The sequence below is a fragment of the Hemiscyllium ocellatum genome, chromosome 19 (assembly GCF_020745735.1).
Source record: "Hemiscyllium ocellatum isolate sHemOce1 chromosome 19, sHemOce1.pat.X.cur, whole genome shotgun sequence".
Lineage (NCBI taxonomy): Eukaryota > Metazoa > Chordata > Chondrichthyes > Orectolobiformes > Hemiscylliidae > Hemiscyllium > Hemiscyllium ocellatum.
Window position 1 is genome coordinate 30,919,537 of NC_083419.1, and position 250,549 is coordinate 31,170,085.

Below are 250,549 nucleotides of genomic sequence, written 5' to 3' on the forward strand. Positions count from 1 at the left end.
ACTAGCATCTATCTTGCTTGAGAATCACGTTCGTTTACATTCAATTAAGAAAATCAATTTCAGGTTAGTTGACCCAGAATGTACTGACACGATTGTGTGTCATACAGCCTACACATAATGATTCAATCTTCTAAAGTTTGACACTGTGAAAAAGTTTTATGTTCAGAAAAAATAATCAGTTGCAGGAGAAACTTAACAGATTTAATTTAACCTAATCTAAGAGTAAACTATGATACTTAGATCTTATCTCTGTTTCAATGTAATTATACCTACTTCATTATCCTCTACTGACAATCAAAGTATTTTCATATTCACCAAGGGGTCTTCTTGATACAAATAGCTGCTCATAATTAGCCCAGTCCTTCAACATCAAATTTATTGAGTATATTTCAGTCACTGCTCCAGTTATTAATCAGATTGCAAGAAAAAGACTTAAATTGAAAAAAAAAAGAGGTTTGCATAAATATTTTCACATAAAACTCTACCGCTAAATAATTTGTACATTCCTCATGGAATACTATATTGCTCTACGTTATTCATCACTTTAGAATTTACATGCTATGTTCATGCAATACACAATGCATTGCTTTAGAGGGAAAAAAATAGCAAATTCGATGTCAAATGCAATGTATCCACAATGATAATTTTCAGATATTTGGGACAGTATTTAATGGAAGCAGTAAGGGCCACGTGCATCAGCTGGAACATTGTCCTTAGTTCATCAATGAGAATGCCACATACTTCTTTTTGAGAAGTCCCACCATCAGGTATTTAACTGGACAATGCCAGACCTTCCCCCAAATCTAAATCGCTGGAGGGAGCTGGGGGGTAGCAGGCAATGTCCCACCTGACAAGGACTGATTCATTTGGTAATGCCACTAGTGGCCACTGCTAGTACTACACCCTCCAACATTCAAGATCACCACTGGACCACAGGCACATGAAACCGAAGATGGGTGAGGTTAGGGCAAGGGAATTGATAGCAAAGAGACAGGGGTGGTTCTCAGTAGGGTCTCTGAATGCCCATGAGTGAGGGCCCCATCCAAAATCAACATTGAAAAGGTTTACTCTTCTGGCTTGCCAGTTGCAGTTACATGGGGACTTCAAGTGGGCATTAACTGCTGACTTAAGGACGTCATTTGGCAGCAAGGTAGAAGGGTTATTCATGTGGCTGCTCTTCAAAAACTCATTGGGGGAAAGAATTAGAAAGTGGTGCATTTTCTCCCAGCATCCTTCCAACCATCTAAATGTGCCCTTCACCATCAAACTTACCACAGGGAAGAATATTAATATTAATGCAGGTTAAGTGTTCATTAAATAATGCAGTACTCTGGATCAGAATCTATTCTCTTTCATTTTGTTCCTGATAATCTATTAATATTAATATTTTAATATCACAGAGAAGAGATTTTATAGTAGCAGAGAACCGCATAAATAAAACTATTAGAAATGGTAATGAAGCACAAATCAATCTAATGCACACATTCAGCTTGTGCCAGCACTTTACTACTGATGTTCTACAGGCAGAAACAAAATCTTTGAAGAGATTTGAAGGTTATGGCCAAAGGAATGTAGTTGCAGTTACATTTAGTACAACCCAAACTCAATATTGCATTATTTTGTGTCCCCTGTAAAATTTTCCCAGCCAATTGAAACTAACCCAGGTCGACACCATCCATCTTGGCTTTGTGACTGAACAATTTCTGAACTGTTCAGTTGGTTGAAATTTACTGCGAGGTTATTCTGTGGCTGTCTCCATAACATTAATGGTGATGAAATACGTATTGCTTTTCAATTTGCAGCTGTACATCATTACACTGTCAGTGTAAAATTGTCCATTTTCTGAGATTTTCCTAGTTTTCTACACAATAAAACATAACATAACAGCATAATTATACATACTGAATTCAAGAAATAGGAACAAAAGGCTGGAGGATGTTCTATTTCTGTGTTGACACAGCACTGTCACTATTACAGAGTGATTTTGTTTCACTGATGTTTCTGAAGCTAAGCTATACTGTACTTCATCATCTAAAAACGAGAGCAGAAAGGATTTCTCAACCCTGACATAAGTTTGAAATTTACGATCAGATGCCAGAGATCACCCCATTCTAAATCTACAACTGACACATACTTTCACATCTCTGACACACTCATTTGCCTTCCAGTTTTGGTCTTTATAACAAAGGAAGAAGTGAGAATGACCTTTGCTTAACATAAGTTGCACTAAAGCACCTGGAATGGGTGTGAGAATAAGGACATGCAACAATTAATTAGAGTTCATGCAAGTTTCTTTTAAAGGATAAATGCATGGATGTGAATAAATACTTATAAGTGAAGGGTGAAAGTGTCAATTGTCCATCTGCAAGGCACAAGTCAAGAGTGAGATGAAATATTCTCCAATTATCTGATTGAGTGCAGCTCTAACAACACTCAAGAAACTCAATATCATTAAAGACAAAGCAGCCTGCTTGATTAACACCAATTCACCACATTCATCATTCACTCCTTCCACCACTGACATAGTGACAGCAATGTACACCATCTATAAAATGTACTGCAGCAATTCATCAAGACTTTTTGAACAACACCTATGAAACTCACGACCTTTAGCAACTAAAAGCACAAGAGCAACACAAGCATGGAAACACCTGCATGTTGCCCTTCCAGGCACAGTGGTTCAAGAAGGTGACTCATCTGTACCGCCAGAAGGGAATACAGGAATGGGCCAATAAATGTTGGCCTAGTCAGCAATGCCGAATTCCCACGAAAGAAAGAAAAATCATTATTTTTGGGACACTGAAATGTTTTATGGTCTTTTTCCTCATCCTCATTTTCTGAAAATGTAGCTATATTGCAAGTCAAAGTTTTTTTTTGCCATCTTCCACATCTGCCAATCATCTTCTTTGAGTGTGCAGCAGCAGAAACTGATGTTATAATGAATGTCCTATTTAGTTGCTACGACATTTAACTCCTGCAGCAGATTATCTTTTTTTTCCCAATGTCAATCTCCCAATTAGAGGTTTCTCTTAATCCTTAAACTCATCCAAAATATTATCCCATACCCGAAGACCTTAGGATGAATAAAATATTTTTATAATATCTTTGAAACAGACATTCCAATTTAGGCTCAAGCATTAATGTTGATTTATTCTTTATTTTAGAAGCAAATGTAACCTGCACAATTGTGCTTGACATTCTTTGCGTTTTAAAATTATTCCAAAAGTTGTTGGGTGAACAATATTGTCAATGTTCAATTTATTCTTTTCCAAATCAAATGTTATTTTATTTGATACCCAAGAACCACCTTTGGTGATTTACAGAAATACAAAAGTAAAATTTGGTCAAAATACTTGGTTTTTTATGTGTATGTTTTCAAATTCTTCAAATTTAATTAAATTTTTAAGTTTTACTTTCAAAAGTGAAGCTAATTACCAGCTCCAGTGATAGTTTAAACTGTCTTTTACAGTACATCTGTTTTCTTGATCAGATATCTGGCAGTGTTTCCATGTAATGTGCCAAACCCATTATAACTCTGGATTTGCTTAGTAAGTATTCTATGCGCATTTAATTAAGACTAATAACTAACACTTCTCAAGCCTCAAACAAATGATACCCTGACCTCTGCGATCCTACTTCTTGTACCAATTTGTACATTTTAAGCTTGGGAATTTAAAAATATAAAGTCCAAAGTTCATAAATGAGTTCAAGGTATTTTGTTGGGTCTACCAGCTATATCGATCTCTGTAGTTTATGACAATGTCCTCTTGCTCAATAATTAATTTCAGAAGGCTCTTCTTTCCCAGTGTTCTTCCATTGTCCCTGGTCTCTGCCATCTGAAGAGGGCAGCTGCCTGATGAAGATTGCCTCCTGCCTCTCAACATACATCAATATACACAATTTCTGGGTGTCTGCAGTTCACCCAATGTCAATCACTCAGATCCTTCTATTCAATGAATGTATGGATGGTACTCAAGTTTTCAGTGGGGGGTGGTCACCTTGTCCATCACTTTGGCTGGAGCCAATCTTTTAGTTTACATCATGCTGAGAGCCATAGTCTGGCCTTTACTTGACATTTGTACAAGTAAGAGGATACAAGACAGCGACTTATCAACTTTACCCTAGCCAGGTGACCTCAACATTTCTAGATGTGGTTTTCCAGAGAGAGAAGGAAAAAAAATCTCTTACCAGATACTACCTCTGCTAAATTTATATCTCTATTTAAAGAATTGCTTACATGAGGATCATGCATCCAACAAAATTCACGAAGTTTAGAAATAAAAAAAATCAAAAAAACATGTATGTGCATAGAAATGATTTGTTTTGCTTTTTTTTCCTGATGGACAATAATGAAAACAATATACCTGTCAGCTCAACAATTTGTCAAGGGAAGAGTTGTCCTATGTTCTTTGTACATAAATTGAAATGAGAAAAAGTAATCCAATTAGAATCAAGGCCAAACTTAAATCAGACAATGCATATTCCAAATGATTAATATAACAAATAACAATTTCAGTGTGACATTGTTCCAATCAACCTCTCCCAAAGTTTGTTTTAGGTGCAAATACAACCTAAAGCAAATGACAGACCAAGTTCCACCCAACAAAGGATTTTTCAACATTTTAAGTATTGTCAAAATAGAATATTGGAGAAAGCATTTAGAATTTTATTTGTAGACTGTAAACAATTATTAACTATTGTAAGGTCAGTGGAATTTTGTTTACAATGTAAATATAAATATAGCTAGTTTCATTAATTATGCCGAACTGATGGATTCAAAATGTAAAACTGAAAAGAAACATTTATTTTACTGGTTGATACTGCGGTGGTTAGCAAAGTTAAAAATCACACCACACCAGGTTATAGTCCAAAAGGTTTATTTGGAAGCACTAGCTTTCGGAGCGCTGCTCCTTCATCAGGTGGTACAACCTGATATCCAAATCGTGGTGGTTAACATACATCTGTGTAATTCATTCTGTATCATATTCCACAGAAACATTTCATTAGTGTAATCTTCTCAATGTTAAGTGTACGGCTGGAATTATTTTTGGATACATTGCAGTTGTAAATACTTGTTGCAATGGCAATGCTCAAAAGATCTTAGCTTCATTGAATTTGCCTTGCGGGAAACTATACTAAGTAAATTCAAATGCTAAAACAGGCATTCGAATTATGCAATTAACTCAATACTGTATCTTCAAAAACTGTTAAAACTTATGCTACTGTTACTTGTATCCAGAAATAGAAATATTTCCTAAGTAGTGCAAGGCTACATTGAGATTTGAAGTCAAAACATAGGTTACATGCCAACAAGCACTGTTGCTGACACCATTATCCACAATGTCCTCTGAGCTAACTGTTTAAACTGGTGAAACTAATGATACAGTGCATGCTTAATTTGATGTTAATTATTGTTATGAAGCTGGATGTCCATTACAATGTCTAAAATAGGTCCGTAGGATACATTTGATACTGTGTGATCATAGTTACTGTGCCACAAATTTTAACGTTTCCCGATATAACTACAATTCTATAAGCTTTGCTTTAAATGACTGCTTCAAATATAGTCTGTTCTTAAGATCTTTCACATTTGGGGATAGAGATGAAGACATGCATTGCATGCAAATGACATTAATTTCCATTCCATCAACCTCTTTCCTTGTTATGAACACAACCTAGCAAAACATGTTGTCAGAAACTGTGTGACCATATACTTCAAACAGAAATGAAACAGATTGAGTTTGCAATACACTTATTATTAAAACAACCTTAGAGATCTGTTCTAAGTGTGCCATTACAAATGGCTGTAATGTTTCTGCTCTAATTTTAATGTTCTAAATCCTGTCGGACTTCTCTTGAAGCTCCATTTTTATATTTTTTATATGCTTGCAAAATCTGTACACATCCACTTTAGCTCGTCTCTCTGCCATCTATTATCTGACTACACTTAGGTAAACCCCTTCATTCTGCTGTCCTCCACTTTGACTTCTAGAGGGATGTTATAGCTTTCAGTTCTTGTAAAGACAAAATATGTTTAAAACGTATTTTTGGAAAAACTGCTATCTTTGAATTTAAGAGATTAAAAGACTGAGAGCAATATTACTCCAAATCATTAGCTTCACTCAACTGTCCCGTGTGGCTTAATTTGTGTGGCTACAAACATGACTACAAGTGTTTACACTGCTCCTTGTAGCCCATCATTAAGGAGTATTTCCCAAGCCTCAGGAGAAAGGAGGGAGTGCAGATGCTGAAGATCAGAGTTAAAAAGTGTAGTACTGGAAAAGCACAGCCAGTCAGGCAGCATCCAAAAAGCAGTAGATTCAACGCTTCGGGCATAAGCCCTTCATCAGGAACATACTGGGGGGGGAAAGGGGGCCAAGAGATAAATAGGAGAATGGGGGTGGGGCTGGGGGGAAGGTAGCAGCAAAGGCAATAGGTAGCTGGAGGTAGGGGGAATGGTGATAGGTCAGAGGGGAGGATGGAAGGTGGGAAGAAAGATGGACAGGTAGGACAGTTCAAGAGAGTGGTGCTGAATTGGAGGGTTGGACCTGGGATGGGGGGAGAGGGGAGATGAGGAAACTGGTGAAATTGACATTGATGCCATATGATTGGAGGGTCACAAGACAGAAGATCAGGCATTCTTCCTCCAGGCATCTGATGGCGTGGATTCGGTGGTGGAAACAGCCCAGAACTTGCATGTTCTTGGCGGAGTGGGAGAGGAAGTTGAAAGGTCAGCCACAGGGCGGTGAGGTTATTTGATGCGTATGTCCCAGAAGTGTTCCCTGAAACATTCCATGAGTTGGCGTCTTGTTTCCCCAATGTAAAGGAGACCACATCAAGAGCAACAGACACAAGATGTGATGTTTGGATGTCGGCAGCACCTTCTTGAACTATTTGAACTATTCTACCTGTTCATCTTCTTTCCCACCTATTAGGTCCACCCTCCACTCACACCTATCACCATCACCCCCCATCTCCATCTACCTATCACCTTCCCAGTTACCTACCACCCAGCCTCGCCCCCACCCTATTTTTCTCAGCCTCCTTCCTGATGAAGGGTTTATCCCGAAACGTCGATTCTCCTGGTCCTCAGAAGCTGCCTGACCTGCTATACTTTTCCAGCACCACACTTTCCCAAGCCTCACTCCAGTCTTCAATATGTTCCTCCACAAATCTCTGTATGAGAGGCTGATAAAGAATTTTTAAAATAATAGCTTTTTTAATGACTTCAAGTCATTTACCTGTGTGGATCCTCTACTGCTGCAAACCCTTGATGGGGTCCAGTTTTTCGAATCAGGAGGCTAGAACATCTAAATTTATTTTGTATATGGTATCTTCCAGGAAGGGTCTACAATCAAGGAATGACCAAATTCTTTGACGGCCTTCGCATTGTATATGTTCTGCTCAACTCAAGCTCTGCTGAACTATTACAGAAAATCTTGGAAAACTGGTTTTCTGCTGGATATGTTAGAAGAGTAGCTTATTCATGGAAGCCCCATCACCACCGTGATGTTTTAATAGGGACATAGTTTTCCTTCATCATTGCAAGGTAGAAATCCTGACACTTCCTATCCACTTTAACCCACACAGATTGCAGTTCAAGATGAAGGCTCACCACCACCTTTTGTTTTCAGTGCATCCTATTGCTCTTCCACCAAATCTATTGTGTGAGACAAATGAGAATTCCCATATGTCTCCAGAGCTCTAATTTTGAAGGTGCTAAATCTCATTGAAGGAATTTAAAACATGAACTTTTGATTATTCACTTTTGGTCACTTCACATCAACAGAAATCTTGTTGCCTGTATCCTCATCAGCCACAAGTGTCAACACTCATCAGCTTGTCAGAACTGATGTACGGCGGTTTGATCCTTGAATAATTAGCAGCTATTAGAATATTTTAATTGAGATCAGATATCTTAAAGTGCTTTGCTTGAGTGTTTTAGCCAGAGAGCAAACGTGGAGAAAATTCTGAAATTCAAAATGATACTTAGATAATGAACTAGTTGCTAAGAGACCCACATACTTCAGATGGTAATACGTAGGCTGGTTGGTAGTATGCTAACATATAAATAATCAGTCACTTACAAATAAGAAAACAGAATATTAACAAGCACTTTAAAAAAGTGTTAGAAAAGAGATTCGGACATTGCAGACACATTTGAACATGAAGTTAACTCAGCAGGACTCTGTTATGCAATCCAGCCAAAATGTATAAAAGTAGTACATTTCCCTCCAAAAACTGAGCAATTCTGTGGGTAATCAGAAGTCTTCTTGCCACAACAGTCCCTCAACAAGGTCTAAATCTGATCAGATTGGACCTTTAAGAGGAGACAGATTATAGTAATTGGCTGTCTCTGAAGATAATACTGTGGACCGTATCATAGAAACAGTACTGTTCTTAAATCAGTGCATATCAAAGTTAGTTGCATTAAATCACTTAAGAGCCTAAATTACGTAGGCTTTTGTTGCATTGTCAACAGTCCTTTGTTGTGACAGCGACCTCAGAAAATCCAGTCAAAAGGTAAATGCAATTCAAACTAGTTTTTGAGATGTAAGGTATTAATGTCAAAGGTCAAATTCAGTTAATTAGGAATGTACATTATTCCAAAACTGGTTGAATTCATGTTTAATCAATCACAAAGTGAATGTTGTCTTAAAAGCATCAAAATTTGAGGCATTGCAATATCAGAGAGTTATATTAATTCAGCTTGTCGATGGCAGCTATCCATATTGCTGCTTGAATAGATTACAATTTTGTGATGAATATGCCTAAATCTTTTAACCTGATTCAGACTCTCTATTTCTAACCCATATCAAGCAAAAAATTATTCTCTTAACCTTTCAATGATATTTTTTGACATGACCTCCTGATCTGCATCATGGTATGGGTTTTGCCTCCAGCAGAATATTTGTACTATTGCAACAATGCTTATGTTAGCTCCCCAGCATTGACGTGGGTAATGCGATACTTGAAGATTCATTTATTTCAGATTTGGATGTGCACATGCATTGTTGTCACAAGCACTTGAAGTATCTGGGCTAATACTGATCTATTTGCTTACAAAGAGAAGCATGCTTCCATCACTGTGTCAAGCTTCAAGTCAGCCCAGTCAAAATAGAGGCTGAGACTTTTACAACCTCAAGTCACAAGGCATGATCACCATGATATCATGAATATGTCTTTTAAAAGTATACTATCTCCTGACTGTGAGACATAGCACATCCCCAATTCCAAAGCTAAAAATTATCCCAAATAGATATATGTGGCTGGACATAAGCAAGAGTTGACGATTTGTGGACAATGCAGGCAGATCGAAACAGGATTTATGAAATTAACAACTCAAGTTTTAACTGAATGCTTTGGAGGTTTGACAATTAATCCTGATACAGTGATTGTACACTTGTCTGGAGAGTTATGTGCTCTGCTCGGTTGCTCTTGCTTGACAATTTTGTTGTCTTGCTGCTGTTTGTTGTCTCTCAACATCACTGCACAATCATCGGCAGAGTTTTCTTCCTCGCCTACTTCAGACATGATTGACATGTTGTACATCAGTCTGAACTGGATTCTGTTCCTTAATGATGCAGTATGATGACCACTAGTGATTTTGTATAGTCTGGATTAGATGTGAATCCTCAAAATTTTTGTTGTTATCCAAGTATTTGCAATTAAGACTACTGACTCTTCTCTGCCCAGAATGCAATTGTGATATTTCTCTACCTGCTCACTGGTCATGGATTTCTTTCATTCTCCGTCTTCAAAGGAGCAGATCCTTTGTCTCGGAATGGTTAACCAATTGGCTGCTGGGCAAGGTCATTTGTATTTGTCTTTTGGCCATAAACTGTGCTGAGAATGGCAGCCCCTTCTCCATTGGTGTTGCACAAAAATGTAACAATGCAATGTGAAAATCTTGTTTTGTGTCCCAACAATTGATGATCATTGATTTGATGGCATGCAACATGCTTTCCACTAGACTATTTGAACAAAGACAGTAGTGTAATAAGATAAAATGGGTAAGACCCCATAGATGTCTTGAAATGGTTTGACAGCACACTGTAGTACATTGTTAGACACGATACGTTCCAGGAGACTGGAAAATTTTTTAAATTGTTGCACTCATGTGTTGCTAAGCAATCAAATACTGAGAAATTTGGAGAGGTAGTCCGTCACACGGATGTAAACTTGCCCACGCACTCTGAATAAATCTGTTAACATCATTTTTTCAAGGAGGAGATGGAACATCTGTAGATGCATAAATCCATCAATATTAAGACTTGTTGGCCCTTGAAAATGACTAGCCATGATGTACTAAATTTTTCTTTATAAGATAAAAATGAATTAATGTTCTCAGGAATTTCTTGAGGAATACTGCTCAGTCATCTCTGGGTAATGATCGTTTGCAAGTTTTTAGTTGCTCAGCTTCAGCAATTGTTGATTTCTATACAGGCTCTGGGCAAAGTGTAAACAAAGTTTATAAGATCTCAAACGGCTTCGACAAGGGGGACTTGGTAAGAATGCTTTCTCTTCTGGGTGAATCCAGAACTAGTGGGCACCATTCTGAAACGAGGACAGAGATGAGGAGAAATATTTCCTCTCGGAGGGTGAAGAACTTTCAAACTTTGTGCCTCAATAGACAGTGTAGATAGGGTAGTTAAATATTTTCAAAGCAGAGATAGATAGATTTTTGTAACTGATCAAACATTATTGGGGAATGTGGAATTTGAAACCCAAATAGATTAGCCATAATCTTATTGAATAAAGGAGCAGGCTTCAGGGTCCAAGTGGTCTACTTCTGACCCTATCTTGTATGTTTAAAAAAGAAATTAAGAAATAGGAGCAGGAGGCGGCGATCTGGAAAGCAGGGGTCCACCATCAGGACAGGTATATCAGATCAGTTGTTGATGGTCGATCACTGTTAGGGATTGGGTAGTCGATGCGAGGGGTGGTGGGGGTGAGGATGGGGGAGGGGGGGTTGGGGGTGGTGGTGGGGGTGGTCCATTTTTACAGGTATCCAGGAGTCAGAGTGGCTTTTAATCTCTGAGTCCCTGGGTAAGTAAATTAGAATCCTCCAAAGTTGGAGATTTTCTTGGAAGGTTCTAGATGCTGGATAATTGCTCATTGGAAGTCTAACCATCCTGGACAATTATCACAGTCGGTGAGTTGGACATACACATATCTGTCTGCGTATGTCCTAACTCTGACTATCTGAAAACCAGAAGGTCTAACAAATTTATATCCATTATCTCAGTTTATAAAATAGCTGAATCGGAAATCTCTGAATGAGGTATCACTGCTTGGAAGTTCATCCATGCTTCAATATAGTTGCATGATATGGCAATGAGGTGATGGAATGAATTCATTTATGATTCTCTATACAGCTAGGTCAAATTCAGTCATGCTGTTAATGTAGACACAGAGTAACACATGTTCTATCATGAACTCGAGAATGCACCTTGTGACATATTCCAAGGCTGAAATTTGCAGCAGGTTTAATAATCCTAATGTTGGGATGAAATGGGATCCCAAGCCCAAAGTTTCAGAACTAAAACAGGTGAAGCATTCTTGCCAGAATTTATCTCTAATAGGTAGCCTAATAGCTTCCATCAGATTAAAGACACTAGTTCAACCAGAGGTCTGAGAGCACTGAAGCTGAGGCTGTTCTACCAGGAGAGGTGAATGCTGCTCAGGCAAGCATGACTGCATTCTTGCTGGCTTGCACATCAGTGAATCATAAACTAATATCCAGGCTGGTAAAGCAAGCAGAGCAAAGGGGAGTCGCCTTCACTAGGTCGGTTATGGCCCTCATTGAGCTGTGTATAAATGTAGCTCTTACTTTGAGACATGGAGCCTCTGGCTATGGTGGCCTTCTGGCCAACTACAGAAAGCTTGCCTCTTTTGTGTTTGCTACCTCTGCATACAGCAGGCTGAGGTGAGATTGCTTATTCAACTGCAGAATGTCAATGCAGATACAAATCACCCCAAACTGGCTGCTCAACTCCATCTGTAACTAATGCAGCAAACTACATGCTGACTGGTAACAAAGACTACCCACTCTGCACATAACCCATGAATCCCCTTTGCCACTTGATCACATGAGTACTACATAAATATCGCATGGAAACATTTATCCCAAACACATCACTGTAATCAATAACATGTGAGGAAATAAAATAGAATTCAGTCAATTCAGGAGACTGGTCTCCTGCAACAGCATGTTTTCTCTGCACAAACAAATTCAATGAAAACAGTTAGATATGTCACAAAAGGAATAAGTAAAAGACAGAAGGCGGTTAAAATCCTCATTTTAAAGCAGGTCTGAAGGTTCTACATTTCTGTTCCACCTCATTGTGCTGTCTTCCTAACCGTGAGTAATAGACTATTATTAATCATTCTGGTTTTCATAGATTTTATTTTCAGTAATGTCGAAATTCCCCTGAAGCATAAAGATAAGTAAAAGGAGTAATTGAAATTCATACTAATCGTGTTTATTGAGAACACAGTAGATATTTTCATAAAGTAATCAAAGTACTTGGGATTACACTGTAACCTATGTGATTGTATCACGGGATTGCATATTTCCCTGCAAGCTGAAAGCTGAGGATAAGACAGTTGGTTTCTTATTGACATGAAATCCCACTTTCAACTTATTCACTATGGGAATTACATGTGACTTTCACAGTTCCCAAGTCAGGTTTGTTGATTTGAATTTGTCTCAGCAGAAACACAAATGCACCACCTCTCAGGGATATTGTGTTTCACAAGTAACCATAGCATTAAATACAAAACACAACTACATATGATCTGGAATCTTCAAATATCCAAAATCAAATTAACAATCACTTGAAGATAGTTGAATCTTTAAATTTTATCTGTTAGATTCAGTCATATATGTTCTGCCTGATTACAATGTAAAAGCTAGAAGTCTATTTATTCTTGAATTTTCTTGTCAGAAAAATCAGACCTATATCGCTATTCATAATCCTGGAGCCTGAAGTCCTGATAATCCTAGCCAATTCACTTCTGGTAATTTTCAAAGAGGCCTAGACAGCACACCATGGAAGGGCACCAGCTGGCAGGTCAAGAGTAGGCAACTCTGTATTCCTGATGAAGGGCTTTTGCCCGAAACGTCAATTTTACTGCTCCTCGTTTGTTGCCTGAACTGCTGTGCTTTTCCAGCACCACTTATCCAGAATCTGGTTTCCAGCATCTGCAGTCATTGTTTTTAACCCATAAAGGTAGGAGGTCAGGTGTGGAAAAACAGGGAGCGTGTCTGAATGAAGGATGATATCAGGCCCAGAGTAGGATGGGTGTTTCAAGTCCTGCAGGTAGAGTTGGGGCTATCAGGTTTGGATCTGGAGGGTATATGTGGTTTGGGGGGTAGTTGGGTGTAGTGTGTGGTATATGGTGTCAGTTGAAACGTTACTCAGGTGTTAGACTACGCATTCACTTACCTACCAACATAGTTCTTGGCAGGCAGATCTTTGTCATTGGTAACTGGTCACGAGCCCATAAACCGATCAGCTGCTTGTTGCCAACCAAAGCTTCCTTTGCACACAACCCTTTGGCTCGAGTTTATCCATAACCACTGCCATAACCCACAACTGTACCAACAACATTCACAAACACCTATCAAATTGCTGGGTTTCAAACCATGCAACAACCCTTGCAATCCCTGGTTTTCAAACAGTTACAATTAAAACACAAAAATAAAAAAGAACAGTCTTTACATGCCTCCACCCTTGAAAAGATGATACACCATTTCAAAAATATGCTTCATTACAAATATGCAAATCACAAATTACATTACAAAAAACAAAGCTCAAGACTTACATACACATTCATCCTCCTCCCTTTTTACATTTCATATAGTTCATAAAACTATCTTGAATCAAAATTTCACACTTAGGACAACGCATCAGCAATTCTTTTATCATTACTAGCAACGTGAAAAATCTTTGCATTTAAATGCTTGGGACGAAAGACTCCACCTGAATAGTCTCACGTTTCAAGTTTTAAACATTTCAATGAAGTCTAATGGATTATGATCAGTGTAAATTAAGGTTTCCTTGTTGCTTTGTTGGACATAGACTTTAAAATGTGGTACATCCAGATGCATCTCGACAGATTACCTCATACTTTCTCAGTTGTCTTGCAAGTGGGAGAAGTGGGCACAGTTTGGTAACTGGGAGATTCAGGGAGCAGAAGAATAAGAAACTAAGAAAGGTGGTGAGCAGAAGGATTAACAAGTAGGAGATAAGTAGAATTAGCACATTTCTTTTACTTCTAAATTTATTTTGTTTTAAAAGACATATCATTTGCAAATATGAATTCCAGAATGTGAAGCCTTCCTACTAGTGAGTGGGGCCCTACAAACCTAACAGTAAGTTTTACTTTAGTTGCAATGATAAAATCTAATATATTTAATGTTGTCTCATTTAAAAATGAGTTTTTCGGGATCACAACTACAATGTTAAGTGAGGAATTATTGCAGTTAATGTTTAGTATCAGAATGCAGACTGGCAGTAATGAATAACTGTCACTTTATTAAAAAGGTATTTAAGCTGAAATAAGTAATAACCTTTTCATTGCCAGCTTAGTTCACATCTAGCATGCTTCATGCTATTCTGCGCATTTCGATGATTAACCAGATGCTGTTTCATGAGCTAATGATGGAGCTGCATAAGTCAAATAGCAATTTTTGGATTTCCATGTTTAAATGCAGAGTGGCTTTCAGAGGTTGCTATGGCAACAAGTGCGATTAGATTCAACATTATTTTGTCAGCATAGTACAGGACATTGTTTTGAGCTAATCATTAGGAACTGAGGTGAAAACCTCCTGACTAATTTCATCAAGGAACATAGAGCAGTGGAGTGAAGAAAGCATTTCTCATTGGTCTCTGTTGGATTGAAATCAAGAGCCAAGGTCAGGGAAAATATAACAACTTATTGCACTGTCAAATTCTCTTAAGACAGTCAGCTTTAAGATATTTGGTTTAAGATCATAACAAATAACCTTTATCACTTCAGTAATTTCCTTCTGATAATGAAAATTTCACAGGTTATACTGCTTGTAAACAATGTAGTTCCACAACTAGGCATGAATAAAGTAATGTAGTGTCTTGATTTTGATTTTCAAAACATGTTGTATAAAGGACCACATAGGCGGTCTTTTGATTCAATGAAGATTTATGGTGTTAAAGAGGTATGGCAGTATTGGAAAGGTCATTTCTGAAAGGACAGCAAACACTAATAATTCAGCTGTGATCTTCAGAATCAATGATTTAACTCTTCGAAGGATTTGTGCTAAAATCATTATTTTTCTCAATAGATAGTGATATACTGCATACTGATATACTGAAATACTGAGAGATGTAAAGGTGCAGTACTATATCATTTTCAGATTGATGCAAAATCAAGGAAAATGGTTACCTATACCAAGAATCGTTAGGAGTTATAAATAATGGCAAATAGTAATGAGATAATATTTAAAGCAGAATACAAGAGATGTGCCAATTTGAAAGAATCAAGAGAGAAAATACATACTAAAAAGTTAAACGTTTTAAGGAAGCAACTGAGCAGACAAACTGAGGACTAAACGATCATCGATTTCCATTTTCGTTGTGGGTTTTGCAACTTGCAACATGCCTACACTGTTCCATTTGAGGCAGGTAGTACAAAACATTTTCCTGCCTCCCCATTTGCATTACTTCATCTTATGTCCCAGCATGACCTACTTTGCTGGGTGGCCGCATACACAAAAGGGGGTTTAATAACATATGAAGCTAGCATTAGTTTCAGCTTGACTCGATCTCTTAAAGGAAGTCTGTCCCTTTTCAATCACAGGTTGCTGTTGAAAAATATTACTACCTTTCAGGACAAAAGCCATGATGTGGAGGTGCTGGTGTTGCACTCGTGTGGACAAAGTCAAAAGTGACATCAGGTAGTAACCCAACAGGTTTATTTGAAATCACAAGCTTTCGGAACACTGTCTCTTCATCAGGTGAAGTTTGTCCATATGCATGATCTTCTTGGAGATCTTATTCACTTTGAGCAAGCTGTTTGTGGTGTCGATGGTAGCATTCACTTGGAGGTGTCAGTTTTGCACTGGGGTGGAGAAAGTCAGAAGTCCAAAAGGTTTATTTCAAATCACAAGTTTTTGGTGCACTGACCTTTTGTCACGTGAAGCCAGGCAGGGAAAATATAACTGCCCTCAAAGATAATAGGAGGTAATCAGATGGGAGACTCTGGGAAACTGTGTGAAGTGCTTTCAATGAGCAAAGTCCTGAGATGTAAGGGAAACAAAGTTGCTTTTAGCATTATGTCAGTCACAACAAATTTGGGGGCTTGGTTTCTTATGTTGCCATAATTGAAAGAGATACTGAAGAAAACCGGCAGCAAGTAGTGGAAAAGCCAGAAACCAAAAGAGCTTCAGTAGTGGCCAGGGGCAGAAAACATTGATAGGAATGGCTCATAGGCACCAAGGGGTAGAGAAAATGTAGGCTGTGGTGAAATCAGGAAATTAAAAGTCTATGTCGCTTGAGGGGCTGAACAGCCTACTCCTGTTCCCCTGCCGATGGACAGCACTCCAAAAGCTTGTGATTTCAAATAAACCTGTTGGACTATAACTTGGTGTCTTGTGACTTTTGACTTTTCAGAACAAAGTAATTGGAATAGAAATACTGAGAGATGTAAAGGTGCAGTGCTGAAGGCCTTAGTCATATCGGTGGACAAAGGAGGAGAAGTCACGCCTTCCCAGTTGATCAAGATGATCAATGTTAAGAGTCTGATGTTGGAAACCTTGCAGTATGATAGTCACAAATAGTGCTGAATATTGTCCAATCATTAGTAGGCATTGTATCTCTTTCATCTAATATTATATTTAACTTTCCTTCTTAACCAAGGCTTTCTCACTGTTCCAGTTTGGTGTGTTCATCTTAAAATAATGCACCTTTTTAAAAAACAAAACATTAATTCTTTATCTATTCTCAAACCATTTAATGTAGTTTTCCAATTCACTAGCCAACTTCCGACTTAATTGCCCTTGTTCATACCTAAGACCCTAATGATGTACATCTTTTTTAAATTTAATGGAACATTCTGTTTTTTTATGGTCACTGTTCCATAAAGGTTATTTCACAAGATAGAAAAGATCATAAGACCATAAGAAATAAGAACAGGAGTAGGCTGTTTGGTCCCTCAAGCTACATGTACCTCTAATTTCCTGATGTCTACTCCACCTTTAATTTCCAGCACTGCGTGGTGCTCAGAAGCCAGTCCTACCAATGTTTGCTGCCCCTGGCCTCACTGGAGCTTTTTTGGTTCCTGGCTTTTTCCACTACTTGCTGTTGGTTTTCTTTAGTTTGCCTTTCTTTCAACTGTGGGAATATACGAAACCAAGTCCTCAAATTTGTTGTGACCTACAGAACACCAAAAGCAATGAGTTTCCTTTACATCCCAGGACTTGGTTCATTAAAAGCACTTCACGCAATTTCCTAGAGTCTCACATGTGACTCCCTCCTATTAACTTTTGACAGCAGTTAATATTTTCTCTGCCTAGCTTCCCTTTTCTCTCCAGGAGAAAGTGAGGATTGCAGATGCTGGAGATCAGAGTTCGGAGTGTGTTGCTGGAAAAGCACAGCAGGTCAGGCAGCATCCGGGGAGCAGACAAATCGACGTTTCGGGCCAGAGTCCTTCATCAGGAATGAGGCTCCGGTTCGAAACTTCGATTCTCCCACTCCTTGGATGCTGCCTGACCTGCTGTGCTTTTCCAGCAACACTGATAGGATATGTGGAACAGTCCATCTTCCACAACTACACTGGCACCACCCCCCACCTTTTCCTCCGCTACATCGATGACTGTATCGGCGCTGCCTCGTGCTCCCACGAGGAGGTTGAACAGTTCATCAACTTTACTAACACCTTCCACCCCGACCTCAAATTCACCTGGACTGTCTCAGACTCCTCCCTCCCCTTCCTAGACCTTTCCATTTCTATCTCAGGCGACCGACTCAACACAGACATCTACTATAAACCGACTGACTCCCACAGCTATCTGGACTACACCTCCTCCCACCCTGCCCCCTGTAAAAACTCCGCCCCATATTCCCAATTCCTTCGTCTCCGCCGCATCTGCTCCCAGGAGGACCAGTTCCAACACCGCACAGCCCAGATGGCCTCCTTCTTCAAGGACCGCAGATTCCCCCCAAACGTGATCGACGATGCCCTCCACCGCATCTCCTCCACTTCCTGCTCCTCCGCCCTTGAGCCCCGCCCCTCCAACCGCCACCAAGACAGAACCCCACTGGTTCTCACCTACCACTCCACCAACCTCCGTATACAACGTATCATCCGCCGTCATTTCCGCCACCTCCAAACGGACACCATATACAAACCACTACAGCTGAAACTGACACCCGGAAACGGCAAGAACATCCATCAACAGACACATCGACCTGGACCCCACATACAAATCACTGCAGCTGAAACTGACACCCGGAAGCGGCAAGAACAAACCAATATAAATACCGGAAGAAACATCAAAGCAGCGCTTCACACGAGGCTCCAACAGCACTGATGATGTTCCCTAGCCAGGGAACGAAACGTTTGCAGCAAAAACTTCCAGCTCGGCGAGCAGAACCACAACAACCTACAAACGGACCCCACCACCAGGGATATATTTCCTTCCCCTCCCCTATCAGCGTTCCGCAAAGACCACTCCCTTCGTGACTCCCTCGTCAGGTCCACACCCCCCACCAACCCAACCTCCACTCCCGGCACCTTCCCCTGCAACCGCAGGAAATGTAAAACTTGCGCCCACACCTCCTCCCTCACTTCCCTCCAAGGCCCCAAGGGATCCTTCCATATCCGCCACAAGTTCACCTGTACCTCCACACACATCATCTATTGCATCCGCTGCACCCGGTGTGGCCTCCTCTACATTGGGGAGACGGGCTGCTTACTTGCGGAACGCTTCAGAGAACACCTCAGGGATGCCCGGACCAACCAACCCAACCACCCCGTGGCTCAACACTTTAACTCTCCCTCCCACTCCACCGAGGACATGCAGGTCCTTGGGCTCCTCCATCACCAGAACATAACAACACGACGGTTGGAGGAAGAGCTCCTCATCTTCCGCCTGGGAACCCTCCAACCACAAGGGATGAACTCAGATTTCTCCAGTTTCCTCATTTCCCCTCCCCCCACCTTGTCTCAGTCGGTTCCCTCAACTCAGCACCGCCCTCCTAACCTGCAATCTTCTTCCTAACCTCTCCGCCCCCACCCCACTCCGGCCTATCACCCTCACCTTGACCTCCTTCCACCTATCACATCTCCATCGCCCCTCCCCCAAGTCCCTCCTCCCTACCTTTTATCTTAGCCTGCCTGGCACCCTCTCCTCATTCCTGATGAAGGGCTTATGCCCGAAACGTCGAATTTCCTATTCCTTGGATGCTGCCTGACCTGCTGTGCTTTAACCAGCAACACATTTTCAACTGTCATCTCCAGCATCTGCAGACCTCATTTTTTTCTCCCTTTTCTCTCCAGTTTGTTTCAGGCATTTCACTTCACTCTCTCTCTCTGTCTGTCTGTCTGGCCTGTGACAACCCTCAGATTCCAGAATGTGTGTTTATAGATCTACGGGTTGTTTTGATTCTTGGCTAGGAATGCTGCTAGCTTGGGCCCTGTTCCCATCTGTTGTTCACAACTCCAAATTGGAAAAGGTATTGAATTTTGCAGATGGCTTCCATTTTAAGGGCCCACATCCACTGGGCAAAAGTCAGCTGTCTATGCCATTCAAATTCTAATGAATGATCAGGCTGTTACTTGAGGCTATGGAATTTTTGCCTATTTGCCTCTGGCACTATCAACATGCACTGAAAATAGCCCCTTTTTCTGTCTCATGGTCAATGCCACCCTGTTCAGGTAAGTGGAGTAAGCTTTGAGATGACAGCCTAGCCACCTTAACCGCTGTGTTAATCTTTCAAAGGAGATAAAAGAGGTATCCGCCACTTCTGCACTAAATTTAAGGATTAAATGTGAAAATGCGAATACTTCAGTTGTTAAATGTGTTAGATGTGACTCCCTCGCCACTATGACCTCAAATTCCCCACTTCAGCTCAAGTTTTTTTCAATTAGAACTCCCTTTCTCTTAACTTCATTCAGAGTTTGAGTATTATTGAAAATGAGACATTATATTGAACCTTTTCTTATTGCACTCACCAAGATAACTCGCAAGAAATACCAAAGTAAGGGAAAATTTATACTGAAAGAGAACTCAACCATGATCGGTTGACAAGTGGACTTTGACTGGTATTGTTTTATTCATCTGCAAAGAACAAGGACCTGTGTATAAATATACATAGCTTCCAGTACACCCAAGTCTTCCACACTCCGAACCTGACTTGCAATCCTAAATTAGTTGTTAGTGTAATTCATTGCTCCCTCAGGATTATTTAGAAAATGTTCTTCAATGCAGCATCTAGTGTTGAACACTGCTGTGAGTTTTCCAAGTGCAGGCTGGTTGAGTCGGTTCCATGTTGATAATGCAAACAGCTCAAGGGATCCGTCATTTGATACAATCCACCATCTTTGGGATATACGGTCTTCATGCCTAGCATCCCAAAGGTACTGAAATTCATGCACATTACTCATCTGGGTGACAGGCAGCAAGTCGTTTTGTCTTAATAAAAAACAATGTTGTAAATCAGAAACAAAAACAAAAATTGCTGGAAAAGCTCAGCAGGTCTGGCAGCATCTGTGGAGAGAAATGTCTTTTTGTCTGGATGGTGGCATCCTGTTAGTGACAAACACGAGTCATATTACTTCTGTGTAGTGGCAATGTGAAACAACTAGCATCACCTGTTGTTCTAACTATTCTTCCAGGGTAACTGGAGATAGTTTGTGCTGTTCCTGTCTCCTCTCAAAGTTGTTTTCTCTTTACTTTGGTACTTTTTGTGAATTATCCTGATGAGTGGAAGGTGAAAAGCTTTAACAAAATGTATCCTTTCTCAGCAATGCACATGTATGTTCTTTCTCTTTTGACTGGCAGCTATCGGACTTCAGTTCCAACTTAATTAACTGTATCAGAATAAAGGAACCAAATTAAAAGGTTTACTTGAATGAAATAAGGAGAAATTAAAATAATAAGATGCAACATCAAACACAAATGCAAAAATACAGGTAATAAGTTTAAAAAGAGAAAGTGTATTTTTGGACAGAAGGAATTGACTTCGCAGTTTTGAAAAAAAGGGTTCAGATTTTTGAAGTATTACATTTTAAACCTGAGGCTAATTTATTAATTGTTGTCTCATATTCTGCAGCAGAGGCACAACACTCAATGAATGGTTCCTGTCCCACTGGGCACTAACTTCAAGATTGAATGGGACATTGCGAGAGAGGTTTCCATTTCTTGCATTGTCAGTTCATGCTTTATTTCCCCTTTTCGCCTTGCTGCTCAGCACAGCGGTTCATATTTCGGCTATGTTTGTATTCCGGAGTCTACTCCATTGTCCTTCCAAGCTGAATACTGAATATACAATAGCCACCAATATGCAAACTAAATTTCTTGATACTAATATAGATGCCTGGTTTCACCATCTTCTGATGAAATGACAATATGGATTTTGCATATATCACAATGGTTTCACAATACTTGCCTCAATCTGCAGTCAGACCATCACAGCAGCCATTCTGGTCTGTATTTGTCCTATTTAAAATCTATTTTTGTTCATGAAAAATCTCAGGTATAAAGGTCAGATGACCAAGTTTAATATTGATAGCCTATTTTTATGAAACTTATTTACTCAGAATGGTTGGAATATAAAACTCCTTGTCTCCTGAGGTAATTGAGATGACACACAGATAGATTTGAGAAGAACTTAGATAAACACTTACAGCAAAAAGGAATAGAAGGGCAGGTTGATTAAGATTGATGAGGAAGCTTGTGAATAGAACCATGTGGAGCATGAACACTGGCACTGAGCTGCTGAGCAAAATGATCCATGTTGTAAATACAATGAAGTGCTATATCAAACTATAATGTTTCAACCTCCTATTTACTAATGACAAAGGATTTTATTTATCAGAATTTCAAACATTTACTAACAGATAGTGAATTCTACGAAGGTGTCATATTTTTATGACTTTATTTGCTTATTCTATTGGAGTCCCCACCTTCTCCTGCTGGATAACTTCTACTCAGAAAGCAGCTCCAGATAAATTAATCTCTCATTTTCTTCAATTCTTGTGGAGAAATAATTGTGATTTGATGCAGGTTTTCCTCAGCAATTCAAATGTGTTGGAGAATCCTGAGCTGGGAATTTCAATCACAGAATGACATTCTATTGTTTTGTAGTACAATAATTACTCCAGATAGCTTTGCTACATTCTTCTCAATTTCTTAAACCTATGAAGAAGTTACAAAGCAGGAAAATTTCCTTCCATTGTATGGGAAATAACATTTTGCTTTATTTATCTTGCAGAACAATATTTATTTTGGCAGAGTAAACACAAATATAAGAAAAAACAAATCACAGTTCAAGGAAGAATATTAGATTTTAGCTGATACATCTAAACTTAGGAGACTGATTGGACAGATTGTTCTGCTCTCTCCCTTTTTTTCCCACTAGGTGGCAAAGTCGGTTTAGAAACCCAACAGAAAACTGAGCATTAGAAATAACAGTGAATGATTTAAATCTGAAACGAACGAGAATATTCTTATTATGACCAAGGGTGCTGAACAAAACATTAACGTCTTGTTTCTTTTTTTCACATGTAGGTCAGTCTGCTGGTGTGGATCTGACCAGGTAGCCACGGAACAACCCACCCTCCCGTCCTGGCACCCTCCCCTGCCACCGCAGGAAGGGCAAAACCTGCGCCCATATCTCCTCCCTCACCACTATCCAAGGCCCCAAAGGAGGTTTCCACATCCATCAAAGTTTCACCTGCACGTCCACCAATGTCATTCATTCTATCCGTTGCTCTCGATGCTATCTCCTCTACATTGGGAAGACTGGATGCCTCCTCGCACAGCGCTTCAGGGAACATCTCCGGGACACCCTGGAGGAAGGACACCTTGTCTTCTGCCCTTCAACCCCAGGGCATCAATGTGGACTTCACCAGTTTCCTCATTTCCCCTCCCCTCCACCTTATATCAGTTCCAGCCTTCCAGCTCAGCACTGTCCTCATTAGCTGTCCTACCTACCAATCTTCCTTCTCATCTATCCGCTCTACCCTCCCCTCTGATCTATCACCTCCATCCCCACCCCCATTGTACTCTTTGCTACCTTCTCCCCAGCCCCACCACACCCCCCATTTATCTTTCCACCCTGGAGGCTCCCTGCCTCTATTCCTGATTAAGGGCTTTTGCCCGAAACGTCGATTTTCCTGCTCCTCGAATGCTGTGGTTCCTGACCTGCTGTGCTTTTCCAGCACCGCTCAGATCTAAACTCTGGTTTCCAGCTTCTGAAGTCCTCATTTTTGCCTCTCCACATTTTATGTAATTAATTTTGCTTAATAACACTTGGAAAAAGTTTTCTTTAAAAAGCATAGAATCTCCTTTCTCCCATTCCAGGCTAAAACTTCCATTGATTTCCAGAAAAATACAACTTATGTTTTAAAGTGTTTTTTGATGTTGCTTCCCTGATGCCATGATCAAGGATGTCTCAGAGAGCGTGCAGAATGTTCTCTCACGGGAGAGGGGCCAGCAAGGGGTCATTATTCACATTGGAACCAACGACATAGGAAGGGAAAAGGTTGAGATTCTGAAGGGAGATTACAGGGAGTTAGACAGAAATTTAAAAAGGAAGTCCTCGAGAGTAGTAATATCTGGATTACTCCCAATGCTACGAGCTAGTGAGGGCAGGAATAGGAGGATAGAGCAGATGAATGCATGGCTGAGGAGCTGGTGTATGGGAGAAGGATTCACATTTTTGGATCATTGGAATCTTTTTTGGGGTAGAAGTGACCTATACAAGAAGGACAGATTGCACCGAAATTGGAAGGGGACTAATATACTGGCAGGGAAATTTGCTAGAGATGCTCAGGAGGTTTTAAACTAGTAAAGTGGGGCTGGGACCCAGGGAGATAGTGAGGAAAGAGATCAATCTGAGACTGGTACAGTTGAGATCAGAAGCGAGTCAAACAGTCAGGACAAGCAGGGACAAGGTAGGACTAATAAACTAAACTACATTTATTTCAATGGAAGGGGACTAACAGGGAAGGCAGATGAATTCAGAGCATGGTTAGGAACATGGGACTGGGATATCATAGCAATTACAAAAACATGACTCAGGAATAGGCAGGACTGGCAGCTTAATGTTCCAAGATACAAATGCTAAGGGTAGAATGGAAGGCAAGAGAGGAGGGGGAGTGGCATTTTTGATAGGGGATAGCATTACAGCTGTGCTGAGGGAGGATATTCCCGGAAATACATCCAGGGAAGTTATTTGGGTGGAACTGACAAATAAGAAAGGGATGATCAACTTATTGGGACTGTATTATAGACCCCCTAATAGTCAGAGGGAAATTGAGAAATAAACTTGTAAGAATAATAGGGGGGTTATGGTAGGGGATTTTAACTTTCCAAACATAGACTGGAACTGCCATAGTGTTAAAGGTTTAGATGGAGAGGAATTTGGTAAGTGCGTAGAAGACAATTTTCTGATTCAGTATGTGGATGTACCTACTAGAGAAGGTGCAAAACTTGGCCTACTCTTGGGAAATAAGACAGGGCAGGTGACTGAGGTGTCAGTGGGCAAGCGCTTTGGGGCCAGCAACCATAATTCTATTAGATTTAAAATAGTGATGGAAAAGGATAGACCAGATCTAAAACTTGAAGTTCTAAATTGGAGAAAGGCCAATTTTGACAGTATTAGGCAAGAACTTTCAAAAGCTGATTGAGGGCAGATGTTCGTAGGTAAAGGGATGGCTGGCAAATGGGAAGCCTTCAGAAATGAGATAACAAGAATCCAGAGAAAGTATATTCCTGTCAGGGTGAAAGGAAAGGCTGGTAGGTATAGGGAATGCTGGATGACTAAAGAAATTGAGGGTTTGATTAAGAAAAAGAAGGAAACATATGTCAGGATAGATCGAGTGAATCCTTAGAAGAGTATAAAAGCAGTAGACAATAGACAATAGGTGCAGGAGTAGGCCATTCAGCCCTTCAAGCCTGCACCGCCATTCAATATGATCATGGCTGATCATTCCTAATTAGTATCCTTTTCCTGCCTTATCTCCATAACCCTTGATTCCACTCTCTTTCTTAAATGAATCCAGAGACTGGGCCTCCAGTGCCCTCTGGGGCAGAGCATTCCACACAGCCACCACTCTCTGGGTGAAGAAGTTTCTCCTCATCTCTGTCCTAAATGGTCTATCCCGTATTTTTAAGCTGTGTCCTCTGGTTCGGCACTCACCTATCAGCGGAAACATGTTTCCTGCTGCCAGAGTGTCCAATCCTTTCATAATCTCATATGTCTCAATCATATCCCCTCTCAGTCTTCTAAACTCAAGGGTATACAAGCCTAGTCGCTTCAGTCTTTCAGTGTAAGGTAATCCCGCCATTCCAGGAATTGACCTTGCTGCGCTCCCTCAATAGCCAGAATGTCTTTCCTCAAATTTGGAGACCAGAACTGCACACAGTACTCCAGATGTGGTCTCACCAGGGCCCTGTACAGCTGCAGAAGCACCTCTTTGCTTCTAAATTCAATTCCTCTTGTTATGAAGGCCAGCATGCTATTAGCATTCTTCACTACCTGCTGTACCTGCATGCTTGCCTTCATTGACTGGTGTACAAGAACACCCAGATCGCTCTGTACTGCCCCTTTACCTAAATTGATTCCATTGACGTAGTAATCTGCCTTCCTGTTCTTGCCACCAAAGTGGATAACCATACATTTATCCACATTAAACTGCATCTGCCATGCATCTGCCCACTCACCTAACTTGTCCAGGTCACCCTGTAATCTCCTAACATCCTCATTACATTTCACCCTGCCACCCAGCTTTGTATCATCAGCAAATTTGCTAATGTTATTGCTGATACCATCTTCTATGTCATTAACATATATTGTAAAAAGCTGCGGTCCCAGCACGGATCCCTGCGGTACCCCACTGATCACTGCCTGCCATTCCGAAATGGAGCCGTTTATCACTACCTTTTGTTTCCTATCAGCCAACCAATTTTCAATTCAATCTAGTACTTTGCCCCCAATGCCATGCGCACGAATTTTACTCACCAACCTCCTGTGTGGGACTTTATCAAAAGCTTTCTGAAAGTCCAGGTGCACTACATCTACTGAATCTCCCTCGTCCATCTTCAGAGTTACATCCTTAAAAAATTCAAGAAGATTAGTCAAGCATGATTTCCCCTTCATAAATCCATGCTGACTCTGTCCTATCCTGTTACTACTATCCAGATGTGCCGTAATTTCATCCTTTATAATAGACTCCAGCATCTTTCCCACCAGTGAGGTCAGACTAACTGGTCTATAATTTCCTGCTTTCTCTCTCCCACCTTTCTTAAAAAGTGGTATAACATTAGCCACCCTCCAATCCTCAGGAACCGACCCCAAATCTATCGAACTCTGGAAAATAATCACCAACGCATTCACGATTTCTCGAGCCACCTCCTTCAGTACCCTGGGAGACTTATCAACCTTCAGACCTAACAGTCTCTCCAACACCAAATCCTGGCAAATATAGATTCCCTCAAGTTCAGGTCCTTCAGCCACTGTTACCTCAGGGAGATTGCTTGTGTCTTCTCCAGTGAACACAGATCAGAAGTACCCATTTAATTCTTCTGCCATTTCTTTGTTCCCCAGAATATATTCCCCTGTTTCTGTCTTCAAGGGCCCAATTTTAGTCCTAACCATTTTTTTGCCTTGCACATACTTGAAAAGCTTTTACTATCCTCCTTTATATTATTGGCCAGTTTATCTTCGTCCCTCATTTTTCCTCTGCGTATTTCCTTCTTAGTAATCATCTGTTGCTCTTTAAAAGCTTCCCAGTCCTCAGTTTTCCCACTTATCTTTGCTATGTTATACTTGTTCGCTTTTAACTTTATATGTTTCTTAACTTCCCTTGTCAGCCACGGCCGCCCATGCCTCCTCCTGGGATCTTTCTTCCTTTTAGGAATGAACTGATCCTGCAACTTCTGCATTATACACAGAAATATCCACCATTGTTCCTCCACGGTCATCCCTGCTAAGGTATTGCACCATTGAACTTTGGCCAGTTCCTCTCTCATAGCTCCACAGTTCCCTTTATTCAACAGAAGTACTATCACTTCCGACTGTACCCTCTCCCTCTCAAATTGCAGATTGAAGCTTAATGTATTATGGTCACTACATCCCAATGGCTCCTTCACTTCGCGGTCTCTGACCAATTCTGGTTTGTTACACAATACCAGATCCAGAATTGCCTTCTCCCTGGTCGGCTCCAGCACCAGCTGCTCTAAGAATCCATCTCTGAGGCACTCCACAAAGTCTCTTTCTTGAGGTCCAATACCATCCTGATTCTCCCAGTCTACCTGAATGTTAAAATCCCCCATAACAACTGTAGTAACATCTTTGCGACAGGCCAATTTCAGCTCCTGATTCATCTTACATACGACATCCAGACTACTGTTTGGGGGCCTGTAAATGACTCCCAAGAGGGTCTTTTTACCCTTAGTATTTCGCAGCTCTATCCACACTGACTCTGCATCCCCTGACTCTTGGTCCTCCTGCACAAAGGACTGAATATCCTCCCTTACCAACAAGGCCACCCCACCCCCACTGTCCATCAGTATGTCCTTATGATAGCACGTGTAGCCTTGAATATTCATTTCCCAGGCCCTGTCCACTTGAAGCCACGTCTCAGTTATCCCCACAATATCGTATCTGCCAATTTCCAAAAGAGCCTCAAGCTCATCTATTTTATGTCTAATGCTTTGTGCATTCATATTTAGTATTTTTAATTTGTTACTGTTCTCACCCTTCCCATCAACCCCTATTTCACTCAACCTTACAGCATGATCCCTTTTCGAGTGTCCTGCCTCATTGATACAGTTGTCTTTCTTGACTTCTCTTTTTCTAACTTTCACTTCAATTTCTTTTTTAAATATCGAGTTTGTCCCCTCCCCTCCGCTACTTAGTTTAAATGTAGCGGTTTTGCAGTGGCAAACCTGCCTGCCAGAATGCTGGTCCCTAACCTATTAAGGTGCAAACCGTCTCTCTTGTAGAATTTATGCTTACCACAAAATATAACCCAGTGATCCAAGAACTTAAATCCTTGCTTCCTGCACCAGTTCCCCAACCACATGTTCAAGTCCATTATCTCCCTGTTTCTGGCCACACCAGCCCGAGGAACTGGAAGCAAACAGGAGATAACCACCTTGGACGTCATGCTTTTCAGCCTTCTTCCTAGTTCTCCGAAGTCCCGCTGTAGTATGTTCCTCCTCTTCTTCCCGACATCATTTGTGCCGACATGTACCACCACCTCTGGCTCTTTACTGTCGTCTTTGAGGATTTCCCGCACTCTATCCGCGATGTCTTTCAGCCTGGCACCAGGAAGGCAACACACCATCCTTAAATCCCGTCTGCTGCCACAAAATCCCCAGTCAGTTCCTCTCATGATGGAGTCCCCCATTACCACAGCTCTGTGCGATGTCCGACTCTTCCGCTCTGCCTCTGCGCCAACTTTTGATTGACAGACCTGGCCGCCTTGCGAACTGGCAGTGTCATCAGTCTCTACTGGTTCCAAAGTAGGAGTATACTTAAGAGGGAAATCAGGAGGGCAAAAAGGGGACATGAGATAGCTTTGGCAAATAGAATTAAGGAGAATCCAAAGGGCTTTTACAAATACATTAAAGGTCAAAAGGGTAACTAGGGAGAGAATTGGGCCACTCAAAGATCAGCAAGGCAGCCTTTGTGTGGTGGCGCAGAAAGTGGAGGAGATACAAAATGAGTATTTTGCATCGGTACTGTGGAAAAGGATATGGAAGATATAGACTGTAGGGAAATATATGGTGACACCATGAAAAATGTCCAGACTACAGAGGAGAAAGTGCTGGATGTCTTGAAATGGGTAAAGGTGGACAAATCCCCAGGACCTGATCAGGTGTACCAGAGAACTCTGTGGGAAGCTAGAGAAGTGATTGCTGGGCCTCTTGCTGAGATATTTGTATCATCGATAGTCACAGGTGAGGTACTGGAAGACTGGAGTTTGGCTAACGTGGTGAAACTGTTTAAGAAGGGTGGTAAGGACAAGCCAGTGAACTATAGACCAGTGAGCCTGACGACGGTGGTGGGCAAGTTGTTGGAGGGAATCCTGAGGGACAGGATGTACATGTATTTGGAAAGCCGAAGACTGATTAGGGATAGTCAACATGGCTTTGTGCGTGGGAAATCATGTCTCACAAACTTGATTGAGTTTTTTGAAGAAGTAACAAAGAGGATTGATGCGTGCAGAGCGGTAGATGTGATCTATATGGACTTCAGTAAGGTGTTCGACAATGTTCCCCATGGGAGACTGGTGAGCAAGGTTAGATCTCATGGAATAGAGGGAGAACTAGCCATTTGGATACAGAACTGGCTCAAAGGTAGAAGACAGAGGGTGGTGGTGGAGGGTTGTTTTTCAGACTGGAGGCCTGTGTCCAGTGGAGTGCCACAAGGATCAGTGCTGGGTCCTCTACTTTTTGTCATTTACATAAATGATTTGGATGTGAGCATAAGAGGTACAGTTAGTAAGTTTGCAGATGACACCAAAATTGGAGGTGTAGTGGACAGCGAAGAGGGTTACCTCAGATTACAACAGGATCTTGACCAGATGGGCCAATGGACTGAGAAGTGGCAGATGAAGTTTAATTCATATAAATGTGAGGTGTTGCATTTTGGGAAAGCAAATCTTAGCAGGGCTTATGCACTTAATGGTAAGGTCCTAGGGAGTGTTGCTGAATAAAGAGATCTTGGAGTGCAGGTTCATAGCTCCTTGAAAGTGGAGTCACAAGTAGATAGGATAGTGCAGAAGGCGTTTGGTATGCTTTCCTTTTTTGGTCAGAGTATTGTGTACAGGAGTTGGGAGGTCATGTTGCGGCTGTTGGTTAGGCCACTGTTGAAATATTGCGTGCAATTCTGGTGTCCTTCCTATCGGAAAGATGTGAAACTTGAAAAGGTTCAGAAAAAATTTACAAGGATGTCGCCAGGGTAGGAGGATTTGAGCTACAGGGAGAGGCTGAACAGGCTGGGGCTGTTTACCCTGGAGGGTCGGAGGCTGAAAGTTGACCTTATGGTAGTTTACAAGATTATGAGGGGCATGGATAGGATAAATAGACAAAGTCTTTTCCCTGGGGTTGGGGAATTCAGAACTAGAGGGCATAGGTTTAGGGTGAGAGGGGAAAGATATCAAAGAGGCATTTGTATGGGTATATGAATAGGAAAAGTTTGGAGGGATATGGGCCGGGTGCTGGCAGGTGGGACTAGATTTGGTTGGGATATCTGGTCGGCATGGATGGGTTGAACCGAATGGTCTGTTTTCATGCTGTACATCTCTATGACTCTATATCAGCAGCTACCTTTTATTTGTTTTCTGTAATATTATGAAAGATAAACCTATTTGTTACTTATTCATTTGCAAACTGATCGGTATATTGGCCCCATTCTGGATAAGCTCGGGTCTTGATGAATGCAGGTATGGGCTATTTCATTATCTGTGGAGTTACAAATGGAAGTGAATACAGCATTTTTCAGTGAACTGTCCTACTTATGGAGGGAAGCTCATTGAAAAAATGGCTGGAGGTATTTGAGCTTATAAGATGAATACCTGTAATGATACTTTGAGGTTGAAATAACTGGTCTCCGACAAACACAAGCATCTTCTTTTGTGCTACTTATGACTTCTGACATTGCAGTTTCACATTGATCCTAACAAATATAAAATCAAACATATTTATAACCTTTGAAGTCCAGCTTTTTGATTTAGAACTATTTATAGAGAACCTCCTTCCTCATTGTACCTCTGTCATTGGCACCTACGTAGTCCATGACAACTTGATCCTCCATTTTCCACTGCTATTCTTTCTCCAACCCTGAGTACTATATCCTCGCAAATGGTAACCAACACTGCTATCTGAACTCTTGCTCTTTACTGCAGAGGACAATGTAAATCCCCCTCAGTACATTATCGCCTACTATCACTTTGTTCGCTCTTCTCTCCCTGTCCCCCTTCACTGAATGGCTTCCTGTACCATAGTACTGTGGTCAGTTTACACCTGTGACCTATAACCTTTGATTTCATCTGAACAAGCAGAAGGAACCTTACACTGACAGGACAATTGCAGAGATTGACACTTCTACACTCTGGATTCCCGGATCTTGCAAACACACATTCCTGTTCTGATCATTCACCACATCAGAAGATTGTGTCCCAATGTCTGCAGTTCAGCCTCCAATTTAAAACCTCTGAGCTTAAGCTCCTCAAACTTCAAAACTTGCTGCATATTTGCTTGCCCTGGATCATAACAGTATCCTGGAGCTCCACATGCTGCATTCTGCCCAGCCATTCTTAATATGTTCAAATTAATTATTTAGTTATAATATTCCATTATTTGTGTTGTTTTTAATACATTTTATTAGTTTGTATGTCCTGTTAAACTTTAGAATAGAATAGACCTTAACTATTTACCAGATGTTCACCAGTGAACTCCTTTCCCTATTCCAGTTACCTACTTCTACAGGGTGAGGGTAGAAAAAGCAAAAACAAAGAAGAAAAAATCTCCTTCTCCCTCCTTCCACTTCAAAGAATTCTCTACTCCTCAATCTCCATATACTTGCAATTCATTCTTTAAACTGCATTCATTTAGGTTTGTATGTTACCAAAGAACTTACCTTGAGCAATTAAGTGGAATATTCTCTATACACAGCTAAAATTGCTTTAGAATGAAATATAACATATTCAAAACAGCATTTAACTCATTTCTTTTTAGGTTGAAAATTAGTGCAACTATACCTTGAAGGAGGGCATTCCAGTGAAACATTATATTAGTCTCACAAACTTTCTCTAGGACTTGAGAGTTTGTTTACAAATAATTATCAACTTAAAGACAATAGAATGACTTGGTCATTTCCTAAATAATAGTGAATATGAACAAGGTTTGCTTGTCAGACGAAGGAAATATTTTCAGTGAAATTATAGTTAAGAGTGGCAGCAAATTCAAACCTAGGTAAAGACAGAGGTTTAGAGCATGTAAGTAAGAAAACTAATCTTTATCCTTATTAAGTAGACATTAGGTGAGGATAGTGCAAAATGTAACTGCAGAAGGCATTATTTTAAAGTATTAAGCATTAAACAAAGATCTGGATAAACTAAGGGCATACACAAACATACATACCTCTGGACACCTTCCAACAGTCAACCTTTGATTTTGTGCCAAAAGGTCTGAGTTTCATCTTGGCTCAAATGGCAAAAAACTTATTACCAAATCTGATAGGTTTGCATTTCACTATAGCTTTGGGCCTATATTCTAGTCTTCTACATTACAATGGAATGCTTAGGCATGACCATTGAAACCAGATCCACAGGTGACTCTGCCAATTTATTGCTTCTGAAAACTTGCTGTTGTTGCAACCTGGTAAGGAGGGTTGATTGCACCCCCATCGCCACAGCTCCCTTTCATTCGATCATAACATATTACTTTTTTCATTTTTAGGATGCAGCTATCACACTTCAACTGAAACACAATTAACTCAATAAAAGTAAGAAAGGCAATTTCAAGGTTTTCTTGAGTGAAACAGTTTTAATTACATATCAACTTGAAGAAAATAATAATAGAAAATCAAATGTGCACATATAAACACAGGAAATAAGTTTTAAAAGGGGTATCTATTTAGACAGGAAAGTAAAAACAGTTGCTGTTGAAAGTTTGTTCAGTCCTTGAGTTGCAAGAGTGAAACCTGAGTTCCAGATCTTTAGTTATTGTCCTGATTCCTCAAGAGTGGTGAAGCTCACAGACAATCTTGATTTATTGGTGAACGGTGGTTTCTTTTTGTTTATTATAAACCGTAGATGGTTTCTGAGGTAATAGTGAGAGAAGAGTTTTCAGTATCCTGGCTGTTTATTGATGAGGCTATAGAAGACTCTGGTCACTTTGCATTTGGAATATTGTGAGCAGTTTTGAGCACCATATCTGAGGAAGTGTGTGCTGATCTTGGAGGGATCCAGATGAAGGTTACAAGAATTGATCCCCGGAATGCAGGGCTTGTCATTTGAGGAACACTTGAAGAGTCTGCATCTGTACTCAATGGAGTTTAGAAAGAGGTGAGGAGATCGCATTGAAACTTACAAAATACTGAGAAGCCTGGATAGAGTGGACACGGAGAAAATGTTTTGGCTAGTAGGAGAAGCTAGGACCAGAGGTGTCCACTTGGAGTGTCATAATATTCGGAGCTTTGGTTTCAATGCAGGAAAGTGAGATGAGCATCGGTAGCAGTGTACTTTTGGCAGTGCAATCTCAATGGACTGAATCACCTCTTCTGTATTGTATGATTCTATTATATTTTCCACCTGAATTGTTTGGGATTGGCAGGTGCTCACAGCAGCCATTTTAGGTCAACAGTGTCCTTCATAAAACTACTTTGTCCATAAAAATCTCAGGTATAAAAGTTAAATAATGAGAACTGATTATTGATAATGTATTTCCCCTATGGTCATAACATTCGGTCAACATATAATCTGTGTAGACAACACAACAACTCCAGTTGCTTATGAGATTAAGATTTCACTACAAATTGACTCGTACATGGAATCCTGTTCTTTCTTACTGCTACGTGAAATTCCTGCAGCTACCTGCTTTACAGCATCTGAGAAGTACATTGACAGCAACAAGAGGACCTCCACAAGGGCAACAAAGCATAGATAACATAGTATGAATAGTTATGCCTCCAAATCAAGAATACATTTTGTTAAAATAAAGAGAACTTGAACTGCACATAGACTGGTTAAAGGTGACAGGACCTCTTCCTTGAAAGCCATTACTGTTGTGAAGATGTAGAGAAATTGTAAAGAGTGCTGAACTTTTATCAACTAACCTATGTACAGGATTAAACAGAAAAGAGCATTCCAAAAACAATGTTGGCTCAATACAAGTTTCAAGTGTGCTTGGATGTCTCAGGTATCACTGGGAGTCTAGCTCATTTATTAGCATAACGGGACTAAACCATTATCCTACAATTACTGGTCTTTCTAGTGATCATTTCAAATGCCAATCTGCAAAGTCTAATCTACCAAACTCAATTTCACAACATGCTATATCTGGAACAAAACTGAAAATGCTGGAAGTCAAATTGGCCCTGTTGCTTCACAAATTATGCCTCTTATACTTGTAAATGCTTTCAAACCTCCTGAGTTTATTTCAGTTTTCCAGCATCTTCAGTTTTTTCACTTTTGCGATGCTAAAGCTTAGCTTGGAAACATCAAATATCCTGTTCCATAAGCAATGCACATTCTTCCAACACTCCCCCTTTCCCTGCTGGATTATTTCTGAAAAGCTAATGAAAGCAGATGGATGTTTTAAGACAATGGTTGTGAAAGCTCATTCCAAAATTGCATTAAGTGCCAACCTATCTGGTGACATCACAGTTTTTTGATGTAGCACTGGCCAGTTTACATAAGGTTCTGACGATATCAGAAATCCCTGGGACCCAATAGTCTTAGTTAAATATGCTCAATTAGTCGATGTCATTTGTATCTACTGCTATCATCAATACAATGTCTCTTGTTATATAGGACAGGCATATTCTGACAAAGACCCACCTATGATCAATCCTCTACTATTAATAAGATAGGTCTGAGACTTCAGACTTGGTGGCACCACTATACCCCCAACACAGCCGAATAGGATGTGGTGATCAGTGCTAGGCAGTGTTGCTAACGTACCTCTAACTTTATTTGCAGAGCTCCCAGTCATGCCCACAGAGACTTCTTCTCTATGGATTCTGTCTCATCCCAGTGTGGCTAGCTTTTAGAGTCATAGAGATGTACAGTATGGAAACAGACCCTTCCGTCCAATCTATCCATACCGACCAGATATGCCAACCCAATCTAGTCCCACATGCCAGCACCCGGCCCATATCCCTCCAAACCCTTCTTATTCATATACCCATCCAAGTGCCTCTTAAATGTTGCAATTTACCAGCCTCCACCACTTTCTCTAGCAGCTCATTCCATACACGTACCACCCTGAAGGTTGCCCCTTAGGTCTCTATATATCTTTCCCCTCTCACCCTAAACCTATGCCCTCTAGTTCTAGACTCCTTGACTCCAGGGAAAAGACTTTGACTATTTATCCTATCCATGCCTCTCATAATTTTATGAACCTCTATAAAGTCACCTCACAGCCTCCGACGCTCAAGAGAAAACAGCCCCAGCCTGTTCGGCTTTTCCCTTTAGCTCAAGACCTCCAACCCTGGCAACATCCTTGGAAATCTTTTCTGAACTCTTTCAAGTTTCACAATATCTTTCCGATAGGAAGGAGACCAGAACTGCACGCAATATTCCAACAATAGCCAAACCAATGTCCAGTACAGATGCAACATGACCTCCCAACTCCTGCACTCAATACACTGACCAATAAAGGAATGCACACCAAATGCCTTCTTCACTGTCCTATCTACCCGCGACTCCACTTTCAAGGAGCTATGAACCTGCACTCTAAGGTCTCTTTGAACACTCCTGAGGAACTTACCATTATATGTATAAGTCCTGCTAAGATTTGCTTTCTCAAAATGCAGCACCTCACATTTACCTGAATTAAACTCCATCTGCCACTTTTCAGCCCATTGGCCCATCTGGTCAAGATCCTGTTCTAGTCTGCGATAACCTTCTTCGTTGTCCACTACACCTCCAATATTGGTGTCATCTGCAAACTTACTAACTGTACCTCTTAGTCTTGCATCCAAACCATTTATGTAAATGACAACAAGTAGAGGACCCAGCACCGATCCTTGTGGCACTCCACTGGTCACAGGCCTCCAGTCTGAAAAATAACCCGCCACCACCATCCTCTGTTTTCTACCTTTGAGCCAGTTCTGTATCCAAATGGTTAGTTCTCCCTGTATTCCATGAGATCTAACCTTGCTAACCAGTTTCCCATGGGGAACCTGGTCGAGTGCCTTACTGAAGTCCTGATAGATCACATCTATAGCTCTGCCCTCATCAATCCTCTTTGTTGCTTCTTAAAAAAACTCAATCAAGTTTGTGATACATGATTTCCCACGCACAAAGCCAGATTAACTATTCCTAATCAGTCCTTGCCTTTCCAAATACACGTATACCCTGTCCCTCAGGAGTTCCTCCAACAACTTGCCCACCACCGAGGTCAGGCTCACTGGTCTATAGTTCCCTGGCTTGTCCTTACCACCCTTCTTAAACAGTGACACCACGTTAGTCAACCTCCAGTCTTGCAGTACCTCACCTGTGACTATCGTTGATACAAATATCTCATAAAGAGGCCCAGCAATCACTTCTCTAGCTTCCCACAAAGTTCTCGGGCACACCTGATAGGGTCCTGGAGATTTATCCACCTTTATGCATTTCAAGACATCCAGTACTTCCTCCTCTATAACATGAACATTTTTTATGGTATCACCATATATTTCCCTACAGTCTATATCTTCCATGTCCTTTATCACAGTAAATACTGACACAAAATACTCATTTAGTATCTCCCCCATTTTCTGCAGCTCCCCGCAAAGGCCACCTTGCTGATCTTTTGCCCTTAACGTATTTGAAAAAAGCCCTTTGGATTCTCCTTAATTCTAGTGGCCAAAGCTATCTCATGTCCCCTTTTTGCCCTCCTAAGTATACTCCTACTTCCTTTATACTCTTTGAAGGATTCACTCGATCTATCCTGTCTAAACCTGACATATGCTTCCTTTTACTGAACCAAACCCTCAACTTCTTTGTCATCCAGCACTCCCTATACCTTCCCATGTAGCATATTTTACTTGATCCACTAACCAAGTCAAAGCTGAAATATTTCTTCTGGAGTGCTGCTTCCAGCCTGTTGCTGGTCCCAAGAGTGCTGCTGATGCTTATCGATTTTCTATGTTCACTGCCTACAACTTATTGAAGTGCATACAGAATTGGCCCAACAATTCCACATTGACTAACACTAATACTCTTAACTTAGTTCAATTATTTGTCTTGAGAATTATTTTTTCTCCATGGTCAAATGGCTTCTCTCCTCTGAGGCAGGAGGTCTATGTAGAAGTCTCATCTCAGGACACCACATATTCAATTTTTTTTAAGCAAAGGAAGATTGGTGGCAGCACTGTACCCCAGAGGAGGCAGTGATTGGCAACCCAGAACCCAGTACAACGATAAGGTGGCAGTTCAATGCAAGTTGTTGAGACTGTGTGCCATCCCTTGGCACCTGGCATGTATTTGCAACACACTCACCTTCGGCTGAACACGTGCCGGGAACAAGCCCCGCCCACTCCTCTAGCTTCCGACGTCCTGAATGGTCGGCCGCGACAAAAGGCGTTCTGCCTTACGTCAACGTGGGCGTGCGTCTGACGTCACGCGCAGGCCGGTTTGTGCCCGGCTGCGAACGGCAGTTGGAGCAAATTTTCGGCGAAGACGTTGGTACCTGAACGGCCGGTGGAAGAGGAGGAGGAGGCGGAGGCTCCTCCATCAACATGCCGGTGAAAAGCACAGGACCTCGTCGTGAAAATTGCCGCTCACTCGAAATAGGAAGCGGTCGGTGTCAGTCAGCCGCTTGTTAGTAGCCCCCCCCCCCCCCCGCCTTTGCCTTAGGCCGCCCCCTGTCAGAGCTGCTGGGCTCCACGTTATCATCACTATTTATTATGAATTGAAGGGATCTGTACTTATAAAGACTTAAAGATCGTCTCAACTAACCCGGTCTCATTGGGGAATCGTCTGGCTCTGTGTCTCCTGAACGCCACCTCCCCACGCAGCCCCTTGTCCCACTGTGATGTACTTTGGGCAAAGATGCCCCCGCGTTGTGACCGGTTTGTTAACGGGCAGAGTTGAGTGATGTACCCACGCTTTTATTTGGCAACAATAGGGCTTGAGTAATTGTCATTAAAAATGAAGAAAATACTCCGTTTTGCAAAGAAAAAGAGAAAATTTTCGCCCAATGCCTCAGACACTGCGAGTGTGGCCTCAGCAGGGTATGAGCTGAGAGAGAAGGATTTGGGAAAGCTGCACAAAGCTGCTTCTACCGGTGACTTAACTAAGCTGCGGCAGCTCATTAAGAAAAATGATGTAAATCAACTGGATAAAGAGAACAGGTAAGGAGGTTCCTGGTAGTTATGCCATAAAATACCTTCAGAAATAAAAACAGCATTGAGACTTTGGAGAAGATTTGTAGCTCAGGTTGTTGGTCAGGTTGCAAGTTTGCTTGCTGAGTTGGTAGATTTGTTCTCGGATGTTTCATCACCATGCTAGGCAACATCATCAGTGAGCCTCTGGTAAAGCACAGCTGGTCATGCAGCATCCCATGAGCAGGAAAATCAACATTTCGGGCAAAAGACCTTCTTCAGGCTTTTGCCTGAAATGTCGATTTTCCTGCTTCTCGGATGCTGCCTGACCTGCTGTGCGTTTCCAGTGCCACACTTTTGATTCTAATCACCAGCCTCTGCAAATGGGATAGAACACCAGTGCTTTACCAGAGGCTCACTGATGATGTTACCTAGCTTGGTGACAAAACATCCGAGAACAAATCTTACCAAAATAAAATTTGTAAAACCCAGCTGATCAGAGAGAAACAGATAAGATTGTATGTTGATACCTTTCTGTTAATTGGCTTGAAATACGGCTCCACTGATGCTGCCGGTGTATTACCGGCACTATTCAAATTTTTATTTCAGATTTCCAGCATTTGCAATGCTAATGTCTTGATGTCCGCCTAATACAATAATTCAATCCTTGAAATAGGCATTTAGCTAAGATATAACTTGTGAGTCGCATGCTTTCTCAGAACCAATCAGGTTCTGTTTCCACTTCTGTTGCTTACTTTATTTTGACTTTTCTTAGTGCTGTGATTTTTAATGTTTTTGTTAAAAAAAATCCTCGCTTTGGACAAAATTAACTAGTAGAGAAAAACCGATCTTATTCCTATTTACTTTTTCAAAAGGAGAGCAAAGGTTACCCATGAACCTGCATACAGTCCAATGAGTTTGGTCTCCATTAATAAGGTTAAAGGAGTGTTTCATTTAAAATGATCCCTGAGGAATCCAGACTTGAAATAATATCTGAAAATATTGCTATTATTGGTGTATGTTGTGGTCTTGTCTGGTGTCATCTGAGATGTTTTGTGAAGATTCACTGCCACAGTCCTTTGTATTTGAGTTGGAGTTTAGAAGATTAAGGGGAGACTTAATAGAAACTTACAAGATAATACATGGCTTGGAAAGGATGGATGCTAGGAAATTTTTTCCATTAGGCGAGGAGACTAGGACCCGTGGACACAGCCTTAAAATTAGAGGGGGTCAATTCAGAACTGAAATGCAGAGACACTTCTTCAGCCACAGAGTGGTGGGCCTGTGGAATTCATTGCCGCAGAGTGCAGTGGAGGCCGGGACGCTAAATGTCTTCAAGGCAGAGATTGATAGATTCTTGATGTCTCGAGGAATTAAGGGCTACGAGGAGAATGTGGGTAAGTGGAGTTGAAATGCCCATCAGCCATGATTGAATGGCGGAGTGGACTTGATGGGCCGAATGGCCTTACTTCCACTCCTAGGTCTTATGGTTTTAGTATCGGCTCACATCCCTTGGGGAAAGGTAGCAATATAAAGTCTTTGGTGGAACAGACACTTGATCTTGATAGACAGAGAAAGCCCATTATTTAATATCAGTTGAATTACATCTCAATTTACAAGAGTTTCTTGATTAAACTTAGTCCCATCATATACAAGTTTAAATTGTTTTTCCTGATGTCAATTAAGCCTTAGCCTATACATGGACGAAAGAGCTGGACTCCACACATCAGGTGGAAATGACTGCCCTTGACATCATGGCAGTATTTGAATATGCTACTAGGAACCCAAATAAAACTAGAGTTGTTGGAATCATCTGTTACACAAAGGAAAATGGTTGTGGTTTTTCAAAGTCAAGTCATCTGAGAACCAGGACATCGCAGCAAAGTTGTCTGAAGCCCAATCATCTCCAGCAGCTCTATCCTTCATTAGCTCAAATTCTGCAAAGCTCAGCACTCTTTGTGACTCCTTATACTGGAGCAGATTTTGTGCGTATGCAGTGAGATCTGGACAGCATTCAAAGTTGGGCTGTTAAATGACAATTAAAATTCACACCACACAAATGTCAGGCAACAACCATCTTCAAAAAGAGAGAATCTAAGATTTGTTGGCATTCCCTTTGCCATCCTGAGGACTACTGTACTAGAAACTGACAAACCATTTAAATACTATGGGTATAAGAGCTGATCAGAAGCTGAGACTTCTGTGGTGAGGATTTCATCACCTTTTCCCCAGTGTTGGTATGTCTATGAGGTATAAGTCAGGCGTGTGAAAAAATACTCTCCATTTGCTTGGATGGGAGCAGTTCCAGAAGCACCTAAGTAGTTTGACACCATCCAGAAAAACACAGCCTGTTTGGCACCCCAACCACAACTTTGAACACTGTCTGCAGGATGCACTGCCGTGACACAAGACTGCTTCAATAGAATCTTCCAAGCCTGCAAACATAAACAAAACTGCATCAGATACATGGGATTGCCACCACCAGAAAGCTCTCTTTAAAGCCATCCTGGCTTGCAAATATATGTAGCCACTGTCAGTGGATCAGAATTGTAAACTCTCTTCCTAATACCATTATGACTGCTCTTCTGAGCCGATACTGTAGTGGTACAGGAAGGTAATAAATACTCACCTGATTAGCAATGCCACATCCCATAAATGTATTAAAAAAATTCTTTTCAGGTACTAACGGCTTAAACAATAATTATGTTGATTTATTTATTGTAGCGTGTATTTTGTTACAACATACAGTGAAAAGTGTTCTATAGTGTCATGACTCTCCAGCACCGTATTAAAAATAAATTTCAAAATGTAGAATATAAGAGCAAAAAAAAAGTGTGAAACTTTATAGTCCTTGTTAAATGTTCTGTTGAGAGTCTGGTGGTCAGACACTAGTCCCCTTCATCACATTGCTGCCGCTGGAACAAAAGTTGCCACTCTTCAGCACCATCTTGCCTCCACCAGTGCTCTCACCGCTGAGTCCTTGATGGACTTTGCCAATGCAGACACCACTGATGCTGCTCAGTACCACAGCAGCCCAAATCCGACACCACTGCCGCAATGAATCTGCTTTTGGCCCACCTTGCCAATGCTACTGATGCCACCAATCTCATACTGGGCCCAAACATGCCTCCGCCTCTGTAAGATCTTGGTAATGTAATTTACAAGTATTCTTTGATGATGTGAAATCTTGACAATAACAAGAAAAGCATTCTAGAGATGCAAAGACCATGTGAATGTTTCGGACTTTTCATCAAAACTAGGTAAGTTAGACTTGTAAGTGGTGGTATGGGGACGGAAGAATGCTGAAGAGTGAGAAATAGGCCAGGTCATAATGTTGCAGATTGCTATTAGCCTGGGGTGCCTCTTAAATTCTCAGTTTTGAGCTGCTAGATCTTTTTCTATCTTTCCAATTTATCACTGAACTCAGTGTGAAAAGTTGCAGTTTGTCTCCATGGATTTGATGTTTTGCAACATGCAGCTTGGTGAAAATAAGGTTAATTAGGTTTCTCCCTTGGTTTTCTCAGCAACTGCTCCGTGTCTTTATTTCCATTAAGATTCGATTGGTAATAATGTTCGCAAGTCACTCTTTGTGATGGACATGGAAGCCACCAGCCAGAATGCTACTTTTGTGTTTTTTACAGGTGCTATTTAACGTGAACTACTAGTTCATCAGATGAGACCAAGCCGAAGGTGGCCATGGGTAGGAGGTTTTATTGGCTGTGTTAATGGATGTAAGTTTGCTTGCTGAGCTGGAAGGTTTATTTCCAGACATTTCATCACCCTACTAGGTAACCTTTTCAGTGGGCCTCCGGGCAAAGTACTGCTGGTGATTCCAGCTTTCTATTTATGTAGAAAACATAGAGGGTCATCCCTCCTCTCACAGTATCCTTACATACAGATGAGAAAGGATATCACTTCGACTGGGACAATACATCCATCCTAGGACAAGCTAAACAGAGACATGCACAAGAATTCCTAGAAGCAAGGCATTCCAACTGGAACTCTATCAACAAACACATCGAGTTAGACCCCATCTACCACCCCCTGAGAAAATGAACAGAGAATGACATCACCACAGGAAATGACATCACCAACCCAAAGAAAACATATAAATAGAAAGCAGGAACCATCAGCAGTGCTTTGCTGATTAAGAAGAGGGTGGAATTTTAAGATGATTGAAGTGGAGGTGGAAAATTACTTTGAATAGTAAGTGGCACTTTCAACAATAAGCAGTTGTTGAAGCAAAATTTATCAATGCATTGTTTTTAAAGACCAGTTGTTTGGTGTTCATGGATATTAAGAGGAACCAGGGAAGTAGTACAGGTATTTAGATTAGCCGATTCATTTGGAGAAATATGCTGTAAAAGCTTGTTGGGCCAAATGTCTGTTACAACACAGAAACAAACAATCTATAATTCTCCAGCCTCACAAGATAAGTTGATTGATGTTGCTTTTATAAAGATGAATTATTTGAGAAAAAAATCATGACCATATTAGAATGATTTGTGCAAAAATGTATCAGTGTCACAGCAGTGTTCTGTTCAGGATTAATATTCGTTCATTTTCCTTCCAGGGCACCATTGCATCTTGCATGTGCAAGTGGTCATGTAGAGGCAGTTACTTTCCTTGTGGAACATAAATCAAAACTAAATATCTGTGACAATGATAACCGTTCCCCTTTGATGAAGGTAAGAAATAAATATGATACTGTGTTGACCAAATTCCGTGCATCCGTTTCCATTAAAAATGAAGAGTGTATCACATTCTGTTTGTGTACTTTTGTATTGAGATACGTCAACACTTAGTTGATCTGTCAGTTACAAATCTAGCTGGCACTGTAATTTATATTTTCAGTGTTAAATAGAAAACTTTAGCTGTTAAAATTATTGATGATTGTCAAGGTTATATATACTCCAGCCGTCAAGTGTCAATATGGAGCAGCCAAATTCTGTCTTGTTGGATAGTGAACAGGCAACCTGTCATGCAATAAATTGTTGGATTTAGAAACTAATATTTTGTGTATTCTTTTGTCCATTCATCTATCTTCCTTTCCCTTCCCTAATTGAGCAGGGAGTTTGTTGCGATCCCATTTCTAACACAACATCAGAAAGTATCTTTCTCAATTCCCTGCCCCACTTTTTCACCATTCTCTTGTTCCCTTTCTCCATTGCCAGCTATGCTTACATTTTAAATCAGGCATGCTAGCTTTCATTGTTCAAGGAGTGCCTTGAGAAGTAAACAAAGAATAACTGGTACTTAGTTTGCATTGTTGAAACAGTGTATGCACATGTTCTTGAAAGAACATTGCTTTGTTTATCAATATATTTAACTTTTATGTATGCAAGGGCTCCACATAGCAAATCCAATAGTCAATCCTAAATTGATTATCATTGTAATTTTTCACACAATCAGGATTATTCAGATTCTGTTTAATTGTAAGGGTCACATGTAATATTGAACATGTTATTGAAAATTTTCCAAGCATGAAGTGGGATGCTGAGCACAGGCCAGTATCCTTTTCTCTTGCTACGAATCTCTAAAGGACTGAGTAGCTTGATGCAATCCACCAGTCTTTGGGAAGTATGGCCACCTTAGTATCACATAATCACTGAAATTCATTTTCCATATTCCTTTACTTAACTGTGTGATAAGCTTCATTTTAAAAAAAAGTAGCAAGATAGAACTAGCAGTTTAATGCATTGATGCCAGTGCAACCTGTGTTGGACCTCTCCGTCACATCTTTGGATAAAATAGCAAACTGAAGTTTAAAGTTTTAAAGTCTTTTAAGTAAAAAACTTAAAAAGTAGGTATGACAGTTCAATAGTCATGGGGTAATATAGACCCAACATGAAATATCAGCAATTGTGAACATGCAGTGTGACACCTTTTTACACCGTGAATACCTAGCACTATCTCACCTACAAAATACTGTGATTTCTACAAATGGGTTTTCAATTAACTTACACATGGTGCATCAGTTATATAGAGCTGAAAATGTGTTGCTGGTTAAAGCACAGCAGGTTAGGCAGCATCCAAGGAACAGGAAATTCGACGTTTCGGGCCAGAGCCCTTCATCAGGATGAAGGGCTCTGGCCCGAAACGTCGAATTTTCTGTTCCTTGGATGCTGCCTAACCTGCTGTGCTTTAACCAGCAACACATTTTCAGCTCTGATCTCCAGCATCTGCAGACCTCACTTTTTACTGCATCAGTTATATATCCCATGTAATACAACTTTTATTAATAGTGACCTCTTGGCAAACTAAGTGATATTTTAGTCGAGTTTTGATCCTGTTTATTATAAATTAACCTTATGCTTCAATTAGGGGAGAAAGTGAGGTCTGCAGATGCTGGAGATCAGAGCTGAAAATGTGTTGCTGGAAAAGCGCAGCAGGTCAGGCAGCATCCAAGGAACAGGAAATTTGATGTTTCGGGCATAAGCCCTTCATCAGGAATGAGGAAAGTGTGTCCAGCAGACTAAGATAAAAGGTAGGGAGGAGGGACGTGGGGGAGGGGCGATGGAGATGTGATAGGTGGAAGGAGGTCAAGGTGAGGGTGATAGGCCGGAGTGGGGTGGGGGCGGAGAGGTCAGGAAGAAGATTGCAGGTTAGGAAGGCGGTGCTGAGTTCGAGGGATTCGACTGAGACAAGGTGGGGGGAGGGGAAATGAGGAAACTGGAGAAATCTGAGTTCATTCCTTGTGGTTGGAGGGTTTCCAGGCGGAAGATGAGGCACTCTTCCTCCAACCGTCGTGTTGTTATGGTCTGGTGATGGAGGAGTCCAAGGACCTGCATGTCCTTGGTGGAGTGGGAGTGGGAGTTGAAGTGTTGAGCCACGGGGTGGTTGGATTGGTTGGTCCGGGTGTCCCAGGGGTGTTCTCTAAAACGTTCCGCAAGTAGACGGCCTGTCTTGGATCCCTTACTTCTCTCCAAGGCCTCAAGGGATCCTTCCATATGTGCCACAAATTCACCTGCACCTCCACACACATCATCTATTGCATCCTCTGAACCCGATGTGGCCTCCTCTATATTAGGAAGACAGGCCGTCTCCTTGCGGAACATTTCAGAGAACACCCCTGGGACACCCGGACCAACCAATCCAACCACCCCGTGGCTCAACACTTCAACTCCCACTCCCACTCCACCAAGGACATGCAAGTCCTTGGACTCCTCCATCGCCAGACCATAACAACACGACGGTTGGAGGAAGAGCGCCTCATCTTCCGCCTGGAAACCCTCCAACCACAAGGAATGAACTCAGATTTCTCCAGTTTCCTCATTTCCCCTCCCCCCACCTTGTCTCAGTCGAATCCCTCGAACTCAGCACCGCCTTCCTAACCTGCAATCTTCTTCCTGACCTCTCCGCCCCCACCCCACTCCGGCCTATCACCCTCACCTTGACCTCCTTCCACGTATCACATTTCCATTGCCCCTCCCCCAAGTCCCTCCTCCCTACTTTTTATCTTAGCCTGCTGGACACACTTTCCTCATTCCTGATGAAGGGCTTATGCCCGAAATGTTGAATTTCCTGTTCCTTGGATGCTGCCTGACCTGCTGCGCTTTTCCAGCAACACATTTTCAGCTCTAATGCTTCAATTATCCAACTTTGAAAATTATTACAATGCAAACTTTTTGATATTTTATCCACAGGCAGTACAGTGCCAACAAGAGCGTTGTGCAATCATTTTATTGGACCATAATGCTGATCCTAACCTTGTGGACATTAATGGAAATACTGCCCTGCATCTTGCTGCTCTGATCCCTAACATCTCTTTGGTAATGCATTTAATAGAGCGAGAAGCACACATGAATGCTCGAAATAAGGTACTTACATTTGCGTTTATTTAATTGTTATTATTAGTTTGTACAAAATTTGTGTTGTACAAAATTTATCGAACTTTTTTGGGTATGTTATAATGTAGAATTTGCGATTTGTTGTAAATAACATGATGCTTGCTGATGTAAACACCAAGGACTTGATACAGCATGTAAGTAGTGAAAATTTCCTGTCGATCACCAAATCAAATTACACTTAATCTTTGTATATTAATATAAATTGGTCATCTTATTATGAATACTAGGAATATGCTAAGCTTAAGTCACACTTGTAGTAGAGGTCTGAGCATTAGCATTGCTCGTAGCAAATTAATAAATGGAGATAATTTCCTGCTGTCAAAACCCAGTTTTACTTTATTGTGATCTTGTGACATAATGGTAGGAGTTCAGTCTCTGAGCCAGAAGCTCCACATTCAAGTCCCACTTTATGGCCAAAAAAAAGCACATTCATGGTGCAGCAAACAGGTTGAGTATTGACATGTGAATTGTTCCAGCATATGCCATTGACAAACAGTGAGACTGGGAGAGATTTCAAATCAGCTAAGTAGTGGAAAGAAATTGGGACCTTGACCATCACTATCCTTAGCTCCAGGCTACACCATGGATGTAAATGTGTGTGTTGCTTAACAATTCTGACTCCTTGATTATCGAGTGACTAGCTCGCATAAGATGGGTGCCAACAGCAGAGTTTTGTTCTCTGTTCTTGCTAGGGTGACTTCAAAACCTGTCCCCTTGCCCTTCCTTTGTGGAGATTGTGATGCAATTGGTTGGACCAGTTTTAGGGAAGGAACTCAAAGAATAAGACACTTCATTATACAAGGCTAAACTTTTCATGAAGTCTCTTGTGGAAATATAAAAATAGAAATGGGGAATTTCTAACCAAATCAGTTAACTTATAATTTCCAGTTTTGGGAGTGGTATCTTTTGCATATTCTGAGGCAGAGTACTAAATGCTGGCTGCGATTTAAAGCTATCCATGTTATTGTTGTTTCAAGCCTGACGTTGCTGTCAAATTCATAGGTGTAATGATGGCAAATTCTAACAGTTTGTCATTAAAAATCCACAAGTTTAACATATTTTCTAGTTTTGCCTAAAGATGTAGCCGAGATGTCGCAGCAGTCTCTTTGATCCTGATCCATTATGTTGATTTCAATGCCAATCACATGACGGTTCCCAACATTTAATTAGATTTAAATTTTAAAATGGACAACAAGTTATACAAAAAGCAATACAAGTTGTTCATTTGTTTGAAATGTTGACTTTAAATTTGTCATTGTAGTGTCTTGAGGGTCATGACTACAGATCATAATCCTGTATCATCTACAAATGTATTGGAACTCTTATATTACAGTGCATTTTTCTTTAGTAAATGGGGACATACATTCAAGCAAATTATTGGGAATGTAAATTCAGAGCAAGATGATTCACTGACTTCTCTAAAGCTTGTTGGAATCATTCTCAGCTACAAACGAGATCCTGGAATGTCACACCTGACATGTCACAGAAGCTTCAAAAAGGATTTCAAAGAGAGAAAACCCTTCTCATCTCTGAACTGTAGGTAAAGAGAAAGGAAGACTCTGTTTGCAGAATGCAATTAGAAGTGCAGTCAAAAGGAAATGGAACAAGACCTTCCAACTGACCTGCAATAGCAAGCATCTCAGATCAACTACTCTGCTACCATTGTCACTGTTACTGATATCATTCAGTGTGATGACCAGAATGTCCCATCATCAACACTTCGCTGAACTGAAAGATCACTCCATTATTCTATGTTATCTTTCATCATTTCTCACCTCATCATTCATTTTTGATGTGTTTGCATGTAATGCATTATTGTGTTGCGTTTATTAACTAATATGTTATTTTTTTTTGTTAGCTCAAGAAAGCATGGTTAAGTTGACTCCTTTAAAAATTCACTTAATGTGAGAGAGAGGCATCTGCACAGACAGGAATCCTTTTATAAGTTAATCTTAGTGTGGCTAACCAGGGGGACAGGTGAATAAAGTAGTGGAGTCAATTCTTCTCTCATCACCTGTGGGCTTGCTGATTTTGGGGTAACTCACCTGGAACTGTAATACAATGGGGATCCTCACCCCCAGGACTAGTGACAAATGTGCTATGTTTATTTTGGACAAAAACAGCTATATTACGATGAATATGTTGTTACTTTCTACCCTCCACATTGATCATTGTGGAAATTTATCCTCATTAAAAGAAAGCCGTGTCTCTGTGCAGATTTTTCTATAAATCTGTAATAGAATTGTAACAATGGATCTGCAAAAGTATATTCCCTGATATAGAACATAGAAAGATACAGCGCAGTACAGGCCCTTCGGCCCTCGATGTTGCGCCGACCGAATCCTACCTAACCTACACTAGCCCAATAACTTCCAAATGCCTATCCAATGCCCGCTTAAATGACCATAAAGAAGGAGAGTTCACCACTGCTACTGGCAGGGCATTCCATGAACTCACAACCCGCTGTGTAAAGAATCTACCCCTAACATCTGTCCTATACCTACCACCCCTTAATTTAAAGCTGTGTCCCCTAGTAACACCTGACTCCATTAGCGGTAAAAGGTTCTCAGTGTCGACCCTATCTAAACCCCTAATCATCTTATACACCTCTATCAAATCTCCCCTAAACCTTCTCTTCTCCAATGAGAACAGCCCCAAGTGTCTCAGCCTTTCCTCATAAGATTTTCCTACCATTCCAGGCAACATCCTGGTAAACCTCCTCTGCACTCGTTCCAATGCCTCCACATCCTTCCTATAGTATGGCGACCAAAACTGCACACAATACTCCAGATGAGGCCGCACCAGACTCTTATACAGTTGCAACATGACCTCAGGACTCCGGAACTCAATTCCTCTACCAGTAAAGCCCAGTACACCATATGCCTTCCTCACAGCACTATTTACCTGGGTGGCAACTTTCAGAGATCTGTGTACATGGACACCAAGATCCCTCTGCTCATCCACACTACCAAGTAGCCTACCATTAGCCCAGTAATCCATCTTCTTGTTACTCCTACCAAAGTGAATGACTTCACACTTAGCTACATTGAATTCCATTTGCCACATTTCTGCCCAGCTCTGCAACTTATCTATATCCCGCTGTAACCTACCACTTCCTTCCTCACTATCCACAACTCCACCGACATTTGTGTCATCCGCAAACTTGCTTACCCAGCTTTCAAGCCCTTCCTCTAGATCATTTATAAAGATAACAAAAAGCAATGGTCCCAAAACAGATCCTTGTGGTACACCGCTAGTAACTGCACTCCAAGATGAACATAATCCATCAACTACTACCCTCTGTCTCCTTCCAGCCAGCCAATTCCTAATCCAAACCTCTAATGTATCCTCAATGCCATACCTCCGTAGTTTTAGCATTAGCCTACCATGGGGTACCTTATCGAACGCCTTACTAAAATCCATATACACAACATCTACTGCTTTACCCTCGTCCACTTCCTTAGTCACCTTCTCAAAGAACTCAATAAGGTTTGTGAGGCACGACCTGCCCTTCACAAAACCATGCTGGCTATCCTTGATCACGTTATTCCTATCTGTAATTGTTTTTAGGATCAGTTTTTCCGTGTAGATTGATTTGGTTTGTGCATGACTTTTGTTTGAAGACCTGGAGTTTTTTATGAAATTTGATAGTCTCTTTCACCTGTCTTGTTTCCTACTTGATGTTCCTTTGGTTATGCTTCCGCCTGAATGATTTCAAGTGGTATTCTGATGACTGGTGGTTTTGTCTGGAATAGTGGTGTGAAGAGTCAGCTTTTTAGACTCTATTCATTGCCATTTCACACTCACTTCTGTATTGTTAAACCTGTTGTCTAGAATTATTCAATTTCTTACCTACATTGAGACCAATGTGAATCGTTTGTTGTATGCAATAAAAATACTTCCCAAATTAATGCAGCTTTTGTAAACAAAATGCATAATATTATGGTCTGATGTGTCCCAAGTGAACATCCATGTTGGTGTTTAGATATTTGAGTTGATAATCTGGTAAATTTGAACTAACCTTGATGCTACCTGGATATCTTAGTACACTGTAATCTCAACAAAAAAATTGTGTATATTATTTTCATGATGTCAGCTTTGTAACACATTGTAATGCATTAACGATACAACATTACTTTCTCTCCAGTCCTCGACAATGAATAACTTTTGACTTAAAAGTTGAACTTTTATGGTGTTACACAATTTCTATTTCTCTCTTATTGAAGCTCCAGGATGGAGGTGGTGGAGACCTTGCCCCCTTGGCCTTGAACCTCTTAGGGTTGAACAGCCTGCTGTCCATATGGTAAATGATTTGAATTCCCTTGGGCAGGCTTTGACTAGTGAGCTGGAAGATGGTGAACAGGGGTGGATGCAATGATGTAGCCCTGCTTGACCCCTTCATCCTCAGTGAAAAGCTCAGACACCAATCCACAGTTACTAGGTATGTCGCAGACATGTCATCATGCAGCAGCCTCAGCATCCTGATGAACTTGTCAGCACAGTCATATCGTGAAAGTATATGCCAGTTCGTCTGGTGGTTAACTGTATCAACCTATTTAGGTCGATGAAGACCATGCAAAGCAGTTGTTTCTGTTCCTAACGTGACATGCTGTATAAATCATATCTGTTGACCTACTGGAGGGGCGTAAGCCATACTTCGATTCAGGGAGCATTTTCTCAGATAACAACAGAAGTCTATTGGTAAGGAGATGCTAGTATTTTGTTGGTTGACAAAAAGGGATGCCTCTGTAATTTTCAGTCAGCTTTGGCACCCTTTAGAAAATGATCACAATCAGAGCATCCCTGCACTCCGAGGGAAGTGCTTCTTTGAGCCAAATCGTCAAGAGCAAAGGATGCACATGTTTATGGAGCTGTGGACCCTCCCTTCTTTAGGATCTCTGCAGGAATCCCATCAGAACCAGCAGCCTTGTTTCTTAGGCTCCTTATGGTATCTTGTACTTCCATTGCATTGGAATGTTCTCCCACGTCATCTTGCATGGATTTGTGGGAGATTTGGTTGATGATTTCCAAGTTAACTTTGGTATTATGGTTGAGGAGTTCTTGGAAGTGCTGTCAGCAGCGGGTGTTTATTGCCTTATTCTTGAACAGTTTTTATCTGACTTTAGAGTGCAGGGTGTTCCGATCACGGTAGCTTGGACCATGTATCATCCTGGTGACGCTCAAGAAGCCTCTTGTGTAACCAGTATCTGCTACTTGCTGGTATCTGCTACTTGCTGGTATTTCAAGGCCTTATCAGTCCATGATTTTTCTGTTTACCCTCTTCTGCAGGTCAGCCTTAGCTTCGGCATAGTCCTTTCTTTCAGCCTTCCAGGTGATATCATTCTGCCAGTCATAGAACACCAATGCCACAAACTGTGGAAGATCTGTAGTGCATCTTGGATGGCTTTGTCAAAGCATATAAGCTTTAATAAAACCAAATACCACGCAATAGTCCCTGCACTTCTCCTGTAATGAAGGGTCAACAGCATCCCCTTCAAAATACAAATCTCGTCACATACCTTGGCAATCATGTCTCCTCCAAGGTCAACATTGTTGCAGAAATACAACACCGTCTGAGCTGTGTCAGTGAAATCTATGCCCAACTCAGAAGAAGAATGTTTGAAAACAATGACTTACAGTCCCAGACTAAACTTCTCGCCTACAAAGCCGTTGTCTTTCTCAGTCTGCTGCGTGGAATTGAAATTGAAATATCTACAGTAGGCAACTTAAAATACTAAAACAACATCACCAGAGAACCCTCCAAAAAATCCGGTAGGTCACCTGGGAAGACGAGTGCACTAATGCCAATGCCTCCGAGGAGGCTAACATAGACAGCATCACACCGTAATTCAACGGCAACTCAAATGGGTTGGTTATGTCATGTGAATGCCCTACTTATGCCTCCCAAAACAGATCATATATTCGCAGCTAAAAGATGGTCAGTGTGCCCCTCATGGCCAAAAGAAACACTTAAAAGATAACATCTGAACCAACCTCAAGAAATGCCAGATCAACATCAACAACTGGGAGGGCATGGCTACAAACTGGAATCAGTAAAAAAAAAAGTATAATCCAGTAGGGAGCTGTATGCCATGAAAACTATCTCTGCCGTGCCACTGCACAGAAACCACTGTTGCTCGAGGAGAGATGGAACATCAGAAAAGCCCAGCCGCCACTACTACTAACCACCATTAGCACGTACCAATGCCTGCACCGTAAGAAAATCTCTGATGTTTAGACAAACATCAAGAACCACAAGTGCTATCTTGCTATCAAAGTGACTTGCACCACATTTTTTTAAAAAATCAGTTTTTTTTTCATATTTGAATCAATGCCATCATGAAGACTGAAGCTTGACGATGTTTCACTAATCCATATCAGACACCAATGAACAGACTACTAGCAAATAGGTGGTAGCACCTTCATCAATTCCATCCGTGCCTTGTAGACTCTTGGATAAGCGATTGGATAAAATTGTTTGGTTTTTTTCCAGCCTTGTCTTTTATCCATTTCCTCGATGGTCATCACATCCTGAGGTGGACCCTGAACCTGGATTTTCTGTCCCAGAGGTAGGGATAGTACCAATGCAACATAAGATCCTCATTTTGTGTCTCTGCTTTTTGTGGTCAGGGGAAAAATCATTTGGTCAGGTGAATTCCAGTGTTGTACATGTATCTAGGACTGCAGCTTGTTTTGGAATTTAACTCATCAGTGTTGCATCTAATGTTGGGTTCCAAACCCTTTGTATTATCCACTGCATTCTTCTCTGCATGTTATCAACCAAGGACTGGCTCCTATAACGATAGGGACTGTACGTAAAGGTCAGTACGATGGTTAACAAGATCTCCACATGCCAAGAATGAATAAAAATATTTTTTTCAGAAACTTGTTCAAAATTAAAAGTGCCCGTACATTGTGAAGTTACGAGATTAAAAACTGGGACGTTTCCAAATCTCCACATTCTTAAAAAGTGATCTCCAAATGTTTAAACAGTTATCAAGTGAGAACTAATTTTAGTAATGTGTGGCTATTATTTAACCTAACCATTGACAGTGGAATTGCTAATTATTCCATCCATGTCATTTAAATGATTGAAGTACATTTTCTTTCCAAAAGGATGGTAACACACCTTTGCTGTTGGCTGCAATTGAAAATCATCAGGAAATAGTAGAACTCTTGCTTAAAGAAGGAGCAGATGTCAATGCCAAGGACAAAACTGGGAGGTATAGTTTATACATTAAATCAAATAATATAACATAAGGACTTGTTTGTGTGAAATTTGCATTCCTCTTCCCTATGTGTTTTTCTTCTTGAATCTTTTGAATTAACATTGAGTATTGATCATCTCTGTTGCCATGTTTTACTTGCTGGTTGCCAGCAACAAGATCCCATATTCATGAAAGAATGTGGCAAATTGTTGGTCAACATTCCATTGCTAAACTAAATCCGATTGTTCAACCAGTTTATTTTCTTTGAATATGTACTCAATGCCATTCATTAAGAGCAATTAGCCCTTTCAAGCATGTAATTTTAATATTGTGCATACCATCAAAGATTAAAAGGAACATTTACCTCCTGGTATCTATTTTCAATGCAGTATCTTCATTTCACCAAGATTAAAGTGTTGAACTTTACAGGTTTGTGTCCTTTTAGTTGCTGATGGATTAAAGGAAGGAGAATAATAGGAAAATAAATGCATGTAGTTCACTGGCACCAAGGAACTTTTAATTCAGCTGGAATGTTAACTTGCTTGTGATTGAGCAGTGTCAAGGCTGGTCAGATTACCATCATTTCAGGGAAAGTGTAAACTAAATTCACTGAGTTGGACCCCATTTGAAGAAATTGTCAACAAAGTTTGACTTGTCCTAACTTTTACTGTTCCACACATCAGAGTCCATGGAAGTTAAAAACGCATTAATGTGCATAAGATACTTTAAAATGAAATTCATCTTTTCATTTAAATAGTCAATACATCAAACACATCCCTTAATCATAAGCATCCAGTCTAGTCTTTCCAAATGGATTGATTTGGCCTCCTAGGGCTCTATTCACTGGCAACCAAATTCTATGTATAAGGTCTACTGTCCTAAATAGAGTATTTTTTGGGCAAGACAAAAAGGCAACAGATAATAATTTTGGTGCAACAAACTAACAGTTTGTTAAATCAACGATTAACAAACATCCAACTTACAAGCACTTGTACTTACGAATACGATTCCATACAGCAGTGTAATTTTAACGACCCGATATGGGGACATTTCATGTAATTGTGAACAGCCGCTTTGTATCATCCTCCAACTTCCATTCAGATTTACTTGCGAGCAGACTCAGCAACATCTGGTTAAACAAAACTATCAATAGATGTGTTTATCAAGCTGCTTTTGATCCTTGCTGCTTGAGGATCTTATCTTTATGCCCTACTGAGTGGCCTGCCTATGTCTATAGTTTTGCTACCTAAATGTGACCTGGCTACCTGAGACCTTGCCTCTGGATGCCCAGGCCCCTGCGTGACATTTTCATGCAATTTTCTACCCTCATCACATTGAGGTCCATCTTTGGCAAAAATGGCAGCAACAACTCTATAAAGGCACATTTTAAAATTTATTTTAATCCTTTTGCTTTCCATCTAAATCTTTGATATTAAATGTATCAGAGGTAGGGGAAGAAATCAGGAATATAGTCTTAAGTTCGATGATCAGCCATGATCACAGAACAAGTTTGAAGAGCTGAATGCTGTACTGCTGCTCCTAGTTTCTATGTAAAGATGTTGTTTTATTGATAAGCTTAATATTTAAAGCAACATAATAACTTTGTCAGGAGAATTTTCTTCATTTGTCAAGAATGCCAAATGGATAAACCCAACAATTGCGGTGAATTATTCTTTTACAAATTGAAATGATGTTGCTAGCCTTTTGTGTCCTGTTTCATGATGCCAAATAAAGGTGTGAAGGAAGAAATTGTGATTTTAAAATAAGTAGATTGAAGTAGCACCAATGTCAATCCCACGTCAAATGGGCAAGTACTTTTAGATTGTTTACATCCAAGTGGGAATAAATCAGTGTGTAGGCTTGCCACATAATGCAACTTGAGTTATCGATTATGCATCAAGGAGTTGTACAGTTAAAATGTTTAACAGTTAAATCCTGAGAATAAAATAAGTCAATTATCTGTTTGTGGCAGCATTGATAGAGAGGAGTATGTTTTAGTTAAGGTTAGTGATTCCAGTACATCATTTATAAGGTTTTTGTATCCTGTTCTTCCTAGAACTGCCTTGATGATTGCTGCGAGTAATGGACAAATTAGTTTGGTTAAGTTACTTCTACATTACAATGCCGATGTTTCTTTAAAAGAAGATAAAGGATGGACAGCTGAAGATCATGCAATGATGAATGGACACCATGCGTATGGATTTTACTGTTCTTACTATTTTTATGTTTAGAGGTAGTGGAATAGTGCAGATGGCATGGCAATTATATTACTAACATACTTTGAGTTTGCCCTATAATGTGACAGTCCACCTCAGTATAAAACTGGATCACAAAACAGTCTGTTCCATTCTTGGTCCACGCTTGATTAGCTTATCTTCCCCAACCAACATTTGTGTACTATAATTGATCTCTGTCTTCCAACTTTGATGTGGGAGAGAATCAGCCAATTTTGATTATTTTTTAGCCAGCAAACCTCCACCATAAAATGAGTAGAAAAACTTATGGAGTTTAGTTCTGTTTATCCTGTTTGGATCCAAAAAAAAATGTCATTGAAATATGCTCTCAGTGGTGAATGAATAAGAGCCATGGAGGGACAAGGGAATGTGAATTACCAAATAGTCTAATTATAAGTTAATACAAAAGTATAAAAGATAATCAAAAAAAAGTGGAAAATTTGGCAGGAGTTGGGGAATGTGGATTGGGAGCAGCTGTTTGAGGGTAAATCCACATTTCATATGTGGGAGACTTTTAAAGAGAAGTTGATTAGAGTGCAGGATAGACATGTCCCTGTGAAAAAGAAGGACCGAAATGGCACGAGTAGGGAAACCATGGATGACAGATGAAATTGTGAGACCACCTAAGAGGAAAAAGGAAGCATATATAAGGTCTAGATGACTGAAAACAGACAAAGCTTTGGATGAATATCTGGAAAGTAGGACCAATCTGAAATAAGGAATTAAGAGGGCTAAAAGGGCTTATGAAATATCTTTAGCAAACAAGATTAAGGAAAGTCCCGAAGCCTTTTGCACAGATATAAAGAGCAAGAGGGTAACTAGAGAAAGGGTTGGCCCACTCAAGAACAGATGAAAAAAATTACACATGGAGTCAGAGAAAATGGGTGAGATTCTTAATGAGTACATATACTTTGCATTGGTATTCACTGAGAAGTGGGACATGATGGCTGTTGAGGTTAGGGATAGACGTTTGATTACTCTTACTCTTAAGTAAAGTCGGCATGAGGAGGAAGGAAGTGTTGAGTATTTTAAGAAGCATTAAGGTGGACAAGTCCCCTGGTCTGGACAGAATCTAACTCCGGTTACTGAGGGAAGCGAGAGAGGAAATAGCTAGAGCCTGACCAGATATCTTTACTTCATTCTTGAACACAGGTGAGGTCCCAGACAACTGGATAATTAATGTTGTCGCCTTGTTTAAGAAGGGTAGCAGGGATAATTCAGGTAATTATAGACCGGTGAGCCTGATGTCATTGGAAGGGAAGCTGCTGGAAAAAATACTGAGGAATAGGATCTATTTGCATTTGGAAGAAAATGAGTTTATCAGAGATAGGCAACGTGGTTTTGTGTAGCGAAGGTCATATTTTAACCAACTTAATAGAATTCTTTGTGGAAGTGGCAAAGTTAATTGAGAGAAGGGCTGTAGATGTCATGTACGTGGACTTCAGTAAGGCATTTGGTAAGATTAGAGAATGTGTTGCTGAAAAAGCACAGCAGGTCAGGTCAGTCAGAATTCTCCTGATCCTCAGATGCTGCCTGACCTGTGCTTTCCCAGCTCTCCTCTGATCTCCAGCATTTGCGGTCCTCACTTTCTCCCAGTTTCATAACGTTCCCCGTGGCAGGCTGATGGAGAAAATGAAGTCTTATGGAATCCCAAGTATACTATCCGGATATATAGAGAACTGACTGGGCAGCAGGAGACAGTGTAATACTAAAAGGAAGTTTCTCAAAGTGGAGAATTGACAAATGGTGTTCCACAGGGATCAGTATTGGGACCACTGTTGCTTGTGATATACATAAATGATCTGGAGGAGGGCATAGGTGATCAGATAAGCATTGCAGGTGACACTAAGATTGGTGGAGTAGCAGATCGTGAAGGAGACTTTCAGAGAATGCAGCAGAATATGGGTAGATTGGAGAGTTGGGCAGAGAAATGACAGATGGCATTCAATCCAGACAAATGTGAGGTGATGTATTTTGGAAGATCCAATTCAACAGCAAACTGTACAGTAAATAGAAAAACCCTGGGAAAAATTGATGTACAGAGAAATCTGGCTGTTCAGGTCCATTATACCCTGAAGGTGGCAACTCCGGTCGATAGAGTGGTCAAGAAGGCGCAGGGATGTTTTCCTGCATCCAACTGGGTATTGAGTACAAGAGTTGTCAAGTCATGTTACAGTTGTACAGGATTTTGGTTTGTCCACATTTGGAATGGTGCATATAATTTTGGTTGCTACATTACCAAAACGTTGTGGATGTTTTGGGCAGAGTGCAGAGGAGGTTCACCAAGATGTTGCCTGGTATGGAGGATGCTAGCTATGAAGAGAGGTTGTGTAGATTAGGATCATTAGATTGGCGGGGGGGGGGAGGGGGGGACCTGATTGAGGTTGACAAACTCATGAGAGTTATAGACAAGATGGATAGCAAGAAGCTTTTTCCCAGAATAGGAGACTCAATTACTCAGGGTAACGTGTTCAAAGTCAAAGGGGAAAAGTTTCATGGAGATATGCATGAAAAGCTCTTCACACAGAGGTGGTGGGTGCTTGGAACACGTCAGCGGAGGTAGTACCGTGGGGCACAACAGCGTACCTAAACGGAGGGATACAGACCCTTCGAGAATAAGCTACAGGTTTAGATCGAGGATCTGGATCGGCGCAGGCTTGGATAGCTGATGGGCCTGTTCTGTGCTGTTATTTTCTTTGTTCTTTCGTTCTTTGGAACTTGCACCATTGTCTCAAATGGTACGAATGCAAAAAACAGGGAAAGTTGTGCTTCTGGTGAAGGCCCATTTGGAGTAAGTGTTAAGATTTCAATAGAGCAGGTTTGCCATAGAAATACCCTCTGGTAAAAGGGTTATGCTTAAGGTAAATCTAAAGTAACCTCCAAAAGAACTAGAGCTTAGCATGAAGGGTGTATGTTTTAACAAGTTGCTATATGGAATGGACTGTTGAAACAAATTCAGTAATAATTTTCTCAGATTCAGATATATGCTTTGAAGGGGAAGTTGAGATTAGATGATTAGATTCCCTACAGTGTGGAAACAGCCCTTCTGCCCAACCAGTCCACACCGACCCTCCAAAGAGTAACCCACCCAGACCCATTTCCCTCTGACTAATGCACCTAGCACGATGGGCAACTTAGCATGGTCAATTCACCTGACCTGCACATCTTTGGACTGTGGGAGGAAACCGAAGTATCCGGATGAAACCCATGCAGACACTGGGAGAATGTGCAAACTCCACATAGACAGTCACCCGATGCTGGAATCAAACCTGGGACCCTGGTACTGTGAGGCAGCAGTGCTAACCACTGAGCCTCCGGAAATTGTTGCAGAACTGGGGGGAAATATATTTATTTAGATTATAATATGAATAATTTGAGGGATCTTTTAAAGAGCTGTCTGATGAATTCCCTTTCTATTGCATCAGTTTGTAACGTCGAGGCTACTCCTCAGTGAATACTAATATTCAGGGGTACAGACAATTTGATGGGTGCTACATTTGTCTCTGTCCGAATGTTAGTTACTTTCAATTCTGCCAACGATAAGGGCAAGCCTGATGCAATACTTTAAGTAGATTGCTCAGGACAGTTTTGGGGGTCACTGAAGAGAAATTCAAAGACGACAAGTAAAAACTTTGGAAGTCAGTGTGTGTGTGTGAGAGAAAGAGAAGTATACTCCAGTGTTGGGAAGGGTTGTGCTGATAGAAACAATTGAAATATGTGAGTTCAACGTAGTTTGGGCTCAGCAATCGTAAACAGTTGAAACTACGAAAGGAGGACTTGAAGATGTCATGGATCTTTGAAGAGTTTGAAAGAAATGTACACCCAACTAATAGTTTGATCCTGCATAGTTCGGTCATCTATGTAAGTGGGACTTGAGAAAGGTCTAGAGCAGTTGACTAATTGTATAATGAGGGCTTTGATAAGTCCTAGAAGGTGTGAAATGTTTGAAGGATACTGGTACACAATTAAGGATTGAAAACCTACAAGCTGTATTTGCTTTCTGTAACGGGGATGTGAGGAGGTGTGATCTAGGGTCAGTACTAGTTTGGTAAATCTCACTGTTCTTAAAAATCTGAAGGCATACCTGTAATTAATTACTGGGGTGCAATTTCCAAGAATTCAACAGAGTGTATATCCAGAAAAAGAAGGATAGACCACCAGAATGTGAGCAACCATTGAGATGGCTGAATGGTTTTTGAGGGAGTTTCAAAGTTGATTCATTGAAAGTCTCTCAGACTTTTTGTTCAAATTTGCTGGTCCACAGTGTCACTGTTTTTGGAGGTGATTACTGAGAAATCTGGGATTCTTTTGGTCACATTTGCCATTTGGTATGTTCTCAGTGATGATCAGCCTTTGTCAGTTACTGATATTTACCTGATTTAAGTTTGGAATGTTAGAAGGCATTTTCTCCATCTTTCTGTATCTAAACTTTTAATCAACATTTTTTGCATGCATGAGAAAGCTTATTTCTAATAATCTACATATTGTTAATGAAAACCTGACTGATTTGTTTGTGATATTGAAACAGATACAGTTTAAAACCAACATAATTGACCATAATTGCCTCTTGGGGAAATTTTAAATTTATGATCAGTGAAGGATTGGGATTAGAAAGGAATCAATGTACCCCTCCAACCTGTGCCATTACAGCTGGCCCAAGCAGTCGGCAAAATGGCCACCTCCTTCGCTGTACTCTCTATGATTATACAACTTCAAAATGAAACAGCTAAATGTTTGCTTTGATCACTCCCTCTATTAAGGTCCTGCCCCCAAATTATTTTTAAAACTTAAGAAACAATATTGTTCTACTTCGGGTGATTCTTACGTAAATAAATCTTTATTCCGATTTCTACAGTTGTTCACATTTAATATCTGAACATGATACGAGAAAGAAACTTTTTCAGTCACCATATTATGGACCAAACAAAATTAAAGGAAACCATGCTGCTGAAGCAAGTTTTGCACTTGGAGGACCAGCCACTGACAAAGACGGTGAGTTTGTGTGAATAGATGCATAAATACACATTGAAATGTTTTGGAAGTACTTTTGTGTTTATAATCACAATATTTAAACTTAATTTTACAAAAGGATTGGGTGTAGCAGTTGCATTGTTGTTGACTAACTGTAGTAAGGTATTTATATTTAAATTGTGTTTATGGTAGCTGAAAATATTTTGCTGTGAATGTTTGATGAACCTGAAAATCATTTTTGTGGCAAATAGCTTTGGTGGCCAGCTGCGATTTCATTGATGAATTGTGTTTTCCCTTCTGAAAATACAAATGAAATATCTTTTGGAACGATGCAATGGCTTTGTTTATAGTTTTATTGATTGAAAATATATATGTACATTAATTAGGGATAATGAACCTGTTTGCAGACAGAATGGAGGTGTTCCATAAAGCAATTGTCCAGCCTGCGTTTTGTCTCCCCAGTGTTAAGGAGACCACATTGTGAGCAGTGAATGTAGTAGATTAGATTGAGTGAAGTGCAGATAAACTGCTGCTTCATCTGGAAGGTATGTCTGGGGCTTTGGATCGGGCGAAGGTAGGAAAGTGGTGTCCTCTACATTGGGGACACAAAATGCTGACTGGGCAACCACTTAGCGGAACCCCTTCGTTCTGTCTACAGAAATTAGCCCAAACTTCCAGTTGCCTTCGACTTCAACACACTGCTGTCTTCCCTGGCCAACATCTCTGTCTTAGGCTTGCAGCAGTACTCTAGCAAAGTTCAGCCCAAGCTGGAAGAACAGCATCTCATTTTCTGCCTGGGGACCCTCCAGCTTCAATACCCCAATGTTGAGTTTCATAATTTCAGGATCTGAGCGATTTTCTTCCATATTCTTCCCCCACACACCAGACCTTGTCATCTCATGGACTGCTTTCACCAGAGCCAACCCATTTCCATCCACGATTGATCCCCATTAGCAGTTTTTATTTACCCTAGGCTCACCATAATCCATTAGTTTGTTTGCCTAATTACTGTTCTCTTTTTTTTTGGGCTCGGCCTTCTCTCCACCGATGCTGAGTTTCTCCAGCTAATTCTGTTTTTGTTTTGCATTAAGCCCTTGTCTTTTCCAAATGGCACTATTGAATATAAAAGTAAGGAAGTTTTTATATGTTAGGCTGCAACTTGAACATGGATACCACACTTTAGGGAGGGTGCAAATAACATGAATAAAACTGGTATTAGAGATGTTTGACTTCAGGTATGTAGAAGATGCTGGGGTTGTTCTACTTGGAGCAGAGAAGATTCAGATTTGAAGAAGTTTTCAAAATCAAGGAGAATTTCGATAACATAAATGAGGAAGAACTATTTCCAGATACCAAAGCCTTGGTAATTAGTAATAGAAATATGGTAATAACAGAAAATGCTGGATATACTGAACTGGTTGGGCAGTATCTGTAGAAAGAAAGAGGCAGAATTGGTTGCCTTTCGTCAGAGCTTTCATATCTGCATCCTAACCCCACCTTACAATTCTTGTCTCCTCATCCCAACTATGTGTATCTTGAGATGCGTGTTGGATGCCTGAGTGGAAAGATGAGGATGAGTGATGGATTAGGTAAATTACTCTCATTGTTGCCAGATGTTTGGCTTTCAACACCTATGATCACAGCTAAAATATCATCCTGTTTAATGCAGTGAGTTCTTTGACAGCTTTGACCAATTTTATTTAATTCTTTGCTATGACTGAGATGCCAAAGAATGGAAAGGGAATCCTGAGTACCTCTGGATTGAGATTTTGATTTTGATTTAGTAGATTATACTTCCTTAACTGACACTTGGATTCAGCAAAAGCAGTTTATTGAACTTTGAGTTGCTTCTGTGAATTTTTAAAAATACCTGCTTATCTTGAGCAAAGGCTAGCCACCCCACCATCATCCCATTTTCCCAATATTTTGCTGGAATGCCCAACATCTTGATCTCACATTATCAGCTGACACTTGGTGAGGCAGAGAAAAGCTTAGATGGTCACATGTGAGTGAAGAACAAGATAATGTGGCTATGAATATTTGTAATAAATCACCGTTAAAGTGGTTTCTGGTACTTACTGTTGGATAGTCATGATGAACAGATAGTGATGTTGAAATTAGATTAAAATGGTATGTTGAGTTGTGCAAAACAACTATTTTCCTTAGCCCATAAATATTTTGCCAAGAGAGGGCAAATCTTTGGGCTAAGGTTCAGTACAGTAGTCCTGTATTCATCTGTGAGGTTGTACCTAAAAGTCTGACTGCAGCAATAATGTTAATCAAGTTCTGGCATCATCTAGGGCATTTACCTGTGAACCCTTAAAAAGTAGTGAAGCACATAATGTCAGGGCAGCATGGTGGCTCAGTGCTTAGCACTGATGCCTCATGATTTGATTTCACCCTCTGGTAACTGGCTGTGTGGAGTTTACACATTATCCCACTGTTTCATGAGTTTCCTCCCATAATCCAAAGATTTGCAGGTTAGTTGAAATGCTAAATTGTCCATAGTCTCCAGGGATGTGCAGGCTAGGTGGATTAGCTATGGGAAATGCATGGTTATGGGGATAGGGTAGGGGAATGGATCTGAGTGGGTGAAAAAATCTTCAAAAGGATCGTGTGGACTTGATGGGCCAAATGGCCTGCTTCCATAGGGATTCAGTGAATATGCCATGTTAATTTGTGCTCAATACAAGCTGTTACTAAACTAGACATCACTGGCACGTTAGAGGTTTGTCATTTATGCATCATTACTGTATTGGGGCTCTTACAAGGAGACAGCATCAACCTCAGGAGTGCTAGGTATGCCTCATCACTCAGTTTTCAATCTGTCACTAATTCCCACTGTTTGAATAATACTGTTCAAAGCATTATACCAGGTTCTAGTATAATATAAATGTATGTGTAGGGCACTGTACCTTTATTGAAATTGAACTGCATGTTTAAGGAATGGCAGTCTTTACAGATCATTTAAGGTTTGGCACAGAATGCTACTTATGTGGAGTCAACCATTCCAAACAAATTTGAAAAGTTTTTTGATGGGGTGCTTCCTTCACTGGTATGTGAAGCACTGTTAAGTTGCGTGCAGTAAATTGAATTATCAAGATGAAGAGGGAATTGCACAGTGAATTAGCTGACCTGTAGTTTCTTTAAGCTCATTACACAGTTTGAGAGCTACATTTTCTCACACTGCTGCTGTGCTGTGAATAATGGTTATGCATCAACTGCATTAACGAACAATTCTTGAAAAGCTTGAGTAGTATTTGCTGATCTATTCAATAGATAATCTGGCTCTGCTTTGGGATTCTGTGATTAATTTGGCCCCTTCTAGTTTTCTTCTATATACATGTCATAAACAAAGATGTGCAGGTCAGATGGATTGGCCATGCTGAATTGCCCATAGTATTGGGTGCATTGGTCAGAGGGAGGTGCGTCTGGGTGGGTTTCTTTTCGGAGGGTCGGTGTGGACTTGGGCCGAAGGGCCTCTTCCCACACTGTAGGGAATCTAACCTAAACCTAATCTAATCTAAACTGGGATTTGTTGTAGGTGTCTAATCATATGGTCCTCCAATCTGAGTTTAGTTATTACTTTGAAATTGGCATCTTTAGTGTAACTGTAAAATAATTCCCATGCCTACAGTGTGTTGAGAGATTTGGTTGTAAGTCTTAATAAATTTTAGTTGAATGGTGTCTCAGCTAATTATTAGAAGAATCCTTGCTTTGATGACAAATACCCTCAGCCATGGTTAGAAAGCAGAATATCTGGTACTTGAGGCAGTTGAGATCTCTTAACTCATTTTATGTATGCTCGCAATTACATTTCAATTAAGGACACACATTCGTAAACTGAATGGATTCGTACTGGTTACTTCTACAACACAAATCTACAGTACAGCTGCTTAATCAGAACTGATTAATTCTTTGAAAGCAAAATTCTTGAATATACTATGCATCTAGCGATCCCTATTTAATTGGATGGGCTGTTCTGTAGCGTAATGGTAGTCTAACTGGTAAAACTGAGAAGAATAGTTAATGTGGAAGAGTGTGAGATGTTCTAGTGTTTAGAGACAGAAGTTGGAAAGATTTATTCTGTATTTGGTCAAGCAACATCTGACTGGAAATCGAAAACCTGAAAAGATTGGAGTAAAAAGGTTCTTTGTTCTTCAGTATTACCATTTTTTAACTTAATGACAAAGTAATCTCAATCAGAATAATAGTCAATCTACAAAGTATAACACCTGATCTGATTTATGCAACAACCATTTGCCACATCTGCTTTGTTAAAATATCAAAGGCGTTTAGTTTGTTGAGTACATGAGAATTGATATACTCGTATATATGATATGGGTTTACTTGGACCAGAAATAACTAACTAGGTTATTTCAGTTGGAATGTTGAGAAAATTATTTTGCAAAGTCACCTGATGAAAATTTAATCTAGTACTATTTTATAATTTAATAGTACAGAAAACTTTTTAGGTAATTTGGTTTCAAAATAAAATCAGTTTAACAATTTAACATACCTGCTCTTAGTTCAATATTCGAAAAACTACGGTAAACCTGTCAAACAATGATTTCCTGTTTGTAGTGATTGTGGCAACAATGTTGTGCTTAGAATTCTGTTTTAGCTTCTACTTTCTCTTGTTCCTGACATTGTCTCATCTATTCCTCATGTCTTTTCCTATGGACGTAGAGTTTCAGGAGTCTCCTGAACAGAAGTGGCGAACCAGTGATTCTGAGAAAGGTAGTATTGACAATAGAATCTTTCTGGCAAAATATGTCCCACTTGACTCCTATATTTTCTGTTTTTGCACAACATTTGCTTTAATGGGTTCATTTGCAAAATTTATTTGGTCCCATTTTCCATTATATGTTTATGCACAAACATCCCTGTGTAATGTTAACTTGTAAATTGTTTATTTTTAAATTAATATACAGATAAAATCAACTTTATTGCAAATGTTGGTCAAATGATTGCTGGATGAAATGGGTGACATAATTATATTTCAGTATACTTAAAATAGCAAACCTCAAGCTGCTTTAATAATTACCAAAATTTATCTTCTGCCTTATTTCCCTCAAAAAATGAAATATTTCATGGTTTAAAGCTTTCACTGTAGTTTGTCTTTTTTCCTACTTTGTTACTTGATTGAAATTGTACTGTTCTGAAAAATGGATGTTGAAATGTTGTCACTTCTCACTGAGTAGAATGTTGTGAGCAATTTTTGCTTGTATATCCTCCCTGAGCAAAAGCGGTTATACATAAATTTCATTTTTTTTGCAAAAAGACAACCTTAATTTATACATTATGCATTTCTAATTAAATGGTAACTTAAGCTTATAAAAATTGCTACATTTAATTGTTAGTGCGTAGTACTTGTTGCATTATGGTCTGGTTTGTGAAACCAACTTTTAAGATTTTGCGGTTTTCTTCCCCCTGCACATTAGAATAAAACTTCGGTAACTGGAGAATAGAAGTAAATATTTCCTTTAAAGTCTATAACCTCTTAGCATGTTTTTCAAAAAACATCTTTTCTATCAAAGACTGTTTTGTAATGAATGAAGAGAATTTAACACATGACTTTTTTGGGAAAACCTAAATAATCTATCTTTCTGAATCAAGCAGGAAGGTTCCAGTCAAATTGCTTCAAAGCATTTATGATGCTGGCTTGAGCCATTATCTTGATTTCTCCCCTCTGAAAATTTACACAGCAATTAGCCTGTTATGAATCCTGTTGGTAAGGACAGTACTTTAAAAAAAACTCTTAATTCAAAAGGTTTTCAGATCCTAAACTCCTTCATTCTACAGGAGCTAGCTAAAAGTATTTTAATGGTGCCTTTGTTTTTTGTGACTACTTACGAGCAATTATCCTGATAATTAATCAAATAAAAACAAGTATGTTTCATTTTTGTTACACCAAGTTTAACTTAAGCATGTTGCTATCAGTGAAGATTGTGTTACTTCGCTAGTACTTTAGAGTCAGGAATAATGAGCTGGAGGAAAGAGTTCAAACTCCACAAATAAAACTGAGGAATTTAATTCAGTTAATGAAATAAAAATCTGTATGAGTAATGAGGACCATGCAACTCCAGATTGATCTAAATGTCTATCTGGTTCTGTTCTTTGAAGAAGGAAGTCTATTATTCTTTCTTGGTCTGGGCTGTGGTGTAACCCCGAGCAACTCACTGTACTTAACCCTTAACTAAACTCTGAAACAACCTGGAAAACAGCTTGTTTTTAATAAACCATTACACAAAATAGATTAAAATGGATGGGCCACCTAACCTTAAATACTGAGCACAACATAGACGTGCATAGCCCAGAATGGTAAAGTCCTATTCTCAAACACTGAGGGAGTTGTGAAATTTGGAGAACTGTTGCATTGAGTGATAAACGAAGAAGCTGACAATTCATATTCTCAGAACCATAACTTGCAGCCAATATCCAGACGCTGCCATCACCATTACTGGGTATATATTCTCTCTTCAGCTGAACAGATCCACCTGAATGTTGTGAGACTACGATATCCAGTTTAAGATTGATCAGATGAGTTCTTAGTAATGGTTCTAGACCCCATACGGTCTTGTGGCATCAGATGAACATCGTCAAGGAAACCTGCTGATTATCATGCACTGCCCTTTCTCGACTGAGGAATGTATATTCTTCCATTTTCAACAGCACTTGAAAAAGGCAGTCAGAGCATTAAGAGAATAGAACGCAGTCTGGGAGTTGCTGCCATCATCAAGATGGAGCACTATTACTGATCAAACTGGCAAGTCCTGTAGGAGATAGACACTAAGTTTCACTTAGAACACTTATGGAGAGAAGGAAAAACTTATTGATTTCACCCGTACTCTACTTCAGTCTACTTGCTGAGATGCCTCTCTGTCTGTGTCTGTGACTACTACCACAGTTCTTGTAGAGATGAAAAATTGTCTTCACATTGCGATCACCCTTATTTATGTTTATGTTTATATTTATGTTTATAGCACTTCACCACCATGCTAAATATGATAGATTCTGAATAGCTTGAGTCGCTCAAAAGTACTTTGGACCATTTACGGCAGTGACCAAATGTGGCTAAGTTTGCTGAACTCTAGGCATATATTCCATTGATGTTAAGGCAGCATTTGGCTGTGCGGGCATCACAGAGCCTGTGTAAAATTGAAGGAAAACCTTTCCATCACCTGGAGTTGTACTGAATACATAAGTAAGTTGATTGTGATTGTTGGAAGTTAATCATCATCTCAATCTCAGAACATTGCTGTAAGAATTCCTCATCCCAGCTGTTTTCAGCCGCTTATCAATGCCTTTCTCTCTGCCACTAGTTCAGTGGAGTGTGGAGTTTGCACATTTTCCCGTCTCTGCATGGGTTTCCTCCGGGTGCTCCGTTTTCCTCCCACAGCTCAAAGATGTGCAGGTCCGGTGAATTGGTCATGTTAAATTGCCCATAGTGTTACATACATTAGTCAGAGGGAAATGGGTCTGGGTGGGTTACTCTTCAGAAGGTCAGTGTGGACTTGCTGGGCCGAAGGGCCTGTTTCCACACTGTAGGGAATCTAATCTAATCTAATTATATCAATCTCAGAACATTGTTGTAATCTAATTAGGAAACCCATGCAGACACTGGAAGAATGTGCAAACTCCACACAGGCAGTTGCCGGAGGCTGGAATCGAACCTGGATCCCTGGTGCTGAGAGGCAGCAGTGCTAACCACTGAGTCACCATGCCACCCTTACATCTTGGAATCTAGTTTGTAAGACACAAGTCCAATGTATATAATACTGTTCATTTATCTGGATGTGTGCAGTTTCAACAGCACTTGAGAAACTCAACACTACTGCTTTAAAGTAGCTGGGATGGTTGTACTTCAGTCAAAGCTTGCATATTCTCAAGATGAGCTGCAACATCCAACTTTTCTTTAAAGTTACTTTCCAAAGCTGGGACTTCTACCATTTGAAAGAACGAGGGCAGCTAGTGCAGGGAAATGCCACCAATAGCATGTTCTCTTCCAAGTTGTGCTCTCACAATCCCAACTTGAAAAGATATGGAAGCTCCTTTATCATCGTTAGATCAAAATCCTGAAACTCTTATCTAACAAGATTGTAAATGTACCTTCAAGCGTATGGACTGCAGCAATTCAAGAAGATGGATTGCAATCACCTTTTCAAATAAATTAGATATGGGGAATTGTGCTGCCCATATTCTTTGACTGACTATTTCTTTTAACATCAGACTTAACATCTCTAATTTGCAGTATGTGGAGGAGAGAATAAATGTTATCTTAAGTATAAATGACTATTGTGAGGTAAAAACGATCATAGTCTAAAATTTTTAGATTGAACTTTTAATCGAACTTTTTCGTGTTTCGTTTATATTTATTAAAAGCAAATATGGCCAAGGGACATATTAAAACATTGCAACCAATGTAGAATATTGTTAAATTATAATCGTTAATTAATTAATACACTCTCTGTCTGTCTCTCTCTGTCTGTCTGCCTTTCAAAAAGGTGTTTTGGTACAGGTTAAGATTAGGAAGGCAGGTCAGTGGTCCCCGTCCAGATTTGATCCTTTTGCTGACCTGATTGCTACATCTTGATCTTCCTTGTTTACAGACGGCATAGATAACATCTGACTTTTTGATGAAAATCTATGGCTTACAGCAATTGGTGGGGGAAAATAAACTGGCTGTCATCAGGCTTGATGTTCTCTACTGCCTTTTGCAAAAATGACTCCTTACCTTTTGGAGGTGCAGTGGCATCTGATCTGAGCATTCACGTGGCCATCCACACTGTTCAGCTACCTGGTACCCAGTCTATCAGTTGTAGAATCATACAGCACTGAAACAAATCCTTTGCTGTAACTCACCCATGCTGACAAAGTTTCCCAAACTAAACTAGTCCCACTTGCCTGCCTTTACCAATATCTCCTCTAAACCTTTCCTATTCATGTACCTGTCCAAATGTCTTTTAGATGTTTTAATTATACTTGCATCTATCACTTTCTCTGGCAGTTCATTCCACATATGAACTACCCTCTGTGTGGAAAAAGTTCAAGACTCTTTTTTCAAATGTTTGTTTGCTCACCTTAAAAATATACACCCTAGTTTTGAACTCTCCCTCAGGAGTTTCCGAGGGAAAGATCTTTGCTATTTCTCTATCTATACCTCTCATGATTTTATAAACCTCTATCAGGCCATCACCTCAACCTGTCATCGAGCCTCCTTAAACCCTCCAGTTCTGGTGACATCCTTGTATGTAGAATCATAGAGGTGTACAGCACAGAAACAGATCCTTCGGTCCAACTCATCCATGCTAACCAGATATCCCAACCCAATCTAGTCCCACCTGCCAGTACCCAGCCTCTATCCCTTCAAACACTTCCTATTCATACACTTATTCAAATGCTTTTTAAATGTTGCAATTGTGCTACTCCACCACTTCCCCTGGCAGACTATTCCACACATGTAACACCCTCTGCATGAAAACGTTGCCCCTTAGGTCTCTTTTATATCTTTTTCCCCTCACCCTAGATGATGCCTTCTAGTTCTGGACTCCCCCATTTCATGCCCCCTATCCATGCCCCTCATGATTTTATAAACCTCTAAGGTCACCCCTCAGTCTCCGACGCTCCAGGGAAAACAACCACAGCATATTAAGCGTCTCCCTGTAGCTCAAATCCTCCAACCCTGGCAAGACCCTTATAAATCTTTTCTGATCCCTTTTAAGTTTCACAACATCCTTCCAACAGGAAGATGAGAATTGCATGCAATATTGCAAAAGTGGCCTAACCAATGTTCTGTACAGCCGCAACATGGCCTCCCAACCCCTGTTCTCAATACTCTGACCAGTATAGGAAAGTGTACCAAATGCCTTCACTATCCTATCTACCTGTAACTCTACTTTCAAGGAGCTATGCACCTGTACTCGAAGGTCTTGTTGTTCAGCAACACTCCCTAGGACCTTGCCAATAAGTGTATAAGTCCTGCTCAGATTTGCTTTCCCAAAATGCAGCTCCTTGCATTTATCTAAATTCAACTCCATCTGCCACTCCTCAGCCCATTGGCTCATCTGATCAAGATCCCGTTATAATCAGAGGTAACCTTCTTCACTGTCCACTACACCTCCAATTGTGATATCGTCTACAAACTTACTCACTATACCTCCTTATGCTCACATCCAAATCATTTATATAAATGACTAAATGTAGTGGATCCAGCACTGATCCTTGTGGCACTGCACTGGTCACAGGCCTCCAGTCTGAAAAACAGCTGTACTCCACCACCCTCTGTCTTCTACCTTTTGAGCCAGTTCTGTATCAAAATGGCCAGTACTCCCTGTATTCTGAGATCTAACCTTGCTAACCAGTCTCCCATGGGGAACCTTGTTGAACACCTAACTAAAGGCCATGTAGATCACGTCTGCCACTCTGCCCTCATTAATCCTCTTTGTTACTTCTTCGAAAAACCTCAATCAGGTTTGTGAGACATAATTTCCCATGCACAAAACCATGTTGACTATCCCTAATCAGTCCTTGCCTTTCCAAATACATGCACATCCTGTTCCTTATAATTCCCTCCACAACTTGCCCACCACCAATATCAGGCTCACTGGTCTAGAGTTCCTGGTTTTTGCTTACCACCTTTCTTAGGTAGTGGCACCATGTTAGCCAACCTCCAGTCTTCTGGCACCTTGCCTGTGACTATCAATGATACAAATATCTCAGCAAAGGGCCCAGCAATCACTTCTTTGGCTTCTGAATGTAAGTTTGCTCGCTGAGCTGGAGGGTTCATTTCCAAATGTTTCATCACCCTACTAGGTAACATCGTCAGTAGGCCTTTGGGTGAAGCACTGCTGATAATTCCTGCTTTCTATTTATATGTTTGGGTTTCTTTAGGTTGGTGATGTCATTTCCTGTTTTTTTTCTCTCAGGAGGTGGTAGATGGGGTTTACCTTGATGTGTTTGTTGATAGAGTTCCGGTTGGAATGCCATGCTTCTAGGAATTCTTGTGCGTATTTCTGTTTGGCTTGTTCTAGGATGGATGTGTTGTCCCAGTCGAAGTGTGTCCTTCCTTATCTGTATGTGAGGATACTAGTGAGAGGGGATCATGTCATTTTGTGGCTAGTTAATGTTCATGCATCCTGGTGGCTAGTTTTCTGCCTGTTTGTCCAATGTACTGTTTGTTAAAGTTCTTGCACAGTAATTTGTAAATGATGTTGGTTTGCTTGTCTGTATAGGGTCTTTCATTAGCTGCTGTTTTAATGAACTTGAAAGACCCTATACAGACGAGCCAAACAGAGAGAGACACACGAGAACTCCCACACACCAGTTCCTCAGCATGCCTTCTCCCATACACCAGTTTCAATGTGAATCCTTCTCCCATACAGCAGTTCCTCATCATGCATTCATCTGCTCTATCCTCCTATTCCTACCCTCACTAACTCATAGTACCAGGAGTAATCCAGATATTACTACCCTTGATTAGCTCCTCTTTAAATTCCGGTCTGACTCTATACAGTTTCCCTTCAGAATCTCAACCTTTTCCCTTCCTACGTCGTTGGTTCCATTGTGTACAATGGAAGCGTCTGTCAGTGCCTCGGACTAGAGCGTCCCCTTACACAATCGATCTCTTGAAACCCGACGTATCCCTCATTGCCACAGAGCCAGTCTCAATGCCAGAAACTTGGCTGTTTATACTACATTCCTCTGAGGATCCATCACCCCTGATATGGGGATAGCCACAGAGGACTCCTGCACTACCTGCCTCTATTCCCTTACCTTTCCTGGAGTTAACCCATCCAAATGACTCTATCTGCGACTTTTCTCCCTTCCTATAACTGACATCTATCACACCCCCTTGCTCTTGTAAGTTCCTCATTGCCTGTAACTGTCCCTCCAACCGATCCATTCAATCTGATAGGATTCGCAACCAACAACATTTATTGCAGGTATAATCCTCAGTAACACGTAAACTCTCCCTCAACTCCCACATCCGACAAGAAGAGTATATCACTCTACTAAGGGCCATTTTTGCTGCTTCCAATCTGTAGACCATGAAAATAGCACCGTCTTATTTCTCTTCAAAACACTGCTCCAGGCTAACTTAATACTTATGGCTTATATTTTTAAGTTTAATCAGAGACATATCTCAATTAAAACATACAATCAAGAAAGAACCCCTTCTACTGCAGACTTGCAGCAAAGCCCCCAAGGCCACACTTAAAACTATTCGTTTATCTGTCTTTGTGCGATGACCCCTCCCAAACAGGTTCCATCAAGATTGGTTGTGAATTTCATTGCTTTCCCAGGTGCACGCCAATGTCCAGCGATACATCAATTCAATAGCAAAGGCTTGCTCTCGCTGTCCCCTGCACAGACCATTTGCTGCCTTTGTCTGTTCCTCTCCCTTTTAGAACTGCCATTTTGCCATTGTCTTTTCTGAACTCTTCCAGTTTAATAATATCTTTCCTATAGCAGGGCAACCAGAACTGTGCACAGTATGGCAGAAGTAGCCTCAGCAACATCTTGTAAAACCTCAACATGACATTGCAACCCCTGTACTCAATGATCTGAGCAATGAAGGCAAGCATAGTAAATAAACATCTTAATCTCCCTGTTTACCTGTGATGCAATTTTCAAAGAACAATGTACTTGCAGCCCCTATGTGTCTCTGTTTGACAACACTATCTTGGTATGCAAGAGGTCTTTGTCATCAACAACCGGTCACTATTTCACAGTCCAATCAGTAACTCATTCCTGGCTGTATCTCCATTCATACATAGTCCCCTGACTTCAATTTATATATAACTAACTTTTCCCCACTGTTTGTACCAACATCTGTGCAAATAGCATTTGCAATGAGTATCAGATAACATTTAAAAAGGATAGTAATCCTTCAACAATTCTTGGCTTTCAATTTTTTTTCCCCCGGGTTTTACATCAGGAAGAAAACTCTAACATATCAAATTCTGGATTTCAATGGAAAAGAAAATTAGGTAGGGTTTATGAGTGGCTAATTTATTCCCAAAAATCATCTCTTCAATGGTGAGTGTTTGAAAATTCTGAAGTACTTCATTGTGGGTGTTGGAGGCCATCCATTACAAACATATGCAGTTTGTTCTAGTATAACGCATGATTCATCAGCACAAATTGGCTATAACACAATTAACAAATTGTGGATATAGTTTGGATAGTGCAAATTTTTCTATTAGCGATCTTCTACAGTGCAATTTTCTGAAGTGGTTTTCCATAGCACAATTTTCTTTAGCGCAAAGTTGCAGAGGAACACAACTGTCACGTTATAACAGGACGACCTGTAAGAGGATCTACTTTAGTCTCATGTTTGCTTGCATAAAAACATAACTGATACATAATGTTGAAAAAAATGAGGAATGAAGTTAAATTGCCGACAGGATCAACACCAATACCTCCAAGGTGGTTTTCCCTTTGTTGAATAAGTAACATGTATTTATATGTCGTTCATTGAAGTATATGAGCAATTTGAAGTATGTACCCTACCTTTCCGAAGTTTGGTGTGCAGCAAAATTTGTTCTGGAGACCGCTTCTGTCTAATACTTGGGGTTTATACAAAGAGTGAGTCATTTTGTGTTGGGGTATAAGAAGGGTAGCGGTGATCATCCAGGTAGGTGAGCCTGACATCAGTGTTAGAGAAGATGCTGGAGAAGATTGTAAGGGATAGGATCTACTCCCATTTGGAAGAAAATGGGCTTATCAGTGATAGACAACATGGTTTTGTGCAGGGAAGGTCATGCCATTCTAACTTAATAGAACTCTTTGAGGGAGTGACAAAGTTGATTGAGGGAAGGACTGTAGATGTCATATATATGACGTCAGTAAGGTGTTTCATGAAGTTCCCTGTGGTAGGCTGATGGAGAAAGTAAAGTTGTATGGTGTCCAGGGTATACTAGCTAGATGGCTGGGCAACAGGAGACCAAGTGTAGTAGTGGAAGGGAGTTTCTCAAAGTGGAGAACTGTGACCAGTGGTGTTCCACAGGGATCCGTGTTGAAACCACTGCTGTTTGTGATATACATAAATGATCTGAAGGAAGACATAGGTGGTCTGATAAGCAAGTTTGCAGATGAGACCAAGATTGATGAAGTAGCAGATAGTGAAGGGGACTGTCAGAGAATACAACAGAACAGGAAGAGATTGGAGAATTGATGGAGAAATGCTAGATGGATTTCAATCCAGGCAAGTGTGAGTTGATGCGTTTGGAAGATCCAATTCAAGAGCGAACTATTTGACACTTGGAAAAATCCTGGGGAAAGTTTGTGTACAGAGAGATCTGAGTGTTCAGGTCCATTGTAACCTGAAAGTCGCAATAGAGTGGTCAAGAAGGCATATGGAATGCTTTCCTTCATTAGTCAGTGTATTGAGTACAAGAGTTGGCAAGTCATGTTATAGTTGTATAAGACTGGTTCAACCACATTTGCAATACTGCATACAGTTCTGGTCGTCACAATACAAAAGGATGTGGATGCTTTGGACAGGGTGCAGTGGGGGTTCACCAGGATGTTGCCTGGTGTGGAGAGTGCTAGCTATGAAGAGAGGTTGAATAGATTAAGATTATTTTCATTAGAAAGATAGATGTTGAGGGGGAACCTGATTGAGGTCTACAAAATCATGAGAGGTATAGACAGAGTAGATAGCAAGAAGCTTTTTTCCCCAGAGTGAGGGACTCGGTTACTAGGGGTCTCAAGTTCAAAGTCAGAGGAGAAAAGTTTCTGGGAGATAGGTGTGGAAAGTTCTTTATGCAGAGGGTTTTGATGGGTGCCTGGAATGCGTTGTCAGTGGAGGTGGTAGAGGCAGGCATGATAGCATCATTTAAGATGTATCTAGACAGATACATGAATGGGCAGGGAGCAGAGGGATACAAACCCTTAGAAAATAGGTGACCGGTTTAGATAGAGGATCTGGATCGGCACAGGCTTGGTGGGCCTAATTTTCTTTGTTCTATAGAAGCATTCCAATGTGAACAAACCTGAGTAGAGTCAAGCTTTTAAATGGAATTGTTCCTGTAGGACAGTAGCCTTAAATTGTTGTATTTGAAAAAAAATCAACATGAAAACAATAAAGAAAATCAAGTCTAAATTTTTAATAAATCAAGTTCCTTATTTTATGATTACAAATTAGTTTCTTTTAAAAGGAAATTCACCTCAATTATTAACTTTAAAAAGGCAAACTAATATTTAAATGTTTGTCGTACACATGTTAAAGCAAGTACAACAAATTAATGTACTATTTTGTAAATGTAAACATTAAATCCAAAGATCGCGACAGCAGTTTGACTTGGATACTTTCATTTCCACCCAAGTGTTCCCCTATACAAATCTTGAGCATTTCTTCTTTTGTCCAGAAACCAAATCAAGATATGACTCAGCTTCCAGGAATTTACTTTAATTCTTTTGACTGTTCCTGCTGTTCTGAGTTATGCATCTTCTTGAGGTTCTTTCACTACCATTCAGCAAGCAGAACATGCCAATTCTCCTTCATATCTCAGGATTATTTACTCTCCATCTAAAGCAAGGACCTCATTTCACTCGTGGTGACTTCAGATCTAAAACCGCCACAATCCCAGAAAGCACCCTGCTACTGGTTCCAGTCACTGGTGGATTTGCTCTGGCAAGCTATTCTAGACCTAGACCTCAAGTCTCATTTTCTGAGAAATCTCTCACACCCAAAATCAAAAAAAACGATGCAGTCTACTCGTACAGCAATGTGACATGCCATTGATTATCCATATTGAGACTTAAACTAGTTATCTCCAATTCCCATCTTTCCCTTTGACTTAGGAATGATATGAGTAATTTAAATTCTTTGAACAGTCATTGACAACCATCTCCATCAAGAATCTCGAACTCCACACTATAACCTCTCGAATAAACATAGGCCACCTTTTGATTTGCCGTTACTTTACATCTGCTTACCAGATTCTGAAACCAGTTGTTTTCAATTATCTTACATTTTAAAAATGGCAAATCTAAAATTAAAAGTTTTACTAAAACTAATGAATTATGAACTTAGGTATTTATAGCCATGTGTAAGTTATTAATTTTGTTTTACAGTAACAGATGATGCATCTCAGACAGAATCAGTCAGTAGGTAAGAAGTCAATTGGTATATAAAACTTGAAAATTGCTGTAAAGAGATGTATGGTATCAAAGCCTTTCATCTTGCATTCATCTTGATACCTGGCACATAGGAAGATGACTATGGTAGGTTGATCATATTGTCTTAAGGGCACCTCGACAGGGTAGTATCCTAGACCAAAGGGCTTTTGCCCGAAACATCAATTTTCCTGCTCCTTGGATGCTGCCTGACCTGTGCTTTTCCAGTACTCTAATCTAGACTCTAGTATTTTAGGCCAACCATCTTCAGCCTCTTTATCATCAACCTTCCCTCCATCATAGGTTCAGAATTGGGGATGTTCACTGAATGATGTTCAGCACCATTCATGACTCCTCAGATAATGAAGCAGTCAATGTTCAAATGCAACATAGAACAAAAACATTGTATTTGCCTCTCGATGTTGTGCCAACCTGTGAAACCAATGTGAAGCCCATCTAACCTACACAATTCCATTATCATCCATATGTTTATCCAATGACTGTTTAAATGCCCTTAAAGTTGAAGTTCTGAATAATGCCAAGGCTTGAGCTGACATGTAGCAAATAAGATTCACATACACCATACAAATGACAGGCATTGGCCATCTCCAGTAGGAAACAATCTCATCACCCTTGATATTCAATGGTGTTGCCATCCCTAAGTTCGTCATCATCAACATCCTGTGGTTCCCATTAACTAGAAACTTAATTGGACTTAAGTGGCCACAAGACCAGGAATACTGCAGCAAGTAATTCACCTCCTGACTCCCCAAAGCCTGTTCACTGTCTACGAGACACAGGTCAGAATTATAATGGAATAATTCCCATTTGCCTTGATGAGTGCAGCTCCAACAACACTCAAGATGCTTGATACAATCCAGGATGAAACATTGACATCACATCCACAACTACCACTCTCCACCACAAATGCTAAGTAACAGCGATATGTACTATATATAAAACGCACTGCAGGAATTCAAGAGAGTTCCTTAGATTATGCCTTCCAGATTTATGAGGACTTTCACTGAGAAACACAAGGGCAGCAGATACATGGGAACACCACCACATGTAAGTTCCCCTCTAAACCATCACCATCCTGACTTGGAAATGTATTGCCATTCCTTCACTGTCACCTGGGTCAAATTCCTGGACTTCCCTCCCTAATGTCATTTTGGGCCTACCTACAGGGCATGCACTGCAGCATTTGGAAAAGGCAACTCATAATAACTAGGGATTGGGGACTAAAGGCTGGCTGACCGGTGAAGCCCACATGCAATGAGTCAATGAAAGAAAAAGTAGATAAATGCAAAAATGCCAAATTTCAAATGATCGCAATTTGTATTACTGGTGAGAAAGAGTGCTGCTAATTTGGCAAGTCACTTCAATTGATTGAGGTATTGCCATGGACAAAGGAACAGAGCTGTAGGATTTGTGTACTTTGGATAATTTTAAAAAAGGTTCAAGACTTGAAAAAATCATTTTTGTTTTGAAAAACAGAATTCCTGTATATGAATATGCATTGCTTTTGGCAACTGTAAATTATCCTAATTACAAGCTCAACTAATTGGTGGTGTAATCATTCAATAATTCAGCAAGAGTTTCCTACATCTGGAATTGCATATTATTAACATTTCCCAATGGTTGGCTGATCAAATCTCTCAACTTGTTCTTCCAACTGTCTGAATTAGGCAAAATACACATTATGTACTTAACTAACTAGTGCTTGCAAAATCTTTTTTTTAAAAAAAAGTTTACTGTTCAATATGATTGAGATTGGGCTAATCATGATTGTGACATGGCTAGTTTACACTTGTGAGAAGTGACATATGTTCATATGCAGGGAGCTCTTCAATTAAATAAATGATTGTTTGATATTTTAGTGTTTGTCCTGATGAGAACAAGATGAAAAGTTTGACAGCTTGTCTTTCAGCAACACATGAGGAATATTAATCTTCTGTTAGATTTTTAACCTTTTTAAAACTGATGTATTATTATAACCTTAATTTTCCTTTTAAGATTATTTTTACACATTTTGATTTTAGGGCCTCAAAAGGTGCAGGTGACTCATGGCTATCTTCAAATGAAGATGAGGAACTGCAATTTAACTCCAAGGTACTTTATTTTGTCAATATTTTAGTTTTAAACAGGATTGTAGTAAATATTGCATTATCTCTTCCTTGTGTATTAATGGCTCATGCTTGGCACATGACTGACAATAATTATAAGACCATGAAATGCCTTTTTTGGAATGCACATTCTTATTGCTGATCGTGCAAAGGTATACAGCTAACACTTAAAGGTGATGGGATGGATGCAAAATTATATATTGCAAAAAAATGAGAGACAAACAAAATAAACGTAGGTGATGAAATTGCAGAGATCAAAAGTTGGCAAAGTGGAGAAGCTGTACCAAATGATATGTTTCCTTCCTTTTGAATAGTGCAAATGCAGAAAGGTTTGTTCACCAAGATATAGGTGAATTTAACGGCTATTTCTTAATAGCCGTTTCAGTCAGTTGTTCATATTCTGTTATCACTTTAAGGAAGACTGTTGAATGATTCGTTCAATGTTGGACGGGCTATTAATTCAATGAGACGATCTTCCTCTGAGAATGAAAGTTCCAGCTTAATTGTTTCACTGCCAGAGTGAATGAACAAATCTGTTGTCTGCAAAAATCTGATCTGCGGATTGTCTTCAGATGGAAAACATTCATTAAATCTTTCCTTGAGCTTATCTGGTTGTTCTGAAATGAGTTTAGCAATACAATGATTGTCATATTCCATGTTCTCTTGTATGTCTACAAAGCATTAAAACAAATCAAATATTCATTCTTCAATCCTTTTTTCATTCTAAGCATCCAGTTTATTTTGGCTGCAAGACTCAAGGATGAAGTCAATGGACCTTGCATCTACAAATCCCGTTCACTTAGAAGCCCAAGTATGACTGCCATGTATCCCAATTTTGAAAACCATCTGTATTATCGAGTAACTGTTAGCTTAGATTTCTTTCAAATCAAGAATCATAGAATTTATTCTTTTATTTTAAAGATTCAAAATAATACCTTGCCAAACAACAACTACCCCACTTCAACTCTGTAGCAAAAAGTTTGTGTTCAGCATCCATCTCTGCGCACTGTGCTTGAATTTTCAGCTGTTCATTGTATTTGCTTTAATAAAATTGACCAGTTTTATGCAATCAGACAACACAACAGCCAGTTGGTGTTTGCAAGTTGTTCGCATGGACCATACAGTGTGCTCCTTGATTGGAAAAACCTTTGATTGTGTTGGTATGTATATGGGGAAAGCTTATAAGAGATACATTCATATCTTTTTTAAGACATTAAATATTCATTCTAGCTGACGAGCAAATAAGGTATATAAGGCTAGGGCATTACATAGAAATTACATTGGAAAAGTGAAAAAAAAGTATATGTTACCTGGAAAAGCTACAGTGTGTGCTAGTTTGATGACCATGATGACAAATGGCATCATTAGAACATTATGCTTCTTTGGAAACTCTAGCTTTCTCTGGAATGTCACTGTCTGAACCATTCTTCTGTGTGAAAATCCTTATTGGCAACTGAATAGCACATACGTATGTATCAATAATTAGTATCATAATTCTTATCTCCGTGCCTTTTTAAAAAAAGTACTTTTAGGTGCAGAGTTTCAACATTAGATGACTTTGATTGTCCACCACCACTTTTTGCGAAATACTGCTACAAAAGAGTTTAGGATTCCTCTCTGTTGGATGCAGTCTTTCTTCATAACTCCTCTTTGCTTCTTTAAAAGTTTGTTTTTTTTTTAAACCATCTCTCTGAACCTTCACTATTCCTTTTGGTTCCCAGTTGTAGTTTTTACACGATAGCTTTCATAAGCACATAGAAATTAAGATATATATCAATCTCCTTTCTTGTTCAGGGACATCCGTTTGTCCTGCAATTTTCATTTTTTGGGAATTTGTGTTGACTGTACTCAAATTATCTCTGAGAATATTTCTGAGAGACTATTCAGTGAAAATATATGGTTTGAAATTAGAAATACGAAAAGGATGATTGCTTTGACGTGACTGTACTATGGGGCCCCCCAATAGTCGGAGGGAAAATGAAGAGCAAATTTGTAGCAAGATTATAGATAAATGTAAGTGTAGTAGGGTTGTAATAGTAAAGGATTTTGATTTTCCTAACTATGACCATTGTGTTAAAGGTTGGGATGACGAGGAATTTGTTACGTGCTCAAGAACATTTTCTTTATAAGAATGCAAATCTTCCTACTAGAGAAGAAGCAAAACTGGGCCTTCTCTTGGGAGTTGAGGCAAGGCGTGACAAAAGTATTAGTATGGGGAACACTTTGTGACTAGTTTTGAAGAGTATCCCATCCAGCCCTACTCCCCTACCCTATTGCTCTGCATTTCCCGTGACTAATGTACCTAACCTACATATCTCTGAGCACTATGGGCAATTTAGCATGGCCAATTCACCTAACCTACACATCTTTGGACTTGAGAGGAAACCAGAGCACCCAGAGGAAACCCACAAAGGTGCGGAGAATATGCAAGCTCCACACAGTCACCCTCTTTGAATGTTTTTAAAGCTAAGATTTTTTTGAACAGTAAAAGAGTTAAGGGTTGATAAGAGAGTGGTTAAGTGAAGCTGAGGCCATGAAAAGATCAGCCATGACCTTATTGAATGGTGGACTGAGCTTCAAGGGCCAGATGGCCTACTCCTGTTCTAAACTGGAGAGGGTTCAGAAAAGCTTTACCAGGTTGTTACTGGGAATGGAAGAATTATAAGCAGAGACTGGATAGTCTGGGACTTTTTGCACTGGAGTGTAAAGGTTGAGGGATGACTTTATAGAGGTTTATAAAATCATGACAGGTGAATATCAAAGTTCTTTTCCCTAAGATGGGGAGTTCAAAACTAGAGAATGTATTTTCATGGTGAGAGGAGAAAGATTTAAAAAGGACGCAAGGGGTAACTTTTTCAGTGGTTAGAGTATGGAATGAACTGCCAGACACACACACACACACACACACACACACACACACACACACACACACATATGAAAGTGAAGATTTGGAGGGATATAGGCCAAACGCAGGCAGGTGGGATTAGTTTAGTTCTGGTATATGGTCATTTTTGACTAGTTGGACCGAAGAGTCTAGATTAGAGGGGTGCTGGAAAAGCACAGCAGGTCAGTCAGCATCCGAGGAACAGGAAAATCGACGTTTCGGGCAAAAGCCCTTCTTCAGCCTTAATCTAGATTCTGATTTCCAGCATCTGCAGTCCTCACTTTTGCCTAGTTGGACTGAAGAGTCTGTTTCTATGCCATGTGACTCTGTCGCTCTCTCTCCTGTTTGAAATTGGCCTGCTGCCAGTCACGGCTTTTGCCAACATCTTTTTGCTCCAGTGGATCCTGCCCAATTCCATTCTTGTCCCTTGAAGTCTGCTCCCACTCAGTTGATTTTTCTTACTGTAGATTAACCATGATCATTCTCCACCAAGATCTTAGACCTTGCCCTTTCTGTTGGACTGCATGCATACTCAATTGGGGAGGCGATGGCCTAGTGGTATTATCATTAAACTGGTAATCTAGAGACTCAGATAATATTTTAGGGACCTGGTTCGAATCTCACCATGGCAGATGGAGGAATTTGCATTCAATAAAACGTCTGGAATTAAGAATCTAATGACGATGATAAAATTGTCGCCAGTTGTTAGAAAAACCCACTGGTTCACTAACATCTTTTAGGGAAGGAAGTCTGCCATTCTTACCTGGTCTGGCCTACATGTGACTCCAGAACCACAGCCATGTGGTTAACTCACAACTACCCTCTGAGCAATAAGGGATGGGCAATAAAAGCTGCCTAGCCAGCGATACCCTCAATTAGTTACAGAATAAAAGAAAAAAAAATTACTGTAGGCAATTCACCTGAGCACCAGCTAGGAAAATTTGCTTCTTGCTGTCCATTATACATCTGCTATCCCATTTATATTTGAGTCATTAAAGCCCCCATTATAACTACTCTATCATGTTGGCATTTCCCTTTAATTTTCCTACAGATTGATTCCTCTACATTTATCCCACCAATTGGTGTTCTCTTGACTAGACCAAGCAATGTAATTGCATCCTTTTTGTTCCTTAGCTCTAGTCAAATTGATTCTGTCCTTGAATCTCTGAAACATCCTCTTTCTCTTGCACTGAAACACTTTCCTTAAACAATGCTTTTCTCCCTTTCCTATCTTTTCTGAGCCACCTATACCCAGAAGTATTTAATACCCAGACTTGCCTTTCCTTGAGATTGTTGGTGCCACAACACCATAGCAATCTGCAACTTTTAGTTTCCAAATCTGATTAAATACAGTACATGTATTTGCATACGTGTAAGGAATGCATTTCATTGCTTTAGCTTCATTTTGACTTCATTATTAACTTATTCTCTATGCTAGCTTACTGTCTCTCCAGTAACATCAGTATTCTTCTCTAATATTCTCTCTTAGTTCCCATACCCCTCCCAAATTAGTTTAAAATTAGCTATAAAGATTGTTTAAAACTCTCTCAACAGCATTAGTAGTTCAGACAATAGTTAAGGCATCTGCAGCTTTTAAATCAGATGAGATTGGGAATGAGGGTATCTGAAGTAACTTTGTATGAGGGTACTGATATCTCTATAGTTGTATGGTGGAATTAGCCACAGACTTAGTTGTTTCTTCAGATCATGAGGTTAGGGCATACCCACCTAATCACTGACATTGGGCAACATTTTATTCTCTGTAAGAAAAAGCATATTAATGAATGTTGGCAATCTGGATCATAATATCATAAGTAGCAATATATATAAGCTCTGAGCTGTGTTTGTGACTCTTATAACATTGCAAAGTAGTGAACATGCAAATATATGAAATAGGAGCAAAAGTTTGGATCCTTGAGCCAATTCTGCAAATTAGTATGTCAATGGCTGATCTGTTTGTATTTGGAATTCCACATCCCCATCTATCCCTAATATAGTTTGATTTCCTAACAAGAATCTAAATATCTCTACTTTAAAATATTTAATGACTCTGCCTACGCTGTCTTCTGAGGCAGAGCAATCCAAAACCTCAACCCTCTGAGGGAAAAAAAAATCTCCTCCTCTCTGCCCTAAAAGGCTTACCCCTAATTTCAAAACAGTGCCTCCTAATTCAGGACTTGTCCACAGTAGAAACATACTTTCCAAGCCCACCCTGTCAAGGCCATTCACCTCTCTCACTCTTGTTTAAATTCCAACACACCCATTCTGCCAACCTATCCTTATAGGGAAATTTTAGACATCAATATAATATACTTTCTCTGGACTGTCTTCAATACATTGACATCTTCCTCAAATAAGGAGACAAGAACTGCACACTTTACAGGCAATCCCTGATATGCAAACAAACTCCATTCTGGAGCGCATTCTGAAGTTAATTTGCATGCAAATTGTCCCGTGTAGTTCTCCAATGTAAAAGAGCCATTCGTAAATACAGGAAATGTTCATATGTCAGGTCTTGAAAATTATGCATCCATAAGCAAGATCCCATGTATGCAACCTGTGGTTTCACCCAAGAAAGAATTATCTACAGTGTCAATAGTGAGTTGAATTTTTAATTATTTTAAAGCCTGTAAAAGTATTAAAAAACGAATCTCACTGTCCCTTGGAAATGAAATGAATGGGATCTTGCTAGAAATAAGTACTAGATGTTCTTAGTACAACAGCATTTGTAAGCTACATTATAATATATAGTGCAGGGTGATGGGCTTAGATTAGTTCACAGTTCAGCGCAACATTGAGGGCCGAAGGGCCTGTTTCTGCGCTGTATTGTTCTATGTTTTATGATTCCAATACAAAGGTCTTTCTGCTCATTCTATAAAGAGTGCTTGATTTATTTCTGCTGTGTTTAAGAATATTTGAATCTGTGTTGTATGGGAATAGGGTGTTTTTTCTCCCTTGTTAATAAATTACAAATTGCACACTTATATTTTAGTCAAAGGTCACTTCAGTGATTAAAATTTTTAAAAATTATGATCTACTCAGCCAGATTCCTGTCACTGATTTGACTTATCCAGTACTAAGATTAATTGGACATTATGATCTAGTGGTCTCAATGATTATGGAATAATGCTACAAATTTGCGTGTGACCACACGAACTAGGAGCAGGTATAGTCAATTCAGCCCCTTGAAGCTACTCTGCTGTTTAATAAGATCCTATGGCTGATCTTATCTTGACCTCAACTCAATTTTCTTGTCTGTTCTCCATAAGCCATTAAAAAATAAAAATCTGTCCCAGCTGCTCCTTAAATTTACTCAATGTCCCAGCATCCACCATGCTTTGGGTTAGTGAATTCCACAGATTCACGATCCTTTGAGAGAAGTAATTTCACATTATCTCTATGAGCACTCATCTGGATTGTTCTACTGGATTGGACATCTTCTATATCCACCACCTTTAACTTCTTATAAATCTCAATGAGGTCTCATCATCTCTGAAATCAATCTGATAAACCTTCTCTGAATTGCTCCAGTGTAACTGCATCCCTCCTCAAGGGGCACAAAATTATATGCATTACTGCAGGTACCTTTTAACTGTTGCCTTGTATAGTTGCAACACTTTCCTACTTTTATACTTTATTCCATTTATCTTCCTTATTACTTATAGTGCCTACATAAAAGTTTTCTGTGGTTCAAGCACGAGGATGCCTAGATCTCTCTGCATCAGAGCACTCTGAAGTTTCTGTCTACTTAGATAATAAGTTGTCTTTCCATTCCTGTAACCAAAATGGATAACCTCACACTTATCCAAGTTAAACTTCATCTGCCAAAGGTTGGCCCATTCACCTAATGCCTCCATGTCCATTTGTAAGTTTCTCATTTCTTTAATGCAACTTATTTTCCTACCTACCTTAGTGTCATCTACAAATTTGGCAATCTTTTTTTCTATCCCTGCATCAAAGTCAGTCATATAGATTGTAAATAGTTGGGGCTAGGACTGAACCCTGAGATACCCCATTAGTTACATCTTGCCAACTAGAAAATGACCTGTTTATCCGATCTCTGCTATCTGTTGGTTAACCAATCCTTATTCAAACTGATAAATTGTCCCTCACCTTAACACCACTCCCACTCTACTAAGGACCTGCAGGTCCTGGGCCTCATCCATTGCCAAACCCTAACCATCCAACGCCTAGAGGAAGAATGCCTCATCTTCCACCTTGGGACCCTTCAACCACACGGGATTAATGTGGGTTTCACCAGCTTCTCCATTTTCCCTTCCCACCTTATCCCAGTCCCAACCTCCCAACGCAGCACCACCCTCTTGAACAGTCCTACCTGTCAATCTTCCTTCCCACCTATCTGCTTCACCCTCCTCTCCAACCTCCTCTCCAATCTATCACTTTCACCCCACCTTGATCTACTTATCGCATTCCCAGCTGCTTTTCCTTACCAAGTCAAGATGCTGTGCCCCTTGGAGGGGAACATGCAGGTAGTAATGTTTCAATGCATCTTTTTGCAAGGATTGTGAAGGTTTGTAGCTCAGGTTGAGGTTTAGGGTATAGGCTTGCTCTCTGAGCTATAGGTTTGATATCCATATGGATATCAAACCTACAGCTCAGCAAGCAAACCTACACCCTTTCAATGCATCTGTTATATGTGTCCTTCTAAAGGTCGTACATTTGGGAAGTGCTAAATGAAGGAGGCTTTGTGAGTTGAGCAGTTTGTATGGCTAGTTGTTTCTGATAGATTATAACATTGTAAGTTGCATTCATTAACCTTGTGAACTTTTACCTTCGAAAGGCACCGTATCCAGGACCTTGACTACATTTCTGGCAATGACTGTGATAATTGTTTGTTCCCACTGTTATCTGAAGCATTTTCAGGGTCTCCCAGCCCCTTGTATATAGATGACCACCTTCTTCTGTGCCAATCCTACGTCACAGCCTCTACTCCAAAGCCTTGGAGTCCATTCACTGTCCTGTTATACAATATTCCAGTGTTCTTCCTTTGCTGATATCTTTTACCAATTGCTACCAAAATGCACCTTCTCTTTAGATGCTATGTGGGTATGTTTTGCACCTTAAATGTTTAACTCTTTATTTTTCCTGATAGAAAACATTTTCTTATTTTTACAGGTACCACAGAAGCTTAGCTTGACTAAGTTGCTAAATACTTCCCAACAAAGTAAAGATAATGGTAAGTTGTTGAAAAAATAATCAAAATTAAGTTTAAACATTGACTTGCTTCATGTATAGTTAATGACATGTTGTTTCAGCATGTACAAACAAAGGATTTCTCTGTTTTCCTTCAGCAGAAAAGACTAACTTTTGCAAAGTCCGGCATACAGACAATTTGCATCCAGTCGAATCAGATATAGAAAGTGAGGAAGAGTCGGAAGAAGATAGTCGTGATGAAGAAGAAATTAATGATAACTGCTCACCTCTACAGCCTTCACCACAATCAAAGACACCTTTACTTGCTTCCCCTCAAACAGCTATGCCTTCATCCAGCTCATTAATAAAAACTCAATCAAATTCTACCCCTTTTAAAGGCTGCAAGCAGGTAGATTTTATATAGATTATATTCTATTTGTAATGGTTTGAACTGTTTAAGTGGTGCAATGAAGATTATTTTGGAGAAATTGCTGGCAATTAATGCCAAAAACTCAACTGAAATGCAAAGTAATCAATAGCTTGGATAATACAAAGAGAAAAGCATGATCCAGAATCTGTTTTAGTTGAAGAAAATAATCACGTTGAGGATGACAATTATCCAGAGGATTGTTTACAGCTTATGTGCCAAAGTCAGTTAAGTAGGACACAGATAACTTGATTCAAACTAAGAATACAATAATGTGAAACTGAAAGGTACTTTTTCTAATGTAATTGAACAGCATAGAGAAAAAAATGAGAAAATAAACATGAAAAATTGTTTATTAGAATGTGAAAACATTGCTGAAAGTGCTGGTGGTCTCCAAATTAACAGTACTACTGAGAAAGATGTGGATTCTGGGAAGGGAAATAGCAGAATTTCCCTGCAGAGATATCAGTTTTTTAAAATAAGCAAATTAGGTGACCAGGAATATTAAACCAAAAGATTTAAAGGGGAGGTGAGAAAGCAAATAAGAATTGGAGCAAAGGGGATGAGAAAAGGCTCGCAGCTAAATAAAAGGGAATCCCAAAGTCTATGTATGTAAGAAAAGAGTGCTGAAAGGAGTAGGGCCAAATAGGGGCCAATTAGGAACCAAAAAGGGAATTTACACATGGAGCATGGCTGAGTTGTTAAATGAATACCTCTTCTTCTCAAAAGAGGAGGATGCTCCCCTTTTTCCTGACATAGGAAGAAACTCTGTCACTTGAAGGGTTCAAAATTAATAAGGAAGAAGGCTTAGATGAACTGTTGGCACTTAAGGTTGACAAGGCACCAGGACTAGATGAAATGTTAAACTGAATTGTACGTTTTGTGTAGTGACGTTGTAGATAAAGGTACTGAAAATCAACATGTTTGAAGATATTAATTAGCAAATGTTTCAGTAAATCACAATAGTGCTGCCAGCTAAATCATTCAAAAACTGTGGGCGGCACTGTGGCACAGTGGTGAGCACTGCTGCCTCACAGCGCCAGAGATCCAGGTTCAATTCCCACCTCAGGCTACTGACTGTGTAGAGTTTGCACGTTCTCCCCGAGTCTGCGTGGGTTTCCTCTGGGTGCTCCAGTTTCTTCCCACAGTCCAAAAATGTGCAGGTCAGGTGAATTGACATGCTAAATTGCCCGTAGTGTTAGGTGAAAGGGTAAATGTAGTGGAGCAGGTCTAGGTGAGTTGCGCTTCGCCGGTTCATGTGGACTTGTTGGGCCAAAGGGCCTGTTTCCACACTGTAAGTAATCTAATCTAAGTAATCTATTCTAATCAAACTTCAAACTGCAGTGCATTGAATTAAATACTCTGGCTCCTAGCATTGAAATAACAAGATCTCGCCACTAATCTAAATCTTTGTAATAGAGCTGAAATATAAAGGATGCAACAACATTTAATGGGGCTTACCATTTGCAAGTACAAGTGGCTTTAACTCTTCTATATACACACACACACACACACACACACACACACACACACACACGCTCGAATTAGAAAATCGAGTTTTATTTTTCTCTCCAGCTCAAACATCAATCTTTCTTTGTTTCTTTATGGAAATTTGTTATTTAATAGTTACACACTAAATAGCCTGTTACAATGTCTACTATAAAATATTCAGAAAATCAGGGGCACTTTTCTCGAGTTACTTGCAACACTAAAGAGAATATTCTTCATTTAGAAAACCTTTACATCACTCAGATTTATTTTAGAATTAGAATAGAAATAATCTGCGTTATCGTTTGGAACAAGCCCAGAATTTTTTTTAAAAATCATTCGCTGATTTAAAGTGATGATGTGATATTGACAACTACCTCTGTAGTGAAAGAGAGAATGCAGTAGGTTCACCACTTGTTATCTTGCTGTAAAACTGACATTATAGCTTGGTCAGTCATTGAAGTTAAAGATCAAAACCTTATAGGACTCTGAGCAATTGTAGACTGTGACATGAAATTTGGGAGAATACCATGTGAACTTCAATGAGGCTGTTCTCTGTCATGGCAGATTTTCCAACTAAGTATTGGATACAGAGACAAGATTCTCACAAAACAGTGTGAGATATCTATTAAGAGGGATTATTGCTCAATATTGACCTAATTACCTGCACACCTTGCTTCATTAATTTACAGCTTTCTATTCTATCACCAGTTGTAAGGAAACAGGATACAGAGAATTCCTGACGCAAATATCAGAGGGGTTATCTGGCAACTCTACCCTACCGCTTGCACCTCTATCTTGCAAACCTGGCACAAACATCTCAAGGCATAGTCCAGGGCACCAGCACTACTGGACACTGACATCCATTGCCTGTCTGCCATTCAGAGTTTTCACGTCATCATTCTGATCTACTTGTAAGACACTTATGAACTTGAAAGCTGTGTTTCACAGCTCACCAGCAACTAACAATTAAAGTGTGTTGCAAGGATACTTTGTACAGTGGGACAGACACCCAGCTCATGATTGGGTAAGGCTACATGCCAAGGCTGCTTGCGTGCTCTTTTAGGGTTCACTCACCTTGAGCCTATCTAGATGCTCACAGCATCTCTGCCTTGTTCTGTCTGGTCTTTCTTTCCACTTTCCCTAACCCACACAAAACTACCTTCTATTTTGCCTTGCCATTAAACTTTCTGGCTTTGTGTCTGTGCTAGGCATCGTTATCAACAGGTCTTCAGTCAAATCAACAGAAGACAGCTTTCAGTTAGGGAGTCCGGTGCAGTAAGCCAGGGAAATTACCAATATCAGTTGAGGCTTGGGTACGGTCTAATGGCTAGTTGGAGTGATCAGGGTCAGGTTCCTCACCTCCATAAATGTCAGGCAGTCTATCGGCAGTCTTGTGTCTCTCTGCCCTGTTGTGAGTTTTTTCCTCCTGGAATGAAAGAAAGGAATTGATTGAGGGAGATGGCCGTGTGTAGCACAGTGAGTGAGTAGGCAGTGCAGAGGTCAGGGCTGAATGGTTAAATATATAACAATTTTTTAATGTAACCAAATTACAAAATAAGTGTACTTTTTTCCAGAATCTGAATGTATATTTCCTGAAACCTTTTTAAGACTACAGGTTTGAAATTGTAATGACTAAGTTTACTGTTTGCTGTAATCTGTAACTTTAATTTATGAAATACTAAATGTGGTTCGTAGGCAATAGGATTCAAAATACTGTTACTCGATCTTTAAACTTGTACAGGACAGATCCTCAGAAGAAGAGACATGGCCTGTTGAAATATGTTCACCAAACTCCAGAGTTGCAGCAAATGAACCTGCTAACCTTGATGAAACTTCCACATATAGTGCTCAGGCAGAAGATACTTCCCAACAAAAGAATAGAAGAGGTAACTATATGTATATTTTTTAAAACTTATTTTTAAATCGCTCTGACCATCACCGATCATCAGGAAACAAATCCCTTTGGTTGAAATTATGTCTCCTATATGGCTGTCCTTGTTCCTTTCCTATCTCTATACCTAATGGCAAGGAATACATAATTCTCTCTGATAAACGCTGGAAATACACAAGAGGTTTGGCAACATTTGTTGAGAGGGAAACAGTGTTAATGTTTCAGGTTGTGTCCTTTTATCATTGGACTATCGTTTCACTCACAAAAACTTCACCTTCTTCAATTAAATATTTATTCTTACATCAATGACTTCTATTTTGTGTTACAACCTTTCCCAGAATTCAAAGTTTCCCAAGATGTAATAATTTTTGTCTCCCACCACATTTTTAGCTATGTCTTTCCAACCGTCCTGGTAAACTGGGTTTATCTTCATGTACCAAAGCCCCTGAATCACAAAGGCAGGTATTCAAACCCAGTTCTAGGACATGAGTAATTTGTCAAGGTTGATATTTGTTTGTGTGTCTCAGGGAGACTGTAATGTCAGATCTGCCTTTCAGATGGCACATTAAACCAAGTCCATGTTCAAGTTGATATAAATATTGACCGTGCACTATTCAAAACTCAATAATCATATTCTGGCCAATAACTTTCCACAACCATCATTATCCAAATAGTCTAACTGGCCATTTATCTTACTAATGTTTATCCGATCTTACTCTGAAGTGTTTTGGGATAATTTACTTGAAACCAAATCTGAAGACTACTTATTGGGAGTACAATCGAGTTCAGATACTTAATCATTTTTTCCACAATGTTTTGGCCTGACCATCTATCCTGCCGTTCTAGATGACTGCATAATGTCGTTTTATTTCCAATTTCTCCTGATAATAAAGCAGTCCATGCCTGAATGCATCAAACCCTAGGCAACATTCAGGTTTGAATCCACAAGTAACAAGTCACATTCACACAAATGCCAAGCAAACTTATTTACCATTAAACCAGTACCAAACTTGGGCTCACCATTGGCCAAAAGCATTCAAAGAGCAGCAACTGATTCACCATCTGATTCCACTAAGCTCTTCCACATGGACATAAGTCAGGAATATGACTGAATTTTTTTCCCTTACCTGGCTGCCATTCAGGACAAAGTAGTCCATTTGATTAGCGGCTCGTTAGTCACCTTAAAATCCACTACCATCATCACTGGTGTACCATTACTGCAGAAGATGCATACAGTATGCACTTCAACTTCCAAGACTACTACAGCAGCATCTCTTAAACCTGTGAAGTCGATGACCAAGAAACAAGGACAATTAACAGATTTTTGGGAGTCTCATTGATTCCAAATTGCCTTGATAAGTCTCACAGCTGACCAACTTGTCTCATATTGTCATTCTGTCAGTCACTGGATAGGAATTCTGGAACTCCTTAGTGAAAAAAGCTCTAAGGGATACCTTTGACATAGGCATTTAGCAGTTGAGGCTAACCATCACTTTAAGAGCAGTTAGGCACAGGCAATTATTGTTTCTAATTTTCTTTTTGGCAGGTCTGAGACAAGACAGTTCATCTGAGTGTTTCCATTTGTCTTTGTCTTAGAAGGATTCATTTTCATAGAATTCTAGACACCTTAAAGTGCAGAAGGAGGCCAATCTACCCATCAGGTTGGCACCAGCCCTCCGAAGAGCAACCCACCCAGACCAAGTCCCCCATACTATCCCCATAATTCTGCATTTACCATGACTAACACACACACCCTGCACATCCTTGGTCACTATGGAATGATTTAGCATGGCCATTCCACCTAACTTGCACATCTTTGAACTGGAGCACCCGGACGAAACCTATGCAGACACTGAAAACGTGCAAACGCTACACAGACAGTCACTCAAGGCTGGAATTGAACCCAGGTCCCTGGTGCTGTGAGGCAGCAGTGCTAAGCACTGAGCCACATTACTGCCCATTTTCTAAAATCATTAATCCAAAACTTTAAAGTATTTTCCTCCTCTTCTTTCAAACAGTGGCCTGAACTTTCCTGAAAGTTTGTGTGGAAGCACAAAAATATGCTTAATTTTGACTAAGATGTCAAGTATTTTCAGCATAAGTGAATTATGCCCTTCCTTACAGTTTTAAAATTCATTCATTAGATGTTTTTATCTTGCCCATCCCAAGTGGCTCTTGAGAAAGCGACAGTGAGCTGCTTTCTTGAACCACTGCTGTCCATTTGATACAGGTACACCCCCAATGATGATGAGGGAGTTCCAATATTTTGATCCAACTGTAGAATCCCTACAGCATGGAAGCTGTAGCATTTGGCATATTGAGTCCACACCGACCCACCAAAGAGCATCCTGCCTAGAAACACGCTCCCTACCCTATCCCTGTAATCCTGCATTTCTAAGGCTAATTCACCAAGTCTGCACATCTCTGGACATTGTGGGAATTCAGATTTCTCCAGCTTCCTCATTTCCCCTCCCCCCACCTTGTCTCAGTCGGTTCCCTCAACTCAGCACCGCCCTCCTAACCTGCAATCCTCTTCCTGACCTCTCCGCCCCCACCCCACTCCGGCCTATCACCCTCACCTTGACCTCCTTCCACCTATCCCACCTCCATCGCCCCTCCCCCTAGTCCCTCCTCCCTACCTTTTATCTCAGCCGGCTTGGCTCTCTCTCTCTTATTCCTGATGAAGGGCTTATGCTCGAAACGTCGAATTCTCTATTCCTGAGATGCTGCCTGGCCTGCTGTGCTTTGACCAGCAACACATTTGCAGCTGTGATCTCCAGCATCTGCAGACCTCATTTTTTACTCATTTTTTACTCGGCAATTTAGCATAGCCATTTCACCTATCCTGCGCATCTTTGGCCTGTGGGAGGACACCAGAGCAGCCAGAGGAAACCCACGCAGCCACAGCAAGAATGCACAAACTTCACACAGTTGCCTGAGGCTGAAATCAAACCTGGGCCCCTGGTGCTGTGAGGAAGCAGTGGTAACCACCTACCCACCATGCTGCCTAACAGTTGATACCAATGACCAGGTCATAAGCTATTTTAATTTGAGATTTTAATTGATTCAATTTTAACCTTCTCATGGTGGGATTTGAAGCTATGTTTCCAGAGTGTAGGCCTAGATCTATTGGATTACTAGTTCAGCGACAATACCACTCAGACATCGCCTCCCCCTAGTGATATATTTTCAAGTCAAACCTTATTATTTCATTTTTAATGTTATTGATGCAAAGTTCTGTACTCTTCCTTCATTTGACTTCAAGCTCCATGTAAGAACATGTGTGAATTTGTTGAACTTACACTGGTTCAGCAAGATCTACCTTTGTGTCTTTAGTTTTAAATGAAGACCTGGTCATATTTCTAGTGCTTTATGTCACTTTTGTCAGTTATTTGTATTTCTTTCCCCTATTAAATTTGCCTTTATTTGTTGTAGCTTTCTTACCATATAATGATGTCATAGAGTCATAGAGATGTACAGCACAGAAACAGACCCTTTGATCCAACTCATCCATGCTGACCAGATATCCCAACCCAATCTAGTCCCACCTGCCAGCACCCGGCCTATATTCCTCCAAACCCTCCCTATTCTTACACCCATCCAGATGCCTTTTACATGCTGCAATTGTAGTAGCCTCCTCCTACACTTCCTCGAGCAGCTCATTGCATACACTCACCACCCTCTGCGTGAAAAAGTTTCCCCTTGGGTTTCTTTTAAATCTTTTCCTTCTCACCCTCAACCTATGCCCTCGAGTACTGAACTCCCCCACCCCAGGGAAAAAAAAACTATTTATTGTCTATTTATCCTATCTATGCCCCTCATGCTTTATAAACCGCTATGAAGTCACCCGTCCGCCTCTGATGCTCCAGGGAAAACAGTCCCAATGTTTTTAACCTATTACTGAAGCTCAAATTCTCCTCCCCGGCAACATTCTTATAAATCTTTTCTGAACCCTTTCAAGTTTCACAACATGTTCTGATAGGAAGAAGACCAGAATTGCATGTAATGTTCCAAAAGTGGCCTAATGTCTGTACAGCTGCAACATGACCTCCCAACTCCTGTACTCAGTTCTGTGAACAATAAAGGAACGCATTGCAAATGCCTCCTTCACTATGCTATCTATCTGCAACTTCAGTTTCAAGGAGTTATGAATCTGCACTCCGGTCTCTTTGTTCAGCAACACTCCCGAGGACCTTACCAATAAGTGGGCAAAAGTGAGAATTGCAGATGCTGGAAATCACAGTCTAGATTAGAGTGGTGCTGGAAAAGCACAGCAGGTCATACAGCATCCGAGGAGTAGGAAAATCGACGTTTCATGCAAAAGCCCTTAATCTGGAATGCTTTTGCCCGAAACATTGATTTTCCTACTCCTTGGATGCTGCCTGACCTGCTATGCTTTTCCAGCATCAATCTAACCTTACCATTAAGTGTAAAAGTCATGCTAAGCTTTGTTTTCTCAAAATGCAGCACCTTGCATTTATCTATATTAAACTCCATCTGCCACTCTTTAGCCCATTTACCTATCTGATCAAGATCCTGTTATAATCTGAGGTAACCTCCTTCGCTGTCCATCACACCTCCAATTTTGGTGCCATGTGCAAACTCACTCACTATACCGCTTATGCTCACATCCAAATCATTTGTATAAATGATGATAAAATGTAATAGACCCAACACTAATTTTTGTGGCTATCCACTGGTCACTCTCCTCCAGACTGAAAAACAACCCTCCACCACCACCCTCTACCTTCAAGCCAGTTTTGTATCCAAATGGATAGTTCCCTCTGTATTCCATGAGATCTAACCTTGCTAACCAGTCTCCCATGTTGTCAGACACCTTACTGAAGTCCATATAGTCCACGTCTATCGCTCTGTCTTCATCAATCCTCTTTGTTACTTCAAAAAACTCAATCAAGGTTGTGAGACATGATTTCCCATGCACAAAGCCATGTTGACAATCCCTAATCAGTCTTTGTTTCTCCAAATATGTGTACATTCTGTCCCTCAGGATTCCTTCCAACAACTTGCCCACCACTGCCATCAAGCTCACTGGTCTGTAGTTCCCTGGCTTGTCCTTACCACTTTTCTTAAACAGTGGCACGATGTTAGCCAACTTCCAGTCTTCTGGCACCTCACCTGTGACTATGGGCAATACAAATATCTCAATAAGAGGCCCAGCAATCAATTCCTTTTTAGATTACTGTTTACTTTTTTAATATTAAATCTGTTGGCTTTTGATGATGATAAAACCGTAATTGGTTCCATGCCAGAATTGAAGATTGTTTACGCAAAAATTGCAATATATATGGCTGACCAAGATAAAATGAAGTCTGTTGCTGACCTGTGAAGCTACAGGAAACTTCGTGCTGTGTCACGGGGTGGGGGGGGGGGGGGGGGGGGGATGAAATTTAGTGTTTGGTCAAGTACAGTTTGCCTGTTGTGTAGCACTATTATTTGGTATAATATTTGGAAAGTCCAGTAAGTAATAGGAGCTTGGTATAAAAAGAAACATACTGCAGTTGTGCATGTGTGTTTATTTTGAAATACTGTTTCTATTTTATACATTTGAATGAACCCTGTCTGATCCTTGTGGCATTTCACTTGTCACAGGCCTCCAGTCTGAAAAACAGCTGTCCTCCATCACACTCTGTCTTCTACCTTTCTTCTACCTTTTGAGCCAGTTCTGTATCAAAATGGACAGTTCTCCCTGTACTGAGAGCTAACCTTGCTAATCAGTCTCCCATGGGGAACCTTGTCGAAGGCCTAATTAAAGGCCATATAGATCACGTCTACCGCTCTGCCCTCATTAATCCTCTTTGTTACTTCTTCAAAAAAACTCAATCAAGTTTGTGAGACATAATTTCCCATGCAAAAAACCATGTTGACTATCCCTAATCAGTCCTTGCCTTTCCAGATACATGTATGCATCCTGTTCCCTCCACAACTTGCCCACCACCGATGTCAGGCTCACTGGTCTAGAGTTCCCAGTTTTTCCTTACCACCTTTCTTAGATAGTGGCACCATGTTAGCTAACCTCAGTCTTCTGGCACCTTACCTGTGACTATCGATACAAGTATCTCAGCAAAGGGCCCAGCAATCACTTCCCTAACTTCCCAAGAGTTCTAGGGTACACCTGATCGGGTCCTGGGGATTTATCCACTTTATGCATTTCAAGACATCCAGCACTTCCTCCTCTGTATTATTCAAGATGTCACCATCATTTCCCCACATTCTAGATCTTCCGTGATCTTCTCCACAGTAAACACTGACGCAAAATACACATTTAGTATCTCCCACATCTCTTGCGGCTCCACACAAAGGCAGCCTTGCTGATCGGTGAGAGGCCCTACTCTCTCCCTCGTTACCCTTTTATTCTTAATGTATTTGTAAAAACCCTTTGAATTCTCCTTAATTCTATTTGCCAAAGCTATCTCATGTTCCCTTTTTGCCTTTCTGATTTCCCTCTTAAGTTTACTCCTACTGCCTTTATACTCTTCTAAGGATTCATTTGAACTTGTCTATACTTGACATATACTTTCTTCTTTTTCTGAACTAAACCCTCAATTTCTTTAGTCATCCAGCATTCTATCTACCTACCAGCCTTTCCTTTCACCCTAACAGGAATATTCTGACTGTGGGCTCGTTATCTCATTTCTGAAGGCTTCCCATTTTCCAGCCATCCCTTTACCTGCAAACATCTGCCCCCAATCAGCTTTTGAATGTTTTTCCCTAATACTGTCAAAACTAGCCACCTTCCAATTTGGAACTTCAACTTTTAGATCTGCTCTGTTCTTTTCCATCACTATTTTATGGTCGCTGGCCCCAAAGTGCTCCCCCACTGACACCTCAGTCACCTGCCCCGCCTTATTTCCCAAGAGTAGGTCAGGTTTTGTACCTTCTCTAGTAGGTACATCCCGCTGACTATTAGGGGTATATAATGCAATTCCAGTAAGGTAATCATACCTTTCTTATTTCTCAGTTCCACCCAAATAATGTTGCTGGATTTTCTTCTCCGGGACTATCCTCTTCAGTACAGCTGTGATGATTTCTTAAAAATTTCTAAAGCTATATATAATGCTATCCCTTATTTTTAAAAATGCCATTTGCTCGCCTCTCTTTCTGTCCTTCCTGTAGCATTTATATCCTAGAACATTAAGCTGCCAGTCCTGTCCATCCATGAGCCACGTTTCCATATTTGCTAGGATATTCCAGAGTCTTGTTCCTAAACATGCCCCGAGTTCATCTACCTTCCCTATTAGACCTCTTGCATTGAAATAAATGCAGTTAATTTATCAGTCCTACCTTGTTCTCTACTTTGTCCCTGCCTGCCCTGACTGTTTGACTCGCTTCTTTTCTTAATTGTGCCAGTCTCTCATTCATCTCTTTCCCTGGGTCCTACTCCCCCAACTCAGTTTAAATCCTCCTGAGCAGTTCGAGCAAATCTCCCTGCCAGTGTATTACTCCACTTCCAATTCAGGTATAATCTGTCCTTGTGCAGGTCACTTCTACCCCAGAAGAGATTCCAATGGTCCAAAAATATGAATCCTTCTACCATAGACCAGCTCCTCAGCCATGCATTCATCTGCTCTAACCTCTTATTCTTACTCTCATTAGCTCATAGCACTGGGAGTAATCTCAAGGACCTCCTTTTTAAATTCCAGAATAGCTCACGTTGCTTTGTAATCTGTTAAATGAATGACACAGAACTCCCAACTTCCACTATTTAAAGAAAAAGTATCAATTTATTCTTTTATTCTAAAAATGACCATGAAACAATAACTATTTGCAGCTTTAAGCCTCTTTTCTTTTAAAGTTTTGTTATCTACCTCTAACTGTATAACAATATACTGTTCCAAATAAATGCCCCTATTAAAATTGCATCAATTTAATTTTCAAAACCCTACAGCGGCTATAGTCTCTGGTATCTGTTTTCCTCTGGCTTTAGATCTCCCTAGGTCATCTTCGGTCATATGAAAAAGGTACCCTTTTCAGGCAGTCTCTCAATGGCAGTTGGAGCTCTCTTTCTGGCTAACTCTCAAAATAATGGCTTATTTATACCCCAAACATCAAATCTTCTCATTGGTTCGATGTTGTCAAAATAGTAAAATTCAAATTTGATTGGGTTTTAGTATCCTGGAGCAAAATTTAAACTGGTTCAATTCGAACTGTTGTGAAAACAACCAAATGTCACATTTTCAAGTTCCAACGGCGTTGTGACTGCTAGTCAGTTACATGGCAAGTGCCTGCAGCCTCTCAGTGCAAAACACCGTTCACTCTCATTTAAAAGAGATAGTGCACGCCTTCACCTTCATAACATAAGCAAGTTTAAGATTGTAGAACAGCCTCATAACCTGAGCAGATTAAAAAGCTGGTGGCTACACAAATTAAGTGAACACCTGTCATAATATAAATTGGAGCAAGTGCAGGTGATATGCTACCTTGAGCCAGGTCCTCCAATCATTACAATAACGGCTGATCATCTGCCTCAACTTGACTGTCCCACTCCAGTCTGCCTTGAGTTACCTGAGAGGTCAAAGCTGTCATAGGTTGAGCATTAACATCAGTTAATATCCGTAATCCTCTGAAGGAGGGAATTGCAGAGATTCATAATCCTCTGAGTCTATGATACAGTCAAATCCTGCAGACAGATTAACACCCAAACAATATGTTTTCAGCCAAGGAACTTTCTATTTTCCATTCCATAAAGTTGAAAAATTTCAGGAAGCATTTTTTTTTTCTCCAGTCTTGGATAGGGCATAGATGTTGGTCCTCCTCCAGTTGCCCTTAATTTAGTCGCTTGCAAGATCATTTCATTGGTGAGTTAAGAGATATTTACAATGCTGTGTATCTGGATTTGCGCATAGTCAGAACAATCAGATGGTAGATTCACTTTCCTAAGTGATATTGATGAGCCAGTTTTTTATGACATTCAGTTTCATGGTCACCATTACAGAATTTTTAATTCCAGATCTGTATTAATATAATTGCAATTCCATCATGTGTCCATGGTTAGGTCATTGGATTACTATGCCACCATGTATAGTTTTCACCTTGTGTTAAATTTTGATGCAATAGCAGATGTCTATTTTGGGAAAAAAATTTGACTTTGAGAACTGGCTTATGGAATATAAAACGGTGTAGGCAGTTTTGATACAGTTAACATCTGCATACATTTTTGTTATTTTATTCATTGGAATTTTTTTTTAAATTCTTTTAAAATATAGACCTGATGTTTGAATTGGGCTTGGAAGAAGTGGAACCTGAAGACAATGTAGAATCTCCTTGGGATTCTGAGGTATGCTTTAATACATATTTTCCAACTTGGGTTCCTACATTAAGACAAAGATTTTCATCTAAGGCATGAGTTAATTGTGGTATAAAGTGTTGTGGTACTTTTACCATTTAAACATCAGCTTGGAATTCCCAGGAATTTCAAAAATAACAGCCAAACTAATCTAAGTTGATAAAATTTGGCTGCTAATGAAAAATTGAAGAATTTTGAACCAACCATAACAACTTAAACTTACGAAACACCTATATCATAGGAAACATCCCAAATTGTTCCACAAAAGCTTGAAAAAATGCCTAGCAGAAAGAGGAGAAATGAGTAGTATGGCCAAAAATAAAAGCAAGAAACTCCGTTTTAAAGGAGAGCACACAAACAGATAAGCAGAATGCCTATGGAGAGAAACTTGGAAAGTGGGACCTATGTGCCTTAAAGCTATGCTGCTATCTTTAGGGTAAAGGAGGAAAGGAAATGTGCAGTCTTGAGCCAAGACAATAAATTATTTGAGTCTCCATAATTGGAACAAGTTGTGGAGGTGAGGAAAGACAATGAGAGATTAGAAGAATAGGGTAATAATTTAAAATTTTAAGTATTGCTATGGCATTCAGTTTAGATCAATGATAATAAAGGGGATGAATAACCTGACCCTTGTATAGGGTAGAGTACGAGAATTTTGGACAAGTTGGAATTTGAAAGGTAGAAGCCTGAGGGTAATGGAGTAATTGGACCTAAAGTTGATGAGGCTTTAATGTGAAGATTTTGCCAGGGTTAAGGTTGTGACAGAGGCAGGTGATGTTATAGATGGTCTTTGTGATGAAGGCACTGTGGTGAGAAAGTCACTCAGGACCGCGAGAATGTTGAGGTTCCAAACTTGAACCAGTTATTAAAAAGGCAGCTAGAATTGATAGCAAGGGAGTAGGGTTCATGATAGGAAATATGAGGGTGTTAGGGGAAGCAGGGATTAAATACAATGGGTTTGATATTCTGTTTATTTTAAAATAATTACATTCTTTGAATATTGGATGCTGGACAAACAGCCTAAGTGTTGAGCAATGGAAGAGGTAAAAAATGATGGGGGAAGAAGACAGGATTTGGTGTGCATATGTGTAAATTATACCAAATAGATGCAGAAGACAGGAAAGCAGGAATACTTAGGATACTAACAAATAGTACTGGAAAGGAAGAACCGTGTCCATTCTGGCTTAAACTTCAAATGGTAAGTGAAGAAACCAAAGAAGACCACAGTAACTCTTGAGACATTTCACTGCTGTTGGAGGGCAATGTCCTGATTTTGAGCAATTCAAACAGGCATTTATGGGAGGAATGAGAATGATTCTAGAAAAGATCTACTAAAGAGTCTTTAAGAGGAAATAGGAATTAGTTTATAGTAATGAGAAGGTTAAAGGAATAATATTTTTGAAAGTGTGAGGGTCAATACCTATCGAAATGGAATTATTTAGAATAACAATAAGCAGGTTGACTAGAACTGAAAGTGAGTTGGTCATTTTTTTTAGTGAAAATGGGTTAAGCTTTGAGTCACATAAAAATCATTTGGAATGCCTCCAAAAAGAGCAGGAATGTGTACAAATGTAATCCTTGACCTACAAGTAAATTTCTACATGTGCTTACAAGAAATATGTTACAATGGAGCTTGCAAGTTAATCCAATGAAATTGAATTATTTTAAATTTTATGCAATGCAGAATAATATCAAAGTAGATGTTATCAAGATAAATGTTACTATTTTAGTCTACCACAGAAAGTCCACAGAAGAAATCCATTGGCTCACTTGCTTCATCTGTCAAGGAACAACCAAAAGTGCAACATACTCCAGCAAATCAGAATAACGGTAATCAATCACATTTGTTTTATTTAAACCTATGAGATAAACAGTTTTTCTTTAATTGAGAATATTCTAAAGATATTGTTCTATGGTACTACAATCCATAATTTAGACTTTATAATGGGGTGCATGCAGTTTTTCTATAGGTGAAGATGCCAGAATGTAAGTGGTGATATTGAACTCCAAACGTCCATTAAATTCAGAGCTGAGTATCTTAAATGTTATAAAAATGCCATGAAGAATCTTTAGAATATGTATTACTCGTAAACTGTTCAGAATGTGACTTTCAATTAGCTTAGTTGGTTGGTCTGCATAGATTGAAACATCAGCATCAATTCATTTCCTGTACCAACTGAAGTTACTGTGAAGATCCCTCCTTCTCATCCTTTCCAATTGCTTGAGGAATGGTCACCTCAGATTAAATCAACACCAGTGGTTTTTTTTTCTCTCTTTCTCTCTCGCTCTTTTGTTACAACATGGCAGTGAACCCTTCTGTTAATTAAACCAAACATCCAGAAAAGCTCACATCGTCTCATTAGCCATTAAAATATGAGTGACAGAACTCCCAAATGCCACAATTTAAGGAAATAATATCAATTTATTTTTAACTCTAAAAGTGAACATTAAACAACAACTACTCACAACTTTAACCCCTTCTTTCTCTTAACTGCTTATTACCAGTCTCCAACTCTACAAAACGTGGGGCGGCACTGTGGTTAGCACTGCTGCCTCACAGTGCCAGAGACCCGGGTTCAATTCCCGCCTCAGGCAACTGTCTGTGTGGAGTTTGCCCATTCTCCCCGTGTCTGCATGGGTTTACCCCGGGTGCTCTGGTTTCCTCCCACAGTCCAAACATGTGGCCATGCTAAATTGCCCGTAGTGTTAGGTGAAGGGGTAAATGAATGGGTCTGAGTGGGTTGCTCTTCGGAGGATCAGTGCGGACTTGTTGGGCGGAAGGGCCTGTTTCCACACTGTAAGTAATCTAATCTAAAAAATCTAATAAGACGCTTATTAAAATTACATCAACTTAATTTCAAAACCAAACAGTCGCTGTCATCTTTGGTGTCTTTCTTCTTTCGGCTGAAGATCTCCCTGGGCCCTTGTTTTTTTCTTTTTCCTGCAAATATGTTTCATGTGAAAAGGTACCTTTGGTAGAGAGTGTTTCCTAATTTCTTGGGTGTGTCTCCATGGCAGTTGCTCTCTCGCTTCAATTTTCAAAATGTCCGCATTTTTATATCCCCAACATCGGGTCATCGCATTGGTTTGATGTTGTTATAACAAAGAAATCAAATTTGATTTGGCTTTATTATCCTTTGAGTTATTGTCAAAAGAGCAGCCAAAACTCAGGTATCCATTTCACAGCCAAATGTTACATATTTTCAATTGTCCAGTATGCTCTGGGACTACCATTTAGTCATATACACAGGTGTTTATAATCTCTCAGTTTAAAACAGCACTGACTCTCTTAAAGGAATAGTATCCACCTACAATTTCATAACACTTCTCTCTCTCTTTTCTCTTTTTCTTTCTTCTCTTGCTTTTTGCGCGTTTTCTCTCTCTCTCGCATGCGCTTGCTCTCTTAATCCATGTACTGACAATGTTGGACCCAGACCCCATCTCAAACCTTTTCCAGAGGCTTTGAACCACACAAAAAACACCAACGCGTACTTGTAATCATTGGCGCACAAGTAAATTTCTACATGTGCATCTTTCACACCAATATTCTGTGTTTTATCCATTTACCCACTCAGTCTTTTTCAGGAAACATTGTGAGGTGCATTGGAGTCTACCTTAATGGTATCCATATTTTTTGTTAGCCACAAGAAATCAGTGTATTTATCCTTCATGGATAATGTGGACCAAGTGTAATAAACATTTTTGAGTCATCTCGAATCGCTTCATTGCTAATTTAGAACTTCAGGCATGGATTCCAAAAACTTATAGCCAACCTATCTGTTGAGCACTTTGGATCATTAGTAATAACTAACTGTTGATTGTAGGCTTCCTTTGAGTTTCTACATAGTTGTTTTCTTTGTCATCTTTCCTATCCCTACACTGAATCATCATTGAAACAAAACTGGCAATTAAAATTTGGTCAATTATAATAATGTTTAATTTTAGAAAATATTTTTGCAGGGTATTTCCAATCTATCATTTTTCTGTAGACTCATTGTAAATCAAAGTCATAGCTCCACATTCTAATGACACCTGAAGCTCAATATACATCCCACAAGTACTGTTTGATGTGTCATGATCCCAGCTGTTGTAAAGGTAAAATCACTGTGTGCCAGAGGACCAAAGGGCTGCTCTCTCATAAGGGGGAGGTAGTCGATTAACCTGAGGGTCGCTATGCTTTCAGGCAAGGGACAATGCTAAAATGGTGGGATCTTCATGGTAACCACAGCCAGATCTGAGAATTGAAACTGTCTACTAATTGGCATTGCAGTCAATCATGAACCAGCCGTGCAGCCAACTGGCCCCATGCCAATTGTTGGTAGAACTGGACAAGTCAGATCTCTGGGTGAAACCTTGCTTGATAGATCATAAGTTTAATTTTTACAGTTGGTTCCCATGATGATTAGTCACTGAACATATTCACAAATATCCGATACTACACAATTTTTTTTACACCAAAGCTTCATACATGAGAATTTAGAAAGATAGGACATAGAACAGGATAGCACAGAAATAAGTGCTTTGACTCACTATGTATGTGCTAACAATGGTGCCATTCTAAACTAATCCTATCTGCTTGAGCATGATCCATATCCTTCTATTCACTGCATGTTCACGTATCTGTCTAAATGCCTCAAAAGTTGCAGTTGCATCTCTTCTGCAGCCCTCCCCACCACACTTGCAGGTATCTATCACAATGCGTAAATAAACTTGTTTTGCAAATCTTCTTTAAAATTCCCCCTCTCACGCTAAACCAATACCCTTAGTATTTGACATTTCCACCCTGGGCAAAGGGCTCTCACTATCCAACCTATCCATGCCTCTCATAACAGGTCACTCACCGTTTCCAGTGCTCTAGCGAAAACAATCCATGTTTGTCCAATGTTTTCTCACAGCCAGTACACTTCAATCTAGGTCACATCCTGGTAAACCTCTTTTACATCCTGCCCAAAGGCTCCACATCCTTCCTATAGTGTGGTGACTGGAACTGTATACAATATTCCAAAATTGAGGCCTCACCGAAGTTTAATATAGTTGCACGTGATTTTAATACTCAGTGCATGGATGGATAAGACTGTATGTCTTCTTTAACACCTTATCCACTTGTTTGCCACTTTCAGGGAGCTATGAACTTGCACCATTAGATCCCTCTGTATATCAGTTCTCCTAAGAGTCCTACCATTTACAGTATACTTTCCTCTTGAATTTGACTTCCCAAAATGCATCACCTCACACTTAAACTCCATCTGCCATTTCTCCAACCAACTTCAATTTGTATCCTGCTATATTCTTTGGCAGCCTTCCTCGCTATCCACAACTCCATCAATTTTTATGTCATCCTCAAACTTACTATTCTGACCACTTACATTCTGGTTCAGATCATTTTAAATGTTACAAACAACAGAGGTCCTAACTTTGATTCTTGTGAAACACTGTTGGTCACAGACCTTCAGGCAGAAAAACAAACCTCCACAACTGTCTTTTATGACCAAGTCAATTTTCTATCTAACTTACCAACTCACCATGGATCCCATCAGGCCCTGGAAGCTAATGCCGTAGCATTCAACACATCTGCCACCACCACCTCTTTAATATTGACATGCTCCACAATAGCAATAGACACTTCCCTGATCTGAGCACCATCCATGTCCTTCTCAGTGATGCAAAGTACTTATAAAGAATGTCACCCACTTCCTCAGGCTCCATATATACTCCTTGAACAAACCCACCCATTCCATAACTATCCTGTTGCTATTAATTTTTTTGTACGACACCTTGCAATTCTCTTTAATCGTACTCACCAAGAACATTTTGTGAGCCCTTTTAGCCCTTCTAATTACTTACTTTAGTTCTTTACAGCTGCCTTTACTTTCCTCAAGGATCTTGTCTGATTTCAGATTCCTAAACCTTACACATGTTTGACTAAACTTTCTATATCTCGTCGTCTAGGGTTCCCAAATCTTGCCTTCCTCATCTTTCGTCCTCATTGGAGAATGCTATTCTTAACTCTGATCAGTAGACCATTATAAGACTCCGACATGTTAGATATGAATGTAGCCTCAAACAGTCACCCCAATTTAATTTTCTCTAATTCCTGTGTAATACTATTGTGACTTGCCTTACCCAGTTTAGCACTTTCACCTGAGGATCGGACTTATTCTTATTCAGAAGTATCTTAAAACTTACCATTATTATGATCACTGTTCTCAAAATGCCCTACCACTGATACTTCAATCACTTGGCTGGGCTGTATTCTCAATATAAGGTCTAGTATGGCCATTTTCCTAGTTGGACTAAATCATAAATCACTACAGTGCAAATAGAGGCCATTTGGCAGCGTGGCCAAGCAGTCTAAGGCACTGGATTTAAGCACTAGTCTCTAGTGAGTCGTACGTTCGAATCCCACTGCTGCCAGAATCACAGATGCAGTACTCTAAGTAGTTGCTTGTGAAAGACCGAGAAAGAGGAGATTCTGAATCGCCTCACTTCAGGGGTCTGACTCTCTCCTGGCTGGCTACAGCCAGTGTATGTGCACAAGTAAATAAAGGGTGACTTGGTGATGGGGAAAGAAGAGTAAACAGGAGATTCAGAATCTCCTCACTGTGGAAAGGGAAATCTGTTCATAAGTTTCAAGCCCAGTGAGTGATACTGTATGGTCTTCATTAACTGATACTTCAACTTTCCCTCCATTTTTTAAGCATTCAAAATGCAGTTATTAATTACTAATAAGAATCCTGTTCAAATAAACTCTCAAGTTCTGCTGTAATTTTAATTTCAATTCCTGGTAGCCCCAAAGACAACATTTTGACCAAAGTGGCATGGTAACAAAGCTACTGAGGACTCCAGTGTTTCTCCAGTCAACACATGGAGCTGAATACTCTTTCTACTGGAAAGAAAAGGAACTTGCCTGCATCTCTCCCCACCCCTAAACAAAAACACAGAGAAAGAGGCTTTGATTCATTGTGCCATGTACATCATGGTATGAACAAAAATGCTGTTCAACTTTGTCCACTCCTCCCCAGTTCTTTTTCTGTTCTCTGTTTCTCCCAAACATTTCTCCCACCTCATTTTGTCTGATCCTCATTGTGAACAGGGCCATTGTAGAAATATTGTTATTGATAAGGTATACTTTCAGGTCTGACACTGCTGTTACATCCTGCCAGATCTCTCTTCATTACTCTTTATTCACATTCCATTTTATTTGTTGCAGCACATTTCAGTAGCATCTCAATGGTTCAAGGTTTGTGCAAAGATTTGTAGCTCGGGTGCTCGTTGTTGTGGTTCTGTTCGCCGAGCTGGAAGTTTATTGTTGCAAACGTTTCGTCCCCTGGCTAGGCGACATCATCAGTGCTTTGGAGCCTCCTGCGAAGCGCTTCTTTGATGTTTCTTCCGGTATTTATAGTGGTCTGTCCTTGCCGCTTCCGGGTGTCAGTTTCAGCTGTCCGCTGTAGTGGTTGGTATATTGGGTCCAGGTCGATGTGTTTGTTGATGGAGTTTGTGGATGAATGCCATGCCTCTAGGAATTCCCTGGCTGTTCTCTGTCTGGCTTGCCCTATGATAGTAGTGTTTTCCCAGTCGAATTCATGTTGCTTGTTGTTCTGCGTGTGTGACATAGGGCAAGCCAGACAGAGAACAGCCAGGGAATTCCTAGAGGCATGGCATTCATCCACAAACTCCATCAACAAACACATCGACCTGGACCCAATATACCAACCACTACAGCGGACAGCTGAAACTGACACCCGGAAGCGGCAAGGACAGACCACTATAAATACCGGAAGAAACATCAAAGAAGCGCTTCGCAGGAGGCTCCAAAGCACTGATGATGTCCCCTAGCCAGGGGACGAAACGTTTGCAACAAAAACTTCCAGCTCGGCGAACAGAACCACAACATCTCAATGGTATAAAAATTTCATTTTTGACTTTTGAAAATATGATATCTCTTGTCTTAACAGTTGACAGGAAGGAAGAAGTCTTGGGTTACAGAAGGATAGAAAAGGATTGGTATGGGCAGATGAAATTTAATCCTGATAGGTGTGATGCAGTGCACTTCTAAAGTTTAAAAATGACACAACACCAGGTAATAGTCCAACAGGTTTATTTGGAAGTACAAGCTTTCGGAGCACATCAGGTAGGTAGGTAGGTCGGGGTAGAATCATAGGACACAATTTATAGTCGAAGATCAAAGTGTCATACAACTGATGCGAAATATTGAACAAACCTAGATTGCCGTTAAATAATCACTTTGAATGGGAATGCAGGTTTTGAGTGATTACTTGAGGTTTTATTATTAAAAAAAAGTGTCTTTTCAATTTAGACCATGTATTAAAGGTGTGAGGTTAGGATCTGTCTGTATCCCAATCTGGAGTCCTATTACTAAAGTAGGAATTTATAAAACGTCATATGTTTTGACTGACTGCAGATAGTGTGCTTTTTGATCAAAATGGAATATATCTGCAGATATAAATCTGCAAATGCAAACTTACCTCATTGACTTGTGTATGTGCATGTATGTATGTGACTGAGAGACTGTGTACATGAGAGAGTGTGCGTGTGCTTGATAGAGTATGTGCAAAAGTGATGGAGTATATGCCTGTGAGATGGTGTACACGTGAGTGAGTGTGTAGGGTGTGTGTGCCTGAGTCTGAGAGAGCGCGTGAGCATGAGACAGGGTGTGTGTGTGTGTGTGTGTGTGTGTGTGTGTGTATGTGTATGTATTGTGTAGTGGAATCAAATGTAGTGTGACATGAACGCAAGATCTCGGTTGAGGCCATCCTCTTAAGTACCAGACTCGGCTATCAGCCTCTGCTCGATGACTTTGTTGTGTATAAAGGTTTTTTTTTTACGGACAGACAAACTCTAACCTCACACATTTAATGCATTGGTTGAGCTGAGTTGTCATTTGTTTTTTAATAAAACCTTAAGTTATCTCAAGACTGAAACTTGAAATAAGTCCTGGGATTTACATATTAATCACTTGAAACCTGCATTCTCGTTTAAAGTGATTAAGATTTAACAGCAGTCTAGGCTTGTTCAGTACTTTGCAATAGTTGTTTCATCTTTTGCTGTAAATTCTGTGTCTTATAATCCTACCCCACTAGCTACTGACAAAGGAGCAGCGCTCCGAAAGTTTGTACTTCCAAATAAATCTGTTGACTATAATGTGGTGTTGTGTGATTTTTAACTTTGGCTATCCCAGTCCAGCACTGGCACCTCCACATAATCACATTTGAAGTAGCAAGACAAGGAAGTACTCAATGAATGGCAGGGCACTTGGAAACTGAGGGGCAGAGAAATCTTAGGTGCTAATCCACTGACCCCTGAAGGTTAGTAGGGTAGTTAAGAAGGCATGTGGGCACTTGCTTTAATCCATTGAGACACAGAGTATAAGAGCAGGTGAACAGTGCAGAACTTTGGTTAGGCCACAGCTGGAATTATTTGTGCAGTTCTGACCATTATACTATGGGAGTAAAGTGATTGCATTGAAGGGGGTGCAGAATATCTTCACCAGGATATTGCCTGGGATAGAGCATTTTAGTTTGATTAGATTCTCTACCGAATGGAAACTGGCCCTTCAGCCCAACAAGTCCATATTGACCCTTCGAAGAATAACCCACACAGACCCATACTCCTACTCCCTAATATGCACCTAAGACTATGGGCAGTTTAGCCTGGCCAATTCACTTGGCCTCACCTTTGGACTTTGGGAGGAAACCGACACAAACTCCACACGGACAGTCGCCTGAGATGGGAATTGAATCCGGATCCCTGACACTGTGATGCAGCAGTACTGACCACTGAGCCAAGGTGCCACCCCAAGAACAAATCTCAGTCCACCCGAGGTGAGACTTGAACCCACATTTCCTGGTTTAGGAAACCAGCGCCATATCCATTAGGCCATTGCGGCCACAAATATGAAATTTAGATATGAAGAGAAGCTGGAAAAGTAAAGGTTGTTTTCTTTGGAACAGAGAGAGTTGAGGGGGTTACCTAATAGAGGTGTATAAGACAATGAGGACTATTGCCGTACTTTGTTGTGGAGGAGATAAAGGATTTTACTGAATTTCACTGGACAGCCAACTTTGACAGGATCTTCCACAATACTTTCTTGACTGAGTGAATTAAAACTGACTGATCTCCAGCATCTGCAGTCCTCACTTTCTCCTGAATGAATTAAAAGCTTTGGTCAGGCGAATGAAGGCCATATGGAGTGGTTGGTGGTGTTCCTGACAGTTTACTTGGAATTGCCGAGCAGTGAAAATTCAGTCAGAATCTATACTGGCTTTCAGGAAGGATTTCATCCGAGATTGGAGAAAAGCACACAACAAGGATTCAAGCCTTGATCTTCCCAGTGTTAGAAATAAGGGAGATTCCTTGGTAGCTCCCGCAGTCCACTTTGTCTTTTTTCTTGAAGATAGTGGTGGTGGAAGCATCCCTAAGATGAACAGGGATTCCTTCTTTGTCCTAGATTTTCAGGACTAGTTGATGGAGATGACAAGTAAGTTGTGCTCCTCCACGTTTGAAATTTTCTGCTGGAATCCCATCTACTCCTGCAGGTTTTCCATTCCTTATTTGTCTAATGGAGACTCTGCCACAGTCCACTTTCATCTTTGGGGAATTGGGGGATTTCCTCAAGCATGTCCATATTGATGATTAATTTGCAGTTTAGAAGTTCTTTGAAGCATTCTTTTTATCAGAGGCTGATGTTTCTCTGACTCTCAAAAGGTTGTCATCCCAACTCCACACTGATTAGAGACCAAGGTTTCTTTGGTCCTGTGCTTTGGTGCTGAAGCAGCTTTTCAGCAAGGAATTGCAGCTCCTTAGCTTTCTCAGTCCTTGGTTCTTGATTTTCCTAATAGTACTATGGAACTTTATTATTGCTGTTTGACGCATTTTCCTCTTTGGTGAAGTCATTTTGCAAGGTACCAAGAGCTTTGCTCCTTTTGTCAATGAGGTCCCTGTTGATCGTTCCCATCAAACTAATCTTGGCATTTGCTGGTCTGTATTCAATAGCTGCTTCATAACATACAATAGCAGTTTTGAGCTGTTTCCAGATTTCCCCCCACTCCATTTCAATGAACTCTTTGGCGATTTTGGTGAAGACGTTGGAAGTTCGGTAATATAACAGAATCCTTTGAGGTCAAGATAAGGGGTGTGTCATCATCCCCACCCTTTTCTCTATCTTCATTGTCACCATTCTTCATCTTGTCAAGAACAAGTTTCCCGGTAATGTGAACATTGTCTATAGGATAGATGGAAAACTTTTCATCCTCAATTGGTTGAAATCCAAGAAGAATTCTTTTGAATCTTCAAGCCTCTCTTAATACCTCCACGGAAGCATACCAAAGAATTGCCTCAAACCCTTTACCAAACCATCCTAGGTCAAGTTCCCGTCCCTCCCTCCATTAAGATCAACAGAGAAATCCTCCCAAACATGGAACATATCTCCTATCTGGTAAGCTAATTCTTTGTTTTATTCATTCACAGGATGAGGGCATTACTGGCTGGGTCAGTATTTCTTGCCCATTCCTGGTTGCTGAGAGCCAACCACATTGCTGTGGGTCTAGACTCGCATGTAGGCCAGTCCAGGTACGGATGGCCATTTCCTTCCCTAAAGGACATTGCTGAACAAAATGGGGTTTTCCCAACAATGGATTTGTGGACATCCGACTCTTAATTCCAGATTTCTATTGAATTCACATTTCACCATCTGCCTTAGTACATCACCTGAGTCTCTGGATTAACAGTCCTTCAATAATACCACTAGGCCATTGCATCCCCAGCATCTAAGGCTGACATCAGCGAGGCATTTCGAATCTGCGAGCACTGTCTTCAGAAGCTTGAGGATGACAGTCTTCAACCATGACGTATGCTGATAATAATATATAAGGCAGTCATCCTTTCATTCTTCCATATGCCTCTGAAACTTGGATTACATGTAGATGCCACCTCAGGACTCTTAAGAATTACCATTGACATTCTTTGAGATGGATTCTCCACACACTTGGGAGGGCATGCTTGCTAACATCCATGTCGTTGAAGTAGCTAACAGCACCAGCATCAGGGACATGATCATTTGAAACCAATTTTGCTGCGCTAGCCACATTTTTAGGATGCCTGTGTTCCAACTACCAAAACAAATCATCTCCTATCTAAAGGGGAGCCCTCGAATGACAGGAGAGGAAACTAAGCATTTCGAAGGCTCCTTGTAGTCTTCTCTTGAGAAATGCAATATAGCTGTTAACGCATGACAACCTTTGTTTGGAAGAAACTGACCTGGAGGAAACTTTTACATGAAGGCACAATTTTTTTTGAGAAGGTCCGATGGCAAGAGGAAGAACAGTAAAGGAACACCAATGTTCTCAAGAACAAGGACCAGTTCTGGCTTCTAGAAACACCTGCGAAATGTGTAGTCAGAGATCCAGCTCTGGAATTGAGCTCAACGGTCATGCAAGGACCACACATCACATGACCAGTGATTTGTAATTTGTTAGTTCGACAATCCTGCTATTCAGCAAGTGATTACTGATGACAATGATACGGCTATGAGGGCAATGGATAGAAGTAAGGTATTCTTAATTGAAGCGTCAATAACAGCAGGATGGTGAATTAATGGATAGGAGATGGTTTAGAACAGATTTGAGGGACTTTATTTTTCCACCCAGAATTTGGTGGGGGTCTGGAATTCGCTGCCAGAGAAAGTAGTTGAAACTGCTAACCTCACAGCCTCTTACTTGGGCAAGCAGTTGAAGTATCATAACACTTAAGGAAACAAGTGTTGCAAACTGAGACTATTGTAGATTTGATGTATTTTCAGCAGTACATTTTAGATGGGCTGAAGGGCTTTTACTATATGATTCAGTGATTCATATGACTGATTTACTAGTTTTCTGCTATCTTGCTTTTGAAGTTATATCAACATTTATGCAGAGCAAGATTTTAAAGCTAACTTTGTAAGGCTTCCCTATGTTATGCTGAGTTAGGTGATATCAGTTGCACTAATCCTAAAAATGATGAGATTAAAAATCAGCCAGGATTCCCCATGGTGATTCGTATCTATTGATTATTTGTGGAAATACACATATTTGCTGATGAAAAAACAAGTCCCTCCACAGTTGAATTGGCCCTGAAGTGAGGTACCAGAGAATAAATGGAATAACTTTTCAGCACAGGCATGTGTTTTCTGGAATACATCCACTTTTACCTTGGATAGTTATTTATGTTACTTAATCATATCAGCCTTCCAAACCATCGCAGAGTTTATTTTTGTTTCCTTTCCTTCTCCGTATGCCTGCCTAAAATTTGTTACATCTCTATTTCCAGTTATAGTAAAAGGTCAGCAACTTGAAGCATTATCTCTGTTTCTCTTCCTTAACCTTTGTGCCTGAATGGTTCCAGCATTTTCTGTTTTAGACCTATTTTTCCAATCAACTTGTTTAGAGACGTTATTACACATCTCAGGAGCAAATGGGACTTGAATCCCAGTCTCCTGATTCAGGGGTAGGGACATTACCAGTGCGCCAGAGATTCAGATTCCCACCAACAACTGAATTTGGCTTTTTATGGTTGCCCTCCCACCCCACTCCAGCCTATCACCCTCACCTTGACCTCCTTCCACCTATCACATCTCCATCGCCCCTCCCCAAGTCCCTCCTCCCTACCTTTTATCTTAGCCTGCCTGGCACCCTCTCCTCATTCCTGATGAAGGGCTCTGGCCCGAAACGTCGAATTTCCTGTTCCTTGGATGCTGCCTGACCTGCTGTGCTTTAACCAGCAACACATTTTCAGCTCTGATCTCCAGCATCTGCAGACCTCACTTTTTACTCATGATTATACCCAATCAAAATCAAACCTGTGATCTTATAGTGCTCAAAAGAAATAAACTTTAAAATGATAACATTGGACTTCCTTCAATAGATACAGTAAATCTTTTGATATTTAATATATTTTGGAAGAAAAGGTTTAGGATCTGAGCCAAGTCTAATCTTGCTAGCTCATGTTTTGATGATTCCAATCTATTTTAGTTTTGCTAACCCTTTATATAGTTAAAGGTATGTTGACAAAGCTGGCATTTGTTGCTTATCTCTAACTTCCCTTGAGAAAGTGGAGATAAATCGCCACCTTGAATCACTGCACTCTGTTTGGTTTTGGTACATCCAAAGTGTAATTTGGGTGTATTCAACTGAGCAACACTGAAGGAATGACACTGGTCCAAAGTCAAGATGCTGTGATTTGGAGATGAGCTTGCAGATGGTGTTCCTGTGCACCTGCTGATCTTGACTTTATAAATGCCGCATGTTGTGGTGTCAAAGAGAGAATGTAGGTGATTCCATATTCTCTGTGAGTGGTATGTTTTCTTAGCATTGGAATATGTATACCAATTAATTTCGCATCAAGCTTTTTAAAAGTTTAAAAACTAAACATTATGTACTCTATTTCACCCAGCAAACAAACATTGGATACCAGTGAAGAGACTGGCAGTTTTATAGATTATATTAGTTCAGTTTCTAATCTCCACATGGCAGGCCTTGGATTTCTTGAAGATATAATTCTTTTAAAGTCGAAATGACATGCTGTAAAGTAAATTGTTCACAGCAAATTGAAAGAATAGAAACCTATAAACTAGGAGTACAGATGGTCTCTTTGAGTATGTGCCACCATTTAATAAGATCATGGTTGATCTGAATGTGCCTGAACTTCCTATTCTTAATTTCCCCATTACCTTTGACTTCTTTCTTAAATGTGAATCTGTTCATCTTAGCTTCCTCCACTGATCCCTGTGGAAAGAATTCTAATATCACCTGAGAAGGGGCAAAAAAAACCCTTATCTCAGTTTTAAATGGGTTGTTGTTAAGCTGTATCTTCTGGGTCTCATTTCTCCCACAGTCGGAAACATCCTTACAGCATCTACATGTCAAGTCATCTTAGATGTTTCAATAAGATTATCTGTCATTATTGTAACTTTCTTCAGGTTTCTTCTGGTCACATACTTAAGTATTTGGTTTTAAGGTGAGTTTTGACTGGAACCAATTCGTTTTTGGTTGATTACTGTCTTACAAATACTGATTCTGTTAGATCTGCTTGAAAATCAGCTGTTAGCAGATCTTTTAAACAGGAAAAAAAATTGCTGTCAGATTATGTGGTTTTTCACAAGTTCTAGGTGCTTTCTAAAAAAAACGTGTAGTGTTCATGTTAATTCCACATCGTATATGTTGGGTTAACGCTTCTGAGACCCACCCAGTCTAGTTAGGATGGGGAATGCCCTCATGCTACTAAGGAAAAATGGTAGTGATCATTGAGTTTTTTTATGGAGGATGGTTATATTCTGCTTTGTTGGAGATGGTCATTGTCTAGCACTTGCATTGTGAGTGACTTTCCCAAACGGAAGCCTGAAGTTTGACCAGGTCTTGCATGCAGGCAGAGCCTACATTATTGGAGGAGTTGTGAACATTCCCACTTTTAACCTTATCAATTTTTTAAATATATTGTATATTTCTGCCTTCATAAGACTACTTTTTCTTGTTTGAGAATGTTTGTTAACTAATCTACAAGATTCAAGTGACACAACGTGATTCTAGACATCATTCTGTAAATTTAGTCGGGACAGTAATTGTTCAAGAAAATGATACCTAGTATTTTTGTTCTTCTCTTTTAGTTAGCTGTGTGTCAATGGAAAATAAATCAGAAGAATTGTGTATATTACTAGTGCTTGTAGGTGTGCTTTTTACTGATATATCACATTTGATGAAATTTATACTGATGCACTAATTTGGTTAAATGAAATAAGTGGAGCATGTAGGCATAAATATCGGCATAGATTAGTTGAGTTGCAGAGCCTACTTTGCCATGAATTTTATATTGCATTTGCCATTTAGTAGCATCTTTGATATAGTTTGCCTGACAAATTAGTTGTTTTGTGAGAAATAATGTGCTTGGATTCATCTGCATGATTACAATAAAGTACAGTACTTGTGTAAACTGATAAACTAAACAATTGAGATTTTTTTTGTCAGCTACAACACTTGTTTGTCTATTTCATTCTTATTCCTAATAGAAATATTGGAATCGAATACTGTTGTACAGGTAATACATTATTTCTATTTTTATTTACTATTTTTGTATTAATACACCTTTGTGGTTTGAAAATTAAAACATTCTGTAATTATATGCATATTTTAACTCTGAGCTCTATTTCTTTCAAGCCACCATTAACCTTTGAAGGAAATAAGCAGAAGTCAGGTATAACTCAGGCTTACTATTGAGTGTTTTTTTTTCAGTAAAAAGAGTAAATTTTAAGACTGGTGTGTTTTGTTTTCCCTTCCAATCAAAGTTGTTCTGTTTTTCTTATGTTTCAGATCTAGTTGCAGAGCTTGGATTAATTGATGCAGGGGATATAGAAGGTAATTATCATATGTCTTAATGATGCATTCATGATTCATTAAAGTATTGACATATCAGTTATTGAAAAGATAAAATAAGCAAGTTTGAGCAGATTGAAGGAATTTAATATCTGAATATGGAAGATCTTCAGCAAAACATTTGAATATTATTGTACAGATGTGCTCAGTGGTTCTGAATTATAATGTTGGCTTTAGTAAAAAGGTAAAGTATATGCTTCTAAAATATGGTACTGTATTAATGTGAAGCCTAAAGAATGGGAAACGTCTTTTGAATGATGCATTTGCATTTGGTTTCAATGCAGTCACAAGACAATGCTAGATGGAGTTACTTCACACTTAGATGAAACTGATATAGCATGATGATTAATACCAAAATTATTCTATATAATAGTTCCAGGTTACTTTGATTTCCTCATCCATGCTGAAGAATGATTTTTTTTGTGAAACCGATGCTTGCTGTCAGTGTGATTGCAAGTTTATGACATTTCACTCCTTATTTTACTTAGTTTGAACATCTGCAATAGTAGAATACATATTGTACATAAATAAAACTTCTATTTTCTAAAATAATTGGGATGATAATATGAATGTTCTAAAAATCCACATTTTTCCTATAGAGAAAGATAGAATTTGTGAAGCGTTTTAGGATGCTTTGCATTCAATATATTCTCTTCAGCTTTTTCATTTTCTGGTCCTGAAAGCATTGGAAGCATTCTACTTTATTACATATCTTTTGGAATTTAGTGATACATTTGCCAAGTACTCAGAATTGCTAACTCACAGAATCTGAAAGGGGAAAATAAGTCACCCAGCTTCCCAAAGCACACTGCAACCCAATGAAGTACTTTGTAGTTATTGTTAAAATATAGGAAACACAACCAAAAGTATACACAGCAAACATCCATATTACATTTCTACCGTGATTATTATAGTGAACAATCTCGTTTGTGATGTTGATCAAGGAATAGATATTGGCCAGGACTTTGAGGATGATTTAGTGCAGTGCTATATCTATCCCATCGTATAGGAACAAGAATAGTTTATTGAGCCAGTTGAGCTTGTTCCACAATTCAATGAAATCATGGCTGATCCGTGACCTAACGCCACATTCTGCCTTTGGCCCATATCCTTTAATTTTGTTTGTGAAGCAAAGCTTTATCTATCTTAGATTTAAAATGAATGTGATCCTGCATCCACTGCAATTTGTGGAAGAAAATTTCAAACATCCACCATCCTTTGTGTCGAAGTTCTTTTAAACAACTCACCTGAATGGTCACCTAATTGTAAGACTGTGTCCCCTAGGTCTATGGTTGTCAATTGGCGGAACTAGATCATCTTTACCTATCCTGTCTTTTCCCCTCAATATCTTGAAAACCTTTGATTAGATCACCCCTTTACCTTCCAAATTCTGGAGTAAACAGGCCTAATTTATGTAATCGCTCCTCGTAACACTTGAAGTCCAGGTATCATTCTTGTAAATCTACATTGTAATACTTCGAGGCCAATTCTTCCCTTCTAATGTGTAGTGCCCTAATCTGCTGTCAATGCTCACAAGTAGGATTTAATCACTGTTTTAATAACTGCTGCATCCGTATATTCCAATCCTCTAGATAAAGGCCAGCATTCTGTTAGCTTTCTTAATTATTTTCTTCACCAGTTCATGATATTTAAAGGTCTGTGCATCTGAATCCCGAAGTCTCTTCAGACATGTACTGTATTTAACTTAAGGCCATCTAGAAAGTACTCTGATCTATCCTTTTTCAGTCCAACTTTGCACTTGCACTTGTCCCAGCATGGAGGTGTCGTACGGCATTGAGATCTGCTTCAGCAGCAGCTTCCAGGCATTCCAGGAGCCTAGTATGGGATTCTGATTCTGGCGTGGAGGCCTCATTCCGGGTAATCCAGCAGGCTGGCAGACATGGGGGATGACTTTGGCGGCTTCCGGGTATTCCAACATATACTGTTTCAATTGGCTTTCCCTGCACTGAAATTGGTCTGGATGAACATTGCCTTTTCTTTACTTATTTTTTTCCCTCTTACCTATGACTTATGTTATTAATACAGGCACCATGGTATAGCAACTTATAAAAGGTTTCGCTTTTTTAAATAAAAATATATGTGACAATAAATTACTGTTCTATTCTATAACAATCTCCCACAATGTCAGCAAAATTTGGAGCTGATCATCTTCAAGAAGCAAGGAAGAGGACATGCCCCTACCAATATTAGTGGAACTGAGTTGCAAACGGTCAAGACCATCAAGTTCCTAGAGGTGACAGTCATGAACAATCTGTCCTGGACTACCCACATTGATGCGGCAGTCAAGAAGGCATAACAAGATCTCCTCTTCCTCAGGAGGCTAAGAAAATTCAGCCTGTTCATAAGAACCCTCACCAACCTTTACAGATGCATCACAGGACCACAAAAAGACCATAAGAAAGTTGTGAACACAGCCCAGGCCATCACACAAGCTGACCTTCCTTCCATTGACTCCATCTACATTTGTTGCCATGAAAAGGCAACCAACATCATTAAAGACCCCTCCCAGTCCAGATATAATCTCTTCCGACCTCTTCCATCAGGCAGAAGACACAAAAACACAAACACTTTTATCAGTAGGTTCAAGAACAGCTGCTTCTGAATGGACCTCTCAAATTTTAAATCTAATGATCATCTTGCTGTTTGTACCTTCCTTTGCAGCCGTAACTTTGTATTCCTCGCTCTGTTCAGTCACGTTATGATCTGCCTGTACTGAGCATAAAACCAAACGTCATGTGACAATAAATTGAATCAAAAATATTGAGCTTCATGTGGCACAGTTTTACCCACTCACTTAGCATAAAATTACAGACAGACATTGATAGACTATCATCTATACTGTCTGTAATGCTGCCTAACACTCTTGACCATCAGCAAATTGGGATATGTGACTTTCTATGCCATTATCCAAGTCATTAATAAATAATGTGAATATTTGATGCCATAACACAAAAGGCATATATGGAGCCTTTGTTTAACATTTCATCTCATCATACCTTCAACAGTATAGCAGTCAATCAGTCCACACTGGAGTGTCTGCCTTAATTTTGTAATCAAGTCCTGGAACATATCTTAAGCCGACAACCTTCTGACTCTGACTTGCACAAGTAAACACAGATGTCAGTAAAGTAAGGCATAGTGTATAATCCAAACATTATGTTGCTAACATGAACCATAGCCACAAGCCAGCAAGGAGTTACTCTGAATCTATGAGTGCCACATTGAATAGTGCAGAACGCTCAATCACACTATGCCCGTCAAACCCCAAGAGTTGTTGCCTAATAACTCTAACCCTAAACTGTTTGAATCTGTGCTGAACTACAGTGTTCATCAATGTGTAAAAACTGTTCAAAAGGTGCGCAATGTAGAGATTAATATTCCAACTTTGCATTTCCCAGTCCTGTATTTACCTATCAATCATACATGTTGGAAATTTAACTGTACAAAACATGATTTTTTTTTGTACAGATTATGATGCAGCGTGCACCCAAGTTTTCATCATCAGTATCAACAGATGAAACTTGATTTTTTTTTTGGGGTGTGGTGTGAAGAAATTAAGGAAATGAGAATTGTTATAATTCATTAAATGATGAGAGATTCATATCAAATTGGAATCATTGTTAGTTTTCTATTTGATGAACAAAAGTATGCATTTATACACTAAGTTATACTTCTAAGATATGCAGACTATTCCTCACATAATATATATTCTGAAACCTGTTAACTTAAGAGGCAGCCATTTTAGACATGATTTAAGCATATAATAAGTATCTCATTTCCCTGAGTTTGCAAGATTAAGGAGCAATCATATTGAAGGATTTTTAAGATGTTTGGATTTGTCAGGGATATAAAGAGAATCTGTTCTCTCTGTTTGAAGAATCCAGAATAATGTTGAACCATTCAAGGATGTTAGCAGGAAGTGGTCCTCATACAAAGAGAAGTGAAATTCTGGAGCATGTCTTTTCCCCCAGAATGCTGTGAAGGCAGGGCCAGTTGAAAAATCTCAGAATGCAGATTATTTTAGATAAGGACATTAAAAAATTTGGAACCAAGTCAGCCCAAATGAGTTGAAGTACAGATCAACCATCATCAAGTTGAATGACAGAGCAAGCAGAAGGAACTCTAAGCTTATTCCTGTTCCATTTTGTTTGATGATCATAATTGAGCGAGGAATGTTGTTTTGGACACCACTTTTTTTTAAATAGTGTGCCTGAACTGACAGCTTCAGATGGCAAACCCTAAATGTGGCATACTTGCAGAATGCTGCAGTGTAAACCTACAAATCCTGGAGTGGAAACTGAGTTTATAACTTTGGCAGTAAGGTATGGATGTTTCTTTTACAGATGTCTCAGACTGGGACTCTTTCAGTGCTTCAGGCAAAAATGTATCACCCTACCTGTTTAGTTCTGTGCCACAAGTGCATCAAGTTACGAATGCTGACAAATCAACACTACCCCCATTCGAATCACCAAAGAGCCTCGTAAGCAAACTGAAGTCAAATTCTGAAGAGACCACGTGTGTTTACAGAACATCACTGTCACCTGATTTATCGAAAACTAAATTGACTGCACATCCTTTAATGCAATATCAAAGTTCTCCAGAGCCTGAACTCAAAAATACTCCGTCAGTTAAATTGGAAAATAAAAATGGTATGTATGAAGAAGTTATGTTTTATACTTGAGTTTTAGACACTATTGATAACTCCTAAATTCAGTGTTGCCACTCTTAAAATCAATTTGTTTCATTATAAGGTAATCTCAAGAAGTAAATAAGTGGTCACAGACTTTGATTACTGAATTGTGAGACAAGTGTTTGAATACAATCAAAAAATACCTACAGTATTATGCAGTTGGAATTTTAAAACATCTTGAAATTACATCATATAATGTTGAGTAAGATTAGGATCATAGTCTCAGGACAAGTGAGAAGTCATTTCAGAATTCTTTGATGTGAAGTTGTGATTTTTGGCATGGATGCTCCATTGTCAAGGGCATTCACGGATGAGATGGACAGATTTTTGGCTGCTTCGAGTCAAATAATTATAGGGAATAAACAAGAAGGTTGGGTTAAGGCACAAGATTGGCCCTGAGTGAGAGAGCAGGTTCAAGGGACTGATTTATTCTTGTTGCTTTTGATCTTGAAGCAGTGGTATGACTCAATTTAAAGTACATTCAAATATGGAATAGAATGAAGAAATGCAACTAATTCACTTTTGGTGAGATAGTGAAGCAAAACACTGAGGATGCTAGAAATGCTGGAAGTACTTTTCTTTGAGGTATTTTAGGTGTTGGAGGTGATTTCCTCAAATTCCAGGAGCAGCAATTATTGTTTTATATGCTGTTGCATTGTTTTGAAATTTTGGAGAAAAAAAAGTCAAACCAATGGCACTTTTAAAAGTGAGAAAGACAGACAAAAGGCAGCAACCACATGGTCATTGGGGCACGATAGAAAGAAACCTACACTGTCAACTGGCATAGCAGTGAATCTGCACAGTTTCTGCCTTTACTGTTTGACTTTGTGTATCTCTGGGCATCCGAGTGCGTCTGGGAAAAATTAACAAACAGCGAAATTCACAGCTGACCTTGGAGGAACCTGTGTGGGAGAGCTCACAGGAGGAACAGATAAATGTATAATTTTTAACATGTAACCTTGTTGTAAGTCTGCAGTAGTGAGTAGAATGGGTTCTTCCTTGACTATATGTTTTATTGAAATCTGTCTCTTGATTTAATTTTCAAAATATAAACCGTAAGCACTAAGTTAGCCTGGAGCATTTTTTTTTTAGCAAAAAGGCAGTGCTATTTTTTAGATCTATAGATTGTGAAGGAATGAAGATGGCCTTTAGTAGAGTGATATGCTGCTCTTGTTGGATGTGAGAGTTTAGGGAGAGTTTCCATGTTATTGATGATTGTCTGTAGGAAGTGTCTTTGGTTGTGAATCCTGTCATATCGCCTGGATCAAGAGGAGCGACAGTGAGAGGCAATGAGGAATTTTTAAGAGCTGGGGGTGTGATGGATGGCAGTTATGAGAGGAGAGAAAAGCTGCGGATACTGTCAGATGGCTTAAATCCAGGAAAGGTAGGAGAGGTAGGCAGGTAGCAAAAGAGTCTTCTGTGGCTCCCCCTATTTCAAACAAGTATTCTGTTTTGGAAAATGTAGGGGGTGATGGACTCTCAAGGGAATGTAGCACGAACAGTCAAGTTTCTGGTATTGAGACAAGTTCTAGAGTAATGAGGGGTATGTCAGGTTCCAAGTGAACGAATGTGGTAAGGGACTGTCTAGTTAGAAGCACAGACAGACATTTCTGCAGCCAGCAGCCAAAAATCTAAATGGAGTGTTGCCTCCCTAGTGCCAGAGTGGGTGCAGAAATTTTGGAAGGTTACCTCAGACTAAAACAGGATCTTGATTAAATGGGCCAATGGGCTGAGGATTGGCAGATGGAGTTTAATTGAGATAAATGCGAAATGCTGTATTTTGGAAAAGCAAATCAGAGCAGGAATTATACAGTTAATGGTAAGGTCCTAGGGAGTGTTGCTGAATAAGGAGATCCTCGAGTGCAGTTTCACAGTTTCTTGAAAGTGGAGTCACAGATAGTTAGGATCGTGAAGAAGGCTTTTGGTATGCTTTCCTTTATTGGTCAGAGCATTTTGTATAGCAGTTAGGAGATCATGTTGTTCCTGTACAGGGCATTGATTAGGCCATTTTTGGAATATTGCATACAATTCCGGTCTTCCTATCGGAAAGATGTGAAACTTGGAAGGGTTCAGAAAAGATTTAGTAAAGGACGTTGCCCATGTTGGAGGACTTGAATTGTAGGGAGAGGTTGATTAGGCTGGGGTTGTTTTCTCTGGAGCGTCAGAGGCTGAGAGGTGACCTTTATAGAGGTTTATAAAATCATTAGGGGCATGTAAAGGATAGATAGACAGTCTTTTCTCTGGGGTGGGTGAGTCCAGAACTAAAGGCATAGGTTTAGGGTGAGGGGGGAAAGATATAAAAGGGACTTAAGGGGTAGTTTTTTCATGCATAGGGTGGTGCGTGTATGGAATGAGCTGTCTGAAGAAGTGGTGGAGGCTTATACAATTACAGCATTTAAAAGGCATCTGGATGGTTATGTGAATAGAAAGGTTTTCGAGTGATATGGATCAAGTGCTGGCAAATGGGACTAGATTTGGTTAGGATAACTGGTTAGCATGGATGAGTTGGATTGAATGATCTGTTTCCGTGTTATACATCTCTATGATTTTATGACTGTACTTCGCTGGTCTGGTATCACCTGTGGAGAACGAAAAACATTAAAGATAGTTATACCAAGCATTTTATGTTTTTCTAACTACTTACTTCAACATAGTAAAATTTATGTACTGATAGGCACAACTTTTATTTTTGTTGAAACAACAGGATATTGCATAATTGTTTTTCTAATGTTATCATATTGATGGTATTTTCTGTGGGATCATTTGATGGAATTAAAGAAATTTCATAGGATTTTATAACTTTCCAATTTGTGCTAAGCACCAGATGTAGTTTTCCTCTGATTTGATCTTAGCCAACAAAATATAAAGAAACACGTGATCTTCACTCATCTTTCCTTTGTCAAAGGGAAAGCTAATCATTTTTGTCAGAATTTGATAGCTGTGAGTTGAATATTGGCCTTATGGTGCTTACTAAAACATATTTCTTACTAACACAAACAGACAATCTGCCAATTTTGTCCATGCACTTATATCAACTATGGGATGCAGAGTACTTGCTTGTCACAATTGCTGAAAAATGGTGAAACATCTGATTTCTCAATTGTGCTTGTTTCAATCACAATTTGTTACAGTATTGACTAAGGAAATTTATGCACCTCTTAAGAAATGTATCTATTAAGCTACTAATAAATTTGTAAATGTATCTTCAGAGTCCGATCTGAAAATATCTCTATTGAAAGATGAAGATAATGAAAAAGAGAACTATGACTGGAATATGGAGAAGGTGAGATATTCATGAATGACTGTGATAGTAAATTTAGTTTTGCATTTTACTGAATTTTTTAATGCAAAATGATTTTCTTAAAAAATTAAAACGCTGTATGGTTTACTTGAAATAAATCATCCAGTAATTAAATACAATTCACAAAAGTTTCTAATTATGTTAGCTCAATATAGGTGTAGCATTTTCAATCCAGAAACAGTGCATTGTTTGTAACTTGTTATAAACTCCATACCTTAAAACAAATGCACAAGCTGGCATTGATTGAACCTGCCAAATTAATAGTTGAGTGCAATTTTAAATAGTGAGGCAATTAAAGAATTGTAGAGTTGATTTTTACCATGATCACCAACTGAGACTTGAAAGTAATATTGGCAAAACTCTCAAATAGACAATAAATTTTGCTAACCAACTGCAACATCTACAAAGGGGCTTCTCTCTTATCACTATTTTCCTTACTATTCAAGTTACAAACTAGCTTTTCAGTAATTGCTACTTGTGATGCATCTAGGTTCACAGATGTACATTCACTGAATCTTTACTTGCATTGCACTTCCTAAGAATTGGCATTCCAATATTTGTTTCTATTCATTAACTACAAGGAGGATGCTTGCTAACTAACTTTTTAAAAAAAAATTGTCTTAGTTCAGAAAATGTAACATCATATTATGTTAGTGTCATAAGACCGTTATGGTTTGAATGAATTATGAGAACTTACTGTATTTACATTCCATTTGCCACCAAGTGGGTGTCCTGTTTATCTAGAAAAATAGCAATTGGCAGTGGGGATATTGGAAAATTTTAATCAGGCCACGTAACTTTTTTTAGTTTATTTCTCAATCTAAATAATTAAGTATTTTGTACATAAAGTACAAAGAAATTTGGAAGATAGGCTTTTATCTCTCCACTCTGGACGCTTCCTGCCTCTACTCCTGATGAAGGGCTTTTGCGCGAAACGTCGATTTTCCTGCTCCTCGGATGCTGCCTGACCTGCTGTGCTTTTCCAGCACCACTCTGATCTAAACAATAGGAACGTGTTAGTTACTGATATTCCTCTGTACTTTAATTCATCACTGCAGCTATCCCAATGCATTCCTAAATAGGCATGACAACTGAAGCCATGCTTCCTGATATTCTTGAACTATGATGTTCATAGTGAAAGCATATTGATTTCCTTTAACTTAATTATCCCAAAGAATCCTATTAATTCTTCATAACCTACTGTTTCTTCTTACCTCCTGGTTCCTGATCCTTGCACTGCAATTCCCCTCTCTCAAACATTTGATGTGGATGAGAGAGATTAAGTGAATGACAGTGAGAAGGGCTGCAATTAAGAGGGAGGAAGCCTGGAAGATAGAGGGTGATGCATATATGGAATGAGCTGCCAGACGAAGTGGGGAGGTGGGTAAAACTACATCATTTACATCATCTGAATGAATACCTGAATCGGAAGGTTTAAAGGGATATGGATCAAATACTGGTAACTGGGATGAGATCAGTTTAGGATATCTGGTCAGCATGGACGAATTAGACGGAAGGATTTTCAGTTCTTTATAACTCTACGACTGAGATACCGAACAGGAGGATCAGTGAGTGACCCAAGCGTCTTTTCGTCAACATTAATCCACTACGTTTACCTTTTCATGCAATACTTATTTGATTTTACTAATATTTTATTGCTGTTTTACATACACAATTGGGCAGCATGGTGGCTCAGTGCTTAGCACTGTTGCCTCACAGCGCCAGGCTCCTAGTTCAATTCCCAACTCGGGCAACTGTCTGTGTGGAATTTGCACATTCACCCTATGTTGGTGTGGGTTTCCTCCTGGTGCTCCGGTTTCCTCCCACAATCCAAAGATGTGCAGGTCAGGTGAATTGGCCATGCTAAATTGCTCGTACTGTTAGGTGCATTAATCGGGTAAATGTAGGGGAATGGGTCTATGTGGGCTTGTTGGGTTGAAGGGCTTGTTTCCACACTGTAGGAAATCTAATCATAAACTTTGTAGTGGAAGGGTACACCCCAGGTGTACATTTTCTTGATTTTATTTGTACTGCAACATTTTTTTTCAGAATTAGCAATTTTTCAGAATTAAGTAATAAGAACTGCTTAATAATATCATGTGCACTGTGCATATTGGCGGCTGACTTGAGAAGGACATATGCAAGAGTTTCTGAAATAATTTGGGTCCAATTCTTCATTATGATTAGGTTTTTTGATTATTTGAGGGCCAACCAATTCTGATGTCACACAGTACTGCAGTAAGTCAAATGAAGACACTAGGTGTTTATGTTGTTATTAAAAATTAAAACTATGAAGTGGTTGCTTTTACATTTTATTGTACATCCTTTTAAAAAAAACTTCTGCTTTGAAATACTTTTGACTTCATTTTGGTGACCAATATTCATTGAATTATTGACTTTATAATTTTTGCAACGGTGAGATATTAGAATGGCTTTATTCATTATCACCAGAGGCGACTGTTAAATGATTCTTGAAAGAATTGCTGACCTATGATATGATCACAAATCTAGTTCTATCCAGAAGTATGAATTAATACCGTGAATTCAACATATACAAGTAAATTATTAATCAAATTTAGGTTTATTCTTCTAAAATTAAATAGAAATAGGGGAAGCAATGAATCGTCAGAATATGTTTTCAATTGTATGTTTAAAAAATATTCCACTTGTCACATTTAACTAATTTTCAACATGTATAATATACAGTACAACATCTGTTATCCAAACATTGATTATCCGAATTTCAGATTATCCAAACAAGCTCTCAAGGTCTCGATGCTTGGGTAAAGTGTGTGATCTGAAGATTCAGTTATCCAAACAATAAGTTATCTGAACAAAATATTCCCTGCTGGTGTTGTTTGGATAATCGAGGTTGCCCTTGAGCTGTATAAAGAAGGCAGCCACACAATTATAAATGTAGACTACAGAATAAAGAAATGTTCCATACAGCTGAAATAAATTGGCATATCATTGTCATGACAGTATTATGCAAAGTACTGTTATTGGATTTGAAGATAATAGTACAAATGATAGAAATCAATTGAGAAGTAATCAAACTCAATTCCCAGTGTCTCATATTGAAGTACTTCATGTATCTCTAATTCATCATGAAACATTTTGTTAATGTATGTATCACGTTCCCAAGGTTGCAAAGTAATAGATGTATTGAATGTTATGGGCGGTATTTCTTTGTTCATAAATCTAATGTACTACTTTATTAATTATTATGAAGTATGTGTTTTTCTTTATAATCCAGTGCATACTGATCATTTGGTAATGATGCATGATTTCTCTTTACCTGTTTCGCATGCTTTCACAAGGATAAAAATATTTTAGAAACAACCAGTGTCGATGACAAATTGCCTACCAAGAGGTCACAATTTACAAGTCAAACCCATGAAGGAGTTTTGGTTTCTCAACAGAAGGCTGAAGAAGTCAACTTGCATGAAGAGCCTGATTTTGATAGTAGGGAGAATGCTGCTGCAGGTATGGGGATAAATGAAATGAGTAGACCGGCTTTGGAGAAAAAATATTTAAAAGTCTGGATTGAAAAAGGAAAGGAGGAAATAGCATCACATCTAGAAAATTTGACACTTGAGTTGAAGCAAAGGTTTGAAGAACTTCGACAGAGTAAGAATGATGCAACTAATATGGAATATTCAGAAGATTTTAGTGGAAAATACGTGAGCAATGAATCTGATCAAGAAGTTGTAATTGCAGATTTTAAGAATAATGAAGACACTGTTATAGAAGAAGAGGAGCGTAGATGTGATGAATATGACTGCAAAGCACTTCATCTAATTCCAGAGCAAAAGGAATTTGAAGATCTGTGCACAGAGCCAACAGATGGGAGAGATGAGCAGCAAACATTCCATAGAATGACTGAATCAAAACTAGCAGTAAATAATGATGAAAATAGCTCTGAACATGCTTGCACACCTCAGGAAGTTACTGAGTCAAAAGAGTTGAAATGGGAGACAGCTAAAGAAGACCATGTAAAAAAGGTGGAATTGTCCATGTTAAGGGAACAAGAAACTGATGTCGTTGGTTATGTTACTGATATAGACTCTGATGCGGACGATGATTCGCTTAAATTACATTCTGGCACTGATAAAGCAAATTCTTCTAACAAGAACCCTGATTTTTCAGAAAAACCTCTGAAGCATAGTACAGAATTGGTTAAGTATTCATCAACAAGAAGGAAAGATGTGGTCAACTGTACACCTCATCTTAATGTAAGAAATCTAAAGGCACAAATTGATGACTTGGAGCACAGTCCAAGAAGTATCCAGTTGTCTTCTGGAGTAGCTGCTGGACCTTACTTGGATGAAGAATTAGAGGGAGATATGCAGCGATTTAAGAATGAGGTAGGAATGCTGAAAGTAGTATTCCTGGCTTTGGAGGAAAAGAAAGCACAGCTACAAAAAGAGGTAGATGTTTCCCTAGTAGTCCCCCATTATGTTTGTAAGCACTCCAATTTTGCCTTTGATATTTCCTCATTTCAATTACTTTGACAGGAAGTAGTGTGCATTAAACTAATATTTGGTTTTCTGGTAATATGACTTTCCAACTTGTTGCATTCCCATTGTGCTGAGAAAGGAAATGATAGTTTGCTTTCTGCAGTATAAGTTTTTAATAATCAAGTTAGGTAAAAGTGTTGAATTACAGGAAAGAGAAAGTGGAACTAATTGTGATTTTACTTGCATTACGCTAAACTAGAGTCATACAGATGTATAGCACAGAAACAGACTCTTCGGTCCAACTTGTCCCATGCCGACCAGATATTCCAATCCAATCTAGTCCTACCTGTCAGCACCTGGCCCATATCCATCCAAATCCTTCCTATTCATATACCAATCCAGATACCTTTTATATGTTGCAATCGAACTAGCTTCCACCACTTCCTCTGGCAGCCCATTTCTCACACACACCACCTTCTGCGTGAACAGGTTGCCCCTTAGGACACTTTTATATCTTTCCCTCTCACCCTAAACCTATGCCCTCTAGTTCTGGTCTCCCTCATCCCAGGGCAAAAACCTTGTCCAATTTCCCCTATCCATACCCCTCATGATTTTATAAACCTCTGTAAGGTCACCCCTGAGCTTCCAACACTCCAGGGAAAACAGCCTCAGCCTATTCAACCTATCCCTGAGGCTCAAATCCTGCAACCCTGGCCCCATCCTTGCAAATCTTTTCTGAACCCTTTCAAGATTCTCAACATCATTCTGATAGAATTGAGACCAAAATTGCATGCAATATTCCAAAAGTGGCCCAACCAATGTCCTGTACAGCTGCAATGTGACTTCTCAACTCCTGTACTCAGTACTCTGACCAATGAAGGAAATCATACCAAACGCCGCCTTTACTATCCTTTCTACCTGTGACTCTACTTTCAAGGAGCTATGAACCTGCACTTCAAGGTCTCTTTATTCAGCAACACTCCCGAGGACCTTACCGTTCAGCGTATAATTCCTGCTCTGATTTGCCTTTCCAAAATGCTACACCTCACATTTATCTAAATTAAACTCCATCAGCCACTCCTCAGCCCATTTGCCAGTCTGATCAAGATCCCGTTGTAATCTGAGGTACCTTTTTTCACTGTCCACTACACCTCCAATTTTAGTGTCATCTGCAAACTTACTAACTATACCCCTTATGCTGACATCCAAATCATTTACATAAATGAGGAAAAGTAGTGGGCCCAACACCGACCCTGGTGGTATTCCACTCTTCACAGGCCTCCAGTATGAAAAACAACCCTCCACCACCACAACTGTCTTCTCCCATTGAGCCAGTTCTGTGTCCAAATGCTAGTTTTCCCTGTATTCCATGAGATCTAACCTTGCTAACCAGTCTCCCATGGGGAACCTTGTTGAATACCTTACTGAAGTCCATTTAGATCATGCCTACCACTCTGCCCTCCTCAATCCTCTTTGTTACTTCAAAAAAATCAATCAAGTTTGTGAGACATAATTTCTCACACACAAAGCCATGTTGACTATCCCTAATCAGTCCTTGCTTTTCCAAATACATGTACATCCTGTCCCTCAGGATTCCTTCCAGCAACTTTCCACCACCGACGTCAGGCTCACTGGTCTATCGTTCCCTGGCTTGTCCCTGCCACCTTTCTTAAATAGTGGCACCATGTTAGCCAACCTCCAGTCTTCTGGCACCTCACCTGTGACTATGGATGAAACAAATATCTCAGTAAGAGGCCCAGCAATCAATTCCTTTTTAGATTGTTGTTTACTTTTCCAATATTAAATCTGTTGACTTTTGATGATGATGATAAAACCATAATTATTTCCATGCCAGAATTGAAGATTGTTTGCACAAAAATTGCAATATATATGGCTGAGCAAGATAAAATGATGTCTGTTGCTGACTGGTGAAGTTACAGAAAACTTCATGCTGTGTCATGGGGGGAAGAAACTTAGTGTTTGGTCAAGTACAGTTTGCCTCCTGTGTGGCACTATTATTTGGTATAATATTTGGAAAATCCAGTAAGTAATGGTAGCTTGGTATAAAAAGAAACATACTGCAGTTGTGCATGTGTGTTTATTTTGAAATAATGTTTCTATTTTATGTATTGGAATGAACCCTGACTGTGTACTTGATACCGTATCTTGCGTTTCTATGTTTTTATCTTTGCCGTAATTGACCTTTTCCCTGTTCTTTCATCAATTATTTGTTTTTATGTCACCATCACACCCTTTTACTTCAGATTAAAGTAGACATTTCTACCTTTTATGATTTCTCTCTTAGGTTAATGTTTTTGTTTTGTAAACATGGAATTGTTTTTAGCTTACCTAGAACCAGTTATTCCAAATGGATGCCAATTCAGATCATGATGCAAATGCTAAAATAGCACTTTTGCCCTTAGTTGAGTATGCAGTGATTGGTAGAAATTTTATTTAAATAACTCTTCTCAAATTTGAATATTTCCCCTATAAACAGACAGGAAAAAAAGGACAGAATGAAACTATCAAAATAATCGACCAGGTGGCAGTATTGCAGAAGTAACTGGGCTAGTATTCCAGAGTGTTCCAAAGAAATGGATTCAAATCCCACCATGATAAATAATAGAATGAGTTCAATAAAGATCTGTAATTAAAAATTAGCCCAACGACAACTATTGATTGTCATAAGTATCTATCTTGTTCAGTAATATCCTTTTAGCGAAGGAAATCTGCCACCTTTATCTAGTCTAATCTACGTGGTACTCCAAATGCACAGCAATGTGGTTGACTGTTAACTGCTACCTGAAATGGCTTAGAAAACCATTAAGCTCAAGGACAGTTAGGTTTGGATAATCCACAGTGCCCATATCCTACCAACAAATTAAAGAAACGATAAGAACATTGCCATTATGAGAAAAGATCTGTGTGCACAGGAGCATGTCTGATGAATTTCCATCAAAGTACTAACTTAACCTGAGCATTATCAAATGAAAATAATTTGTAACACTTTAAATTCCAGTAAGTTATGGTCATACTTCACATCTGGGCATCTCCCCCAACAACAACAATTGATTTACACTAAATGTACTTATTCATAAAGAATTTACATTCAGGCTTGCCCAAATGTGTTTAGTGGGGGTAACTCCCCAAGCAGTACTGGTAGGGCATAGGTCACAATGTGAATGCGTTTTGCTGGATTTGCCTTAACAGAAAATCCATCCCTGTAACTTTTAAAGTGCCAAAAGTAGGATTTTAAATTGTTATTGAAATCTAGACATTTTTTATGGTTATACCTGAATTTGGAAGTATTTGAGATATAGTTTTAAACCGGTTAATGTTTTTGCTCATTCGTGAGGCGCCAAATTTGGGTTACAACAGTATTTCTTGATGTAATTTCAAGGCTGTTTTGTTTGCCTGCAAATTTAGAGGTATTTTCTGGAATACTGTTCTAGTACATTATAATACCTAATTGTGCAGAAGATTTCTTTGGGTCACATGATGTATCTTTTTTTTTAAAAAAGCATGAAATAAAAATCTTTTTGAGGTGATTACTTGGGCTGGAGCTAAAGCTCTGTGTGTTGGTACATGGCAAAGAAATTTATTTACTGTAAACTCCACAAAGTGGAAATTAAACTGTGAATTCAATGACTACATCTAGAGTAGATGCTGATTGCAAAGTACAGTAAATTTGTGAAACTGATATTCAGTATAATCTCACTAGCATTACTTTAGTAATACTTTAAAGACTGATTTTTGGCAACTAAGAAAGAGCTGGACCATTAAAAACCCTATTTTGTTTTCAGGTTGAAGAAGAAAAAAATAAACATTTTCAAAATCAAGAAAGAAACAACTATGATAAATTAGGTAATTCTGAATTAGAGGAAAATGAGAACAACTGGAGCATAAAGCAAAACATACCACATGAGAAATCTATCCAACACCAAAATAATGAAAGATTAGATTTGAAGTTGGCTCAGGAGCATGGCGATTCATTGAAACAGTTACAAACCAATGTAACTTCAAAGTTGGACAAAGAAAAGCAAAGGCAAAACTTGATTAATAAAGACAGAAAACCTGTTTTCAAAGGGTGAGTTAATTGTACTGTATGATTTTATGCTTTAATAATAAGTCTATAGATATTTAGTGTCAATGTTTAGAGAAAATATGACATTGTTTAACAGCTGCAGTGTAATTTTCTGTTAGAATCCCCCAGTTGTTTTACTGCTTCAGATTCATTTCGAAAAGACAAGCCTTATGTGTAACATACATCATCGTTTTGATAGTTGTGCACATTGATACAATGTGTTGCGTGTTTTTTTTTAAAGTGATATGCTAACACTTTGTAGATAGTAGCTTCTGTTTTAGTTTAAAAATTAATTGAACCCTTCTTGTACTTTTCAAACTATAAGCATGTTCCATGTAATGGAATGCCTTGCCAATGTTTAAATATTTAACATGATTAATTTAAAGATAAGGCCAGGTCATTTTACGCAGTTTGGACTTTAAGTCAAAAGATCAGCTTTTAAATCTAGACAGTAGGCACCAATAGGAAAATAAAATAAATGGTTTCAAAGTTTGTTTTACTATGAAAATAATAATCTGTAAAGAAAAGAAATAATATAAAATTTAAGTTTATGACAAAATGTATGTACTATAACTATTAGTATCAGAATGTTTATTTTTAAAATATTTTCTGTTGAGAAAAGTGGGATTTGTTTGGGTTGGGTCTTAGAACTCTTTTTTTGACAAAAATCTTAATTTCGCCTTAACTTTGCAGGTCTTTCTGTTACATGTGACCTGAGTACTTGATACTATGTTGCCATATTATGCCTTAACCCCAATGCTACTAAGCTAATGAGATTTTCCATTTCTTGCACTAGCTTATCGTTTGTGAATTTATAAAATAGTGCTGAATTGAAGAAAGTGAACCAAAATCTTACCAAATGGCTTGGCATCGAGAAACAAAGCTTTTGTGGACACGATAGGAATTGAAAGATTAAGTTTTCCAAATATTAATGCATATACCAGTAGCGGTAGTCTTTAATATATTACTAAAAGTACTTTGAAAAATAGTCGCAAAGTAGGGATAAGTGTACGTATGCATTTCTGTGTCTGAATTTGTGTGTTTCTAACAGTGATCTGTGTGTAAATTAAATCTGATATCTGTTTTGAATGTATGCCAGTTTTCTGCTTCTAAGACATTAAATGTGTATGCTCCCTTTCAGGGTTTTAAAATTTGCTTTCTATATTTTTCTTCTAACTGATTTGTCTCACTTCCACTCCAATCCCCTCAGACTGCCATCATGAATTTTCCATGAATGAATTGAAAGGAACTTAGATAACTATATGGCTTGATTAGATTAGATTTGATTACTTACAGTGTGGAAACAGGCCCTTTGGCCCACCAAGTCCTCACCGACCTTCCGAAGAGCAACCCACCCACACCCATTTCCCTAATTTACCCCTTCACACTACAGGCAATTTAGCATGGCCAGTTCACCTGAACTGCATGTTTTTGTATTGTGGGAGGAAACCAGAGCACCCGGAGGAAACCCCCGCAGACACAGGGAGAATGTGCAAACTCCACACAGACAGTTGCTTGAGGCAGGAATTGAACCCGGGTCTCTGGCGCTGCGAAGCAGCAGTGCTAACCACTGTGCCACCGTGTCGCCCAGGCTTGGAAAATCTTTTCTCAAAGATGCTGCTGCCAAGTATATTCAGACATTCAGACGGAATATTAAAAGTTTGCTCATCCTGTCTTCCAAATGTCTTGATAGCTGCCCTCTTCTTGTTCTCCCTGTGCTACGTGATCCATTCCAGCCTCATTTGTCCAGTTAGTCCTTGGAGGAGGATCTATTTACATTAACAAAGATTACCATGTCTCCACTCATTCCTACACTTCATGGAATTTCTCAGCCTCAATAAGAAAGGAGGCACTACTAGACCTGGTTCTAGAGAATGAGGTAGGCTAAGTAAATAAAGTTTCAGTATTAGAATATTTAGGGAACAGTGATTGTTGTTTCATAAGATTTTGCCTGATTATGTAAAACTACAAAGAGCAATCCAGAGGAAGATTAATTAACTGGGGGATAAAAATTAATGAGATCAGAATGGGCTTGGTCCGAGTAAATTGAAGTTAAAGTTTGGCAGCGAAAATGGTAGCTGAATGGATTGACTGTGCCCAAACTATGTACATTCACTTAAAAAGGAAAGGCAAAACAAATGTAGTGCTCCTTGGATGGCAAATAAGATATAAAGGACATGCTAATGACAAGCAACTAGTAGAAAAAAATATTGTGAATGAGGCTGACTATAGAAGGTTCAGCAAGAGGGTGAAAAATCAATCAGCGAAACAAAGAGGGAGTATGAAAAGAGACTTGCAACTAACATAAAGAGGAATCACAAATTATTCTCTCGGCATAACGAGTGAAATGTTGGTGAAAGGATGGTGTGTGTGTGTGTGTATATATATATATGTGTGTGTCATTGGAGCAATTAGGGACCAGAACATGGGTATACACATAGGTTAGCGCCGAGGTAGTAAATGAATAATTTGCATTTTTCTTTATCAAGAAAGAAGGCGCTACAAGGGTCAGGTGAAAACGGAAATAATTGATGCACTAAAGTACAGTTGATGAGGTTATCTGTACTTCAAGTTGATAAAGCAGTGGGAAGAAATGTGATGTATCCAAGGATAATTTGACTACTGCAGAAGCATTGGTAGTAAATTTACAGTTTTCTTTGCCCTCCGCAGTTGTGCCAGAGGAGTGGAAAATGGCAAAAGTTACACCTTTGTAAAGATATGACCAGAATTCATGAGCCAGTTACTTTAGCTTCACTGGAAAGAAACTTCTAGATACAAGAATTTGGGACAAAACTATTAGTTGCAAGAAGAAACAACCCCTTAATTAAGGAGAGCCAACATTTCTTGAAGGGAAAAGCCTATTTTACTCATTTGCTGTAGTTTTTGTTTGAAGGGGCAACAGACAGGTTGTTTCGGGAATTGATATTGCTGTAGTGTACATAGATTACAAAAGACACTTGATACGGTGCCACACAACAGTCTGTGAGCAAATTTATAGCTCGTGGAACAAAAGGGACAGTGGAATCATGGATATGAATTTGGCTGATTTACAGAAAACAGTGTAGGTATTTTGTTGGCTGGAAGTCAATCTGTTATGGAGTTCCCCAAAGGTCAGTGTCAGAACCCTTGTTTTTCCTGATAGTATATTGATGGCCTAGGTCTTAGTGCACAGGGAATAATATTTTCTGATTATGCATAACTTGGAGACGTTGTAAACTGGGAGAACGATAGTGTAAAACTTGAAAAGAAAATTGACAGGTTGATACAATGCATTGATAGGTGGCAGATAAAGTCCTTTGCAAAGAAATTAGATGATTCATTTTGGTAGGAAGTATGTGACAAAATAATCCAAAGATTGGAAGCTAAGGAGAATGCAGCAGTAGGGTGTACACTGTGTGTGTATTTGTGCATAAACATAGCAAGACAGGTTGAGAATGCAGTTGATACAATACAGTATCTTCGGCTTTATTAGTAGGGACATAGATTACAAGAGCAGGGAGTTTATTTGAACTTGTAAAAGACATTAATTTGGCATCAGCTAGCCTATTGAATCCATTTCTGGGCACCATACTTTAGGAAGGATGTGAACACTGGGACAAGTGCAAAAAAGATTCACAAGAATGTTTACAGGAATGAGGAACTTCAGCAATGAAAATGGATTTGTGATGATCAAATTTTTTGCATTGGAAAAGAGAGACTATGCAGAGATTTGATAAATGTATTAAAAATCTGAAAGATCTGGATAGTATGTAGGGAGAAACTGTTCCCACTTGGCACAGAGGTAAAAGCAAAATGAGAAAGAAAAATGTCATGCAATGAGCGATTATGATCTGAAACACATTGTGTAGTAGAGTCAGGCTCAATTAAGACATTCGAGCTAGAGTTGCAGTTATTTATAAAATAATGACATGAAGTCAAATACTCCTTTGGAAAGCTGATGCAGACAAGTTGGGCAGAATGGGCTTATACTGTGCTGAAATGTAATTTTTCTATAGGTTATTCAGAATTTCAGGCTGAAGTAATTTATTTTATCTGTTCATACTTAACTAATTTTTTAAAACTACATTTGAAGAACTATGTATAATCTGCTCACTCTGCTATAGGAAAGATATTATTAAACTGGAAACAGTGCAAAAAGATTTACAAGAATGTTACCAATAGTGGAAGGTTTGAATTAAAAGAAGAGGCTGGATACGCTGGGACGTTTTTACCTGGAGGATGCTGAGGGGTAATCTTTTAGAAGTTTATAAAATCATGAGGAGCATGGATTGGTGAATAGCAAAGGGTGGGACAATTGAAAACTAGGGGGCATATTTTTAAGGTGAGAGGAGAAAGATTTAAAAGGGACCTGAGGAGAAATCCTTTCACAGGGTGGTTCATATATGGAACGAGCTGCAAGAGGAAGTGGTAGAGGTGGGTACAATTAAACTATTTAAAAGACATTTGGACAGATACATGAATAGGAAAGGTTTAGAGGGATATGGAGAAAGTGAGGACTGCAGGTGCTGGAGATCAGAGCTGAAAATGTGTTGCTGGAAAAGTGCAGCATTCCTGAAGAAGGGCTCATGCCCAAAACGTCAATTCTCCTGCTCCTTGGATGCTGCCTGACCTGCTGCGCTTTTCCAGCAACACATTTTCAGTTTAGAGGGATATGAGCCAAACACAGGCAAATAGGACTAGTTCAGTTTAGGAGACCTGGTGGGCATGGACGAATTGGGCCAAAAAAGCTGTTTCCATACTGCATTACTCTATGACTCTTACTTCATATTTTTCCCTGGGTAGAAAAGGTCAAGGTCACTTTATGAGTTAGAATTTTCCACTGTTAATGTGAAGAAAAATAAGTTAAGTTTAAATTTTTCTTAGCTTTGGTTGATATTTGCAGGTGATTTATTGCATTTGCAGTCCTCACTTTTTTCAAATTCTCAGCTACAAATGTAATATTTCAGAAATGAATTTGTTATTTGAGCAAGTTACCTGCTCAAAAATATCAGGTTGCTGGTGCCTCGGCAGACTGCTTTGATTATGTAGGAGAAAGTGAGGACTGCAGATGCTGGAGATCAGAGCTGAAAAATGTTTTGCTGGAAAAGCACAGCAGGTCAGGCAGCATCCAAAGAGCAGGAGAATCGACGTTTCGGGCATAAGCCCTTCTTTAGGAATGATCCCTGAAGAAGAGCTTATGCCCGAAACATCGATTCCCCTGCTCCTTGGATGCTGCCTGGCCTGCTGCGCTTTTCCAGCAACACATTTTTCTGCTTTGATTATGTGCACACTTTAAAGTGCAAGATACAGCTAATCGACATGAATTCATATGCAAATACTGTGGGAGACCATTCAAGTATGTATATAGATATATATACACACATGCACACAAGTTAAACATTTTTATTTAAAGGACTGTCTTGGGCACAGATGAGGAGAATTATGAAAGTCATCAATGTAATCAGCCAAAGCAAGCTGATCAAGAATTGAAAAGCATTGAGAGACTGGTCAGACTACAACAGACACCTGCAATGAATGGGGATGACTTATCTGTCTTTGACAGTACTACAAGCGAGATGTCTCAAGATGAAGTGAGGTACTTAATGTTCATGTTGTAAGTACTAATATTGACAAGCAGGACATTCTAATGCTGAAATTGCTATCATTTGCTAATTTTAGCAAATATAAAGGCAAAAGTAAATTAAGAACTGGTAGAAATTGTACTTTGTCCATGTTTACCACAATAGAAGGTTCTTAGGCTGTCAGCCATTCTTATTTAGAGAGGTTTCTTGTTTTGATTGTTGATTGCCACTCGTGGAATCTCATATACAATTACACAGCTCTGAAAAAAATCAGGCCTGTTTTTAATCAGGGAAGTTCTGAAGGTATCTATAAAACTGGAATAGAAGTGCATGATTCTCAGCAATTTTCTGCAGAATGATTTGTGTGCAGTAATACCAGGAATTACTTTGGGCTCGGTATTCACCCCCAGAGCTTATTTGTTTATATGAACACATTCAATATGAATGACTGAAGTATATTACCTATACTTATGATCTGTAAATGATCCACGTGGATTTCCAAAAGCATTAAATATTGTCTTTGAACTTTACAGTGCAGTGCCTGTAGCAAAAGATGGTTCCTTTGTCATCAGAAATAAATTGTAGAATCATTCAGTGATATAACTGTTCAACAAATCTCACTTCTGCATATTCTTTGAAGTTAGTTCAATTAGTTTTCTTATGCCTAGCTCTGCAAATGTTAGCTTCTCAAGTAGCTATCTAACTCTGTTTTGAAAGTTACTACTGAATCAGTTTCCACTGTCCATTAAAATTATAACTTATTGGGAAGGCAATCTTATATGCATTCTCTGAATTCATCCTGTGTACACTTACTAAAGGTTTGATTTGTATTTCTGGAATTCTTAAGAGTGCAGATTGTTGGTGAAGGGCAGTATACACTTGGTCAACTGTTGTGTCTGATTCTACATGCAATTGGCCACTTTTTGCAAGAACATAGACATCAGCTGAGACATCAAAGCATGAGAGACTGACTCTTTCAATCTGACCCCCTTCAGCTGAAGTGCAGTGGAGGTAGTTTACAACATTGTATGTATTTTATACAGATGCTCAAAAGTTGCTCATTTCAACAGTCCTCAGTGATCAGTATCTACACCCAAATGACTAGAATTTGAACCATCCTGAATTCTTGGAAGTAGACTCTCTCCATTACTCTTTCTCTTTACCACTTATGAGTGCCCAATTGTGATGTGTGCAATTCTGTGAGAATCCAAAGACCTGCCTTGCTGCTGCTACTAAGGCATGTGCATTTGAGCTGGAGGACTGTATGTAAGTGAACTTTGAATGTGTGACTTCCTTTGAGAAGTCTTCTTCCTCTTCGTATACACCTGTTATGATATGTGAAGGATCTATATGAGTTGAAAGATGTGAATTTGAACGGTCAAGAAAAGATGATATTAAATCGTCATTGTCTATGCTGTCGAAGCGCCAGATGGCCCAGTCCTGCTCCTAGTTCCTATGTCATATTTCAGTGGCTTCTCACATCAGGTCAACATGAATGCATGTTAAATTTAATGCGTGACATTTATCAGCAGGTCAGCTTCACTGAGACCTCATTTATTTCCAATACTTTTGCAATGGTAGGAATGGAGATGGAGTAGGGGCATCTTCTGAACTCTGCTGTCTCTAGTGATGTTTGCAAAGAAGCAAGAGCAATGGAGTGTGGAATAGATTAGATTACTTAGTATGGAAACAGGCCCTTCAGCCCAAGAAATCCACACTGACCCTCCGAAGAGCAACCCACCCATACCCATTCCCCTACATTTACCTTTTCACCTAACACTATGGGCAATTTAGCATGGCCAATTCACCTAACCTGCACATTTTTTGGACTGTGGGAGGAAACCGGAGCACCCAGAGGAAACCCACGCAGACACGGAGAGAATGTGCAAACTCCACACAGATAGTTGCCTGAGGTGGGAATTAAACCCGGGTCTCTGACGCTATGAGGCAGCAGTGCTAACCACTGTGCCACCATGCCATAGAAGATAGACAGAGGAAAAATTTGAAGAGGATCACACTAGGGTTTTGTCTAACTACAAGTTTGAAGCTGAATGTCAGAAACAAATCACCAAACGAATCTGTAGACGGATGGGAAGTTGGTATGAAGAATGAAGTACAGGAGTAAGCATTTTAGGTAGGGTTGCTGTTTGGGGAAGATGCGCATTAGGTCTACTTAAAAATGTTATTCCATCTACATTTGCTCCCTAATTAGTTGGCTAAACCTTAGCTAGTGTTGCATCCAGAAATGTTGGCACCACAGTCTTGCTACTGATCTTCACAGTGAGTTCCAACCTCATTACCCTGTTCTCTGTGGCGTCTTCAAATTAGCTAGTTCTTTTAAAATCTAAAGAATATAGACTCATTCTACTTATTTTCTTCTCATAGACATCTTTTTCACCCTAGATTTAATCTGATGAATTTATGTTAGGTCTCAGTTATGGCTTTAGATAATTCTTGTTGTCAAGTTTTTTGGGCTATTCACATCTCCGGGGAACCATTGTCAGGTGTTTGTTTGCCCTTGGAAATATTCATTGAAGTTTAAAAGTTCTCTTGTGATTTCTTTTGTGAGGTAGGTACAGCCAAATAACAGCCACAATCGACAAGGGTTGTCATGACTTCTAAGAGCTGTTTAATGAGAATGTTTGTTTAAAGATAACTTGGAAAAAAGCCAAACTATGTAATGTAATTACACAGTTGTGAAAATGATATTTTCTGGGTACTTGAGCTGAATAACAAATTTGAACTTTAAGACATTAAAAGAGGTGGAACCTGAGTGTCACCAAAATGTTTTATGATTCAGTGTTAAGTGATATAAAATTTAATATATGGAGCAGTGTTTTGGATGAGCTAAAATTGAGAGGAATAGTAAGGCAGACAGCAGAATACTGGAGGAATTAAATCTTGAGATGCACCAAATATAGATGAATGTTTTGATTGCTTGAGAAACATTCCCGCTATGATTGGAAAGATAAAGTGGAAGATATTTGAGGGAACGATCTTTTTCAAGTTTTTAAAAAAAATTCATGAAATATGTATGTTGCTGGCGGAACTGGCTGTGACTGTGCTGCCCCTTTAACAAGGTTATGTTGTCCTTTTTATTTTTTTCAAGAGGGGTTGTAAAGGCAGAGGTTCTATACGTCTGCAAATATCTACTTGCAAAGGCTTTTAAGTTTTTTATTAAAACACTTGCACAATGAAAGTGCAGTGGTCAGTTCTGAGTTTTTTCTGGTTTGGTTTTTACAAGCAGTTTTTGAAGCTGCTAATCAAAGAAAGCTGCTGTGGGAGAAGGTTCCCAAATTCAGCAGAGTTTCCTGGCAAACTCTCTGCAATCTCTCTCCTGTAAGGAACCTGTGTTTGAACTTACCTTTTTGCCAAGGGGTGTGTTATGGGATGTTGCAGAAAATCTGAACAACTCTTTAAGTTGTGTTTTTGTGTCGGTTGGGTTTTCAAATAGTTATGTTATTCTAAATTCGATTTTCTTTTGTTCGTGTGTAAATACATTCAGTTTTGTTTAAAACAGAGTGGTTTGGCCAGCTGGGTCACTCCTGGGTATCCAACTTACATCTGCTTAAAACAACTAGAAAAGTTAGCTTCTGGGCTACCTTAAAATGTTTTGAGAGAGTCTGACCTGGTGTATAGCATAGCACTTATTGCCCGTTCCTAGTTGCTCTTGAGGAGGTGTGACGAGCTGCCTCCTTGAACCACTGTACTGCATGTTTTGTAAGTAGACCCACAATGCCTTTGGGAAGGGAATTATTATAGGATTTTAACCCAGTGACTCTGAAGGAACAACAATGTTTCTAAGTCAACATGGTGAATATCGTAGAAGGGAACTTGTAGGGGGTGGTGTACCTGTACTTTTGCTGCCTTTGACCTTTTAGAAGATAATGATCATGGGTTTGGAAGGTACTGTTTCAGAACCCTTGGCAAATTTCTGCAGTGCATCTTGTAGATAGTGCACACTGCTGCAACTGAACATTTGTGGTGGAGGGATTGGATATGTGTGCATGTGGTCCCAATCAAATGGATTGCTTTATCCTGGATTGTCAAGCTGCTCGAGTGTTGTTGGAGTTGCATACGTCCAGACAAGAGGAGAGTATCCCACCACCCTTCTGATGTGTGCGTTATTGATGGTAAACACGCTTTGTGAAACCGGGAGGTGAGTTCCTTGATGTTGTATTCCTAGCATCTGGTCTTGTTGCCACTGTATTTATAAGGTGAGTCCAGTTGAATTTCTCTCCAATAGTAACCCCAGATTTAGTGGGAGATTGTGATGTTAATGTCATTGTATGTGAAGGAGCAGTTGGTGATTTAAGAGGTGGAAATGGTCATTGTCTTGCATTTTTGTGGCACGAATGTTACATTTTATTTTCCCGCCCAAGTTTGGATATTGTCCAGATGGTCTTGCATTTGGATATGGACTACTTCAGTATCTGAGGAGTTGCTCATGTGGTGAACATTATGCAATCACTGGCACACATCCCCACTCCTGAACTGATGATGGAGGTACGTTGAGGATAATAAGGAGAGAATAAAATGTTTTATTGGTCAAGTCATAGGATGATATTCATAATTCTGATCAGAGCAGTTTTAGTGGTGTAGGAAGTATAGAAACTCGATTGATTTTCTCCAATAAGGGACTAGCATGAAATGGTATATTGGACAACAATTAGTGACCAATTGCACTTTGGTGTGAGAAATAGAGAGGAAGAGTACTACTAATGTATTGGGAAATATGAATGTTCAAAGCGGTTTCAATGTCCTTGTGCACCAGACCGTAAAAGTAGACAGGCAGGTGTAAAAAGCAGTTAGGTTCATTGCTAGTGCATTTGAGTTCAAAAATAAGGATGTCTTGCTTCAGTTATACATCATGCTGATGAGATCACACCTGGTGTATTTGTTTCAAGACATAATAGAGACGATGCAGCAGAAACTTACTCAACTGATACTGAGGACTGTCCTGTAGGAAAAGATTGGTTTGATTGTGCCTGTATCCACTAGAAATTGATGGATGAGAGAGGATTGAATTGAAGCATATAAAATTATAATTGGGCTGGACAAATTAGATATGGAGGGATGCTTTCTCTGACTGTGGAGTCTAGAAGCAGAGGTAACTATCTCAGGCTAAGAGGTAGGCCATTTAAAACTGAGATGAGGAATGATTTCTTCTCTTAAAGGGTTGTGAACTTTGATTTTTTTTTGTTTATCATTGTCACAGGTACCTAGATACAGTGAAAGGTTTTGTTTTGTGTACAATACAGGCAGACCATACCATGCAAAGTGCATCAGGGTAATAGAGCAAAAAATGCAATGTTATAGCGGTGGAGAAGGTGCACATAGAGCAATGATTTGTGTGATTTTTAACCACATAGAGCAAGGTCAACATTTACATTTCAGATTTGAGAGGTCCATTCAGAAGTGTCATAACAGTGGGGAAGTAGCTGTTGCTTTGTATGTTTAAGCTTTTTTATCTCCTGCCTGATGGAAGAGGTTGGAAGAGATTATAACTGGGTGGGAGGGATCTTTGATTATGTTGGCTGCCTTTTTGACACAGCAAGAGGTATAGATGGAGTCAATGGATGGAAGGTTGGCTTGTGTGACGGAGTATGTTCAGAAGTCTCTGTAGTTTCTTCTGGTCCTGGGCAGAGCAGTTGCCATACCAAGCTGTGATGCATCTGGATAGAATGCTTTCTATGGTGCATCTATAATATTTGGTAAGTGTCTTTATGGATGTGCAGAATTTCCTTAGCCTCCTGCTGAAATAGGGGGGGGTGGTGTGTTTCCTTGACTGTAATGTCAACATGGGTGAACCAGGACAGATTACTGGTAATCATCGTTCCTGGGAGCTTGATGCATTCGAGCATCTCCATCTCAGCATCTTTGCTATAGGCAGGGGTATGTCTTTCACCTTGCTTCCTGACGTCAGTGGCCAGTTCTTCAGTTTTGCTGATGTGCTATGGAATTCTCTACCAAAGAAGGATGTAGAGGCAAGGTTTCAGACCATACTTTAGAAAGAGATAAATTTTTAAACTTCAGTGGCATCAAGGGATATGGGGAGAAAGAGGATCAACCATGATTATATTGAATACGGGGCAAGCTCCAAGGGTCTACTCCAGCTCCATGTTTTTATGCGTGCATTTTTACTGGAATTAAAATTAAATGTTTATTATTTAAGTCATTCTTTAGAGTCCTATTTGAGCATATAGTAGAATTCAGAATAATCTCCTGAAGTAGAATATCTTCCATTGATTCGCTTAATTTTTAAACTTGCCATTTTCAGTGAGACATTTGGACATTACATCAATAATGAAAATAACAATAGTTTTTAAAAATCTAAATGTATTTACAAGTTTCAACTCGATAGGTTTCTTACATGTATTCTGGGAATAATAACATCTACTTACTGGGGTTTATTTGATTCACAGGATTCTAGACATTGAAGGCTGAAGAGTTAGGTTATTGAACTCAGGAAGTCTGACAGGTTTACTTTGTGTTTTAAATTAGTGACCTAAACAGACTCTAACTCAAAAAAAGGTTGCGCTTGATTAGAAGCTATTGTTGAACTTTTATCTTTAAATGGAAAAAATTACTATAAAATTTGATATTTTATTTTTGTGTTTTTCTTGAAGTGTCAAACCTTTTAATCCCACTTGCTGATTCTTTAACTCCTTAAGGCACACATATTTCAGGTGGCACGTTCCCATACTTGCTGATTTTTCTACTTAATCAGGGTTCATCACCACTGTTACATGCTTCAACACTGAAAGGGATGGTAATGGCATTGAGGTAATATCATTAGTAATCCAAAAACCGAGGCTAATGTTCTGGCCATGGTCTGACTCTTACCATGGAATGTGTGAAATGTAAATTCAGTTTAAAAAAAAATAAATGAATGGTAACCATGTCAATTGTCAGTTTAAAAAGAAAGTCTGGTTCACTAATGCCTTTTAAAGACAAAAATCTGCCAGCTTTACCTGGGCTGGCCAATGTGAGACCTCCGACACCCCAGCAAGCTGGTTAACTCCTAACTGCTCTCTGGACAATAAACGTCTAACCGAAGCCCTGTGTGATAAAATATCCCCAACATTCACTTTTTCTATCAACCTTGCAATAAACTCCAGAATTTTGTTGGCATTCCTAGTCATTCTAACTGCCTACTAATTTTTTATTTTTCATGTACTGAGCACTCAGATCCCTCTATACCTCAGAGTATTGCAGTTTTACTTTATTGCTGCTGAGTTTTTGCAAAATGTATTTGCAGAAACAGCATTTTTAATTTTGCTTGAATTTCTGTTTTGTTTGTTGTTTGTAGAGAGTGAGAGAGCATCTCTTACAGTTGGTGTAAGTCCTTTTATTTCAGTTGTGAGAATTTACTTGGAAAAGTAAAGACTTTGAGTTGTTTAGCCTAGATTTTTTGGTTAAGCCTCTGGAATGAAACTCAGGTGAGAATGCTATCACTGAACCGTAGCAAATTGAAAAAAATCTTACTAACATACAATTTATTTTGTTCATAATTTGGCATTGTATTATCTTTTGACATAACAGGTTACATTTAAACTTTGGTTCACAATTTGAATGTTCACACTCTCTTTTTAAATATCTTTTTCAGACCTTCGAAGTCTTCTGCAAGTAAAAAGGTAATCATCAATCTTGTGAGCCATACTATGACATGGATTTGTGTTTATAGAAGCTCAGCACAAAATATAAACTGGTTTGCACTGCACACAGTGAACTGAGAGTAAATTGCATTTGGATTTCTAAGCCTTAAGAGCTTATAGCCAGAAATTTGTATCAGGCTTGAAATTCTTAGGCATTCAAAGTTTTTTGCTTTCAATTTCTAACTGCCAGTGAGTAAGATTGCTTATGTAATTCCATGCTCGTACTTCGATTATGATGCCATGGTGACATGAAACACTAAACCTGCAATGCAAATGCACTCGAGACAGATGATCATTTGAGGGTTGGGAGGGGAGGTAATTTCATTGAATTGGTAATCCAGAGCACCAGCCTCATGCTCTGGATTTGAATCATACTGTGGCAACGAGAGGCACATGTTCTTGAATTGTGTTAGGTGGAATCTCCTCTAGCAGTATGTGTCCAGGCCAACAAAGAAGGATGCATTGTTGGTCCTGGTCCTTGGATATGAAGTGGATCAAATGAATCAAGTATCAGTCAGAGAATGGTTAGGAGACAGGGATCATTGTATCCACCCCCTGGAAGGGTAGTAGAGGCTGGAAACCTCTCAACCTTTAAAAGGTACATGAACACTTGAAATGTCATAATAAGGCTATGGGCTAAGTGCTGGAAAGTGAGATTAGTGTGGATAGGTCAGTGCAGGCTCAATGGGCTGAAGTAGCTCTTCTCTACAATATGACTTTAAGTTCATGCTGGAGAATGACATACAACATCCCAGAGCAAGAAAAGCCAGTTAGTGGACTTCAATTGGTCTCTAACAGAACTGAGAAGGATTGATTGTAATAAGGGGTTAGCTTGAAGATCAGTCACTGAATTGTGGGCCACCTTTAAGTAGTAGATGATTTGGATCCAAGCAAGGAAAATGTAGAATAAACAAATCCAGAGCTGTCTTGATGGCAAAGGGGGTAAAAATTAAACTTTGGAAAGGAAATGTATGCTTTATAACAGGTATAAGGCAGAAAAACACAATTGAAAATCAACAGGAATACCAAAGGTTTGTGGGGTAAAAAGCAAAAGACAAAGTATGGGAAAAGGCCAGCAGCTAACATAATGAGGAATCCCAAAGTTGACTTAGGCATATAAACAGTAATAGAGTTATTAAAAGAGAACTAGGCTGATCAAAGATCAAAAAGGGGATTTATGGATGATTGCAAGAGTATAGTTGAGATATTAAATGAATATTTTTCATCTATCTTTACAAAAAGTGGTGATTGCCCAGACAGTAGTGACAGTGGGAGAAACTCTGTCACTGGAAGGGTTCAAAATTAACAAGGAAGATGGATGGATTGTTGGCACTTAAAGTTAACAAGGCATTGGGGCCAGATGAAATGCATCCAAGGATTTTCAACGAAGTCGGGGTAGAAAATGTGGAGACATTAGCTATAATATTTCAGTGTTCCCTGGACTCTGAGGTAGTGCTGGATGACTGAAGAATTGCCAATATTAAGGTCTTGTTCAAAAAATCCCAGCAATTAAAGACCAATTTATTAACTCTGGTAGTAGGGAATCTTTTTGAAACAGTTGTTTGAGATAGAATCACATGCAAAATTGTGGGTTGATTAGGAAGAGCCAGTATTTCCACTATTATAAAGAGGAAATAGTGTTTAGCTAACTTGCAATACTTTTGAAGAGGTAATGGAAAATGTTGATGAGGATAACCTTTTGACATAGTATACATGGATTTCCAGAAGGTATTTGATATAATGCTTCAATAGATTTGTGAGGCAAGTTGTAGGCCATGGTATAAGAGGGACTTTGGCAATGTAGATGCTAAATTGCTTGAGTGATAGAAAATAGAAAGCGATGGTCAATGGATTTTTGTTTTGGGCTGGAGGAAGGTTTGTATTGAAGTTCTCCAGGAGTTGGTGTTGGGATCTTTGCCTTTGCTCATAAGTGTTAATGATTTGGATCTTCATGTGCAGGTGACAATTTCCAAGTTTGCTGATGGCACTAAACTTGGAAGAATTGTAAACCTTGAGGAAGATGGTTTGTAACTCCAAAAGGACATTGCCAAGTTGGTGGAGTGGGTCAGAAGGTGGCAGATAAGAGTAAAGTGATACTCTTTGGTCAGAGGAACATTGTAAAACAATATAAAATAGGAGGTCTGATCCTAAAGGAGATGCAGGCACAAAGGGACCTGGTTGTGTATGTGCAGAGGTATTGAAGTTGTCAGGGCAGGTGGAGAGAGCAGTAAGTAAAGAAGGCAGTTTTCTCAGCTTTATTAAGCAGGATATAGAGTGCAAGAGCAAGGAGGAGATGGCAATGACTTCTGCCCGTAACTCCTCCTCTGCAGACTTTTCAGGAAGTGACTGCAATATACAACATACATACAGATATTCCATTATTCATATATGTGGCCATATAAGTGACCACAATTTGGAAATTTCGAGCTTATCAGTAAAACCCAAGTCTAATGTTTCAGGTCGATGCACGCCATTCAGAAATGAATGATAGTAAAGATAAACTTTTTTTTAACATGATAATTAGACATTTAAGAGTAACGAGACAGGTTTCTGTACTTGTCTCATTACCTCCATTACCTAGTTTTTTCGTCCCTGGTTCCACTTTGCCATTCCATAGTAAGGCCGTCAACTTGAAAGAGTAACTTTTTTTCTTCACACCTGCTATTTCACCTATTCAGTGTTTCCACTCACACATTTTTATTGCACAATAATTTACTTTATTGATATGTTCACAATTCCATTTTTCTATTTGCCTGTTTTAGTTCACTAGACCAGTAAATATTTCTGATGATCTGGATGATCTTACACAGTCCTCTGATACTGGTACAGATGGGTCAGAATCCCCTAGTTCTGCATATAAGAATACCCCACTGTTTATTGCACAGCTGGATACAGAGGCAATAGGTAAGGAGGGTAAATCCAGAATCCTCTTTCTTCTTCTTACTGCATTGTATGCAAAGTTTTCCAATGTTATTGTTCAACTTTGTTCCTCTTCTATTATTATAAAGAAGATTTACAATAAGCAAGTAAGAACAATTTTGCCAACTTCAATTTTGACCTAGATTATGGAATTTTTACTACAGCTGAAAACTTAACACCAGGCAAGCAAGATATATACGAATAATGCAAGGAATTATCAAACAAAAAAATCTGTTCATATGATGGAATTCAATCTGTTCTTGAGTTTAAATTCTGTGACCTAAATGAGAAACCAATAAATGCAGTGTATCGTACCCAGTATCAATTAGGAAATTCTAACTTTTTAATAAATTGTACATTGTCAAGTGAATTAATGAAATAATTTATTTTTATAATGATTTTTTTTTCCCAATGACAGACTCCATAAGTTTATTGAAAATCCAAAATCTGGTTCATGAATATGAGCGAGCAGTTGAACGGGAAAAGAAACGTTATGCCTTACTTTCAGAAAAAGTAAAATATCTGGAAAATGAACGGAAAGAACTCTATCAAGCACTGGACAAAACTAAAGAAATGAAATCCAAACTGGAGTGTCAGAAAATGGAGAGAGATACTGACTTTAATAGTGTCAAGTAACGTTCTTGCATATATTATTTGTCAATATAGTTTTCTATATCTGGATCAATGCTAAATTTTGATAAATGTCAAAAATCAATGTTCCAGCAAAGGTCTTGATAGCTGACTATAAAGCTGGTAAGAGTCCCACGTTATTTCCCTTGGGAAAGCCCTGCTATATGAAGTGCAAATACACATTTCAGAGGCCAGTAGCAAGCCTTCCTGGAATTAATGATTCCAGGTACAGAAATCCCACCCTCCCTAAGAGTATCAACCAAGATTACCGAGTGACCCGAGCAAAAGGTGAGTGGACAGAAGGAGGATCAAAGCAAAGAAACAAAGATGGAAGGCACTGGGTGTGGCTTTCATTGTATAGTCTGCACATTCCTATTGCTGTTTCCTTCAATGTGGCACTGAGTGCCTAACACAAGCTCTCAAGCAAACACTGACAAGATTTTTCTTTTCAGGCTCTCTGTTGATTCCACCAACAATAGTGGGAATGGGCATAAGTGAGCATTAATTGCCAACCTAAGAGTCTCAATTGGATGCTGACCATCCACAAGCATCTTGCCCTGGACTTTATCAGACCAGAAACAAGAAGCTAGCTAGATTCCCACCTCCTGTCTTCCCACTAATTAAATGTACTCTTCCCCCTCCAATTCGTGTGCTACTGCCATGAGTCAATAAATGCGTTTGAAATCTTTCACATTTGTAAATTTGCATTCACCTCTTTCCTTAACCAGTTCATGATAGATTTGACATTATTTTAAAAACCTTGCTATTGAAAAAATAATTTGCTACTTGAGGTGGTTACTTTTTTGTCTTTTTGAAAGAAACTGATATTTATGTTAGATGAGTGTCACTGTAAATTTTTCAACGGAGATTAATCATTAGCTTGGTCAATATTGTTTCAGTCTTGGTAAACACAGCGTAATGTATATGCTGGGTATTTAAGAATCCGATCTCCCTCCCCAGAAAAGTGGTTCCTGTTTCCCATCCACTAATTTTAAACAGTAGAAAATGCCAGGATTTTCTGGTCTATTTTCCTCCTGTGAAAAATAAAGTAATGACAGTGAAGTATTCTTCAAAATACCTCCAAATTTCTGAAAACAATTGTATTTATATAGGGCCTTTTCATGACTTGAAGATGTCCCCAAAGCTTATCGGGAAGAAACAAGCCTGTTATCTTGGTTCATAAATAAGACACTAATGTTCTCCAGCGTTGGTAGGATGTTATTCTGCAGAATAACCTTTCTTCAGGCTTTTTGGTCACCCCTGCAGAGAAGTGGTAGTGAAATCAACATGGCACGTGGAACAGGATGTTTAAGAAAAAACTTAATTTTAAAAACTCTTGATAGTATTCATGGTTATAATGTGTGCAAAATAAAATCCGATTGAATTTATGAAGTGTATAGATATTATTTGCAATATAGTTCTTATATCTATGATCTTTAATGTTTTTGAATGAAGATTTAGTCTGAAACAAGAGGAAGAAAAACGGAAGATTGCAGAAATATTATATGAAAAGAGCCGTGAGCAACTCCAAAAAAAGGAATTGCAGTACTGTGAGGAGCTGAAAGCAAAACAAGAATTGGAACTAATAATAAGAAACATGGAAATGGAAAGGAAATCATTGATCAACAACATAGAACAGGTTGTTGGACTTATTTCAAAGTAATGATGTGATCTAATAAAAAGACTCTATACTTTGTTTTGGAAAATATAGATGCAAAGAATTATGGAACATGTGAGAACTAAATTATTTCCTTTACATTGGTACTTAAAGAAAAACTTTAAATGAGTTCTCCAACATTTATTAATTCATTTTTTGAAAAATGTGCTTTAACTAATGTTTTACACAAAAATAAACTAAAAGATGCCGATGCTGGAAATCTGAAGCTACATCAGCTCAGCAGACCTGGCAGCATCAGTGGAGAGAAAGTAGAGTTAATGTTTCAAGTCCAGTTCTGAAAAAGAGTCGCTTTGCTTTCTCTCCAGCTGCATTCCCTAAACCTCTTGCAGTCTGTACAAAAGGAAGGAAATCTAAAAGGCAATTTAAGGCACATTAAGAAAAGTTTTTGAAGTGTCATATATTTCTACATCAAAGATACCTTGTAAATAAAACAAATTCTTTGGTTTCAAGCATGAGCTGTTTTTTAGTGCTACTTAGGTAATGTCTAGAAGTTCAAAAATTGCACTGTAATGGGATCCTACAACATTTGACTTTGAAATTTAAGTTTTAGTTATGCAGAATTTGAAATAATTGCTCATTGTCGTGACAGGTAAAAGTATTCAACAAATTGTTATGATCCCATAGAGACTAGTACAAAGACATTTTGAAATCCCATTCATTACTGAAAGAATGAAGCCAAATACTCCATAAATTAAGTTATTTTGCGATACAAGTCTCAAACAAAGTGACTAAATATGGTTTACTCCTACCCATTTTTTAAAAAAGTATTCGACTGTATATAGCTCTTAAACATTCCTTCACTTTTACGGACCAAGCCAAAGTGCCACAGCTCTCAGGATATCACTTTGATTCTCCCCATTATTATCCACCAAGCTGAGTCATCTTCGGGTCTTTCCAGCTAAGCAGTCCTTTACTGTGCCTTAAGCACTTCACAAGTTGTTGAAGCTTCAACTCAAATGTGTGCTGCACTGCATTTTTGGATAGTGACTTCACTTCAGAAATAATCATAATTTCTAATAGACAGTTCACTTCTGTTTTACAGCTTCTGACAGTATCTCTCTGTCCCTCCCTCCGTCTGTGTGTGTGTCACTGTCTCGCTCGCTCTCAAGCTCTCTCTATAACTCTCTCTATATTAATGAACTCCCTTATTTAGAAACCTGCTTTGCTCTGGGAACTATGAATAATCCACATCCTTTATTATAGTAAATCTACACCTGTTATCCTTACAAAAGATTGATCGTCCATTGTTTGTTTGTTTTCTGCCTTCTTTTTCTGAAATGAAATGAACATTTTTTTATTATAGTGTTGCTAATTTCAGGATTGAGTCAATAATAAGCTGTTTCCATTTATTTTTCATTTGACATTTTAATCTCTCAACAGTCAGGATGTCTTTTTAAAGCAATAAGTTATATTTGTAAAATGTATATATTATAGAATCAGGTAATTGCAACAAAAGTAAAATTTGTTCAGTGTTTACTTAAAGACCATGTGCCAAAAAATACAGAATCCTATTGAACTTACTAATTCTGAAATAATTTTTGTAACTACAGATTAATTAAACTTTGTTTAATATTCTTAGCTTCATGAAGATCATAATGAATTACAACAGCAATTCAACCGGGAACAATCTATTCACAGAGAAATCGTCAACGGCCATCTGCACAGAAATCATGAAATAGAAGAGGAAGATAAGAAGGCATTAAAAAATGCAGAGGTATGTAAACAATGACCACAGATTATCTTAAAATTGTGCAAATGCAAGTGGTGGGAAAAATAAATCCTACTTCTTGAGCATCTGACTATAAATACTATACTATCGACTAAGAAATTCAAATTTCTTAGGAATTTCAATTTTAACTTATTGCAAATGCTGGAAACAAAGTGCTGGAGAAATTCAACAAGTCTGGTGACATTTGTGGAGAGAGAGACAGAGTTAATGCTTCAAGTCTGTTTCTCTCTCCTTAAGAAAAGCACTGGGGGTCCCTGATTTATGAATGTCCAACTTACTAAAACTTGTGCCAAGCAAGCACGATCTCAGGCATGGATGTAATTTTAAAGACCCAACGTATGAATGTTTTCTGTACTAATGGGTGGCTCTTTTTATATTGACCCACCTTGTTCGTCAGCAAACTTTGTAACTGATTCTATTTGCAACCTGTGGACCACCTGTATTAAAATTTTCCTGTTATTATCTGACCTCCAGATAACATAAGTTGCCAACAATTCTTCATTTCAGCCAATATCCTCAATTACAATTTTTTGATATTTCTGTGTAGACTTCTTAGTCCTCATATTTTTAGGTGGTGTAATGAAGATTGTACGTGCTATCACATGTACAGGCCCTGTTTTAAAGAAAGAACTAGCCATGTTAATATATTATTGCACTATATCATCAAAGAGGAAAGCATTATGGATTATTTCTATGCACTTTTAGAGATTGGCTACAAAGTAGTACTGATCGAGACCTTGAATCAGTCAATGGACTGACGAAAAATTAAAACAATTTAAAAAATTAAAAGGTGGATGATTTTCTACCTGGTTGAATTAAAAGTTTAATTCCTGCTGTAATAATGATATTAGCTTTTGTGTTTTGCCATTGAATCCTTTATTCAAATGTCACATTCTATGTCTTGAAGGTTGTTACTCACCTTTGTGATGTTAATGACAACGAAAAAGATGTGATGCTGCAAAATCATTCACTGCAAAATGAAATTGCTGTACTTAAACTAGAATTGGTTCGTGTCCGTGAACGGAATCAGGAAGAACAGGGAAAGTACATGGAGCAGATTGAGGCTTTGAAAGAAAAGCTAGATGACACAAAAAAAGATTTGAAGTTTAACGAAGAAGCTTTAACTCACACTGCTTTGCAGTATAATAGTCAACTGAATTCATTGAAGACTGAAATTTCAATGTTAACTTCCAAGCTGGAACATGAGAAGCAAAATAAAGAAAAACTAGAGACTGAGACGGAAGCTATCCGTTCACAGTTAAGTATAGCACTTAAGGAACTAGAACGGAGTCAGGCAGCTAAATGTGAATCTGAACAAATTCTTCAAAGGGAGCATGATGAATGGCACCATTCAGACGAAAAACGAAACTATGAAATTTCCAGTCTCCGTGAGAGTAATAACAGCTTGTCGCAAAAATTAAGTAAAGAGGAAGCAAAAGCCAATAAGTTAGATAGCGAACTTCATCGTGCAACACTTTCTCTTGCTGAAAAAAACCTTATGTTGGAGAGTGTTCAGAGAAACTTGAATCAATCTCAGGCTCGCATAAATGACCTAGAACACACCAATCAATTGCAAAAAGAACAGATAAGCAAATTTACAGTTCGTCAGGAGTCTATGCAAGAGAGATTGGCACAAGCCCAAAGTGAAATCATGCTGTTGCGGCAGCAGCTCGAAGATGCACAAAACAAAGGTATTATGAAGGAAAAAGCAGTCACTGATGTTCAGGACCGCTTCAATGACATATTTTCTAAACTTCGAAAAGATGGTGAACGGCAGATATGTTTGGTGGAAGAGAGGAATAAGGAACTAGTGAGCAAGACTATTGAACAAAGAGAACAAATCTGCAAGTTTGAAAATGAGAAGATAGAGCGAGAGGTACTGTGGTAATTAAGATTTCAATAACTAATCAGATTTTGTTTCTGCCACTTTTGAATTTTAAATTCAATTTTATGACTTTGCTAGCTTACTGCTAATGATGAAAGTAAAATTTCCCACAATACAATTTGATAAAATAAATAAGGGACAATATATTTTTGGTCTGCTGTTGGAATCTACTGTTGTGTTCCATTGTAATTATTTTACATATCCTGAGTTTAATAATGATGTGCATGGTGGTAACTTTCAAATTGAAGATACAAAGAAAGAAATTTAATTTATAGGATGCTTCGTATTTCCCTAAATACAAAATGCCTCACAGAACTTTAATGCAAATGATCATTGTATGCAGCTGTAAGACTATAAGAAATAGGATAACAAGTAGGCCATTCAGTCCCTCAAGTCTGCTTTCCCATTCATTAGAACAATAACTGGTCCAACATTCCTCATATCTACCTTCTGTCTTATCCTTGTAACTTTTAATTCCCCGACTGAACAAGATCTATGTATTTCTTATAGGACTCTACCCATACACATCTGTGGCAAGAAGTTCAAAGACAATCAACTTTAAGAGAAAAATCCCTCCTCAACTCAGTCTCAGAATAAAGGGGTGCCAATTTAAGTCTACGCCCTAAACACTCTCATGAGAGGAAATGACCTCTCAGTATTTATTCTGTCATGCCTCTTAAGAATTCTATGTTTCAAGTGATCACCTCTCATTCTTCTGAGCTGCAATGAGTGGAGTCCCATGTTTAGCCCTTGCTCATTAGACAATTCCTCTATATCAGATAACATCCAGTTGGGAAAAAATAAATTGCAGATGCTGTAAATCTGAAACAAAAGCAGACATTGCTGGAGAACTTCAGCAGATCTGGCAGCATCTGTTGAGAGAAAGCAGTGTCAACCTTTCGAGTTCAGTGATTCTTCAGAACCACATGTAGCTCAGAAAAGATCGCATTTAGGCTGAAGACCGCTTGTTGCTGTTACCTCGTGAGCAGAAACCCGAACTGACCCCATCCTCTTCCCTCAATAACTCTCCCACCCAGAAGCCATCATCAAGCTCCTTACCATCTTGCTCAAAGCATCCACTCTGCAACTTTGGACAATGTTCTACAGCAATCTCAAACAATACCTCATTACTGCTGCTGTCATTCATGATCTCATCAAAGTTCATTGTGTTGATTTCTTATTTTTGACCAAAACTTGGGCTTAGGGGTTGCAACAATTTGCTTCTTTCCAAAGCTCTTAAGCCCCTCTTTTGAACAACTAAACATTTATGAGACTTCCAATTCCCATTTCAACACTTTGACCTCTATCCTGTGAATCAACTGTATTCCAAACTTCTTTCCCTATATAAACTCTACTACTCACATTTTTGGATAACCTATCAACCTAATCTTCCATGATCCCTCAGTCCTTTGGTAACTGACAAAACTATCATTACCAACTGCCCTACAAAAATCCTAGTGTGCACTGCATTTGTTATCGCTTTTAGATACTACAATGAAATCTGGATGCTGACTAAAGCACTAGACATATTCAATCAGTATTGCTTCAGCTGCATCATCTTCAATTGGAACACTGTTAATGAAATGTTAGTGTCCTATTGAAATCAGCTCCACTGCATTCAGGTAAAACTGCTGCAAAATCAATGTCTGTACATCGAATACTGCGTCTGAATGACCAAAAAGCCATTCTCCTGCCAAGTCCTGTTTTCTCAGCTCTCAATTAGCACTCTCTAATTGAAATTTCTTAAAGACTCCTGGAAATGCAGCACCACTCCATCAAGCTCTATCTTAATAATGAGTCAGGGTAGTGTCAGAAAAGGAAATAAATGGAAACGTGACTCCAGATCTCCTGCCTTAAGATATATGCATCAAGAATCTGCCTTAAAAAATCAAGTGAAGACTATGGCAGAAACTTGTGATCTTGAGTAGATGTTCTCTTCAAATTGAGGATCAGCTGATAACAATGATTCCTCAATATTCATGTCCCCTAACTTTCTTCAGACTCATTGTTAATGTTGGTTAAATCACCTCATTCTAAACTAGGCCTCATTCCTTATTATCAAAACTGAAAATTTAAAAACAGAAGATGCTGTAAATTCTGAGCAGATACATCAACATTCATGGTGAAGGAAACAGAGGCAGTGGCCCAGGTCAGTCACTTTACATCAGAAGTACATGTTCACTATTCCAGTCTGCAGGCCCCCTTTGCTGTCTATAGCTAAATTGTTTTTAGAACTCTTGGTGTTCTATTCATTCCTTAGATAAGCTACCAACTTTATTCTATACGTCACAATGAAAGCTTACTTTCATTTTTGGGATATCAGAACTATCCCAACTGCTGTTGAAAGCCTCATCCAGGCCTTCATCATTTCCCGATTCAGTTATTCTGGTGGTCTTCTGGCCACTATCTCTCTTCCCCATGTGCTATATATTTCAACTTGTGCAAAACTCTAATACTTTTAAGTGTTGCTCACACATTATGATCTTATGGACTTGGAGTAACTTCTAATCCGAGTTGAATTACAAACCTTATCCTGTTTTATCCCTTCTACCCAACCCATACTTTGTTTGCAGTTGGCAGCTCTACCTTCAGCCACATGAACCTCACACTCAAAAGCTCCCCCCAAGCCCTCTGCTATCCATAAAACCCTACCCTTTAATAAAGATTTAGTTATTTTTCCTTATACGTCCTGCTGAAACTCAGTCGAGAACGTAGTGCCTGAAAAGCACAGCAGGTCAGGCAGCATCCGAGGAGCAGGAGTATTGACGTTTCAGGTATAAGCCCTTCATTCCTGATACAGGGCTTATGCCCGAAATATCGATTCTCCTGCTTCTCAGATGCTGCCTCACCTGCTGTGTTATTCCAGCAGTTCACTCTTGACGCTGATCTCCAGCATCTGCAGTCCTCACTTTCTCCTGCTGTATCTCAGATCCCATTCTTGCCTAATTATGCCTCTCAAAGCACCTTGCAACACATTTCTAAGGTAAATATGCTTTCTCAGTAATGTTTGTTTCTGTGTTTTGCTAATCAATGAGAACTTTTTTTAGACTACATTGAGGCAGCTTCAACAAGAACTTGCTGATGCACTAAAGAAACTTTCAATGTCAGAGGCCTCACTGGAAGTAACTACGCGCTATCGCAATGAAACTGAAGAAGAGAAAATACGTATGCAGAACCAATTGGAGAAGCTTAAAATGGAGGTAAATATGACCGTCAAGCCATAAACTAAAATTAAATGTGAAAGATTCCTACAGTAATAGTGTAATCCTACTGCTCATCAGATCATTTTAATAAGTGGGCGGCACACTGGTTCATTGGTGAGCACTGCTACCTCACAGCACCAGGGTCCCAGGTTCGATTCCAGCCTCGGGCAACTGTCTGTGTGGAGTTTGCACATTCTCCCCATGTCTGTTTGGGTTTCCTCCGGGTACTCCGGTTTCGTCCCACTGTCCAAAGATGTGCTAAATTGCCCATAGTGTTAGGTGCATTAGTCAAAGGGAAATGGGTCTGGGTGGGTTACTCTTCGGAGGGTCAGTGTGAACTGGTTGGGCCAAAGGATCTGTTTCCACACTGTAAGGAATCTAATCTAATTTCAAAATACTCAACTGATGTAAGTCCTCAAGATCTATATGAATAAACACTAAATGAATAAACTCACATAACAGTCTGTCCGACATGTTAACCATAACACAATTATAGTTTTTTTAAAAATAACTATTTGTTTTTTATAACTAGGACATTTAAACTAAATTATCACACCTGTACTTTACAGCTGCAGGGGATGCGAGATGGGTGCATGCAGTCAGAGAGGAAAATCCATCACCTACAGAATATCCTGGATGATAAAGAACGTGATTTGATTACAGTTTCCCAGAAAATGCAAGATGCTTTGTCAACTTCTTCACAGACAAAGGAAGCTGCAAAGCAACTTGAAGAACATATACAACGGTAATTGGCAATTTTAATGTTGTAAAATTGGAGAAAGAACTTCAACCTTTGACTGAATTGTTGAGTCTAATAAACATTTTGACCAGATTCTATTATTGGTCAGAATTAGTGATCTAAATGCAATTTTCGCTGTAAGTTGCACTGGTTTTCAAATGAGCTTTCTTGCCCAAGTGTCAGGTATAGAATCATTCATGAATAAGCACAATTGCAAAAAGCTTAAGAATATAATTTTCAAAGGTATGTATTTTATTTTGAAAAATGTGAATTGATATATTTAAATATAGTAAACTAGCAATACATTTAAATATGGGTATTAATACAGTTAAATATGGATATTTTTAATCAGTGTCTAGTTAATCAGCTGTGGCTAACCCTATTTAAAGAACTGAAAATTAAATTCGAAAACTATGCAAAACTATTTATTAGCTACATAAAAATATAGTCAGTTTTCTAGTAAGTTAAAAGGAATGTAAATGTTTACAAAAATTAGATATTTGTGTGCTTGTGCCCAAAATTTGTTAATTTTAAGAGCCTTTCTAAAGCATGCAAGTTGTCGTCACTCATTGATAATAAATTCCATCTGGGGTTCCAACCAGAAAGGTTGAACAGATTGGGTACTCACTGGAATTTAGTATAATAATAGGAGCTTGTATTTTTCATTAAAATTACTTAAGTTTATTTGATATAGTAGATCTGAAAAGAATGTTGCCCCTTTTTAGGGAATCTAGAAGTAAGGAGCACAGATGGGGTGAGAAGGAATATCTTTTCACAACATTGTTAATCTTTGAAGTTCCCTGCCCCAGAGAGTAGTGGAGAGTGTCATTCTGTATATTCAATAATAAATTAGATTTTTGATCTATAAGGGAGCTGAGGCTATTGGATCAGGCAAAACAACCAGTTAAGACAATAATCAGATCAGCCATGATTTTATCTGATAGTGAAGCAGGCCTGAAGTGCCATATGCCCTTTCTTTGCTCCTTTTCTCATGTTCCAAGGTGTTCCATATTTATCAAGTGATGGGATTTTTGCGCACTTTCATTGTGAACATTCTTATTTCACAAACTTGCTGAAATAACTAAAATGTGATCAACTTCCTCCCGTATTGTTTCAGGTTAGAGATTGAAAATGCAAAATTGGAATCTATGGCAAAACAGCAGGCAAACAAATCTGAAGTGATGGAGAAGGAACTTCAGGATACTGTGTCAGTAAGTGTACCTGTCTTTAGGTGGGTCTGTTTTGACAGCTGAAAAGGAGAAATTAAGAAAGAGGAGCTGAGTAAGGAAAGGGTTACATGGACCAGGTGAAGATGAAAAATGTGTGAAATGCAAGCAAAGTTGATAAATGTTAAATCCAACTTAAAAGTTCCTGGCCCTTTTCCTTACAGGTTACAACATATCAAATGCATGGTTTTCACCTCAACCAACAAACTGGGCAGTGAATTCCAGGCATCCGTCACCTTCTGTGCGAAAACATTTTCCCTTGTGGTGTTCTAATCCTTCCATCCATCACCTTAATTCTCTGGTCCCAGGCAACTGACTGCTTTAGGAAAACTAATCTTACCTGAACATTCTATTCAAGTCTGTGATTATTTTGAATACTTCATTTAAATCACCCCTCAGCCTCTTCTGTTCTAAAGAAAACAGTCCCAAGCCTATCCAATCTTTTCTTATTGCTGCAATTTCAAGCCTTGGGAAAATTCTTGTCAATCTCCTCTGTACCCTCTCTGGAGTAATGATGTACTTCCTATAATCTGATCAGAACTGTACACAAAACTTCAGCTGTGGCCTCACCACTATATAACTACTCTTGGAACTGATACTTCGCTCAACGAAGGAAAGCATCTCAAATGCCTTCTTCACCAACTTATTTATCTGTCCTAAACTAAAACAAAGAACTGTGGATGCAGAAATCTGAAACAGAAACAGAAATAGCTTTTGAGCCTCAGCAGGTTTGGCAGCATCTGAGGATAGAAAGCAGAGTTAATGTTTTGAGTCCAATGACAACTCTTCAGAACTAACAGTAGCTAGGCCTAGTTTGACCAAATCATCAACCTAATTTTAGATGAAAGTCATGAGCGATTATTTAGTGTGGAACAAGGTGTAGTACTTGGCTTGTGCATAGTAAGAGGAGAAAAAATGTGTTGCTGGAAAAGCGCAGCAGGTCAGGCAGCATCCATGGAGCAGGAGAATCGACTTTTCGGGCATAAGCCCTTCTTTAGGACTTATGCCCAAAACGTCGATTCTCCTGCTCTTTGGATGCTGCCCGACCTGCTACGCTTTTCCAGTAACACATTTTTTCAGCTCTGATCTCCAGCATCTGCAGTCCTCACTTTCACGTAGTAAGAGGAGACAATGTGTAAGTGGGGATTGCTTTGTCCTCCACCCCACTTTGTCCTCTTTCATCCCTCCACCCCACTTTGTCCTCTCCTTTCCCCTCACACCCACTTCATCCTCTTCTCTTTTCTCCTGCCTCCACATCGTCCTCTCTTCTACCCCCTACTCCATTTCATTCTGTCTTCTCTCTTCCCTCACCCCTCACTTTGTCCTCTCTCTCCTCCACCCCTCACTTTGTCCTTTCTTTTCTGTCTTCACCACCCCCACATTCATCCACTTTTCTCTCTCCCCCACCTCCACTTCATCCTGTCTTCTGCCCCTGCTCCCATAGGTCCTGACTTCTCTTCACACCCCTCCCCACCCCACTTTGTCCTCTCTTCTCTTCCCCCCTCCCCCACTGCCAACCCCCACCTCATTCTATCTTCTCTCCCAGCCCCCACTTCATCCTCTCTTCACCCTCTGCCCCCGTCTTGTCCTCTCTTCGACCCCCCAACCCCCACTTTGCCCTCTAATCTCTCTCCCCAACCCTCCACTTCATCAAGTGCCCCCCCAACTATTTCTTCTTTCTCCTTCCCCCATGCATTTTGTCCTCTTGTTCTCGTCCCCCTCCTTTTGTCCGCTTGTTCTCCCTGCCTCCCCACTTTGTCCTCTCGTTCCTCCCTACCCTCCTCACTTCATCCTCTTGTTCTTTCCTCCCTCCTCCCCTCCCCAAACGCCACTTCGTTTTTTCTTCTGACCCCCACACTTCGTCCTCTCTTCTGCATTCCCCCCGCACTGCTTTGTCCTCTTTTCTTTCTCCCATTTGCCCTCTCTTCTCTCCACCCCATCCCCACCGCATCCTCTCTCCTGTACCCCCAGCTGGTGCGCCTTCACTCCGTCCTCTCTTCTCTCTCACCGCACCCCCCACTCTGTCATCTCGTGCCTCCCCCCCAGCTTTGTCCTCTTGTTTCTCCCCCCCACCCACTTTGTCCTCTTGTTCCTCCCCACCGTCCCCACTTCATCCTCTTGATCTTCCCTCCTTTCTCCCCACCCACTCCCCACCCAAACGCCGCTTCATCCTCTCTTCTACACTGCCCCACGCTGCTTCGTTCCTTCTTCAATCCCCCTTCGTCCTTTCTTCTCCACCTCATGCTTCATCCTCCCTTCACCTGACCCCACCTTCACTGCTTCTGGCTTTGAGAGTTCCCCAATTTAGACACTGCACACAACAAACCCCCACTATAAGACCGAGCTTTAACAGAGATAATTCATCTGTTTTAACCTCAACCCAGACAGTTGCTTTCAATTATTGGATAATGATTCAGAGCAACATTCTGTGAACCAATTTATATTTTCTTGGATTGTTGAGCAGCATTTCATTTCATGAATATTCCAGATCTCAGTAAGTATCGCATGAAGTTTTGATGTGATGCTTTTGGACTTTGTGGTTTCCTCCTCATGAACAAATGGTTTATTTTCAGATGTTCATGTGATACTATGGAGCTTTGAAAACAAGCTGCAAACTTTAATTGTTGAAGTTTCTTGAATGCTGTCCTATGTTACCTTAAACTGCATGTATATGAAAACTAAAATGTAAGAAAGAGAAAATGCAGTGCAGTTACCTGGATTACTCTACCAAATTAGTGCCACGGACACAAAAAGCCAAAGGATTGTCTCGTATGCTGTAATCATAATTATTTATGCTGAACAAATCGTTTTCATGCAACCACATTTATTTGTGGCAGTTATGTTCATCTCTGAACAAATTGTTCAAGATTGCATGAAGTCATTTAGTCACCTTGGTTCAATGACTGAATTGTCTGGCACTTGCAAAGCTAAACAGTGTGTTCTTCTGTTAATTTTGTTAATGCTGATCTTCTGCAACTCCTCAGTTTGGTAGCAAGTTTCTTCAAACTATATGTACACATTCATAAGTTACAACTCATCCGTAAACTAGCTATGTCCTGGAGACATTAGCTAGCTTGGCAACATGTAAATCAATTCCAGCTTTCTGGCAAACTGATTCCTTGTTTCTTGTTTAATCTTTTTTATTGTTGGTTCCTAACTTTCAAGTTGCTTTAAACTGATTGAGTTTTTTAAGCACGTACATAATTTGCTATGTAGCACACTGGTACTATAAATTCTGTGTCGTATGATCCTGCTCCACAACCACCTGATGAAGCAGCGCCTCGAACGCTAGTGCCTCCAGATAAACCTGTTGAACTATAACCTGGTGTTATGTGATTTTTAACTTCATCACGTGAAGAGTATTTAAGGCCTCCGGGTCTGTACTTAGTGGAGTTTAGAAGAATCGGGGGTGGAGCATCTAATTAAAAATAGAGAATACTGAGTGGCCTGGATAGAATGGATATGGAGATTTTTTGACTAGCAGGAGAGACCAGGGCCAGGGCCATGGCCTCGGAGTGATGGGACAACCCTTTAAAACTGAGATAAGGTGGAATTTCTTTGGCCAGAGGGTGGTGAATTTGTGGAACTCACTGCCACAGAGGACTGTAGAGGCCAAGTCATTGAATGTATTTAGGGCAGCTAGATAGGTTCTCGATCCCTAAGGGGATCAAGGCTTACAGGGAGAAGGCTGGAGAATGGAGTTGAGAAACATATCAACTGTGATCAAATGGCAGAGCAGACCCGATGGGCTGAATGGTCTAATTTACTGTTAGATGTTATGATGTTATGGCCACAAGCCTTGGCAAAACTTGTAGAGATGCTGGACTGCTCAACCTCAACGGTTGGTCCAAAGAAATATAATTTCATTTCTACTACACTTAATACCATATTGATTGTAGGAGTTGCTGGGAAAATGGCATGGTTTGATATCAGTTTGCCTTTGGGTTCCAGTACATTTTTATTTTGTTCGGATGTACTCAGGTAGCCTCTAATCTCCTGACATATTCACAGAGCAGTGGACCTATTCACCTATAGCTGGGAGTGGTGTATTCACCTATCAGTGTGCCTGAACCTTTTTTGAAGCTTTAGTCCAAAATCACAAGAAGATTTGTCAATGGACAGGAAGAGACTTGTTCATATTGTTTCTAACCAGTGGTGTAGACTGAAAATGAGAAGCAAACTAGTATAACAAAAGGCAAACCCAGCCAACACACCTCATCTATTCATTAAACAAATCACTTTTGACCTACAGGTTGTAGATCATTGTTCTTTGTGGGCTGCGGTGTATGCGCAATGTAGCCATCAATTTAGCATTAAATTGATCATATCTCTCTGGTTCTGAGGATAGCTGATGCAAATTTTAACCTTTGATAGCATTAAACTGAAATTTGTATAGAATTCTTTTAATTTGAATTCACATTGTAGGGAAGATGCATGTTGAATTATCACAGCATGGAGGAACGTGCAGTATTGTTGCATTGAAGATTCACCAGTTGAGTTTTCAATGTATAACTTTATATCTTTTCTATTTTACTTTCAATGCCTTTCCCAGGGAAATTCCAAGGATTTTTTTTCACTTGACTATCAAGTCAAATACCTGTAAAGCCCCTGTTATTTTGCAGTATTCCTAAATTTAAGTGTGATAGTTTTCATTCCTTTGCTTGCAAATGAACGATAATCAGACAGGAAATTATTCCAATTTTATTTCAACAGGTCCGCACTCGTCTAGAAGATTTGATAACAAGTTTACAAGGAGTAAAAGTTAACTTGGAAGATCAACTCGGTCAAGAGGTCTGATATTTCCGTTATAGTGTAATCTTGACATGATTATATTTAATCTTGCAACCTCTTTAACAGAGGAATAATTATGGCCGATACTAATCTAGTTTCTCTACTATATTGTAATACCTTGTAAAAATGTATATCTCATGCTTCTCAGGGAATATGCATGAGAATGTATTGAAATATTTAGATCTTATTCTTTGAAAGATTTCACAGTGTTGCTTGCTTTTGTTGACTATTCAAATGTAGATTGTCAGTGTCACCTCTAATATTTAATGGACTGATCATCTGCTGTGTATGGAGAGAAAAAAAAATTTACATCTCTCGTTGCATTTCTTAATGCATATCTGTTTAGGTACAAAAACAAACAATGTTGTCACAAAGTGTGAAAGATTCACATCAACTGTGGGAAGAGGAATTGAAAACACGATCTAAGCTTGGACTTCGAATTTCTCAGTTGGATAGAGAAAAAGATGATTTGGCAGGGCAGGTAAAGGCACACTTTGAACCAATAGTTTTTTGACATATTGGTCGTCTTACATTATAGAATTACTTTCCTCCTATGAGTTTAAATTTAATGATTTCGGTCATATTGTAGTCCCTTCTTGCTACATTAGCTTTCCCCAGTTTCACAGAAGGGGACTCGCAGTAAGTTGGCATGTATGTTTTTTGGGTGTCATTAGCAATCTGTTTTATCAAATTTCAGCATTGTAAGATGACTTGATAAATTTTAAATTCAAAGTTTATTTTCATAATTATGTTGAAATTGCAAAATATTATTGAAAGAAATGGCAAAATATTGCTTGGATTTTGCATCAAAAAGAAGTGACATCATCGCTGCTGACCAATCCCGCTGACCAATGTGGGTACAGCTGCTCCAAGAGTATGCGCGATCACAGTTCTCAGCGCTGACTTCTGGTTCTGGAAGTCAATATCACACGTGGACCTTAGAGGTCTGTACAGAAGAAAATGTACACAGAGCATGGATGCTGTCTTTTATAAAAGAGCAAGTCAGATAGCAACCTGTGCAGCTGCAAATGTACAATTAAAAATGAAAATTAAGAAGTTACTGACAGAGTTGCCCTGCTATACCAGAAAATCTGCTATACTGATTACATGCAATTCTTAATTATTGCTGAACATGTTTTCTGAAAATTAACCTTTGTAATTGTTTAATCTCATACCTTCAGAATTTGTTTGTTATAATAAACTTTCTGTTCTTTTACTTCTGTCTCTTTTACTTCTCTCCTTTGATCACAATTTTTTTTTCCTTTAATTTGCATGGAGCAAGTAAAATAAACTACTCTACCAGATCCTTCCTAATACAAAATCTGAAGACAAGGTATTGGAAGATGCCAAACTGAGATTGGCAAATCTAAACCCATTTTAGCTTCTCTAAAATTTGAAGTGGGTGGGTTGTGATTAGCATTCAGGTTTATAAGCCTTTGATTTCTGACCTGACTCAAGCCCAGCCTATTTCTGAGATGAAGAGGGGCATTTTAATGTCTCAGTAATGATTCTGCCATCTCGCTAATATACAGCTTTGCCTGCCTTGTTTTTGCAAAGGTCCCCACTCGAGGGGACAGCACTCTTAAAATTCTGATCACAACAAATTCCAGACAAAAAGTCTCTCAAAAGTCTGGGCAAGCATAATAAAGTTTATTCATCACCGACTGCAAAATCTGTATGAATGAGGTTTAAATTTCAAAAATTACAAACGTCCAATTTTACTATTAACAAAGTAACAGTTAACTAAAAATTTGTAGCTTATTTCCTATCATGTCAACACTTTTGAATGGCACAGCGAATGAAAATTTTTCGCTAATTGATATTAAGAGCTTCCTTACATTATAGGTATGCATAGTATCGAATAATAGTGTATTTTGTTGCAAAATAATCAATTAACTGCTCGTGAGCATTGCTTAACAAAATAGTTTTTCCACAGTCTTATGGTGCTTTTGCATAATATGACCAATTACAGAATTAAAAAAGTTTCACGAAGTTCCTTTATTGTGACAGCAATGTGGACCTATCTACATCAAATGGACTGCATTGTTTGAAGAAAGAAGTTCACCCACCTCCTTAAGGGTAACTAGGAATGGTTACACAGCCAATGATGCCCACTTTCTGTGGATTAGCTCAAAACAAAAGGGCATTATAGGAAGTCTTTATTAATGTACTTGTAGTGATTGATTTCTTCTACTTGTAGCAGATTATTAAGGTAAATATATGTGTGCAGATTTATTTTTGTTAAAGATTAAATGCAAATACCTTTTTTTTAAAGGTTGAAAGTGAAAGGAAAAAAGTAAAGAAGCTTATAGAATTAAAAAGATCAGTAGAAACTAGACTGGCTCAGGAAATGAAAAGAAACAATGAGCTTCAGAAAGAACTAAACCGGTATGATATTCACTTTTGCAACTTGAATTTAGACTGTGTTTTAGAAAAATATTTTGGCTGTATCATACATTCCAGCATAAGACTGTTTTTATCATTCTTTATCGTTTTGCTACTTATACTTTTCCAGCATAACTCATTGTAATTAATCATTTTATCCATCTGCTGAAGTTCCCTCAGTTTTTTTCTCCTGTTGTATGGACCTCTGATTCATATGTCTCAAATCTTAAAAAGGAAGGAAGCTGTGTTTTATATGGACCTAGGTAATCACCTAGGGACAAATGAATTTATTGCAGTTGGAGATCCAATAGCTACAGTAATGATAACATAATTTGGTTTAGACTAATTAAGAAAAAAGATAGGAAAATTACAAAGATAAAAATGCTGAACTGGGGAATAGCTAATTTTAGTGATTTAAGAAAGGACCTATCACAGATTGGAACTGGTAATGTCAGAATAAAGAGCTCTCAGGCAGCCAAAGGGGAGGGAAAGAGGCCCCATTTGAAATTAGCTTTCTCTTGGAGATGAAAGCCTTACAAAGCTCAAATATCCAGTAGTAAAGAACAAGAATTTTAGAATAAAACAGCATAAGGATACAAATGACAAATATCAGGAGATTTGAATAATAACAAAATCAGAAGAACTCCATAAGGAGGCAGAGAGGTTACGAGGTCAGCATGATGTTGAAATGTAAAATATTTTGTAAATATGAGGCGCAAGTATTTAGCTAAGGAAAGTTTGGGTCTGTTAAGGACCTAAAAGGAAATCTTCACCATGAGGCAGAGGATATGGCCAAAGTATCAAATGGAATCATCTGCTTTCACAAAGAAAACAAACTATACTAAGGATAGATGAAAAGAGGAAAAGGAAATTATGGGACAAGACAATAGTAATAGATAGAAAAGAGATACTAAAAAGATTAACATTACTGGAGGTTGGTAAGGTTGCTGATATAGATGGAATTCAGACTATGTTATTAAAAGAAACAGAAATAGAAATAGCAGTGACATTGATCATAATATTTCAATTCTTATTTAGTTCAGGAGAAATCCCAGGGGCATGATGTTATTTTCACACTTTTTCAAAAGGAATAAAGCAGGTAACTACAGGTCAGTTAACCTAACATCAGTGGTGAGGAAGTTATTGAAAATGATAATCATAGACAAAATAAGCTTTTAGTTTGGAAAGCCAGGGCTTAGATTCGGACAGCTGCATGTATTTGTAAAATGTGCATTTTGTTTGACTTTGAATTCTTTGTGTCAGAAAATGTTGATGGAAGATAGTACAGTAGATGTTGTGTACATGAACTTTCAAAAGCCTTTTGACTCAGTGTACAAAGGTTTCCTGTGGATGAAAGCCTGCTCAGTTAAAAGAAAAGTGGAGCTGGATATATAATTGCTCAGTGTTAGGAAGTGTTATAGTGGTGGAGGTTTTCAACATGAAATGGTTCACAGTGTTGTTCATCAAAAGTCTTTTGAATTTTTATAAATTATGAGAGACTTGGCTAAGAAAGTAGCATTACAGGCCCATATTGTTGTGTGGCAATGATGGCAAAACTGTCAATGATTTTCATCGTTACTGAACTGAAATCAAAGGCAATTTTGGGAATCTGCGCATTCAGAAATTGCTGTCAACAATCCAGTGCCCCACCAAAGGGTGCACTGTTGAGGAACTCCTATGATTGAATTTAAATTCAGTTCTACTTTTTTTGCTGTATCTCCGTGTAAAAGCCCTTTAAACATTTTCATCTTGCTGAATGAAAAATTACTGTTTTTTAACAGACGAAACTTATAATTACTTTTAAACCCTCACTGACCCAGAAGTTAATTTTCTATTTGTTCAATGTAAAATGTCTCCATTAAGATATATCTGAATCTTAGAATACATTTTCAAAGGTTTGAGGGTATTTTAGCTTTATTTCAGTCTTGAAAATTTAAAAATTAGGGAAATAAGCACTTTGAATTTCCTGGTTTGCTCTCTTTGAGAACATTTCATGGTGATTGATTGCTTGTCCCTGTTTGCTGACATTGCTGTTTTTAGGCCCATGGAGATCTCCTTAATTGAGTTTGCCTTCTCAATGGGAAATCCACCCACAAAAATTGATATAATTTTCCAGACAGCTTTCTTCAAAGTCAACAGCAGGTGCCATTGTTTCACTGCTGGTTGCAAATTCAAGTCCATAATGTTTGGTGACAATGGAATTTAACAGTTGTAGATGTGATGCAGTTGTCAGTTTGAAGGTTTCATTGGATTGTGAAATAGGCAGAAACATGGAAAATAGCATTTGGCACAGTAAAAAGGAAAGTGCTGCATTTTGGCAAGACTAATATTGAAAGATAATGTACAAGCATAACTTTGAAAATTGTAGATTGGCAGCGAGGCTTTGTTTTCCACATAAATGATCCTTAATGATGGCTGAGCAAGTGATTTTTTTTTCAAAGATGTGTTATTTGTCCTTAGGCATAGAACATAAAAGCAGAGACAGCATTCTTGAACTTTATTAATTACAGGCCTCAACCAGAACATTATAGATAGTACTGTTAATTTGTTTTTCTTGAGTTAAGTCCACACTTGATGCAACTTCACCACACCAACTTCTGTGAACAAGAAAAATTTTATTTAGCACTGTACAATACAAGTTTTGGAGAAATCCTGAACACTTCTTCATAGATGTGAAGTGTGTCCAGGGAAGCACTCTCTGAACAAAGGAAACAGTCCTTCGTTTATATAAAATCTTTGCATCACAATTAGTAATACTCACAAGACAATCCCCAGTTGCTTCCTCATTGTCACATGGCACTCAAGACAATGCAGTAACCACCTCACTTCCAGAAACAATGTAATGCAAATAATCCCTTAATGGCCAGATCTGGTGTGATTTGTATTTTTTTTAACTATAGTGAGTAGTCAGAATTCCAACTGTAATGTTCTTATTGATTTCTGAATTGGGGATGAAAATGTAAGTAGCTCTGAATGGCATAAAAAATGGCCATGTAAATAGCTCTGGATAATAGGAGACAATAAGATAATTTCTTACAATTTGTCTGTAAATCAGAGTCATCCCACCCTAGCCTCAGGACATCCAATTTCCTGCAGGTCAGCAGAGCAAGTTAACTCTTTAATATCACAGTGCTGGCCACAGCTCTTCAGTTCAAGGCAGAAATTGTCCGTCCTTAATGCCAAACGGGATTTTCTAAGGGACTTTCGCAGCAAAACTGGAAACCCTGTATTATTTAAATAGTAAATATTGCCACTTGTTGTAAAATATACAGCTTCTCTTTTTTTATCCTATAGGAAGCCACTTTTTTATTCAAACTTCTCTCCACATTTTCCCATCACCCAATCCCTCCTTCTACATTTCCACTTTCCTTGTATCCAGTTGAATTTACATGTAGATATTTGAATAGAATCTTTCAATGCTATTTTCTTTAGGGTAGGGGCTGGGTCTGGGCAGGATACTCTTCAGACAATCGGTGTGGACTTGATGGGCCAAATGGTCTCTTTCTGCACTATAGGGATTCTATAATTCTGATTTTCCCTGAAACACCTGGGTCTGATTTTTAATTTGCTGTAGAGTGTTAAGTTGGGCTTAGAGTGTTAAATTGAGCTCCCTGTTACTGCCTTAAAGGTCACTTATTATGTTTTCTTATTACATATACTCCAGATTATAGCCAATATAACTTGAAGTGCAGAGTAGAATCTCCAGTAAAAGTTATATTAAGATAATCGATGACTTCAGTTAGGTGATTGTGTTTGTTATGCAGAATAAGATCATTGTTGAAGACTGCCAAAAAGAAATTAAAGGATTATGAGAATGGACAAATTGTCAGTCAACTGGGTGGTATTCAAGAACTGCATCATGGACACTCTGAATCTGAAACCACTCTTAACAGACTGAAGACAAAGGTGAGACCATTGTGTATTCTAAATTTAATGGTACAGTGCATGCACTGATTTTTATTGGTGCTATAAGATGTTATGCCATGAGTAGTGTACAGATATACAACAGATATTCCTTTATGAATAGAAAACCAAGAACTGTGGATGCTGAAGATCTGAAACAAAAAAACTCTGGAGAAACTTATGTCTGACAGCATCTGTAGAGAGAAAGAGAGTTGAATGCTGGTCACTTGATGTTAAAACATATTAGATAAGTCATGTTAAATTATTTTCTTTGTTTCCCAATAATCAACTCAACAGCTGGGTTGGCAAAGTTTATTTTGCACTCAGAAAATTGTGACAAGTTGTGACATCTCAATCTAAAGATTTTATTATTCTTGGTGAATCAAGAAATCTTGGATAATCAAATAGAAATCGCAAAATCAAAGCTGTTATTTTGCATCGTTATTAAAGATCAGACATCAGATTGAGATCATCAGCACTCAAATGTAAAAGGTCCTCAAGTTCTAGCTCGAAGAAGAGCAAAGCAAATATCTCCAGTGTTGACACCAGCATTTATCCCTAAATTAAAATGACAACATGCGCAACTCGCCTGTGTCCTCAGAATTGTGTACTGTGGTTCCTGTTTTGGAATGTGTATTAATTTGGACAACATTCCCTAATATTACCCATTATCCCGATTATTAACGTAATTTGCTAACAGAAGCAGTCCATTCCAGAAGCACAGTACTGCAACCTACTTCCAGAGATATGCACCAGTGACTACATATCGTTATATTAAACTGAGAGTCACTGATCATATCTTGAACTATTCAAAAATTAAAAATCACACAATACTAGGTTATAGTCCAACAGGACTATTTGGAAACATAAGCTTTCAGCACACTGCTGCTCCTTCAGCTGATTCATACAATTAAAGCAAACAGTTGCTTGTCCTATTCATACAAGTTCCAATTGCATGTATAGGGCAGTGCTGTGCTTGGTCATTGTAAATTGTCATGCAAGACCCTATAGAATACCTCAGCAAGTGGAAGTCTTTAAAAAGGATCAGGAACCATCCAGTCACCACTCAGCTGAAGAAGGAGCAACGGTCCGAAAGCTCGTGCTTCCAAATAAACCTGTTAGACTATAATCTGATGTTGTGTGATTTTTAACTTTGTCCACACCAGTCTAACACTGGCTCTTCCACATCATATTCTAAAATTATTCAGGGACATTAGATGTGACTTGCATGTAGAAGTATGTATGTTTGGAGCTATCAGATTTCATAAATGTCAAGCAGGAAACTCTTAAGATATTTATAACCTAATTTCTCCATATCTCTCAGGTTGAAGAGTTATCCCAGCAGTTGGAAACTGAAGCTGCTAAGGGTAGGCATTTGGAATCAACCAATCAAGAACTTTCTGCACAGGTTGCATCAATGAAAATTTTACAGAAAAACCAAGATCGGCTAGAAAAGAGAAAACATCAGCTAGAGGAAGAAGTAGTCAGTCTGAAACATCAGATTGAAACTAATTTGATAAACTACAGTCACATAGAACAATACAAGAGGGACATAGAGGAACATGCTCGCAAGGAAATCAAGCAGAAGCTAGAAGAAGTCAATTTATTCTTACAGGTAAGATTCTTTTTGTATGGGATTTCATATTGAAATCACTTCTTTTAACTTCTTCTTGGATCAGAATCTGTGCTGCTCATTAATGAGTCTCTAATCTGATCAATTAAAGCGTACAGTTCTTGTCCTGTTCATACAAGTTCCAATTGCATGTACAGGGCGGTGCTGTGCTTGGCCATTCCAAAGTCTATAAATTGGCATGCAAAACCCCATAGAGTAACTCAGTTTTTAAAAGGATCAGGAACCATACTGTCACCAATCACCAAAATTCTGAGTATTTATTTTTCTTAAGCCAACTGAACTGAATAAATTGTAAGTTTCTGCGAAACAAATCTTAGTATCCTTAATTTTTTAAAAAGAATCCTGTATCCACAGGCCTGCGATAAACTCGTTCCTTAAAACATGCCCTTGAATTAGTCCTCGTGTAAGGAGCATATTCTGAGGAAGAGATTTTTAAATGTGTGAGATTTTATCTAGTTCTGTTATTGTTACTAGTAACTTGTTTCTAATTTGTGTATAATTAGTTTTAACACTATGGTCCGACAACATTTTTCAGCCTATTGGAGAGAATAGGGATATGTAGTAGGCAACCTATGCAATTTCCAATGAAATTGATCAATTAAAAAGACAGCAGATAGTCATAATGCCCCTTATTCCCATTCGCCGCATAGCTAAGACTGTTACATTTCAGACTTTGGCAGGCAGAAGTTTCAAAAACTCTGTTGAGAACAAAAAATATTAAGGAGTAAGAACAAATTGTGTAACGGTATTATACAACTGTGGAGGCATTTTGCAACAGAAGCCAACCTCAAACCGGTAAAATAAATGCTTAATTTAAGTAATCTAGTCTCGCAATTTGACGGATAACTAATCTTTTGAATTTACAGTGCAGCATAAAAACTAGCCATTACCAAAAATGTATAATATAAAATTAATTTATTCCAATGCAGTATTAAATTGTTGCACTCCTTCTGTTAAGACTCAACAAGCCTCCCAAGAAGCTTTGGAACAATTGAGAGCCACAAATGAAAGCACAATTAGAAGTCAATTGGACCAGAGAATAAAAGACCTGGAATTAGAGCTCAATAAACTTCGAACTTCACAACAAGACAGCATTAATCTGAAAGATTCCGCACAGTTGGAACTTGAAAGATACAAAGAATTGTATTCAGAAGAATTAAAATTACGTAAATCCCTTGCAGCCAAACTTGACAGGTGAGACATTTGTAAGCGTTATCCCCCAAGCTCGGATGGTTCAGGCAGATGTTGGGTGGTGAGACAGTGTCGATGGAGAGGTCCAGAACATGCATGTCCTTAGCGCAGTGGGAGGGGAGTTGAAGTGTTCAGCCACAGGGCGGTGGAATTGATTGGTGCGGGTGTCCTGGAAATGTTCTCTGAAGCGCTCTGCAAGTAGGCATCCTACCTGCCCAATGTGGAGGAGACCCCATCGGGAGCAGCGGATACAGTAAATGGTGTGTGGAAGCACAGGTGAAACTTTGGATGTGGAAGGCTCCTTTGGTGCCTTGGACGGAGGTGAGGGGGGAGGAAGAAAGCCTCATCTTCCGCCTCAGGACCCTCCAACCCCATGACATCAATGTGGATTTCACCAGTTTCCTTCCCCTCCTATCTTATCCCAGTTCCAACCTTCCAGCTTAACACCGTCCTCATAACCTGTCCCACCTGTCAATCTTCCTTCCCACTCAGTCGCTCCACCCTCCTCTCCGACCTATCATCTTTACCCCCACCTCCATCTACCAATTGCACTCTCAGCTATCTTTTCCCCAGCCTCACTCCCCTCTCCCACTTATCTTTCCACCCCCGAGGCTCCCAGCCTCATTCCTGATGAAGGGCTTTTGCCTGAAAGATCGATTTTCCTGCTCTTCGGATGCTGCCTGACCAATTGTGCTTTTCCAGCACCACACTCTTGACTCTGATCTCCAGCATCCGCAGTATTCACTTTCACCTAGCTTAGTGGGCTAATCAACTGTCAACCCACAACCATCCAGCTATGACCTATGCAGAAAAGAATAATCCTCTGCACTTGGGATTGCAGACAGAAAGACACATTAACCTATATCATTCAAACAGATTTATCTCTTTGCTGTTTTTGAGGGAAGGGAGATTATTTAAAATTGGAGAAGCTTGAAGGACTCAACATTGAGTTCTCCAATTTCAAATAACCTCCCTTTCCTTCTCTGCCCTTCCACCTCCCTTCCAATCCTCCCAGCCGCTTACTGGATTCATTCGTCCCATTGACCAACTAAGTTGCATCCTCTACCAGTGTTCACCTATCCCCACTTCACCACCCTGCCCCCGCCACTGCCACCCTCTTTATCTGCAGCTCCCCTTACACCCACTCCCACTCCAGAAGAAGGGTTACACCCAAAACGTCGACTTCTCATCCTCCTGATACTGCCTGCATTGCTATGTTCTTCCAGCCTCCTGCTTGTCTACGTTATAAAACCATGACCAAGAACTCTTCATAAAGTCAGAGGTATACAACACAGAAAAAGGCCTTTCGGACCATCGTGTCCATGTAACCAAAAACAACGATCTAACTATTCCAATTCTGTTTTCCAGCATTTGTCTCATAGTCTTACATGCAAGTATATATCTAAATAATTTTTAAATGTCATAAGAGGTCCTGCCTCTACCACCCTTACAGGCAGTGATATCCAGGCTGCCACCACTATCTGGGTGAAGAAGATTTTTCTTGCATCTCTTTAAATTCCTGCTCCTTCACTTAAATTTATGGCCCGGTTATCGATGCCTCCATCAAAGGGAAAACTTAGTGCATCTTGTCTGTGCCCCTCTTAATTTTGTAATTTTTCAGATCCCGGACATACAACCATCAAATTCAATAATGTTTATAGATACTACATAATCTGGCATCACATGATTAAACAGCCAGAAATATTTCCAATTTGAGTTGACAACTCGAACAACTGATTTAGTGTTCAGCAGCAATTTGAATAAAGCTCTATATGGGGCAACACCTGCATGAGGACAACAATAAACTTACAAAATGGATAAATAATTGGCAAATAAAGTTCAACACATTTAATTGCAAGGCAGTATATTTGGTTAGAAGGGGATATCACTTACTACTCAGATGTGAATCTAGATGGGGTAAAGGAATCAAGGGAGCTCCCAGTAATTATAGACCAATTTAGACTAAATGATCTACCACAATTTTGGTGCCTTGGATGGAGGTGAGGGGGGAGGTGTGGGTGCAGGTTTTAAATTCCTGCAGTGGCAGGGGAAGGTGCCAGAGGAAAGGGTGGATTGTTAGGAGGTGTCGACCTGACGAGATAGTTGTGGAGGAAACAGTCTTTACGGAAAGCTGATAGGGGTGAGGAGGGAAATGTATCTCCGATGGTGGGGTTTGTTTGTAGGTGGCGGATATGGCGGAGGATGGTGCGACGTATACAGAGGTTGGTGGGGTGGAAGATGAGGATCGGGGGGGTTCTGTCCGTGTTGGAGGGGTGGGGGGAGGTGTGGCTTGTGGATGAGATGCGCTGGAGGGCATCATCAACTATGTGGGAGGGGAAATTGCTTTAGTCTACTAAGCTGTCAAAAATGGACTCCTATTCTTTAAATGGTACATTAGGATCTTTCACATTCACCTAAAAAAGCAAAGGGAGCTTCAATTTAACAGCTCTTTAAAAGGCACATTGACTAGCAGTGGAACATTCTATTACTTCTCATGTGTCCCCCTAAATTAAGTGCTTCCTGAAGGAGGTTTTGAACCTGTGCATTTATGATTCAGTTGAGAATGCTACCTGTGAGCCAAGTTTGAACCATTTAACCAATTTCTTATTAATGTTGCTCATTCCTTCCATTCACCAAACATATATCACCAGTTCAGACACGGAATTTGCTTTAGTGATGAGTGCCAATCATTAACTTCAAATCTCTCTATTATCTTTTGATTAATCAAGATTTGGAGATTTCCCAGAAGTTGAAACTAAATGAAAGTATCAGTATGAGTAATCTTAATTCAATATTTTTATGTGAATGACCTGTCTGGTCGAGAAAAGTAGAGAAGTGGAAGTTCTAGTGCAGATGCTAATCAGTTTATCATCAGTGCTAGCTGTTGTAAGTGTGGCAGGTGCAGGCAAGTCAGGAAGCCCAGCAGCTTTTATTATGCAGGCCCCTGGCAAGGGACAAGGATGATAGCTGTCTTCTATTGGGGTGTCAATACTTCACTTGTTTGAGGTCTTTAGGTCAGGTCAGGTATCCAAAATACCAGATTTACTTCGGATTATGGTCTTTTTTGACTCCCTTGACGACTATCAACAATTACACGCAGTGACCACCTCTCCATTCTGCTACAATTGGGACTACAGAGCTGGCCAGCCCATTTTTGTTTATTTTATTTTAATTCTTTAATGAGTTCTGAGCCCTTGCTAATTTCACTTCAAATGAGTGGCCTTCATAGGGCATTTCACAGAGCATTAAAAATCAGCCACATTGCTGTGGATCTGGAATCGCATGTGGGACAGATACTGGGTAAGCACAGCAGATTTCTCAATAAAGCAATGAAAGTCTCATTTTGACTCAAGTGTTGCCGTACTATAATATTGCTGTAGGGTAGCCAGTTTCCAACATTTTAGTCAGGGATAGAATATGTCTCAAAGTCAAATCCACCCCCAATGAAAACTGCATATTTTGTTTTTCAAAGTTGGTAACTGTGATGGGTATTGTTAGGGATCAGACCAAAACCACTCAAGTTATGTTAAGAAGATAGTCTAGACTCTACATTTTCTTATTGTAAAGGCAAGTGAAAGGTGTTGCATTCCAGGTGCAATTTGATTGGTCAAACTACTCGACATTAAGGAAAACACACTTTATACTACAGTTAAAGTACAGACAAAATTAAAATAAAAGAATTGGTTTAACTGTAACTGTATCAAAATGCCTAACAAAATAATAGTATATTAACTACTCCGAATTGACTGTTCAAATATAGTAACATCCCAGAAATACACCCTTGGCAAAGACAAATTTAATAAAATAGATCATAGTGAGTTTTGAGAAGATTTGTAGCTCAGGTTGAGGTTTTAGATGGAGGTTTGCTCACTGAGCTGCAAGGTTCATTTCCAGACATTTCATTACCTTACTAGGTAACATCTTTAGTGGGCCTCAGGTGAAGCAATGCTGAAAATTCCTGCTTTGTATTTATATGTTTGGGCTTCTTTGGGTCGGTGATGTCATTTCCTATGGTGATGTTATTTCCTGTGGTGAAGTTACTTTCTGTTCTGTTTCTCGGGGGTGGTAGATGGGGTCTAACTCAATGTGTTTGTTGATAGAGTTCCAGTTGGAATGCCATGCTTCTAGAAATTCTCGTGTGTGTCTTTGTTTGGCTTGTCCTAGGATGGATGTGTTGTCCCAATCGAAGCGGTTTCCTTTCTCATCCATATGTGAGGATACTAATGAGAGAGGGTCATGTCTTTTTATGGCTAGTTGGTATTCATGTTTCCTGATGGCTAGTTTTCTGCCCGTTTGTCCAACATAATGTTTGTTACAGACCTTATTTTCCGAAAAATCGATTATCCGAACGAAATAGTGGGCGGCAAGGTGGCACAGTGGTTAGCACTGCTGCCTCACAGCGCCAGAGACCCGGGTACAATTCCCGACTCAGGCGACTGTGTGGAGTTTGCACATTCTACCCGTGTCTGCGTGGGTTTCCTCCGGGTGCTCCAGTTTCCTCCCACTGTCCAAAGATGTGCGGATTAAGTGAATCGGCCATGCTAAATTGCCCATTGTGTTGGGTAAATGTAGGGGAATGGGTGGGTTGCTCTTCGGCAGGTCGGTGTGGACTTGTTGGGCCGAAAGGTCTGTTTCCACACTGTAAGTAATCTAATCTAATCTAATCTAATCTAATAGTGTCCACTCATCTCATTCAGATAGTCGAGTTTCCACTGTAGAGGGTCTTAAGACCCTATACAGAAAATGAGCAAGCAAGGACTGTAACAAACACTACATAGATCATTTCACATGCAGTTCCAGCTGCTGTAAGAAAACCCCAGCTTTTAGTTGTTACAGAGTGAAGAGTAAGAGCTTCCACATCCAGCTTCAAGATCACAGCAACGGCTGAGAGCTAAAACTAAAACTCCTGGTTCTGTGGCAGCTTGACCCCATCTATTAAGGCAGCTTCTATTGTTCCAACTTTTTTTTAAAAAATCAAAGGCCCCTGAAGTTGTTTACTCGATTGGTTTTGAGCAGATTGTTCAGTAGCTCTGTTTCGATCTTGATTTTTTTTTTAAAAGAAGTCAAAATACACTTTGTAAAGCCATGTATCATCACAACTTCTTCCCACTCCTCCATCATTTAAAAAAAACCCATCAATTTACAAAGATAGCTTCATTTGTAGAAACCTTTAGCTTTACACCATTAATACATTATGATACATATACATTACATTGAGTATAAGCATGCAAAAAATTACTACTAATCCATTTCAGTTCTTTTCTTCCCACCACTGAATGCCTTTGTCTTCATTCATCAAAGTTGTGACAACACGTCAGCAATTATGTTCTCTCATCCTGTATAGTTTTGAAATTGAATGGCTACAATAATCTGCCTCTAAACATTTTTCTCCTTAACTTTTTCCCTTAAACTTTATGGGGTTATGATCAGTATGTACAATTATCTAGGGTGCATTACTGGCATTATAAATGCTGTAAAGCCAACATTAAACTCAAGGATACTTCTCAGTCATGGAATATTTCTGTTGATGATTAGTCAGTTTTCTGGAAAAATACCCAATAGGTCTTTCTAGCTCGTCGTCATCTTGAAAGAGTGCAGTACTGACACTCACATCACTCTCATTGATAGCCATCTCGAATACTTTGCTTAAATAGGTATAGCTTACACTGGGACAGTGGTTAACAGCTTTCAGGCTGTCAGGTGTCTTCTGACATTTGTCTATCCACTGAAATTTTCTGAACTTTTTCAAAATGTCAGTCAGTGTAGCAACCACACTGCTAACATTTGGTCTGAACTTTCAATAAAAAACAGTTAATCCCAGAAATTGTAGGACTTCCCTCTTTGTTGATGGTTTGGGAAACTTACCAATAACCTTTGTTTTCACATTCCATAGGGCCATCAGTCCATGTCCAATAACATGGCCCAGGAATGTGACTTAGGCTTTTGCAAACTCACGCTTAGGTTTATCACCAAACCTGCCTCTTGAAGTCAATCAAACAATTCTGCTAGATGCTCCAAATGTTCCTTCCATGTGTGACTAAAAATCACCAGATTGTTGATGTATACAACAGAATTGGGTAATCCAGAAATTATCTTATTGGTTAGTCTTTGAAATATGTCTGGTGCATTTTTCATAGCAAATGGCATGGCTTTAGACTTTTACATTCCATTTGGCATCGTGACAACTGAAGTTTCCTTCACTTTCTGATAAACGTACCTGCCAGTGTCCTCTGAGTAAGTCCAACTTTGAAATATAAGTTGTTTGTTCCGCCTTCTCAATACAGTCTTCCAAACATGGAATGAGATATGAATCAGATTTTGTAACTGCATTGCTTTTGCGATTAGTCCACACACAATCGTTAGGTACTATCTCATTTTAGTACTGTTACTATGGATGAGCTCAATTCACTGCAACTCACTTTGATTATATTGTGTCTCAGCACACATTTAATCTCTTTTTGAAGCTGTGCCAACTTTAGAATGTGAAGTCTACAAAAATATTGTTTAATTGGAATAGAATTTCCTATATCTACACCATGCATAATCAGATTAGTACTTCCCAGCTTATTCCCACATATCTCCCAATGTGATTATTATAATTCTTTTTTTTGGATCATTTCAATTTTCCTTTTGAAGTTAACTCAGTAATTTATCCCAATTTTTAAGAACTTCCTCATTGTCCAATTCAGAATCGTCGTTAATTCACACTTTGCGCTCCTTCTCTGTCAAAATACCTTTTGAGCGTATTTACATGACATACTTGAAGAGATTTCTTTCTATCTGGTGTTCTTATCAAATAATTCATTTCATTCAATTTCCTTTCAGTTTGAGAAGGCCCACTTGCCTTTTGAAGGTTCACCTACCGCCACTGGGACTAACACTAACACTTTATCTCCACTAGCTAAATTACATGTTTCTGATCTGTCTGCTTCCTGTTTCATCACATGCTGTGTGACTTTGAAATACTGTCTAGCCAACTCACCCATTCTATTTAATCTTTTCCTAAGATTTGACTCACAGTCCAGAATCAGAGATTGACCAAATGTGTGGTCTCTGCATTCTGACTCACCAATTTCTCCTTAATTAATTTCAATGGTCCTGTCACATCATGCCCAAAAACTAATCTAAATAGACCGAATTTAGTTGATTCATTGGGTGCATCCCTAATTGCAAAAGTGCTTCACAAGACAGTAATGATATAGTAGTGCAGTATTGAATGTTGGTATCTTAGATTGTTGGAAAATTATTTTCAACGCAGCTGAAATTTCAATGGTTTTATGTAATGAGCATGTTTCCTAATAGTTTTATTTGTATCAAAGATTGTACAAAAAGCTTTGAAGATATCCAGTTTGTTTGGAATTAATATTGGCATTTTAACAACTTTCATTTATTTCCTTCTACAGAGCAAATGAGAGGTTAGCAGAAACCAATACTAAGCTACTAAATGAGCGTCAACGTAGTAAATCCTTAATTGCTAACAGCATTATGAATGGAAGCTTCAATGTAACTCCTGCTCTAGAGATGGGTCAACTGCAAAGCACAATGGGTAATGTCGGTAACCTGGGAACTTTCAACAGAAATCTAGGAAATAGCTTCTTAAATCCAATTGAAGATGGAATGTCCTCTACCAACAAAGTAGAGTCATATCTGGCTAAGGTCAGTTATCGCAGTATACTTTTTATGCTCTAAATTTGTGTTTCCTTCCTGAACACAATGTCTAAATATAGGCAGTTTTTTCTTAATCAATAATAGAACAAATATTTTAATTGTGATCTTCAAAGAGAGAAAGCCTTCTCTATGATATGGCCGATATTTTTCTACAGTCTTCACAACTCTTTATTTTTGAAGTTCAATATTAAGATTTGTGCAAGTCATAATTAAAACATATTGTGCAAGCAGTACAGAAGTTTTCAGTAAATTCTTGTGACTTCAATACATTTTAAAATTTTGACGTAAGGTGGACCCTTGTCAATGATTTTTTGTGTTAATGTTCAATGTTCACCACATTGTGATTGTTAAAAATTATATCCCTTAAGGAATTTGCATTTTTTTCAGTTAAAAATTTAATTTCTTAACAATGTATTCATAGCTTTTGTAAAATTTCTGTTTTATGAAAGGACCTTTTCAGAAGGAGGAAAATTGTTCTTACCCAGGCATTAAAGCCCCTTTTGTAAAGAAATATGGAATACTACTGAGATTTTCTTGAAAATATTCTGCAGTGATAAATAATTTTAATATATTAAACTGGACACCCAGAAAACAGAAAGCCCTGTGCCAAACAGCAGAAGGAGATTGTTTTACAAAACATGTTAAATTTCTATATTTTGATTTTCAGTTTTAAAGTTCAGTTTGATTTCTGCATAATTACTGCTGAATTGCTTGAAACCCCATTTTTAAAAATACAAAACAGTGAATTTAACCCTGAACTGAGAGGTCTGTACACTCACAGGTCTCATTTCTCGCTCCTTCAGCTCCTCACTCAACACTCTGTTTCTCACCTATCTTCTATGCATCCAGATGCATAACAAGGTCTGTAGCCATGTGTTATTTGTTGACTAAAATCCATTGTGGTTGTATTCTATATTAGGGATACCCTTTGTATATATCTGTCTAAACTACTTCATTTGGTCTGTGAAGTATATTCATGTCTGATATAAGTATCAATTCTACAAATCTCTCAATATTGTATTATTAAGTATTGAAATTAATTAGCTTAAATACTTTTGTTCTCTCGCAGTCTAATTCATTCTTGGTGTTATCATAGACCATGCTGTTGACCAGTAATGTTTCTTTCTGACATTGCATGGAGTTGCAAGAGATATCTGCGTAAAGCATGGATTATGTTTTGATGTGAATGTTTGATATCAAGCTGATTTCTATTGTTTATTACCTTCAAAATCTCACTTTACACCTGTTGACATTGATCAGTAGTATTACAAACTTTATTAATCCATGACTTAAGGTATGCTGAAGAACTGAGTAAACAGATGAGTTATAATTTCATGCTGTTAGTGTTAACTTTGGACAATTTATTTTTACAGCTAGCAAAAGGAAAATAGCTAGTATTATTGACGTCTAATCTTTATTTTCTATACTAATCCAACCAATTTAAAATTTAGAAATTAATATTTATACATAATTGAGGTCCTTCAACTCTTGTCGGTAAGTATAAATTTATATAAAAGGACCAAAATACAACAAAGTGACAATAACTTAGAATAAACTAACTGAAATTTTCAGTACATTTAAATTCCTGTCTAGGGCAACAGGCTAGGGAAGACATTGGTGAAAAGAGAAGAAAATGGTATGACCTGCCACATAATGGAACCTAAATACTGAAGGGATACATCATAGCCGAGGGACAAAATGTAGAGAAGGCGTTCAGAGAGCATCTTGCTTTAAAAAAAAATTCATCCTGTTCATGATATTTTCCTGCTGGAGCAGGGAAATACGTACAACTTGGAGCACCATGTATTACACCCCAGGACATCCCAAAGCACTTCACAGCCAATTGTCTACTTGGGGAGAAAGTAATAGAAGGATACATCATGGTCTTATAGGCTTAGAAGTTGAACACTCTAGGTGCTAGAATGAGTCTGATGAGTGAGGCAAGGTAGAAAATAACAGGAGTGCTGGCAATGGTTTTCACTTCTTCTCTGACCACAGGAGAGGTGCCAGGGGACTGGCACAGCCAATGTGGTGCTGTTATTCAGTAAGGGAGCTAGTGATAAACCAGGAAACGATAGGCCAATTGGACTAACTTCACTGGTGGGGAAACTATTCGAAGCAATTCAAAGGTACAGAATTAATCTGCATTTGGGGAGGTAGGGATTAATCAGGAACAGTCATTATGGTTTCGTTAAGGTAAAGACGTGTCTGACCAATTTGACTGAATTCTTTGAAGAGATGTCTTGGTATATATATGAGGACAACACATTCGACATGGACTTTCGCAAGGCTTTAGAAAATGTCCTACGTGGAAGGCTAATGGCAAAGTAAGAGCATGTGATCCAAAGAAAATTGGTTAATTGGATCCAGAATTAGCTGAGTGGCAGGAAGTAAGGCAAGGGGCATTTTTTGTAATTGGAAGCCTGTGTCCAGTGGGGTTCCGCAGGGATCAGTGTTGGGACTTCTGCTGCTTTTGTTACATATTAATGATTTAGACTTGATTTTAGGAGGGTTGATCAGTAAATTCACAGATGTAATAAAAATTGGTGGCATACTATACAGTGATTACGATAGTTTTAGCATACAACAGAATATACATGGTCTGACTGATAAGTATGAGGTGATTCAGTTGAGCAAGACAAACAAAGCAAGGGAACACTTGATGAATAGGAGGACCCTGGAAAGCACATAGGTTCAAACGGAACTTAAGGAATGTCCAGCAGACCCTGAGGTTAGCTGGACAGGTGGATAAAATGTTTAAGAAGGCATAAGGGATACTTGCCTTTCATAGTTGAAGCAAAGAGTTTAAGAGCAGTGAGGTTATACTGGAACTGACTGTATAAAATGTTAGTTAGGCCACCAGAGTATTGGATGCAGTTCTGGAATCCACATAATAGGAAGGATGTGAATGCATTGAGGGTGCAGAGACAATTTACCAGGATGTTGCCTGAACTAGTGAGTTTCAGTTTATGAAGAGAGATTGAATAGATAGGGTTGTTTTTCTTAGAATAGAGGAAACTGAGTGGGGGACATGGTTGAGATTTTACAATCATAAGGGCTGTACATTGGGTAGATTGGAAGGAGCTTATTCCAACGCATAAATGGCTATGCTCCGAGTGCTGGAAAATGAGGTTCCCTCAAAAGGTTAGCTGCTTTTTTTTTTATTTACACTGACGTGACCGGGCAAACTTTTTCTGTGCTGCAGACTTCTATGACTCTAAGTTGTAACGGAATAAGATGGCAAGGAATTCATGTAGAGTGCAAACACCAATATAGAATTGCCTGCTTTTAATTGAGGAATAATTGATGAGCTGGTTGAGATGTGAGAGTACTATTAATAAAATAAGGCTGACAAACAATTCCATGAAGGAATATAGGGGAAGGATGTTTCAACAACCAGAAAGTGTACAGTTCTAATTGTCAGAAAATTATGGGCAGAGTATATTTGAATTTTATATACCTATATCATGTGTTCTAGTAAGTAGTTATAGAAACAAGAAAATTAGATATTCATTTCTGTCTATAGACATAGATCATCCCAGGGTCTAACCTATTGATAGCAGCTGAAATTGTGGTGATTTTGGGTGAGGTGTTGGAAGGAGTATCACCATATTAAACTACAGAGCTAATACATAGGACGACATCAACATTTATTTGTAAGGAGAACTGAATGTTAGGCTACAGCTAGCCACTTTTGTTTCTGAATTATCATACGTTCTGCATGTTAGTTGCAAAATATATTACAGCAATTGATACATCCTGGAGTCAGCTTCTCTGTGCCCATTGTCATTGGCAGGTAGATATGCCAGTGCCTACAGAAATAGTTGGTGGCATCTCCTCGGGTACTGTAAAGTTGGGTATTACTTGCTCACCCTGGAAGTCCAAGAGAAATTATTCTATTAGTATGGTGCCATTGATTTCATGAAACATCCCAGGAACATTATTAAACAAAGAAGAATATCAAACCACAGAAGGAGATATCGAGTCAAATGCCCAAAACCTTAGTCATAGACTGTAAGGAGAGTCTTAAAGGCAGAAAACAATATGTAGAGAGGACATTCCTGAGGTCGGGATTAAGCAACTGAAAACTAAGGCCATCAGTGAAGGAATAATCATAACTCAGGATGCACAAAAGGCCAGGATTAGAGGAGCAAAGGTATTATGCTGGGTTGTGGGGCTGAAGGAGATTAGAAATAGTGAACTATTTGAAAACCAGAATGAGATGTTGCTTGACCAGAAGCCACATACGTCGGTGAGGATGGGGATGACAGTTGAACAATACTTGTTGCAAGTTGCCGGAGAGCTTAAAGTCCCCTACAGTTTGAGGGAAGAATATGGGAAACCAGCCCAGTTTGTGTTGGAGTAGTCGGACCTAGAGGTCAGTAAAGACCATTTTATTTTTAATCTGTATTTTGCATTATGGATCAAAATCAAAAAACTTTTAAATACCAATGATTATAGAAAGGATTACTGCACTTGTAGGTTTTCTGACGAATTGTAAATGTTTACAGTGCTGTTTATTCAAGCAGTAGTAGAGGCTCCTCCAAACAAGCTGGAGCCAAGGACTGTGTGCGAAGTGAGAATCAACCAACAACAAGTCATTGATTGGTTTGTGGAGTGGTGACCAGTCATCAATGACATAGGTCTTCTATTTGCCATCATCCCAGGCAGCTTGGGTGTGTGAATGCTTGATCAGAAGTCATTGGATTCTGAAAAGCAAGCTGCTCTTTTCTGAGCAATAATAAGCATATCATGCCTGAAGAAAGCCAGTTTATCTCCCTTCAGTTTTTGTATGCTGTGGGTTTTAAAAGAAACAAACCAGAGACTTTGTAAATATGAACCAATCGCCCACTTCATCCTAAAAGCAAGTGAAAGTACCTGTAGAACGAAAATCAAAGGAGCAGCAAGTCCTGACCAGCTGAAAAGATCATCTCCGTGAACCTGTGAACAAGGACCAGTGAACTACCTTCCTATTCTTTCCTGCCATCCGTAACACTGTTTTGTTGGTGTGTGTGTGTGTGTGTGTGTGTGTGTGTGTGTGTGTGTGAGTTAGTGAATAGGGGGAGTTTAGAAGAAGATTAAACAGATAAGGTGGGGAATTTTGTATACTTTTATGAATTCTTCTTAACTTTTGTGATAACTCTAGGGATAACAGGGCTTGAGTTCCAGGTTGCTACCCAAGTGAAATGTAACTAATGAATGTATGAATGATAATTTTAGGTCTAAATCAGGGAAGACTTGTGATATATACCACTCTTGGTGATGGCACAGATAAGAGGTCAGAAGCTCTTTGGAACACGTGACACGAAATGTTTGAACAGATGGCTTGATCTCAGATTGTTGCCAAGGAGAGGGATGGGGTCAATAGTTAGGGAGCACAGTCTTGAATGAGGACTGAGCGCACTGACTTCAGTTTTCACTATATTTAATTAGAAAAAAAACTGTAGTTACAAGAGCAGGTCCACGCTATGAATTCTGTATTGAGTGATGCACTTCCAAATTGCCCACAGCCTTCCATCATCTACCAGGCACAAGTCATAATTGTAATGGAATACTCTCCACTCAACTGGATGAATGTAGTTCCTAAAAGACTCCACTTCAGGACAAAGGAGCCTGCTTGACTGACACCTTAAATACCACCGCCAACATTCATGTACACAGTGTAGCAGTGTAAACCCTTTTGGAGATGCATTGCTGTAACTCACTGATGTTCCTTTAACATCACCTTCCAAACCTGTAATCTCCATCACCTAGAAGAACAAAGCCAACAAATGCATAGGAGTACCTTCACCTACAAGTTCCCTTCCAAGCCCCACCATACTGATTTGGTACTGAATCACTGTTAGTTCACATTTACTGAGTCACATTCCAGAAATGTCCCCTCCCCCAAGTCCCTCCTCCCTACTTTTTATCTTAGCCTGCTTGGCACACCTTCCTCATTCCTGCAGAAGGGCTTATGCCCGAAACGTTGATTCTCCTTGGATGCTGCCTGACCTGCTGCGCTTTTCCAGCAACACATTCCAAAAATCCCTATCAGCACTTTGGGTGTACCTAAACGCCTCCCCCCCACCCCCCCCCCCCCCCTCCCCAAACCGTGTACTGCAGCTTTCAGGAGGTTTATTGTCATTCAGCTTTCCTTCTCAAGGGCGATTAGGAATGTGAAACTATTTTTTTTGAAGAGAGCTGATCATTCAGAATTTGTGGGGAGATGAATAACCTAGATGTAAGTTTGCTAGCTGAGCTGAAAGGTTCATTTTCAGATATTTCATCATCGTACTAAGTAATATCTTCAGTGAGCCTCCAGACGAAGCGCTGTTGATGATTTCTACTTTCTATTTATGTGTTTGGGTTTCTTTAGTTGGTAATATCATTTCCTGTAATGATATAATTTCATATGGGGGATGTCCTTTCCTGTTCTTTTTATAAGGGGGTGGTAATTCAGGTCCAAGTCAATACGTTTCTTGATAGATGGAGAACCGTTTACAAAATTGGTTAATATGAGGAGAACATGAGGACTGCAGATGCTGGAGAGTCAGAGTCAAAATGTGTCATGCTAGAAAAACACAGCTCAAGCAGCAGCTGAAGAGCAGGATAGTCGAAACTTTGGATATAAAGAATGTACGAGAGCCAGGGGAGGAAGGAGGTTGGGTGAATCAACAACTTAGTGGTAATAGGATCATCAGAATAAAGTTTAGTCTGATAGAATTGATGAGACAGCACAAGAGGAGATAGAAGGAAAATTAGAGAGTTCAGGGCTAGAGCATGGAAAGTATTAATGGAAGCTTAACTAGATGGCTTAGTGGAAGGAAGGAACATGGCAGTGGTAATTGATAAGGTTGTCTCAATCCTTAGTGACAGAGGTCCATGAGCTCTTTGTACTTGTTGGGGGCTAGAGTACAGGGAATAGGAGGTTTATGAAGACAGTTTTCAGTAAAGAAGCCTGGTATTATGTTTAGATTCAGAATACTCCAGGATTAATGGGCAGTTTTAAAGTTGGCAGCAGGATCAGGTAGAGGTTTAGGCAGTCCAATCATATCTATAGTGGGTGGATAAACTAGATATCTGCCACCTCCTTTCAAGTCTGTATTCTTTGGACCAATGGGAACGGATTTGTGGAATTTACCAGGGGAACGGCCAGAGTGAAATACTTTTGAAGGGACAAGGATATCAGAGTTAACACACAAAAAGAACAAACAAAGAATGAAATCCTGTAAAACAGCAGTTAAATAAGCATATGTTGTGACTACAGGAAAAGGGCTTCAATCATTACTCTGTCTGCCACTGTTTCACATTACAGATACAAGTCTGAATGGGTGAGTACAGATTCTGGAATAGTCTGATTTACCTGACATCCCTACGCAGGCCTTTCTTTTCTTCAGCACAGAGAATTTCTATTAGCAAACCCAGTTGGAGGGAACTGGAAGAAGGTATGGAAAGAATTAGAGAGCAACAAAGCCTCTTGCTAGTTATATGGGGAGCAGAAAAGGACTTCATTAAAAGTTTATGAATCACATCTCAGATCCAGCTTGTCCTACATATTTCCAAATCAATGAATGTGAAAATAATAATTGGCTTTTTTGTATTTGTTACATTTTGAGGACTTTCTGTGACATTTTAAAGGGGAGCATAAATTAACTCAGCAAAGCTACTAAAAAAGGATCAGTGCTAATCATGAAGAAATCAATTGCGCTATAATTTAGCTTTTCTAGGGAAGAAAACTAAACTATGGTATAGGCTTTAGTTCATTGAACCCTGTAAATGCATGAATGTAATCCAACATGCAAATACTTCAGTAGTCTGTCTAATTAAAATATTTGCAATTCTAAATTTTTTTTACAAATTATTAGGTAAATGTTTGTTTGTATACTTCGAGTGCTTTACTTTGATTTCCTCAATTGTTTGTTTCATCAAATTGCATTAATCTGTTCAAATGTTATCATTTCAGATGCAGGAAGCATTGCAAAAAAATATTTCCAAAGAACTTGTTCAAGGTAAATAATGGAACATTTATAACAGTGTTTTTGTATGTTAACTCCAGGAATAATTATAAATGTATTCCACTATGACAGATGTTTTTAATTGAGTTTCACCATAATTCAAATTTATGTTAAAATATCATTGGAGACATTTCTTCCTGCAATTTGATATAAAATTGTACAATTTTGAATTAACAGGCATACACAGTGATCTTAATTCTACACTGAAATGGCAGCTGCTGTAAAGGGTAATTGCACAACAATATGCAGTAAAATGCAATGTAATCAAGTGGCATTTTATATTAAAAGCAAAAAGGCAAGTTATTATCTGAAAAGTGATAGATTGGGAGGTGCATCAAGACCTGGGTATCCTTTGATGCCTATCACTGAAATTAAGCATCCAGCGCAGGCAGTGAAGAAGGCAAACAGTATGTTGACTTTCAAAGCAAGAGGATTTGAGTACAGAAGCAGAGATGCCTTGTTGCAATTGTATAAGATCTAAGTGAGACCACACCGAGAGTACTGTATGCACTTTTGGTCTCCTTATCTGAGGAGTGCAACAAAGATTTATTGAACTGATTCTTGGGATGGCACAACTGACGTGATGAAAATTGGTTAGGACTATATACACTGGAGTTTAGAATGAAAAGGTATCACATTGAAACCTGAAAACTTCTAACAAGACTAGACATAATACATGCAGGAAGAATATTCCTGATGACCGATCTGTCTCAAACCTGGCAAAGAACATGGGGTAGCTCATTTAGGACTCAGGTGAGGAGAAATTTCTTCACACACACTGTGGCAAACTTGTGGAATTCTCTGCCACAAAAAGTAGTTGAAGCCAAAACATTGAATGTTTTCAACAAGGATTTATAGTTCTTGGGGCTAATGAGATTAAAGAGAATGGGGAGAAAGCGAGAACAAAGTGCTGATCTGCCATGACTATATTGAATAGTGGAGCAGGCTGAGGCCTCAATGGCCTACATCTGGTACTATTTTCCATATCATGCTGCTGATCTATTGACTTGCTCCTATAAAAGTAGTTCTTTTGTTCCACTATCACTACTTTGTCGTCTGACAGGGTCTCAGTTTGTTAATTCTAGCCTAATAAGAGATATAATCAAAAATAGTCTGCATTGGTCTATCATGCATAAATGTTGAGGTCAAAGTTAACAATTGTCAATTTGGTTCACTGTGTTATGAAAAAAAGTAGCTAAAGTCACTGGTACATCTAGCTATGGTACTGAAAAATCATGCACTAAAATTAGTTGTAGTCCTACCAAACTTTGCCAGTACAGCCACAGCTCTGGCATCTACCTAATAATGTGGAAAATTACCGAGATACATCCTGTCCACTAAAAGTAAGGCAAATTCATTCTGGCCCGTTGTACCCTCTCGGCTTCCTTGCAATCATCAGAAAAGTAATGGAAGGTGTAGTCAACTGTGCATCAAGAAGCATTGAGAGTCCTAGAGATGTGCAGTGTGGAAACAGACCCTTTGGTTCAACTCGTCCATGCCGACCAGTTATCCCAACCTCATCTAGTCCCCCTTGCCAGCACCCAGCCAATATCTCTCCAAACTCTTCCTATTTATATATCCACCTAGATGCATTTTGAATGCTGTAATTGTACCAGCCTCCCTTCCTCTGGCAGCTCATTCCATACACGTACCGCCCTCTGCGTGAAAAAGTTGCCCTTAGATCTCCATCTTTCCCCTCTCACCCTAAACCAATGCCCTCTAGTTCTGGACTCCCAAACCTAGGGAAAAGACTTTGTTTATTTATCCTATCCATGCCCCACATGATTTTATAGACCTCTATACGGTCACCCCCCTCAAAATCTTCCCACTCGCATCTATTTTGAGTTCTGCCAAGGTCATTTGGCTTTGGATGGACCTTATCACAGACTCAGTCCAAACATGGACAAAAAGCTGAATTCCATAGATGAGTGTGACTGCCTTTGACATCAATGGAGCATTTGAGCAAGGATTGTGCCGAAGTCCCTATTAAAATTGAAGTCACTGGGAAAATGGGGCAATCTCTATATATTTTGGGTTTATATTTAGCATCTGAAATTCTCTTTGTTAAGAGAAACAGCAGAGTGATTATAAAATAGGCTATAGACAGGAATGCAGAGAATACATAGTGGAATGTATGGCTAAGGGAGGTTGCTGAGGCTTCACTGGATATTATTACTCAATAATACAACTCAAATTAAACAGATTCATATAAAATTGCTGACAGAACAGCACCAGGGACCCAGGTTTGATTCCAGCCTTGGGCGACTGTGTGGAGTTTGCACGTTCTCCCTGTGTCATAGAGTCAAAGGGATGTACAGCATGGAAACGGACCGTCCATGCCAACCAGATATCCCAACCCAATCTAGTCACACCTGTGTGCACCCGGCCCATATCCCTCCAAACCCTTCCTATTCATATACCCATCCAAATGCCTCTTAAATGTTGCAATTGTACCAGCCTCCACCACATCCTCTGGCAGCTTATTCCATACACGTACCACCCTCTGAATGAAAACGTTGCTCCATAGGTCTCTATTATATCTTTCCCATCTCACTCTAAACCTATGCCCTCTAGTTGTGGGCTCCTCGGCCCCAGGGAAAAGACTTTGCCTAATTATCCTATCCATGCCCCTCATAATTTTGTAAACCTCTATAAGATCACCCCTCAGCCTCCGATGCTCCAGGGAAAACAGCCCCAGCCTGTTCAGCCTCATCCTGTAGCTCAGATCTTCCAATCCTGGCAACATCCTTGTAAGTCTTTTCTGAACCCTTTCAAGTTCAAGTTTCACAACATCTTTCCGATAGGAAGGAGACCGGAAGTGCACACAATATTCCAACAGTGGCCTAACCAATGTCCTGTACAGCCGCAACATGACCTCCCAACTCCTGCACTCAATACTCTGACCAATAAAGGAAAGCATACCAAACGCTGCCTTCACTATCCTATCTACCTGCAACTCCTCTTTCACGGAGCTATGAACCTGCACTCCTAGGTTACTTTGTTCAGAAACACTCCCTAGGACCTTACCATTAAGTGTATATGTCCTGCTAAGATTTGCTTTCCCAAAATGCAGCACCTCGCATTTATCTGAATTAAACTCCATCTGCCATTTCTCAGCCCATTGGCCCATCTGGTCAAGATCCTGTTGGAATCTGAAGTAACCCTCTTCGCTGTCCACTACACCTCCAATTTTGGTGTCATCTGCTAACTTACTAACTGTGCCTCTTATGCTCACATCCAAATCATTTATGTAAATAACAACAAGTAGAGGACCCAGCACTGATCCTTGTGGCACTCCACTGGTCACAGGCCTCAAGTCTGCAAAACAACTCTCCACCACCACCCTCTGTCTTCTACCTTTGAGCCAGTTCTGTACCAAATGGCTAGTTCTCCCTGTATTCCATGAGATCTAACCTTGCTAATAAGTCTCCCATAGAGAACCTTGTCGAATGCCTTACTGAAGTCTATATAGATCACATCTACTGCTCTGCCCTCATCATTCTTCTTTGTTACTTCTTCAAAAAAAACTCAATCAAGTTTGTGAGACATGATTTCCCACGCACAAAGCCATGTTGACTATCCCAAATCAGTCCTTGCCTTTCCAAATGCATGTACATCCTATCTCTCAGGATTCCCACCACCGAGTTCAGGCTCACCGGTCTATAGTTCCCTGGCTTGTCCTTACCACCCTTCTTAAACAGTGACACCACGTTTGCCAACCTCCAGTCTTCCGGCACCTCACCTGTGACTATCGATGATACAAATATCTCAGCAAGAGGCCCAGCAATCACTTCTCTAGTTTCCCAGAGTTCTTGGGTACACCTGATCAGGTCCTAGGGATTTATCCACTTTTAACCATTTCAAGATATCCAGCACTTCCTCCTCTGTAATCTGGACATTTTGCAAGATGTCACCATCTATTTCCCTACAGTCTATATCTTCCATATCCTTTTCCACAGTAAATACTGATGCAAAATATTCATTTAGTATCTCCCCCATTTTCTGTGGCTCCACACAATGGCCACGTTACTGTCTGAAGGGTTTCCTCTGGGTGCTCTGATTTCCTCCCACAGTCCAAAAATATGCGGATTAGGTGAATTGGCCAAGCTAAATCAGCCATAGTGTCCAGGGATGTGTAGGTTAGGTGCATTCATAAAGCTACATGGAGAGTAATAGGGTGGATAATGGGTTTGGGTGGGTTACTCTTCGGAGGGTCAGTGTGGACTTGTTGGGCCAAAGAGTCTGTTTCCACACTGTCTGGATGCTATGATTCTATGAATATGAATGATTAAATATTGTCCACTGAAGAATTACAGGAAGCATGAACATAAGAGCAGATTCATTTGGTAATTAATTTCTATATCTGCATTCCAGCCACTGCTGATTTGGAAAAAGAATCTACACGGGTCTCGCCTCTTGGATCAGCTGCTGGCTCACTTAAGAGTATAAACCAAGACCAAGATCCTGTCACTAGAGCCACAGAACAATACCTGGAGGTTCTCAAGAAAAATTACATGCTTTGAGTTGTGTTGTGCCCCTATTTAAAAGTATTCCATGAACTTTCCACACAGAAGTGGATCAAAATAACAGTTCTCCTGAAAAATCTGTCCAATTTCAAAATTATGCGAATACAAAATGCTGTTTAGTGATAACATTCCATGGATTTGATTAACCTATTGTAAACGCATGGAAGGTTATTTTACAGCATATAGATTTCTTTAACTATATTTGCTCAGGAGGAAATTTGTATATCAATTTAAAATTATTGTACAGAGTCTATTCATATTTTATTTGTTGGAAGTGACATTTGACCAAACCAATTCTAATAGTGTGATTTAGGGACTGCAATCTCCCTGCATTGATGTCTTACAGCGATTGAACGAGTTCCAATTAATGGAACATTCCATAATTCGAATTAATGTTTTATGAAATTGCACAAGATAAAAGCATTTTATCAAACTACATTTTTGCCACACACTGTTTAAAAAGTTGGCTGTTTGTGAATATTAGCTTGGTTAAAATGTCCACTGTGGTAATGTCTATTTTGCAGTGATACAGTATTGTATGATAGATTATTGTCAAATAGTGCCAAGACTTTTTAATGTGTGTTTTGGTACGTACAGTAAAGCCATTACCATTTATGCTGAAATTGTTGTGCAATATAATGTTTACTTCTGGATGCAGTGGCGTTTACTTTCATGAACACTTATTACTATCACGAACTTCACAACTAAAAGAACACCCTCAAATTATGATTGTGAGAAAAAGCCTCCAACCAGATGAGTGAAGTAAGCATTTCACTTGATCCAAGGATTTATGTTTGTATTTTCCACAGATCTTCATAAAGACCCCTCTTGTAACTTAGAGATTGAGAATCCCCACAGTGTGGAAACAGGCCATTTGACCCAACAAGTCCACACTGACCCTCTGAAGACTAACTCGATCAAACCCATTCCCCTACCTTATTACTCTACATTTACTCTGTCTAATGCATCTAACCTACACATCCCTGAACACGATGGGCAATTTTATATGGCTAATTCACCTAACCTGCCCATCTTTGGACTGTGGGAGGAGCGCCAGGCGTAAACCCACGCAGACAGAGGGAGAATGTGCATACTCCACACAGTCACCCGAGGCTGGAATTGAACCCGGATCCCCTGGTGCTGTGAGGCAGCAGCGCTCACCTCTGTGCTGCCCTAATAAAGAAATATGATTTGGTTTCATTATGGATATAAAAATTTGGCTACTGATAATCAGAAAGATGTGAAAGTTGAAAGGGTTCAGAAAATATTTACAAGGATGTTGCTAGGGTTGGAGAATTAGTGCTATAGGGAGAGGTTGAATAGGCTGGGGCTGTTTTCCCTGGAGTGTTGGAAACTGAGGGATGACCTAAGAAGTTTATAAAATCATGACAGGGATGGCTGGGATAAATAGACAAAGTCTTTTCCCTGGAGTGGGGGAGTCCAGAACTAGAGGACATAGGTTTAGGGTGAGAGGGGCAACTTTTTCACGCAGAGTGGTGCACGTATGAAATGAGCTGCCAGAGGAAGTGGTGGAGGCTAGTACAATTGCAACATTTAAGAGGCATCTTGATGGGTAAATGAATAGGAAGGGTTTGGGGGATATGGGCCACGTGCTGGCATGGGTCTAGATTGGGTTGGGATATCTGGTCAGCATGGATGACTTGGACTGTAGGGTCTGTTTCTGTGCTGTAAATCTCTATGACTCTGATCCATGCTAATACATTTCCTCCAAACCTGTGAGCTTTTTGTACAATAACCTTTTGTGTGGCGCCTTTCTGAATGTTGTCTTTAAATCCAAATAAACTACACCTACTGATTCCTCATGATCAATTCTGCTTATATCCTCAAAGAACTTGAGCAAATTTGTCAAACATAATTTCCCTTGTTCAAAACCAGGTTGACTCTGATTGCTTTAAGCTTTTCTCAATGTCCCATTTCTTCCTTCATATTGGAGAATTTTTAAGAGTCCATTAAGAGATGTTAGGCTAATGGGCATACAGTTTCCTGCTTTTTGTCTGACCCCCCCCCCCCCCCCCCCCCCCCCCTCTTCTTGAACAGGGGCATCACATTTGGAGTTTCCAGAATCCATTGTATGCTTTCAGTCCCAATGGTTCGTTTTTTTTTGTCCCCTGTCAGAGACTTACAACATCTTTGCTTCTATTAGGACCTTGCTTGTCTGATATTTTTGAAATGTATATAGTGTCCTCCACTGTGAAGACTAATGCAAAATATTAGTTTTAAATTATGTCATTTCTCTATTCCCCATTATCAATTGAACAAGAACATGACTGATCTGATTATGACCTCAACTCCAAAATCCCACCTTTGATAACCTCGGACTTATGTGTTAGTCATAAATCTACCTCTTGCATTAAAGTAATTCAATGAATCTGCCTCTACTGGAACACACTAGCCCTGGAGAACAAAGACTTATAACCTGCTGAGAAAATAAGTGTCACAAAAGTGATTTTTTAAACTGCGACTTCTAATTTCTCCCACAAGGGAGTATCCATCTTATCAAATTCTCTCAGGATCTGTTATAAGTCACCTCAATCTTAAACTGCAGTGGGCACAGGCCCATCCTGTTTGGCCTACCTTCATCAGATCCCCACATCAAGTATCAGTCAGACATAATCCTTTCTTAAATGAGGCCAAAACTGTACACACTACTCTACATAATTTCATGAAGCCTGACTCTAATGCAATTGAAGTTTTATTGGGAAGGCTAACCCAGAGAATCAAGTAATTAGATTTTGCTCATAAGTTCTGATTTATTGTTATTGACTAATTCCTGAATGTGTTAGTATTTAGATATTGTGGATGAAGTAATCATCATGGATTCAGGAATGTTGCATTCACGTAGCTCAATGGAATTGGAAAATTCTTAAATTGTTTGTTTTATAACTACACGTTTAGAAACTTGATTTTCTTTAATGAAAATGCAATATTATTTGGATGATGTCACTTCTTCATTGAATCATAGAATCCTTAGTAGTTGGAATACTTGTGTTATTCTTGGGTATGCAGTAGAACAGTTTTGTTACTGATTTGTGACCAGAATTCTGGACCAATGCAGAAGTGACCTCCAGTCCTACACCACCAGCCAGAAAATTCAGATTTGGTTAAACAATTAAAAGCTAGTTATCAGTGACAGTGACTATGGAATGGCTAGATTTTCATAAAGTAAATCAAAAACTGCAGATATTGGAGATCTGAATCAACTGTAGTGTTATGGGCAGCAAGAGTACAGAATAGGTGAGGGACTTCGATGTTCATCACCAAGAGTGGCCTATATCATTGCCACTGACTAGTGTGCCTGGTTCCTGGACAATTGCCAGACTGTTATAGTGTGGAATCAGTCCCTCCAGTCTGTTCTCAGCATGGACAGCTTTGGCAGGAATGATCACAAATACATGGGATCTATGACCAGGAAGTGGAGCTGAATGTGAAGCCATTAAGTTACTGCACGTACATAACTGCACACTTGAGCAGGAACAGGCTACACAAATGTGCCAATTTTCATCATTGACAGAGTCCAGTACATGAATGCAAAGGTCAACAAAAGAAAATAGATTCTTCAGCTAGACCTCACCTCAGCCTCCCCCTGTAAACTTCATCCACAAAAGCTATTTCTCAGCAAATTAAATTCAGTCCCAGATCAAAAGATAATCAAGTACATTGGCTACAGTAAAAGGATTGGACCTCAACAACTGTGTCTGAAGACATCCTTCCAGAACCAGCTAGCCTTTTGGCCAACTATTTCAGCACACCAATATTTGTATCTACAAATCCTATCCAGATAACCCTTCCCCCATTGCTTGATGTCAGTGGAGGGTGGATCAGCATCAGCAGTACTACCAAGTAGCATTTACTGAACAATATCCTGGTGGAGTCAAATGTAAACCAAAGGAAGATGGCTGTGAATAGTAGTTCGGAATCAATGAAATCACCATGTAACAGAACAGTACAGCATAGAACAAGCCCTTCAGCCCATGATGTTGTGCCAACCACTGATCCTCATGTATGCACCCTCAAATTTCTGTGACCATATGCATGTCCGGTAGTCTCTTAAATGTCCCCAATGACCTTGCTTCCACAACTACCGTTGGCAATGCATTCCATGCTCTCACAACTCTATGTAAAGAACCCACCTATGACATTCTCTCTATACTTTCCTCCAACCAGCTTAAAACTACGACCCCTCGTGTTAGTCATTTCTGCACTGGGAAATATAGTCTCTGGCTATTGCCCCTATCTATGCCTCTCATTATCTTGTATACCTCAATTAGGTCCCCTGTCCTCCTTTTCTCCAATGAAAAAAGTCCGAGCTCAGTCAATTTCTCTTCATAAGATAAGCCCTCCAGTCCAGGCAGCATCCTGGTAAACCTCAACTGAACCCTCTCCAAAGCATCCACATCTTTCCTGTAATAGAATACTGCGTCCAGTTCTGGTCGCCCTAAGTGCGTTATGGCCAATTCAGCCAATTGTGTTTGCACTGGCTCATCAATTAGCATCAGGTAATAATGTCCATTTAAAGTTGAGAGTTGCTGAAAAAGACATTGTGATTAATTCAGTTTTTTATTCTACATTCATCAAGCATAAGAAATTTACAAAACTAAAGTGAAATAACATTTCTACTGTTGGCTGGTCAGCAAGTGGACACTGATTGGTACAAGTGCCACAGTGAATGTACCTATTGAATGGCCAACAAGTAATTGTAAATCTGTAAATTTTAAACCAAACAGTCCCCTCATATTATCAAATTTGAGTATACTCTTGATTTTAAACTCAAATGAATAAAAGCATAATCTGCTCACCATGCTTGATAAGTCAACACTTTATCCCAGCAATCAGCAGGGTGAATCGCTTCTGAACTGTTTCCAAAAGGGATTGGTTCATGGCTGATCTGATAATTCTCAACTCCACTTTACTGCCTTTTTTTTAAGCTCCCTCAGAGGCAGCTCTCCTGTTTTTTTTTCTTTTTAGATTGAGAGAAGGGGAAGTAATTGTTCCTCATCTGTCTTAAACGGGTGACCCTTTAGTCTGAGGTTACGCCGCGGTCCTAGACTCACCCACAAGTGAAAACAAACTCTCCAAACTTAGCCCTGTCAAACTTCTAAGAATTTTGCATGTTCCAACTCATTCTCATTTTTCATGAGTATAGACCTAAACTATTTAACCTCTCATAAGAAAATTAGTCCGTACACAGGTTCAATATAGTGAACCCTCTCTGGTCTACTTCCAATGTCAGTATATATGACTGGTGCTGTCAATAGCTTTTGCAGGACTTCTATGTTTATATTCCATTGAGATAAAAGGTCAACGTACCATTGCTTTCCTATCAACTGCCAAAACTGGATGTTAGATTTTTGATTCAGGCACGAGGTCACACAAAGCCCTCCATGTTCCAGTTTTCTCTCAATTTAAATAATACCCACCTCCTGTATGCTTACAGCCAAAGTACATAACATTTTCCATCTGCCCTGTTTTTACCAACTTGTTTAACCTGTCTATATCCCTCAACTCTGTCATCCGTTCTAATTGCCTTCCCATTGATTTTTTTCTCTCGTCTGAAAACAATATAGGTACATTCACTTCCCTCATCCAAGTCATTTATATATTGTAAATAACTGTGGCCAGAGTACTGAATCCTGTTGCACTCCACAAATTACAGGTTGTCAACCTGAATACGATCCTTAAATCCCAATTCTCTCTCAAATTAGTTAGCCAATCCTCTATCCATGTTAAGATATTATCCGCAACTCCATAGGGCTATTTCTTAACCAACCTGCCAAGAAATATTGTGACATACCTCTGGAGCAAGTGGGGCTTGAACCTGAACCTCCTAGCCCAGAGGTAGGGACACTACCACTGCGCCACAAAAGCTCCCCACCCCCAAAATCATAGGATCTTAGCTTAAGTAGTTTCAAGTGTACCTATTCAGATGTCTTACCAAACATATTATTGATTTTCCTTTATTTGTCTTTCTCAATCTTGAAAGCTCCAATTCTGCTCGCATTTTGGGAGAAAGAAGTTCCAACTTTCTGCCCCTTATCCTAAAAAGCCCATATTTCTGATAATGAGTTCAACAATATTTCCACAGTAAATTAAAAGTAGCCTCTTTCTGTTTGCAATCCAACTTGAAACCCAGATTCTATTCATAAGTCCTGATGAATCATCACATTTTCCCAAAACATTCAAAAGCATGAATCGCCACTGTGAAATGAGTTCTTCTACTGCTGGACTCAGTTTCAGTAGAAAGTGAGGACTGCACATGCTGGAGAGTCAGAATCAAAAGGTATGGCGCTGGAAAAGCAAGCAGGCCAGGCAGCATCGAGGTGCAGGACAGTCGACGTTTTGGGCATAAGCCCTTCATCAGGAATTATGCCCAAAATGTCAACTCTCCTGCTCCTCAGATGCCTGACCTGTACTTTTCCAGCACCACACTTTTTGACTCAGTTTTCTGTACTAACTTGGCACGTTTTCGTTCCAATCATATTCGAAAAATAACACAATTCGCACTGATGGTACTGGTACAGGAAGACCTGGGTTACAAATGGATTCTGTTCCTGAGTACATTCGTGATTTAGTCAATTCGTAAGCACATCAGAACACAGTACGTTACCTTATGGATCCTTAAAATTAATACTAATGTGGGATCTCATTAATAATTAAGAATTTCGGTAAGTTCATAAATCAGGAACCTTCCATAAACTTTGACCAATTTGACAGATCAGGAATTGGGCATACAACTTTTCGGAAGAACTTTTCTAAATATTTGAAACCCAGATATCTGGGAAAGGAAAAGGGGAACAGGATTATTTTGAAAGGTGGGCATTAAAGAAAGCAAAGTAGGTATATGTCAACATTAGTCGAGAGTGTGTTGCTGGAAAAGCACAGTGGCTCAGGCAGCTTCTGAGGATCAGAAGAATCGATATTTTGAGCATAAGCCCTTCATCAGGAATTATGCCCAAAATGTCGATTCTCCTGCACCTCGGATCCTGTCTGACCTGCTGTGCTTTTCCAGCATCACACTCTCAACTCTGACCTCCAGCATCTGCAATCCACACTTTCTCCCACATGTCAACATTATCAAAACATAGAAGTCGTTAAGCTGACAGCCAGTGCAAATCATTACATTTTACTGACATGTTGTGTCTGGCTGTAAGCACCATTTTAACTAAAATTGCACAACTGGACTTTTGGGGCTGGGCAAGAGGTATAATTGTATATAATTAACCAATTCTGAATTTAGCTTAATATTTCAAGTTTATTTTTTGTCATCAAATACTCAATACATTCAAGTTTTAAGAAATATGTAAATATTCAAAACTACAAATACATAAAAATATTCAAATACGGAATATTTGTTTTTTTCAAACATCAAACTGCCTACATGAGCTGTTGTGAACGTATCAGTTTTCTAATCTTCCCAATGTCAGCCATGCATTCACACAGTTCTTAAGTCTTTCAGTGTACCACAGAATTTAAAGGTTCAGCTCTGATGTTTCCCAAATCCAATGCAGAATCTGTTTCTTCATCTATTTCACCAATCACTGCTCTGAAATACAATACAGGGAGGTGAATAATTATCTTAATTTGTATCTTTAAAGATATTAGCTAGAACATTCCAATTCAACTTACCCAGCAAATTATTATTAGGAAAAAAAGACTTGCCCCCAATTAGAACAAACAGTAATATTGTTTATTAGATGAAAAGCAGAGATAAAGTTTCAAGTTAAAACTGTTGCCCCATAAAATTAACAATGTCTTTTAACTGCAACAAAAACATAAGTAGCTGGAAAAGCTCAGCAGGTCTGGCAGCGTATGTGAAGAGAAATCAGAGTTAACGTTTCAGGTTGGGTGAACTTAGTTCTGAGGAAAGGACACCAACCCGAAACAGTAACTCTGATTTCTCTTCACAGATGCTGCCAGACTTGCTGAACTTTTCCAGCTACTTCTGTTTTTGTTTCTGAGTTACAGCATCCGCAGTTCTTTCAGCTTTTATTAAATGTCTTTTAACTGTTCATTTCATACTTACAAATCATATGGTAGCAATCACTCAAGCAGCACGGTGGCACAGTAGTTAGCACTGCTGCCTCACAGCACCTGAGACCCGGGTTCAATTCCCGACTCAGGCGACTGACTGTGTGGAGTTTGCACGTTCTCCCCGTGTCTGCGTGGGTTTCCTCCGGGTGCTCTGGTTTCCTCCCACAGTCCAAAGATGTGTGGGTCAGGTGAATTGGCCATGCTAAATTGCCCGTAGTGTTAGGTAAGGGGTAAATGTAGGAGAATGGGTGGGTTGCGCTTTAGCGTGGACTTGTTGGGGCCTGTTTCCACACTGTAACTAATCTAATCTAACTTCTACGTTTGCTCCTAAAAGGTTTCATACCATACTTAATGATTAGCATTAATTCAGAACTAGAACTGTAGTTTTGTTAAACTAACTACAGGTGGTCCCCAGGTTACAAGCAGATTCCATTCCATGGTATATTTGTATGTCAACTTTTACACACATCAGAACACAATACTGTACAGTATAAAATTTCCATTCATAAGTATGGACATTTGTAAAATCAGGAAGACGCTATCATCCCAACTAAATTTATCTTCTTGTTTAATCTTATTAAAGTTGTAGTAAGAATAAAAGCCAATAGTGAGAACATTACAATAATATACAAGGCTCATTTTGTTATGAATGGAAAATGGAAGACTGGAAAGTGATTCACGTAGATATGTCAGTAAAGAAATCAGGCTATCTTCAAGGCAAATTCTCTGCTTGCAGATACGGACATTTACCAGTAGGTGGCGATAGACCTGACGCCACATCTACTAAACAGAATCTCATCCTTTCTCACAGCACTTAAACAAAAGTCAGGAGAATAAAACAGGACAGATTTCCAAAACATGAAACCAGATGGATCCAACACACCATGCTTCTGTGGATTACCAAAAATACACAAACCTGGAGCCCCCCATCAGACCCACAGTATCCCTACCTGGGTACACCAACATACAGACACCAACATACAAAGAACTTCACCAAAAACAAACACCCAATTGAAGATTCACGGCACTCCATTCACTCCACCCAAGAATTCCTGAACACCAAAGACACCAAATAGAAGAGGACGAAATAATGGCCTCCTTTGAAATTACAGCTTTTTTCACATCAATTAACATTGACCTGGCCAAAGAAACACTGGCATCACTACTAGAAAAACTAGGACCACAAACACCAGACAACATCCTCAAACTAGTAGATCTGTGCCTCACCACACACTTTACATTCAATAACAAAACCTATAAACAAGTCAACGGAACATCTACGGCATCACCAATATCAGGGCTCATAGCGCTAATGCAGAAACTTGAACAGCTGCCCTCCCATCTATCCAACCCAAACTTTGGGTCCGCTACGTAGATGACACTTTTGTCATCACAGAACGGAACAAATTAGAGGGAATATACAACACCATCAATATCCTGACAGGCATAAAAATCACAACAGAGGAGAATGACAACAGACTCCCATTCCGAGATGTGACAGTTGAATGTCCAGTTAATGGAGAGCTTCAAACCAGCGTCTACAGAAAAACAACAAACACAGACCAAATATTTCAGAAGCAACCATTCCAACACCCACAAACTGAGCTGCATAAAGACACTATTTCAATGAGCTACATCATACTGCAACACCTAAGAATTACAAAAAACAGAACAAAAAAAAATCTACACGTTTTCAAGAAAAACAGGTACCTATAAACACAATCTGCTGATTCCTCAGAAACAAACCCAAACAAACAGAGACAACGCGACCAAAAACTATAGCCACATTACCTTACATCAAATACATATCAGAAAGGACTTCCAGACTATTCAGACCCCTTGGCATCATGGTAGCCCACAAACCTACCAACACACTTAAACAGCGACTAATGAACCTGAAGGACCCATCAGATACTACCAGTAAAACTAACATAATTTACAAGATACCATGCAAGAACTGTTAAAAAAAACTACACCGTACAAACTAGCAGAAAACTTGCCACCAAGACACATGAACACCAACCGGCCACCAAAAGACTCGACCCACTATCACTAGTTTCTATACATTCAGACAAAGAAGGACACTTTGGCTGGGACAACACACACATCCTAGGTCAGGCAAAACAAAGACACACATGAGAATTCTTAGAGGTATTGCATTCTAACCAGAACTCCATCAATAAACACATCGATTTAGATTCTACCTAACTCCCCTTGAAAAAAAACTAGAAAGGATATCACCCACCTTAAGAAACCAACATATAAGGAGAGAGGCGGGACATACCACTACAGCTTCACCGAAGATTCTCACTGATGATGTTACTTGTATGGTGATGGAACGTCTGAAAACAAACCTTCAAGCTCAGCATGCTAACTTACATAATTATCATCGACCTGGGCTACAAATCTTCTCAAAAAAGGTCAGTAAAGACTCAGTAGGCTGAAGGGCCTCTTTTATGCTGTACAAGTCTATATGACTTCCATGATTCAAGGATAAAATTTTGTATACGCTCTTTTACTTGTGCATGTTTGATTCTTTAACCAATGATACCCTGTGTTATAAAGTAATCCCCACTTACACATTGTCTCCTCTTACTATGTACAAGCCAAGCACTACTTGTTCCACGCCTTGTTGTGAACTAAATACACGCTCATGACTTTCATCCAAGATTAGGTTGATGGTTTGGTCAAATCCTTTTAGGGTTCCCTGTGAAAAGAAGGGACTCAAAGTTATTCATAATTCCATTCATTGGTGTTTATAGTTCCTACCACCTGTTATTTTGGCAAAATTCTCAATTTTATATAATTCATCAGTAATAACAGTAATAAAATGCTGAGATACACAACCCAAATGAAATACATCACTTAGGAACCAACAAAAGATCCAAATGAGAAATCAGGCGAGAAAGTTTTTTCTGATTAAAAAGTGAATATTTTCTGAGACAAGGGTTTGAAAATGACCATGCCTGTTATTTCTTTAAAGCATACAGGGTGTTGAAATTGGTCTTGAATAGACTGGCCTGAAATCTCAGCCCAATACCATTAAACCAGCGAGTTGTAGATAGCAAAGTGCTGTTCAGAAGCAGAACTTGAATCAGGGTAACAATCAGGCTGTTAAGATGAGGACTGGGTAAAATCAGATGCCAAGAGTTTGAGGGATTGAAAGTTTCAGAGGATTGTCAACCTTAGAAGTGATATCAGCAGTTGTTATGTGAGATCCCCTATTTTAACTTCTTGAGGCTATGAACTAAAATGGAAGTTGGACTACCATATCACTGACATACCAGGAGAGTTTTGCAACTTGAAAATCAAACATTGCATATCTTGAACAATTCAATGCAGTTTTGCTTTTAGAAGCAGCGAGGGGAGAGAATAGAGACTGAATGGCACCAAGAGTCTTTATAGCTAATAAAATTCTGTCCAATGCTAGCTGTGATTGATCCAGTCACCATGTTAAAAGCTTAAATGCAAGGGCCGGAGAGGGAGTGAACATCCAGAGCTTGAAATTTCAAATCATCCATCCCCCTTCCTCTCTTTCCGTGGGAAAGCCAAGAAAGCTTAAAAGAAAGAATGCTAACAAGAAAAGACATTGATTAGATTATTGACCAGGTAGACCAAAGAACATCCATTGTTTACAGACAACAGCTCGTCATCAGAGCTGAATTTCTTTTAAAAGACAGACAATTTAACCCACGCTTGAAATCTGCGATTGTGAACTTCAGACTTGTCTACTTTTTCACACATGATATCTTTGTCAACACATCTGTCTTCATCATGGACTGACCATGTGTGTATTTGCTGATTTTGAAGTGGTACAGTTTAACTTGCAAAGTTATTTATGAGAAATCTTTTTTGTTTAGATTAAATGTTACAGTAAACAGTATTATGTTAAGGCCAAAATCTACTCCAAATTGGTTTTGTGCTCAGTAACATTCACTCAGGCAAATTGGTCATCCTGATGGTGTGATGGGATTTCATACATTTGGGACTGTTCATGGAAAGGTAGGGCATGATTATTGACGCATCGTTCCCAGTTACGTTGTACCAAGTGCAAGTGGCAAAGGAGAAAAAGACAGATATTAGCTTTTTCATATTAAAACAGAATTAGAAGCAGCTAAAAAAAATTCTGCTGGCACTGCCAAGAAGGCAGAGGTAATTGAAGTATTAATAAAAGAATCTGGGACTGGTGAAAATACAGAATGGATTAGGTACACAGAACAGTGCATCAACAAGTTCTCCTTGGAAGAGAGACGATTGAGAGGGTATCTGACTGAGCTACACAGAATTCATTGGGCATACAGAGGGGCAGATAGGAAGGCAATTTTTCCATTAGTGGAGGGGTCAATACCTAGGGGGCACAGATTTAAGGTAAGAGGTAGAAAGCTAAGAGGATATTTGAGCAATTTATTTTCTCACCCGAGAGTGTACTAGGATTCTGGAACTTACTGTCTGAAGAAATGGTTGAGTCAGAAACTCTCATAAACATTTAAGCTGGATTTAGATAGTCACTTGCATTGCCATAGCCTCCAGAGCTATGGACCAAGAGCTAGAAAATGGAATTAGAGTAGGGACAAAGCATTAGATTGATCATTTGCTATCAGAGATTCCCGAAATATATCTAATGTGTTTTGTCCATTCGAATTGACTTACGGTCATCATGAGCTAAGTCATCCATTAAAACTGATTAAAGAGAAAGCAACGATGAATCCTTAATGTTGGATTATGTACTTATGTTTCTCAAGCAACTAACAGGAGCATTTCAAAACTTGACAGGCAAAAATGAAACATCCCTCAAGAATGAATATTCCTAGGCTCTACCTAGGAGGATCATTTTGCCAATTAGCAAGGATGCGCATGGCTATGTATTCAGCAATCTTTCCCATCATTACTACAGACCTTAAGAATGCAATACAGTGTAGTAGCTTGAAACAATTTCATAAGCTACTCTTATCACTTTCATGACTACATATCTATTCTATGTCCGGGATAGAAGTATCCTACATTTACATACGGCACAAACACACATAAACACCACAGGTTGCAGCCTCCTTCATTGTTTGAGTAGCCTGTTCCTCAATTTTCTTTTGCCTCACAAGGTCAAAGAAAGCAAACTGTAAAACTTTTGCTATTCTGCAAGTTTCTAAGCCTGGTTAAATCCCACCTGCTCAGGTTCAGTACATAAAACAACCAGGATCTCTCTCTCCAACTGATTGAAACCTGGCCAATTGCAAATATAAAGACGAGCAGCCATAGTCTACTAGTTCATTTGAAGTCTTCAGTACAAATTCCACAATCATGACATTAATAACCAAGCTTTGTAAGAATGAAGGTTAACTCACCACAATCATTCTTCCATCTGCTGTAACGACTGCAACTGTTCCTGAAAACTCAAGTTAAGGTAATATATTGATTTTTGCATCTCTTCCTTATGTAAAAAATGAGGTCTGCAGATGCTGGAGATCACAGCTGCAAATGTGTTGCTGGTCAAAGCACAGCAGGTTAGGCAGCATCTCAGGAATAGAGAATTCGACGTTTCGAGCATAAGCCCTTCATCAGGAATAAGAGAGAGAGAGCCAAGCCGGCTGAGATAAAAGGTAGGGAGGAGGGACTAGGGGGAGGGGCGATGGAGGTGGGATAGGTGGAAGGAGGTCAAGGTGAGGGTGATAGGCCGGAGTGGGGTGGGGGCGGAGAGGTCAGGAAGAGGATTGCAGGTTAGGCGCTGCCTCGTGCTCCCACGAGGAGGTTGAACAGTTCATCAACTTTACTAACACCTTCCATCCCGACCTGAAATTCACCTGGACTGTCTCAGACTCCTCCCTCCCCTTCCTAGACCTTTCCATTTCTATCTCGGGCGACCGACTCAACACAGACATCTATTATAAACCGACTGACTCCCACAGCTACCTGGACTACACCTCCTCCCACCCTGCCCCCTGTAAAAACGCCATCCCATATTCCCAATTCCTTCGTCTCCGCCGCATCTGCTCCCAGGAGGACCAATTCCAACACCGCACAACCCAGATGGCCTCCTTCTTCAAGGACCGCAGATTCCCCCCAGACGTGATCGACGATGCCCTCCACCGCATCTCCTCCACTTCCCGCTCCTCCGCCCTTGAGCCCCGCTCCTCCAACCGCCACCAAGACAGAACCCCACTGGTTCTCACCTACCACCCCACCAACCTGCGCATACAACGTATTATCCGCCGCCATTTCCGCCACCTCCAAACGGACCCCACCACCAAGGATATATTTCCCTCCCCTCCCCTATCAGCGTTCCGCAAGGACCACTCCCTTCGTGACTCCCTTGTCAGATCCACACCCCCCACCAACCCAACCTCCACCCCCAGCACCTTCCCCTGCAACCGCAGGAAATGTAAAACTTGCGCCCACACCTCCACACTCACTTCCCTCCAAGGCCCCAAGGGATCCTTCCATATCCGCCACAAGTTCACCTGTACCTCCACACACATCATCTATTGCATCCGCTGCACCCGATGTGGCCTCCTCTATATTGGTGAGACAGGCCGCTTACTTGCGGAACGCTTCAGAGAACACCTCTGGGCCGCCCGAACCAACCAACCCAATCACCCCGTGGCTCAACACTTTAACTCCCCCTCCCACTCCACCGAGGACATGCAGGTCCTTGGACTCCTCCACCGGCAGAACACAACTACACGACGGCTGGAGGAGGAGCACCTCATCTTCCGCCTGGGAACCCTCCAACCACAAGGTATGAATTCAGATTTCTCCAGCTTCCTCATTTCCCCTCCCCCCACCTTGTCTCAGTCGGTTCCCTTAACTCAGCACCGCCCTCCTAACCTGCAATCCTCTTCCTGACCTCTCCGCCCCCACCCCACTCCGGCCTATCACCCTCACCTTGACCTCCTTCCACCTATCCCACCTCCATCGCCCCTCCCCCTAGTCCCTCCTCCCTACCTTTTATCTCAGCCGGCTTGGCTCTCTCTCTCTTATTCCTGATGAAGGGCTTATGCTCGAAACGTCGAATTCTCTATTCCTGAGATGCTGCCTAACCTGCTGTGCTTTGACCAGCAACACATTTGCAGCATCTCTTCCTTAGTCAAGATCAGCACGCCTTCTCAATGACAATATGGATAGGTAATAAATGCAGACTTTACTAGCTAAACGTGAGGACTGCAGATGCTGGAAACCAGAGTTTAGATCACAGTGGTGGTGGAAATGCACAGCAGGTCAGGCAGCATCTGAGAAGGAAAATTGACATTTCGGGCAAAAGCCCTTCATCAGGAATAGATGCAGGAAGCCTCCAGCTCTGTACTGTCCTCATGACCTGTCCTACCTGCCAATCTCCCTTCCCACCTATCCGCTCCACCCTCTAGTTAAGTCATCCCTGGAAAAATGAAAAACATCCATTTTTTTCTAACAACTTTATCAGTGACTCCACATCCATCTCCACTGTTCTCATACTGCCCAATATCCATTAGATGGATCAGATTGTGAATAAAGACAGAATATTTTCCAATTCATGTTACAAAGATTCAAGCAAAAATTGTTTGACCATTAATGTCCCAACCACAATCCTGTTCCCTGTCAATCTATACACGCTCAGTGAATTATAAACCCAAAGTGGTAGTTTTGGATTTGACCCTGAAGTTCAAGTCCCAAATCTAATCAATTGTCATGGCAGTTTAATGCCACACCGTTGGCATCATTCATCTCCACTGTTTATTTCACTTCTATTATAACTGAAAACCTCATGCAAGTTTTCACTGTCACTGGTCTCAATTTCTCCAATGTTCTCTTACCAGCCTCCACCCTTTATCAACTCCAAAACTCTACCACTCATATGCCATTCTTCTATCATCCATGTTACTCAGTTTCAACACTGCCCTGTCTAACACATCTCAGTAAAAATCTCATGCCATGTACACACACCACCTATGCATCTTAATTCAATCAATTACGCACATGTACTCCTCACAGTTCCGTGTTCAGTAATCTCTCCATTACTCTCAAACACTATTCCTATTCTCCAACTATAAAACCCTCAACAATTATCTTTTTTACTGCCCTTTTCATCCTCTCCAATTGTTTCTTTTTTTTTTAAGTCCTCTGTCAGATGCACTTAACCATGTTCTAGAAGATATCAGAGGTGAAAATTGTTATTGTTGAGTGGCAGCTTGTATCCTGAATGATATAGCACAAAACAGAAATGGAACAAAAGTGCTCCCTTCTTAAAATTACTCAAAATAATCCAGAAACATTGAGACTGCCCGAAGTAATTTTGGCCATTCATCTCCATTTACTCATCATAGCCCTCAACTGTTGCCACACATTTCATCACATGAACGTGAACCTAATACAATATTAAACTGAAATTTTTTTTAAGGTTCCCTATAGTGTGGAAACAGGCCCTTCGGCCCAACAAGTCCACACCAACCCTCCAAAGAGTAACCCACCCAGACCCATTTCCGTCTGACTAATGCACCTAACACTCTGGACAAATTAGCATGGCCAATTCAACTGACCTGTATATCTTTGGACTGTGGGAGGAAACCAGAGCACCCGGAGGAAACCCACACAGACACAGGGAGAATGTACAAACTCCACACAGAGTGTCGCCTGAGGCTAGAATTAACATTACATTGGATACCCTTTGAGAATTACTGCAAATATGCCAAAAAGGACTTTTTCTAACATGCATAGAAAAATGGAAACTTTTTTTTTAAATTGTAAACTGTAGTAAGGTGTACATAAGAGTCACACAGTCCATTGAGCACATTTCACCCTCTAACTGATTTTGTAACAACAACTTTGAATACAAAGTTAGTCATTCAACATGCAAGACGTGATTTAAGAACAGGCCAGCTGAGATATCCTCATAATGGACTGTCTAGCAGAAAATATTCTGTTAATATACAGCAATGCCATTTCCCCAGCTAGTATTAGCTTACAAGGGAAACAGAACACCATCACAACATGACTTCAACACTACAGCTATGATACTAGCAAACTTCCACGAAGACAGTATAATGCAGAAACATCTTTACTGGAATACCTGAAGGGATATTACTTTAAAATAGAAATAATTAAACATTACAATGCCAAAAAGTATATATTTTTTGAATCAGCACATTAAAATAATTGGACCATCAACTCATGAGACGATTTATAAGGAAAATAATACTTCATAGTTTTCCCAAGGGGAATCTAGCATTAAATCCAATAAAACAAATTTGAAGTTTTAATCCCAAATTACAACCAAGCATTTATGCTCTAATGGAGGGCAAATCTGAAATTAGAAGTCATGTAATAACTGTAGTAGGCCATCTGACTCCTTGAACTTGCTCTGAAATTGAAGCTAATATTTCACTTAAACTACACTTTGTCATCCTATCTCCATGTCCTTTGATTTCCCGACCTTTTTTTTTGGCTTCAGCGTAAATATACTCAACGACCAGACATCTGCAATGCTCTGGGACAAAGAATTCCAAAGGTTCACACCACAAGTGAAGGAATGGTTGACCCTTTATTCTAAAACTATGCCCCCAGTCCTACCTCAACTGGGGAAATGACTTCACAACATCTATCCTATAAAATCCTGAATCACTTCGAGATAATGCCTCATTATCCTTCTCCCTTCAAGGGAATATAGGCCCAACTGACTGAATCTCTGCAGGCAGGACAATCCCATGTGAGTACTGAGTCTGGCCCCGCACTCCCTCCAAGTGTGGTACTCTAGAGCAAAACAATAACGCCCCAGGTGCAATACCCTGGACAGATGCAGCAAACCCTCCAGGATGGTGTATGACAATCCCTTCACAAGGCAGCCACTGACAATCTGCAAGTAAACAGACTGTCGCTGAGCATTCACCCGAAGGCAAGCAAATGCCTTTTTGCAATTTTTGACACATTCGGTGCAATCGAGGTCACTCGGCGTCCTTTCCACATGGAAGGGACCCTCCGTGATATTAAACGTTGCAGAGTTTGGCGCAACAGCCTCCAGGAATCATTCAGTTAATGAATGCAGATGGAGAGAGTATTCAATGAAAACACACCCCCTCCCCCCCCCAATCTCACAGCGGGGGAGGGAGGGGGGGGGGGGTGTCCGCTCCGGCCCGGCCCGGCCCTGCGGGGTACAGCGATTCCCTCCCAGTCCCCCAGCCCGCTCCGGGCCCGCTCCGACAGGATACGGTTGATGTAGGTCTCCAGGGCCGACGTCATATTGCTGCAGAGCGGCGGCTCCGGCCGGAAATTCCCGCTCTCGCCGCCAGGGCTGCTGGGTAAACAGACCCGGGGAGCCGAGAACCGAGACAATCCACCCTCCTTCTCCCTCCCCGGGGACCAGTCCCAGACAAGCCAGCCAGGCAGGAGCAATCGAAAACAGCACCCACTGATGCTGATTTTGATGTGAAGGTTTAGAGGGGCAGTTTGAATCATGTTTCCATCCAGAGGGTCATGGGGGAATCTGCAATGGGCAATACAAGCGGGAAACTACAATTTTTAAAAAAGTAGATGGATTTGTACTGACTGTGTCAAAGCTACAGGCCAGGTGCTAGAACATGGGATTAGTGTGTATAAATTGGGGCAGACTGGATGGGCCAAAGGGACTCTCCTGACCTGTAATGAGGTAAAAACAATGACTGCAGATGCTGGAAACCAGATTCTGGATTAGTGGTGCTGGAAAAGCACAACACTTCAGGCAGGATCAGAAGAGTAGTACTGCTTCTCAAATGCTGCGTGAACTGCTGTGCTTTTCCAGCACCACTAATCCTGAACTGTAATGATTCCAGTTCATATTGTATACAGCTCTATCATAACCTCTTTGAAACCTCCAGCAACTTTAATACTGTAATCAGAAGTCACGCAACACTACGTTATCGTCCAAGAGGTTTATTTGAAATCACAAACTTTTGAAGCAATGCTCCTTTCTCAGGTGAAGTGCAGTGCCCTGAAAACTTGTGATTTCAAATACACCTTTTGGACTATAATCCAGTGTCATGTAACATCTGACTTTCTCCACCCCAGTCCAACACTGGCACCTCCAAATCATGGTTACCATTTCATTCTGTGAGCAAGTATCTTATTTGCCTTTATAACCACCTCGTCTTCCTGCCCTGTTACCTTTAAGGATCCATAGACATGCACACAAAAGTCCTTCTTCCTCTGGATTTCCTTGGGTCCTACCATTTAAACGTGTACTCCTTTGTCTTGTTATCCTTTTCTAAAATGCATCACTACACACTTTTCTGGGTTATGCTCACAGCACTGACATAATGACCAGATCAGCTCTTTTACAGATGTTGGTTAATGGATTAACAATGGACAGGGGCTCTCCTCTGCATTTCTTCAAAATGTTGCCTTTAGATTTTTCATATGTGATATAAACAAGACCTCTTTAATATCTCTTGGAATGGCATCCCCTCTTTTCGTTCTCCTTGTTTGACTACAACAGTTACCTTTTTTTTTATTTTTTTTTACAAGCAGTGCCCTTCACAAAAGGCAATGCTGTGTACAGTCTCCTTTTTTTTGTTTTTTTAATTAACTGTGAGAAACTAAGCTCACACACTTCAATAATTTCAGTCCGAGACAAGATCTGAATCAGTAGTGTCATTTATTTCACACTTGCAAGTGGGTGTGCACTGTCCACAAGGCAGGGACAAACACACACCAAATTCAACGAATACTCGATATTTTTACAATTAGGTTCCTTTTTTTTATTTATGGTTCCCCCACCGTTTACATCCTCCACTTCCCTAAGACCGGTATCCATTACTCCTGTTTATCTCTTGTCTTATCCGGCCTTGTCTGTGACAAAATGCTTATTTCTGGCCTCACAAGGCCGTTTGACCTCATCCTCCTGTGGGTTATTGTTAGGCATATCCTTGCCTTACCATTATCGACTCCCTCCATCTGTGCCGTCCCTCTCATACAAATCGTTAAGACCCTTTTAATTGGGGTTTGTTCCTGTGTTTCTGTAAAAGTGGGAAACAGATGTTTATACCTATTGTTTGTACAGGCGTATCTAGCTTAACTGCCTCTCCTCACAGCATCTTATCTAGTCGCCTGTAATATCTACCATTGTTTTGCAGTCCTGTTTCTTTCTTGCATACATTTTTAGCTAATACAAAAAAAAATTATGCATTTCCTCCACATAGTTTCCATTCTTGTTGACTCAGCTCTTGGCTGAAACAATTACACACTGGTATGAGTTCATTTACTTTGTATCAGTAATTATAATTGCAGAAGTAACATTACTTTATCTATATCCCACATTAACCCCCACACTACTGCCTAACAGCGGTAGTGCTTATTTTTCCCTAGCGCCTATGGTGTGTATGTGTAGGTGTGAGACACAGTGAGAGACACCAAGTGCACGAATCTTTATTCAATTTCCACCACCACGAAGATTGGAAAACACCCGGGTAGCCAGCGACAAGCAGTGCCCTTCACATCAAAGGGCAATGTTGTGTGATCAAACAGTGAAGGGGAGGGCAGGGACTAAATAAAAATAGAGTTGGTGGGGAAATAATGCACTCCACTCACTATGGCGCCCACCTATCCCTGAACAACTCCAGGGTGTTGGTGGACACCGCGTGCTAACAGTTACCTTTTAACATATTTGCTGTCAATTCAGCATGTGTTTTGCTGGCTATATGCAATGATAATCAATTCACTGATAAACAAGTTTTTTTTAAAAAATGGACAATTTTTATTTCTTTTCTCCTTGCATGGGATATGGATGCCACTGGCAAGACTAGCATTTGTTGTCCATCCTTTTTTGTTTGATAAATGTTTTTGTTGAAAATCTTTTCAAACATGTATTACAAATAAAAATAACACCATCAAAACAGAAAAAAGGCAGTACCAAAAAGGCTATATCACAGTACCATCGTTAACAAACGACCTAGTATTCTACCAGAACAATCATATCTACTTAAGCTAAACTACAAACATATTAAATAAATACTAACTTAAACTAAATCCAAATAAATTAAATAATACCTCACTACTTTATTCTATGTCACTCGTCACACCTCCACTGAGGCTCCCATTCCTGGGAGCACCATCTACAGTACCCTTATTCTTTTTCCCCCAGTTTACACCTCCCAGGACCCCATACTGATTCTCATGGTTATATTACGGCCCTAATTAATATTGCTGACAAGTAGTGTCAATATAATTTCAAAAGTGCCACCACGTCTTGTAAAACTGTTCCGTTTTGCGGTGCACCATATTTGTGAGGTAATCTTGGGGGAGATGCTCCATCACCAGTCTACACCACCCTGTAAGACCTGGTAGTTTTTCTGACGTCCAGTTCACCAGAATGTTCTTCCTCACACAGTGAGTACAAATATTACACAATCTCTTCCCATGTTCCCCCAGAGAGGGCAAATTTGGCAACCCCAAAAGAAGAAATACTGGATCCACATTAATTTCAAGCCCCAGGATAACCTTTAGCTCCCTTACTATAGCATTCCAGTATCTCTGGATCTTACAACAGGACCAGTAACAGTGTGTGAGAGTGTCTATACTAATGTTACATTTGGGACACTCTGATGATACTCCACTCTTGAGCTTAGCTAGCCCCTCTGGTGCCATAGGACCCCTGTGTAAGATCTTCAATTGCATGGCCTGCACTCTGTTACATACTGAGATTTTCCTTACATTCCCCCGGATGTCTTCCCATACCTCTGATGAAATATCCTCTCCGAACTCTCGATTCCACGTCCTAAAGAGTCCTTTCTTGACCTCCCAGGGTGTGACCTTTCTGTAAATTATATAAAGTACTGAGTGAAAGAGCACCCGTACACTGGACTATTCTTTTTTCCGTGTCTGATTTGTAACACTGAACCAGGAGCGAGGTCTTCCTCTGTAAATAGTCCCTTAGCTAGAAATATCGGAAAAGCTCCCTAATAGACAATCCATATTTTTGACTTAACTGACTAAGTGACATCAGGACCTCCCCCTCAAATAAGTCTCCAAGACAGAAAATTCACTTATTCTCCCATGACCTAAAGCTAGAGTCCATTGTCCAAGTTTAAATCCTTGGACTCCCATCAAAGGGGTAAATGGCGAAGCCTTAGAACAGTTGCTTTCATCTTGCATCATTATCCTCCAGTCTTTTTACTGTATTTAAAATAATTGAACTTTTACACTACCGGGTCACGGATTTCATCTTGTCCATGAATAATAAATTAATTAAAGAACATCTCGATTGCAAGGCTTCAATATCAAGCCAAATCGAATCCGAATTCTCCTGTAACCAGTCACCAACATATGTTAACAAAGCACTTATTTGGTATTTCTTCAAATCTGCAAGATCCACCCCTCCATCAGCCTGCAAAAGCTGCAGTTTAGTGAATTTAATCAAAGGACGCCTGTGGCACCAAATAAAAGCCCCTAGCCAACCACTGAGCCTCTGTAATACTTGTCCAGGTAACAGGAGCATTCTCATGAGGTATAGCAGTCGAGGAAAACATCCATCTTAATCAGGTCTATTCGGTCCAACCATGGTAACTGTAACCCTTTCCACTGCTGCAAATCCTGTTTTATCCTCTCTAGTAATTGTACGTAGTTAGCTCTATACAGCTGGTGGAAGGAAGGGGTAATAAAAAATTCCCAAATTCAAAAAACGGTTTGGCGACCATCTAAACAGGAATTGCATTCCATCCTCAGGTTAGGCATCTCCACTAATCCCCCTACCGGTATGGCTTCTGATTTTGTAAAATTGATTCTGTAACCTGAGAAACCACCATATGAATTAATTGGATCAGTCGAGGAACAGACTTCTCTGGATTGGGGCAGCACAGTGGCACAGTGGATAGCACTGCTGCCTCACAGTGCCAGAGGCCCAGGTTCAATTCCTGCCTCAGGCAACTGTGTGGAGTTTGCACATTCTCCCTGTTTCTGTGTGGGTTTCCTCTGGGTGCTCCAGTTTCTTCTCACGGTCCAAAAATGTGCAGGTTAGGTGAATTAGCCATGCTAAATTGCCCGTAATGTTAGGTGAAGGAGTAAATGTAGGGAAATGGATCTGGGTGGATTGCTCTTCGGAGGGTCGGTGTGGACTTGTTGGGCCGAAGGGCCTGCTTCCACACTGTAAGTAATCTAATCTAATTATAAAAGGATGTCATCAGCATATAGGGTGATCTTATGCTCCCCCATTCCCACCTTTGGCGCTACTATTTCAAGATCCCACCTAATAGTTTTGGCTAACGGTTCAATCGCCAAGGTAAATAACAGCAGTGATAAAGGACACCCCTGTCAACTACCTCTTCCAATATTAAAGGTAATTTACTTAATACTGTTTGTAATGACTGCGGCCTTAGGATCATTATATAGTACTGCTACCCATCTGGCAAAGGATCCCCCCAAACCAAAGCGGTCTAGGACCTCAAATAGATACGGCCATTCTATTCTATCAAACGCCTTTTCTGCATCTAGGGAGACCACCAAACCCAGAATCAACCTTTGCTGGCATACCTGCATTGTGTTCAGTACCCTCCTGATATTGTTGGAGGAGCTACAGCCCTTAACAAAACCTGTCCGGTCTTCCTTTGGCCTGCGGTTCGTTGGTCTAGGGGTATGATTCTTGCTTTGGAGCTTCTACTACACTGACTTGCGAGAGGTTCAGGGTTCAAATCCGTGATGAGTCTTTATTTTATGTGTGGTACAGTGGTTAGCACTGCTGCCGCACAGCGCCGGGTTCAATTCCAGCCTCGGGCAACTGTCTGTGTGGAGTTTGCACATTCTCCCCGCGTTTGCGTGGGTTTCCTCCGGGTGCTCTGGTTTCCTCCCACAGTCCAAAGATGTGCGGGTTAGGTGAATTGGCCATGCTAAATTGCCTGTAGTGTTAGGTGAAGGGGTAAATGTAGGGAATGGGTCTGAGTGTGTTGTTCTTTGGAGGGTCGGTGTGGACTTGTTGGGCCACACTGTAAGTAATCTAATCTAATCTAATTTCCAAATTACCTCATTCTACCTCTTGATTTTGACTCTTAATCCACAGACCTTGTTCCTTTTCTTCCACAATTTCCCCCCCGCCCACAATATTCCTAAAACATTTTGTCATATTTGTCCTGTACATCCTGTTTGTAAATGAATGTGTGTGTCTTTGGATTTAAAGCGGTTAATAGCTTACATTTTTATATGAGTAATTAATAATTAATTTTGCTCCTTGTTAGATGATTCTCATTATAATAAATGTTTGTTTATTAATGAAACCTTTTTTTAAAGTCTTAGATAATGGCCACTGCAAGACATTAACAGGTAATTAATTAGTCATAGTTCGTATTTGTGATGACTCATTAAATAGTAGAGCTTGATTTCCAGTGTACTCTTCCAGTCGAGATTGTGATGACTACCAATGGTAAAAGGCATTTCAGACCTGGCTAGAGACATACAAAACTGAGTGCGTGCTAGATACAGTGGAATATGAGTCAAACTTGAATAATTACAGATTATATCAGGTGCTAATGAACTGTAGGAGCAGTCCTAAGTTCAGTCAGAGAGTTAACAGACTTTGGAGGCACCATGAGTAAAGGGAAAGTGGAAAAAGTTTTAAAACAGCACTATTACAGGTTGGAAAAGTAAAATTAACAGAGAACTTACAGATTTCAGATCAAATGTTATCACCAAAGTGAACAGATATTATGAGACACAGCTACAGTAAGAATCAAAGCATCTCTAATGTGCAGAAAGAAGCAATTCAACGCATCAACTCTGTACTGACCTTCCAAAGAGCATCCCACACAGATCCAGACCCAACCCTATCCCCATAACCTCTCATTTACCATGGCTAATCTACCTAATCTGCACATCCCTTGATACCACAGGCCAATTTACTATGGCCAATCCACTTAACCCGCACATCTTTGGACTGAGGGAGGAAACTGGAGCATCTAGTGGAAACCCACGCAGACATTTATTCAAGGGTGGAATCAAAGCAGAGTCCTTGGCACCGTGGGGCAGCAGTACTTACCACTGTGCCACCTTGCTGCCTGAAGAGAAATCAAAGTTCACAACAGCAATTTAAAATAAAATAATTTAAAAATAGACTCAAGAAGATTTCAAAGCCTTAATTAAAGTGGTACGGATGAAATCTAAAAGGCTAAGTTGAACAGATCAATGGAAAAAGAAAGTTTGGAGACTATTGAGACTGTAATAAAAGGAGATCCATTACTTTAAACCACATTAAAAGCAAGAAGCATTTATTTATATAAAAACAAAATACTGCAAACACTGGAAATCTGAAACAAAACACAGAAAATGCTGTAGAAGGTCAGTAGGTCTGGTAGCGTCGATGGACAGAGAAACAGAATTAATGTTTAATGTCCAACATGACTTTCCTTCAGACTCTTTTTCCAAAAAAGAGTCATATTGGATTCAAAACATCTGTTTCTCTTTCCACTGGTGTTACCACACCTACTAAGGTATGGATGTAGGTTTGCTCGCTGAGCTAGAAGATTCATTTCCAGACGTTTCATCACCATACTAGGTAACATCTTCAGTGAGCCTCCAGGCGAAGCACTGCTGACAATTCCTGCTTTCTATTTATATGTTTAGGATTCTTTGGGTTGGTGATGTAATTTTCTGTGGTGATGTCATTTCTCGTGATTATGTCATTTCCGGTTCTTTTTCTCAGTGGGTGGTAGATGGGGTCTAACACGATATGTTTGTTGATAGAGTTCTGGTTGGATCCAACCGGAAAGCTATCAACAAACACATCAAGTTAGATCCCATCTACCACCCCCTGAAAAAAAACAAGAAATGAAATCACCACAGGAAATGACATCACCAACCCAAAGAAATCCAAGCATATAAATAGAAAGCAGGAATTATCAGCAGTGCTTCGACCAGAGACCCACTGAAGATGTTACCTAGTATTTTGATGAACCGTTTGGAAATGAACATTCCAGCTCACCACAGGAAATGATATCACCATCCCAAAGAAACCCAAACATATACATAGAAAGCAAAAATTATCAGCAGTGCTTCGCCTGGAGGCCCACTGAAGATGTTACTTAGTATGGTGACGAAATGTCTGGAAATGAACCTTCCAGCTCAGTGAGCAAACCTACATCCAGGACCTCAACCTGAGCTACAAATCTTCTCAAAACCCGCTACTGAAGTGTTTTCTTGCCTACTAAGGTGTGGATGTAGGTTTGCTCGCTGAGCTGGAAGGTTCATTTCCACACATTTCATCACCATACCGGGTAACATCTTCAGTGGGCCTCCGGGCGAAGCACTGCTGATAATTCCTGCTTTCTATTTATATGTTTGGGTTTCTTTGGGCTGGTGATATCATTTCCTGTGATGAGCTGGAATGTTCGTTTCCAAATGTTTCATCACCATACTAGGTTACTGGTTAAAGGCTTTCCTGCCTGTGAGTTTCATTGATCAATGAGTTTCTAGTATGTGCTTGCATTGTTGAATCTAGTTTCACACAGCTTTAGAAACCCATACACTTGCCATTAAAGCTAGAATTCGGAGTTAAAACTACACTCAATTGTTTGTTTGCAAACTTAAATCAATGGTATGACAGCTTGATTCTTTGACTGCTTTGAAATTTGCTCTTGTAAAACCTGGAGGAGAGCAAGATGACATTGGGTTACTTTAAGATCTACTGATTTATTGGACATATCTATGTTTTACACATTTTATGCACATAGTTGGTTTGCTGCTTTTGATTTCAGACCATTTTAATTAACATTTAGAATTCTGCTAAATGTATTACACACTAACCACATTGAACTTGCAATTAAGTAAAATTTGCTGCTTATAGTGCTATGGGGCCACAGATATATCTCTTTCATGAAGAATCATTCAGTAAGAAATTTTCAATCTGTGATGATTCTTAAATCAGATTCCCCCAAAAGAATTTACATACTTAATTCAACATATAATTTCAAACAATGTGCTAATTTTGAACTGTTTAATAACCATCAAAACATTAAATTATTTAAAACTGGAATGATTATGAGTAAGTCTGCATACAAATTAATAGAAATTTTATTTGTAAATGAAACAAAATGGAAAATGAATGAAATATACATTGCTATGTATGTGATAGTAATGTTCATTCTAAATTTCAGAAGTATAGACTGAAGAGATTAGGTATGAACATGGTGTGCTTATATCAACATTGTTAAAATGATAATCTCAGGCTATATCAACGTATTCTGTCCATCAAATTTCAGGAGTCACGCCAGTTTGCAAATATGGCAATGTGTTTGAGCCTGAAAATACAACCAAGTGCACAGAGAATATACTAATCTTCAAAAATCTATAAATTAAAAGGAAGCAGTCAGCAATCAATAGAAAATACATATTAATAAGTTGCTGAAGTAGAAGCTATTTTAAGTTCTTTTTGAAGCTAAGTGTTTACAACCATCAGAAAGAGTTTGCAATATAGTTAGCACATTAAAAAAGTGAAACAATTGGTGAAAAAATGATTAAGCTTTTCCATTTCCACAGTAGCTTTATCTATGTTAAAAATGCTTGCAACAATGCTTTCTGCCTTATGCCTGTAGGAAGAAAGCATTAGCCAGGAATTAATAGGACTTGGCAGGGCATTACTTTCAACTGAAAGATGACAAGATAATAAAAGAAAGATTAACAAACCAAGCACATCTAAACTAAAGTATATGTACATTAGTGTACAAATTATAAGGAACAAAATGAAAGAACCAGAATCACTGATTTCAATGAAAACTTATAAAAGCAATAGCTGATGTGTGACTACATCTTATTACGAATGACAATCAAATGTTCCTGTGTATAGGGTTTTCCAGACAGATAAAGAATAAAAAGGTACATGAGGTTGTCATACTAATTAAAGATAATGTCATCAGAACATAAAGATTTAAGTAGGAAAGTAGCTCAAACAATATTCCTTTGGATTGAGTTGATGACGGATCAGTCACATTAGTAGAAATACATTGTAGATCGCCAAATGGTGGAAAGAAAACCAAGAATGAAATTTGTAGAAAATCAGAGAGTAACATATTAACAATAAATTAATACACTTACTAATTCATGGAGCGAGGGTACTGATGGCAAGACTAGCATTTATTAACTATTCCTAAATGCCCTGAAGAAACTCTTGATCTGTTGAAGCCTGTGTGATGCAAGTACCTTCACCATGCTATTAAGAATGGAATTTTATGGATTTTAACTCAGTAAGTATGAAATGGCAATATATTTCCAAGTCAGAATGAAATGTAACTTGGAAAAGATCTCGAGGTGGTTGTGTTCATATTGATTTGCTATCCTTGCCTTTTAGAAAGTAAAGGTCGCAAATTTGGGAAGAGTTATTGAAGAAGCTTCGGTAAGTTGCTGTGGTGCACCTTGTGAATCAGAAATGTCCAACCTCTTCACAGCAATGTCCACATTTCAATTTTTTCTCTCGCTTGACTGGCTGGTAAGCAAATTTCAGAAAGATAAGATTTGCCACAACAATAAAAAATACATTTCCAGAAAAAAAAATTCAACTGTTTGGCAACAAGTTGATAATTTAAACGAGTAGTTCAGAATAATGACCATTAAAAGGTGTCAAAACAGCAGAGTAGAAAGAAACCAGTATATTGTACTAATGTCAGAAGACTAGTAAACCAGAGACCAGTAGACCATTGTATCATCCGTCGTCATTTCCGCCACCTCCAAACGGACCCCACCACCAGGGATATATTTCCCTCCCCTCCCATATCAGCATTCCAAAAAGACCACTCCCTCCGTGACTCCCTTGCCAGGTCCACACCCCCCACCAACCGAACTTCCACTCCCGGCACCTTCCCCTGCAACCGCAAAAAATGCAAAACTTGCGCCCACACCTCCCCCCCCTTACTTCCCTCCAAGGCCCCAAGGGATCCTTCCATATTTGCCACAAATTCGTCTGCACCTCCACACACATCATTTACTGCATCCGTTGCACCCGATGTGGCCTCCTCTGTATTGGGGAGACAGGCCGCCTACTTGCGGATCATTTCAGAGAACACCTCTGGGACACCCGGACCAACCAACCCAAACACTCTGTGGCTCAACACTTCAACTCCCCCTCTCACTCCACCAAGACATGCAGGTCCTTGGACTCCTCCATCGCCAGACCATAGCAACACGACGGCTGGAGGAAGAGCGCCTCATCTTCCACCTAGGAACCCTCCAACCATAAGGGATGAGCTCAGATTTCTCCAGTTTCCTCATTCCTCCTCCCCCCACCTTGTCTCAGTCCCAACCCTCGAACTCAGCACCACCTTCCTAACCTGCAATCTTCTTCCTGACCTCTCCCCCCCTCACCCCCACTCCGGCCTATCATCCTCACCTTAACCTCCTTCCACCTATTGCACTTCCAACGTCCCTCCCCCAAGTCCCTCCTCCCTACCTTTTATCTTAGCCTGCTTGGCACACTTTCCTTATTCCTGAAGGGGTCATGCCCAAAACATCGATTCTCCTGCTCCTCGGATACTGCCTGACCTGCTGCGCTTTTCCAACAACACATTTTCAGCTCTGATCTCCAGCATCTGCAGTCCTCACTTTCTCCTAGTAAACCAAAGACCCAAACTTTTACACTAGGGACACGTATTTGAATTTTATCCTGGCAGATGAGAGGGGAAAGATATAAAAGATACCTAAGGGGCAACGTTTTCATGTAGAGAATGGTATGTGTATGGAATGAGCTGCCAGAGGAAGTGGTGGAGGTTAATACAATTGCAACAGTTAAAAGGCATTTGGATGGGTATATGGATGGGTTTGGAGGGATATGGCCGGGTGCTGGCAGGTGGTTGAAGATTGGGTTGGTATATCTGGTTGGCATGGATGGGTTAGACTGAAGGATCTGTTTCAGTGCTGTACATCTCTATGACCCCATGACTCATTAAGTAAATCATGTTTAACCAATCTATTGAAGTTCTTGAGGAAGTATGATAGACTGTGGATAAGGAGAACCAGAACTTAACTTTTTAGAAATTTGATAAAGATCAGGGATTTGATAAACAGCCGCATCAAAGGTTATTGCAGAAAATAAAAGCTCAGGGTGGTAGCATATCAGTATGGATAAAAGATTGGCATGCTCACAGGAATCAGAAAGTAGGCAGAAATTGATCTTTTTCAAGTTGACAAGATATAGCAAGTGATGTATCCTTGGAATTAGTGTTGGGACCTCAATAGTGCATAATTTATGTAAATCACTTAGAAGAAAGTTGGAAGGTATGCATGTCAAATTTGCTTATTTAATTATAAGATATTTAGGAAGCTAAGTTGTGAAGATGATATGAGGAGGCTACAAAAAGATTTAGATAGGTTAGATGAGTGGGAAAAGATCTGGCAAATGAAGAATAATGCAGGAAATTGTACAATTGTCCTTTTTGGCAGGAAGAATAATAGGGAAGTATATTTTCGAAATGGTAGAGCTCTGAGATACCAAAATACCATTGTGCGTTGATTGAAAAAAGGTAAAATATAGTCACAGCAAGTAATTAGGAAAGCAAACAGAATGTTATCATTGTTAAGGGAAATTAATACAAGAGTAAGGTGGTCATGCTTCAATTGTACAGATAATGTAGCCATGATCTTACTAACCGATATAGCTGATCTTTCATTAGACAAAGAAGGCTGGAAGCACAAAAGGTCACTACACCTCAGGGCAAGGAGAGTCCTTCATGGTCACCTCACCCTGAGCAGGAATCGAACCCACACTGGTGGCATTACTCTGCAATGCAAACTAGCCATCCAGCCAACTGAACTAACCAATTCCCATAGATGGGGTACGGTGAGATCATATCTGGTGTGCTGTGCACAGTATTGGTCTTTTTATTTAAAGAAGGATATAAATGGTTTGGAAAAGAAGTTCAGAGTATGTTTACTGTACTAAAATTTAGAATAGGTAGGTTGGAAAGGTTTGACAAGCTGTGCCTGTATTCATTGGAGTGAGGAGGAGGAGGCAACGTAATTGACAGGAAAGATGTGCAGAAGCAGTTTCCTCTTATAGAAAAATCTATAACTATGGGCCATTATTTAAAAAAAAGGGGTTGCCCATTTAAAACGGGGATGAAGCAAAAGACATTTCTCACAGATAATGAGCTCTTGGACTTCTTTATATGAAAGCACCGGTAGTAGTGTCTTTGAATATTTTAAGGCAGTGATGGATAAATTCTTAATAAGCAAAGCATTAAAAGTTATAAGGTTAGGCAGGAATAGGCATCTGAGGTTACAATCAGATCAGCTATGATGTTATTAAATAGGAAGAAGGCCCGAGGGACTGAATGGGCTTTTCCTGCTCCTTGTCTATATGTCCATAACGACTTCTTCTACCAAGTGGTCCTGAGGAACTCAAGATGAGTGCCAGTGAATGGGAAATTTATGCGTAGGTGTACTTGCGAACATTGTTGATGATATTTTCCAGGTGTTGATAATAATTGTGAATAGTCTAATGGTATAATAATTGAATGGATTGAATTTTGATATGATCTAGCTGATAGTAATATTGAACAAGTCAAATTCCAAGTGAAACCTCACTTGATGAACTAATAATTTTATGTTCACAAATTGGTTACCAAGGTGACCACGCACATTCACATGTGGCTGCAAATGAATTTTTAAAAAAGTTTACTACACAAAGTTATCATAGATATTTATATATGACAATGTGGAAAGATCTCATCATAAGCAATGGAAAGAAAGATTCAATCCTTTTTCCCAGCAATAGCCTTGATAGACACTCAACTGCAGTGAAGTGTCACTACTTTTTCAATCTTTAATTTCATTAGCAACAAACAAAATCATAAGTGTGTCCTAACGGCAACTTACTGCATATTCACCACATCTAATTTTCTCCATCTCTCCTCAAGGCATACAGGCACAGGCTAACTCATTCACCTTTCTCATCGAACTCTAAGAAAAAGAACTTAGGGCTTTGTCTTGAACAAAAACAGAGATTGCTAGAGTAACTCAGCAGATTTAGCAGTATCTGTGGAGAGAAATCAGAGTAAATTTTCAGATCTAATGACGCTTCTTCCAACAGTTTATTTATTTTATTTAGTGTATTGCTTTGTTACTTTTACTTATTTTTAGGCTGTTAAATAGAACTTCTTCTGAGGTGGATTTTTTTTCCCTTTTGAACTGAACCCCTTGCTGCCTTTGAAGTCTCCTTATCTGGTTGTAAAAGCTCCACTTCATAAATACTTTAGCAATTATCTTACCGGGAGATTGTCTAGGGCTAACTTAGGCCACATGATTTCTTAGATATGTTGTTTTGACACAATGATAAAAAAAGTTTCTGACTCTGAGAAAACAAATCACCTTCATGGAACTAAAAACCTTTATCTCTACTTTAGAACTCAAGTTCCAAAATAATAATATTTATAATTCTTTATCACAATTTGTCCTGCTTTTTATGGATAAGACATTCTTGGAAAATGTTCCAATTTGCTGGATTTAAGCCAATTTTGTAGCTGTAATGGAAAAGCTTAGCTGGAGGTACAGCTAGATCTGGAACACAGCTCGTCAGCACTACAGCTGGGGTATTGTTGGACCCATGGTTTTTACAGTATCCAGTGCACTCAACTGTTTCCTGATATCATGTGGAGAGAATTGAATCGGCTGACGTCTGACTGAAGACTGTGATGGTGGGGAACTCAGGAGGAGGTTGAGTTGGATAATTATAGGAAACTTTAATTAACTAAAAATAAGCAGGGAGAAAAAAAACATTTCCTTACTCAATATGTTGCTACATCAGTAAATATGGAATCACTATTGTTGTGGTATTGCCTATTAAAATAGAACAAGGAGGTAGCCTAAAACTCAAGCGACATTTGAGAAACAGTGAATTTGTGTTATAAAAATGTTCAAGGCAAGATGATCTTACTGGAGAAGCACAATATAAAGCAAGAGAAAAATGAACTTCTCCCTATTTGAATGGCAGAAAAACATGGGCTAATGAGATGTCATATTTATCCCATAGATTAACAATGGAAATTATTTAACAGGAAATTTAAATGATAAAATCAATGTCATTCGGCTTGGCTTGGTAGTTTCAGAAATACAAATGCCAGTTTTGGAATAAAAACTGATGTTTATGCCATTCCTGCCCATTTTTGGCACAACTGTCACTGAAGTCTGTGGTATTGATACCATTATTACAGGAGTTACGTGCATGCATTGATGGGGTACACAGAGTAGGCAGATCAAGGCATCATTCCTGTTGACCTAATGCTAGACCTGCCATTTTTGATCTAGTTAATATTTCTCCTTGAACACAGAGAATTGAACATGCATTTAGCATCACAAAAGAAAATCACACTAACACTATTTAAAAGCATGAAACAGACAATGCTACTAGTATTTGGCAGGTGAGGCAGCACTGAAGAAATAAAAAAAATGTACAATGCTGCAAAGACTATTGGTAGTCCACAAGTTTTAGAAACTATCAAATGATGGCTTAAAAGTAATGAAAAGAAAGAAATGGAAATGTGATAGAAAACCAGAGAGAAATAAAAAAAAGCAGAGTAAACATTTCTGTACGCACTTAAAAGGAAAGGATAGCTAAATTGAGAATTGGTCTCTTACAGGTTGCGACTGGGCAGTTAATAATGGGAAACAAGGAAATGACTTTGAACAATTATTTTGTATCTGTTTTCATGGCAGATGATACAAAAAGTGTCTGAAGAGACAGAAGAGAGGGAGAAATGTAAAACAATGACTATTAGTAATGAATACGTAATTGGAAAACTAATGCAGCTAAAGGCCAAAATGCTTCCTACACTTGATGCCCGAAATTGTGAGGTTTTAAAAGAAATAGCTAGAAAAATGTATGTGACTGTATAAATTGTTATCTTTTAAAATTTCAGAGATTCTGGAAGGTTCCAGTGGATAAGAACACTGTAAATGTAACACCTATAAGTAAGGAAGGAGGAACATTGAAAGTTCGAAATTACAGCAATCATGCTAATATCTGTCATTGTGAAAATACAGAAGAATTATGAAAGAGGTAGTAGCAAGGTGCTTAGAAGATCATAATGCAATTAGAGTCGATATGGTTTTGCCAAAGGGAAATTATTTCACAAACTTGCCACATAAAATGGTTAATACACAAGATAACAAATTCTGATATTAAGGTGATATAACAGCTTGGATAGGGATAGGCTAATGAACAGGAAACGCAAAATCAGGATAAATATTTTGGATGGCAAATTGCAACTGGTGGAGTGTTATTGCTCATACAACAAATATCAAAAGCATTAAAAAATTCCTAGGAGAGCATTTCTTTCCAGCAGCATTCATAGCACAAAGGGGACATTTGACAAGCCAACAGTAAATGGAGGATACAATGTTAACAGATCTGTTAGACCATAGTTACGACAAAGGGTAAACAGCCCCTGCCAATTTTAAACTAGCAACACAGAAAAGATCTACTCCATGCGGTAATCTATGATAATTAAAGAGGCCAAGAACTATTTAAAATAAAAATTAACAACTTGATTTCTTAAACTTTAACAGAGAATAATTAACTAACAATAATTTACAACTCCTTCCTTTAACTTATCATTTACATTCCCTTCTGTAATACTAGTCCAATAAAAACCCGAATATCATTTACCAAAAATTCATATTTCAAAACCAGGCAGCTGTTAAATCTTCTCTTTGTATTTTCCTCTGGAGATTGTCTTCTAAGGATTTCTCTTTCGCAGGTCATTGATAGATAAATAAATGTACCTTTAAGAGAGCTGTGTTTCGGGACATGCTGGTGGCTTGGCAGTTTTCTCCAAACTGTTCTATTTTTACGGGTCTTACACCCACAAAACATTGGATTGTGTCATTGGCTTTTAATATTGTCTATGTACTAAATTCAAACTTGATTGGAGTTTGGTTTTTTGGGGGGTATAATTGAAAGTGATTGGCTAAATTCAAATTTGTTTTTGTATCCAGGCAACCAGCTATTCTGACTGCTGAACCAAAAGGTAACATTGTATCTTGTTCAGAACACTTGGTGCTGTCAGGTATTTCTGTTCGCTTTTAGCTTTCTTGAAGGTACAGTTCACCCACATCTTCATAACACCTCCTCCTTTAAGAAGATATAAACCATCATAATGAAAAGATGGCTTCATTTTTTTCTCTTCTTACTGATAACTTTAATCTAAGTTCACCTTAACTTCTTCCCATATAAATATAAAACAAAATAAATACAAATCTCATCTATAATTTATCAGTTAAATCTGTGACAATGCATCTGCAATTACATTCATATGACCCGCAACATATATATGATTTTTAAAATTAAAAGTCTGTAACATAAGACCCAATGAAATAGTCTCATATTCTCGCATTTAAAGCATCCTAAGAATGTAAGAGGATTGGGATCTGTGTACACCATTGTCTCCGACACACTGTTCGTGACATTCACATTAAAATGTTGTAAGGCCAGTACCAAACTCAATAGTTATTTTTTCGATCATGGAGTATTTCATTTATCCATTGACATTGACCTTCTTTGAAAAGTAACCAACTGGCAGTTCAATCCCATCCTCATCTCCCTGTAGGAATACAGCTCCAACACCTATGTCACTAGCATCGATGGCAACTTTAAAAGGTTTTGAAAAGTTTGATGTAGCTAAAACTGGTTTGACGTTAATATTGATTTCAAATGGTCAAGTGCCTCCTGACGTTGTGCTGTCCACTGAAACTTTGTGTTGTTCTTCAGCAAATCGGTTAACGGTGTCATTACACTGCTGAAGTTTGGAACAAACTTCCGAAAAATCTGCTGGGTCTTAAGAATCGAAGCACCTCTTTCTTTGAGGTTGGTCATGGAAATTCCACGATGGCCTTTGCCTTTGTGTTTCATGGGGTCAACATTCCATGTTATGTCCCAAGAACATCACCTCTGCTTTCGCGAATTCAGTTTTATTTACCACCAATTTTCCTTCTCATAGTCATTCAAAGAGCTTTGCCAACACTACAATTTCTAGCACTTACTAAAGATCACTACATCGTCCAAATAGACTGCACAGTTTGTTAAACCCAGCCACAACTCTGATGATGAGTTTTTGGAATGTGATGGTTGCACTCTTCATTCCAAAGGGCATGACTTTAAACTGATATAGTCCATTTGGGGTTACAAATGCAGAAATTTATTTTGCCCTCTCAGATGAAGGTATGTGCCAGTAACCACACATTAAGTCCAACTTGGTGACGTAACTGGCTTGTCCGATTTTCTCGATACAGTTCTCCAATCTAGGAATTGGATATGAGTCCGATTTTGGAATGGTGTGACCTTCCGATAATCCACGCAAAATCGTTGAGTCCTGTCTGGTTTGGGAAGTAAGACGATAAGCGAATTCCACTCGCTCTGGCTTGGTTCAATGATCCTCGTCGAGCATGGTCCCCACCTCCATCTGGACCGGTCTGGTTTTGAAAGGATTGAGCTTGGTGTGTTGTTTTATCAGAGTAGTATTCCTTACATCTACTTCATGTGCAATAGCATTAGTCCTCCCAACTGATTCTTACATATGTCCTCATCCTGCAGTATAAAAGCTTTCAACTGTGTTCTATGCTCCTGAGACAGATAGTTTACTAACCTATCCCACTCCTCAAGGACTTCTTCATTTTTTAATCTATTTTGAGGCAAATCAAAATCCATATCTTCTGGATTTGATTCCTCACTTTGTGGCGGAGTAACGAACGCCTGTTTCTCCAGTTCTTTCTCTCTAGCATAATACGACTTCAACATGTTCATATGACATACCCAATGCTTTTTTTTCCTATCTGGCATCTTTACAAGATAGTTCACCTGACTCAACTTTTTCTCAAAACCTGGCTTTCAACGGATCTCCTATCACTGGTAACAGTACTAACACATCAACCCCTTGGGAAAACATCCGAGTCTCAGAGCTTTTATCTGCCACCCGCTTCATTCTATATTGTGCCCTCTTTAGCTGCTGTTTAGCTAACTCACCTACTCGAGTCAATCTCTCCCTCACCTCAGATACATAATCTAAGTGGGAGATCTCCAACTTTGGTCCTGTCAATTGGTGTTGGATGGGACTTGGGCAGGTGGGCGTCAGTGTTGGTGTTGGACAGGATTGGGTGGTGGAGGCGCAGGGGCTGTGTTGGATGGGATTGGGGGGCAGACGGTGATTGGTGGTGGTGTTGGACAGGATTGGGGGCAGTGTCAGACAGGGTTGGGGGGAAGGCGGGAGGGCGGTGTTGGTTGGATTTGGAGAGTGCGGTCGGGGGGCTCGCACACGGTGTACTGCTGCCTTGTCTCCTGAATAGGGAGTGCACTTACCAGAAAACTCAGAGCCCCAGAGGAAAGGCATTGAATCAATTGATCAACTGGTCAATTATCCAAACGAAATAGTGCCTGTTCATCTTGTTTGGATAATCAAGGTTGGTCCATATACCTAAGCTATCCAAAACCTCCTTAAATAGCCTAGCAGTAAAATTTGACCTTTAGTCCGACAGAATTTCTCTGGGTAGCCCATACCGTGTGAAGAAAATTACTAATTCTTCTACAATCCTTTTTGCCTGAATACTCCATAATGGAAATGCCTCTGGAAATCTAGACACATCCATTATGGGTAACAAGTAGAACATAGAACAATACAGTGCAGAACAGGCCCTTCGGCCCTCAATATTGCGCCGACCCGTAAACTATTCTCAGCTTGTCCACCTCCATGGTCCCATCGTCATCCACGTGCTTATCCAAGATTGTTTAAATCTCCCTAATGTGGCTGAGTTAACTACGTTTGCAGGTAGGGCATTCCATGCCCTTACCATTTTCTGAGTAAAGAACCTGCCTCTGACATTTGTCTTAAACCTATCACCCCTCAATTTGTAGTTATGCCCCTTCACACAAGCTGACGTCATCATCCTAGGAAAAAGTCTTTCACTGTTTACCCTATCCATTCCTCTGACCATCTTGTATGTCTCTATAAAATTCCCTCTGAGCCTTCTTCTTTTCAATGAGAACAGACCCAAGTCTCTCAGCCTTTCCTATTAAGACCTTTCCTCCAGACCGGGCAATATCCTCGTAAATTTCCTCTGCACCTTTTCCAATGCTTCCACATCCTTCCCGAAATATGGCGACCAGAACTATACGCAATATTCCAAGTGTGGCCGCACTAGCGTTTTGCATAAATGCAGCATAATATTGCGGCTCTGGAACTCAATTCCTCTACAAATGAAACCTAACACACTGCATGCCTTCTTAACAGCACTATCAACCTGAGTGGCAACTTTCAGAGATCTATGTACATGGACTCCAAGATCCCTATGCACATCCACACTACCAAGAATCTTTCCATTGACCCAGTATTCTGCCTTTCTGTTATTCTTCCCAAAGTGCATCACCTCCCATTTAGCTGCACTGAACTCCATTTGCCACCTCTCAGCCCAATCCTGCAGTTTATCCAAGTCCCCCTGCAATCTGTAACATTCTTCCAAACTGTCCACTACTCCACCGACTTTAGTGTCATCTGCAAATTTACTAATCCATCCACCTATGCCTGCATCTACGGCATTTATAAAAATGACAAAAAGTAACAGTGCCAAAACAGACCCTTGTGCCACACCACTAGTAACCAGACTCCAGGCTGAATATTTTCATTAACCACCACTTGCTGCTTTCTTTCAAAAAGCCAGTTTCTAATCCAAACTGCTAAATCACCCTCAATTCCATGCCTCTGCATTTTCTCCAACAGTCTACCATGTGGAACATTATCAAAGGTTTTACTGAAGTCCATGTCTTCCACTTCAACTGCCCTACCCTCATCTACATGCTTGGTCACCTTCTCAAAAACTCAATGAGGTTTGTGAGACACGACCTGCCCTTGACGAAACCATGGTGACTATCTGAAATCAAATTGTTGCTTGCTAGATGATTATAAATCTCATTTCTTATAATCCTTTCCAAAACCTTTCCTACAACAGAAGTATGGCCCACTGGTCTATAATTACCTGGGTCATCTCTACTGCCCTTTTTGAACAAGGGCACAACATTTGCAATCCTCCAGACCTCTGGTACTAAACCTGTAGACAATGATGACTCAAATCTCAAAGCCAAAGGCTCTGCCACCTTCTCCCGAGCTTCCCAGAGAATCCTCGGATAGATCCCATCGGCCCAGGGGACTTGTCTTCTTTCACTCCTTCTAGAATTGATAACATCTGTTCGTAACTAACCTCGATCCTTTCTAGTCTAATATCTCGTACCTCATTCTTCTCCTCTACAATATTTTCTTTTTCCTGAGTGGACACCAATGGGAAATGTTCATTTAGCACCTCATCAATCTCCATAGGGTCCACCTTCAACTTCCCACTTCTGTCTTTGACTGGCCCTATTCCTACCCTAGTCATCCTCTTATTCCTCACATATCTATAGAAAGCTTTAGGGTCCTCCTTTATTGTATTTGCTAAAGCCTGCTCATGTCCTCCCTTTGCTCTTCTTAACTCTCTCTTTAAATCCTTCTTCGCTGATCTGTAACTCTCCATTGCCTCACCTGAACCATTTTGCCTCATCAACACATAAGCCTCCTTCTCCTGCTTAACAAGAGATGCAATTTGTGTAGTAAACCACGGTTCCCTTACCTTATCGCTTCCTCCCTACCTGACAGGGACATACCTATCAAGGACACGCAATATCTGTTCCTTAAACCAGCTCCACATTTCCATTGTCTGCATCCCCCACATTTTGCTACTCCATTCTATGCATCCTAATTCTTGCCTAATCGCATTATAATTGCCTTGGCCCCATCGGTAACCCTTGACCTGTGGCATGTACCTATCCCTTTCCATTGCTAAACTAAACATAACTGAATTATGGTGACTCTTTCCAAAGTGCTCACCTACAGCTAAATCAAACACCTGGCCTGGTTCATTACGAAGCACCAGATCTAGTGTGGCCTCCCTTCATGTCGGCCCTTTGACATACTGTGTCAGGAAACATTAGACAAAAACTGATCCATCCAATGTACTAGAGTTATAGCATTTTCAGTCAATGTTGGGGAAGTTAAAGTCCCCCATAATGATCACCCTGTTCCATTCACTCCTGCCCAGAATGATTTCACCAATCCTCTCTTCCACCTCCCTGGAACTCTGCAGAGACCTATAAAAAAACTCCAAGCAGTGTGACCTCCCTGCTCCTGCTTCTAACCTCAGCCCACACTACCTCAGTAGACAAGTCCTCATCAAAAATTCTTTCAGCTATCGTTATAGTATCCTTGACTAACAAGGCCACACCTCCCCCTCTTTTACCGCTTTGCCTGTTCTTAATGAAAATCTATACCCTGGAAGCTGCAAAATCCATTCCTTACCCTGCTCTTTCCATGTCTCCAAAATGGCCACAATATCGAAGAACTGGTTCCCGCTTTTAGTTCTCGGGAGGGGACCTACACAATGAATTTCACTTCATGCTCTGACTTATGATAGTGGGCTCTGGTTACTACACAGTCTGGGAAAATATCAGGACATTTCTTTTTAACTCCTCAGTTTCTTGGTCTTTCTTGGGCTTCTCCACAACAAGGGGTGTCACTCCTACCTTGGATCCTGCCAAATCATTCCCAAGAACAAAATAAATTCCTGGAACTGACACTGTCAATCGTTCCCACTGTAAGTTCCCTAAGTCTTGAGTTGGTACTCCAATCTGACCTTACATAGGGGAACGCTGAATTTCTGTCCATCTATCCCACAAATTACCACACTCTCGGGTAACAGATCAAATAGAGTGCATATTCGCTCATCCCTTACTATCAGCAACTGGTTAGATCCTGTATCTCTCAAAATTATGATTTCTTCCCTTCTCCCCTTGTTCTTCTGAGTAAATTTTACCTACAGAGGTGAATTCTTTGCAAAGATCAGGTATTAATTCCATACCCAGCCCCTGCCTAGGCTGTGCACTCTCCTGCAGCTCCTCACCTCTTCTTGGGGTCTCCTTTACTACCTTCACTAATGCCAATGGCAAATCTTTTCCCACAGCATCTTTCTTTAATGACCAGCACTGTGATTTACATGTCCCACTTTACCACAATGGACATATCTGAGGCCTTTCACCTCCTTTCCACCCTCTTGGGCTTCTTTTTTATCCTGTGGTAAATTCTTGCCAGTGATCTCTACTCCTGGTTTTATAATGTAGGATTTCCCCTTCTCCCAGCTTCTATCCCTCACAGAACGAAATTCTGGCTGAAGCTTGTCTTATGCATCAGCATGTATTCATCTGCTAATTCTGCTGCCCTTCTCTCTTCCTGAACTTTCTGTTCCTCCAAGTGAATTCTTATCATCTCTGGAAGTGAGTTTTGAAACTCCTCCAACAGAATAATCTCCTGGACAGCCTCAAAGATCCTATCTATTTTCCAAGAACGCACCCATCTATCAAAATGATTTTTTAATTCTTTCAAACTCAACGTAAGTGTGACCTGGTTCCTTATTTATGTTTCTGAACTGCTGTCTATATGCTTCTGGTACGAATTCATAAGCACTAAAAATAGCCTGTTTGACAGCTTCATGATCTCTTGACTCCTCATCTGACAGTGCGGCAAATACCTCACTTGCTCTGCCTACATAATGAACTAGCATTAGCCATGATTCCTCGGAGCACTTCATCTGTCTTGCCATTTTCTCAAATGAAATAAAGATGGCTTCAACTTCATCTTTCTCATCAAAAGGAGGCAGAGTTTTGACATACTTGTATACATTACTATCTTCTGTTTTAATCTCCATCCTGTTAACTTGACTTTGATATCTAAGTTGCAACTTCTCAAGTACAAATTCTCTCTCTCTCTTTCTCTCGTCTCTCTCCCTTTCTTCTCTCTCTCTCTCTTTGCTCAGCCAAGAAACTTCCCTCTCTTTTTCCTTTCTCTCTCTTCTCTTTCTCTCTCCCTTTGTTTATCTTCTAAGTCCATTTATCTCAATTGTAGTTTCAGTTTTTCTACCTCTACAGAGAAACTTGTCTGTTTCTCTGATACACCTAAGTGTTTGAGTAACTCCCTTACAATTTCAGCTTTACTTTTGTCCCTGTTAAAACCCAAATCAAACTTATAGCCTTTCTCGTCTCTTCTAATCTTTCTTAGCAAATTTGAGAATCATCTTCAAATCCCAGAACCTCTTTAGCAATTTTAAGTGCCATTTCACTCACTTTTAATTTAATCAACCATACATCAGCAAAATTAAACTACGTTTTAGTTAAAGATCTAGGACATTAACCGACAAGTGTTTAAATCTGCTGGGATATTTCGTATTTCCAAATCTATTCAAATCTGTCTAAACTAGTTCAAATCTTGGACGAAAGCCCGCAAACTGTTATGACATTGGATAAACATTCCCTGCTAATTTTAAAACAGCAACACAGAAAAATTCACCTGTGTGGTAATCTGTGATAATTCGAGAAGCCGAGAACTATTTAAAGTAAAAATTAACAACTTTACTTCTTAAAGAATAATTAACTAGCAATGATTTACAACTCTTTCCTCTAACCTGTCATTTACTTTCCCTTCTATAATACTAGTCCGATAAAACCCCCGATTAACCCCCAAAACTTCAAATTTCAAAACCAGGTAACTGTTGAATCTTCTCTTTGTATCTTCCTCTGGAGATTTTCTTCTGAGGATTTCTCTTTCACAGGTCATTGATAGATAAATGTACCTTTAAGAGAGCTGTGTTTCAGGCAGTCTGTACATGCTGTTGACTTGGCAGTTCTCCCTCAACTGTTCAAGTTTTCCCAAAGTATCAGATTGTGTCATTGGCTTTTAATATTGTCAATATACTAAATACAAACTTTATTGGAGTTTTTATTTGGGGGGGGGTATAATTTAAACTGATTGGCCAAATTCAAATTTGTTTTTGTATCCAGGCAACCAGCCACTCTAGCTGCTGGACCAAAGGTCACATTGTACCTTGTTCAGAACACTTGGTGCTGTCAGACAGTTCTGCTAGCTTTTAACTTTCTCAAAGGTACAGTACACCCACATCTTCATAACAACCATTTAAATACAGGTCACAGGTGACAGAATAAAAAGAGAACTGTAACCAATAGAAATAAAGACGGAAAGTCTATTGGTAACTTTGAGAAGTTAAGAGTATTTGAGATTTGCAAAAACAGAATCAAACCCAGAAATGGTCAGGGTATAGTCAACAGATATTTACAATGTGATTCAAAGTACCACTGTGTCATGAACTTGCCCAAACATGATAATCAACTATCTGAAACCAAACGTGAAACAGAGGTTTTGGAGGAAGAAGGTGGGGATGCAAATCAAAGAGATGCCATTGGATTAGTTTCAGCCCAGTGTGAATGTATTCATCACAGACTCTTTCAATAGTGCAGTTACATTAGGGACTTTAAAACGACTGCTGGACAAACACATGGGTGGCAATACATTGAGAGGTGTGTAGGTTGGTTTGATCTTTGGGTAGGATAAAAGGCCGGCACAACATCGAGGGCCGAAGGGCCTGTATTGTGCTGTACTGTTCTATTTTCTATACAATAAGTAGAATAACTTGGTGGAAATGCTATCTCTACTCTCCGTTTGAAGAGGATCAGGACAAAGTTAAGGAATTTGAGTGATCCCCAGTTTGAGATTTGGGTATGAGAGCACACCAAAAAATTTGCAGAGTGTTTATTCTTTGCAAAGTTATTGGAATCAATCATTTTCTTAAAACAAACGTAAGGAAAAGTCACCATTATCACAGAGGACTGTTCTCTCATTAAAGAGGTGACTCAAGCAAAAGGTAAAGTTGAAAAGGTGGGATCTTCAGGGTATCCTCAGTCAGAGTGGGAATTGAACCCATGCTGTTGGTATTACTCTATAATACAGACCAACATCCAAGCTAACCATCTCCCCCACCCCCTTAGAACAGCTGTAGAATTCAGTGAATACCCTTGTTATTAAGTAGTCAGTTGATGTAAAACGTACAGCTGACACTGGATACTGAAAATGACAATGGAGGGAATTTGCAAATGATGAATTCAGAGGAATGTGTGTTGTAAATATGAATATGACTGCAGAAAGATCTTTTAGTATTGGAGTATGTGAAAGGAGCCAAGCAGGAATACATGGAATGGTACATCATATTTGAACTGAGCAGCCAAACTGGAAAATTATCACCCGCAATTCTGGTCTCCTTCCTATCGGAAGGATATTGTGAAACTTGAAAGGGTCCAAAAGAGGTTTACAAGGATTTTGCCAGGGTTGGAGGGTTTGAGCTATACAGAAAACCTGAATAGGCTGAGGCTGTTTTCCCTGAAGCATCGGAAGCTTAGGGGTGACCTTGTAGAGGTTTATAAAAACATGAGGGGCATGGATAGGGTAAGTTGCCAAGGTCTTTTCCCTGGGTGGAGAGTCCAAAACTAGAGAGCATAGGTTTAAGGTGAGAGGGGAAAGATTTAAAAGGGACCTAGGGTACAACATTTCCACACAGAGGGTGGATATGTATGGAATGAGCTGCCAGAGGAAGTGTGGAAGCTGATACAATTACAACATTTAAAAGGCATCTGAATGGATATATGAATAGGAAGGGTTTAAAGGGATAATTGCCAAATACTGGCAAATGGAACTAGATTTATTTAGGATATCTGGTCTGCATGGATGAGTTGGACCAAAGAGTCAGTTTCCATGCTGTACATCTCTCTGACTCTATTGACTCTATGCACTAGCATGAGTTATACATGCCAAATTTTATTGCACATGGTAGAAGGATATGGTCCATATCAGTTGTTTTTTGATAGGAATCCAAAAGTTCTATCTGTGATAAGTCCCCAGCTTGGGACGACACTGCAATATCAGTGATTGACAAATTGAGTGAATGGGAAAATGCTGACAGATGAAGTATAAAGTGAATAAATGTGAGGTTATCTACTTTGGTACAGAAAAACACTAAAGTAGATTATTATTTGAATGACAGTAGATTGGGAAAGTACAATGAAACCTGGGTGTCCTTGTACACCAGCTGCTGAAAATAAGAATGCAGATGGAGCACAGCGTGAAGAAGGCAAATGGTATATTAACCATCATAGTAAGAAGATTCAAGTACAAGGAGTAGGGATGCCTTGCTACAATTGTATAGGGCCTTGGTGAGACCATACTTTGAGTATGACGTGCAGTTTGGTCTCCTTATCTGAGGAAGAATATTCTGGCCATGGAGGATGTGCAACAAAGGGTTACCAGACTGATTCCTGAGATGGCAATGGTGACATATGAAGAGAGACTGAATTGGCTAGGACTATATTAATTGCATTTCTTCATTGACTAGCCCCTTCTGGAAACTATTTGATTTTAGCATCCACTTTAAGCTGTTGTCCTTTGGAACTAAAGGCCTCATACTGACCATCAGATCTGATTTGTCTATCATCAGACAAATGATCAATTCTGGCAATTTTATTCTCATATTCTGGGTGATTAAATATTTATAAGAATTAGCGAGACCTCATAGAAATCTATAAGTAAGGTAAACAGTGTGAACAGACGAAACAATGATCAAAGTGTCCAGAATCAGGGATTACAGTCTAAGGATACAAGGTAGGGCATTTAGGACTGAGATGAGGAAACATTGCTTCACCCAGACAGTGGATGAGCCAGGTACTTCTCATTCCCAACTGTTGCATAGCAATGAGAATAAAACTGTCAGAATTGATAATTTGTCTGATGAGAGACAAATCAGATCTGATGGTCAGTATGAGGCCTTTAGTCCCAAAGGACAACTGCTTCAAGTGGATACCAAAGTCAAATAGTTTCCAGAAGGGGCTAGTCAATGAAGAAATGTGATTAATATGCATAGATCAGGGAAGGCCACTGGAAAAAAATAGAATTTGGATGAATGTACAGGGTGAGGGGCAGGATGTTAGGCTATGGATCGGGAATGTGAAAGTACAAAGATGTAAAGCAGGAAAAAGCAGTTTAGACTCAACGAATGGGTCTTGGAGCCAACGTGCCCCTCGAAAGAGATAAAAAAAAACTGTTGGAAGAAATCTTAGTTTAAGGAGGGAGATTTCAAACAATAGCAGTCTAGAAAGAAATATAAGGCATAATTTTGTGCGGGAATATCAGCTGTACTTTGCAGATATGAGAAGAAATCTACAGTAATCCACATAGAGTCTTGTGGTAGAACTGTGTAAGTAGAGTTAATTTGAGAAGCTGTGTGAATGTAGATGAATATCTGCCATTAACTTAGAAAAGGAACTGAAACATCCACCATTCTAAGATCAGTAAGAGAAAAGGTCAAGTTGTTAAAGCTGATGGGAGCACCCTCATAGAATCCTATCTCAGAGAATAATTGGAATACTAAGGAAAATTTAAATAAATCCAGGTAGTCTGTGGCATATATTTTTGATCAGTCACAAGGAAAACGGATTAACCCTCAAGAGTTTGTAATGTAAGGGAACTCTTCGATCAAAATAAAAGGTAAAACTGATTTTATAGATAAGCAGTGTACAATATTATAGGCTTAAGGTAATAATGGAGGGAGGCAGAAGTTAAAGTTAGCAGTTTCGAAGTTACACCTTAATATACGAGCACAGCAAAATGATTATGTTTATGGTTGATAGGCCCTCTAGCCCTATCCCTTCAACCCCAGACCCATCCCCTTGCCCACTTGTTCTCTTGTATGCTCTCTCCTGTCTGCCATGTACCCTGTATGCTCTCATGCACCTTCCATGCCCCTTCACATCTCTCACACTGCTCACTCAGTAAGTATGTACTGGATATATAATAAATGAGTGATATAATTACTCAGGCGAGTCTTTGAAATGCTCTTGGAATTGTAAAAATATCAACTATTCAAAAATCCCTTTGAAAAATATTGTCCCACGTACATTGTCCAAAATCTTTCAAGTCCAACAGACAGTACAAATCCCATTGAAATATCTTGTCTAAGTAGCAAACAGGCATTGGGAAATCATTCATAGTGATTATTAAAGTCTTATAAGGCTGTCAATCAACAAGCAAGAAGTCTCATTCTGGTTATGTAAATAGCCTCCAAAGAGCTGAATTCATTAGTCATTCTTGGAGCTCAAATAAGCATTCATAATGAGACCATCGGGTAACTGTATTCACAGGATCTGGCTGGATAGATGGTCAGCCATTTTCCACAGGCTCCATACTGTTGTCATTGATTCCAATTCTCCATGTTGAATCAGATCATTCACAACCATGACAACCTAGTTGACCTCACCAAGTTGTATGTCTTTGTTGTTTCTTATGGTTAAGGTAAAATTGTATCTTTCTACCTATAATTTACCCTTCTTTTATCAGCTTCTCCAATTCTTTGTTGCTCCTTCTCCCTGGCTTTGTTTATCTTCCTCCATTCTCCATCACATACCTTGATCATAATAGTCCCATTTCTACTCATATTTCATTTTTCAAGTTTTCCTTTGTCTTTCAGTCCTTATATCTTTTTTAGTTAAGTTTCTTGTGCTCAAAAGTTTGAATTTCTATGGGTTCTGTTGTATAGATTTAAATCTTGTTGACATCTTCACATTTATTCCTATCGATATCATGTTAATTCAATTGGTTATACTCTTTGTTATAAGTTAGAGAGCCCTGGAACAAGTGAATTTCAATTGGAAGATAGATATTTGCTGAAAGCTGCACAATGAAACTCCTCAGCAGTGCCAGAATGAAATAAAGACGGAAAAGGAGAAATCCACAACAGAGAATTTGTTGACCTTTGTGGACAGCTTCCTTCAAGATCAACAGTCAGCACTGTCACTTGGCTTCTGACCACAAAATCCTGACTGATAAATGTTACAGACTTAATTATATAACAATAATTGTGCTTAAGTCTGTAACATTTATCAGTCAGGATTTTGACACCAAACTGAGGAAACCATCAGACATCTTGAAAATAATGTCATCTGCCAATCACTTTGACAAATTTTCACAGGCAGTAAACAGAAAATCATGTATGTTCATGATCTTTCATGTATAGTTTACAGTGCAAAAGTAAAATGAAGGTTGGGGCTTGCATCTTAGAAGCTGAAATTTCATAAACAAAGAATTTTTTAATTTCATTTTTATGGAATGATATCAGAACAGAAGGACTTGGCCCAAATTGAAAATTAATTTTCCTGGGCAAGAAAGGTTCTTCAGTAATACTTACGATATTGTGTACAATTAAAAATCTAATTGCAAATGTTATGACTCCAACTGGAAGAATGAACTGGAAATCAAATCCCAGGATTCCATAATTCATCATAAATATGAAATATGACCAATTTAGTGACTAGGATGGTTATAAATTGCCTGAATCTGACCACTACCAATAGTAAAAGAAACTCACACCTGGTTTCATTAATGACTGAGAAATGTGTTATTACAACTTGTGATGATGCTATGGAATTAAGGGGTGTATTTTGACCTGGTTTTCTTCTGAAGAGAGGTTGAGACAGAGGCACCAAGCAGTCTTGTGAAGCCTTGGGTTTTTATTTAAGTTGGAACAATAGAAGCAGCATGAATGAATGGGGCCAAGCTCCCTCAGAAAAGGATTTTAGTTTTGCTTCAGTAGCTGTTGGGTTTTGGAAACTGCTATACATCTCTCCCTGCTACAGCAAAATGCTTGAGTTCGATCTCTCTCTCAGAGTTTTATCTTGATGTTCTTTCCTCCTGGAATGGAGAATTGCATGTGAAACAATCTATTTTACTGAATTTACCTTTGCCAAGGTGTTTTATGGGATGTCACCATATTGGAACAGTTGCTATTTAGCAGTTCAATCATCTATTATTCTATTATTCTATTACGTTTTCCAATATAGTTAAGGTATACAAATTCTTCTTTCTTTTGTTTGTATCTTAACTATAGTGTAAGATTAAAGTGTGTTTTGTTTCAAGCCTGGTAGTCTGACCAATCAAATTGCATCCAAAATACATGCCTTATACTTGCCATTAAAAAAATAAGAAAACGTTGTGGTTTAGACTATCTTGTTAACATATTTTGAAGAGGTGAGTCTGGTCCATAACAAAATATTCTTCTAACATCTGGCAAAGAGAATTATTAATTATTAATTTGAAACCATAATGTATACACCCTCTAACAGTGGGAGTTGCAGGAAAGACGATGGGTATAAAATGTATAAAAAAGAAAGAAATTCTATGCAACAAAAGTCAAAGCTGCATGGGGAAAGTTAGGTTATTTTCTAACAATTCTCTTTTAGTTTTTCTTGATGATACCATGTTGTTTTTAACTGCAGTGGTGTTCAATTCAACTGCAGGTCAGTTACACCTTTTGTTTGAATTATAAATTCTTATTTTCAAAATCTTTTAAGCTAGTTTCCTTTAACTCACAGAAGAGGAGAGGAACAGAGAGAGAGAGAGAGATGCAGTTTGTCTGCAGGCTTTTGGTAGTCTCAGTCCAACTGCTTTCTTCTCTCAATTATCCAACAAAAACGGCTATTTCGTACCAATCCAAAAGCTATTGCTGAGCAGTTTGTCTGTTTTTTCAACCCTAAGGCACCTAGTGCCAGTTAGTCTAACAAAAGTATTAAATACAATCTCTACAAAAGTTACTTGCTTTCTTGCTACCAATGAATGGAGACCTTACAATTCCACATTTGCTTCAGGTTGTTAAAAAAAAGCCTGGCTCTTCCTTTGCAATAAAGTTGTATAAATTTCCATTTGCCAATTTATATTTCAAATTAAATATATAATATCCTTATACATCTCATTATCAAGGTGTAACTTTTATGCATTTTTTAAAATCAGTGATGTTGTAGTGTAAATGGGAAGGTTCTTGTCCATTTAATGATATCTAAGTGATTGCTTTCTGCAGGATCTTCAACAATGTACCATATAGGAAAGTTTGGAATTGCTGTCATCAGCTTCTAGATTTCTGCATGTAACTGTGCATGTGCAGATTCCAGCAGTTGTCAGATTCAGAGGAATAATGGTAGTGAACAATGACAGCTACACCATCATTACTATTGCAAAATCTGGGCCAATACTTTATGCCTACTAGCAATTCCATCTGCACTGAGGCATTGTAAAAGCAAAAGAACATTTAAGCCTGAGGCACAAGTAAGAAATAGACAAAGGACAGAGCCAAAAACATTTGGGAACCAGAATGATCATAGTCAAAGTGAAACCAAAAGCTAGTGCTGGATTCTATCTTAAATAATAAAAAGACCTGTTATATTTATTTCTGTCAAGGACAGTGTGCATCTTTTAAAAACTGAGCTTTTTATTACTGTCCTTGTATGAGAACTGGTACTGTTCTGTATGTGAGCTTGTAACTCGACCTAGTTAATTAGGCCTGCCCGCATGATGTGTTAATGAAACTATCTTCCAGCGTGGTTTATATGAAGCAATTGCAGTCTATTCAAAAGATATGATATCTCTACAGAGTCTGATAACCCCAGTACTGTAGCTTCTAGTTTATGAACTGAGCGGTCTTACATACAGGAAATGCAGCAAAAGAGGTTTTGAGAAGGGAATGGATTATTAATATATTCTAAAATGACCTCACTCTGTTGACATCCAGTTGCAAGAGATACTTGTATTGGCACAGGTACATTTCCCACAGACATTTTAAATTCTTTTTAGATTCAGTAAGCCACTATTTTACAACAACAATGCTTTTTCAAGGACATCAGAACACATTGACAACTGACAGTCAACACAATTTCATTAACTGCCATATTTTCTGCACTATTATAAAAAAAATCCCTCACTGTCTGTGTCAGGGCAGCAATTCACCAAAATGAATAATGTATAAATTACCGACCTGCTCTAATAAACAGGGCTTTCTGTTTCATATGTCCTTCAGAAATTAGTCATCCTCCTTGCATGACCGGAGAAGGCAAAGAGATGTGGTGGACGCTGAAGAGCTGGGAGAGTAGCAGCATCATTGGCATCACCATCACTATGATCGAATGCTGCAGGTCAAGCACAACAAGCCAGCCAGCCAGCACTTAATTCACAGGTATTTCCAATAGATTTGAAATGGGTAAAGTCATCATTCATTGCCTGTAAATTTGTTGCTGTCTAGAAGTCAAGCAGCCTCCATTTAGTCCCAAAACAAATGCAGGTTTTGTTTTTTTTTCTCTGTAACATTAACAACTGTTTGAAGGCTTTACAACATAGAATGATCCCATATTCAACAATGAAAAGATGTTAAACTACAATGTACACGAGGGAAAAAGTGCACTTTTCCAGGCAGAGTTCCAACATTGTAGGGTGCTCAGGAATGGTACCCTCCCTAGCTTTATTCTTGTATCAGCAGCTAAAATGATAGTCAATCAGACTGGTGATGATTTAAAATGCCAATATATTTGCAAATGTGATGTTCTATATTCAATGATGTGTCACCATCACCAATTTTATGCTCTCAGAAGCTTTTCTTTCTCCTTGTTCTATCTTACATCCAGGTGCAGTCATGGGGTTCCCAGCAGGACTGGAGGAGACTGGTGGCTTTGTTGTGTTGGGCTGGTAATCTCAGTGGCATTGATAGCTACATGGCCAGACATGCTGAGGGCATTCTACGCAGATACAGGCTCATTTTGCAGCTTGAATTTCCACAGGTTTGAAGGTCACAGTGAGGATGGAGATGGAGCAGACACGTACCACTTGAGTTATTTGAGAGGAGAATTCTAGGGTGGGAAGAAGCAGGATGTGGTTCCTTCTCCAGCTGGGTACCTACCAGCATCACCCTGTCTCCTTGTGAGGAAGAAACACCTGGAGTGATGTCAAGATCCCTCTTCTCCCTGTTATTTTGTCACTGATGTTGCTCACTAATTACTAATGCAATGGAGTGCATGCATCTCTGGCAGCCATTGAGTGTTCTGCTGGACATGGCATTCCATGGCAGCTACCAAATATTATCGGGAGGCAGTGGCATTGTGGTAATGTCAGTGGACTAACAATCCACTGTATAATATTCTGTGGACAGGGGTTCAAATGACAGATTGTGAATTTGAATTCAACAAGATCTGGAATTAAAAGCTGGCCTACCATGCTACCACAGATTATTGTTATAAATATCCATCTGGTTCACTAATGCTCCATTCAGAAGGTAATCTGCCATCATTACTTGGTCTAGCCTACATGTGACTCTCAATGCACAGCAATATGGTTGATTCTTAAATTCCCTCTGAAATGGTGTAAGAAGCCCGTCAATTCAAGAGCAATTAATGATTGGTAATAAATGCTGTCCCAGCTAGCAATGCCACTTACAATGAATAAATAAAAAGAAGCCAGATGCATACATGCTCAAACCAGCATAGTACAGATAGTGTTACTAGATTCCTCCAACCTTTGTACCATTTTCCTGAGTGTCTCCCAAGAAACCTGCCTGCTGCTCCTGTGTCCATTTGTGCATTTGAAGAAGCTGTGAAAGGCTGTCTCTGTATGGTCCTCTCCTGTCTGGAGCAACGTAGGTGCCTGGTTTCCAGCAGTCTTTTGAGTGCTGGTTGGCAGCCTTGGGCATTTCTTCCTGAACATGCCCTCTGTGTCAATTACTTGCCTCACTCACAATCACACCTTCTTTTCCTGGCTTCTGACCTCATCAGCAGGTTCTATCTAAGTGGTGTGATTGCTTCCATTACAAAGAATTCAGATGCCTTTCCCTCTCATTGATGCATTGCAGGATCTGTAGTTCAACCTCCAGTTCATAAATTCTGAGTTTGAACTGCTTGAACTTCAAATATTTAATGCACATATTTTGTCTTTGATCACAGTGGTAACCAGAAACATCCAATGCTGCAGTCTTGACACGTCACCTGTCATGAGTTTTAGTTACATTATTTATACACAAATGTTGCCTTTAATATATTTATTAACTTAACAACCAATTTGTATACGATATTAAGATTAAAGAACAGAAGAAACAATAACCATTTACCAGAGACTCCAACCAGCCTGCTCCTTCTGTAACTGAGGGAGATCCAATTCCAATCAGCTCCAATGAATCTAGCTTGATGTCTACCTCATGTACTCCCCTAAGTGATGCTGACTATCTGTCTTGTAGTTCTCCTTTCACTAGCTCCTCTAAGTGATGTTGACTGGCTGTCTTGGGATCTTCAATTCTTCCACTTCTCTGTTTGATGCTGACTGCCCAACAGGATCCTTTTCTCGTCTGCTTTTCACAAAGCAGCAAGTTTCTTTGAAAATCCACAGGACACCTCTTTCCCAAGTACCTTTGACAATCATTAATCCTTTTAATCTTCTAGTACCAAACGGAGATGTCTTAATTTCCCTTATAAATCATTCAAAGAATCATTGAATGTTACAGTACAGAAGAAGCAATTGTCCCATCATGTCTGTGAAAAGAGCTACCCCACTAGTTCCATTCTCAAGCCTTATCTCTGTAGCCCTCTAAATACATCACTTTCAAATATGTATTCAGTTCATTTTGGAAACCTCCTACAGAACCTGCCTCCACCACTCACCCAGTCAGTGCATTCCAAATCCTAACAATTCTCGGAGTAAAGAAGCTTTTCTCATCTCAATCCTTATTCTCTTGCTGTTAATCCTTAAGTGTGACCCCTAGTGACTGACATACCAATTAGAGGAAACAGAATATCTTTCTTTATCCTGTCAAAATTGTTAATAATTTTGAACATTTTTATAAGGTCACCAGTTAATCTTCTTTGCTCCAAGGAGAAAAAGCCCAGTTTAGAACCTAGAAGCTAAAATAGTACAGCACAGGAATAGGCCCTTTGGTCCATCATGTCTGTGCTGACCATGATGTGACTTTAAATAAATTCATCTGCCTGCATATGGTCCATCTCTCTCTATTTCCTGCCTGTTCATGCATCTGTCTAAATGAGTTTAAAATGTTGCTATCGTATTTGCTTGTTCCACCTCCCCGGCAGTACATTCCAGACACATACCACCATCTGTGGAAAAAGATTTCCTTGCACATCTCCTTGAAACTTTCCTCCTCTCACCTTAAACCTATGCTCCCTGGCATTTGACATTTCTATCTTGGAAAAATAACTCCGATTATCCACTCTCTCCATGCCTCGCTTAATTTTATATACTTCATCCATGTCGCCCTTCAACCTCCGATACTCGTGCAAAAACAACCCAACTTTATCAAACTTCTCCTTATAGCTAATGCATTCCAATCCAGGCAATATCATGGTAAATTTCTCCAGTCTTTCATTGTATCTAACATCTCTCATTCTTAGTATCATTCTAGTAAATCTCCTTTGCACTCTTTCCAGGGTTTTAACATCATTCCTCAAAGAAGGTGCTCAGAACTGAACACAATACTTCAAATGTGGTCTGACCAATGATTTGTAGAGGTGTAGCACTACTTCCTTGGTTTTATACTCTGTGCTTCCACTTATAAACCCAAGGATCCTATAAGCCTTCCTAATAATTGTTTCAACTTGCCTGGCTACTTTCAGAGAATTATGCGCTTGAACCCCAACGTCCCTCTGCTGTTGTATTCACCTCAAGGTTGTAGCATTGACCCTGTACTCTTAATGTTTCTTCTAGCAAAATACATTACCTCACATTTCTCAGCATTGAAATTTGTCTGGCAGATGTCTGCTCACTTGGCCAACTAGGAAACGTCTCTCTGAAGTTGGTCGGTGTCATCCTCACAGTTCACTATTCTCCCTAGCTTAGTATCATCTGCAAATTTATAGATTTTGCCCTCAACACTCATCACCAAATCGGAAAAAGCAAGGGTCCCAACACCAATCCCTGGGGAATCCACTTTTAACTCGTCTCCAGTCTGAGAACTGCCCATCTTTGCCTACCCTCTGTTTCCTATATTTTACCTACCTTCTAATCCAAGCTGCCAATCCCAAACATTTATAATTTACTAACCAACCTCCCAAGTGGCACCATATCAAATGTTTTTTGAAAGGCCAAATAAACAACATCCACAGCACTACCTTCATCCATTTCCTATGTCACCTCAACGAACTTGTCAATTAAGGAAAGCAAGTGAAATTAATGATAAACTTGACACAAATTTTGTACAATATTAAAGAGAAATAGTTATATCTTGCATGATTCAGGTGATGTAAATGTGAATTGTTTTCGTAATACCATCTCAAAGATAAAAGAATCACAATTAAATAGAAAAATTATGTAACTGTATGATATTAATATGGAGTACTAAATAACCCAATAATCTGCTACAAAAATAATCTTGTAAAAGATATCTGTGACTCACATGACACTGCAAGTTCCATTGATTAAATCAGAATTGTGGTACCATCCTGTAGGTCATGTGATTGCACCAGCTTTAGTTCCTCTAGAATGCTGTCAGATTGCAGGTCACAGACAATAACTACTGAATCAGTACACATACACTATAGTATATATTATAAAATATCAGATAGATGTGAGTAAACGACAAAGCTCTATTGATAGGATACCATTAAGATCATCTATGCTTTATGGATTTATTGTTTCCACCAGAATTCCTTGGGTGAATTAACAATTTATAAATGCCCTTGCAGACAATAAGCCTAAAATAATAGTTTAAAGTCTCATTGCACCTCCAGGATGCAGATGCTGCATTGGTGTCAACACTTTATTATGCATTGAATAGGTTTTTCAACATCTACTCCCAGTGGTTAAGTTATGAGAGGAGATAAATTAGGCCTGTTTTCTCTATCATTTAGAAGGTTTATGGGTGATCTGATTGAAGTCTTCAAGGTATTAACAGGAAAAGACAGAGTAGATAAAGATAAACTATTTCCACAAGTTTGAGATTCTAGAGGACATAATCTGGAAACTAGGGCCAGACCATTCAGGAGAGATTTGTGGAAATACTTCTATACACAAAGAGTGGTCAATGTTTGGAAGCTGTTCCACAAATGACAATGGACACCAGGTTAGTTGCTAATTTTAAATCTGAGATAGATAAATATTTGTTCTGCCAAGGTATCGGGGGTATGGGCTCAAGGCAGGAATATGGAGTTAGGCCACAGATCAGCCATGATCTCACTGAATAGTGGCTGAATACCTATTCCTCTTTCTACGTTCCTAAGTCCGAGATGTGGGATAATCTGGGAACCTAACCCTGTTTGGTATAAACAAAAGGCTATAATTATGCTCATACCTTAAGTTAAAGTAACCACATGATATCATGGATACCCTACATTCCTAAAGGGACTGGAGGTTGGTGTGCAAGGCAGCAGATTTAGTGTTCCTGCATCTATAAGATAGTCTTGCAAAATATTTGACTTTTTCTTCTTGAGGTGCCTTGCAGTTGCTCTGTTTCTGTTTCCACGTTTCTTAGAATTAAGCAATAAACCAATTTTTGTACAAGATTGTAGATTATTGCCTTAACAAAAGTAGCTCATAAAATTGAAAGTAAGTAATTCCCATCTTTTAATCGCCTTTGCACAAATTATGGCATTGAGATAGAAAGTATATTAGATTAGA

At 39.4% G+C, this 250,549-nt stretch overlaps 2 protein-coding genes across 6 annotated transcripts; one reads left to right on the forward strand and one right to left on the reverse strand.

The window, feature by feature from the left end:
• The first annotated feature begins 37,562 nt into the window (after positions 1-37,562).
• Positions 37,563-194,836, forward strand: si:ch211-272n13.3 (ankyrin repeat domain-containing protein 26). Of its 5 annotated transcripts, none has more exons than XM_060839792.1 (39): positions 37,563-38,282; positions 42,826-42,940; positions 45,899-46,072; positions 53,219-53,325; positions 55,367-55,504; positions 60,400-60,536; positions 65,205-65,255; positions 76,599-76,635; positions 78,683-78,752; positions 86,787-86,847; positions 86,963-87,213; positions 90,464-90,608; positions 99,838-99,908; positions 101,648-101,747; positions 115,972-116,000; positions 116,120-116,156; positions 116,273-116,317; positions 120,700-121,005; positions 124,256-124,329; positions 132,611-132,894; positions 138,284-138,466; positions 146,062-146,089; positions 148,873-149,014; positions 149,448-149,661; positions 151,115-151,298; positions 152,917-153,051; positions 153,974-154,942; positions 157,999-158,151; positions 158,724-158,899; positions 160,011-160,104; positions 164,833-164,910; positions 165,257-165,391; positions 167,186-167,298; positions 171,060-171,201; positions 172,523-172,813; positions 173,790-174,025; positions 181,426-181,678; positions 189,636-189,681; positions 194,062-194,836. In XM_060839792.1, exons 1-39 carry the CDS (start codon positions 38,080-38,082, stop codon positions 194,208-194,210), a joined length of 6,156 nt encoding a protein of 2,051 aa, XP_060695775.1. In that variant the 5' UTR covers positions 37,563-38,079; the 3' UTR covers positions 194,211-194,836. The 5 variants fall into 5 exon arrangements, with proteins under 5 accessions (XP_060695775.1, XP_060695777.1, XP_060695778.1 ...); XM_060839794.1 differs by having other exon boundaries at positions 86,966-87,213; XM_060839795.1 differs by having other exon boundaries at positions 86,796-86,847.
• Positions 194,837-201,463: 6,627 nt separating this feature from the next.
• Positions 201,464-212,514, reverse strand: lsm8 (LSM8 homolog, U6 small nuclear RNA associated). Its single transcript, XM_060839798.1, has 4 exons — positions 212,432-212,514; positions 207,602-207,642; positions 204,842-204,969; positions 201,464-201,774 (listed from the first exon to the last, which is right to left on the reverse strand). The coding sequence occupies exons 1-4, from the start codon at positions 212,460-212,462 to the stop codon at positions 201,684-201,686; spliced, it is 291 nt and encodes a 96-aa protein (XP_060695781.1). The 5' UTR covers positions 212,463-212,514; the 3' UTR covers positions 201,464-201,683.
• Positions 212,515-250,549: the final 38,035 nt, after the last annotated feature.

What these genes read in the sequence shown, in the direction of transcription:
- si:ch211-272n13.3 (XM_060839792.1), top strand. Translation starts at nt 38,080, where the DNA reads ATGAAGAAAATACTCCGTTTTGCAAAGAAAAAGAGAAAATTTTCGCCC. An exon ending in ATGACTGGAATATGGAGAAG is followed by an intron (nt 124,330 to 132,610) that starts GTGAGATATTCA and finishes TTTTGTTTTCAG; the next exon opens with GTTGAAGAAGAAAAAAATAA. An exon ending in CTTCAGAAAGAACTAAACCG is followed by an intron (nt 167,299 to 171,059) that starts GTATGATATTCA and finishes TTTGTTATGCAG; the next exon opens with AATAAGATCATTGTTGAAGA.
- lsm8 (XM_060839798.1), bottom strand. Translation starts at nt 212,462, where the DNA reads ATGACGTCGGCCCTGGAGACCTACATCAACC. An exon ending in CCTGGAGACCTACATCAACC is followed by an intron (nt 207,643 to 212,431) that starts GTATCCTGTCGG and finishes TTGAGTTTTCAG; the next exon opens with GAACAGTTGCAGTCGTTACA. An exon ending in ATAGTAAGAGGAGACAATGT is followed by an intron (nt 201,775 to 204,841) that starts GTAAGTGGGGAT and finishes ATTGTATTTCAG; the next exon opens with AGCAGTGATTGGTGAAATAG.